Genomic DNA, 276955 nt, shown 5'->3' on the forward strand with positions numbered 1-276955 from the left:
TTGAGGAGCGCCTCGATATCAGAGACTATAAAAGCTAGAGGAACCAAACTTTGCATCCAGATGGCTAGGATTTCACACTGCTACACGTGTATTTTAAAATTTCGCCCCGACCCCTTCCGCCACCACAAAGGGCGAAAATCAACTGGATCCACAATTTTGAATTCCGTAGGGAATGACCAAATCTATCAGATCCCCGAATCAGGATTAGATTGGATTATAATTATAACCAGAATGAAAATTAAAACCAGAAAATTAATTTTTAGTGGCCACCCCCACCCCTTCCAGCAGCTTTGTTTATGATTGCCTATTGTTGCCATTCTTGTTCGCTCGCACACTCTGCCTTATGCAGTGTGCATCACTGGTTGAGGGTGGCGAGCTAAAAGGGCGAGAAAAAGTGTGAAATGCAAAATGTAAAATTCGAAAAAAACATAAGGTATAACAATCCAGGTATAATAGCTAAGACGCGTACGAGGCGTCTCACAAACGTCCATACTCGTTCATGATGCGCATGTTATTAATCAGAATCATTAAATGCTTAATAAAGAGACTGGCTGAGAGACTTAGCAATAGCCTTTCAAAGTGTTTGCAGGAAATTAATCGCAGTCATACACCTGCTTCCCATCATCTTCTTCGCTATCGTCATCCATTCACCTGAAAGCCTTTAGCCTAGTATATTTGCTGCTCATCATAGAATTTGAATGATTCCCGTGATTTTTCATACAAATCAATGGGGGCAAACCCCCATCATCGTTACCATAGGACAACTTCTGCGCGTTGCAAATCAATCAGCATGGCATTTGGGCAAATTAATTTTCCACATTTTTCAACTCTAGGCATTTTGAAAGTGAAAATGTTTTAAAACATCCAATCACACTGGGAAGCTGGGGGGAACTTGTTTCAGCCCCTTAGTCTGTTTCAAAATTAAATTAAATGATTAAAGTGCTCCTGGTACATACAATGGCATTTCTCTGGGTGGTCTTGTTGGATAATTCCATAGTTTCAGGTACGCAATTAACTAATGGACAAACGTTCTCTTCCCCTTCTCGGAGGTGATTTCTTTGCAGTAGGATCTAGGAAAAACTAACGGCTTTAAGTTCGTACAGTAACTCTTGAATTTAGCGTCTCAGTACCAACCAATCTCTATGTAAAAATAAATATTAACTAATGGTTCAGGGCTCTAAACAGAAGTAAAATCAATGGACTGTCATTTTGAAAATAATGAAATGAAATGAAATGAAAATAATACAAAAGAAAAAAAGGCGACTATGATATACATATTTAGAGCTACTTCGCCGCTTTGGAAAAACTCAGAGCTCGTTAGATTTATCGGAGAGCGAATAAATGAGCCCAGACTGGAGCTGGACATGAAAACGGAGTAACAAATAAAATAGGGGCTGAGAGCCCAAAAACTAAAAGCTCAGATCTGAGCTTGCAAAATCGATTCTGGCACCAGCACCAGGAAGCGGTTGGACATCTTCGGTGTTTCAGCCATCGCTTCGTTAGTCGGGCTCTCGTTGGCTGTTGTTGTCTTGGGAAATCTTGCCCAGACGGCAAATTTAGCTGTAAAATGTCATTTCGTGCAGACAAGTTAACAAGGCAAATAATAATGTTGACGGGACCCAATGTGCATGGACCCAATAACCGAAAACCAAGACAACTCGGTCAACTGGTTTACTGGGTCAATCTGATTAGCCAGGGAGTCTGTGTCCGTCCATCCCGTTTGCAGCCCTCTTTTTGTGTTGAAATTCATTCGTGTAACAATAAATTATCGGTGGAGATTATGAGGGTTTGTTCCCTTTCCATTTCCACTTTGGTACGTTGAACTTTCTGTTGACATTTGCATTTGTCTAATTACCGGTTAAAGTTCAGGCATCGTCCGATGATGAATCAATACAAGACACGCCACAGACACAAATTTGAAACAGAAGATACGTATCAATTCAGGCGATGTTGTTGTTCCACGCTTCGTTCACACACTGGTCATTCTCCCAAAATTTCTCACACTCACAGTAACAACAATGTAGGGGGTGGTGAAAATTAAAATAAGATACGTTATACGAGCAAGATCAGACGATATACAGACAAATAACCAAACTACAATTCGTCAATTGTATTCAAATTCATGCAAATGGGCAACAGCAATAGCTAAAGCTTCAGCTCCAAAAGGTGGCACTGGAGAGAACGATCGAGAAGAAGTCCCTCCTCTGTCGGTGCGGCCCTATCTCAGACTCGGTAATGTGCCATGAAATTGATCTTCACACTTGAAACAATTTGAAAGCGCTCGCATGCTGTGCTCTGGGCACTTCTTTAGTGGCTGAGATGTACAAAATACGAGTATCGTACCATTTCAGTGGGATCTAACCGTTTTTGGTCTGGTTCGTTTGTTGTTTGACTTTACACTGAAGCCCCTGCTTGATCTGCTGTTAATCTCGATTTATTTCTGCCGACGACCGTTGATCAGCGCATATGTCTGATGAGAGTATTCGCCTTGTCTCTTCTCCTCTTTTGTGGACCCGTCTTGAACTGCTAATCACGCTTGCAACATGCCGCAAAAAGTAAAGGGACCGAAAGAGCCCTGGCGCTTTGTCTCGTCTTGCCTTTTGTTTACTGGAGATTTGATTAGCGCGAAATGTGTGTCTGAGTTATTTTCGTCTGAGAATCGGGAATGGAAGAGTACATAGCTAAATCTAAAAATTTAGGTTGGGGTATAGATGGTAGGGTTGGGAGGATTTTCATTAGATTTACGTTTTCGGTCTTAAGAAGACCCATACCAGAATAAGGAATTGCGAACACAAATCGGTTGTGCTTTGCTGACGAAAAACAGAACTGAATACAGGTCCCACGCCGACAATTAGAATTAAGTTTGGTGCTGAGCGGCACTTTCTACGGTTCTTGTGCGATGCATCTCCATCTAACTAGGAAGGTTGGCCATGACCACATTGTGCGTCACGATGCGGCCTTTTGATCGAGATCTCGGACTCAACTCAGGACTCTTGCTGGAGAAACACAATACACACTCACGTAGGGCTGGTGCTCCCCAAGCTGCCTCCCAAGTTTTCTCTTCACCTTCACTCTGATACGTACGGCGTGGCCGATGATGTTGCTGATTTTGATCTTCTAGTTTCCATGTTCTGATCTTGATTTCGATTTCAGCGACATGCATTGTATGTATGTTGCTGTTGTTGTGTGCACTGGCGACGACTCCCCGGTGTGGCACATGCAGCTTCAACTCTGAACTTGCAACAAATTCAAGCGCCAAATTTGAATGCCCCACCACGACGATGAAGATGATGACGATGATTGGGTTTGGGTGTAGGGTGGAGTAGGAGATGAGGACGGAGGAGGAAACGGAGAAGATCTTGCAGGAGTTAAAGGAGGGCGCGCTGAACCGTGTTGTGTATGCGATCGGTTTTGTTCCCGAGTTCTACTGCAAATGCACGGCTCCCTTCTCTCATTGTACCATTTTTCTTTTCGTATGACACGACAAACATGATCTTGTTGCTGCAGTTGTTGCTGTTAGTAGATCACTTCGCTCTTTGTGTGGCTTTATCAGTTGGGACAAGCGCTACATTTGTTGCTGCAGGAGTTAAAAAGAGTTGAGTTCAGTGTCTCGCAGACTCTACCAGCAACTCCACCTACTACCACCTACACCGGGAACTTCCCCCGATTCCCGTTGCTCGCTCTGGGCCTGCCTGGCCCTCTTGACCACGTAATCACGATTTATTTGCTTGCCTTGCATTGTTGTTGTTTGTAGTTCTTTTTTTCCTGTTTGTGTCTGTCTAAATACACCCGCGTGTTGATGCTGCTGAAGCAGCAACTGCAACGGTTGCTCTGACTGTTTCCGTTGCAGCGTGTCTGGCGTTGTTACTGACTGATTTCATTCCATTGGTGTACCACCAATTGGAAACACTATGTGTTTGATCGCATATTGAAGAGATTATAAGGTGGAACAATGAACTGTAGCAACCTTACTGAATTATATTCAAAAGATATTAAATTTAACTTGTAGTCAAATAAATTACAGCCTGTTAATAAAATACAAATACTCCACAACCTTTCCGCATCATTGCCCATCGAAAACCAGTGAAACCCCAATTAGACTATACAGTATGCATGTATAATTATGCATTAACTTCCAATTAGAATCAAAATATACAGATGTTATAAAAACAAACAAAAAAACGTAGCTAGCTCGACCAAGATCCCATCGGAGCAATGACAAAAAAAGGTAAGATGGCTCCTTGCTGTTTTTGTGGTTGGTGCTGCTTGGTGTTGCCGCTGCCCCAATCGATCAGCCGGGGCAAATGTCGGTCAAAATATATTTCTGACCAATTAGAACTAAAACTAATTGCTCAAGATCCAACGGGGGACGACCGCTGACCAATTAGTCAGGCCAGCAAAAAATTACCAGCGACTTCGACAGGCAGAGAAGAGAGAAAAAGAGAGAGAGAGAGAGGCGAGTCATGCCCAGCCAATATGTGACCAAAACCAGTTCCGATACCCTTTAGAAAACTGGCCAGCCAACCAGGGAGCTCTAAAAACGCTCAAAACACACAAAAAGCCCGGTTTAACTTTAAGCCCGAACCGAATTTGTTGAGTGTCTCCGGTGTAGGCAAGCAATAGTGGCAACAGTTGCTGGTAGAACTCGAAACGAACCACACGCGCAGGCGCAGACTCTAATTGGAAAATCTCCCAACAGAAAAATTCGTATAATGTGAGCAATTGCCGTAAATGCACCGCAGTTAAACGCGCCGTCGGAATTTCCGTTCGAGGCATCCCGAGTCCGAGAAAATGGTGACTGATCAATTTTAAGGAAAACTTAACTGAAAGTCAGAATTTCAGAATAATTTAAGTAGTTCGCGAAACAAAAGTTCGAAAGCAATGAAAACTTAGAAATATATTAACTCCAAGTTCACGCAAGTGCAAATACGGCATTTTTTATTATTATTTAGTAAAAAGTACAAATATGAAAATATGGATATATATGGATACGATACGCCAAATGCAAATGCTGAATAACAATGAGCTTAGCATTTATCATTTAATACAATAAAATAAGTTGAAATATAATTAAAATTGTAAAAGCAACAAAGAATAGAAAATCGGAAAAACGTCAGAAAGCCAGAAAACCCTTGTGTCTCTGTGAGGGGCGCCAGCGCAATTTTTCCAATATTTGCATAGATTCACATCGCAAATTAAGTTAATTTTTAGATATTTCTTAATTGAATGTTAATGGTGGGGACTGGCAAACAAAAAGGGCCCCGCCGTCTCGAGTCGACGATTCAAGGGGCAAGTTCAACTGCAGTTCTCTAATATATTCCATGCAACTTTAATATGAAGGTAAGTCACACTGCATTTGCAAAAGAGGTTGAGGGTTCTCTTTTTTCTCTTGGCTGTCTCTGACAATGAACTTAGGCCGAACAATACAATATGCACAACACGCAAGCCAATAGATTCTGATTCCAACGGAATAATCGACAGGTTTCTCTTTTTAAAATCATACTAGTAGTTAAGTAATATTTATATTGCAAGCTCCTGTGATTTTGTGTTAAGTTTTGAATAACAAGTTATATGGACTGAGGTTGAAGATGCATCTTCGTATATATTTGAGTTTAGAAGACTGTTTTTCCGTTTTAATATTTCAACGAGATATTGCTAACCAGAAATGAAAATAGTTGCCGAAACCCGCTTTTGCCGTTTTGATGTCGAAGTACAGAAATAAGGTCGAGATGGAGGAGAAAGGCGCTGAAGAGAGGAGTGGCGACAGGGGATTTATTGCAGGGGCGGACTATTGGGTGGCGTTGCAACGACAACCGACAAGTCGAACAATGTGAATTCGAGTTGAGGCAGACATGGATACTAGAAAACGTCATATCCGCAGGGAATTGGCAACAATTACTAATAACAATAAAGTCAAAAAGCAGCAGCAGAAACAGCACCATTCAAAAAGGTTATCAAATGCTAAAATCAAAACAAATCGCACAGTGAAATGAAGCAATAAAAGCCAAAGCGCCGGCATTCGTTTTGGCTTTCCGTTTTAGTCGCTGTTTCTGTAGCCCAAGGATATGCAAAAGGATACGACAGCATGTTGATAGTGCATTTGGTTCCCAGCTTTTGTCCACTCTTGAGCTCCTTATAGACACCCCAGTGCAGGGTACTGGCCAAGAACAGTAGCCGAGTATCGTCCCCCGTTGCTAGTGGCAGATTCAATCCAGATACGTGTTGAGGGGAGCGTATGGTGACAGCTATCAAATATGCGCAGGCACTTTGATACGACTATTGTACGAGTGGGGCAACCTGAAGTGTTGAAATTCAATGTACAAGAAGCACAATTTGAAATCTATCGTTAACGGATCTTAAACTTCACCTTCCATACATACATATGTATGTACATAGATATGTAAAGTTTGCTACACTGGTACTTGAACACTTTCCCGAAAACTGCTATGAAATGTAAGTTATCTGCAGCTTCAAGTATTCGAAGCCTATCGAATACAGTTCGCTTAAGCAGACAGTCAGACATTCACTGCCCGTTTTTCGGTTCACTTAAGGAGGAGCGCCAGACATGACACTTAATCACTGATCTTGCCTAATTGTGATGATTATCCGATGCTTCCTAAACAGCAGCACTTTCCTGTCTCCTCAGACTGACCTAATTTTCGGCGTGTAGAGGATTAGCCGCCCCTGTCTTGTGGTCACTAATAGTGTTCCGTCGCTTCCGATGCTCTCAGAGCATAGCCAAAGAGTCCAAGCCAAATCATGCTCTTCGCCTTTGCCTGCCTCTAGGTCGGCGAGACGATCCTCATCTTAACTTTTGCTGCTGAAGGATTTTTTCATTCTACTGTCTTGCTAATGTTTATTTGATTTCACTTTTGTCTGAGCCTGAATCTGAGCTAGGGCTTTGCAATGTGGACCGCATACTGGGTTGGGCCTTCTAATCCTGGCGCTAGGATAATCCTCTATTTAGACAATTCTCAGTCAAAAGTCTAGACAATGGTCAGCGCCAGGCATCGCGATAAGCGTTATGTTATGTTAAATATTATTCAGGTGATCGTGATAGAGAAATGAACTTTAGGTATGCGAATTCACATGTGCAATGGGAGGCTTATGTTCCACGGCGAAACAATGGGGAGAACAAGCCACAGCAAGCTAAACAAAAAGATTTCCCTAATTCTTTGGCACCTCAGTAGCAGGGCAAAGGTTTTCGGCTACGGTGTGCCCGAATGCCAAATGTTCCGATCAATGACACTCGTAATTATTAATATTATAACAGTCATTATATCAGCTCCAGTCCTCTTTTCCCCGCCTAGAATGTTGCGCCGTTGGGCATCTTTTGATGCAGTTGGCTGGCACATACAACGGTTTCAATATTATATATTCAATATTGCAAACAATAAAGCAATTTGAGCGGCTATAAATAAATATTATTTGATTATTTTCATTACTTTTTATACGATTAGCTCTACACTGGCGTTTGGCCAGGTCTTCTTTGTTCGCTAACAGAGCCATCAATTGTCCAACTGCATTGAACTCTGATCTGAACACGAGTCCCAGTCCATTGTCTGGGAATTCGGCGCTTGCTGCACGTGTGTCAGGAGGTACAAGTCTTTTGCTTGCATACTCGTATGTGCTGTGGGGTGTGGCTACTCTTGACACTGACAGCCTTGGCACAAAAAGAAGGCAAGAGGCGACTTGGCATGAAGGTTGCAAAGAAAACTTTTAAATTACTACTATGGTTTTGGCTCCAGGCTATCCGATATTCAAAATGTTACACATAAATACAGAGATTAGCGTCTTTGGGGCTTTGGCTTTGCATATTTGGAACATTGATTCGTTTGTTTTTCTAGTCTGAAGTCTTCTACAGCAACGTTCTGAACATTTCTGAAGCTCTAAAGTAAAGTTTAATTGCCTTTTATAATTACAAATATGAGTTAATTAAAAGTTGTTCTCTTTTACATTTCCATTGGTTGTGTGAGCAATTTCAAAGTTGTTCCAAAGTTGATTTGATGTCCACTAAAGAAGTTGGTAATGAAAATTGAATGGAGACCAAGACCAATAATGTTTCTTCTCTTTGGAATCCCAAACACCTTTAAATTTATATTAGATGTACCTCAAATATCCAAATAACTTATCTAATATTTGATAATTCGTATTTCATTTGTTGGAAAAATACGAGAATCTTCATAATCTTCCTAGCTGTAAGCGGCAGTGAAATCTTAATTGTTAGTGCTATAGACGCCCAAAAACACATTATGGGTAAAAACGTAATTTAAAAAACTGAGTGACCGTTGTCCGAAAGAGAAATACTAACTGTGTTTTTGTGAAAGAAATATGTATGAGACCCGATATAGGCCAGCTACACATAGGACATTCACAACAAAAGTGACATGAAGAGAGAGAGAGCCATTTTAATAATCATACAACAGTAGTGTAAATCAAGGGGAATCCAGCTGAAGCCAGCGTACAAAGATGAAGAAGAACTCTTCCACCCTAGAACAAAGCGGAAAGAAATTTGAGTAGAGAAAGAGGCTTACCCGGACAACGGAGAACGGGCTCTGACAATTTCACTTTAAGATGATTCCCAGCGCATATTATGACAAAGATAAACATCGCTTAAAGCGGAAGACGGCGACAGAGACTGAGACGCCGGGCTACGTCGAAGAATGACCAACTTTAAAGGCAGAGGAGCGCAACACTCAGAAAAATGTAAATTTACCTCGAAAATATATTTCCCCCGCCGAAGAAAAGCCGACAAAAAGTGCAAGAAATGTAGGAGAACTTTCGGACAATAAAGGTTAAGTTAGGAAAGTTTCCCCCCCCGAGTAGCTGGTCAGTTGTTGTGGCGGTGGTGGCGGCGACGACCCCGCGAATCGATTTTTATCTTGGTGATAAGAGAGCGGTGCTCAACAGAGCGGCCGGGGGGAGCTGAACACTCAACTGTGTGCCACAGTTAATGAGGCAGGGCAGCGCACAAGTCATGGCCTGGTCAACTTTCTTAAAGGGAAGATGAAAATTTAAATTAGCCCAGCCCGCAGTTTTGTAGAGTTCATAGTCTCCTCGAAATGTATGCTCATGTGTAACACAAGAGGCTCGTATGAGCATGCTCGTAATCGTAGTTCGTCTTGGGCAGTACCCGAATTAAGAAACTAACTGGAATTATGACTTAAGCGTGTGAAAAAGTCATTCAATTGTGTGAAAAGCAGATTTCCCTTGTCGCTCTTGAACATGTTCACATTTGAACACAGGGACAGGGAAAGAGAAGGGGTCGGAGGAGAAGAGGGCGTGGGAGTACGGGAATACTTATTTAGTTTGCTGTATGTGTAATAATCGAGCTGGATTGCGTAACCGGGATTTGGGGTTAATGACTGAGAATGATCAAAGGAAACCCATGAGGCCCAGTTCATTAGAGGGCGGCGCTCTAAAAAATAATTTTTTTTAAATACAATTTCCTCTCATGTGTATGTTATCCTGCACTCAAATCCGAATTTGCGGGATGGGGAGCGCCCTCTCCCTTCTCCCAACACAGCATTTTGAGGGAAACTTAAAGAGTCCAAACCCATTGGGTGAGCCGGCATCGAGTCTGCCAGGGTCCCGCGACGTATGAATGGGCGCATAACTCTTATATGTACATATGTATGAGCAGAGCAGAGTACAGTATATAACAGGAACACATAAATACATAAATTCAATAAAACCCACACACAGATACACACACACACACATACACAAATGTAAAAGTGTATCTACTAGCAGAGTGTGTACTAACGGAGGAAAATCAGCAGCGACAACGACGAACTTTTTCGTTGTGGGTGGGAAAGACGAGTAAAAAAGAAAAACATACGTACATAGCTCGTGGAAAATCTTTTGCTCATACGCGGGAACGGGACAGATGACAACGACGAAGCACGAGGATTCTTCAGAGAGATGGGTAGTGGGAGGGGGATTCGAGAAAAGGGGGAGTACCTTTATAAGTATTTGTATATGTATGTCCCTGTGCGAGTGCGCAGCGACAGTAGCTGAAACATGGTTGGGAAAATTTCTTCGAATATGCGATGGTGTACCCCACCCGCCCACAGACCCATCCCACGTCCTCCTTATCAGCACTCATCGTCCCTCCCTCTCCAGAATCCGCTAATGAGTTGGAAAACACTTGTGGTGCCGCCTTGCAAGAGTATTGGCAGTACTTCGTGCTCTTAACCGACCGGCAAGGGTCTGCCGTAGGTGCGCCCTCCCTGTGGACAAGTTTTAACGCGCATTTTTAGGAGTCTGTCCAGGGAGCGACTTTCACTTTTCGCTACTTTTGTCGACTTGTAATGAGGTTCTTAGGGAAGGGGTGCTGGCTGTTCTGGTGGGGGTGAAGTCTCTTTTGGCTGAGCAGTTTATTAAACTAATAATGTAAGGGGAAGACTGAGGATAAATTTGAACCAAAGATGCTCACGATATTGAAAGGAAATACTTGCTCTAATATTGAGAAACATAGTACGTATGTATGTACATATCTGCACTTACCTGTATATCTTGAAAATTTGACTCATGTCCTGCGCAGCATATCCTGAAATAAAATGAAAAAGATGAGAAAAACTCATTAATGATGATGGACAGACGTGGGCATGGGGGAGGACGGACGCCCAGAGAGCAGATGACAAAGAAACAGTTCAAAATTACAATCCCAACCGACAGGAATTTCCCTCGTTTTCAAACCCAGACGAAGCACAAAGAATGTCTGGAGAAGGCTAATAAGAAAGTGGAATATCTTGAGCAGAAGAACTTAATTGAAGTAGAGGCAGAGTGGAAGAGCGAATAAAGCTCAGGAAAAGCCACCACCAAAACTGGAATAAATGTCCACATATTCGTACGAGACTTTGTATCCCTTGGCGCACCCCCGACCCTTCCACTCCCCTACCCAACCAAAATCGCTATTTGATTTCTGAGCTTCCGGGAAGTTATTTAAAAAACTCGGCTATTGTCTTTGGAGCTCAAATTTCAACTTAAGACAAACGAGGAAGACGGACATGACAGGCCAAGGAATTGGACTGGGGGTATAAATGGAAAAGGCGGCATCAACAACCCGATGGGTATGACCATGGTCATGGCAACGGTTTCTGTTTATCAAGTTGATGCCGTCCAGGGATAAAGCCAGGACAGAGACAGAGACAGGGACAGCTGCTCTCTGGGCGAAAAATGCTTTGGTAAACAATATTAATGAATAAACCGAAAAAGCAGAAAACAGCAAGGATAGAAAGTAGCGCCTGTAACTGCTATGCCAACTGCTTTGCAATATTTTGGACTTGACATGGCAGAGGCTGAGATAAATCAGACAAGCAATAATGAAAATTCATCCAAAAAAGTCTAATACTAAACGGCATGAACGAAACTCTGAGTGGAAACGGTTAGCAAGTTTTATTGTTGACAAACGATAGTTCGTAGATACGCTCCCGCCAGAAGCTACCGTGGTGTATCGTAAAATAATAAATGGTGGACGTAATACTATCCAGCGAATCTCTTAATTGTTGCATTTTATGCAATTAACGCCACGGGACTCTGTTGGATATATGTAATTCCTTTGTTCTGTTCTCGTCATTTTCCATTACAACCTCCAGCCTAGTCCACAGTCGTGTCCAATGTGTCCAACGTGTCCCATCCAGGCTCGCCATGGAGCCTGACATTGTCAACATTTGCTAAATAAAAATGACGTTGACGGCCAGAGCAGTTTGTGTTGCTTTTGTCCTTGCCACTGACGTTGATGTTGATGTTTGTTATGCATGTCCATGTTGCCTGCTGCTGTGTGTGGGTGTCAGTGTTGGCGGTTGTGCGTCCTCTTGACCAACACCGGGAGCACCGACAACCACTGCCTCTCGTTTTTTCTTTGCTGCCATCGAACATCCGTTGGAGAAGGTTATACCGATACCCTGTAGGTCTACGTGCCTGAATTGCATCTGCAACATTGCAGTGACAGCCTCAGACCCAACTCCCATTAACCTTCCTTCTGGCACGCTGCAACCCTCAGTGGGCAACTAACCGCTCGCCTGTTGCTCTTGAATTCCCAGCGTATTTCTTGGCAAACTTTTTCTTGGGCCCTCCTTCTATGTCAGCTTCATTTTCAGTCTCTTTCTCTGTCTCTCTTGTGCTGCTGTCTGTTGGTTTTTTTTATTTTCTTTTAATCTTATTTAATTTTTTTTAGCTTTTTCATTCTTGTGCTCCTTCCATTTTTTCTCCTCTTTGCAGCTTTTTCTAGCGAGTTTCCTTGCCGTTTCTGAGAAACCGGCTGCTTCTTTCTGAGCGCCTGTTCCGCAGCTGGACGTGGCCGGCCATCCAGCTTCCACACTGCCTCTGTTTTTGGTTGTATTTACACTTGTAGCGCATTGATTTTTATACCCGGTACTCGAAGATTAAATATATACAATATACCCGTATTTGTGCAAAAAGTGGATGTATGTATGTAACACACAGAAGGAGACGTTTCCTTATCAGCATCAATATCTGAGTCGATAAAGCCATGTCTGTCTGTCCTTCCTTATGAGCGCCTAGTACTCAGAGAACATAAGAGATAGGGCAACCAAGCTTTGCATCCAGACTTCTGTATTTCAAAATTTCGCCCCGACCCCACAAAGGGCTAAAAGCTGCTGTATCCACAATTTTGAAGATAAAAGAAAGTTAACGAAAAGGGACGCGTGAGACGCTTATTACGCGTCACAACTTTTCTACCCGGTACTCAGTCCTACATCTGTACCTTAGCGGTTTTTTGTCAAATTTTACATTTTTTCTTCATCTGTCATCTACATCACTTCCCTTTTAGGTCGCCCCCCTCACCTAAAACCACCCACTACACGAAGCAGAGTGTGAATGTGAGAATGCGCATATAATAAAAAAAAGCTGCTGTACGGGGGTTTATCCACTGAAAATTAATTTCTTCATTCTTCATTCCAATCCGCTTCGAAATTCTGTTATCTTCAGAACTGTGGCTGTGGGAGATATCTCCCTTTTGGGGGGGCGGAAGGCGGGCCTAATTTTTTAAATACACTTGTAACAGTGTGAGCATACAGAAGTCTGGATGCAAAACTTGGTTGCCCGATCTCTTATGGTCTCTGAGTATTAGGCGCTCATAAGGACAGACGGACACCGGGAGTTAAAGTAGTGACGCGTAACAAGCGTCTCACACGTTCCTTCTCGTTTCATTTTCTTTTTATCGTTTTTTTTTACTGTCCGCAGAGTAATTTCTTTTTTTTTTATGCGCTTTTTTTTTATTCGTTTTCTTACATAGACTATTTTCTTTGCTTTTTTTTGTCTTCGAGATGTCAATTTTTGACATTTGTGTTCTCAGGCAGGTGGGGGAGTCAGTGGCACGAAACATGTCTTACAGAAGTGCGTGGCTTAATTTATGCTTCTTCTGCTTCAATTTTCCCTTATCAGGGGACTTTACACATTCGACCGAGTGCTTGAAATCAATTTTAGCAGTTGCATTGTACATATTTAAATGTTACCTGTTCCACCTGTAAACTGGGGGTTTGGTGGATCTTCAAGAAAGAGCTCATGTGTTATCATATACAGACTTATTTACGGGATTAATAAACAGTTCATTCGCTCGTTAGCGCCAGAAAAGGGCTGTGGCTGCGAATGCGAACTTTAAATCTCCCAATCGGCAGATGCTTTGCTCTGGTCACCTGATACCTCGTTAACATGCATTAATAATGACCCAATCCCAAGAGCAGCATCCCCTACTCTCGGCCATCTTCACATTTAATGATAAAGAAGTTGCTCGGAGAAAGAAGCTATCCAAACACGCTCCACCAAGCCGCTGGCAACGGACCACGGGCAGCAGACTACAGAATTGTGAGCTCTTAATTAGTAAATGCTGGCCATTATGGTGGCTCCTGGTCGGTACTACCACCACCCTCTAACCCTCTACAGAACGGCTCGTGTAGCAAGCAGACCAGAAAGCTTTTTCGTCGCCCCTTCCCCATCATAATCAGTATCCTCTTCCCACAACTGTTCGGTCTCGTATATAACCCATACAAAGGGAATTTCATACATTCATAATTATCAGGCGAGTCAAGAACCCCTTTATCACAAACGGGCGCACCTACAGGCGCCACCCACACCTCCCACCCGACAGCCTTAGTGCAAACCCCTCTATGTGCTTGAAAATCTAAAGGATAACGAGGGAGAAGAAAGATATGGAGCGAGATAAGGAGAGGGAAAGGGCGCAACCACCCCATTCCCCCACCCACCACAATTCGTCTTCTCAAGCGCGCTCATTTTCGCGAGCGTGAAAAATTGAGCAGCCAGGGAAAATAAGTAAAAAAGAAAATATGTAGCTGCGTCCTAGACCGGAGACGGAGACATGCGCACGTGTGCTGTGAAAATGAACGCGGAAGGGAAGGGGTGGACAGGAAGCGTGCTCGGGCAATGAAAATGTAAATATCCACTCGGGCTTTCCAGCCACACTGACAGAGACGCAGCAGTCGCTGTCGCGAGCAGACCTTCAGCGTGCTTGCCTGACACACGCTGCATATGGCAACAAGAACAAACGGGAACACGTCAGCAGGAGCGGCAACACTATACACTGCTCCCTCGAATTGAAAATCGAAATGGTTAAAAACCAAATTTGCATAGAATTAAAATAAATCCCTTTGGAACCCATTGGAAAGAGGTTCATACATACATATGTACGTGCCAGGGGAGAGGGGACAGGCCAACCCCTTGAATCAGTTCCATTCTCAATCATTCACTCTCGACGCATTGTTGGAAGGTGTAAAAAATGTGTAAACGAATCCTTTATTTGTCCTTTGTCTGAACTGCATTTGCATATGAAACGCAGCACTCTACTGCATTGGGTCTCGGACTCACAAATTTGAATAATTGAATCGCGCATGCGTGCAGTTTTGGTTCCGTTCAGTTTTTCTTCATTGTACATACCGCTTTCTATCCCCACAGATTGATCTGAACTGAACATTTGAGTCTAGTAGCGACATATGGACCAGCTGATTTGCGGGTCTATGTCTACTTCTTCCAAATTAAATATGCGCAGAATTTTTTAGATAGTTTTATGGTTGACTAAACAGCCCTACTTGCCTCGCATTTCCTTTCATATCGATTCTGATTGTAAATATGTATGTATGTATAATGTTTTTCCATCCTCTATAAACTTTGTAGGTTGAGAAATACGACTCCGGGTTATTAAAACACTTAAAACTCTGTTCAAAGAGCACAAAGAGAACAGAAAACTTGCTTTGCTTGACTTCAAGCGCAAGTTCGGCTCACGACAAAACATTCGCATATTAAGGAAGCGAAAACAGACCAGAAACGACAAAGGCGCGACTTAAGTTAGCATAGGCCGAAAATGGGAACGGGCGCCACCCGTCCCAACTTTCCACCCGAGCTGGCGTTGCCATCGAAAGAAATGCGCAAAATAAAAATCAAAGAAAGACAATTAAAATGTGCCGCGAAAATGGAACGACGTAAACAAAGCGTAGCCAAACAAATCATAAAATGCAAATGAACTAAAAAGGAGAGAAAAAGCGATGAATGCAAAAACAAAGACAAACAAAAGCGCTGAAAAGAGGCTGCGAAAGTTACACATTGCACCTTTAAATGGATCCCAGATACAACTACAGTACAGAGCACACTTTGGGTTTTCAGTCAATCTTGGCTATATTATCATCATTTGCCTTTTTATAATGCATGGATGCTTTGTTGATCCTCGCATGTAAGATCTGGTTCCCTCCGTAGTTCTAACACGCCCATAGTCCTACCTTCGGATGCACATTGTAAATATGTACATATGTATGTAAGTATGTACATACTTCATACTCACTCATGCCAACACATCGCTTCGACCAATGTCTGGCTTCGGCTTCCAACACACTGCTGACCTCGACTAATCCATCCATTCTTTCTCACATGTGGGCGTATGCCTGTGTGTGAAAATATGTATGTACACACATACATGCTAAGTATATCCTGTGTGCCATATCCTGTCCTATGTGTTACGTATTGGTGAGTGAGAGATTTGCGCCAACAAATCGAAATGTTGCAAAAACGTGCTCATATGACCCACCCTCTACCTTCTCTGTGGAATTTCCCACAACCGCTTTTCCGCTTTTGATGAAAATCGCGTTAGGCTAAGGGTTGGTTTTTCCGAACTTCGCGTACATACACTTTTTCCATTTCTCTTTCGCACACATGCCAGAGAGCAAGACACATACAAATGTATGTATGCACACACTCAAGTATATACATATACATATATGTATGTACTGTCTGCTATGTGTGTGTGTGTGTGTACAATATGTTGTGTATATGATTTTTTTCGGGGTAACAGAGCGCCACCGCTTCCCCACTTCTCTCCTATGTAAAACGCAGCTCACCATGCATCCAAAAAGAGAACATATTAAAAACTGAGCACATGCGACAAGGACAGCAAGAGCAGAGCAGAGGCAGTTCCAGCAGCTGGAAAAGCCCCAGACTGATGAGGAGAAGAGTTGTACATGTGGGAGAGCAGCGCACATACATACTCGCACACACACACCCACACACTCTCTCCACGTACCTTGTTTAGGTCTCTGTCTGTATATCTCTTCCTTTCTCTGTCACTCATTGCGATTGCTGCTCACTCTCTCCTAACAATTTTCCCCCATGCATTCGGAAGTCACGGGAAAAACTCAACTCGCAGCTTTTCGAAATTTCCATAAGCTGGCAGAAAAGGGATATGTTGACGACAGCAGCGACTGCGGCAGAGACGCGACGCAACCAGCGGACGCCAGCGTCGACGTTGGCGTCGTGGGGTCCGGGACCCGTTAAAAAATGTTACACTCACGCGCAGTTGGCGGCCAACGTGTGACAACTGCGAGTGAGTAAACTCCATGTGGGCCAACAATAGACAACAACAACCACGCCGGCGGGGTGGGTGGGTGTCATTCCAGTTATCGCTGTTTTTGTCTGGTGGTGGCTATTACTCTTTGCGACCGTTCAAAGCCTCCACATGTGTGTGTGTGTGTGTGTGTGGGATTCGCTCTTTCGTGCTCTTTTTGTACACTTCGTGCCCGCTGTCGTTCGTTTCTGTCTCGTTCGGCTCTCGTCCTTTCGCCTTCGGGCTCGGGTACGCATGTGTATGCAAATGTATTTCGTATACACATATATACATATTTATACATTTTTTTCGGTGTACGTGACGTACGAGGACATCCTTGCTGGCTCTCTTCTTCTTGTCCCTGCTACTCATCGTGCTGCTGCTGCTTCTTCTGCTGATGTAGTTGTTGTTGTTGTGAAAAGGGAAAAAATATATATTTTATACGATGAAGGAGTAAAGTAGTCGACTTCGCTGCTGCAGTTGCTGCCAGCCCGCTTCGTCGTTCCTCGATACGACCGACCGACCGACGGGGCAGGCTTCGTCCTGCCGAACGTAGCATCCTCATGTGTTTCGCAAGCTTGTACTGTTTGTTACTCGATGCTCATACGTGTGCGCGTACGTGGGCGACTGCAGCATACGCGGTCTGGGGGCGTGGCAATTGGGGGTGGCAGTGTGTGCTGGCGCTGCCGCCACTGCCGCTTCTGCTGCTGCGGCTCCAGTTCGCTGCGACGTTACAGTGTTTTTTCGGGCCGTGCCGACATCATTTGAATTAGTCGCTTTGTGACGTTTGAACGGTTCGAATCTACACGCGACGACCCACACGGCGGCAGCACATACTCGTACGTGAGCTTTTTCGACTACCCGTTAACCTCTGTCAGCTAACCGGTAACCGTTACGATGGCTAACGGCCGTCTATAACACCGACGCCAATACAATCGAAAACTCGAGTTGATTTAAAAAGTAAGCTTCAATTAAACGATTTCATGTGAAGTTCTCACATATTAACTCCTTCATAGACACGCTAAAATATTCTAAACACATTCTCAAAAGGATTTTTTAAGACAGTTAATAACTCGCGATCGTTTTAAAGTTTCTTATCGAACTGTAACTGAAGGACATCGTAAAAGGATTCTTTCTGATCACAAGTGTCTGAAGTTAATATTAAAAACTATTCTGTTACATCCTGCAGTTAATGAGTTCAATTACCCTGTATCGGTGATCCGAGCTATTAAAACGACATCCAATCTGTACATCTGCCTATCTTGTCTTAAGCACCTTGAAAGCTTAAAATTTGAAAGCCCCCATTCGTGACTTTCTTCTATTATTCACAATCGAACGAGCATTGTACTTCGTAGCAAAAAGAGTGTGTTTGAGTGTTACAAGTTTCACGACTATCATTAAGAAACATGTGCTAAAATTGCAAACAAAACCCAAACGCATTTCCTCGAAAATGGATGGCTAAATTGAAGGACAGACAGAAACACACATACAATATGTACATACATACATGCAAGAATTCATACATGCATTCATATATTAAATAGCCTTGTAAATGGGTCACAAATAGACCTGTCAGCGGCCATTAAAGAGCAAATATCCTGCCTAACCCAACGTCTACCTATTCCGTGTCTGGTTTGGTCCGTTCTTTGTTCTGTTTACTTGTTGTTGTTAATGCACTGAGTGTGTGTTTGCCTGTGTGTGTCAATATACTTGATCACGCACCTGATTATCACCTGCAGGGCCGAGGAAGATGGAAATTTTATGGCAGGTCGAGCGAGGCAATTTGAGAGTAAATGTCAACTGATCCTGCTCTTGCCCACATACACAAAATATATACAGACAGACAGCCAGCCATTCGCATGTATGGGTGTGATTTTGCGTGGTGGTGGATGGTGGTGTTTCGTGGTTGCATGTGTGTTCGGGGTGCATGTGTGTGCGGGGTGCATGTGGTGTGTGGTGGGTGATGAGGGCAGGCCAGGCCCATAGGTCATAGGTGAAAAGAAAAGCGTACATTTTAGCTGCGCACTTACATATTTGCATAGACTCATATTCAGTTTGTTGCAAACCCTCGACGGGAACACGCGCCACGTGATCGCAGAGGACGCTTGTTAAACGAAGATTCCGCAAACGCGAGTGCGTGTGTTTTGTTTGGTTCTACACAGGAATCTATATGAGTTAAGGATTTTGTTTTTACTCCCAGATCATCGATTGTGAGAGAGTTGATTTGTTGATCAAAAGAATTCATATTCGTATTTATGTACATTCTGAAAAAATATTTTGTGGATGTGAAAATTAAGCATCGAACAGAGGTTTAAAGAGAAGCCTCCGCAAATCTACTTAAAAACTGGAAAATTCGTAAATGGTATGTGTGAGAGGATATTCGTAAAGTAAAGATTCGTAAAGTGAGAGGATATTAGGCAAGGTAGAATACAAATTTGCTAATTTATGTTCTAGTTCATGTTATTGGTGTTTCCTGTTAAAGTTTAACTTTAAATTTGACTAGAATCCACCCGTCAACCCGTTCGTCAGCCACCTTCAAGCGACTTACATTACAATTAATTTAAAAAACGCTTCTCTTCTTGGCGTTCCACTAACTTGCTTTTACCTGTCGCACCACTCGACAGAAAAGTAAAATAAATAAATAAAAATGTTGTCTCAGCTGTCGAGGACCGCAAATGAGAAACGGGCCAAAATTGTGGAAGAGCCGAAACCCAAGAAGTCGAAGGCAGCGAAAGCAGAGCAGTTCCCTGCTAATTGCACATTGTTGCACTCGAGCGTGGTTATCCTTTCGCTCCGTCTCTAGTTCAGGTTCTGGTTCTGGTTCTGACTGCGGCTTTGGTCCTGCTTCTTCTCCAGCTATAGATGTAGCTATAGCTCCTGGCCCCCAGAAGCATGTGTTAATATGCGGCTTCCAGCACCAACCTCCAACCGCTTAACCGCTCCACAAACGGACTGAGAAGGAGAATGGAGGTCGCCAAAGATGCAGCAGCTAGGGCAAATAAAAATGTTTATTTTGCTTACGCTTCTAGTAAAGTTTTTTAATTTTGCATCAAGAAGTCGCTGGGAGGGGGATTCCGAAGTTTCCTACGTGGACCCGTGGCTTTCGGCGAAGTCAGTCAGGCAGCTGGTGATTCTTTTAAAAATTCACACACGCAGGAGCACCCCGGGAACGGGGGTACACAGTTGCTGAATTAATTAGATGCCACGCACTGAGATGAGCGAAAAGCTCTCCAGAATGCACTGTGGTATCAACTGGAGAGAAAATCTATGAGTGATGAAATGAATGAATGAAGTACAAGTGGTCCATCAGCACTTTTCAGAGATAGGCATGAGAGTGCACGATATGAAAAATATCCTGGTTTATTTCGATGCGTTGCGATTTTCAAGTAATAAATCCTATTCCCACCACTGTACAGTTAAACAGAAACGAAATCAGAACAGATTCTATGAAAAGACAGAAAATGAGATTGGGAGAGGAGAGCCATTAACACACATCACACATCTGCATGTGATATCCTCAAGGATATACGACACGACACGTAGCAACTGTGATTGTCTGGTCCTTAGCTTTTGTTTTACTTCACCACCCGCCTGCTACCTGCTGCGTGCGGCTTTTTTGTTGCCTCACGCTTCCATCCGAAAAAATTTGATATATGTATGCCGAGACTCATTAACATATTATCACACATATTGCCTGCCGCACAGATACGAGTATTCCATGCCCCACAGCATATGTCATGAATACGAATAATACATTAGGAGAATACGAGCACGCCTTATCCTTGCATTATCCTTAAGTTCTGCCTATTCGTCTCTTCTCTAGTAACCCCATTCTGATTCCCCCCGTCATTCTCTCACTCACTCTCTCACTTTCCATTTACAGAGAAGCGGAGCGCAGCTTTGCACGTGACTGGAGCGGGGGAATGTTAAAGGACGCCGAGGAGTTGAATAAACGCGGTAAACTGACGTCGCGCAACATGAACGACTTTGGGCGACAGGAGGCGACATTACCGCTGCCCCTTCCATTGCTGGCCAAGACCCCGACCAGTGATCACGGCCCCATGCACTCCACGCCTCCCACATCGCCGCCCACACCGCCCCCCCTGCCCTTGAACATGAGTCAAACGGCCACTAAAGCAACAATGGCGGCACACGCATCTCCTGCAGGACATAGTCCACCGGCCACCCCCACGTTAGGCGGTGGGGCACTCGGTAGTACCATCGCAGCAACGGCACCACAGGATCACTACAGTCTGCGCTGGAACAATCATCAGAATCACATCCTGAGGGCCTTCGACGCCCTGTTGCAGACTAAAACGCTGGTCGACGTGACGTTGGTCTGTGCAGAGACTTCGATCCGGGCCCACAAAATGGTGTTGTCCGCATGCTCCCCCTTCTTTCAACGCGTTTTCGCTGAAACACCCTGCAAGCACCCAGTGATTGTGCTTAAGGACTTTCGCGGCTGGGTCGTCCAGGCCATTGTGGACTTCATGTACCGCGGCGAGATAAGCGTGCCCCAGCAGCGGCTGCAAACACTGATACAGGCGGGAGAGTCCCTGCAAGTGCGAGGACTCGTCGAGAGCTCCGTTCCGGAGCACACGCCCACGCCAGCAGCTTCGCCCGATGATTTCGGGCTACTGGATGCATCGGTGCTCTCCTCCAGCTTTGAGGACGAGTCGCCATCGATGGTCCGACCAGCCCAGGCAGCATCAGATGGTAAACTGATAATGCCTTCCAGGCAACACCTCTTTGGCAACCCCGCGAGCTCTATGGCGGCGCTAAGGCTGCGCCGGAAGAGGGAGCAGGAGTGCGATCGCGAGCTGGAGAGTGACCAGGAACTGGGTGGAAGTTCACCGATGCCAAGACGCAAGCAAGCGCGACCGCGACGCCGGTCGGGCGATGTCCCACACGACTTTGCCCTGAACAAGCCCGAGGCGGAAACACTGCAAACTGTGATTAAACACGAGATGCTGGAGAGAATGGAGGGGGGAGAGGAGGACGACGGACCAGAATCGATTCAGGCTCAGCAGGACTCCTCACAGGCTCTGAAAGTGTCTACGGAGCAGCCGAACGAGAAGCAGCTTATGGCCAAAGACAGTGAGCAGCCTCTGAGTCTGAACGAGAGCCACCAGAACGAGCAGGAGCTCGAAGAAGAGGACGAAGATGATCAAGATCAGGACGAAGACGAGGAAGAACAGGACATAGAAGAGCTTATACACACGACCAACGAGCTGAGGCGCCAGGCGGCTGTAGCCGCCGCAAATGCTGCCGCCATGTCGCCAATCCCCTCCCCCTGCCCTAGCGATGGGCCCGAGGACCTCTGCACCACTAAGAAGGACAAGGACGTCAGTCACACCAGTGTCCACCGCACCACCCACTCATCCGATTGTGAATCGAACAACAACAACAACAACAATAGCAGCAAACTCCAGGACAACAACCAACGGATCATGCTGTCTCTTAAGGATATCAGGCAGCTGAATGCAAATCCCAACGCATCGTCAACGCCAATCCATACGCCCACCAGCTGCTCGGCGGGGGGCAATGGACTAATGAGTTTCCCTCCGCCCGGCATGCGGCCCCCAGGCCTTCCGGACAGCCCGCCATGTCACATGGAGGCACTAGAGGCACAGATGCATGCCGCAGCGGCGGCCGCCGTGGCTGCAGTCGGTGCCGGAGACCATCCCTTTCACCACATGGAGCACCAGATGGAGATGTCCCTGGCTGCGGCAGCTGCGGCAGCTGCCATGCATCAACGAGATCCGCGAGATCCCCGCGATCAATGCGCTTTTGGCAACAGCATGTTGGGGCCCATGGTCATGTCCCCGTTCGGGGGACCCAACGGAGGGCCACCTGGGAGCAGTGGCGGGCCGGGAAGCGGATGTCCGGGACAGGCACCCCATGAACGGTTGGAGGAGAGTATGAACCGCCTGAGCAAGGAGCTTGGCAAGGAGTTTGGCAAAGACTTTGCCAAAGAGTTTGGCCCGTCCTCGCCGATGAGTCTCCCCGGACACTTTAGTCAGCAGGATGGACATCCTCACACGCATCCGCCATCGCCGCTGCCTTTTCCCGGCATGTCCTCCGCGATGACGCTGACGCCGCCGCACAGTGAGTACAAGATTTGATTACACTTAGCTTTATTCGTTTCGAGTCCAAAGAGGTCACTAGGTTATCGGTCAGTGACATCCCAGCGGAAGTCCTCAAAAAGGATAAGTCCCATACTCTTCCGCAGAACTTCGCCCCCACAGTCAGCTCAACGGAGAGTTTCGAGGAGTCTCCTTCTGATATGTTTACACGTCCCTTTTTCCCTTCCAGCTGTGGGTTGGGTAAAATGCAACATGTGGCCTCTGTGCAGCATCAAAGTGTCTGCATGCTACGAGTATTCTTGGAGAAGCCCAACCCTCTTGTCGCAAAGCTCCTATAAGCACATTAGGGTTTCTCTCGCTTTTGAGTGCCCCTTTTTGAGGCTTATTTCACCTGTTCAGAGGCCACAAGCCATTACCAAACCATTTTGACAGCATTCAAGTACCAGCATACGATGGCTTTGAGAGCTTCAAGCCACACACAAAACACTGAATTTATTTGAAGGAATAGGGGAATTTTTCGAGACTAATTAAGTCATAAATAGTTTTCTCTGTAGACAGCTCGCAAGAAATATTGAAATGCAATGACATGGTAATGGGCTCCCAATAATTTGTCAGTTTAGCCTTCTCGCATGCACCCATGCAGTGTCTGTCATAAGGTAGACTTCGAAATCCGAATGCGGTCGAGTCCCATGTTTGGAGTGCAGTCGAAATACATTCAATTGCGTTCTATACGATTTTTTTTTATTTTTATGTCATGGGGAAAGTCAGGCGACGCGCACACTGCCACAAATTGAGGTGCAAAGGTGAGCCCCCGACAGGAGGGTGGTGGTTAGGCAGTGGGGGGGAGGTGAGGGACTTTGACATTGCGTGCAGAAAGCGCAAGAAATTTATGTTGTGTCTCTTGCAACATGTGAGGAGAAGACTCCTTTCAGACTAGGTTCAAACTGTCAGCAGACGTTTAGCGAAATGACTTTTAAGTTGCCAACCTGCCACGCCCCCGCCTCACCACTCCGTGCAGCCCTGCTGCCACTCATTCCATGTGTTGTGTTTAAAGTATGCCGGAGCGCACAAGTTAAACCTTTTGGCAAACAACTTTGGCAGCGTCGGTGGCATAAATAAAAATACGATGGCCAGAAGGGGACTAGAAGGGGACTAAAGGAAGACAAGAAGGAGAATGACGTCTCGTGGTTGGGCTTCCCGTATTCTACTTTTGCATATAAGTCGCGCGATATTCATATTAATAATATCCGTTTGGGGAGCCCAGAACCTTCACCTAGGTAGAGCAGCAGCAGGGAGAATGCCGGCGAGACGCGCGCACAGAGGATATAAAATAAATTAAGGCACAAAAATATGAAAAATTGTACGAAAATGCCAAGTAGTAGCCAGGAAGGCAGGAAGCGCAATACCTTTTAATGCGACAAAAATTTCAGACAACGTATCAGGGTTTATGGAAAGGGTAGCCAGGACGGGGAGGCGGCGTGGACGTGGAGCTTGAGCGCACTGAAGTCGCGTCTGCGAGCAAATCGCTAACTACTGCATAAACAGGCTGCAGGCAATGAAGGATCCAGGCACATGGATACGGCCCAGTCAAACGTAAAGAGAAAGAACTGTGAAAACTCAAGCAATACCCAAGGCATGGAGAACTTTTTACCCTGTAAATGACTGTGATGGTACACCCGTACTGTGTAGATTACAAGTTTCCAATTTGCTATTGCACAGCTAAGGGGATTTTTGTTTAGGAACCATCATATCTGCGACCAAGGACCTCTTGTAAGCAGCTTCCTTGCATATCCCATACGACAACATGCATGGTGTATTTCTACTTTCGCCCCTCCCGATGTCACGAACAAAACAGGAGTCTCGCAGACAGGCCAGGAAGAGACTTGCCACCCTAGTTCGTATGGGGAATGTGATTTTTATTTATTTTTGGCGAAATACTTTCGGTGCGAAAATCATTGAACTAATAGCTTCTGACGTATGGGGGAAGAACGGAATGGACGTCTATCTGTTCTAGACCCCTTCAAACATTTGAAAGGAAAGCCACTAATTCCACACACAGTCAAAACAAGTAGAGGAAAATCGAAGAAATATTACGTATACGTGGAGCGGCGTGTTGTAATGTCTACTTCAGACAACAGACCCAAACAATGTGAGCTCGTTATTTGTGTCATTATGCTGCAGATACAACATATCCTTTAGACACAGATACTTATCCATCCATCCCCTTATTCACATGCCCCTGCATTGTCTTCGTTCCGTTCTTTCTGCTCCTTCTGTGCGGGTTTGTCCCGGAACCCGCGGCGCGACTTATGAAATCTTTCAACACAATGTCAATATTATACGTTGCCTCTCGCCTGACGCTCCTTTGCTCAGGTACGGCACTGCAAACCTGCTTGGATATCCTTCAGCTGCTGTTGGCGCCTCATCAGCGCTTCAATTGTTTCACTCATGTGTAGAAGCTGTTCTAGAAGTGTACTCCAAGCGTAAAATATTAATGGGATAATGACGTACTATTGTTTAACATCCATTGGTATTCTCTGCGACTCCCTGAGTACATTGGCCCTCGTTTAGTTCGCCTGGTTAATCAGTGAGCCGGAAAATTAGTCGCTTACTTGAGATTTTCAGCAGTTGCTAACACTTATGTGATAGACAAGAAATGGCCAAGTGCACTCATTCTTTGGACTCATTTGAATATGTAATCAATACTGTCTTTTATTCAACAATATTTTTCACTGCAGTGTTTGGCCTGGACTCCCCACTCGGCCTATTTCCACCCGGAATCGATCCCGGCAAGCTTTATAATCCGCTGATGGAGATGAGTGACCCACGCGACATGAGCGGCGGACCACCGCCCTTCCTTAAGAAAAAAAGTAAGTAGCCCTTTCACATAATTGTTCAAGAATGAACTTTTCCCGAGCTCAGCAAACACCCAATTAACCCCAGAGAGACAATAACGAGCCACTGGAAAGGCAGAAACAGCAAACAGTAGACAGCAACCACCACACTGCAGCGAGAAAGGTTCGAAATGATTTCAATGTGATTGGCGTCGATCACGTTGAGGCATGGCATTTGCAGAGCGAACAGTTCACGTTCGCGTTCGCGCTTGCGTTCGGATTCGGTGCCTTGTTGCAATACTTCACACCTGACTGATTGATCTCGGTTTGCTGCTCTCCAGAGTTCAAGCCAAGTTTTCTGCCGTCTATACGCTGAACGCTGTAAGCTGCACCCTGCACTCTGTACCCCTCCCTAAATGTGATCTCCTGCACTCTGGTGCACATATTCGAGCTGGGGGAAATAAGAAATAAGAAAACACTTTAGTTCCTTTTGCTCTTCAGTATTCAGCTCCAGATCAACTGTGAGTAATTGAGGAGTAAATAGAAGGGGTCTTAGCCGGTTTAGAAGTGGCTAAATTGTAGCCGATTAGGTTACATAGAAATCTGTGGGGAAATATCAAACATTTCCTGATATTCCAATATCCCAAAGCTCTCTTCATCCAGCACTCCATACGAATATGAAACCAGTACTTCTTTATTTCCTTTTGGGGGCAGATCTATGCTCATGCCTGTCCCTCATGCCCACATTATCTACCTCTTACCAGATTGTTTTTTAGATGCGATCACTGATCACTCGTGCGATCATGTGAGGCGGCAAATTTGTTTCTGTGGTTTTCCGGTGCGCTCACTGCAATCGCTGGATCGTTCAAGAAATTGTGTTTGTTTGTTTCTTTATTGGTTTCTTCAATGGGGCAGCATGTGCACCTATGCATAAAATGATTAATGTAAATGTAGACTCGAAAGCGCAAGCGAAACCGTCGCTTTTTCTGATTGACAAATGGGCGATCGACTCAGAAACGAAAAGACTGTCTGTATCGTACGTTTCTATCGTTTCTCAACATTGTTCACCTACGGACGATGTGATGCAAGTGAAACCTCAGAAAGCAATGATGTTTTTCGTATACCTGTAATGGTCATAACTCCACAATTCGTAAATGTGGTTCAGAAATCAATTATCTTCTGTGATAGCGAAGTGATTGACAAGCGAGAAGTGGAGGAACGGAAGGAAGAGGGGACTGATATTGTGTGAATCGATATTTTAATCTGCATGTGAGCTATTTTCCCTGACAGTTTATTTGACAGTTGGATGGCGGTGGGGGTCAAAGTGCTGGCTATTAGCTCGGGCAGCCTCTCGTATGCGATTAGCTCTCGAGTGTGTGCAAGCGCCGGCATATGCTTCATCAAGCCATTCGCTTAGCATGATTGAAAGGGGAAGCCTATACAACGATGAGAGGCTTTCAAAGGGTTCAAAGTCTCATACACGCTAGAGATAATTGCTTAATTTTCTGGTCAATCGCCCATCAATAGAAGCAATAACAAAAAAGCAAAGCAAAAATCGTGATCATATGTTCCGCATACCAAAAAGTACAGTTTTCAATGGTATCTCATCTTCCATATTCTTACAAACACAATTACAACAATGTAAGACAGTAAACAAAACGCAAATCTGCCGCATAGCATGATATTCTTTATTGCAAGTCTGCAAGCCCGTTCCACTGTTCCACTGATCCCAATCTAGAGCTAGAGAGCAGCAGTAGTTGGAGCCCCCCTCGCAGGTTCGCTGCGAAAATTCGTCTCTTTCCTCAACATTGTCCTCATCCTCCTCTGCTTCTCCCTTGGACGGCCCACCCTGCATCCGTGTGGGTGTGATTAACTGATTTGTTCACATTCATTTGATCATTTGGGCATTCTTTTAGCCATCTTTCGTCTGTAGAACGTGATTAGTGCAAAATTTGAATTTCGTTCATGTGAAAGCCAACAACGAACAGGAGGCTGTTGTCTCTGGCTGAGCATCGATAGAAAGACCACATATTTTAATTCCCAATGGTCTATGCTGGTCTTTGCTATTTATTGGTGTATTAGTAGTTGCTCTTAGCCCGAGCTAAATAAACTGAAATCTAAGGGTCAGTCCTCCCTTGCGACCCTGCATAGTAAATGGAGAGTAAAGCAGCGGAAGAAACAGCTCATAAATGTAAAAACAGAATTTTCTCAGACTCAAAATTGAAGTAAAATAATATGATAGGACGGAATTATCCTGCTCATTCCGAGTACTGCTTGCAAACTGATGCCACATCCAACTCGCTCTTCTTTCGCGTCGATCACTTCAGGCGCCCATTGTCACACAGCCAGCGACAGAGTCATGAAAGGAACCTGTGGCTTTGTTGGCGGTGCTGTTGCTGTTGCTAGTCGATATCTGCGGAATCTAAATTGAGTTTTAGCGGTGCATGTGACGCCACAGTCGATGCATAGTCGTAATTTGCATATAGAAGAAAAGCCGGTCAGGAGATGAAGACGGGCCAGGGCCGGGTCAGAATGGGAACCACCGCAGCGCTTGCAGTGTTTGCCGCTCTCTCCCTTTCTTTTGTTTTTTTGTTTTGGTTTGCCAGGTGATCGCTCTTTGTGCGAGCTGGTGCCACACGAAGAACGAACCATTGGAGGGTGTGTACGAGTACGACTACGAGCTGAAGGCTGAAGCTGTGTGGAGCAGACAGTGCCAGACAATGGGCGACTTTTCAGCGAAGTTGTCTAGGCAGCATATGGGGCCAAAAGATTGAAACATTAGCAGATTTAAGCTACAAGATAAGCTCTGATATTTGTACAAGCCTATACGTGTTTGTGGCGCCTTAAGCACTCCTTTCCTCCTCCATCCCTTGGTTAAGCAAGACTATGGCCTAATCGACATTTGCGCATTCTTTTTGCAGTGCCACGACCCAAGGGACAACACTCGGCACCACGGGGCGGACCACCTCGTTCCTGGACCAACACAGAGCTAACGGAGGCCCTTCAGCACGTGTGGAACAAGAAGATGACCACCTCGCAGGCCTCCCGCATCTTTGGCATACCGTACAACTCCCTGCTGATGTATGTGCGGGGCAAGTACGGAAAGAGTTTGAAACTGGAGCAGCTCCGTAAGGATTGCATCAGCGGGCCACCCATTGAGATGCTCCAGATGGGCATCAGTGGGGGCAACGGAGGCGGTGGCAACTCCAGCAAGAGCGAGAAGAACAAGGACCGCAAGGAAAAGGACAAGGACAAGGGCTCGACGAGTAACAATACCTCGGGTAGCTCTGGGAATGGGAATGTTCCACACTGCGGCTCGGCCAGTGGAAATGGCCCTTCCATGCCGCATCCCAGTGACCTCGGTTCCTTGGGGCCACTCGACTTGGAGCTGGGACTGCCTCTGGGTCCTCCAGGCGGGCCTCGAAGCGGCAGCTCAGAGCCCGATTTGTTGGGCGGACCCAATGCCCTCTTCAATCCCTTCAATCCGCAAGGATTTTATCCCGACTTTTCCGGCGGTTTCCCGGGACTACCCCTGAGCATGCTCAATCTTCTGCCGCCGGCAGAGCGACACCATGCAGCGGCTGCCATGCACCATCTGGGAATGACAATGGATGAGGACTGCAAGTCGGTGGCCTCTAAGCAGTCCTCCTCCATGGACGACGATTTTGCGGGACAAGGGATTCCTCTCTCATTGGAGCAACGGCGAGAGATGGCAGCGACGGGACCCCCCTTGACGCAACTAAATGGAGTTGCTGGGCAGGATTGAAACATGTGGCGGGATTGGGCAACTGGGGCTGCCAATCCAATATACTTCCCGCAGTTCGAGCTCGACCAGGAGCAGAATCCGGCAGGCCCAGGTCCTCCAACGACCCTTCGACACCCGCGATCCGCCCTGCCCCACCTGGGGTGTCGCGATCTCAGCTTTAAACCCGGCCACCTCTTTATGGCCAGGCGCAAGATGAAACGCTATCGGGCCAAGCGCCAGCTGCAGCTGCAGACCCAGATGCAGGGCTCCAATCCCCACCAGCCAACGACTGCGACATGTCCTGCCGCCCACGCGTTGCCACCTCTGCGGACTTAAAAACTGTGAACAGAAACGATATGCAATATGTGTAACCTTAACCCACTATTTAGTTTCATTTGTAGCCCTAAATACAATATTTTATTGGCGAGGATTCCCTATTTATTTGGTTTAAGCAAAGGATACGATTTGCTGGCGCTTTTAGTTCCTATTCCCTACACCCAATTACCTATTACCGATACCCGATTGTATGATAATGTATTTATTGATGATATTATTTCGAGATTTGCAATTAATTTGCCATTAAGTAATCGAATACGACAAAGCTTACAAAGCATTTGAGGCAATACAGTTACAATTTCTGCTAAATATTGTACTATTATAATTATTATGTTATTTTTTAAGTATTAAATGGAATATAATCAAAATTGTATGCGAAGTTTAAGAGAGTCTTGTAAATACATATGTAGAAGTCACCAAACAACAGCATTAGATGGGCTAACCCCGGGGACTGTGGAGCATCCGCAGGTTCCACAGTTACTATCTGCTGCCACAGCCCCCTCAGTTCTCAGACGTATATTGTAATACATAGTTTGTAGTTAGTAGTATTGATAATATCGATCTATCAATAGCCGATGACCGATGACTGTACCAAAATTTTGAATGTTATTTTATAAAAAAAAAGGCGTAGTCCTTTGTAGTAGTAAGTGTTCTAGTAGGCATTTATATTTGTAAAGCAGGCATTTGCACCTCTTCCCATATCTTATATTTGTGCACATCCTGAGCCCTTCATATTCCCAAATCAGCGCACCGTTTCCCTCCACACTCAATGGCTAATGCAGACAAATATATACATACAGATGAATGTACTTGTAGACACCGCTTTGTAAATCGAAGGCATACATCCCCCGCGCAGATCTATCAGTTTTGTAATCTAATTTTTAACATGTAGTGTTGACAATTTATAAGCACAAGAACACACACATAATATTAAATATAATAACACACAAGAACGTACATATTTAAGTAAAAAGAAAGAAAAAAATTGAAGTGTATGCATTACAATAAATAGTAAAAGTTATTAAATAAAAGGTTAAATAAGTGTTTCCTTCTATCATATGGCTAATGGGAAGGAATATTCTAATAAATATTTTCTGAGTGGAAAATAATGCATTATTATAAAAGCCCCATTTACTTCCAAATTAAATATATTTTTAAATCCGGTACTCGAAGAGTAAATAGGGTATATTGTATTTGTGGAGAAAAAATGTAACACACTCAAGAAAGCGTTTCCGACCAAACAAAGAATATATATTCTTGATCAGCATTAATAGCCGAGTCGATATAGCCATGTCTAAAAACGCCAGCACGCTCCCCCAGCTCGCCCCCCTCCTCTAGAGACACACACTGCACGAGGCTGAGTGGGGAATGAGAGAATGTGCAAGAAATAAAAAAAGCTGCTGGACGGGGTGGGTGGAGCCACTGTAAATCAATGTTCTTCATTCTGGCTATAATAATGATCCAATCTAATCCCAATTCGGTGATCTGATAGATATGGGGATTCCCTACGGAATTGCGTTCTTAGATTTATATTTTCTTTAAAATTGTTGATACAGCAGACTTTCGCTCTTTATGGAGTCGGAAGGGGGCGGGGAGAAACAAAACAAACAGTTTCAGTTTGATATCACATGAGTCTTCAGACAAATTTTGGTAACTCCAGACAAAAATGGCTACATCAACTCATCTATTAATGCTGATCAAGAATATATACACATGTATATACTTAATAGGACGGCAACGTTGCCTTCTATGCGTTAAGCACATTGCTCCGACCACCATTAACATATATCCTATTTACTCTTCGAGCACCGGGTATAAAATTGAATTTGAGCGCTTTTTCCAAAATCCCATTTCAACTTTCCAAAATAGTTTTTCAGTATTTTAATCGTAGAATTGTTTTGTGCCAACTATCAATAGCTATCGATTTACTGTACATAACTAGAGACCTCTGTTTTTATTATTAAAATACATCGCAGACGCCATCTGTTCCTGAAAGAGGCAAACTAAGGGGCGCAATCAGCAGCGCCAGAGGTCGCCAGGCTGTGCAGTAAAATTATGTAAGATTACGTGTAGAGTCGACGCATAGTCGGACCAAAGAGTTCCATAGCATTTATCTCTTATCTACTATCCTTTGGCGCGCAACTGTTAATTTTAAATATTTTATATTAGAAAATTTTCACTATGTTCAGCAAAGAGCAGGCAAAGAATCAAATTCAATTAAAAATCAGTCCCGAATTCTCAATTTCCGTCTACAGTCGGGTTGAATGAGTGCAGAAGTGCACACATTTGGCAACATAAATATTCTACCACTGACCTGGACCACTTTTCAATCTTTTTATGGCTTTTGAACATTTAACTCGTAATCGACACAACTCCGTGTCGATACCTTCCACGGCACAAATTGTCGATATGAATGCAACCGACTGACACAAAGCAAGTGAAGGGCAAGGCCAATAATCCAAGCTCCGATGCACTGATAACCGACCCTATTGCAAAATGGAAAACAAAGAGCAAATGGAACCAACAACCTGGCCATGTCGGGCATTCCCACACAAACCCATCGCCAGAGCAAAGGCTGCAATTAAATCTAGTGGTGCCCCACTGCACAATAGGCAGGCTATACGAATTTTCATTGCAAAAGTCCAATCGACGTCCAATCGATTCCCAATGAAATTACGCTTCAGGGTGTAATCGTTGAATGGCGGATAAAGCACCGTCGTTTCCTTTACGTCCGCGTCTAGCCGAAACCGGCATCAGTCAGAACTTTATCTCAACGTTTGCATGCAAATGCTCGGTTATGCATTTAATTTCTGCTACCAGATATCTCAGGGTAGAGATCGGTTCTGCGCTAAGCCATTGAACCCGCGAGGTAGTCAACGGCTCATTAACTTTCATGCGACAGGGAATCGGACGGCCGCGCCGTTTTTGACCAAAGGGATGTCGATATTTGTACTACTAGCCATTGCGTCACGTTGCGCTTGTCTGAGCAGAGTTCGATTATGGCCTGATACTAAGTGACTAAGGCGACACAAACTGACCAACTACACTACTGATTGTGCTACAAGGGCTTGCAATTTACAACCGATGTGGTGAGTAGAAAACATTGCATCCTACAATATTTCAGTGATTTCTGTTTTTCTGAATTCTCAGCTCACAATCGACACAACCTATTTCCGTTCGTCACCCCCAACCAAGACGGTCACATAGGCAAATGGCGAGCAGTACAAGACAAGGAACATATGCATCAGCGCTGAGGCTCTGATCTAAAAATACTAAGCTAAGCCTTCGGTGAAAATGTTCCCCAGAGCAGAGACATCTTGCCACACAGCTGGAGGTAGCACAAGAGTCCGATTTTCGTGCCTTTGTCTCTCTCTCTCTTTCTTCTTTTTTCTTACAATCACTCTCTCTCTCTCTCTCTCTCTCTCTCTCTCACACATTCTATGTCTCTCTCTGTTTCTGTGTTGGCGCATGATGGGATTATACAAGGAGGTGTGAGGAGGCAAAGCGGCGCCTCTAAGAATGCTGTTAATAAATGCGAAAAATGCATCACACAGAAGAAAGCGTTTCCGACCCCACTCAGTATATATGTATATATTTTTGATCAGCATCAAAAGCCGAGTCGATATAGCCATGTCTGTCCGTCCGTCCTGTTGAGCGCCTGGATCTCAGAGACTGTAAAAGCGAGAACCACCAAATTTTGCATCCAGACGGCTGTATGCTTAAAGGTCGAAAATCTGCTGTATACACATTTTTACAGATAAGAAAAATCTAAAAACGCAGCTCCGTAGGGAATGACCAGATCATCTATCACCTATCAGATCACCGAATTGGGATTGGATTAAATCATTATTATAGTCAGAATAAGGAAATTAATTTGCAGTGGCTACCCCCACCCCGTCAGGCAGCTTTTTTAATTTTTTGCACATTCTCTCATTCCACAATCTGATTCGTGTTGGCGGATGAAGTGATGTAAATGACATATGTAGAAAAAGTGCAAAAAAGAAAATTTAAAAAAAAACCTTTAAGGTACAGATGTACCACTGAGAAGAGTCTCACACGTCGCTTCTCGTTTTTTTTTTATATAATTTATTACTTGAAAGTAGTTGCTATATAATAGATATTTTTTGCTTAGACTCTTAATTCTAAAATAAATTGTAATTTTCTTGCTGCAAAAACTGTAAAGTCAGTTTTTCTGAGCACAGGGGCTCATGTTTGTTAATAAATTCGTCTGTACGCAACCTTTCAAGTCGACAAAACACGCACTGAACGCTAGGGGCGTGAAAACGAAACGATTTGGCAGCCGACGAGACCACTTTGTATAATTCCGTCATGTATGTGCGCGTGCGCTATTTTAAATTCAAGTTTAACGACTCGGCGCGACCACTTCGCGTTCTGTTGTCGTTCGAGTCAGTTGGGTTTTTTCGTATCTGTTGGATATTGGCGCCCGTGGCAGCTTGCTCCACGCTGCGCGTATCTGTGAATCTGTATCTGAGTGTCTAAGCAAGATAGTTTGTTTAGTGAATGAAAATTAGCAGTATCCGACGCTTGCACTTTGGCTGAGTGAAATATCTAAATCCAACTGCAGAGCACGTCAAATTATCTCGACAACACCAACGAAATTAAAAATAAAAAATACAAAAATACAATAAAATAAGATATTCCAATCGCGTACGCTCCTCAACCAGAAATAATAATAGATAGGAAAAAAACAGCAACAATATATGTAAATGCGCAAAGAAAATTAAAAAGAATCGAGAAATATCTGTTGTTTATTTATCTTGTGTACCAAACAGCTGGTGTTGCAACAAAAGCCACAGAGCGACGATTATCTAGAGTGTTGAATAAATTTTGGTCAGCCGCCAGCAACGACGACAGCAGCTATAAAATTCTCTCCAAGAGGCGCTAAATTTGTTTTTTCTGGACCCCTCTTCAGGAGCCCGCACCCTTAGCAGGTCAGTTCATTTCATTCTCATTGGCATCGCTATTTTGCTGGGAATATTGTTTTTGTTTGTTTGTAAATAATGTTGGAATTTATTAGCTGCCTTTGCTTTTGCCTTTGCATACTCTTGTTATGGGTGTAGACTTTGGATGAAAACGTAGACTGATAAGTGAAAAGAGCAATGAATGACATCCACGGCTGGAATTTGAGTTCAACAGTACTGCTCGCTAGAGGTTGGGGAACCTCATCTGTGAAGGTATGGATGCACAACAGCCTTGAGGGGAAATTAATCATTTGATGGCTTTATAATTAATGCAACAGGTAATCGCCAAACAAAGCTTGAAGCACTACCACATCAGATCTAGTCCAAAGCCTGCCCCCTTGTGTGAGTTCCCTGCTCCAATTATATACATTTCAGTGGGGCCAGTGGGGTCTTTTAACGGACAGCTTCTGCTTCCCCAGCCCGGCCGTAAACTAGTTGACTTGAACACTTTCCTTGCAAATTTGCTCGGTCCCCAGAAAAAAGCGAATAATTCGCTTGTGGGAAAAATCAATATAAACTCACGCGACCAAGCAGCCCCAAGTCTTATCCTCACCAACCGCTGGCCAAGGGAGGCCTCAAGTGAAACGGAAAACACATATAAACTTTGTTTTAAATAAAGGAAGAAAAGGCAGGGAATTGCAGAAAAGAGCCTGCATCACCAAGGAACGATTTCTGAGTCCTGATCGGGTGCTGTCGGACTGTGCAAACCTTCGGAGACACCTTTCGATCTGTTTGGCGAGAGTCATTGGCATCTAGCGAAATAGGGAAATCAGCAACAAATTTTCCTTGCTATATTTTCGTTTGGGACTTCAACCTTTGGCTGTCAACAAAAACAACAGAGTAAAACAGAGACAGCGTGAGAGAAGGATAGAAGGACCTGCGCAGGCGCAGACTCAAGTTCGCTCTCCATTTTAAATTTTTGCTCTCGCGTTTGTTTCGGCCAAGATGCGAAGTTTCCCTCTGGCTGCTACTGTTCCATTGTTAATGCTGCAATTTTGGCAACGAATTGTTATGCTTGTATGTATATCTGCGTATTGCACTGTTTCTAACCTACCACTGCCTTTCCAAAGTGCCTCTTTCCATGGCATAGGCGGAAGCAAATATTCAAATTTCAGCAGAAGTAAACCGTCAAAAAAAAAACTGACATGGAAAACGAGTTTTAAATTTCGGAGTACAGCACACTGGACTCGCAATCGCTGGTTCCTCTAGCCGAGACTAGGGAGCATCCGGCATGCGGCATGTGGCAGGGACATGACATAAGTGCATTTTTACTTTAATTGCAATTGTCAGCTTTAACTTTGCATTGATCCACTTTTATGTTAGTGAAAGTTTGTGCTTGGATAATGGTAGAGGATCTCGGCACTTGACACTGGTAGGGGATCGGTCCATTTCTTTGGTTCTGCGCCTGTAGCTATCATTAAGCGTTTCACCCATTTCCATCTCCAATAGCCTACTGCAAGTGGGTCACAAAGAAATAATATTCTAGGCCATCATCTAGAGCGGAAGCGTATATCACATGGAAAGAGAGAGAGAGAGAGTGGCTTGGGCAAACAAGGAAAAGTGAAATGGAAAAGCTTTTCCTTATCCGTTCTGGTGTACCTGCAGATTGGGTAACGTCAGTGAGGATGTCGACTAGCCAACCACAAACAATTGCTATTAATCTGTAATTTTTCTCATTGTCTATATTATGACTAATTGTCTAATATGCCAATATGTCGTTCCCTTCCCTGCTGTTATATGTACCCCAATGTGTACATTCTGTTTTTACCTGTGTATCGTCGTTGTTCCTCCTATTCCTATTCCTTTCAAATATCCAAACCTAGCCCTCCGCGTCTCTGTCTGTTTCAGTCTAAGGTGCATCGAACCCCCTATATCAATCATTCAGCGAATTAAGCGAAAATCATTTAATCGTTCTCTTGTTTAATGAAAACTGCAGTCACATGAGAAAAGGTTGGAGGAGGAGGTGGGAGAACTGGAAGCCCCAACGTGTTTGCCGCAAATGTCTCATGAAAATTGTGACAATGGGGCCAGCTACGTACAGTTTTTCAGCATTCAAACATAAAGCACTTTCCCCTTTCATTTTCTCTCATTCAAGATCTGGAGAGACGGCAAAGATGGGAAGAGCAAACAGGTATCATCTTCAGTGATACCAGAGCATCCTTCAACAATAAATACTATGGACAGAATAATCAATACCGTCTCATCGATCCATTGAACATCACCACATCGGGACCCAGATTAGTTTCTCCTTATCTCTTATGGTCATGCAATGGGTGCTCAATCATATCCTCTCACTCTCACTTACTGACATAGTGCCAGTCCCTGTTAAGGAAAATCTTTCATACATTTCTCCTCGCCAGAACTGTGTGTGTTGTCGCAAGCCTTTTGTTTGTCTAGGAAGGAGTTCCTAGCGCTATGCCTTCGGCGTGTCCACATTACATAACACAGGCATATGTGTAAATACTGTATGTTTATCTGACCTGTATCTGGTGCTAACTGCAATTCTCATCCCACAGAGCATCTCACGTGTGACATCGCTCTGCTTATATCTAATGTCTAACCAAAATGATTAAGGGTGGACTGTTTTTAATTTGGAATTAATTGATTTACTTCCGACTAATTCGTTTTTTCACATGGATCTATTTAGCCCTGAATATCCATTTAATCGATTCAGAAACTTTTGCTTCCATCGGGTTTAAATTACGTCAGTCCCCCAATTCCGGTGAAAGGCACGTATAAAATGTAAATACACTAAGAAGCACCAATCACGGGAAATAAGATCGACTAGTGACTAAAAACCATATATTCGCTGGAAGGCACAAGCTTCCTCGTAAGAACCTGTAATTGCCGGCAAGCTTCATCAGCCTGGGGAGACCCGACAGCAACGCTAGCGATGAAACCGTCCCGTTCTGGCTTATTAATGATTTATTAATACTCGTCCAAAGTCAAAGGCAAATCAAGCTTCGACTTCGATATAAATTTTGTATTGCATTAGTTCATTAATTTGAGGGGATAGACTACGGAATAGGCCTGGGAGTGTTTACTAATTGTTTTTCCATCCTATCCCATTATCTCCTGAAGCTGATATCGTGAATAACTCACGTTTAAATTTCCATCTTTAATCTGTTTTTAATTTTGCATCAAAATTAGTTTGCTCTAAGCTGCTGCCTGAATAGCCTGAATAGAGCATGGCAGGGATCATACTACATTATGTCGTGAGGGAGGTAGAAGAGTTGGCTAGTATGGTTGCCAAGTAAATATTAGCTACTCAACTTCCAGTAAATTTTAAAAGCTAATAACAAATGTAGTGATGAGGATTGGGGGAGACATTCCAAGTTGGGTTTCAAGGGTACTCACTCGCAGTCGAACATCTGACATATCCAATACAACTACACGAAATGACTCAGCGCGAGGGGGAACGCAGATGCACCTTTAGAGAAGGCACCCACATGTCTGTGCAAATCATGCTAATTAAAGACCGTTTACGGGATAATTACGGAGCAGACATCAGACAGCGGCGGCTGTCACTCTTTAAATAACCGTTTAGTCAAGACGAGCCTCCAATGAAACGAAAGTAAAAACGCTTAAAGTAGAGAAAACAGTCATAAATAAGAACCAACATTAAACACTCTACTCCCGATATGGGGAGAAAGTGACGGATTGGCGAATCGATTCACGGGGGCTTTTGGCATTCGGCGGCAAATGCGGTCAACGCAATCGACTCCAACAGAGCAAACTGATATAGACCCACAGATCAATAAGATCAAATTAATGGAAACAATTTTGGGACAACCAAAGTCGGGGGTCTAGTTTAGTTCGTTTGTTGTTTTGTATTGTGTACGTAAAAACTCCCAATTTGAGCAGACTTAAGCTTAAACCGCCTTCAAAAAAAAGAAAAACCCATTGTTGCTTTTTTGCAAACTACTCGTCATCTCCTCCCAATACCCAATTCTGACACTATCGCCACCATCAGATAGAGAATATAGTCTCTCCCACACCCAACCGTCAAAAGACAGATAAGAACAGCCGAAGCTGGGTGAAAGGCCATTACACAATGAACTTTAGACAGAGGACAGAGAAAACCAAATGAAAATGGGAACGTATGTGCAAGTCCAACGAGAAGGGACGCGCGAGTACCGGGTATACAAATTTTGCAAAGGGAGCCAGGGAATGGGAGGATCAAAGACGCGCACCCACACTCACTTATCGAGTGGTGCAAGTGTAAGGATAATTGTTTTTGGTTAATTTGGTAAAGCCATAGGGTAATAAACAAAAACAAAATAACAAAAATAACAAAATGATTGTCACTTAGAAAAATATACGAGCATTTGCGAAAAAAAAAGAATAAACTGTAAAGCAAACATAAAACATAAATTTTCACTTGCCTTTTACACTCTTCTTTTCCTCATTGCGCTTCTTCTTTTCGCATGTGCCGTGAAGCACTTATTGTCCTCTTCACACGCATGCATACATACATTTGTACGAAAAATAATATACTCTTAACACTTCACTTTCACATATTGCCGCATATTTTCATCGATGATCTGCTTCTAGCCTCGCTGTGCTCCTCCGCAATTGATCTCGCATTTTTTGCCCATTCAATGCTAAACCATTTCACTACACTTCACTAACACACACTTGTTGGTAATTTTCTATGCTTTATCTATGCTTTAGTGATGTCACTTCACATCAATGCACTTACTCCACAGCTGCACGATACTTTTTCCCGTTTAGTTTCCCGAATTTTCCCGATTTTTCCGATTTTTTCGCGGATCGAATCCGCACCGGACCGAACGCGCTGACAAATTTGAAACTACTGGAATGGGGATGAGGAGGTAAACTGCGTAGGTGTTGGTGGCTTAGGCCGCGCGCCCCTACTCACAAATCTAATGCACATATATTGTGACGTGCCGTGACGGGCCTACTGCTCTGTGGGATTTTGTGCTAGCCGACCAAATCAAGTGAAAAGGAGAAAGAATAGGAAAATGTTGAGTTGCTGGAGTGCTGGCATGAATCCAAATCAAAGTAATCTGAAATTCGATTAAAAATATAAAAGGGAGTTAAATTTATGATTTATTTTAAATAAACTATCAATATGTGCCGTTTTTTCTTGATATATATCTATTCTTCTATAAATAGGGTATATTGTATTTGTGCACAAAGTATGTAACACACAGAAGGACGTTTCCTTCTGACCTTTCCGACCCCATAAAGTAAATATATTCTAGATCAGCAACAATAGCCGAGTCGATTGAGCCATGTCTGTCTGTCCGTCCGTCTGTCCGTCCGTCCGTCTTGTTGAGCGCCTGGATCTCAGAGACCATAAAAGCTAGAGCCACAACATTTTTCATCCAGACTCACACTGTTACAAGTGTATTTAAAAAATGAGCCAGGGCGAAAACCTCCCAAATCTACAATTGATTGGATCTGATTGGATTATTATTATAGCCAGAATGAAGAAATTAATTTTCAGTGGCTAAACCCACCTTGTCCAGCAGCATTTGTTGTTCTTTTTACATTCTCTCATTCACACTCTGCTTCTGCTTCACTCGGCCTCTGCCTCTGCCGTCCCTCTGCCTATTCCGACTTTTAACCCACCCCGTCCCCCAGCTTATATTTGTTTTCTTTTTTGTGTGCGGGCGCTGCCTCTGCCGCGAGTCTGCAGTGTGTAGGTCTAGGGAAGGGCGTCGAGGTTCTTTATCGTTCACTCTGGTTTTCTTGTGAGAGCGAGAGAGCAAAGTAACGGCGAAACAACGCGAGACAGCTCTGGCGTTCTTCTTTCCTTGTATGAGTGAATAGGAAAGACAATTGGTGTTGGTGGATTTTGACTCGCTCTCCTACTTGCAAATCGGATGCACATTTTTATTTCAAGCACTTTGACTATTCGTCTCTAGAATTCCGTGCAAGCCGACTAAATCAGTGTAGGGTGATTTCACATTTTTGGTACATTCTCCATGCGCTTTGAAATCTATAGATAAAAAATGTTCGCTCCCTTTGCATTTGACTAATTGTCAGTAAAGAGGGGGGTAGATGAAGAGTGCTGGAGTGCTGGCTTGAATTCAAATTAACGAAATTGTCCCGGAAAAGTTTTCTGTCACGAGATCTCGATCGGGAAATGCTTAGATAAATGTGGAAATTGTAAAGGAAGTTAAAACGAGTAGGGACGTGTGAGAAGCTTCTTACACGTCACAGCTTTTATACGCGGTACATAATACTACATCTGTACCTTAGCGGTTTTTTGTCAAATTTAACATTTTTTCTTCATTTGTCATCTCCAGTACGCTCCTTTAGCTCACCCCCCTTTCCTAGAGCCGCACACTGCACAGTCACGGCAGAGGCAGAGGTTCGGAAGAGGCAGAGGCCGCACACTGCAGAAGCAGAGTGGCAACGAGAGAATGTGAAAAGACAACAAAGTTGTTGTCTATAATATCCCAATTTGGTGATCTGATAGAAAACCCCATCAGTCATACAAAAAATGATGTCTATAGCACAAACACACCTTCATGTCATTGGACGTGGTAGTTGATGTAACAAAAGTACAGAGATCTCTAGCATTCTGCCAAAGTTCGTTGTGTTGAAAGGATATTAGTACCATAATTAGATTGACAGGCGATCATACAGTATATGACGAATTTTGAACGACCTTTGTTTGCCACACACAGGGGGCATTGACTCTCGTCAATTTTATCCCGAATTTGCACAGCTGCTTCGCAATTTTCAGTTCGGTTCCACTTCATTCACTTGATATCGTCTGATATCGTGCTGACAAAATGTATGTATGCGTGTGTGATGTCTAGTGTGATGTTTTGGGCCTGTTCAATTTCTGTGGAATAATTGGAAATTATAACTGCTTTGATGCTCTTCTTGTCAGCAGAGATAGAGAACATCAATTTGTGTGAGCCTAGCAAATTACTTGCCTCACTGTCACAATGGCAAATAAATGTTGGCAGCCTCAACAGATCGATTAAAAGCCATTAATTAAATGTAAACAAGGGCCAAACAATAAATGCCAAATGCATGTGTACGGATTCGTACCTATATTTGATTAATATTTGACTTCATTGCGCTTCATGACGTTAAACAGCGGAGAGTTATAAAAGAGACGTAGCCGCATCGCAACTCCTCTGATAAGAGTTAGTATGGCCAATCGAAATAAAACAAGTAACTGCTTGGCTGTGCAGTCGCATAAGTCGAACCTCATAAAACATTCACTGTACAGAGTTTATCTTAATTATTGGTTGGTGTTTTGTGTACGTACACATACATATGTACTCGCCGCGTCAATCTTTTTAAAAATAAAGTTCGAGTATTGTTTGATTTCTGGCAGATTATCCTTGATAAAAACGCCACCCCCCCCCACCCCCCCCCCCCCCCCCCCCCCCCCCCCCCCTACACCTTGCACCGTGACTCACATATCCCTCACTCACGGTGACGCCCCCATAGTACCGCAGTAGAAAAAAAGACGTGGTTGAAGCAACCAACCATTAAGACTACGTCTGCCCTGTCACCAACACAGGGTGAAGTCTCTGCAGGAGACGCATTTGCATGCTTAACTAAACTGTAAAATGTTCTCGTGAGTCATAGTCATGTTGGTCTTCGGGATCCAGGTTCCCCCCTCCCGGACAAAGCTGTGGAGTCAGCGATAATTGAGGAGACAAACGTCTGGAGAGAGACTGGGAAATGGGGAGCCTCCACCTCCTCCCTATCGGCTCCCTTTTCTGGGAATTGAATGTGTTGTTCTCTTACATTTTTCTTATTATTTTTCCAAAGCCGTTGCGTGTTGAAGTGGAAAGCGATCGGGCCCCTCTTACCATATCGCCGCTTGGTTCTGGGGAAAGATAATATTTATTTTATTTGCGCTCCTCTGTTATTTCTCCCTCTCAAGAAGGTTAATTAGTGTTGATTGTGTGAGTGTCATTTCCAGACAACGAAAAAAGTGTCCCATGGCTCCTGGCTTCTGTTTTTCCCATTTTCCCATACATATGGTATGTATTCATACATATGTACATACATACATACATGTACGATACATCAGAGCATGTTCCCACGAACCTTGCATCTAAAAAAGTCTCGAGATGTTTAATTGAAGAGACTCGTACGTATGTTATACGAGTAGTGCAAACTGTTCTCTTTACCGGATGGAAAGCACACCTGAAACGATTGATTCGTTCAATGTCACATGAAGTCGAGGGAGGGAGTGAGGGAGAACAAGGAAGCGTGGCATCCACACAAGCGAACCAGTCTCCCCACAAGCATAGTTCGAGTGATTGGAGCCGCAGCTAAACTTACTCACCTTGCTTATTAAACGTACAGGACGGGTGACAACACAAGATCAACAATGGAGAAATAGCGAATCGGCGATTCGGAATATGAGAATCAAAACAGAATCAGATATTATTCCGCATTAGAAACGTGAATGCTCAAAATAAAATTGTGAATTAATTATAATGTTTAGTGCAAAATCGCAAAGCGGACACAATGAGGCATGAGCGGCAGACAGAGAGATGGGTTTGAAAAGAGAACAGGGGAGGGGTCAAATGAGACTTCCCTCTGACGATGATTAAATACCACGACGTACTATAAAAATCAATATGGTTTAGCAATCTCATCACGCATATCGGCAGCACGTTGGCACGGTAGCACCAGTTTCTACACGAAGAATGGGCTTTCGAGCTGAGAGGAGTAGGGTGGTATAGGTTGTGGGTGTAACTTACAAGGGGACTGCTCAATAATTACCAAGTGCTAGCCATTCTGACGTGCGTCCGTCCTCCACTTCTAATGCCAGCGATAATGTATCTGTGTGTCTAGTGACTTGTATATATAGTTATTGGTATGCTGGGAGCGCGTTGGTATCACGTTTTGCGGCAAGTGATAACGCACAATTAGCCAAACGAGAAAGCGTGGGTGGGCATGGATGGTAGATATTGCTATAATACATACATACAATACGCAGGATTGGTAGCATTTTTTTTTGCTATTGGAATGCTCGTTCTCTTCTTTTAGTTCTGTTAAATCAATTGCCAGAGGTAATCCATGCCTCTATAGCCAGCCCTCCACCCAAAAAAAAGGTTTAAGGATAATGGCCTTAAACGAAAGGAACACTAATAAGTGATTTATTTTCCAATTACATTTTCAAATGCATTCCCAAAATATGTAGCCCCAAAGTGACACACATCTTATAAAATTTGCATATCGATATACTAAGTGGTATTAAAATACGTTTCCAATAAGGCTGACATTTTCTCTAAATGACTTCATTTTTTTCCATTTGCTTTTATTTGCAGCTTGAGAAACAATTAGCAGAGCCGAAGGAATCTGGAAACTTTGGTGAGTGTTGTGGCAAGCGAACTTGGCCGCAGCGTAGGGGTGGCTGCTGGAAGCTCAGGCGGAAACATAACCCAGTGTTATAGATAGCTATTAAGGCGATGTTGTCACATGTCAGGCTTTTGACAGCATTTTGGTTACATATCCTTCAGATAATACAGTTCCTCTTGAATGTCATTCCGAATTCGGGAGCATTTTGCCATTCGCATTACGCACCTCGGCCAGTTAATCAATCCTATTTGGAAGGAATAAGCACAGGTCACGAGTTGAATCCCTGAAAGGGTACATAATTACTTTACATTGTTGTACCCCGCCCGTGCCGTCGGTAGTCAGTAACAGTAACCGCAATATCAGACTTGGCTTCCGTTCTGTGGGTCTTAGGTAGACGGCAGTCAAGCGCGTGGCTGGCCACGTGTGTCATTGGCTTCTGTGTCTATGGGCGGCGGCGGTGTACCAGGCGTTGTTCGCATCGGGGCGGGATGAGCAAAAGGGGCTACAATTGAATAAGAACGACAAATACCTTATAAATAGACAATTGAAAACAGACTGCACAGACACGACCAGTCGTAAAGGTTGACTGTTGAGAAATTCTCTAGATTTAGAATCGATATTTTAAGAATGTTTAAGTACTCTCGTAACTTTCTTTTAATTAAACCCAGCTGTCTCCGGCTAAAAAAACTGGCACACGATACAGATTCAACCGGAAGTTACAAAATGCCTCCATATGCACGAAAACCTTAACCCGAAGCGCAGCATCAGTCTCGTCTCTTTTTGTTCATAGATAGATTCAGGTCACTTGCTTACCATTACATATCAGCAGTTTTTACTCTTGGCACTGAAAACTGTAGCTCGAGCTGTTTCTGCTATCTACATATGTATCTTGATGACGCTTCCCACTCCACAGAGAAGCTCGGGATGCGGAGAATTGAAAGAGTAGGCCTTGGCATTTTTTTGAGCTATTATTGTTGTCGTAGTCGTTCTTGACGTCGTTGTTGAAAATACTCAAAATCAATACCTGCGCAGGTAAAGGGGTGGCCGAGGGAGGAAGCAATTTCGCCTCGCGTCAAAATTGTCACTGTTCGAAACTTTTCTTCTGCCAAGACTAAGTTTTCAGTCGCTGTGGTTAGGCACAACGGGAATGCACAATAATTGGCATTAAGTAGATATGTATGTATGTTATAATGGAAATGTGCAATATCGCTCAAGTAAACTGTGTAGTGTAGAAACCCAAACTAAAATTCATAGGCTTCTCAGCCACTTTCCGAAACACTCAGGCAAGTGACCACACACCTATGTAAAATGTACATATATATGTATATACAAATGTAAATTCTTCTACACCCCTCTATATGACAGTACAGGATCAGTCACGAGGAAAGCACTTTGGAGTGCTTCTCACTCTGAATTTCTACTTTAGTGGCAGCACATGTAGAATTTTTCGCCTGACGAAGGCGGTATCAAATCCGAACCCTAACAACCTTGAATAATTATAGTAGCAGCCGATTACCGGAAATCACGTTTTTACGCTTATGACGTTCGAGGGGTTGTCGTCTAATAAGAGAAAATTAATGTTAAAGGTATTGGGGGAGAGAAATTAAACGAACCGATCCAAGTCTGAATCCGACCTGAAGCAAAACCGGCGAACGAATGGGGTCCAAATCTGGGTGGACAGCTCATGGAAGGTTTGTACAAATTTATGACGTCGTTGGCGCTGGCTTACACATGTTGTGCCCCTTATTTATGCACCTTTCTCCTCACTCACCCCTACACTCTATCACTGTTCCGTTTCTCAGTGGACCGACAAATACAATAATAATAACAAACCAATACATATATATGTACATATATAAACTTGTTGGCACCTCCCCCGCCCCTCGCCGACTTGAAACGTGACTAGGAAGCCAAGTGGCTTTCCAGCGCCTTCCCACTAGTTAGTCTTCATATTTTTGTGTTCATTTACCCTCGCGAGGGCTACCTGTAGTCTCCGATATACCAGTCAGATGCAGTTTACAAAACGACCACACACTGACGTTTTTAAATCTTCTTCATAACTGTGTTCGAGTTACAAAACGAAGGGTATCATAAATGTTTATTCATCGCACTACGATGAAAGTTTCAACGAGTCGTAGTTTGTCCACGGTCCACCCAAGAGCCAACATTTTCTCCGAAAATACAAAACGGCCAACCATAAAGAGTTGGTAAAAAAATATATCCAGTGGCGTGCAGTGTGTGTCTCTAGGGGAGGGGGGCGAGCTAAAAGAGCGTGTTGGTGTGACAAGTGAGTAGATGTAGATTACAGATGAAGAAATTGTAAAATTTGACAAAAAACCGCTAAGGTACAGATGTCCTACAGAGTACCGGGTATGCCGTAAGAAGCGTCTCACATTTCCCTTCTTGATGTTATATCAGTTTATTACAGTGCAAAAAAAATAGTAAGGAATAACAATCAAAAAAATTAAAGTTCATGAAGATACGAATAGGAATAGTGTTCGGAGTAATGCCTGTTTCTCTGTGGGACTGCCGTGAAGCTCTGCTTCGCTGGATCGGGCGGGTCACCTTGGACCCCATCTTTTGTTCCGTTACGACTCTGCTTCAGCTCTCTCAGTTTCTGCATTACTTCATTACTTACTACTACAATACTACGAGATTAGGTTCCTGGCGTTCAGAGTGTCTCCTTGGGCAAGTGTGGAGGATGTGCTCCGCGGTCTCTTCTACGCCGCGCGCTGGGCAGTTGACCCACATGCCTTAGTCTGGTATAAGGCTATAAGTCCATCTGCCCTTCGCTGAGTTGGCCCATCTGACGGTACTTCTTTCCCTCGCCGCCATCTTTGTTGTCCTCCGTAATGCCGGGGAGAGGTTTTGGGGTACTGCATCGAGCTCAGAGGAGATCTCCTTGCCTTCCGTGGCGAGTTGGAGCCCTTGTGTTCAGCATACATACATATGTATGTTCCCTGTCCTCTTTTTTACATACATACATTTGTATGTACATATGTTCATATGTATTAAAGTGCGTCTCTATTAAAGATTGCGTGTGTGCTTGACATGTTTTTAAATTTAACAATAATATGTGGCTTCATAATAAATCTTACAAAGAATTAGAATTGCTATTTTATTCGAAAAACGGAACTACTCCCAATGCATGCAGCATCAGTGGGGCATGGAGTTGTAGAGCTTCTCCGGTTTGACAGTTGCGTCAGAAAGTAACGAAAGTTTAATGGAAATGCTGTTGTAATAATTACGTCTATTTGTAGTGGTGACAACATCAGCCAAATAAATTTAGCTTACAAACGGCGCAGAGTACCGTGCAACGATTATAAGTGGTGCGATTACATTTTCCCAAACAATTACAATTACGCCCCTGCGTTGGCGAGATTTTAAGAGTTTAGCGAAATGCTTAAGGCGTAGCAGAGCATATTGAAACGTATCAAAATCACATCAGAACTTCTCCAGTGTTGAAATCATATAGAGTTTCAACGAGAATTATAGAAAAATTGCATTGTTAAAACATTGCAATATAAACGGGTTTGCAGCAACCAAGATAAGTTTTCGGAAACTGTACACATATTTAATACATTCAAGTGTGCATTCCGTTCCAAGTTACAACCATTTTTTAAGAAGATTGAATCTTCAAAAGCTAAATATGTTGCTATAGACGCCTTTCCCTCGCCTTCGTGAAGTGCCAAATAACCAAAGAAAACTATTAGTTCTTGAAACAGAGAAATAACATAATGAGAAGTAAAAACATGCAACAACATTATGTTCTTTCTTAATAAGAGCACAAAGTTTGGGTGCACTACGTCGGCACCACGAAAGAAAAAACGCCAATGGAATGCGTTTTGTACAAGAAAAAAATATAATCCGTTCAACATTGATATTGATAAGATTCGTCCCATTATACATAAATTAAATAGCGAGTTGGTGCATGTATTTTGTATTTAAATAGAAATAATGAAGAAGAACGAAATGCTTGGCGTGACGTTGCTGGCAATGTGCCAAAATGAATAAACATTCTTACTCAAATAAGCAAAACAATAAGAAGTGCAATGGCCACCAACATGCGCCACGAGTCAAATTGATGATCAACATTAAAGCATGACAAAAACATACTAAAAAGGGACTTACGAACTCTATACCAATAAAGACGATGTTTTCTAAGGGGTATCACTACTCGAAGTTTGTGAATCAATAAACACTAACGCCGCTCTCTAGCATGTTCGCATATGTATGTACATATGTATGTATGTATATATGTATAACATCTTCCTTTAGTTCTATCCGATGACTTGATTAATTTTAAGACGAGGAAGGACGTGTGAGACGCTTCTTACTCACAACTTGTATATATATATATATATGAGAAATCTGGTCATAATATCTTTGACCCAGAACTTTGGCGTCTCTGCAGATTTTAAACTCAAACTCGTAAGACGTTGCGAAACAATTTTTGATTCCTGTTTAGTAGCTTTTCAAAGGGAACAGCCAAGTCCGCGGTGTTGGTGCCTCATGATACAAAACTACAACAAAAGCTGAAATGAAATGCATCAGTACTACCGATGCCAAATGAGGAGGATTATGGTCACAGTAGGCAATACGCTACAAAAAATGTAAATAGCAAATTATGTATGTATTTATGTACGTACAACATATGTACACAACGTATAATCTCTCACAGGAAGACTACTACTATATTCAATCCAAATTATGTACACATGTACATACTTTCATATGTGCATGCGTACATACTTTCATATGTACATGTGTACATAAATTGGATTGAATATAGTAAGTAGTCTTCCTGTGAGAGATTATATGCACTTATGTATATGTGACTTATATTGGTTACCTGAATTTTTCCATGATTACTTACAGTGTCATATATTATATGTATGTATGTCGCAACATGAGCAGTAGAAAAGTAGTCCCAATAGATGTCTCAGTCCAGTCTCCGAGCTAGGCAGTATGACAGTATGAGATAACTGGTTGCTGTTCCTACCGAGCCACTTTTCGGTGTCAGGCGCACGCCTACGCTTTTTCCGTATGTATAATGTTGGCGGGGCCGACAGCAATGCATTTAATTTTTCAGTCTCTCACATTAAAAAGCCAACGAACCAAAATGTTTTTATAACTATTATTAAATTATACGTTCCAGCAAGACTGGAGCAAAACGACAATTAAAGCTTAATTTGGAATTATCTTTCAAGAGAGTTTCCAGTGCGCAGTACCGTACCAGTATCAGCCTTATCGGCTTAGAAACAAAAACAGTTCAAAAATAGGCGCTCATAAATGAATGGCCGATCGTCGGCTAAAGGGAATTTTTGAATAGGTTGCTTATCTCCAGATAAATATTGCACTCCAGTATTTGAGTCGAAATGAAGAATTTTTATTGTTTTTTCATTTTAGTTGAACAATTGATCTAGACCGGACGCGGTGAGAGCTAAATGCCCCGATTTGATTAGCAATACCCAAACAGCTGCAGAATTGGTTCACGTCATGTATTTACGAGAAATGCTTACACTGTCATGCCTGGTCCTTCTGCTCGGTGGACTGCCGCATCTCACATCAACAACCACGACCACCACCCTGGTCGCTGCCATGTCGATTGCGAATCAGGACCTGGAGCGATACTTTAGACCAGCTAATGCCACGCACACCTTCGCCAGCATGGAGGAGCGGATTGCCGTGGATGTCTATAACTACGCTTTTCTCAACTGGTCATATATGGACCATGGCAACACGCTGTGTGAGACGGACTTTGCCCAGGAACAGGCTCGCTATGGAGAGGGTCGGGTGCTGAATGTGACTGGCCGTTTGATCCACATCAGTGCCACTGACAGCGTTAGCGATGACTATGCCTGCACGCCCTATATTCGGGGAACTATGGGCGCCCCCATGCCCGATAAGGGAGTGGTCTGGATTGCTTTAGTTAGACGCGGCCGTTGCACATTCGAAGAAAAGGTTAAGCATGTCTATCAGCAGAACGCCGCCGGTGTCATTATCTACAACGACAAACAGGTGATGCAGCTGGAGAAGATGCAGATCAAGGGCAAGACGCGTAAGTTGAAGGTTTTGTAGTGCAGGCCTTAAAGTCTGAATACATTCTTATTTTTTTTAGGAAATATTGCTGCTGTGATAACGTATCAAAATATTGGACAAGATCTTGCAATGACTGTTGATAGGGGATACAATGTAACCATATCTCTAATCGAAGGACGGCGTGGTGTGCGAACTGTCAGTAGTTTAAATCGGTAAGTTTCATATAATATATATTATATACAAAAATATGTATATACATATACATACATATTATATATATTTTATATCATAAAAATAACCAATAAGGAAAATGTACACTAAATTGGAGACGCCGGGGTTTGAACCCGGGACTTCTCACATGCGAAGCGAGCGCTCTACCACTGAGCTACGTCCCCATGAAATTGTTGGTTGAGCAAAGCAATACTTCAATTGGGAGTTTTACAACTGATGAAGTTCAAACAAATTGAACAAATAAAACGAATTCGAACAAATTGCAGACAGACTTTATTGTCCAATTTGTTCGCAATTACAATAATTGCTAAGTTCAAAATCCAAAAAGACAGTGCAGAAAATATAATACAAATATTTAGTACTTTTAAGAACGAACGGATTGTAATCCGCTTACGAATAAGTGTTAAGAAAAAAATAATGGTTAAGGCAGATGTGTTTTGGAGACGCCGGGGTTTGAACCCGGGACTTCTCACATGCGAAGCGAGCGCTCTACCACTGAGCTACGTCCCCTTGCATGGCGAATTGGACAAACGTGCTATTAGAGCGTACAGCGAACCCTCACAATTTCCCGAGAACTGCCTTACCAGCAAACGTCGGTAGCGCAGTTTAAAATTTGTACTGTTTACGACTCTTGCATACTCTTTCGATACGATTTCGATTTTAGGCATATGTATACTGAAAGTTATTCTGTTTTTTCTTTGTTATTTAATCGCTACAGCGAAATTGCTTGGTCGCAGACGATGAGTCCGCATTGACCAGGTACTTTATGTTGATTAATATTATTATTATTTTTGTTTTATTATGTTGAATATTAGAAAAAAAAGTGTTACTGAAAATTTTGAACTCAAAAAAGACATTTTTGCCAAACGAACACCTGAAATGGACTGTGGAAACTTAGTCTTGTATGAAGTTTTTTTCTTAAGTATTTTAAGGAAATTCATTTAAAAAAATTTAAATTATGTAAACAAAATATTTTGAAGGCACAAATATTATGACTTATTTTGAATGGAGACGCCGGGGTTTGAACCCGGGACTTCTCACATGCGAAGCGAGCGCTCTACCACTGAGCTACGTCCCCATGGGCCGACTCTCCGCCAAATGCTTTTCTTCCCACGACCAAAGTTATGCTTTATTGATTTGGGTCTCAAAATTTGACGATTCTCTTATTAATTCCTGATATTTCTTTTTCAGTACTTCAGTTTTATTCGTCTCCATATCATTCATCGTCCTTATGATAATATCGCTTGTGTGGCTCATCTTCTACTATATACAACGGTTCCGTTACATGCAGGCGAAAGATCAGCAATCGGTAAGGACCACTTCGTAAGCATATGCATTGACTGTCTCCACACACTTAAACACTTTTCTAACTTTAGCGCAACTTGTGCTCTGTTACCAAGAAAGCGATTATGAAGATTCCAACGAAAACGGGAAAAATAAGTGATGAGAAGGACCTGGACAGCGACTGCTGTGCCATATGCATTGAAGCCTACAAGCCCACGGACACAATACGCATATTGCCGTGCAAGTGAGTAGCCCCACTTTGAGTCGACTCAATTGAAAGACTAATCTAATTTAATAAATTCTCCTAGACACGAGTTCCATAAGAATTGCATCGATCCGTGGCTAATTGAGCATCGAACCTGTCCGATGTGCAAACTAGATGTGCTCAAATTTTATGGCTATGTGGTGGGTGATCAAATCTATCAAACACCCAGTCCACAACATACTGCACCCATTGCGGCTGTCGCCCAGCCATCTATTCAGGATGTTCCTGTCATTGTAGTGGCTTTGTCACAGGCCCAGCAGCAACCTCTGCAGCATCTACAGGCCAGCAACATGAGTAGTTTTGGCGCTAGTTATTTGCATCAGCGTAGTCGTAGTCCTAGTAGTAGTAATCATCCGCAGTTGCAGCAGTATCCGCAACAACAGCAACAGCAGCATGAGGGGGCTATCAAGCGCGTCCGACGAAACTCAGCTCCAGCTACAATCCCGAATGCCATAATTTGTACTGCCAGCCGTCAGGTGACAGATGTTTAAGTCAGCATACCACCCACACCTTAGTCTAAGATACTACCTTCCGTGAAAATAGCGGGAACCAACTCCCTCTGCAAGCAGTGCATTCCACAGCATGCAGTTTGCTGCGTAGTAAGCGGTTACGTTTAAATATCATAATACCAGACCAATGTTCATAATTTCTTTTGTCAGGACCTTTGTATTTTATTTGTACAACAAAGTGGAAGGGAAATGATTTGAGCGGTAAAATAAGCCATCGTGCAACCCGCCAGTGGAGAAAAAAGCGTCATCAAGAAGCGACTGTCTATTAATTATAACTTTTTTTGATAAAACAAGTTGTAATATAAGATTTTGTAAGTACAATTTTAAAAGTATGTATTCTTTTCTTAAATTGGTGTTAAAAAAATGTTTTAGTTCCTGTTTCAAATTACCGTTGTATCACCAAGGGCATGAACGGCAGAGTTGCAGTCAGCAGAAACTCAAGTCATTGATGATTGGGCCTGACAAATACTTTTAAGTATGCCTTTGACCGTAATTGCAGACCGAATATATATATTAGTTGCTAATCAAAAGAAGCAGAAAGGCTTTATTTTGAATTATATTTACATTTACACTCGGTTGTAAATAAGTTCATTTGAGGGCAGTGTACTTAAAAATGCTGACAAGAAGACTACAATTTTAGATTGTACAACAATACCATTGTGTAACCAAAACAAATTACCGCTGGAAGTTCAACTTGAAAACGGAATTCTACTTTAATCACATAGAGTTTTAAGTTTAATGTTTAAGTTCGTATTAAGCATACCGATTGTCGATAAAAGTAGATAAATAGATAAGGAAAAATACTTGGAGTACTCGTACCACAATAACGATACCTACCTACCATACATAGCCTCATCATACAATGTATGATTATACTTATACAAAATGACTATATCTACACATCTATTGAGAAGTAGATATAAACTAAAATGTAGCTAAATCAGGTAATGGTTTATGGATCATCAAAGTCATTGCGAATCCCTGCCGATTACATATGTATGTATGTACATATGCATTCATATTCCATATACGGACATATTTACACACATACATATGCATTCATATTCCATATAAGGACATATGTACATACATACATACATATATATATTTATATAACCAGTTACATATACCAATCACAGTTCGCACACTTATGCATAAATGTCTATTGAAGTATCAAAGGTGCCAAAGCATTTGCTTTTAGTTGTTCAAATTAAATAAATACACAAAACAAATTTTAATTTACATTAATTTAAATCCTCACATTTTGATATGTACAAAACGTTTTTGTTTAGATATGTTGAGCAGGTTATACTGCTCTGTGATATTCAAAAAATAATACACTGAATTATTTTCATATTCATATCAATATCTATTTCTTTTGATTTTTTTTTTGGTTCAAGCTCAAAACAACCTGTAATAACCTGCCCTCTAATATTGAAATCAAATAAGGTAGTGCTCTGGTAAGAATTATCTCAAAACCTTATCAGAATGTCGTTTGCTAGAACCCTTGAATAAACTGTGGACCTAAAACTATTTAAGAACCAAACCAATAAATTAACTCAAAAAATTAAAACCTTCTGCTTATTTGCAATTTTAGAACCGATCGCTTCTTTAAACTTATTGAAATAATTGGAACCATAACTAGAAAGGAATGGTCAACCATAAACCATTTTCTTTTTCAGTTTCTGGGAAGCGAAGAGAGTATACTGGAATACCAACCAGATCGTCCAGATCTCACAACAATTGTGGACCTGGGCCTTCAGGGCTCTGCCACGGAGCCCAACCCCGGCCCATCTTCCACACGGCCCTCTGCCTTGTCCGATCTCATTCGCAGTCGAGACTTCGTAATAGACTTTCCTCGAGTTTTCGTCCTCGAAAGTGGCAGCGTGGTGGGTGCTCGTGAAATGCTTTTCCCCAGCCGATTACCAGAGAGGTCGCAAAGTTCGTTGTCGCTCAGACAGGCTCGAGACTGGATGAACCTGATGACCAACAAGCTCGAGGAGCAGCAGGGGCTGCGGCGTTTGCGAAAGGATGAAATGCAGCAGGTGGCCAACGAATCGCAAACTACTCCATTCTGTCTATCTTTATTTATCGATTATTTCCCCGCAGCAACTTCTAAGCGCTCAGGAATCGGCCCGGCATCGTCGCTCACGCTCCGCGGATGGTCGCTTTGGCGGTCGTCAGCGACAGCCTTCAGTTCAGGGCCCTGGGCAAGTGCAACCTGAGCTTCAATCAGATAACCCTAAAATTCCTCGATCAAGTTCTTCCCACTCCCTGCAACAGATAACGGATACTTCGTATGCTCAGTCAAGTCAGCGACAGCGGGAACGGGAACCCTTCGACTTTGCCAGAACACGCCGTCGCTTCATGAAGGGCGAAAGCGATGAGATATCCTTGCCCACAATACCCAAACGAGGAAGTATGGTAGGTACTGGTGGAATAGCTCCACTTCCCACCCAATCAAATCCGGAGAGAGAGGCCAGTGGAGACTACATCACCATTCAGGTGAATGGGGAAGGTATCGATCTCAATGAATGAACTACGCTAGGGATTGCCTTATTGTATTCCTTGAACTATTTGCTTTCTCGCAACTGTATAAAATATGTTGTATAAACTATTCAATAATAGAAATGGTTAATAAAAGGCTAACACCGAAAGCCTCGAAAGAATATCAGGTATGAACACTGTAGTCGACCTTACGACGAGTGAGATTAGATACATATACTATCAGAGAGAGAAATTGAAAAAAGCTTGCGTAAATTACGAGACAATACCCTCTCCACTTAGCACATAAGCACTTAGGCCTCACATACAAAACTTGCGGCGAATTCCATTAAGGAACTGCGCGTGCGCGTGCCTCCAACTTGATGATGCCATACTAGTGATATGTTGTTGTGTCTTACGATTACCAGACTGTGAGGCAGCAGTGAGACTCAGGGAACGGACAAAACACAGCAGACTGTATGTAGACGGCTAAAGGGAGATCCACAATTCTGATCCCATCAAAAGCGAAGAGCAAGAAAAATAGAGCACAAGTTATGAGGAAGCCGAGCGGTTGAAGTTTGCCGCAGCCAACGACAGCTAATAAGAATTCATCATGTGCTCCACAAGTGAGAGGCAGAGGTAAAAACTCTCCTTGGTGGAGAGACCCAGACCAGACCCAGTCCCCGACGCCGTCCCCTGCACGCGCCGTAATTGCAACGCAACAGGAGGGCTGAAGATCTCCAGCTTCAGGAGCAAACCAGAGCAGCCGCAGAACCGCCGTCGTCGTCGTCATCATGGCCCCTCGATGTTTATAAACTTAAAGCCTGTAATCACATTAGGGCATGTAGACAGAGAGCTCCGGCTTGCCAAAGTGTTGCAGCTTTATCACCTGACGGTGAAGAAGCTTTGCTTCTCGGTCTCCGCATCGATTCCTCTACTCCTTGCACATCCAACGATCGCGATCGATGACAGCACGTACAAGTTTGTCTCCCCCCTACCCCCCACGCTTTTGGAGATGGGATGGCAGGCAGGCTGCCGCCTCACTGACTTCGGCTGGCTTAGGGCACAAAGGGCGTGTCTGAGGTGGGCGTTACACAGCACATCCATGATAAAATTATTATATAGTTGGAGCTTCATGCCGCCGCTTTAAGGGAGCTTTAAGGGTAAGAAACTGAAACAAAACCAAAATAAGAAGGACAACATCTGCATAAAAATATCCCATGTAGGTGTTGATGTCCATTAGGCGCAGGAATGCGAGTATTTATTTCATTGCAGTCGTAACAATGTTTGATATTCGAAAAAGATTCTTCAGGTCAATATGGTTTATGTGCACACTTTACGCTAAGAATAAGAATGGAAGCCTTCAGTAATTATATCTTTGTTTGGCTTGCATCCAATGAATAAACAAACGCACGACAAAATCAATGTACCGTGTTAATGTGGCAAGTAGGAGGGAATGCCAGTGAGGCGAAACCAATCGCGCCAGCGGCAGATGTGGATCCGTTCCCGTTCTTCACTTGGTACTTTGTTCTGGACCAGGTTTGCTATTCTTAGGCCTCATGATCCTACATATGGTAGATGTATCTCCCAATCGGAACTAATTGTCTAAACAATAAACCTAGTCCCTACCAAGTGTGAATTCAAATCCAATCATAGAGTTAGAGTTCGCCAAATATGGGCTCTAAGTAACAGTGAGAAGAATACAGTGGCAGAGAAGTTCGGTAATTTTCGATGAATGTGAGATCTTTTGGCATTCAAATAATTGTCCAAATGGAAAACAGTCCAGAGAGGGGCACTGATCACGTGACAAGAAGATCACCAAAACCCAAAAGACATCAAAAAAATGGCGATTCGATGCGCTGACTTGTTATGTTTGCCAATCAACCCTGACCCGACTGTCGGTCTCAGCAGGGAGTCTACCTGAATCTGGGAGTGTCAACTATATGCCAATGCCATCTTGCCCGCTCTCTTTCCGTAATGGCGTGCGGTCATGTCGTCCTGCGGCATGGCTCGTACTATTACATCAACCATAAAGCAGTGCTATTAGTCATTATTATTTCACCTAGGATATATTTCTGGAATAGAAAGTACCTCACACCATCATCTGCCAATATCATCTGTCAACAGTTTATTAATATCAACCCTTTGCTGTTCTTCTTTCCTAATTCATTCACATGTCATCAATGCCAGCTCCCACCACCCACACGGTCTGGAATTACACGTGGCTGCGGCATTTTTCGTATATTTTCATTTTTTTATCCATGCTCTACCGGATACAGTTTTATTAAATGCAATGAAAGTCAGACAGTCATGGCAGTTGCATGAGTTTTCTGTTATTTTTGATTTTTTGCCACTAGCTTAAAACATTTTTATGCTGCAATGAGAACAACGTTTTCTCAAGCAACATAAAAAAGCGATATCTTAACTTGCTTTTGAGTGCACTTAATTTTTGGGTTGACCGCTTGGACCTTCAATTGGCAGCTTGGTGGATTTACTAAGCGCTTCATTTTGGGGACGATTGGCTTAGGCGAACGGACAACCAACGGACAACGCCAGCTAAGGAGGCTGCCTGTGTTAGCCTTCAGGTCCTGGCTCATGAATATGTTGGATGGTTCGTCTGTCTTCGCTTTGTGAGTGATTCATAGGAAAGTGCTCTCCTCAGGCAATCTTTCTTGATGTTGCTTTTGCTGTTGATGGCGATCATGTCGATTGTTCGCTGATATGAATATAAATGGGCGAGTATTGCGCTGATTTGTCGGCTCAAAAACAAAGAAAAGTCTAACGGCAATTTGGCGGAGGTCTTTTGTTATTTCACTGCTTCATCCACGATCGGTGCGATCTTGATTTTGTAAATCAGTCCGTTAAGCGATCTGTCCTCCAACCATCGAAGTTATGTATGTATGTACATATGTATTTATATTTTCCATAGACTTTGTTTGAATTTTTCATGAGTGGAAACTCAATCTCAGTTACACCATCCTTGTTCATTCACAAATGAGCACAGCCTGAGCACAAAGGTAACCCATAAATTGTCAAAAAATCAAAAATCAACCAAAATATTATTCAGGAAATGCCGAAGTCTAATCCTGCTAGGGTCTCTGGAATTCTGTTGAAATCATAATATCCGATTATGTAGATCAATGCGAACAGTGAACAAAAACAAGCTAGCGAAAAAAATACAAGAAAACGGCATGTTGTCAAACGTTTGAAAGGCTCAGCCGCAGGCCGAGCTTAAGTCCCAACTCGCTTTCGAATCCGACGAGGGTATGGGACGGAAAAGAGTCTACGGACGAGTCAAGGAATCAAGGCATTAAGAGCGAAGGCAACGTGGGCGTTGCTGCATTTTTATTGAAATAAAACACAAAAGCAGATTTCAATGTATTTATTTGGCCAAGCGTGTGAGGATAGCGAAAATGTAAGAAGGCACCCTCGAAGTTGGAAGAAGTGTTCGTTAGACGCGCGTGTGCAGCGGATTATCCCTATGCACTTGTTACACATATTCGACCGCAGAGGCAGGACTCGGTAGACTGCAACGGAAAGCAACAAAAGAAACAACATTAAAAGAGGTTCAAGAGCAAGAGCTCTTTGAGATAAACTCATCACAGGCAGTTCGTTCGTCAGACACGCCGTGGCACTGATCCTGCTTGTCCGAGCTGGTCCTAAGTCAAGTAAACGCCTACAGACTCAAAAGTCATGTCATGTTGTGGCGAAAAGGATTTTCCGTGCCACTGAGACAATTTCTTGTACCTCCTTTCAACCTGCTCTATATCACGATCGACCTTTGATCCTTGTAGTCACAAACACCGAGCAGTTTGGCAATATTGATTGATTTTATTGGATTTTCAGCTTAGGCTTAAAGCAACGCGCAATCTTGGATGTGAATCTACCAAAAGGAAAAGATATGGACAAGCCACCTCCAATCAGTTTTCATCCAGACACTTTCTTGTGCGCAACAAATTGAACTTGGTCATGGAGCATTACTTTTCCTAATATTATTAGAAACTTCTCCCATATTTTTCGTAACCATATTTTTCGGATTGCGAATTCAGTGCTCAGGAGACAAGAGGTCTGAATAGAAACGCAAGGTGTTGTTTTTCATTGAATAATTAAATGTGTGAAAAATGTAATTTCTTATTTGTAAAGGAATAATGTTTTTGAATTGTTAAGTTTATGGTATAGACTTACTTACAGCTTTTACGTTATATCCTATTTATTTTAAGAGAAACTTCTTCAGATTTGAAAGATTTCCCATAAATTCAACCCCATTATAAATAGTACAGAATTGCCATTGCCATCATGATGGCTGACGCATTGAGAATAAAATCAAGGCTTTCAACCCCGAATGGAAAGTGTCGTACAACATGGAACGACTTTGGCAAGAGCTCGGTCACACCAAGCGTTTATAACTGCCCAAAGCAAATATCCACCGAGCAGATAAAAATAAGCGTAGAAATAATTCATCTTGCTGCTTAGCAAGCTGCTGGCCGCTGTGCTGCCTTCGACTTCTGTCCTGACACACGGCCTGGCACGCCATCAGCCTCCTCTTGTCACCGCCATTTTCCGCCATAGAATAAGGGTAAGCAGCTGCCAGGAAGACCAAAACAGAAAAAATAGTGTCGAAAAATGTTTCGTTTTCGATATGTTGAAAAATAATGCTCCCGTCTTTGTCCTTTTTCCTTGATTTCTGCACGCTTCACGCCAATTTGTGCGCCTATCAACTAGGTGATGGCAGTGCTGATGGTGGTGGTGGTATACATACGCAGATCCCATGCGCCTATGCCGCTCCCAGAACTGTACGAGTATGCTGTACTGTGCGAGTTTCCCAAACGCTATCAGTGTCATCCACTACATCCTTTCGCATATTGTTCCCTTTTGATCCTCCCTATTTCACTCTTGGCATGGGAATCACTTTCAATGGCGCGAAATATAATTAATTTAAATGATTGGGTTGTTTGTATAGACCTCAGGAAGTGAGGGGGAAAAGCAAGAGCTGAGCAATGGTAGCCGTTTAAATTGGGTTTTCCAAACACTTAGCGTCTTACACTGCAATACTTGAAGATCGCGTAAGCAGAAAGCTGATGCTGAATTTCAGCCGCATGCCGTAACCAATGTGAGAGCTTTGGAAATCCAGCCATCTTTAAAAATAGTTGAAATTATAAGAAATTGGCATAATAACAAACGCTCGTCTCACTATTTGTGTTCTGATAAAGTCTGCGGAACCAGACTGTAAACTACTCCAAAGTACTCGTGCTCGGGAGAGCACAATACAATTACAACTGCCAGTTGGCGGGTCGGCGAAAGATCAAAGTGAGGCAAAAAAGCTGCGCAGCCAAAGAAATAACAGAAAATAACTTTGGCAGCGTGCAACAATAACAATGGAAATAACGATAAAAAAATAAAATATAAGCCAAGGAAAAATAATGTACAGAAAAATGGCAAGCAGCATCGCAAGCAACATCGCAACTTCAATTTCATCTCAACTCTACCCGACAACTTTCCCAAGCAATATGCAAATATATCATAGCCGGCTAGTTACCCTGATGGATGGTACAGCCAAATGGTTCATGAGTCATCCGCAGTGGTGCCCGCTCACTCGATAGCAGGATACCACCACGACACCACAAACTGAGAGCAGGTACGACACTAAAGTTACGGTTTGATCACAAGTTGAGCGTAAAATATGTTAAAGATCATCGGGTGTCAGTGACTGTGTGTGCCGGCAAATAAGCGTAAAATGATCAAAGACTTTTCGCGCGCTATGCCAAGTCTAGAATCGTTCTATACCCTTCTCTCCATCCCCAGAAACAGAACATTATTCATGTGTATGTTCTCTCCAGCCACTTTGGCATACTGCACGTAAGCTTAACGTGCGCGCATTTTGCAAAATAACATTCAATTTGTGCAACCTGATCAAGCAATTGCATCAACCGCTGGCTCAGCGATGATCGATGATAACCCAAGAGCAGGCTTTAATAAATAATCAAAGTACTCGATTGTAATCTCATTTTGCGATCCATATTTCGAGTACCCTTAGCTCTTTCGCTTGGCGTTTGTGCATATTTTTACGCTTGCTTAAAGCTGCCGAGTGCTGGGCTTAAAGAAGATCACCGACGGCTCGGCGCAGCTCGCCTTCTCTCCCCCTCCCCTAACCTGTCCCCAGCTCTATCATCGATGTAAATTACATGTTGCACACCTTGATGATTTCTACAATTGCTGACCAGCTTCGGCAGCAATAACAACAATTTGTAGTCGCTGCAGACAAGCCGGCTGCATGCCCAGTCCAATTGCACCAATCCGGTAACGAAATCTCAGCACAGCTCCATTACCATTATTCACCCGTTCTTCCACTGCATTGGGCCTCAGTCTCAGGTGTCCGGTCTTCTCCAGGTCGAAGGGTTTTTTATTGAATTATAATGTTATTTGGTGGTTGCTGCCGTTTCCGCTGCCACTGCCTCGTCTCCATCTACGTCAGACTTTTTGGAAGCATATATCGCCTAAAGGGTCCTTCCCCACCGAATCGACGGTTAAAGCTCGCTTCAGTGGGTATTAAAACATTTGAGATGGCTGATAGAAGTGATAGTTATCCTTTAGATACCTGCATCATTTGATATCGTCTGATTTTCTATAGTAACCCTCTTGAATTATATCCACCTGCGACATCCAAGAGTGCAGACCGCAGTCTTAATTTAAAAACTCGCATGCGTAACTCAGCACCAGTCTAATCAAATTCTCAATGCAAATGCATCGAAATTCAAGCGTAATTTCCTTGGAGCGAAATTGCACCCAAACTCGGAAATGAAAACGAAGAGGAACCGCATCCAAATGTTGCGTGAGCTGAGTTTCAGCCCTCGCACAGCCCGAAACGAAGCAGAAAGAGATACACTCTAAATTTGCGTTACGTAACGGAATTTAAAACGTTCCTTATCAGATTGGTTCTGAAGTTTTATCAATGCTCGCTTCCATCGGCCGCTGCTCGAATGAATGAGAATATCATTAATCTCCTGCTCCCAGAGTTCCTTCACAATTGTTGCTTGGCTGCGCCATTTAATGCGCTAATAATTTTTAATGAATACATGATCAATTTTTGTGTTTGTTTTGGTGCAGATCAGTGGATGGACGTGACGTTGGATACCGGTACAAATTAACGGGTGCAGTTAGATTGGAAACAAAGCCTTTGTTGCCAAGTTGTCAGAATAATCAGCTGAATTCGTTGTATTGGAATTGCAGTTAAAGGCCTAAATTAGTGTTTATGTCTAGTACCTTCAAGAAAGTTAGATTTCTACAGTCATACGTGCCCGTCTGCATACTCGTACATATATGCACTATCCACCAATTGTAGCTGCTCATCATGTCGTCCATCAACAAGATCTCTGATCATCAATCAGAAAGCAGCATCTCGAGACAAAGCGACCACAATGCGAGCACAGCTACCGGAGCTACACTTTCAGTCAAGTTGGCCACACAGGAAATTGCCTTTGAGCAAAAGATGGAATGAAATTCGCAGGCTACCGGCACTAAAACTGACGGCTAAAAGTGAGTGAGGGTTGACTATCGAAAACGCATAAATCACGATAATTTTCAGTCGGGCGAGCCTTTCAACAGCTTTGTCAAATGTGCCGCAGCGGAACTCACACTCGGACATGCCTCTGGGTTCTCGACTTGCCACACAAATTAAATTTGTATAAAAATATCCAAGTTGGTGGGCCTGGACTCAGCCCAGGATACAAACCGACAAGACAAACGAAGCCGCAGGCTACTGTATGGCAGTGAAATGACAAAGTGCAACTGCTCCAGGCAGTAAAGAACTCCCCAGGACGAGCTATGCGATCAATTATGATTGTCACAGTTGACACACATTATCGCCCTCGTAGTGACGTTTAGTAGTGTGCTAGAAAGAGAGCTAGGGAACCTGTTGTCGTGGCAGGACTCTTCGAATTCTTCAGTGTTTCAAGACCCAAGCGATATGAGCTAATTGATGTTTTCATTTACGCACTCGGACGACCCGGACGAACGTTTTCATTCTAGGTGGTAAGTGTGACGCCCGCTGTGCACACATAATTGACGGCAACGGGGAAGGGAAGGCCTATATTAAGGATCGGCTACCTACACCTACACCACCACCCAGGACTTCGATCGGTCGTAACTAGTCCATGAGGAGAAAAACCATACGTGAATATAGTTTCCTTCCCTCTTCCCTCCCGCATTTTGTCAATGGTTTTGTTCACTCCCGTGTTCTCTCCTCTCCAGTTTCGGGTCCTCTCATCTTTGACCAGGCCCACAACTTGGCGGCATCTTGAAAGTACCCTACAATTTGACGTTGGTGGTCGTTGGATTCTTTGCTCATATTTTGCGCATCTCCTTTGTCAATTGCTCTATTTTTCTGCTATGTGTGTGGGTCCTTTAAACAATGGACTGTTCCAAAATTATTTTCGTATTATCGAATCCACAGTGCGTGCTTGTCGTTTTTGTATCTAATTGTTTAATTGTCCGATCATGAGTCGGCTTGTTGTCTGGATATGTCAAGAGAGCGCCCTTATACTGGGTAGGCCTTCATCCATGACTTAGCTTACTTGGCTTACACTGCCAGGGAGATTTCATCTCCAGGCCTATTCTTGTTTCAGTTTATTGTAGCCCTGTCAGTTTAGGGGACATTTTGTGTTCGATTTTGAAGGATTAGTTGATTGTGTACCTGTCCGAGCCCCGGCGACTTGTACATGACCGTAGCAAGGTTCATACATACATACATATGTACAAGTGTATGTGTGTGGTCCAAAGTCGTGGACAATGCCATTAGTTTAATTAAATGTGAGAAGATCGTCTTTAGCGAATTTATTTTTGTAGTTGGATATACATTATATTTCAAGTACGGCTTCTAAAACTAAATATACCCACCCACTAAATCGTTGAGCACAGCAAAGCCAAATGTCAAAGATAACATTAGTCCTATTGCTGTATTTTGCGTAGCCCTTTGTTTAGATAACAATAAAATTAAAAATGCTAATTTCTGCAGTTTAGATTTAAAATTTATTATTTTGATTTTCGCTTTTTTCCTTAAATGTACTAGGTATGTAATTCAAAATTATCTAAACAGTCTTAAGGCCTTTACATAAGATAATGCTACTAGTAGATTAAAAGTAAAATAATAAAACATTATTTGTTTAACCAACGAATATCGAATCCAAAATCTAATTTCCCATTCTGTAGAGCCAGCTATTAGCAATCTTCTCTTAGAAGCCGAAGTAGGGGTAGGTTGGAGCAGCTGGGACCATGGAGCTCTTCTGCTCCATCTGATGATGGTAACCGCCAAAATGGTTGGCGCTGGAGCCAGTAGAGGGGAAGAAGGAGCCAGCGAAGTTATAGCTGTCCCACGATGAGTGGTGATGAGAGCCAGAAGCGGCGGCGGAGGCGAACTGTGAACGGAGCTGCTCAGCGGATGTGGCAGTGGTTGAGGACATTGTGTAGGCTCCGGCAGATCCGGTTGGAGGGTACGCAGCAGTTGCAGTTCCCATGGAGTAAGAGGAGTTCATTAAATCGTTGCCATTGACTGGATGCTGAGCCTGTGACTGAATCGGACTGTGGGCGGCGGAACTACTGCCAGTGCTGCTGGCTGGTGACATGGAAGCAACTGAGCCCCCATGGCCAGCATGTATCTCATAGGACGCTCCCGATGCAGGCCACGTCTGGGAAGTGTACAAGCTCATGCCCATGTTGGTAGTGGTGGCAGAGGAAGCTGAAGCTGTAGCTCCATATGAACTAGCTGTGGATGCGAAGCTGGGAACTTGCTGAGTGTTCAATTGCTTGCGTAGACGAGCACGACGGTTGGAGAACCAGACTTGGACACGGGCCTCAGTCAAACCGGTGCTCTGGGCTAGCTCCTCCCTTGTGTAGACATCTGGATACTGGGTGCGAGCGAAAATGCGCTCAAGGGCGTCGATCTGATCATTGGAGAAAGTGGTACGCGAGCGTCTTTGCTTCCTTTTCAGCTGTACACTGGGTTCGGTGTCATCCTCACTCTCGTCCTCGCTACCCGCCGAGATAGCACCACCTCCGAGAATGCCATCAATGCTGTGGGAGGCTCCAGAGCCGGAGGTTGCGCGGAGCAAGCGCGAGATGGAACTCACCGAGGGGGCATTCTGCTTGTCACAGATTCCGGCCTCAATCAATTTGGCGCGAATTTCCCAACTGAAGATGCCAGGCTGCGATTGCTTCAGCTCTTCGATTCTGGTCTCGATATCGGGTGTGGCCACACGTGGTTTGCTGCCACCGATTACACCAGGCCGAATGGAGCCGGTCTCCTGGAAGCGATTGAGGATCTTGGAGACACAGCCATGTGAAACTCGCAACTGCCGAGAGATAACGCAAGGACGGACACCAGCAGCTGCCATCTCGACAATTTGGCGACGAATATGATTTGGCAATGGACGACCGTTGATGAAAACACCTCCCAGTTGATTTACCCGACCTTGTCCTAAAAGTAAACGAAAAAGAAAAGATGATTAGTATCAAGTTTATAAAATTCTTTTCAACTTCAGATTATCCATCTCAATGAATCGTATTGATCCTGATCCTGTCGATCTTTCAATTAACTCAACTTCTGCGCTCGATTGAGCAACAATATGTAAAAAAATATAGACTGCACAGCCTACCTTAATGCATTGCATTCGAAAATGCACTAAGTAGGATTAGCCCAAGGATCAATTGGCACGATCTTTTGTTTTGCTGAGCCACAAACGATTCGTTGGCCATTTGTAAACATAACAAAACGCAAATTGCCAATTTGCGTAGGTCTTTTCGAACAGAAGAAAAGAAAGCGCTGATCAGTGGCAGTGGGGGAGACTGAAACTGCCGATCAAAAAGAAGAATGATGCGGCACAGCTGCATCCCATGTTGGCCCATGCAATCAAATCAAACTAATAATCCATAAGCGCTGCGGACACCCAGCTGTGCCAGCTAAAATAAGTATATAAAGGCCAGCCCCAAAAACACAACAACGGACAACAGCCAAAAAGAGAAATAAAGCCCCAGCCGTCGATCTCCAGGTCGAAGTCAGAGTCTGTTGTTTGGGGCGCTGACGGTTCTTGTACGTGATACACAAGACAAGACCCAAAGCACAAGCGTGAACCCCAGCTCAGACGCAGACACTGAGCTAAGATCAAAGCGCAATAGCCGACAGAGGCAGAGGCTATTCAAGCGAAGAGCTGGAAAGACGACCGCGCCAAAAAGTCTGCAAAGTCTGCGCTGGAAGCTGGGATGCTGCCTGGCCTACAAGTCCCCGATCACAATCAATAAGTCAAAAAGCTGATCATGCTGCCGACCGGGTAATGATCTCTCGTTTGAAAACAGCGGGCGAAAGCGCAGCCCAAAACGATGAGCCAGCACTTTTCAATGTCCGACTCTGACGTTTTGTACTCGTAATTGTGGTAATTGGTAATAGGGCACTGCGTAGAATGCGATCTGCTATCGATGCTTACCTTGGAAGGGATATCCAGCGAAGTAAGGAGTCATGTTGAGAGCTGATACAGCCATATCTAGCAGTAATCCGTTGTTTTGGGTCTACGAAAATATCTAAAACACTTGTCTTCTAATTTTTTGATTTTTATTAAAAAGTCTCCAAACTTCACAATCACTAGGATATCCACAAAGTAAGAATTTTCTCAAAGATAATTTGTCCCCTCGATTTGTTAATGCGAATGCGCAATGCTCAGTGATGCTGCTCGTTTGCTTGACACCTCGAAACTGATTTTGAAATGGTCAGCCACCAAGCCTAAAACGAATTCGTGAGATTCTCAGACTCAAGGAAACAAGTTTTTGGTCGGAGAAAAACCCAAGCGAGCGAGGGTGGAAGTGCAAGCGGGCAGCAGTTGGAGTGAGAACGAGAAGCAGCGATCGCAAGAGAGCGTGGCTGGTGCTAGAGCAGAGCAGGAGCACTGTTTGCTACACTGCGACAGAGGAGATAAGCAAAGCAAGAAACGAGAAAGAGAGAGCAACACAAATTTTCATAGTATGGCTGCACTTCTGTTTAGCTCCGCCCCCAGAAAAAACGGAATTTTATTTTGATTCATTTTCTCTGTGGAGTTGATTTTTGGATAAACCAGAGAGGGCTTAGAGCTGGTACTCCATTATAAATATTTATTTTATTTGCGTTTGATTTGGAGTTATGCGAATTCCTGTGTTTACCGAGGGCTGCCTTTCAAAGGTTTTCAATTTAGCAACAGTCACTTTATGTTTCCGGTTGGTGAAATGTTAGCGTTTGAATTGATTGCGCATGTCGTAATCATATTATGTACAGGATTTCCGTTTAAAGACTAATTGTAAAAATATACAACAACTTCCCAACACAAAAAATGCCCCCATCGAGGAATCCTTAGAAAAGAAAACACTTTTTCTTGAGGTGCTTTGAATGATTCAAGGAATAATAAGAGAATGTGAAAGGTTACTAAGCCGTCTCGAAGATGAGTGGGAGCAATATGCACGGGTGCCCAGCTAACTTCATTGGGAGGCCCTGCGTCTCTCCCCTTACTACCCCTAGAACGGAATTTTGTTTGCATCCTTTCTGTCTGGAAAACGCCTTCAGGTATTCCTTGACCTTGGACTAAAAGTGGACCAGCTTGGGGGTTTGATACAAGCGTGCCCTTCTTGGTCCATAACAGTATTTAAGTAACATTACAACTCTCGTATAACTAGCTATTTCGGCGAAATAGTTGGCGTAACATCGAGACGTTCCATTAAATGTTCACTCTCTACACTACGAAGATGTAATTCAATTACTGAAATCAGCCAACAGGCATTGCTGTTGCTTTGCTATTGTTAATTAGAACGAAGCTGATACCCAACATCAGCAACGGACAAAGTGAATATTCACGGGAAACAGGCACCCGGAAGGCCACTAATGTGTATGTATAGACGAGTGGGAAGCTGTCAAAAAGATTTTCGCACGAGCAAAAAGGGAAAAAAAATGTATTTCCGAGTGCATGACTTTTGGTTAATTTGCTGTTTGCTCCATCTGTGCTCCGAGATCTCGGCTATGAGCTCTCCGCTCTTAGTGTCGGTAGAAATCAAATAACTTTTGGGCATGTTGCGTATACGCCGCGTGTGCGAGCATTGAAAATTATGCGGAATCATATCCAAGGCAAGGCTGGAGACATGAACAAAATAAACTAACTTGTTGCCAGTGAGGTTGGAGGGGGGCCTAAGAGTGTGTATCTGTGAGATACATTTTGCGTGGGTGTGACGACGACACAAAAACCGACACCGACACCGACGCCGACACTGACGTTGAATGTGTGCCATTTGGCAATAATTGTAAGGCTATTGTTTGGTTTGGTTGGCCGCCACGCTCTGTGTGTGGTTTCACTTCGAGGCAATCGCTCAAATCTTATGACAACTCCAAATGCTACTGTGCGATTGGCAAAAATACCGCTGTCGATATCGATACTGGTGCAGATACAGATTGTTTGTCTTCGGCAGTGATGTATCTGTATACATTGAACTTTCGAATGGCCAGTGTTGGGTCGTTTATTGTCTCTATTTCTTTCTTGACTACCGCTTCTCATTCATTTATTTCATTCCAATTCATTTTATTAGGAAAAATAAATAGCCAACTATTCTTCAGCTTGTGGAAAACAACTTTTGATTCGTCTACTGTGGCATTTTTGTGGGAATTTTTTAATATTTTTCCCAGACAGTCAAGGACGAAAGGAATGTAAGCCATGCTTCGGCTGAGCTGTCGGCTTGCACATTGTTTGAGTATCAAGTCAGAAAATTCATTTGTAAAAACGAAATGAATTAAGGCCATTGAATTTAACTTGAGTAATGCCTTTAAAATGCTGTGGAATTCATTTTCTTCGACTCTTCGATGCCAAGTCGACGGTCTGTGACAAGCGAATGAGAGGCCTGCTCTAATATTGATTTAAAGTACTCCCAAGAAATGTTTTTGGCCAGAAACAATTTTTCAAAACGTCGTATATTAGTAAGTAATGAAGATCCCTACAAAATACTGGGCTAATAAATTCCTCTGAAAAATTACCACTAACGCCCATATGTCAGCTTAGACGAAAGCCCCTCTCCGGCTCCACTCTACCCGACCAGTAAAAGCAACAGCTGTGGGGGCTAAGGCAGCGGCGGACTGTGAAACAAGAAAACTAAATTAAAACTCAACCGCAACTGTTTACACAGCAAATGTTACTACGAAGGGGCGGCTCACCAAAGCCTCAAACTGGAGCTGAAATCCCAGAAACGGAATAAAGGAAAAAGATGATTAATTAGGGTGACTACTTGGCAGAAGAGGATGCGGAGGAGATGAGGTTGACCGATCGGACAGTTGGTCCAAGAAGTGAGAAGAGTAATATGTACAAATATATCACTCCTTCGGAACGGTTAAAAAAGAATTAATAATGTGTGATCGGATGACGCCCCCAAAATGTTTAATGCCAGTTGGTCAGCTTAACGAAAAGAGAATCATCTAATTGCAAAGGAATCCTGGGTGATGTTGTACCCAATCGGGAGTGTTGGAGAGGCGGGCACGCGTATCGCCAGGATGATATGGCAAAGAGTATCGAGGGATCGCCTGACTTTTGGACGGACACACAAAGAATTCCATTATGTGCATGATCTGTGGTTTCCTTTTCAACTCTGCTCCGTTTGCAGCGCTTTGTCGGCAAAAGAATGTAGGGAGGAGGGCAGTGAAATGAGTCAATGACGTATAGGAAATAGAGGGAGGACACCCAAGCCGCTGCCTGACAAGGACCGCCACCATCGAAGTGTGAATTCTAACAGACCGCGTCGGCGTTGCCGTCGTAAATAAAACATTTCAGCTCAAGTCACAGTCGCTGAAATGTGGCGGATTCTTTCAAAACCATAAGGGAAAGGCAGTGAAGCGATGAGTCCGATGATAAGGATGAAGATGATGATGATTATGATGAACCTAAATTGCACTTCGGCGTAGCGCCTTCGTTTAACGCGTTACTGTTAATTTTTAGCTGATCCTTGATTAACACTCCGCTCGCCTTCTGATAGGGACCTGCCATCCACTCCTTTGCTACATTTCCTCTCTCTAGCAACGCGTCTGTGAAGATCGTGCGGTGTGTGGCGTCAAGCCATAAAATACGTTTAGCACCTGCGTGTCGAGAGGTGTGATGTCAATGTTTATAATTATAACGCCTGCACATATGACTTGATGAAAGGATTTTTCCGGCTATTCGGCAGAATCGATCGTCATGAACTTGACAATTGTTTCAGATAGAATTCTGAGCTCAAATAGAAGGGGTAGTCCTTAAATGAAGGCATTACAAATAACCGTGAGGGGACTACACTCTTTTGCTACTTTTATCTTTCCTCATCCTAGAAGGCTTCAGAGAGAAATATGCATTTTCGATATACTTCAATTCCATTATTAATGATCTATGCAGAAAAAATTAATATATTAATCAGATTTGATTACAACCAATTTGACATTGAAATATGGAAAATTTTCTTGAATAAATGCACCGAGAATACATAAACGAAATAATCACGAAACGCAATCAATCCATTTCTTACTTTGCATATGACAATGCTAAGAAGCTCTGAGGAATAAGTAGGTACTATTCAAGAAACAAATACATAAATAATCTTCATAAGTAAGAATCTATTTCCCTGTTCGGCGGCCACCGAACCCGGCTCCCTACGCGCCGCTTCCCGATTTGATTTATTTTCCATGGTGAATATAAATGAATTCGAAATGGGTTTTAGTTCTGCGCAGAGGCTGCAACCGCACTCCAAAAATGATCGAAAGCAAATGCCATGTGAAAATAGGAAAATAAATAATTATTGAAAGATTACACACAGAGACCATACAGAGAGACCATACATAGAGCAAGTGGAAGTCCACATGAAGCTCCATATGTTAACTTTTACTTCTAATTAAATCCTCGAAATTCCATATAAAGGTATTTTCTATTTCCATTTCCCACTCTACGAGTAGCTCGATCTCAAACCAGTTTCCCACTCTTGTTCCAGTTGCAGCCCCAAATCGATTTGCTACAATTTCAATTTTCGTTGATTTTCCAAAAAGTGACAATTGGCCAGCGTGATTTTCAATTATTCTCAGGTGAATCGATCCATCAGTCGGCACATGTCAAAGCTGCGAGTTACTTGAGCTCCCAAGCTGCGTTAGTTATTATTGTGGCATCAAGTCCAATTCCCTTTAAGTCAAAGGGCAAGTCTCGTGCCGACTTTTCCAAAACAAACTGCAGCGGCACTTTGTGGATTTTTTCTTCAAATGTAGTGCGGAGTGTGACAAATTGAGCTACATGTTATCTTCAGTTGATTTAATTAGCTTTTGATTTGTTGCGGCATTTTTCGCATCTAATGGAAGTTAAGTTCACAGAATCAAGGATTATTATTATCACTAACACATTATTCATTGTGGCTTTTTGAAATCGAGAAATTTTTGTATTTTTATTTACATAAATTATAAAAAAAAACAATTCTCGTTCCCGTGAAAATGTAAGTTCTTAATTGTAACACATCAAAGATTTCGAACTTGTTTTTTTTTTCAACCAAATACGAGTATCAGAATTTTCCAATATTTATTCGAAAGACTTGAAATACTTCATAATCTTTAGTGGGCGCCGAAAATCAATTTCCAATAACAATTTCTAAGAGACATTAGCTCAATTAACACATCAGACATCTCCATCATCTCTATTGTTATTGTAGCTTTATGATAATTTGCCGTTTTGGATCTAAACCCCAAAGATTTCCACTATCTGGTTTCACCGTAACGCAATTAATTCAATTAGCATAATTTGGCAACACCTTTTTTGGGTATTTAAGCGACACTGCCTACCAGCAGATGCGTATCTTCTGGATTGCGCGTAGATACTCGAATTTCTGTTTGTTCATTTAGGCTAAAAAGCGCTGCTAAAGCGATTGGAAACGCCAGTGCAGGATGTAGACATCCAGAAGTTGACTAAGTTGGCGTGTCAAATCGATCATTGGCACAGTTTGACATGTCTATTTGACTGGACAACTAAGGAAAGCAGGAAACAAAAAGAAGAAACACAAAGGCAAGCGAAACCTTGGACCTCCGACAGTTATATGCAGTCATGGCCAGACGGAGAGTCGCCGGTTGAGAGCAGAGCGTAACACTTACCATTTGGAATGGACTCTAATCATGCGACAAAAAAAGAAGCATGGAATACAGGTCTCCGTTATTCCAGGACCTACCGCCGTTCGTAGGTAAGTAACGCAACTGAGTTCCCGAGTTATGAGTTTGCGGTTCGAGTGTTAATAGTTTGTTAGTACTTGGCGGTATCCTTGCTTCTGAGGCTGTGTTGTCCAATATTTGGTCACAGGGTCGATACAGCAAACACGATTTCCCGCCCACCTGGTACCCCTTTGCCTCCCCTACTCAGCTTTAACCTAATTATGACGCTTGTGGTCGTTGTGTTTCACGTAATTTAGTTATCTCTAAAAGCATCACGAGATTTTCGCGGAAAATCGAGTGTCCTCGGTCAAAACCCACTGATCTTTGATTTAAGATACACTGTTTAAAAACGCATTCGGCAGCCTGTAAGCAAATTTATTGCAGATGCCAAGTAATAAACACCAAAAAAAATACCAAAAAAGAAATAAAACACCAGCTCGTCTCATAAATCTGCGAAAATCTGGGCAGTCTCGCTCCATCGATTGGCAGTTGCATGTTCAGCAAATTACTCAACAGTTGAGCCGGAAGGTGGTCGGAAGGAAGGCAGAGGAGAGAGTTGGCCATTAAATAACTTATAACGAACTGCCCATCTTGAGACGCTAAGCGAAATGGGCACCGCTGCTCACTGCCAGGCCAGGGACTAAAAGAGTGTGTTGCTGAACTCGCCTGCCCATGTGGGAGACGACACGCAGTCTGCAGATTCATCTGACCGGGCGTTGCGGCTACAGGGAGGAAGGTGGAAGTCAAAATCGCAGGGTGGTAAGCGCGGAGAGTGTTTGCATATGTCAGCAGCTCGCTTAAAGCGAATGCCGCTGGAAGTTCGTTTCCCTTTTCGGCTGAGTTTTTAATTTATGTTATTGATGCAAGAAATGTATAAAATGCACTGGTAGAAAATAATCTCAGATAAACATACAAATTTCCTCTATTAAGCACTGTATATTATTTTTTGGACTGAGGAGCCTATCCCGTTGTCACTTGCCATGATACAATATGTTTCAGCCCTGTTCATTTGCAAGTTTGTGAAAAGCACTGCTCTCCCAACTGCAGATTTAAAATTTCGGTTAGGGTTGCACTTAAACATTTTTCGTGATCATTTAAGCAACAAAAATGAAGGAAAAAGAGACGAAATGAGTTACGGACTTGCAATCGCTTAACTTGAGTGCCAATCTGAGTTGGCAACAAACACCAAGTCATATAAACAAATGAACATATGTAAAATCCATGCTCGGAACGACATCTTGGGGCTGACGCTGATGCTGATGTGTTTTACGACTTGACACAGAGTTTCAGAGGACCGCTGGGTTGGGGACGGACATGGAGATGGTGTCTCAGGTGTCGGTACCTTGCAGTGACTGGACAAAGTGGCCGACAAAAGTCGGTCGGTGATCCGTGCGCTCGGAGGTTGGCGGTCTTCGAGATCGGAGCTGACCGAAATGGCTTTGAAGCGCACATTTGCCAAAGTGATCGTAAAAATGCCAAGCCAAATACCTTGGGCACGTCAAGCGCGGCAATTAAAATTGAACTTTTATGTTACAATGACATATAGCCCAGTCCCGAGTCGGCCCACGGGGAGCGCCTTTAGTTTTCAAATGAGATGCTGATGGGTGGCGACGAAGTGGGGAACGGGCCGGAGTGGAGCGGAGTTGAGTGAAAAGGCCATGCGTGTGAACGACAAGATCAAAAGCACAAGCCGCACCAACGCACTTGCAACTGAGCAGAGGACGCAAACGCAGTTTGTGAGAGCGAGAGAGAACTCCAAAGTTTTATTTTTTTCACCGGACAATGCAAATGCCCAGGCGCAGACCGAGCACCGCGCCCGTGCAGTTTTCTTTCAAAATTTAATTGCAAATAAATTGAGTTTTTTGGTACTTCATTTAAGCGAAACAACGCTAAACTTTCCTTCACTAGCGGATCCATCAAAGTCGCAAGAGGATGTCTGTTTTCCTCCCCCTCCCAGATCGTTTTACGAGTCTGACTACAAAAAAAAATTCATTTGTAACGAAATTGCAAATGTTTCCGAACCAACTGCGGCTACTGAGGCGTTTAAACACTTTCAAGATCCTGTTCGTATTCCTGGAACATTTTCTTTATCACAATCGCTTACAATCTATCAATAAATACTTATCCGTTAGTCGCACATTAAAATGAAGTTCCACAAAATGATCCATCAAAAAACTTTTGACAAACTGTCAAAAGATGAACAAGAATCCTAAAGTATACAGATGCAGCAGTAGCTATGGATCTGTTGACCAAAACGGAAGGCAAACAAAACCATTTGGCAAACTCACAAATATTGAACAATCACATATGACAGATCGCTCGCCCAGCCGGACTAGGCCTAGGAAGTGCACAAGTGAAAACTGGTCGCACACACAAACACACACGCACCCAGAAACACTTAAATACAGTGGTCAGACAGTTTTCACTCCTTCATGCTAAATTTGCAAGGAAAACAAACGCTGTCGATATTCGTCCCGCCGGGCCTGACATGAGACACCAGCGTGAACGAAGGTGTCACATCGGCGGGGGGCTTGGATGGACAGTAGCACAGCAAGCATGAGGCTCTGGCCAAGGACGCTGATCTACTCGTTTGGGATTGAGTAGTCCCAGCCCCAGAAAAACCAGATGTTGTCGATCCCAAGTCTGCCTCAAAGTAAGAGTTCCATTCTGGGAAGCCCACACTATTCATGGTTTTTGATTTCCTATAGAGAACTGCCGTTTCCCGGTCTGAAGAGTTTACACTCCAATCCAGTTACGAGAGAGGTTTATGGTCTCGCGAGTTTGAATGAATTAGACTTAACTCACATGTTGCCTTTTACTGCCTTCTATAATGATCTATACAACAACTTTTCTGTCTTCCCTGCTTGGCGACACAATTTACAGCCCTTAGTAAATTATTGCGGAGCAATGTGCATAGCATGTGATTCAATTCAGGGACAATACTTGAAGTAGATTTTCGCACTACAATTTAAAGCATTCAGAAAATCCTGTCAGTAGCTAAAAAGGACCCGATATTTTTTATTGATTTTTGAATTTAATTTATGGGACTGTAATTGAAGGTTTTGTTTACGCGGTATTAACTGGAATGTGTCACAAACAGTGTTAATTTTAATTTTCACACTTTTCGTTGCAGTTCTCTTTTATGTGGTGTATTTCTTAGCATTTTACATGTTTGTTCGTTTTATGACAAATCGCAAGAATTATTTTAGTTGAAAATTTACTTATCTTTTAATTTCTTATTCAAACATTCCAAGAAATTATTCTTTTTGATTGGCTTTCCTTCGTCTTATTCAATTTTATTTATATGCAAACCAGTTTCCAAATCGGCAATTCCCTTCACCAAAACGCACTTTTCATGCCTCTGACTATTTGACAGGCAGCCAAACTGTCACGCCCATATTTTAGTATATAAGCGGATTTCCGTTTCACAGGGCAATAAACAGAAGTTATGCCCAAAGGCTCTTTATCGAAAGTTGTGACGCCGACGCTGCCACGCTTGAGCCGCTCCGGTAATTGAAAACTGTCAATACGCAAATTAAAGAATTTGTCATCTGTATCGTGACCAAGTTTCTGTGGTTTCGGCCTGAACATGGAGCGGCAACATTTCCTTGTTCGTGAGTATCCTGTGTGGCGCATTTGCATTGCCATAGCCATTATAAATGATGCATGCGAGTGCACTCAAGTAGTTAGCTCTTGGTCCTTGCATAACGCTCCATTAGCAACGAGCATTATTCCGATTATTTCATGGTGCATGCCAGCAGAGAGCCTAGACCAGCTGAGTATTACAATTCTCACCCTGACTTCCACTCAATGGCCAACGGTTGTTTCCTCAGCCTAGCCAGCTCATTCCGCTCAATCGAGTTGTTGGATGAAATCTGCTGAAATATTATTTAGACTAGAGATTTGCATGTCTGATCCTGATTCTACACAGGACTCACTTCGACTTACTGAATACATACGTATTCACATGCATATATATACATACATGTATGCACATATGTACATATATACGCACAAAGAAAAGAGCAGCCATTTTGTCTCTCTTTAAATTTCCCTCTGTGCCTTTTCCGAAGCCAGATGCAGGCGGCATGTGCGTATCCTTAATATGCGTAAACTTCACGCATAATTCTTTATAGTATGATGATGTCCTTTGGCTGTTTTCGCTTTTGTTCGCTGGTTTTTCAATTTTTCTAAAACTGCAGACAGTCAGTCCAAACCGAACCAGGTGTGACTTTCGTTTGCTTTAATGGATGTTGATGGATTTTTATGTTTGTATATCGGTAGTTTAGGGTAGAACATTGGAAAAATCCTCATGAGGATGATGGTACTGAATTAGGTCGAGCTTGGATTGGAGGATAAGGATAAGGATTGGCTCCATATTGAAAATAACTCGCGATTTGGGATATTTGGTAAGATACTAGCCTTTTGGGAATTGCCCAGACACACGTTCATTGCCACAAGGATTACGGAACGTGGATACGACATACTTAGTCCTAATGAACTTGCAGTAATGGAGCGACCTTATTAAAGGTCCTTATTACGTTGCATATCGTAAATTAAATGCAGTTTCATCTGAATGTTCCGAATATTCAAATGATTTCATCGTTAATAAGCATGAACTTGCATTGTGTCTGGGCGATTGCTGGCAGGAGAGGATAAGCCAATAAGCTAAAGGAAACCCGAACCCCCATAAAGTTTGACGACAAAGACCTAACCCAACTAGACCGGCAAAGGGAAAAGGAGATGGCGGTGGAAAAGTCGGATAAACATACATTGAGAACACACGACACACAACTGTGGGTGCTAAAACTGCCAACAGCGGAACGATTGATAATGCTTATGGCATTGGGCTCGGTCTGGCTCTCGGCCTGGATGCCGGTCTATGTCCTGAGCCGTCGGCAGCCTTCACGCTTTAATTGGCTGCCAGCGACAAAATAAAGAGTCATACAATTCACACAAATGTGTCGGCCGTGACAGGAGCCCAGCCCAGCCCGGGCCCGTGCCCGTGGACAGCTGCACTTCCAAAATGATCAGCCAAACGGCAGCGGGCAGGGGGTTGATGTTGATGTGCGGATGGATAACGGATATCTTACAATATCAAACGTAAGTTGAGCTCAGGCCTGAACCGCCCTGAGCGAGCACAGCCAATCAGAGCTCTCTCGAGGCGTGGCATTGCAGCTCGATTAAAGCGCCGGAGAGTGCTCCCTCAGCTCTCACGCGTCACTCTGTCTTCCATCTCTGTCCCACACTGAAGTTTTTGATCGTTGCCATGTTGGTGTGGCTCCCGAGCAGCCAGAAAACACAGAAAGGGCGGGCGCGAAAGCTACTCTCGCTCTCCCTCTTCGCTAGCATCTCCATCTCCATCAGCACGAGTGGTGGTAGTTGCCCGATGTGGAAAACCAGTTTATGGAGCGATCTCATTGTTCGTCCGTCCCCGTAGCAGTCGTCGACATCAACCGGGCCCGGCCGGCCTTCGTTAATTTATGCTCGCGCGCCTCTTTAGTTGCCTTGCAAGTCTCGTGCTGTTTGATCGCCGAAGCGCGTAATTCCAAGAAAAATTCACGTTGCGCCGAGCTAGATTGTCGCCGCTAGCCCGCTATCGGGTGGAGAGTCGCAAACTTCCGTCGGAATCGGAAATCGCATATGTCAGAGTTCTTGATGATGAGGTGGAGCTTTTCGTCTACTTCGAATGTGATTGTTAGGGAATAGTTGAGTTTTTCGGTGTCATTGTTGTGGAGGTGGATTGAATTTGAGGCACTTTGATTGAAATCGAAGCCAAAGCTATTTTCGTTGAAAAGTGAAACATCGACCTAATTTCTAAGTTATTGAATAAGCAATTGGATTTGGACAAATATGGATATGTCTAGCGCCAACTCCCTGCGGCCTCTATTTGCGGGTTATCCCTTTCAAGGTAAGCTAACGGGTGGGCTTATCATGCACCAAGAGAATGAAAGTCTCTAACTTTCATTGAGAACCATTCGACACACTCTAAATAAATCTGGGGCATAAGATTGAAATATGGTTTCTTTCTCTTTTACAGGACAAGGTCGCGTTAACCAACTCGGAGGAGTCTTTATCAATGGTCGTCCGTTGCCCAATCACATTCGCTTAAAGATCGTCGAAATGGCGGCAAGTGGAGTTCGTCCCTGCGTGATTTCACGCCAGTTGCGAGTCTCGCATGGGTGTGTGTCAAAGATTCTAAACCGTTATCAGGAGACGGGCTCGATTAGGCCAGGGGTCATTGGTGGATCAAAGCCAAAGGTGACCTCGCCTGAGATTGAGACACGGATCGATGAGTTACGGAAGGAGAATCCCGGCATATTTAGTTGGGAGATACGAGAAAAGCTAATCAAGGTGAGTTACTCGGTTGGTGCAGTCTGACAGCACCTGCACGACTAGATGAGGCAATGAAATGTGACAAAATAAAGGGTCCAAGGACTTGCAAGGCCCAGCAGTGGCCATAACCGCATGGTATTATATGTAGACAAGAGATGCACCAATACCAACTGCTTTGAAAAGACCATTCGCTGGTCGTTTACTTCCGTTTTCCGAAAAGTCACGTGGCAGACTCTGGCCGCCCGCTGTCTTTGTTATGGCACGTTGCCGGTGACATTTCTCGGCCCTTTGCATATGCCGGCTGTCCCATAGCACAAATGGTCCATATGGCCCCAGGATCGATTTTGAACTTGGCCGCCCATTGACAAATTTGTTGTACAACGGCGACGACAAATTTTCGCATGCCACCCATACCGTTAAGAAATCGATTAAACCATAAAGAGTAGGCTGTTGATGTTGCTGTTGTTGTCGCTATAGTTTTTGTTTTCTTGTCGGCATGGATTGTGTTTCATCCTTGAGGCGGCAAGGTGCAAAAAATTGTATTTTTATCTTGCCTTTTGGCTTCGAGGCATCGCTCCAAACTTCCGGCTTGTCACGCAATTTTACGCCAAAGAAAAAGGAATCTGATGGTGCATTCAATTCCGATTTCAATCCCTCAGTGTATTTTTGGCAGAGTTATCATTTATTTTAGATCTTACCTCACCAGTCAAACTTATTTCTTGTCACGTTTTAATAGGAGATATAAAAATCGAACAAAAACTTTGCCGGAGTGTCATCGTGCCATCTTTTACCCATTTCAATATAAGTAGTATGTCAACACACAGTCAGCGTAAAAATCCAAAACGAAAAACCCAAGCACCTCGTCAGAATCGCACATGCTCAGTCATTACTTTTGCACAAATTAACGTAAAACACACACATAATCACATATAAATCAGCAAGCGGAATGCAATTTCAGTGGACAGACCTCAAACTGATTTCTGAACCTACGTCAATATACATACATCTGTACATAGCTTATTCATGAACTCCAAGAACAGACCAACTGTCTCGCGTAATATTTCGATATTGGCATACGGTCTATTCGCAGAGCACCACCTTGGAGCCCTTTTTGGCTGAATTGTAGTCGTTTTTCGCCTTTCGGCCAGTTTGTATGCACGAAGGATGGAAGATACATTGTTTTCGCATATTCATGCGCCAGCCCCTTTTGGAGGCTCATGTCGTCCTGCTCTTTATTTGAAGCCGCAATTAGTTACACTTTATATGGCGTCACCAATTCGAGCGGCCATCGATATGATCGGCCAGATAAAGCTCACTCACACAATTGCATCTCTGGTTGCATCAAATCACCGTTCTGTATCTGTGAGGCGTTTTCATTTTGTATGCCTTAGTTGTCAAGGAAGTAGGCGTAAGAACAGCCTCCAGGTGCGCTTCACGCTGAATTAGAACACGCTATCGGCATCTCTCTTGCTCTTTCGCTTTTCTCGATTTTTCTTTTTGAATGCCTCTGCCTTCGACTTGATTGTCACTATCTGTCTGCACAGTTACCATTTCGTTAGACAATTTTTCAATCGATGATCGTGATTGATTTTACTGGTTATTGCCCATTGGAAGTGATTTGGATATCATCCAATTTTGTTGCATGTTGATGACGGTAAGTTCTTCACTTCCATATTTTCTGAGTTTCTGATTTCCAAGAAACTTGATTAATTAAAAACTACGCACTATCCCTGTCACTCAAGCCAGAAGCCATGGCGGCCCCAAAGTACGATCGCAGAAGGAAAATAATATTGTAAATAAATAGTTCTATACGAATGAAGCACAGTCAAGTGTCAATCCAACTGTCAACTAATTAATTAAATTTCAATTGAAATTGCTAAGGCAGAAAAGCCAAGGGGAAAGGCAAAAAAATATCTCGCAGTCGGGGGCTCGACCGAGATCGAGATCGAGATCGGCTTGGGTGGACTTGGGCTTGAGTTTGAGTTTGAAATTGAAATTGGGATCCAGTTGTCAGTTGCTACAAGATAAGCCGTCACACATTCCAGCTGGACAACCGGTACAGGAAGGTAGACCCCAGACGCAGACCCATTTATTAATAACGCAACAAAGTCCAGTTGAAAATCAAAGCACATTTATCTTGTTGTATTTATGACACATTCAATAGAAATAGGAGTCGGTAGCAAGATACCAACACCACTTAAACAGACAGCCCACGGCGGCCCGGCCCGGCCCGGCCCGGCCAGACCACCGCCACCACCCAGACTGGACAAAATGTCAGTTTCGGTTCGCGTGCTCGGCGTCTTGTCTTGTCTGGTCCCTGTCTTGTCTTTGAGCGCCAGTTGCCACCTTTGTTCGCTCAGGAATTAGCCACAAACCTCAAGAGAGTCCGAGAAAAGTCATGATAATTTTGTCTGTGGAAAAATATTAATAATCATGAAAATGTTTGCGGCTCAACCGACTGGCTAAACCGACCTCAGGACGTAATAGACTTTGGCCTGTACTCAGTTCTTAGCCCAGATGCGCTTCCTTATGCAGCGGTTAGCTGTAACCTGAAGTTAAAGTTGAAGCCAGCATGTTGCTCTAATTAAGACTGACAGATTTCGTAGCCTAAAATGGAAAATAGTTCTTTTTTCCGATTTGGAATTGATTTCGGGATCGATCTATTGTTTCAATGAAAATAGTGAGAATGATAGTGATGAACAGTTAGAATTTTCAAACAGAGATAGTAGATTGTGCTTGACTCGAGTAGTCTCAAGTAAATCATATTGAGGAAAGAGCTTTACTTTGCATCTCAGAGATAAACTTCATTCTGGCGAATCTCTTGCAATTTGTTTTACCGCCTCAGTCTTCTCTCTTGTTTTTATCAAATCTCAACACTTGTCTCTGTTTTTAATACAACGCGCGACACAGGCATTTTAAACGGCAGCAGGTAGAGATAAGTTCTCATGCATGGCCTAACTCTTAGCTTGACATTTCCATAATTGGATTACACGACCAAGGTAAGAAGAAGTGGATAGAAAGACAGCTATATATATATGAAAATTGTGCAACCACAAGGAGCTGTCCAGCAACTATAGTGTTTATGTCAGAGCCCTCAATATGTAGTGTGCCCAATGTAGATATGTATATTATCGAGTCGACTTTCGCGTCCTCATCAGAATATAATTTATTGATTCCAGATATATCGAGTTATAAATGTAAATCAGAAATCTTTAATTGTTAAATACAGGAAGGCTTCGCGGATCCACCATCAACATCATCCATCAGCCGCCTGTTAAGGGGTAACGATCGGGGTAGCGAAGACGGTCGTAAGGACTACACCATCCATGGAATTCTAGGCGGTAAGTAAAACAAGATTGATATGATAGAGAAACCTATTTGAGAATGTTAATTGTGAAAACCACTGATCATTTATTTGATAATTTCGGAAAATCATCATCAAATCATTTGTAGTTCAAATCAACAAAATTGTGTCGGCAACATTACTTTGATCGTCTTAGAACGAGCGACTTAAACTTAAATCAAAGCCGCTCAGAAAAGGGAAAATTACTACAATGGAACGCTCTGCCTATACGATAACGATCTCTATCGCTTGTTGGCTATACCCAACCGAAATAGGTGTAAATGATGACACCTGAGAATCAAAGTACACAAGTTTCAAGATTCTTTTTCGACAACCCAGACTGAGCACCAGTTCCAGATCCAGTCCCAGCTAATAACATCGCTTTCCACTGCCTTGCGTGAGATCACATCTTTCTCTCTCTTTTTCCGACGTTCACATTTTGAGCGGAGCCAATAATCAGACTAAATATGCAAAGTCATTCGATAAACGATCGGCGGGGTCAAAGCGGTGTCTGTTCTGTTGTGCTTGGTTGAAAATTGAGTAGAAAATTATTTTCTATGATCTCCCGATGCATCATTAGACGCACTCTTTGAGAGAAAGAGAGAGCACTGTACTTGGATTTGTTCCATTAGGGCCGAAAACCGAAATATTATGATCAGGATTTTGGCAATTGTTAATTTTGCAGACACTCTGTGATATTTTGCCGACCTTGGCCGACTGTCACAACAGAGATCTCGCCTTACAATGGCTTAGAGGGCGAGTCCCTTAGTTGTCACCTTGACGTTGCCTTTTTTGAATGAGTGCAGGTCGATAGTGGTAGTCGCTCGCATTCATGCAATGAATAATGCAAGAATTGTAAGTTTCCGTTACCTTGACCTTACCTTACCGTTCATGTATACTCTTATGTCGTTTTTGCACTTAATGGTTACAGGGAAAATTATGAGCTAAGGATGTGATTGAATCTCTAACATTTGACTTTAATGTTCTTCTGCCACTTTTTTATGTAAATTCATAATGAATATATTCATATTCAGTTCCCCATTTTCCCTTTCATCCGACCTCTATATTTTACTTAAGGTTGGGGCTTATTCCTCTCAGCACCTGTTTGCATAGTCCATTTGACATTTGCGGAATCCGACATACATTAAGTATTTACTAAGCATAATCTATATAACCCTTGAGCAATGTGGTCATTATGTTGTCGAAGCGTATAATAAGCTCACGCCCTCTCGTCATAGTTGATTCCTCTGTCCTCATCTGCATCCTTGTACCCATGCTTCGGACCATTATTACGCCCATCCACCAAGAGCAGCAACAACTGCACCCAGCCATCTACCCATTTTTAAGTAACAATCAGAACCCCAATCGGAACCGGCATCACAGAGACACATCTGAAGATGCAACTGGCCAGACCCCAACAGAGTTGGAATCTCTGGGATCTGAGACCTGAGACCAGAGATAACAAAGTCGGTGCCGGTGCCTGTAATCAACGCCTCCTTTGCCAGCGACGAAATGATTTCTTGCTCTGACCTGAAGACACCGAAAATAAAATTATGCATTATTAAATATTTTTCTTCGTCTTTAGTTCGCATATAATTTCGTTTGATTTGGATTTTGTACAATTTATAGGGACACGTCCGTGTCCGTCGACTTCTCCAAGTCCCAGCTCCATCAACGAATTTCCAACCACCATCTCGCAGACTTTGATGCCTCATTGTCGCTGACTTCGTTTATCGGCGGCTCGCTTTGATCTTTCGTAAACCAAAAACTATGAAGAGACATGGTGAATCAAATAATAGGTTAAGAAACCCCAAAAATATTAATTGTGCGGGGCTAGTGAAAAAGCGTTGGTGTCAAAAGTGCTGTTATAATTTTCCATGAAAAAAATCAATACATTTGTAAGCAAAGCCAACAAAATGATTCAACTAAACACGTTATTAAGAGCATTGATGGCATTTGAGATATGGCGATACAGATTCATCTAAATACCAATTAAAAAAGAATTTAATCTTGAAACCTATGCCAGAAAAAAACACCAAAAACGCATATGTCCGATGTTCGAGCAGCCACTGCCATAGTTTATCATTTGCAATTCAGCAATAATTTATGGTGCATTTTTCTATGCACATCTTGGAATATTGTAACATGATAAATATTGATCGCCCGATCTTCTGAAACACACAAACAAAAAAATACAGCTAAACGTTTGAAACGCCTCCGCCAAATAGCCTGGCAATATCCAAGCTGTCTGATCTCGTAACCCAAAGTCAAGCCGCTTGACTGATAAATACGTGTGCGATTAGTATTACAGCCCGCACTGCTCTTAACACTCAGAGAAAGAAAGTAAGGTAACACAAAGAAATCAAATGCCAAAACACCGACAAGAAGTCAGCGATGGTAAGAAAGAAGAAAAGACGAGGCTAGCACTTGTGGCAATTAGTGGATAGGACAATGACATCAAGAAAGACCGCCGTGGGAATGGGCAAGGATATTTACAAAATATATTCCCCCACCTCGATGGTCAGAACCAGACAAAGCGGCAGCAATACGAGGGCAGGTCCTTTTCAAACGAAAATACAAACAGGTTCAATTATTTGCAAAAAAAACTTTGAGGTGGCAATGGCCGACGAAGGCAAACGGATGCCGCCCAAGGGGATCCTGTTATAAGAGGTCACACCTTCTTTAATTTACCGCAACGAGAAGCCGAGGGAGACGAAAAGAGAGTGCCGCATTCCTGCAGTGTCACATGACAAATTATTGCTCGGCGAGGAAGAGCTCGGCCTCTCGGTGATTGCGCAAAAATATCCTGCTCCTGCTCCTGCACTAACATTCATGTGTGTGCGGTCTATAGCCCCGCAGCTCTGTCGCTGCCCTTGTGCCTGGCCGTCCCTGACCAAGTCTCTGCCGCCCCTCGCTCACACATATGGCCTGATCCCGTGGTTGGCCCATTTGTTCGACTCGAAAACCCATTAAAATCGTTCATGCCCGAAAAAAGTGTCAACGTAACAAAAGCATCGCTTTGACTTCAAATGCACCGATCTTGAGCGGCATCTTTAATGCCCACCAGGGTGTCCTGGTGCGTTCTGTTTGATCTTATTGTGGCCCTGATCATCTCAACCTGACTCTTGTCTGTTTCTGCCGCCGTCGGTATACTGATACGGTTGAGCCCTCCCCGAGTGCATCTTTCGTGTTGATGAGTTACAAAATATTTTATTAACGCATTATCACACTTTAACCGACTTCTCTGTCTCGTTTTCTCTTTTCTACTCTGTATTTCTCTTTCCCCTTTACTCACTCTCTTTCTTTTTGTGCGTTTCACTTCGACTTTGGCAGGTCGGACACCATCTGGGATTTGTTTTGATCAAGTTCTTGTGTGCATTGTTATTTAAATTAGTTTATTTTCGTTCGGAACCTTAAGTTCGACTCCTTTAACGATTTCGTATATTTTGCCGCCGGATTATGATTATAACTAATTTTGGCCCCATGGCCTACTCCTCTCCATCATAATTCATTGAAGGCTCCACAACATTTGTAAATTAGTTTAAATGGGCGTCATTGGAAATGATTTTGAATTTGATGATCGTATTTAGCTGTCCGCTCATTTGTATTTAGATTTTTTGTTCGAATCGGAATGACTTTCCCATTGCCAGTACGTTGAGAACATACATCGATAGAATATTCATGTTCGATTTAGGCATTTACATAATTATTGATGTTCATATAATTATAAGAACTAAGCCAACTATCTGTTCCACTATGAACGTCTTCAATATAAAAATATACTTGTACATACTATAGTTTTTTTTAAATTTTAGGTATTTCGTCTACACACCTATTCCCAGCTCAGATCTTGTTAAATATTAAAGCGGCATACGTTTTAAAGCTCCTGTAATCCTTTTGCTGACATGAATCTGAAGACTTAAAAAATAACATATCCGACTGAGCTGAGCTGAGTTGGGTTGCCGTTGCCCCTTCAGCCGTGCCCATGTCCATGTCATATGGTCCCAAGATTTTTTCAAATCCCAAATCTGATGTTTGGCGACAGAGAACGCGCGTGTCTCTGCACTGACATCTGACAGGTTGGGCTCCGCAGACCCGGCTCTTCAGCAGGGCAACGTAGAAAACGGTATTTAAGAATTTTTTTCAATTGAAGTTAAATTCTGCCTGCAGCCCTTAAGACTTTAACATCAGATGCACCAATTTAAATAGTATAGTCAATGTCAAGATTGGTGATCGATGATGTGTGCTCGAATAGGCTAATAGCCAAAGACAGATTGATCTTTGCCACAGCTCAGATAAAGGTTATGCACCAATTGTCCATCAGAAGTGATTGGTCTCCAATAATATAAATGAAAAATATAAAATAATGTTGAAAGTTGCCCGTTTGCCTTTTGCACTAGGCCTCAAGATCATGTTATTTGACCGCACAGCATCTGAAGTACTACCTGCTGTTCCGAAACGCAACTTGAAGGTACGCGTCGTCAAAAATGATGGAATAGCCTTCCCCGATTGTGGAGCTACAGTAATTTATCAAAGCTTGGAGCCCCACACAATTTTCCACAGGGTCCAGTCATAAAAAAGAAAGCCTTAAAGCGGAAAGACAGAGCAGCATCACGGTAGCCAAAGTGGTGCCACAGCCATTGTCGATTCTGGTGCCAAAATAAAAAGTGCCTTTGTTTCGGGCGCTGTTGGAATTTTTATCTTTGGACCGCCAGTGTTGTTGCCTCTCTTATCGGTCTACGAGCATTTTTAATGGGCAACTAACAACAAATTAATAAAATGTTTAACATTTAAAAACTAATTTATTTTTCCCTTCCACCTTTGCTTTGGTGTCGTTTCTCGAACCCGTTTTTCTTTGTCTTCTTTCCATGGCTTCCATGGCTTCTGCAGTCTCTGGAATCTACATCGACTCCCCTTCTTTCGTATAATTAAGTTTTATTGTTTCGTCTGTTGAAAGATTAATAATGTGACTTCTGTATTTTATCATTCATATCCATTCGTTTTTACTTAATACACATGTGAACTTTTTGATTTTTTTATTGAACCACAGACAGCACTTAACTGTGGGCGTACCGCTTTGGCGGCATCGCTTAAGAGTATTTTGGGTGTGGTCTGGAGATCTGTGAAGCCTATAAGCGTGCCGATGTATATTTATAATTTTGAAGCTTTGTCCCGTACGAATCATTAATAACTCAACTGGGCTCTAACAGATCTAAAAAATTAAACAGTTACATTGTAGTATTCTTAAGAAGGTACGTGTCCGTTTAAACCAATACAAATATATTAATTTTCAATATTAAACCAAAGAAACAGCTAAGAATATCTTTAAATGATTTTATACCATCGAAAGATCTAACTTACAAGCACCTCCCATGAGGTATAAACTACTTTTAATCACATATCTAAAGAAACAGGAAACCCCCATCACTCGTTAAGTCAATTAAAAATTTCAGTTTGCAGACCGGAAAAGATTGACTCCAGCGCTGACCGGAACAGAAATAGGTCAAAGGGCGCTCTTAGGGATACAGTACCCATGCAACCACACATATGTATGCACAAATAATTTACCGCACGATTCTGGAAAGAGGTCGTCCTGCCTCTGTTTATTCTTCTAAAAAATGAACTTGTGATCTTGTTGAATGATACCGATTATAAGCGATGATTTCTACGCTTTTATCCTAAGCTGGCATGGCTGTGACTCCGCCCCCGTCTGAAAACTCAGTTTATTGTGTAATGAGCTCTCCAAATAATTTGGCATGGCTCTGGTAAGGTCGACCATGCCACACGCCGCGCTTCAAGCCCGATTGCCAATGACGGCGGCTTTTCCTTTTCGTAAACAGATGCCGAAGTTAATTGACGCACTCCTCCATGGACGCTGACAACTTGCCGATCATCTTCTTGTGTAATATGATATATTGTGTCACTTATCAAGTGCTGTGACTTTTACGAGCCTGCGGCTACGCCCTCGCCACAGCAGCTAGCCTTCCACCCTAAAAAGTGCCAATCGCGTCATCTTTCAGCCTTCTGCGTGATTGTCGGCGGCTTTTGACAGATTTGCTGCGCTCCCCGACATTTCAATTAATATGCAATGGCGCGCATTAAACGTCGACTCCCATTTATATGGAGCTATGACTTGGAATTGATTTGGGGGTCACACGATCACTGGCGATCTGCGTCGGTGCCCCTACGCGGTGGATCCGTAGATAGAACCACACTATATGATTCAGTTTCGTTTGAAAAATATGAGCGTGGAAAATTGTATGGCCTCTTACGAGGCGTTAATAATTTTAGTTGCCTTTGAATAAAGAACGAGTTCCAGCTGATGATAACTTTCCCATCCAATTCCAGGCCGCGATTCGGATATTAGTGATACGGAGTCTGAGCCTGGAATTCCGCTGAAACGCAAGCAGCGACGATCTCGTACCACTTTCACCGCTGAGCAATTGGAGGCTTTAGAAAGGGCCTTTGCCCGAACCCAATATCCAGACGTATATACCAGGGAGGAGCTAGCCCAAACCACAGCCTTGACTGAGGCACGCATTCAAGTCTGGTTCTCGAATCGAAGGGCTCGTCTCCGGAAACATTCTGGAGGATCAAGCTCCGGTCTTTCGCCAATGAACAGTGGCAGTGCAAGTGTGGGAGTAGGCGTTGGTCCTGGCGGAGCGACGGCTCCCCTCGGCTTCGGTCCCCTCGGCGTTGGCTCAATGGCGGGCTACAGTCCGGCTGCAGGGGCCACCGCCAATGGCGCAAACATTAACGATGGTGTTCATCATTCTGCTCATGCCCCAAGCTCCCACCACAGTGCAGCAGCTGCAGCAGCGGCTGTTCATCATCACACACAAATGGGCGGCTACGACTTGGTACAAAGTGCCGCACAGCACGGATTCCCAGGAAGTTTTGCACAGCCCGGACATTTTGCCAGTCAAAACTATTATCACCAAGGTACGTACGCACATATATATATGTACATGAACAAATAATTGGCTCTTCAATACTTTCCTATCACAGTGCAATCTTACATATTTTATTGTCTAACTTTATCCTCGCTTTTCTCTTCTAATTCAGACTACTCCAAGCTAACCATCGATGACTTCTCTAAATTAACCGCCGATAGCGTTTCAAAGATCTCGCCTTCCTTGCACTTAAGCGACAACTACTCAAAGCTGGAAACTCCCTCAAATTGGTCGCAGGCTGCCTACCATCTCAACCAGTCGGCTGTTGCGGCAGCCAACTACAATGCCCATGTTGCCCAGCACCAACTCAATGATTATGCCGCTGCAGCGGCACATGGGAATGCTGCAGCAGCCGCTGCCTACAATCACCCGTTGCCGGCGCAGGGTCAGGCCAAGTATTGGTCGTGAGTTAATAAAGCCGGTGACGACACTCTACGAGCGTTTTGCACGCTCAGGGACAGAACCCCATTCAACTTTCGTGTCAGTTTTATGCATTTCAATTATCAGCAGAGGCACATGTTAATGTTGGAAAACTATTTATATACTCTGAACGTGAATATGGAAAATATTACTCCGCTTACTACATTTACATTACAGGCTATTAGATGCGAACTAAAGCTGGTGACGTGTTTCTTTTTAAGTAGTTTATTCAGATAGATAGATATATTTATTTTTCTACTCTAAACGTGACGCGGTATTGTTCAACATTAAAAATGCATATATGTACATATATAAATTAAAATAAATTAACACTTTAAATAAATTAAATAGAAGTGAGTTTGCGAATTAGACAATGTATGTACCTTCTGCATACCTATGAGAAATTCTGAAGATCGCTCACTAATGATCCCCGCATTTTTTTTTGTTAACACCTCCCGTTTAGATACGACACAGTTCTGGCTCTGTAGTGTAGAATCAAATCAGTAATACATATGTATGTATATAGTTTTATTAGATTGGTATTTCATATGTATATATGTATATATGTATATTGTGTATAGAACGTTGATATTTTAATTCTACTAGTACTTCGAACAATGAGTTCACAGAGCTTTTTCTTCTGAAACGGGGGAACTCCATGCTGCCGTGTTTATTTCTCATACATATGTATATGTATGTATGTACATATATACGATTAGTAATTGATATTAAATACAGCTTTTTCTAACCTTCTGCAGAGCGAATATTATGAGTTGATAAACAAACGTTTATGTTCAACATTGTCAACATCAGACTTATCATTACGCATAGTGAATATGTTTATTTACTTTAATATTTCAAGGACCTTAACAAATAACTCGAAATTCTTCAAACCAAATGAGATACTCGAAATATTTGAAACATTATTGTCAATGTATTATTTATTGTCCGAAGTACATATGTATGTATGTTTATCAGTTTACGTGTATATTGATATAAGTATATTAGATATTCACCAAAGTTGTATTGTCGTTAAGCAGTTGTCCCGTATATACACTCGTTATAGCAAGACTTAGCATTGAACTACAAAGAAATAGTTATTGTCATTTACACATACAATACTGACGGTGGAGAGAGAAATTCTAAAAGAATGCTGGCTAACGGGTATCAGTATATTATCGTTCAACTGAAGTTCACCGAGTTCTAGTTCGATTGAGTCACTAGCACTCCTGCTAAGGTACGACATTGGCACTAATTTAGTATTTGTCTTCAAGTGTATAAGTCATATATGGCGATATGATTTGCATTGATATTAAAGGTTTTTTTTTACTTTGCACTGATATCAGTTACTTTAGATATTATTCATACATCGATACTGAGTGGGGCACATGCAACCACACTACGGCAGTTGTGTGTGCTTGCCATGTAAATAAGTCAATACATTTTGAGGGAGCTACACTAATTCCGTAGAGTTTAAAGTTCCATTAATAGTATTATTGTAATTGATATATCATAATTTGTATATAAGTTATATTGTCGATATTTAGTATTCGTAATTGTCCATGTTGCGTCGAAATTCGCGTCGATGCAGTGCTGTAATACGCGGCGGAGTGCCCCAGGAGTGGAAGGGAGGATACACAGGAGCACCAGAGCGAGAAAGTGGAAGCTTAGGGCTCTTTGCTGATCCCGTGGGCAGCGAGTTGCTTGAGATGCTTCGCATGTGGGCAGAAAAGGCTCTGGGAGACTCGCCTTCGGTATCCTCATATATTTTAGACAAACGACCGCGTATGCCAGCACCGCTCCAATTCATCGTCGGTTGGTTGGGTAGGAAACAGCGCTTACAAACGGCTGCGATGGGTTGACGCAGTCGCTCGTGTTGGGGGTAGTACGCGACCTGTATGGGGCGGAGATTTGCATTAGTCTTATCCCATAAAGGTCAAAACCAAACGCGCTATAACAATTCTACAGATGTACATAAAATAAAAGTGCACTAAGAGACTCAATGTGAAAATTGTAGAAATATCTCATACAAGCTTCACTACAAGAATAAGGGCGCCAAGAACGGGTATTTATCTAATTGAAATGCCAGCGTAAACAAACTTAATTTTAATGATAACGTCGATCATGCCAATTAGCCGTAGCATGCCAATACAGAGTACACATTTTTAAACATAATAGCTTAACAGATTTCAGTACATTTTTCCATACATATATGTACATACATATGTATTTACGTGTGTACAAACGAAAACAAATGAACATGAACATACCAATCAAGGTTGCCAATTGATTTAATAGAATTTTTATAATTTCAAATAGTTACTGGATATAAATAAAAGAATAGGTAGGTAGGAAACTTAAAATAAAATATTAAACGTTGGAGACTGGCGCCACCTCTTGGTCGTGTTTAATTTAAAAATTGTTATCTCTTAATCAACATTTCTTCGCAAACTTCGAAAAAATTTTGCAGCACTGCTCTGCAACTTCCAAATTTGGAGCTCTGTCAGATACGATACCATAGATCGATAGCAATTTTATTCGGAATGTTCGAAAACAATATCCCAACATATTCTGATTCGTAGCATATTTTTGGGCGTAAATATCTTTCGTTTAGAACTGTTGCTGCTCTCCGGCTGGGCGCGCCAGTGTATGGAAATGAAGGATGATCATATTTTTAATTTCTTTATTTCTTTGGAACATTAACTGTTATCGAAACCATGGGGCCGGGCTAGATAAAAAGACGATGACATCAGCTCAGAAAACTCAAAACTTCTTCCCTGATATTATGTACATTCACAATATGTACATATATTCATAGATGTTCAAGCGCACGAGGTAGAACTTTCAAAACTTGAATGAAAATGTTATACAAAAAATGACAACATTAAATCGCCTAAGACCCGGGCCTTGTGAAATTGAAAACTTTTCAGAAAAGCCAGCAGCAGGATGGAGTGTATGATGGCCAACTACCAGACAGTGTGGCGGAAATTAGCCGATTATCCTCAACACACAATGATACCGTGACAAGGAAGACTGACGAAGATAATGGAAAACATTGCCTGAGCGCGTTTACCTAAAAAACGGTAAATGGAATTTTCGAGAAGTTAAAATGACAACGGAAATGTGCGACTGGGCCTTTTTAAGTTCGACAGTAAGCCACAACGTCTACTAGCAATGTCTATCATGCTCAATATAAAAGTGGTCATAATCAGAACACGTTAACTATCAGTGGCTAGGCGAAAGAGTACAGATGAAAGGGTCTCTGGCAGGAATGTGCTATAAACTCCTTGTCATATACAATACAACATTTTATCAGCTCATTCCAGTTACCAGTAAAAACCGTAAAATACAAATGCAATCACATTCATGACAGGAAAATGAATTATAAATAAATAAAATACACTTAAGGACCACACATCGAACCATCGCCATTTACTCATACAAATTGCCTTGCGTCACGTCCTGATCGACTAAAGCGCCCACCACCGCCTCCAATGGGACTGCGAAGGTATCGGTAGCTGGGCAAAAAGCCCGAGCGGTACACGGCGCCAATGTGGCGCTTCTGTGGCGATGTCAATTGCTCATTCCCTGGCTGTGTGTCCGGCTCCTCCGCATCTGCAGCTGCAACAGCGACATTGCCATGCTCAATGCCGAACAGCTCGGGATCCTTGGAAGTGTCTTTTATGGAATAATATATATAAACGTATGTACAAAAACAGTGCTCGAATAAGGTGCCAGATAGCAGCTAGCTAGGGTGCATGGTGATGTTTACATTAGCTAAAATTCGAGAAATCAAAGGAATCCCCGGCAATCCGAGGTCGATGTTTTCTGGCAGGTAAACCAAGGATACCTCTGCTGGTTAGACTGAGTATAAAATGTAAATGTCTGCATGTTTGTACCAAATAAAGATGGGACCCTGCAAGACATAGGCCTACTCCAGACAGCCGAACACTTACCTAGGAAACGTTTCTCAGCGCGACGATAATCGTTCCAATCGAGATCAGCGTACCCAGCATAACTTGGATACCACCAATAACTTTGCATGGGATCGGCATATTCGGGGGCTGCAGCGGGCAGTAGCATCTCCTCGTCCTCGCGTTTCTGTTGCACACCATGCACCGGCGATGACTTAAGAGCACCCAAGTTCCGTTTCTCAGCCCCAGCGCGTTGATTGTGATGCTGCTGCGAGTTATAGCGAGCCACTGCAGCCACATTTCGCTTGGGCTGCTCCCTGTGAGTACTTGGAGCACTCTGAAGGCGCGCCATGGTAGCCAGGTTGCGTTTGCCATTAGGCATGGGGAGCTGAAAGTCGCGAGCCAGAGTACCGACATTTCGCTTGCCGTAGGTCATCAATCCACCAGCCCTGGCCAAGGTACCAATATAACGCTTCTGCTCGCTTGGCTCACCAGAATCAGAATCAGCATAATCCTCGCCAGGCTCCGCCGTGGGCAACTGTCCGTTCTTAGCCAAGGTGGCCAGACTTCTCTTGGGGGCATTCAAAAGACCTTGCGCAGCCAAGGCAGCAACTGAACGCTTGTCCTCCTCCATGTAGTCCGAGTACTCACCTAGGGGTTGCTCCTCTCCCACGGCCAACTGACGCTCACGTAGCAAGTTCTTCAGCTGATTACGTAAGGCGGAGGCCTACAGAGGTAGAAGATGTGTCAAAAGGAGAAAAGCAATTTAAACTCAAAGCTGCTGCAGATGCTGCTCTGCACCGGCGTTAATAAATCCATTCACGTCAAAGATAAATACGAGTTGGGGAATGTGACTTACGTGTAGTTGATACTCGGTACTGGGGTTCATCAATTGATTTATTATGGACTCCACCTCGCAGGGCGATACGTTTGCTACATCATCATTGCCACTCACGGCAAACGAGCGTGGCTGAAAAGCCTAAAGGTAGGAACAAAAATTATGAAAAAGGGGCATTAAACATTCAATTTATACCCAGCATCAACAATCAACAATTTTCGAATGAAACATTTCTGCAAGAATCGTTAGGGTGGATGTTTCGCGCATTGTACTGTCTTCTCGATTTCAGAGCTAACAATTCAATGAACTTGTTTGTAAAAGACCCAACCAATCTTATCTGAACTAAAAAATAGCTCTACAGCTGTTGCCTACTTTGGTGCTCCATTTAGAAATAAGGAAGAGCCCACATGCATTTGGCTTGTCACATTGACTTTCATACCTTTCTGAACATCTAAAAATAAAGTGTCTCACAAACAAATATAATAACCTGCTAAGGACAAAGTTTGTATGACTTTTCTGAGTACTTCAGAGTGACTTCTGAGTACTGAAGCTCATAATACTTTGCTTTGAAATCACACAAGACAAGCAAAGACAAGATGAAACAGTTTGCTGCCCAAATGGTCGCTCAAGTGAAAGGATAATTCCTAGTGCACTGGAGCTAATACATGGATATATTAAACGTACGACTATTTGTGTGTGGGGGTCTTCCGTACTTAATAACCGAACCGTCGAAAGGAAAGGCGGAAGTCAACAGCCCGTGCAGAACACGGGCAAACGGGATGTTCTAGGATGTGCTCGCTGGCGGCGCCAGGGTTTGTAAATCGAAACTAGAAAATGGCAATCTAAACATAGTTGTGTGTTTGTGCTCTTGGCTCCGCAGCCGAAGCTGTTGCTGTCATTATTGGGTCGACTGTGTGAGGCCAGAACTTAGGTCTTATTAGCCCTTGAAGTAATACCCCGAAGGTCGTATGCAATTGATATATTTCGGATATATTTGCTTTACATTTGGGTAGCGTTAAAGTGGTCCCTGGTTGTCAGAAAATGTTTACCAGCCGCATTCCTTTAAAATTTTAAATTTTTTGCGATTCCGTTAGTCAGGCACAGTCATTTAATTGCCTGAATAAACATTCATAAATTATTACGTCCACAAATATAATTTGAAATATCCATAATTCGCCTAGCGACAGAGCGTAAATTTTAGACTGTGGTCGTGCATGTGACTGAATATGGAGGCTTTAAGAATTTAGTCCTTATTCAACTGGCTGGCAGAAAATTCCAGCGAACAAGCGAACAAAAACGTTAAATGTCGAGTGGATACACTGCGTACTGCAACAGTATTGTTCTGCCAGGCTAAGGCCTCTATTCATAGAAGGACAAATGAAAAGCGACGCTGGTGGATAACATTTTTCCCACTATATAGCTCCAATGTTGCGAACTAGAATGAAATATTTTCAATTCGGTCTCTGATCTAACGTTAATCTTTTTTTTAAATGTGGTGAACTTTGGAGTAAATCTTCACATCTCTTTTAGCTGAGTAATTCAAATTACCTTTCGTTTGCAATTAAACTTTACTGGTAGTTTTCTGTCTGCTTTTGATAGCCAAAAACTTTATGGGATAATTTAGCGATAATATTTAATGTAAAATGGTAAAATGTCCTTATATCTGCACAAATGAAAATCCAATTAAAATTTATGAAGAACAAAGAGGAGAAAATCAATACGAAAATAAAAGAAAGCTTCATTTATCTGCCCAATAAGCTCAGTAATAAGAAAGATACGGCAAACAATTCATCCGAATTCAAAACGCTTGTGTAATTGGACGATAATATTTAATTAAATTATCTGCAAAGATTTGGATTGTAAACGAGCCGGTAAAATGTCCTTACATCTGCGAATCTTGGTCTCGAAAATGAAAATCCAATTAAACTTTATGAAGAGCAAAGAGGAGAAAATCAATACGAAAATAAAAGAAAGCTTAATTTGTCTGCCCAATGAGCTCAGTAAGAAGAAAGCCGACAGGACATTGCCAATAAACGATACGTCAAACAATTCATCCGAAGCCAAAACGTTTGCCTAATTGGGCACAAGAACATGCACGAACTGCACTGGCCCGAGGAAAAGTTGCGAGAGCATCAGCTTGGAATATCCAAGAATCCTGTTGACATTTCGTCGTCCTGACCATCCCCCTTAATGATGCTTAACATAGAGCCTAAGGCTCTAAGGACTGTCCGCTGTCTCAAATTTTCCATTGGCTGTTGCCTGCTGAGCCGCTTATGTCCAGCCACAAGAAATGTTATTATCGCAGAGGCCCATGCCGACGCAGTCCCATATTTGCCTTGTCCAGCCTCCCTTTTTTTGCACTACCTGGTATATTTAATGACGCAGTGTGTAGCTGTTTTCGTTATACTTGTATTTTACTTATATAAATGCTTTGTGCAACATTAAAACTTAAGTGCTCTGACCTTCCTAGGAATACCGAGCGTCTGAGTAGCGATGGAGCGGACTTTAGTCCTGCATCTGTTTGTGGAATTTATGAAAACCAAAAAGGTGAGTTGAGAAAAGGTTCGAAGCTACAAATGATGTACTCTACAAGAAAAGGGATCCTCCTGTGAAATTTTTCTTTTTAATAAGAAACGGAAATAACATTTTATTAAATTGCATTAATCTTGATAGAGCGTGAAGCTCTATTAAAATCTAGTTTTCCTGCCTTCTAGTTTACGTTTTCCGCCACCACATTTGCTTCCACTGCGTCTACCATAAAGACTGGTATTTTGTCACAAATGCGTTCATGGAATTCCTATCTTAACTGTATGTTTCCGGTGGATGACATGAAACCCACATGACTCCGTTTATTCGCTTTACAAGAGCTTGAAAAAGCTGAAACTTTTTTTTTTTAACGCTTTTTGTCCATGCCTGACCAAGTTTCGGTGGCCGACTCAGTAATTACTGACACCCAAGCAGCCATTGACAGTGGTTCCATATAAATACACATGTACATTTGTATATGTGACGAGTGTACGAGCTTCGTCCTACGCATTGACGACCTTTACATTGATTATGAAAGTAACTGAGACTAAATTGATAGGAAAGGAAATGGTCAACTATTTGATAGAAAACCAAAAAACAATAATCAATAAAGTTTTCAATTTTGCCGCTTTTAGGTATATAAAGTTGGTCAATTGTCAATCAGCCAGAAAGACAAATAAGATGTAGGATATCTTCTGGAAAACTCTAGTGTAAATTTATATGTTTGCATATGGAGCTTTCATGGTCGTGGCCTATCTGCAAGCAGCAGCACAAACACGATTATTGATATTTTATACTCAACCGTTACTGGTTTTGTGTTTTGTATATCCATATACATATGTATACATGTGTATAAATCATATCATATTCATATAATTATCCTATTTCCCTTTTTTTTATAAAATTTGTGTGTACAAACATTCTCAGCGCTTTTACTGTCGAGTATATTCAGCAGCGGAAAAGCAAGAAATGATTTTTCAGCTTTTGCAATAGACAACGCGAAGAGCAAAGCACACCGACGCGCAACGCAATAAGGAATGAGGTAATGGACCAGCTCCCGGCAATCCCCACCCAATGCTTTTTCTCTCGTGGTTGTTTTCTGGCAATTTATAAAAATTTAAACTCACAACTGGCGCAGCAAAAAAACATGAGACGATATTGAAATCTTGTCACGCTGCGTTTTCGTTTTCCCCAGATTTCTCTACTGGCATTTGAACATACACATGTCTAAGTATATATTTGCATTACATTTTCCTGTCTTCGATTAATCGCAGTATGCTTGGATGGAATGGAAATTTTTTCAAAGTATATTTTCTTGTATTTGTATTATAAATGCGCGGAGTCAGCTGAGGAATCAGATAAAATATCATGCAATATAAAATATTTAAAGGCGAGGGGGTTGAAATGACTAAGCTTAGTTAACCAAACAACGGGAAGATAATTCTAAAGTATAACACAAAAAGATAGGAATTGTTGTTTTACTTAATTCTTTTAAGAAGATTCCTAAATAAACATTCACATTTTTTGGTCATGTCTGACCCATGTTGATTATTAAGTTTGAATTAAATAAAATAAAAATACTCTTTGAAACAAGTTTTCAGACATTGTCAACAACCAATATTTGTTAGCTTGCTCTTTGACGGCCGAGAGCCTACCTATCTACATATTATTTCATTTTACGGATAGGACAAGGTAAGGATACGAATTACGAATTGCCTGCATTTTAAGCTTATTTTTTTTAGTTTTTCCGCGTCTACATTACGTACACACGATTTTCTTTGAATGATGGGCATGGTAGGTATCAGTTTTAATTGCTATCGATTTGGTGCAGATGATGCCTCTGCATGCAGTATTAATCGATGTCTGTTCTAATTATATAACTTTGTGTCACAGAACCGCATTCGCTATTGACGTTGAAGAGTGATGCGTCATAGATCGTACATTTCTATTTATGTATGTATGTATGGATATCGCTCATATTGCAAGTGGGAGGCTTTCACGCAACAGGAACACTCACACTTGCATTCGTATTGTAATGGCAGTGGTGCCATGGCCATTATGGTATATATGTATGTATGTATGTACATATGTAAGCATGTATGTGTGTATGTATTCAGTATTGAATATTTTTTTAATCTCTAAGGGTCTCCTTTTCTTCCATTTGTATCACTTTCTGCTCTCTAGGACCTGGTCATGAAGGGTCTGGGATCTCGGAGCACAAATGTGGAATAATGTCGGCAAATGTCAGAAACGTACACTATATTTTTGCATTCATTTCACATATACAGCGATTATAAAAAAGAATGAAGAAATGTAAACTAAAAAGCTGAACTTTGGACCGCATGTGTCGACCTAACGCGGTAGTGGTCAGCCTGGCGCTGTTGCACCGCAATGGCTGTTGCAGAAGACAAATGTCAAAAGAAGCTGCCCATCGCAATAACAACTTTGGCAAATTTATTTTACTACAAAGTAGCGGTGCTTTAAAAAATGAAGTCCAATTGAGTTATATTGTTGGCTTCTGAGGCTGAGCAGCTCCAGACAATTTCTTATTTTCTGAAAATCTAATTAATGAAGAACGAAGAGAGTTATGATGATTTCTTGACAATTTTAGCTACGCTATTAGCTCACTTGAGTAAATTTCGGAAGGACCATGGAAATTATAAGCTTTTGAAGATCAATATCATAATTATTTGAAATAAAATGTAGCTCATTTTATAAGTTATTTGGCTAACAAAGCTTCATGGTATCCTATTTTCTATTTCCAACTAACTCGACAATGCTAGGACGACCACCAGAGCGATATACACAAACTCGAAAGAAGCAATTTTACAGAATCGCATACCCCACCGAGCACTCGTCAGAACAGAAAAATATATATTTAGGAGACGGCAGAGGGCAGTGAAAGTAGCGACGTGACAAGCAGCATCCAGTCCAAGAAACATAAAGACTGAAATCTGCTGAAACCAGTACCAATTGGAAAACTTAAAATATAAGCCCCAGAACTTACGCCATTGAGCAGCATTGAAAGCAACAGCATCAGCCATTTGCTGCCGTGTGCAGTTCTGTGCACCGCCTGCATTGTTTATGGCCTCCTCCGAAAAGAGTCAACTGTTAAGTCTCTGTTAATTGGTTTTCCTGCCTTCTATCAAAGAGAACGCACGCGACGCGAACGACCACAGAGATGGCACACAGACTCACTAACGAATCAAACTACGAATCACTTAAATATAAAGGTACACAGCACTCAGTACCTCAAAAAATGTATTTAAACTGGTAAAAACAATAACGGAAGACGCGTGGCTTTTCAGTAACTCAGCTTCTTTGTAGACACGTTCGAAACAGAGTCGTTAGCTCGACTGCTTTCCACTTGCCAGGACACTCGACTTTTTATACCCGCTCGGCTTCACGGATAATCTAGACCACTCTCGGGTAGTTGCTCTCTCGGGAGCTTTTGAATCTTTACGGGGCTCGGATAACAGCCGTCAACTGTTGCTGGTAGCGGGTGGCATACTTGCAGGCCGTAGGATATGTTGCGCGTAGACTGTCCTTTTTTGTGTGCCGCTTTGGTAGGTAATGACGTCACAGCACCCTGCAAGCTAAGTTTTTCTTGTTTGCAGGTCAATAGTATTGAGGCCAAGCGCGCAGCACAGTGGACACAATGGAGCTTTCTTTCTTCCTTTGTCCACAGTTCAGCTTTTCGCTTCACTCTCTTAGGGACCAATCGAAGAGAATACAATTTCAACTCTCTTGCGGATTCTCTCATATGTCGGCACTCTCGGAGGTACCATCATTCTATCATAGCAGCTGTCCAGAGCACTTGCGGAACGCTGGGCACACAATTAAAAGAGAAGCCGAGACGGAAATTCGAGCTGCTCATACGCACTGTTGGACCATGGCTTGGACGGGTGTCGGAGAACGCAGGCCCGGACTGGCAACCATTTGGGCGCATCATAGACACAAAAATACTATTCAATTATAACTTTTTCGATTAATCGATTGGTATCTCATATTTTTCTGGTGTGTCTTTTATGGAACTTTCCGTCCTAAAAAGTATTTCAAAGCAAAACTAGATTTTCGTTTTTTATTATATATATTTTATTCTTAAATGTTTTAAAACCATACATACAATCGGAGCTTCTTAATGGAATCTTTTTAAGCTTAGCTATATGAATAATTGAGTACAATTATGGTCTTTGAAATTTCTCTTAATTAAGGTAGGGTTCTTGTCCCTTAATTTTCAGTTTGATTTTCGCTTTTCAATGGGCTGGCAATGCATTCATCAATCACATTTAATGATCCTTAACTTCTTGCCGAACATATCATCTGCGTTACTAAACAGATGATGAGTAGAGGTGCGGATATCCTACCTTTATCTTTTTAACTTAAGTCCCATAAACAATAAAAATCCATACACCTACACGTGCACGGGCAGCATACAGTATAGGTGCTGAGTTTATGCCGCTACCGAATACGAAATAAAATACAACAGCTTAAAAAGGGTAAACATAACCGCCGCCGCATAAAAAGCACTGGAGTTGACTCTAACCAAACTCAGCGGTGATTTTAGTTTCGCAAAGTGCACCAATGGTCGTGCATATGTGAGTGAGTCCGTGTAGTTATGTTGGGATGGGGTTGGGTTATATTCACGCCTGAATGCAGCATACGCGGACGGAGGCAAAGGCAGATTGCACTCCGATACATCCGACTGGCAAAAAGCTATGAGGAAAATCCACTCAGACCACGCTAGATTCGAAAAAGTGTTGCAAGCGCATTTTGTTTCTGGCAAGCCAAGCATAAACTTTGGTCAGCAGACCAGATCAACAGGATGAGCTAACAGGCTCGCGTTTGTGTTAGCCCCCGTCACGTGCCGACCTAATATTTTCATGCAATTTTTATTATGCAGCGCTATATAAAAGTTTGAGGTCGAATGTGTACACCTTCAATTATATAACAAAAAGCTTGAAGACGTTTTGAAACAATTATTATGTTTATGTTATTCAATAACACATCTAACAATACAAATGTCGAGCCCTTTTCCCCTGATCCTCATGAATGGCATCCAAAAAGCATATTAAGAAAAGAGTAGACGCGTTTTTTGTTGTACTTTGACACCCCCAAAGGACAGAAAAACAAAACAGAAATTTAATTAGCGTGGCAAGCAATCTGGAACCCGTTCAACGGTCAAGTAGTCAGCATGTGGTCACGCTTTAAAAATATCGCACACATAACAAGAACTAGGCCTTGTGTCTAGTATAGAGAGATACTGGTACCAGCAGAGCAGAACGAACGAATGAATTTATGTGTAATAAAGTGGTGGCTGGGTTGTGTATTCAACATCACAGCCGCTCAACGTGATTTGCATTATAACAGAACCCAGCAGACTGTATGGCTTTCTAACATGCTAATAAGTTATTTAATTTTAAATTGACGAGGGGTCCAAACAAAAATCGGAATAAAATACAAATTTATTGTCAACGTGCTGATAATTATCTGTTTAAATAAGTCTGAGAACAGCAAGTTTTCAGAACTTGGTAGAACTTTGTAGCTTCTGTATCATTTTTTGGGTCTAATCAATGGGATTTTTTTTTCATTCACTTCCATAAATGGTTTCGCCGTGAAAATAAATATATATGCACAGGTGTTGCTCTAAGTGCCTGTAACTGGACAGTAAAGGCAGGGCTAATAGGATTGTGACTTGCATATATAATAGGAGAATTTAGAATCTTTTTAAATACTATTTATAAAACCGACTGAGGTGTTTGTTTGATTGTACATTTTCATTAAATTGGTCTTAGAAAAGCTTGAAAAATAGCAATATTAATTATGTTAAAAATAGTTTATTTTTCGCTTCAGTAGCGGTTTAAGGTTTCGGAAAGGTTTTTTGCCTTACTCGAATGAGATACAAGATAGCTACACATATTCAAATTAAGCTAAAACTTCTGGTTTAATTTGTGCATGCGTTCATCCGAATTTCCAAATTAACTAAACTAACAAGTTTTAATATTGGCGGATTGAAAAAAGTTTTATAGATTGAATTCGTAGGAATATATTGGAATACCAAATTAGCTTTAAAGGTAGAAAAACCCCAATTGCAGTTGCATTCTATTGAAATGTACAAGCTTTTTTATTGTAATTTGAAATAATAGAATCCATCCTCATTTTAATTATGTATATCGGTATAAATTGAACCGAATCGATCGTAGTTTTCGGATAAACTTAAATAATAAGGCTGTTCAGAGAGCAAACCATACTTAAGTTGATCGCTTCAAGGAAATAGTTAATAATTTACATACATATTTGGAGTGATTAACTTACACGGTAGGTATATACTTATGTTTTACATAGGTTTTACATTTAAGCTGTATATGGCTATACATACATCGTATTATTAAACGCATAATATAATATTCCCGCTAATACAGTTGTCCATTCATTTGTCATTACTTTTCCTACTTTTTATTGATTACCGCTTAGCAAACTAAATAAATGTGAAGCCATTCGAAATCATAAAACCTTCTGTTTTGCAAAGCAACTTAAAACGTTTCAAGTATTCTTCACACGAGTAATCTACAATCTAAACTTTTGATTCATTTCTTTTTGTGAGGGATTTTGTTTAGGAATGTTTTGTTTCTTGTTATACATTTTAATTTTAAATTGGATTTCTGGTACCCACTTTAATGGATATTGTAGAAGGAAAAGACTTTGGACAATTATAAAAAATATCAACTTGTGCTTTTCATTTGCCATTTCCACATTTGCCCGAACAGCTGCCCGATCCCTTCGAATTTTCATATACGCATATTTCTCTCTCTGTCTATCTCCGTCCCTTCCTCGTTTGCTCTTATTTAATTTTCCTCATTTTTCATTTCTTTTGACCATTCACTCTCAAAGACGGGTACAACAGGTACAACAACAACAATTAAACGCTACACTTAGTCCGGATTTCAATTCCATCTACAGACTCAAGAACAGCGTGAGGAGTAGCGTCAAGAAAGCAGATCCTCTAATTGAAATCGATTCCGCTGCGTTCACACCAAAGCCGGCCAGCGCGACGTCCTTGCCAGGATTAGAGGACATATTCTCAGGCGCCACGTGCGTGTTTACCTCATTGCTCCCCGGCGAATCGTGCAATGTTTTCTCCAGTGTATCAGGCCCAGAGTGCTTCTCCCCCATATGCTTCACATGTACCAGTGGAGGCTCGTTTATCGGTGTTGGTTCGTTGGTGCTGGTGGTGGTTGCATGTGTTGTGGTCGAAGTGGACGTCGTTGTTGTTGTCGTTGTAGGAACAAGCGTACCGTTTTCAATCCAGTAGACAGGGCTGAACTCCAGCTTTACTTCCTTCAAGTAGCTTTTGCGAACCTGTAAGATATACATAGATTAGAAATTGACTCTGAGCTAGGCTTCGATCACGTGCATCAGCGCTTATCTTCCGCGAAACGCTATCTTCGCTGCCATAATAAAATGCGAACAGTTTTGCAGTGTAAGGCGCCTCCAGGGTCACATAGGTTCCACGCAACGTCACATTGATGGCTGTTCCTGGCCACAGCTTGGTATGAACAGCCTTGTTTTCGAATCGTTTCTCGCTCGTTTTCAAAGCCCAGTTGATTTCCGCAGGGATAATGATGTCCTTCTCGAATATTTTTGTGGGCAATCCACGCGCCACACCTTCATGGGATCCCCAGTACTGAATATAGTCGAAACTGTAGGTCATCACTGTCTCCACTGTGCTGTATTTGCCGCCAAGATTCTCCAGTTTACCAGTAGCTACCATTGGAAAAGGGGAAAATGAAGCTAACTTAGATGTCCTCAACCTAAATGGAATCTAATAAACTACTCACCCAGCTCGGTTAGGTTCTGTCGCATATCGGTGCGTAAGCGATCCAACTTAATGTCCCTCAGTTCATAGCGGAACGGTTCCGTCTCGATTAGTACTTCGCCTTCGTCGTAGTACTTCTCACGATCGCTCTCAATGACCATAATTTTTCCCAGACCAAGCGGATCTAGGCGACCCAGGTTGAAGTCTGCCCCCCAATGGGTTGCAATACCCTCCGAACTTTGCTGATGAGTGGCCCGATGGCGGCCAATGAACGAGTCGTCACCAATCCGAATAGCACCTACGGGGACGCCAGCATCAAACTTGCGCCAGTGCTTCCAGCCGACCTTGCCCAGGTGTCCCTTGTTCATCAGAACATCAAAGTTATCGTACTTTCCGTGCTTGTAGTGGGCCGCCACACACTTGTGTGCCTGCAGGATCTTCTCAGTGTGGCCGGAGGTGTGGACCCCGTCGATGGTCACTCGGCAAACATAAATCGGATAATGCTCGTCCTCCGTGATGTACTTTCCACCCTCGACTGCAAACGAGAGCTGAGTGGCATCCTTCTGATCGTAGCTCTCCCAGACCAGTGTGCTCGAGGTGACCAACTGGCCCAGTAGGGAGGAGGCATTCTTGTGTGTAAGCACTGGGTGGACATTGGCAGCAGTGGGTGTCAAAATGTGAATTAGGACCAGAAGGAAACCAAAGCTGGTTACACTTTTGCTGGAGGCCATTCTGCTTATTGTATTTCGTTGTTGGTGAACACTGACTTTCGTCATTCCAGTATGTGGCCAAGTTAGGAGAGGGGAAAAAAGATCTGGAAATAAAACAAAGAACCCCAAGAAATTATTAATGTATCTTTTACCAATTCCGAAAATAAGCTGACTAAACTCCCTATCGAAAACTTGGCTTAGTGACTCTGTTATTCTGTTTAAATCTCCTTCAGCCAAATGTCCGGGATGTGGCCATCAGACGTGGCGGAAGTTCTCATGGTCTCCTTTGGAATTTCCTTCACACAATTTTCCCAGCGGGCAAACGTCTGACGAGGGCGGCCTGTCGAAAGCTTAAAGGGGCATAAGCGATCTGTTGTTTTTTTTTTGACCAGGTGGGTGTGTCTGTGCTGAACAACTTATTCGCCTCATGTGGCCATTCCCCTGCCCCTACCCGCAGTCATTAAAGGCATCAGTGTCACCGACACCGTCACAGACTTGTACACTTCAGACAGGGATGGGGATGTTACCATTAAGAGTACCCTAAATAAATTTGTCGCAGGTTTGCTCAACTTTCGTCCTGACACATGGCGTAAATGTAACTCTATTATTCCACTGCTGTGAGAAGGAAAGGAGACTGCAGCGGAAGTGAATGGACGCCATGTTTATTCATTAGCAGCCATTGTGTGCCTGACATGGACATGCAGGACTCACGGGACAAAGGGGCACAAAGGGCATAACAGGACTACAGTGTGTCTCCGTCTTGCTAGCCATTGTATTTTCTTGTCTGCCATGGTCAACTTATAGTCTAACGTCAAGCGTTCGACCCTAGGTGTCTGGTACACTTTGCAACTCCACCTGCATCTCCCACGCTCCCAGAGCAGTGGACTGTCTGCAACGGATGTTAGATGATAAGGTTACATGCAACCTCATTTGTTTTCCCTGACAAATGATGTGCTTGTGAAATTGTGATAGTGTTGCAAGAGCCAGTCACAAGCAACTTTCGAGTGAAGAGTGTGAGTGAAGAGAGTTCAAGTGACAAGAGTCGAAATTGAATAATGTATGAACCGGCCGCTGGAAGGATCGGCCAGGGTTGGGTAGCTTGCGTTTTTAACCTGCTCTGAGTGATGGGCGAAGCTTCTTACATTGAAACCGAGGCATTATACCTGCCACACTTTGTGTCAGTATTATTTTATTATCTATTATATCCCTATTTCGATTTTTTTATTTCTCTAGAACTTGCAGAGGAATTTGCGATTACCCACCCCCACCCCATCATACCCTTTTAAAGCACTTCACTATACATATATTGAGAAGAGCACAACCGCACTTGACGCACTTGCCGAAGAATGCTCGAAGTCGCATCACCGGAAGCAGCTATCATAAAAGACGCACCGAACTTGAAGATTCAAACTGAAATGGACCTCTGGGGACCGACTGTGATGGCAACCGCATTGTTGGCCTGTTTCTTGAGCATGCAATAAATATGCTAAAAATAGCCAAAGCGAATACCCGACCCAGCAAATTAAGCGGAGGCAAAGGAGAAAATAATTTATTTAAGTTGTTCACAGGCGTAGTTACACAATGAAGGAGCGTGTACCCGCCCCTGACCGCCCTTCGCTCTCCGCCATGCCTTAATAATTCAATTGAGCAACGTTGAAGTTTCGGTGCTAAAATCGGGCTGCAGATCAGTGTCTCGCTTCAGGCGGGAGCTGGGTAACTGAGAGCTGAGAGATAGGAGCCCCTGCTACTGGCACCGCCAAAGTCTGAGCCGGAGTTGGTGAAAGTTCACGTGGCCTTTTATTAAATCCAATGCCCTGCAAATTTGTCTGTTGCTTTTGGAGTTTGAGTTTTTACTTAAGGTTGGCTTATTTAGCTCATAGATTTACGGGCAACGGAATGGGGCATGGTGAAAGGACGGTACAGGTCTGCGGGTGCTACTCGAGAAACGGGATGGAGAGGCGGAAGGCAAGGGAGGGAGAGACTGCGGCAATTTAATTGGAATTTATTGAACTTTGACTCTGACCCTCATGGCCACAATAGTTGCAACAAGTTGTTGCTGTTGCTTATGTACATATGTATATATGTGCAACATGTGGTTGCACACACCATTGTTTCAGCTGCTAGTTCGTTTTTTTCGTTTTGAATTATTGTTGATGTCGTCGCCATTGCTGTCGTTGCTGTTGCTGCTCAATATACATTCTTATTCCCGTTCTCATTCCCATTATGGGGGCCCGACCCGCTCTTCAATCAGACCAATTTGGCATGGTGCTTTATGACTTTTATATTACAATGATCCAGCGTCCAGCGCACGGCCTATGGTCGTTTAAACACTTGATTTCTCACTTCCAAGCTGGTGCCAGAGTTCAGTGCACTTGCGATTGCCTATTAGAAACCCATTCAAATGCTTAATGGCTGCTCCCTGGCATGTCTAAACGTGGTGCGGCCACGAATTCCATGGAAATTAAAAGCTCAACTCATTGAGGAAAATGTTAGCTGTGAAATTCAAATACCATTTCCCATTGCAAAAAAATAGTAAACGTTTTCTTTTACCCTTGGATCCATGCAATAAATCACTGGTTTAAATATGAGTTTGTTAATTTACTGAATACGAGAGTAATTGTGTTGGGTTCATGGGTCAAAATCAATTGCATTGTCTTCACAAATAGCATCCTGGGATAAAGAACATCAATCAGAAGAATTTAATTGACCCGCGATTGATGGGGTCAAACGTATTCTAGGCGTAGCCTAAAAGCTAATCATCGAAGCTATGCTATATGTACGTGGAGCTCTCTCTTGATTGGGTAACTGCTTACAATCAAACAATCACTTCGATTCACAACGATTAAGCAATTAACCATGAGATAGTTCCCACTAACTGCATTTTATATGTACATTATGTACAACAGGCCTCAGCGCTTATGTTTACAATCGCTCTAGTTTGAAAAGTATTTGCAACTTGAATGCTACCGGTGAACGGAATGCCTGTTGAAAAATGTGTGTCCGCAGTCTTGGTCTCGGTATGTCTTGGTATCTAAAGTTATTTTTTACCATTTTCCAGGCGATTTAATTGATAATTTGGATGGCGTGCGACTGGGCTGGCGGAATTTCCTCAATCAATGAGCGAATAACCAGCACGACTCATAATTACGCTTTTCAATACTCAGTTAGGTAGGTGGCAGAAAGCTTAGTCACAACCGCTCAGCTGCCCCAGGAATATGTCTTAATTGCGCTTATATCGCCGGATAGCACCGCTTACTAGATTATACATTTACAAAAACCGATACCAATAGGTGAGTCTGTGTCAGCTCTCCTTCGCACTCCATCGATAGGAAGTGTAGTGTCCCCTCCTCACCCACAGAACCTCAGAAACAGAACCCAGCCAAGCATATCAGTTAAGCAGCCAAGCACGGCGAACTGCTGATGCAAGCACTGCAGCAGGAGATGGTTGGTCCTACGTTTGCTGCAAGTGCAGTTAAAACCAAAGAAAAACAAGAAAATTTAAGGAAAATTACTATGCTGGTGCTACTGCATTTCAGAATCAGTTGCTAACTAAATTAAAGTAACTCCAGCGCAAAGGCAACTAGACTTAAGTAGTAGCCTAAAACACGTGTTCCGGCAAAGACTACGACGTATGTATTATGTATGTACATATTCATTTGCTGTTTGCACGCTTGTTGCACCTTCCACCTTGTATCGCACAGAAGTCATCTTCTTTTTTGGAAACATTGAAACATTCTACTGACCTCACTCCCAATTCGGGGCATTTGAAGGGTTTGGACAGCTGGGACAACAGATTGGGTATACTCTTTTCCCACTCCCCTAGCGCCCAACCCCAAATCGACGGCTGCCTATTTGCATGTTGCATCAATTAGAGCGTCTGGAGGCACCCCGCTCAGGTTTACCGGCCACTGACACGGTGGCTGCTGACTGTCGGCTGGTCGCCCCCTTTTAATTTGTTGCAGACTTCACAAGGGGCACGTGACAATGGAGAGTTCGACACTGCACCTCTTTGCCTCTCGAATGCCGCCTGCCCGAACACACACGTTGTTTGTCAAGCGTTTCCACTACAGTCAATTTATTTAATGGATCAATCGATCGCCGGGAGAAAGAGGCCGTAAGTCGAAGAACGAGCAGGGAAGGTGTTCTAAATGGTTTGTTAGCGGCATTTCATTAATTACCACCACCTGCGAGGCTGGCGTGGAATATTTCTGTGAATAATCCAGGACTACAAATTGAACAATATCGCTGTTACTTGAATGATGAAGAGCATATTTCACGGCAGGTTTTCATTTGATATTTTGGTTAATTTCTTTAAAACTGGATCAAATCTCCCTTGCTATCAAGGGATATCAAGTTTTATATGCTAATCTCATCAAGTTTTTCTGATTTGTATGCTAATCTTAGAGTCAATGCATAAATTTTCCATCGGCAATTCATACAGTTTGGAAACTAGCTTTAAGGAAACGCAGCAAGAAAACTACGACCATTAAGAAACGTTTAATTAAATCGAAATTAGCCAAACAAATGAGCTAATTAAAAAATTAGTAGTGCCCAATACATTTTTCATCAATTTTAATTTGGCATTTTGGTTCCGCTGCTTCCCAAGTCAATTAATAGTCCCAAAGCAAGTTTGTATGGGTTGATTCCGTAGATTTCGTAATTTATTTTCACTTAAATATACTCAAATATCAAAAGCTTCGTTAAAGTATTTCCATAGCCTCCCAAAGCACGAAATTTTGAATCTTAATTCGAATTTTTTGTTTCCATTGTCACTATGACACTAGTTCATTGCATTTTGATGCAGACGGCAGAGCGTGTCCCACACAGGAAGGGAAATGCGAGTAGCAAAGGGCACGCACACAATGTGAAACGAAACTCATCTTCTTCCTACTATCATGCACTTGTCAATTGACGTTACGACCAGCTTCGAAGTGAAAATATAACCTTGAGTGAAGTGTGACTGCACACAGCACAGATCAAAATAGGAAGGTTTAAGAGTGGATTGGCATCCCAGAACGGAAAGAGACTTAGAGACGTCTATTAGAACTTCTCTTGAGTTTTGCTGATTACATGTCACATGCTACCGGATCTCATTTTGCAACAAATATTACAAAAAAATGTGAGCAGCTGAAAACATTTAATGTAATGTATATTCTATATTTTCTTAAGTGTTGGTGGAGTTCCGATTCACATATTTCCATTACAATTTTAGCATTTTGCAACAGATATTAAGAGGTGACGTTACAGATAGATGTTGGGGTTCAGGAGCCTGTGGAGAACATCTGGGAAGCCACTCAAGTAAAACAATCTGCACAAGGCCAAACTGGGGGAGGGTGCCATCTGGTACTAGACATCTGACAATATTTCATTATAATTGCTTTTTAATTATGCACGAAAAGACGCGACGAGAATGAGTCAAGCAATAGATAAAAGCACTCAAAGCTCTTGAACAATAACTAATTGAATTCAATAATTTAATAAGAGATTTTCCATACAGACTCCTACAGTGGCCTGCTGAACGGTTTCTACTCTTTCGACTACTGCTCTCTCCTCATCGGTCGCCGCAGAAACATTGACCCCACTCTATGATTGCGAAGTATCCCCCAATTGGTCATGGGCCGTTTAAGAGCTGGCCACATGTGTTCCGAGAGTTCAGCGGTCTACGTCATCATCGAACGTGGGGCAGTCAGGCAGCAAAAACAAACAGAAAACCGGTTCTGCGGGTCGTTCTAGAGGCCAGCCACGTGCTAGTCCAAAATTGTTACCGCCAAAACAAGAGAGCCACGAAAAACTAAGCTTGAACTGGTTTTCGCGCATTGGATACACAGAAGAGTCGAACAATCGGCTCTCGCGGATACCCGATGCCCTTCACTGTTCAATTCTCTACAATTATAATGCCCCATTATATACATAGGTCTCCCATAAAATTTTTCAACTTAACAAGCTTGAGCAATAAATACCCCAGAAAACTATGACTCTATGTACAAAAAATTATGAACACAGTGCGAGGGTAAGATTATCAAGGTGACTCCTTCATTAATGTGCTCACTCAAAAAGCTCAGTAAATCTGCACTTCCAGCTGGGTTAATCGAATGTCCAGATTTATATTTCGATGTCGTCATCCTAGCCACTGTTTCTCAGCTCCGTAGTCGAATACTTTTTAAGTTAACTCTTAACTCATTTTAATGCGCTCGAAACGCCTTAAGTCGAAAACCATAAGCAGGCATCGGGCATCAGAAACGCATTTGTCAGCATTATAAGTTCATAATATTGTAGGAGTGTACAGCAAAAACGGAGACGAAAGATTGTAATTTCGGAACACAATGTATCTGCCACATTGTTGTATAAAGTTCTGAAGAATATTAATTGCGTGAGCGAGCTCTATTTTGTTTCGAGCTTTAAATCGTTGGCAATCTTTACACGCCAGCGTCTCTGACCTTGTGAATGCTAGTACACTTTTTTTTCATCATCTACAAACGAGCTCTATAACAGCTGCCGGTTATTTTTCAATTAAGATATTGAATTGTTTAAATGGGATTTGAAACAGCCTATACATATCAACGAAACACGATGTAGATATACATAGATGTGAGTTTGTTAAACAGTCTCTGCATGCAAGTTTTAAGTTTGACGAAAACCTTATCTACATCTGGGGTATGCTTGTTTGGAAGTTTATGCAGCCACAAACCATCTTGAGGCTCCCTGAATGATTTACGCTTTCTCAGATTACGCCCAGAGAAAAGCGCTATTTGGTGGCAGGAGGCAACTGTCGAGAAGGCAAAACATTTTTATCATAAATGCGGTTGTGGCATACACGCCGTCTAACTGTATGCTGTGGCAAAGAGTGGAGCTTGCTCCGGGCTGCAGAGGAGCAGTGGAGCATGAAGACGAAGCGAAAGTGCTTCAATGCCAGGGCTCTACCTTTAGCACCTCATTGACAGCTATCATGCCGAAAAGGTATCAAGTTACGCACGCCTGGGAGTGCGGGAGGCGAAAGTCCAGAATAAACCTGGACGATGCGCTCCAGTAAGAGCCAGAGCTGCACTTATTACGTAAGTAGTATCTTTGTGATACGATTTATGCCTGTATCGCAAGACTTGTCAGAAGCAGCCTATCTTCCGTATTTATAAGTATTTGATAAGCTCTCAAAGATGACTTTTGACAGGCCATCAATATTCGTCGTATATCGCTCATACGCCAAACTGTCATGATGATTTCTGCTTGATGGACACAAATTCCGCTTGTGGGTAAACATATCCCATACGAAATGGTTTTCATGGCGTTCTATTGATATCCAATTCAGACTCAAGGCTTAGCTGACAATCAAACAGCAACACAACATCTTCAATTCTCAAATCCATTCCGAGTATGCACCGAACGACAGTTCTTAAGTCACCGCCAGAAATTTAAAAAACTATGGGGTGTCTCAGGAAAAACACTCAGCACTCAAATACAACATTCCGGCCTAGGCCTTGGGCTCCACTTCCCACAGTTGTCATTGGATCCTTTTAGTCTTGAGCTGACGAAGACGCAAGACAAGTGTCGTTTGCAATTTGTTGTCTCTTTTGGGGGGCTGATTTTGCCTCTTTGGCCTCTCAAAAATCTACTAAAGCCCTTAAAATGTTCACAAATGTTCTCACTAGTCGCGGAATGGGAGGTTCGGGAATCAGTAAAGTCAAGCGGAAAGGCGGTAAGGGAGTGGATCTGGACGCCATGCAATTTGTTTTAATAGAAGAATCTATGTTGCAGGCCAGAATTTGAGTTCATACGATGCTCTCAGTGTCACTTTCAATTTCTAGCAATTTAATTCACATCTGCCGCTAGTTTAAAGCGTGCCTCTGGCCACTGTTGCTCATGCTGTCGGGGACGGGGTTTATGGAGCATATCCGTCAAATGAGGTCAGATGCTATTAAAGTGTTTTTATCTACCCCGCAAATTCCTAAACAGTCATAATCACAAATACCAGAAAAAACTTTGGTCCACAAAAATAATTCGATTCCCCAGAACACGGAACTGAGTCAGGCTAATGCTTGGATGTGTTCATTCTTTTGCTCATATTTAGGGATCGGATTCCAAAGAATCTTCTATAAATGAGTAGCGATAGAGCAAGACCCTTCCCAATTGCAAGACTACGAAATGATTGGTAAATTAATTGAAGAGGAAACACTGGCGGACAACTGTTCCCCAAACGTTTTTATGCAATTAGTATGCAAACACTTTCAAAGTTTAACGATGAAAAATCCGTAATGTGAGCAGTCCGTGCGTCAAAGTGGAGCAAGATTAACACAGATATGGAAACAATTGAAGTAAGAGCGTCATGCCAAGCAACGAATGATATTATTGGACGAAGGCAGGTAGCTTTTCTTTATACTGCATTCGTGGCATTCCTTCCAACTACGCCCCAGAACAAATTGGAGAGGACAACTAACGGGTTCTTATTAGCATTCCACTCCCAGTTCCTGCCGCAGTAGGCGACTGCTTGCAATTTCAGAATGTCAGTCAGAGTAATTATATAATTGAGTCTGAGCACCGGGCCACCAGAGCTCAGGAGGTTGCCCGAGAGCTGCAGTCGCTGCATTTCTAATTATGGCTGCTCTGCGGTAGTCTGCGATGATATTCCAGATACGATTACATACATATGTATGTACGTAGACGAGTAGTCAGCGGAAACGGACAAAAATGTGTGTCAGACACTTGACATTAAACGAAATGAAATTGCCGACGCCCCGCGTTTGGCATCGGCAATGGCTGATGACATCGTTTGACAACACTGACACGCATCCCATAGATGCCGGCGAGCACCTAATGGCCTGCAACTGCTTCTTCAGTGAAGTGCTTCTGTTCTGCTCTGTTCTGCGTGGGTTGAGTGGGTTGGTTCGTTGTTCTTGCGGATTCTAGGGAGTTCTCTGTGCGGTGATACGGCACGTTAAACGCGATAAGCGTCGTTCTTGTTGCCCCCTTTCCTTCGCCACAATGGAAGTTACGCAACCTACTCCCACTAAGTGAAGAGCATCAAACACTTCGATTGCCGTTGAGAGTGTCAGAGCTACTACTAGACAGCCCTCTGACTGACTCGAAATCTGGCAAGTTTCTTCATGATTTACGTTCCATGAAATCCCTTTATATTGATTCCTTCTCACAAAAATGTCTACTCGTATTCAGAAGTTGATTACCGAAATTAAAAGCAGACACCAGACGTCGCCAATTTATAGATTGGTTGGCCTCCTTGGCCACTTCCACTTATCCGAGCCCCTGTTGCAGGACCCGCCTTCCCCTGACAATTTTGTTGACCAATTTGAATTATTTTCGCACAAAAAAACAACAAAACAAATTAACATAAATGAAAGATAAAAGTTCTGGCCGTCGGAGGCGAGCTCTCAAAACAAATTCAGGAATAAATAAACGTCAAAGGCGAACGAACAAAACACACATTTTTTACACGACAAAACAAATAAAATAAAATAAAAATGAAAAATAAATAAGCGAACCTCAAGTCGAAAGCATGGGATGGAGAGCCAGGCGGAGAGGTGATGTGGGGAAAGTGCTCGCCGAAGCGCAGACAAGGTAAATAAAAGCGAACGAACCAACACGACCCCAGAGCCACAACTCGGAGCACAAACTGATCTCCTAGCTCGGATCCCCAACAACAAAAACAGCCCGTACACCACTGCCATACCCAAAGCCAGGGACAGACGCGTTGCTTGTAGTTCAAGGTGGGTTCTCGCCTGTGAACTGTGGTGGGGACCACGCAGTAGAAGCAGTGGAGTGTGCCTAAGAGCAACTCTGTTTTGCAAATGGCTATGCTGGAGCCACTGTCGGGGCTCCACTGCTGATGTCTAAGCAGTTTCTTCTATCGGACAAGTGCAGGGTCCATAGTCGGAAACCTCCGTTTTGCATATGCATTGTAAATTGGCAATGATTGCCCACAATTTGCTCTGCAGAAGGCGCGACACTCGCGCAACGAGCAAACAAGACGCAGAGAAGCAGGCGGGTGCAAATGCAGAAGCAGATGTAGATACAGATACAGATATCCCAGTGACTGATAGAGATGCATTCTTTGGGAACTCAGCTACATTACAGGCATGTTTCCAACCGCAGTCCGACTTGTTTGCCGTGGTCTCTATACAATAACTCAGAATTTGTTAGTTGCAGCGCCGTAGTCAGCATAGGATCGTCAATCATCGCGGGAACTGCGCAGGCGGCATTGCAGGAGGCAGCCGGAACGGAGACGCCTCTTCTCACAGAATTTATAAGCAGCCTCGATGATTTTTAAATTAAGATTGATGGTAATGAAGTTGTTTTAAGTCCATCGTATCGTCATCGTTGTCGTCGTGTCTAATTGACACACACCAAGTGATGCAAGCTAAAGTCTGTCAATCCAAGATCTCACTTGAAGGGGGTACGTACTATTCTTCCAGATAAGGAGCCGCAATGGGGCCCCCGAAATGGCGAATACTCATAAATGGTGGGAATGAGCAGGTGATTTAGTCGTCAATTAATATTCCCACAACTATCTATGCAATCGTAACGAAATAATCTATGTTTGGACAGCGGCATATTAACAGACAGTTAGTTATGGAACTCCACTTCAAAGGAAGGAACACACAAATGCCTCGAAAAGGCATGGTATAAAAAAGACTCATATCAAGTCGGCCCGTGCCAGGAATAGCGTGTCCAACTGGCAAATATGTTTCCCAACTTACCAGTATGCTATGCGGACTCAAAAAGCCCATTTATTTATTCTGCAATTGATCAACAAAGCATATTGTTAACACTGGAAATCGATGGGAATTCAGAGCATATATAACACGAAAAGCCAAAACACCGAAAAGCCAAAACACCGAAAAGCCATTAAAGATGTATTTCCCACCCGTTTGGATCAAAGGGGTAACCTTCAACCGAGCAGCCACCGCTCTCGAGTGTAGTTTCCATTTTCAATAATCTTGCAATCGAGCAGACATCAGTAAAAAGTCGTATTGTGGCCAGCGTTTAGAGCTAGAGCTGCACATGGTAATCTATCACTTGAGCCGACATTATCGACGCCAAATCTCACGATCTTGATGCTATTAAAGATTAGGCCAGAACAATCTAATAGTTATGAATTGAATGGCGGCTGCAGCAGCAGCAATAGTAGCACTATGCTTTACCGTTAGCCACGACTAGAGCCAGACTAATTGCAGCGTCTGTCTTCTTGGCCTTCCAACCGTATGAAAGGTGTTGCTTCCATGGTCAAGAGGTAAAATGAAACCAGTTTGCCGCTTGCTGCTTAGAGTCAACGAGCGTAATCTTCGTTGCACGTGGGGATTCCGTAAAGTCTGTTGAAACAAAAAAGCCGCCAAAAGGAAATTGAGGCTTACACCAGAGTAAGGAAGTGGGACAGTGGGAGCGGGAGTGCAATTGTGTGCTCGAATGGCACGATACATGCACCAAATTGGAATCTGGCCGACAGGAAGATAACTTCGACATAGCTGGACTAAGAGAGCCTTAGCAGAGTTCAAAATTTAACTAATTTGCTTCCCTCCCCCCTCTGACCATCGTCCATCCCGTATCCACAAATGAATGACTTTAGCCATAAAATTGCAGGGACATAAAATATTTTTCTAATTAATTATTAAACCGCTGATATTTTAATGGCCAGCCCATAAAATTCTATAATGTAATAGGTAAACGGTAAAATGCCACAAGAACTGTTGGCCTAGCCTAGGCCTCAGGCTGGTCCATGAGTTAGGAACGCCTAGTGACGGCCGTTTAAGGTGTGAAAAGTTCATAACTGTTGAGGTCAGCTCTGCCAGCTGATTGGCAGAACAGATGGCCATGGGATTGTCTGTCCAAAGGCAATTCAGGAAAGAATTCAATATGTGACGCACCCTCATTTCGGTGTAGTCGATGGTTCCAAAATCGATGGAGCCCTTGACAGGGAAAATAAGCTATTAGTTGGTTTTGTGCCTGCGTCTAATTACAGATGTTTATCGCTCTGCTGATTTCTTGGCTCGCTATACCTTTGTTTTGCACTGTTCGCAGTGGAAGTTAATTATTGCGTTGCAGTCCACACAGAAAGCAGAAAAAAAATTTGGATAAACGGCTTTTTAATTGAAGCTGGCGTTCACTCGTGTGGACTGCTGTGTGAGCCCCGCTGTGCTTCAGCTTTTGCTGACTTTCAGTACCGCACCTCCAAGTAGACCCAATCTCAGTTGTAGTCCCAGTGCCATGTCCATGTCCGCAGCAGACGCTTGGAAATGTGCCACACAACACTTGATATATAGCCCAACTGTGGGATGATGATGATGCGAGGGAGTGGCTCTGTGCGAGAAGATTGGACATTGGACATTGTGCTAAGGAATGCAGAATGCCAATGGTTGATTAGACAGGCAAGCAAGCAGGCATTGAGGCTGATGGCTTGGATTTCCCTTCATCATCTTCTTGTGGCAACTAATTCTATCAGACTTATATTTTGATTTGCAGTTTCTGATTCCCAGCCAACCGCAAATTTAATCAGTCCAACTAGATGTCTCCCATGATTCCTTCAGCTGTTTCCATAAATCAGTAACACACAATTGCAGTGACCGACTCCATTAGGCTGGAACAAAGACCTGGCCATTACGGAAGCGGACATCGGAGCAACCCTGGACTCGGGCCATGTCACTTATGGACACCAATTGGAAGGCACACGCATGGAAAATTGGTTTCGGGACTTTACTATAGCAATTTCAACGCAGTTATGCAACCTGCATATACATAAATTAATACATCCATATGTATGTACATACATACATATATTTAATTTGCAGAAACATGAGACATTTTCCGACATGACATGGCGCCAACACAAGCAAGCGGGTGGGACGTGGAAAGACGGGAGGGGAGGCCTAGGGGTGACTCCATTCATACTGCGTAGAGCCGGTCCGGTGTCTATTGATTTTCCATTGTCCATGGACATATTCCTCGCCCGTCGTCAAGAACTTATTGTGAGCTTTGTTTTCGCTGGGCTGTTCGCTTTCCTTTTCCTTCTGCTTCGAAGATTGTGTTCAAGTGGGATCATTGGAGGGGGGCGTGTGTGCTCGAGCTACTTTCGGGTACCTTTAAGCTGGACTTTCCGCGGACGCAGCTCTTATCAACAGCTGACGGAACTTCAATCGAGCTTTTGAGTACCGTGGCCCAGCAAAGGTTTTATAAATTCCTACTGCAACCGTCTGCGGTCGTTCTGCAAAAATGCAATTCAGCATTGACTGGGAGCTGAGCCTGGAAGATGATTTGACACCGGCATGGGGAAGTGACAGGAGCAGGGCATATCGAATTCTTTGCCTGCCACAGCTTCGGGGCTCCATCGTTGATTTTGTTGTTCTGGATTCTGGGTGAGTTAAGATCCGCAATGCGCAGCGTACGTCTGCTCCAGGTGGAGATGGAGTCTGAGATTGAGTCTGGCAACATCTGTGCACACATATTGACTGGAGGACTGGGGGCCTTCTTTGTGTTCTGCTCCTTTGTATTTTTTTAATTTAGCGTAAAATTTTGCAGGCTCCCTATTTTACTGCTCCCTACTGCGGTGCTCTGATGATTTACCCCTGAAAGAAAATGATCAGTTTCTCATCCAGGTAAAACCGTTGGCCCTTCCAATTCTGGAAACGACAATGTAAGGGACTAGAGTTGAAAGCGCCATAAAGAGGGGAGCCAAAGGGTTTATACGTTGAGAAATTGGATTGCTGTTCGGGATCTTAAGCTTTTCATCAAAGGTTGAATAGGAAACTTCGGGATTTTCTGATCACAGTAACCGCTTTCAGACTATCCGCCCAACCACCCACCCCCTCCGGAACATGGTAGTTAAAGTCTTTCGAAAGCATAATTGTTAACGCTCTAGAGAGGCAGCAGCAAAAACAATTTTAAAGGAACTCAAAGCACTTTAACAAAGGGTTCCTCACCACACTGGAGGAAGTTTGAGAGTGTCGAGTACGTTAATGCAAGCTATACGACCCGTGCAACCCATGCGACCTGGAATAAGAACCCGAGGGGATGGCAGGAGGGCTGGGAGGTGGGTAAGCCGCCCACGATGCGCAGCCAATAAGTCCAACAACAATGACGGCAATTTCAGCAGTAACATATCAAATGCAAAGGATCCCAAAACCACTGACAAGGGGATGGATATAAATGCATTGGAAACGGGACATTTATTTGCGGGGTGGTTTCTCGGTTACTGGTCACCAGCACCGCAGGGCAAAAGCAGGCAGAGAGCGAAGAATTGCAGGATATGGGTCCCCAGAACTGTGCTGAGAAACTTCCCGGCAAATAACAATTTCGGAAAGTGTGTGGAAATTAATTTTTATTTTATGAGCCCATTTCTACTCTCCTCCTTTTCTTTCTGTTTGTTTATGTACAGAAATGTGAAATAATTGGCTGCGGGCGCCGCTCGGCGGGACACCAACCGGTGCGCTAACACCAATATAGGAATCTGGATAACAATCCGAAACGGAGCGGAAAACGCGAGTGGGACGTGTTATGACAAATGGCGACTGCGGAGCTGTATTGCGGTTGTTGCTGGTTCTGGATGCACCATTTGTGGCATTGGTAGTCATACGAATAATTATATTTTGGGCCCGCTTGGCCGCTTGGCAAATAATCCACTTTCCCAATGCCGGAAATGCAGATACAAATTTAATGTAGCCAAAGGAAGTCGGATGCGGATAATGCCACGATAACAGCCTAACGCGTTGGACTTAGACGCAGGCTTCCAATATTTTGACCGCCATTGTGGCAGCAAAGGACTCAGCGCATCGTTGTAAGTCACGAGCACAAAACAAAACAGCAACGAACGGGTGAACACAACAGAGGGGCAGAGAGCCAGCAGAAACAGAGTGAGCAGCAAAGGGCAGAGGACAGAGGCGTAATAGAGAACGAAATAGAAAATAAATAACGAAATAAATGCCAGTGCCAACCCTGTCTACGGGATTTGATATGCGCACATCATCAGCTCCTGCGTCGCTTACAGACCGAAAAAGAGAAGCCAACATTTCTGTGAGTGGAAACAAACGAAGGACGGACGGACGTACATACAGAAGGACGCAGGACGAGGACGTGTAAATGCTGTAAGCGGGGACGACACCGCACAGCACTGCAACATACATAATTGAGCCAAACCACCCCTCTCTATCTTTCTTTATCTCTATCTCACTCTCTCTATGCAAGGACAGCATCAGAGGACAATGCCACCAGGAGAAGCAGCTGCCTTTAGTTGGCTTGCAGGCATCTCCTCTCATATCTCTTATATTTTCTCTTGCTTTTTTTGCGAACTTGTCTCGACGCGTCATCGTCATCCCCATCCTCACCTAAAGCTAAATCTCTATAGAAGAAGAACACGCCAGTCCCGTTCCAATGCAAGGCAGGAGCAGGATTGCCAGAGGTGAGAGAGGCCTCCTCCTCGGCATAGAGTACAAATGCCAGAAAACGTGATTCGTTCACGGAATCCACTTATTCTGTTGAAATCACGTGCTGTTTGTCTGCCGCTCGCTCTAGTTTGTCTGGGTCTGGTCCCAGTCCTGACATCGAGTTGGATTATCTCAATGGTATCGCTAGGAATTCAGAAGTTAGCCCTGATTAACCGACCCTGCTTGCCATCATTCTGAAATAAAGGGCTTTGAAGGGTTTAAGTTGCTTCCGTTGTGCTTCCATACCAAAATCTTAGGACAGATTGGGGAGATTACAAAGATTACAGATTATATTCCTTCCTATCCAATCATCCTTCAACAGCCATCAATCTAATTCAATCAATATGCCCCAGCTCAAGAGTAACGCCATAAAAGGAGGCAAAGTCAGCCCACTTTACATACCCGTGTGAGCAAGTCACAGCAATCAATGAGTGAGTCACGATCAGAGCGACGCAAGGTCCCTCACACACTGCCTCTGTCATTATACTAAATCTTCGATTTGATGACATCACAAGCCCCCTTTTCAACTGCCCATGAGAGTATATGTTTGTGCATAAATTCAATTAAACCTTATTCCGACAGAGTGGAAGACGGTAAAGAGGGGAAGGCGTACGTCATTATGGGAGGTTATATGCAAGATGCAGGCAAAATAGGCAACATTCTGCATACTGTAAATCTCGATATAGTTTAAGAAGGCGAAACAAAAAGGATCTCTATGATGAATATTTTTTAATCCTCCTTTCATTTTCTATTTCCCTAGAAAATACCTAGAAAAACCAACCCGCAACTTATCAAAGCCAATGAAATTGACCTTTGACAATGGAGTGCATGACCGCAAATGCCGGACGTGTCCGTCCAAGTGGAGCCCACATCGATTTTATATTCGGTAGTGTGTTCCACGTACTTGAAGATCTTCAATTGCACATTTCGGATGGGGAGAAGGAGGCAGACCAGGTGTCAAAGCGGACGTCAACCGTAGCCATTTAGAGGCCAGAAGGAAAACCAACCTACCGCAATCTAAAATCGGACTGTTTTGGATACATCTCCCAAAACGCGACTGGCGGGCTGGCTATGTGGGCCATCGCGTGCTTGACAAGAGTTAATTGAGCAGCGAATAAAATTCCATAATCAACGAATAGCGCACAATGGGAAGTTTACGATGTTCCCCCGGGTGGCCGGACTCCTTTCTGGGTCCATAAAGAACTGACAACGGAATAGATGTTATGCGTGCCAGAGGATGACTCATCGCGCATCACACGGCCTTCATAAGGATTCGGGACAGATTTTGTATGAGCAGCGATATAAAACCGAATTCACTTTGAACTTCTGTTCAATTGTATTTGTTCTTTATTCACGCTCTGCCCATATTTATGATCCCTTTCCTGCGCAGACAACTGCCTCTCTCCGCGTTCGACCTGCTCCTGCTCCGTGAGCATTTGTTTGTTGTTCGTGCGAGTGTCCTTTGCCTCTGGCCCAGCTGTTTGCGTGGCACAAATAGCCCATCAGTTTCGCCCTCTTTTGGCGCTGACAAGGAGAAAGCGATAGCCAACCTAACAGCAACTTGGCGCCATTCTAATGCCACCCGCTCTTCCAAAGGGCTCACTTGGCTACATATATTTCATATATATATGTATGTACATAGAGTCTGAAGAAATTCCCTGCAAAAACATATGCAGATGAACCAAATTCGCAATTCCGACCTCAAATGAAATACAATTTTGAATAAATGTATCCCAGATGTCCCCAATTAAATTCCCAATCGCGACGATAATTTTGTCATTGAAATGATTGTGTTGATGAGGTGGGAAAAACCATATGTACATCAGACCAGGAATCAGACCAAAACACTTAGTTCTCAAGCAACACGAACAATATATCATCAAACACCATAAACTTTTCTTCAAAAAATAAGAAAATATGGGATAAAAGAGCACTGGAGTTGTAACATTGAATGACAAGAAACGGCAAATGGAGTGAGGGTAAGAGTAATCGCTAGGCAAATCAAATAAATAAAACAGGTTCGAAAGCGCACAGCGCCGGGAGAGACACGGGCGGCAATAGTCTAGCGGCTGACTTCCCTGTTACTTTGGCGATGTCGCTGGTTACCTGCCAGGAGCCTAGGTAGCAAGGAAAGAAGCAAGGGAAGGAATCTTTACTACTTATCTATAAACAGTTAAAGTCTATTCTCTCTTAAGTCAAATATCTGTAGAAAACGTCAGTTTTAGTCAGCGTCAGAATAAGGGATTTCCCAACAGTTTCATACTCGCAGAGGTGGCAGAAACTCAACCATATTTGCAGTCCATTCAATTTAATTATCTTTGAAAATTAATTCATCCCCCTTTACACAGCTTGAGGATAGTCACACGGAAGCTCTCGATGGTGCTGGGTTCGGAATCGTAGATACAGTCATAAGTGCCATGCCGTCCGTACAGGGCAACCGTCGGAACCCCCTCCACATGCTTATTAGGTCGAACGTGCCCTGTCACGAGACAACAGGAGCAGGAATATTGTCTGTGCCCGGATTTCCGGCCTCCTCCTGGCCCAATAACAATTCTTCGCCAGCCTAAGCACCCACATACACTCGAGGCAACAGTTCTCTGGCTATTCGATGGTGCAATAAAAGCCTTTGATTAGGTTGCCCTGTATTCCTTTGGGGGCACCGCACAGGACTAGCCAGTTGGAAGCAAAACTTCGTGTTGTTGTCGCTGATGTTCAGTCTGCTGCTTGTCTGCCGTTTCATTAATTACAGCCTCCCAAAATAAAAACCCACAACAATTTGGTGCTGCATCTGCATGAAATGGAGGGAGCGCTCTGCAGACGGGAACTAAAATTTGCACACTCGGAATACTACCCGTACTATCCCAATGCCTGGCTCCTTTGAAGATGTTGAAGTTTAAATTATGTGAGTTTTACATTTTTACTGGCGCCAGAACCAGCCATTCCTGCCAGACGCTTCTGGCCTGCGGTTCTTAGCACACGTTAAAAATTCATTATCCCACCCCCGTAACACTAGGGTTAAAAGCGTTGCATACATACATATGTATGTACATACATATGTATAGTACTATGTATTACATTTCATTTGAAGCAGATAATAGCAGGCTCCCTTTTTATAGAAATGAGGCCATGAACAATAGGAATATAGAAATTTCAGAGCATGTAACCGTAATAAGAGGAACAGCCACCTTGTTGCTTTTTGACCCAGTTCAAATATCAGACTCGGAAATTCAGTACTTACCCGAAAACAAATTTCCTGTGTACACCGTTAATTCGAACTCGATTTGTCCGTTACTTTCAATCTTGCAAAATGCTAGAATTAAAAAAAAAAGAGCACATAAAGGGAAGGAATAACACAGAATGCAATATCTACAACAAAAGAAAGCCGGAACGTAAGACGGAATAATCACTCCCAGCTACATGGTGGCGCCAGAAAATGTGGAACTAACGGTGCTGCAGCAACCGATTCATGGCCTTAGTTCGTTCAACGGTCTCCTTCGCTCTCATCTTACAAAACACATGCACACACGCACCACACACACGCGCGTTCTGCGAACTGGTCAGCGAGCAAATGACGTCATTGTCAAGGATGCATCCACGACCACTATCACAGCATTTTAGTCGGGCTGCAACACCGTTTTCTGATTGCCAAAGTTTAGCTAAAGTCACAATGCAAAAACCATATTAAATGGATTGCTAAGCCGCAACGATTTTTGCAATTTAATTGGAGGTTTAGGGAAACTACGCACTCCCGAAATATCCTATCCACTATTAATGTTACCGTCAATGTGAACCTACGTATAGCACGCGGCTCATTAATTTGTTTATTTGATTGAAAATGAACTGTGAAAGTTCAATAAAAACACGCAAGGACAACTTTAGGCGCAGGGATACAACTTTTGGCGAGTTTTTTGTTCAAATTTCGTTATCGCGACGACAAGCGCAGCACCAACCACTCGTTTCGCGTTTTTTACCAGTGTGACAGCGAATTTACCGATCAAATATACCTGCCTAACCCTTAGAAATATACCAAAATCGACCTTGTCATTTAAAAATATACAGTGAATATACCGTAAATCTTAAATAACTCTCCACGATTTTCTTCTTCTGTTTAGTTTTACCAGCTAGTTAACACTCTTACAACACATCATATAATTTTACCCGATTGATGAATTAATTTTATACAATCCAACTAATTTTAAAGGCCCCCTTCGTTGGATTAATGATCAAATCAGTCACAGAAGCAAGATGACTTTACTTACAAGGTCACGTCTTCACCACCGAGGACTCTCTTTCAGGGAGGAATACCCTATCTCCATCCCTTCCGAGCGCTTGTCTCTGAGCGTGGTGAATAAGTTATTGGTCCTCCCAAACGGACAACGTCACCTTGTTAGTAATTTCACTTTGCACTGAAGTATTTTCCTTCATCGCGTTAGGGCAGTATTTACTTTCAGTATTTTTTTTTCGATAGGAAAACGTCGCAGCCACATTCGCAACCACCATTGTTTCAAAAATTTGTGAATGTTATTCTATACTTTAATTGAAGTACCATAGAAAATGAAGTCCCCTAAGAAGTTGCTAAAGAATGGAGGGGCAGAGTTTTCGCTAAGGCTGCGAGAGCCCCGCAAGGAAGAACCGAATTCGGAGGTGACGGAGGCGGACGACGACACAGAATCCGATTTGCCCATCCGCGGCCGACCATCAAAGAAGCTGCTCATCCAGCAACAGCAGCAGCTTCAGGTGCCAGTAAACCAATACCAGGTCAAGCTGCAGCCGGAGTTGAACGCCGTAACTGTGGGCGCGACGACCTCGCCGAACCGCTCCAAAGTGAAGCGAACGCTCTACAAGAAGAGTGGCAGCGGCTCCAACAATCAAAAGTCTCCCAGCGAGTCGTATGTAATGCGCTTGTTCGAGCGCAGCCTGGACCTCTCCAAATACAATGAGAAGACTCCTCTGTACCCGATCTGCCGTGCCTGGATGGCCAACCAGCCGCGCAACCCTGCCGTATCCACTTACAACACGGAAGGTTCCACTGCTACCGTGAAGCGCGAGAGCGACGCCGAGGAAGTTAGGGCCAGGCTAAAGAGCGGAGAGTTGAAAATATTGACTCAAATGCCACAGGCCCGCTCCACCGACTTGCCAGTGATCCCACCCCGCCTGGAGTACACCAAGGAGGAGAAGCTGCAAGCAAAGAAGCTGGAAGGGGCCGCCAGGAACGATCTGCTATCTGCCAACATGACTCGCTGGAAGCGTGTGCGCAACCACTGGCAAGAGCATACTCAAAAGTATAACCACGAGCGCTACGAGGTAATCGACCAGATCATGCATCTGGTCTCCAATAAGAATCAATAGTCGAAAATGATCTTGAATAAATGTTTAGTTTATTTAGTATGCGTAGAAGATGCGTTTCCCTTTCGATTAAATTATGTCTAATTTGCTTTCTTTTGAGTAGAATTCAAATGCTGCTGGATTGTTCTGGTTTGGTAGTGGTGTGCCGCCGTGGCTCTGTGTTCTAGGTGTTGATTGCATTGAAACAGTGTGTGCGCTTGTCCGTGCTTCTGATGGTATACACACGCACAGCCACTTGCAGTCGGGCCGTGCGCACACAGACACCCGCCCACCACACATGCACTCTCGCTCCGGCTACTTATTCGACCTTGAGCAACTCAACGTCGAAAGTCAGGGTAGAGTTGGGGGGGATGACTCCTGGGTGTCCGCGGCTGCCGTAAGCGTAGTCCGGGGAGCAGATAAGCTTGGCGCGCTGGCCAACGCTCAACTGAGCAACGCCCTCGTCCCAACCGCGGATGACTTCGCCCTTGCCGATGGTGAACTTGAAAGGCTTGTTGCGGTCCCGGGACGAATCAAACTAAAGGAGATTTTATTAAAAGATTTTCATTTTCATTACTTCAATGCAGGAGCGTACCTTGGTGCCATCGTCCAAGGTTCCAGTGTAGTGCACGACGACTTTTTGGCCGTTCTTGGGGAATGTGCTGCCTGCAAAGATATAAAATGGATGCGAGTGAGCGAGATGGATATAGGCAACGCTCAAGTAATTTTCCGAGGCATGTACCCAGCATTTCCTAGGTTATGCTTGACGAGGCCGCCAGAAGCTGTTGCATAAATTTTAATTGCATATTTATCTTACCATCACCGGGAGCAATTGGAACAACTTGTACGCCCATTTTCACTATTTTTTTTCACCGAAAAATCGCAACCTCAGAAAAAGTAGCACGTTTCTTTTTTTGGTTTTTTTTTGGTATTTAATCGCACGACGATGAGTCCTCATTGACCAGGTACTTCAGCTCGATGATGGGGCTGTAGATATTTTCTTGACTATCGATGGTTGTTAATGAGACCATGCATGGTGTTGCATTGGCATATTCTTATAATTTAAACAATATGAAGCTTACTTTAAAGTGTGGTCGTGTGTAAGAGTTTAACAAAATATATAGTAGTGAAATGGATTGATGTGTATGTGTAGGTGTAGATGTGTATTGCAACAGAAGGTTGCCTCAGAAAGTAGGAACAACAGAAGGTTGCTCCTCAAGGCGACTTCCGTTGGTACCGAGTTACAACTCCAAATTAGCCTCATTAATAAATTTGGCCTATTCTCTAAAAAAAAGAGGCTGCTTTGTGAGCAACAGCTCCTTAAGATCTTTAAAGCGATGAAAAATTTTATATTTTATATTTATATTATATTTATATTTTAAAACATTATCATAGGTTCGATTAATCAACAGTCTATTTATGACCTTTATGTTTTTTGCACTCCTGTCGAGAGTCCAGTGCCATGGTTTGACTGGAATTTCATTGTAAATTTACGCAAAATAAATTCCTTTGGTTTTTGATATTTCCTTGTACTCATTGTTCCAATCCGTCTGAACTGTCTTACTTCATCGAATGTAAGGGGTAAATTAAATAGTTTGCCTACATTAGTGGCTGATTTGGCTAGGATATCAGTCTTTTCATTAATGGCAATGTTCTTGTGACCGGGTATCCAATGCACAATAAAGTTGCTCGCGTAGGAATTGTCCATGTTGAGGTGGATTTCGTCTGTTAAGTATGAATTTGATTCATTTATCTTCAGAGCCTTTAAGGCGCCTTGACTATCACAGAGAATTATAGTTCTACTGTATCTTTTTATATTAGATATCTTAACTGCCGTTAATATACCTATAAGCTCTGCAAACACAGATGAGGAATTATTTTCAGTCCTGAACATATAGCTAAAGTTATTAGGGTAATCTAAGATACCTATGCCTGTCCTATCACCATTGATGGATGCATCAGTGGAAAGAATGTTCCATCCACCTGACACCCATTCTTCAAGCTTAGCTTGATATATCGCATTGCATTCTTCGTTTGAGATGTCAGTATTTTTCCTGTCAAAGACTGACAGACAAATTAAGGCTTTGGGACTATGTTTGTACTTCTTGGCTTCATTATAATTGTCGAAAAGATCACTATATTCTTGGTACACAGCTGTGTAGGCAGTCTTAGCAGTGGATTTAATAACATCAAGGTCGGGTTTAGAGACTTTACTTTCAGTAGTTCTCTGACTGTGAGAATTTTAGCTCTGTGTTTGGGAGGTACAATACCAGCCAGAGCAAAGATCAGATGCGTCGATGTTTTTGGAGGCACACCCACGCAACGGCGAAGGCAGTCCGTCTGTGCATTGTTAAGAGACTTGGTGTTGGTAATGTTTAGATTCGAAAAACTAGCAATGGCATGTTCCTGCTGAGATCTGATGAAGGATTTGAGGATGTTCGACGAAACCTTGGGTTTGAGTCCCGCTTTGATGGTAGTTACAGCATGCAACAAAAGCTCACTTTTGTCTGATTTGTCCCTGGTTTTTGCAATGTGCAGTTTGTCTGACATGTTGGCACTAATGGCCCTGCCTAGGAAGGTAATTGACTGCCTTATTGGGAAAGTGATATTATTGCATGTAACTGCGATGTTATCACGTCTTCCTCTACTGCAAAACATAACTGAGGATTTGCTGGGGTTGAAATTAAGTCCTAGATCTTGACAGAGAAGGTGAAAGTCGTTGATCTTTGCCTGTAAGTTTTTGCCAGCATCATTTATGTTGTTACCTGTTGAGATGATGGCAAAGTCATCAGCAAATTGAATAATGGACCTATGTGAAATTTGATGCATTCTTTTGGTGTACAGATTGAAAAGTAGCGGTGAGAGACAGGAGCCTTGAGGCAACCCACAATTGATTTCTTTACTAAAGTTACCCAGTTTTAGGAATCTAGACGAAAAGAAATTGACAATCCAGTCAGTATGTTAAGTGGGAATGTGTTCATAATCCATTAGCATTTCTAGAGTTTGAAGACTAACGCAGTTATATGCATTATCAATGTCTACTACTACAATTGCAACGAATTTTCCCCTTTTCTTCTCACAGGCCATGGTATTGATGAGATCATTTATGCACATGGCTGCTGATTTACCCTTTTGGTAGGCATAAGATCGTCTGGGCATGGTGTTACGTTTTTCTAAGAACATATCTAGTCCACTCTTGATCATAAGATTGAGAGTTTTAGCCAATACCGAGATGAGGGAGATAGGTCGATAGTTTTGATAGATATGGAGATCCTTACCCCTCTTTGGGATGGCAATGACTTTGATTGTACGCCATTGATCAGGGACTCGACATTCTGTAAAAGATTAATCAGTACTGGGCTCCTGCGGGCTCTTATCATGTCATATGTAATCCTCCTGCAGTGTTTCTGCCCCTATTGAGAACAGCAGACAAGTCACTTAAGTTAAAGGGATCGATGTTTGGTGAAGCTGGCTTGACAGAGAAGGTATGAACTTTCGCCAACACAGAGACTTGGCTTTTAAGAAACTCAAGGTAAGTCAAGGAACATTCTGCATTAAGGCTGGAATTTACGGGATCATTAAAGTACTAGAAAAGCAAGGCTTTCCTTGAGTTTGGCTTTTGATTAGGTACCTCGTACCTAAGTATTACTGCCTTCTTCCATTCTACTTTCAGGTTAACCGCTTTTATGTAGCTTGTCAGACTTGGAGCTCTCTGTGCCTGGATCTGTGATTCGGTATATTTAAAGTACAACAGTTGCAATTCTGGATTCCACCAAGTCTTGGGGCATCTATTGTTGCTCAAGGAGTAGGTGGAGGCCCTAATGTTGTTTGTGAAGCTTTCTGTGATGCTTGAAATGTCTCCTGATGGCGTAGCACCTGTTAGCCTTCGAATCAGTCTATTCTTAGAAAGAAAGAACTTGGATTCTCCTTACACTCCGGAATTTCTATGAAAATAGGATGAAGCTGGCTGCCTCCAGGAAACTGCTCTAGGAACATATCCTTGGCATTGGTGACATTGTCACCAAACCAAGTGTTTCTGGCGTTAAAATCTCCAGCAAAAACCACGTTGCTCCTGCCGTCCAGTTTTTCAACTATGGTTTGAATAGCATTTTGAAAGGTGTTAGTCTTCATGGAGGGTTCAAAGTAGACTGATACAAAGGTGATATTTTTATTGAGGTTGGATGTCTTGGCGATGTTAACATCGTGCTCTGAACTAAAGGCTTAATGCCTTTTTAACAGCTATGGCTACACCTCCGTAGCCATCATATCTAAGTTTTTCCAATAGATCGTAGTTGATTAGATTTCTGTATGACATGGCATGGGAGAAAACTTTTGAGAAAATGGCTATGCCATATCCACCAGAGTTCAAGGTGTATTCTATGTCATTTTTGGTTTTTTTTTTGAGTGATTGTACATTAAGCTGTAAAATCTTAATGGACATGTTAGTGGATGAGGTTTGTATTGTTACCAACACCATGTTTTCTATGTTTCGAACTGCTCTGTAGGAATTTTCCTTTGATGTTTTGAATTATGTTAGTTCCGTTAGCTGACTTAAGCAGTATGAGAGTGACTAATTCAAACATTTCCTGAACTATGCTGACACTGCTAATAGTGTCATGATTACCAACCATCCACCTTATTTTAGCAAAATTGTAAATTGTATCTTTCCTTCCTCTCCTGTATCATATTTAATTTATATTTATTCCTATTCCATAATTAGCAGTTAATTCTAAATTTAAATTAAATAAATACTATAAACCATGTAATTTCTATTGTCATCAATTAATATATTTTATGTTATATTTAGTTGTTTTCATTAGTTTTTCAAACTCCCTTAACAAACCAAGGGAGCTTTCAGGGAAATTCTCCCCTGTGTCAAAACGGTCAGGGAAATCCTCTCCTGTGTCTAAACGGTCAGGGAAATCCTCTCCTGTGTCAAAACGGTCAGGGAAATCCTCTCCTGTGTCTAAACGGTCAGGGAAATCCTCTCCTGTGTAAATAAAAACAACTCACGCTTCTCTGTCTGTCGAGCACTAACCAAATAGTATAGTTATACTATTTGGTTAGGGTGACCGCGGAATATCAAGCAAATATACCGCACAACCCTCAAAAATATACCGAAATATACCTTCTCATTTTAAAAATATACCATAAGTGTAGCTTAGTCTTAAATCATATTCCTCGATGTTGATGTTCTATTTGATATTACTAACTTGAAAAGACTTTTAACACTGAAACAATAATATAGTCCGATTGAAGAATAATTTTAGCCTATTATAAATAGTCCTTTTTATCGGATTGTATACCTCATGACCTTATATTTTACAAATTTGTATTTGAATTTTTCATTCAAAACACCCCTTCTGGAAGCAATGAAGCTTTGTTTTCAGTATGTAAATGTATGTAAATTATTAAAAGAGACACATGTATGTTAACTGATAACAATAAAATATAGCGCGGCAACAAAAGAGGAAAATAAATTATATTGTTTTCCTGAAAATTGCACAATGCGTGGGGCGATAAGGGAACATAAGTAATTATTAGCAGTTCTATCTTTATTGGGGCTAGAATACGGCTTGGACATTGGAATCATTACCATCATTATCGTCTAATTAATCACCAATGGAAGGTGTTCTTTTAGTTTATATATTTTCTTTTATTTATTTATTTATTTATTTTCTAAAATCAAACATTATTATTTTTTATTAAGTTGTTCAACCAATAAAAAGTTAAGTGGGTGGAAATGGAATCCCAACCGATACCATATTATAGGTTGGTTCCGCAGATTGATTCAATTCGAGGATATCCATATCTGCAAGGGTACTAAATGTTGCTTATTCCGCGCCAAATGTTGGGGAACGGTGCTGCTCACTTTTTGCAGCATGCTGCTGGCCCATACAGATTATATTGGCTACGGCAAAAAATACGTAAGTGCGAATGGAATTTAATATAAGTGGAGATGAATAAATAATAAAGAGAAAAATGTATTCTTAAGAGAGAGAGAAAAATCACTACGGAGAAGAGAGAAAATCCCCATGGGATATTTGAAAAATTTGCTTCTGTCAATGTGGTGGTGGTAGAGATGAGAGAAAACTATCGATAACAGACTATTAGAACAGTGTGGATTTATTAATTTCATAGGTATTTTTTAGTTTTATTTATCTTGAAATGAAATTGGTTTGTCATTCATGGTATGCTTCCCGCGTTTTTTGGTTAATTTCACAGAATAGCTGATTTTCATAATCAGTGCGGAGTCACGATATCTGTTTTCCAGACAGCTAGTGTCCACGGTGTACATGCCGCAAATATTGTCATTCTTGCAGGCCTGTCCTAGCCTCGTCTGCCATTGCTTGTAGTATCTGTATTTGCTGAGTTTTTCTTTCCTGGTGGAAAAGTCTAGCCAGTAGAACTCACTAAGAGTATCCAAGGCAATCAGCTCGTTTTTCCTTTTCAACGTCTTGTTATAGCTTGCGTGTCTGAGGGCACTAAACACTTGCTCGGTGTTAAAGCAATTGATAAACATGACCTTACGTACGCATTCCTTTGCTATTTTCGCCTGCTCCGCCTCAGTGGGAGCATCCTTGCCCATCCAATCCCGCAGTTCTGCTCTAACGGCTTTTTCCAGTGACTCCTGGTTGATTTTGTGGCTGAGACTGATGAATCCAATGCTCCATTGACGACCTCCGTACTTGTAGGGAGCCAAGCAATGTGCCATTAGCTTCTGCATCACCAGACTCTTGCCGCTCTTGGATGGTCCAGAGATCTCGACTAGAGTTCTGTCCTCAAAGCCGCACTTTCCAAACACTTCGAAATGAAGCTGTCTGGAAGTCGCGTCCCAATAGTCCATTTGATTTGTGTTGTTTATTTGCGCTCTATTAATATAGTCGCCGCAAGCCAGCCGTTGTTGAACACTGCATGCCCTTATCGATAGTTCGCTGTCAGGGTAGTCATATATATGATATATTTACAAAAACTTCGCTTCGAGTACTCTGTTTAATAAACAATTTTAGTGAATAATATAAAGAATGCAATAAAATGAGCAAGTGCATCGCAGATCTAATTGACAAGCAGCACGGGGTCGCAATGTAGCAACGCTCTGCTACCTCCAGGTGAACCACGCATAAAATATAGATTTCCACTTGCACATGCATTGCATCTTCTCGGAAGGCTGTTCCCCATCGGCTTCGGCATTATGCGAGATGCCGATGCTCCTGCACCAGAGCCAAGTAGCAGTGGCGGGTTGCTGGATGAGGAAGGGTGCAACGGCCAACAGCAGAAAGGTGAGGTGGACGAAAACGCGAACTGCACCATCTGTGGGGCCGCAAAATCGTCCGCCCTGCTGGACCTCAGGTCCAATCAGGTAATGCAGCGCCGCCTCAGTAGGGACTGGAAGATGCAGGTGAGTCTTCCGCAGCGTTACTCGCACACTGAAAGTTATCACTAACCTCCACTATTGCAGGCCGATGTAATCCGATCTACACTGAAAGCCATATGCGTAGAGTGCGTTTGCAAGTTGAACATGCATTCGGAGGTCACGCGCTCTCTGATGCAGCGGATGCAAAGGCTGCAGCATGAAGGAAGCGGCCCGTCCACCGTGACGACGACTACGGTTACACCCACACAACTCAGTCCTCCCATAGCGGATGCCGAGGTGTCCACTACTCTGCTAGATGTGCAGGAAGTCCAAATGCCAGCCACTGACCAAAGCAGTCGCAGCTCACGGTCCTCTTGCTCCGTACTAGAAGCCTACGCTGCTCAGCCACCTGAATCTCCTTCTGCGACCGAGTCGGGCGGCACTCGCAACAACAGTGTAAATGCCCAGGACGGCTGGAAGTGGCGCACACGGCTGGTCTGTCAACACTGTGGGCGAACCTACTTCCGCAAAGACTATTTTACTGTGCACTCACGCCGGTGCAGGTCGCAACGTCGTCTGCCCAAGGCTAGATGTCGTGTTCTCAATGAAGCCGGCAGTGATGAAGACACTGTGTCGCCTCGTACGCTGCAGCCGTCCTTGCGCCCCACTCGCACCTTTCACTGCCGCCACTGCGAAGAGGAGTTTTTTACAGTAATAAGCCTACGCCAGCACCAGCGCAATACCCACCAAACCCGGCATCCGTGCAGTCTATGCGAGGCGTCGTTCGACACCAAGTACGAGTGGGAGCTGCACCACACAATTTGCAGTGCCAAGCATGAGGCAAGTACCAGCTCGGATAATTTATAAAACCGCAGGAGTTACTGTATACTTTCCGCAGGCTCTAGAAATCCACCATATGGATGAGACTACGCACAAGGGAAGGGCACGGTCCACACGCTCGCGTTCGCGGGCATGTTCTGAACATTGGAATAAGTACACTACCAACGCCCAAGTGGACGACGATGACAGCGAATGTGAAGAGCAGGAGCTGGAAGAGAATGAACATGATGACCAGGTGGATACCATGTACACACGGAGAATGAACTTCACGGGTGACTGGATTGTGAACCACAGTCGAAGCAACAGCAACAGTGCTCTCAACCTGTCCCGGCTGTACGATAACTATGTGCTGGAGGAGTCGCACATAAGAACAGTCAAGGAGTACGGTAATATACAAATCATCTAAGAGGCGTAAAGGCCGCTTTTGAAAAGGTTCAAGTTATTGTTTGAATCGCCAGATCTCCACATGCTTAATTTGCTGAAGGCGCAAGTTCAGCTGAATGAATTTGTCTGCTTCACCTGTGGCTATCAAACGGATTCGCTAAGTGAGTTGATGAAACACGACTACATGCGTCATTGGAAGATGAGCTGGTTCTACTGCCAGAAGTGCGGGGACGTTTTCACCAGCAAGTATGTACAACTATCTCGAAAAAGCTATTTTGTAACATGACCTTTTGTGCAGAGTCTTCCTCGACTACCATCTGCATAGACAGAACCGCGGCGTGTATATTTGCCACAAGTGTCAGGACGAGTTCGAATACCAGAATCAACTGGACTGTCATCTGGTTCTCCACGACAAGGGTATCAACTACCAGTGCAACTTCTGTCGCCTGGCGTTCCTTAGTGAAGCCAAGCTACTGGCCCACTGCGCCCGTTGCGGACACAGTCCCAATGACGACCCACCTCTCATCCGGATCGAGCGCGCCATTTCAATCAGCAATTACCCGCCCGGCCCTGAAATCAGCAACCAAAAGTGGGAGTACGAGGAACGAGAGCTGCTCCTGCCCGGAGACCCCATGCCATCCAGCAGGCCTATGCACTTACCCAATCATAAGCCCTTCCGATTCGCTATTGGAATCTGCGATTTCGAAAACCGCCACCAGCCCAATTGTGCGGGCTGTCAGTAATTTAGGTGGAAATTTAGTGAAAATTTAGAAGGGCCAAATCCCAAGACTTTTACCTCAGTGTTTTGCAATATTAGCGTCTAGTTAGATAGGTAATCTTGCTTGTATTGTATTCGTTTTAGTCCGATTCAAATCCCAATTCCCAATCGCAATGGAAAAGATCCAGACTGGGAGGAACTACAACTATTTTTGTAACAGATTATTGTAATAAAGATAAACTCCAGACTGAATGGCGACTCGGCGGTAGTGAGAGTTCGATTCTCATCTTTGATTGATTCAGTCAGTTTATTTCGCATTCGATCGCTTATCATAATGTTATGAAAGTCAAGTGTCTAGGATTATGCTTTAAATTGCATTACAATTTTTCTTAATTAATACTCTAGATCTAATAACTGCATGTCGATCTTTGTATAACTCGTATGGATGTGCATGTGTGTAATGTATGTCTGATGTATGTGTAGACTATGATTTTATGTACAGAGGTTACTCGTATAACAAATTAACATTATCAACCGTACGATAACATAATTGTATCTGTGTAGGTGTTTATAATTAAAGAGCCTATTGCATTGCCCCCAGCGCATGTTTGTTGGATTTGCTTACATATATGTATATATTATTTGTTTGTTTTAGTTTTGCCTATGCTTAAGTTCTAATTATGTGTAGAGTCAAAGTTGTATTTGAAGTTGTTTCCTATAGACTAAATCATTAATTTTAAGCTGGGTTAGAACTAAGTAAGTTATTTCTGAATTTGTACGCTCAACTGGATTGGTTACCACTTGTATTTTAATTTGTATTTGTATTTAATGTGCTCGGCTCTGGTTGCATATTTTCGTGGTACATTTGAGTCGTTTGAGTCGGTGTCAGTCTTATAAAATTCAACCCAGGACAGTGCTTATTTCTAATATGATAATGACAAGGTAACAAAGAAGTTCGTTCTTCAAAAAAATCTAGAATATGCTTTATCGAGGTAGTTGTGTTCATATCTGTTTCTGTTCTTATAGAGGTCTCGGAAATCATAAACATAAGGCTTTATACGTTGTATGTATGAATGTATGTATGTATCTATTATAAATATCTAGTGCTAATTATTTTTTAAAACAAATCACTGGCATTAACAAAGTTGTACAAAGTTGTATTGCTAACTCATTCTGATCTGATCCTAACTGTATCTGATTCTGTCATATGTTCCTACCCTACAGGGTATCCGGTAGCCTCTTTCGCTCTGCCCTTGATCGCCTCTAATATGCGGATTCTTCCTTCAGTCTTATGTAATTGTATAGTTTACATATCTTTCCTTAGCTATAGCTTGGGTCAAGGGTCTCCGACCAATAAGCGTCAAAGACCACTACTAGCTAGCTAGTAAGCTTAAATGGCCATCGAGTGCCCAGAATAAGTGTCCGATTGGGGGGTGTCTGTGTCGCCTAGCCTAGTGTGTGTTTGTGTGTGTGTGTGTGTGTTTATGTGTTTAACCTATGCATATCCTAGTCTAAACTAACGTTTCTGTATTAGGCACAAAGTGATGCTGACAACAATTTCTTTTATTGTAGATTGTGGATTTGATTTGATTTGATTTCCTCCTAAGGTGCAGATGCTGTTGTGCACCCGCCTCGATTTGGATGAGGGGTTCTCGTTTAAAGCTTCACCAACGCAGATCGACTGATCGCTGATCGATGTCGATGCCATTGAGAAAACAACATTTTAGTCGCACGTTGTACGCCGAAAAGAAAATAATAACAGAAGGGGTAGGGTAACATTGGGACGGTGTACTGGGATCGTGGATCTTGCCTAGCCGGCCTAGCATATGGAATCGTAGCTGTCCGCCGCGTACTGCCAGGCCATGGTGAGCGTTAATCAGTCGGTTCTGGCCTGCGAATCCTCTCCGCCAAGTAGCTCCCGCTTCAGACCTAGACCTAGGGCAACGGGCGGTGGTGAGTGGGGATAATCCTCGTGATCCTTTCCATTGGTGGAGGCGCTGTTTGAGTGCATTATCACACTGGCGCTCTCGACCGGCGAGGAGGCCCGTGGGGGACGAGGAGAGTATGGCGACTCGGGGCGTTCTTTGCGTGCCAGCGAAAGATCTTCCACATGGTCATGATCCTGATCTTGCTCCTGCTCCTGCTCATGATCATCTTCATCGTCAGCGTCCTCGCGCTCATCCTGGTCACGCTCCCTCTTGATCAGGCGTTGCTCGTGCTTCTCCATCTCAATCTCCATGGCCTCGTGCTCAGAGTAGTGTTGAGCCCTAGGACTTGGAGATCTGGCTGCGTGTCCATTCGACCCAGACTCTTGGGGGCTGCTAGACATTCGGTTGGCAGCTGCGTGAGCTGCCGCTGCCAGGGCCATGGCATGGAGTGCTTCACGTCCGGCCATATCCCCGCCTCGATTCTCCAGGGCCTGCTGTAGGAAGGCGTGATCAAGAAGGGCGGCTGCCGAATGTGGAATGGTGGGTGGCATGCCGTGGTGTCCGCCTAGATGACCACTATGCTGGCCATGCTCCTTTGGTTCACGGTCTAGATCCGCCTGGCCATGCCCGTGGACATGACCGTAGTTGTGTGCAGCTGCGGCAGCGGCTGCCGCGGAGTAGGGAAAAGCGGCTGAAGACTCCACGCCGGGTGGGCTACGCTTGGGAGTGCGATGCGTGCCACGACCTGTAGTGATGTTTAGCTTGCGAACCTTATCGTAGAGGGTGCGGCTCGGCAGTCCATACTTGCGGCTCGCCTGGAGCGCGCTCATGCCTTCCCGAACGGCCTGAATGGCACACATCATATCCGCCCGGGTGTATTGCTTATAACGCTTCCACTCCGGCTTCTTGCCGCCCGGCCCACTCGTCTCCTCATCAAAGGAACGATCAGTGTGTGGTGATAGGGGCTCCTTGTCACCGCCGTAGTCCGAGCCGTTGAAGCTGTGGCTACCGGTACCACCGCTCACGCTGACGCCGACTCCGCCTCCGCTGTGATGCTGGTGCTGGTGCTGGTGCGGGTGCTGGTGCTGATGCTGATGGGTGGGAGTCTTCTCGTTTAGGGAGGAGGTGGAGTTGCTCTTCAGTAGTTGAGGGTTTGGCTGCGAGGAGTCAGCTGGGTTTGCCTGGGCTAGCACATTGCGCAGAATGGGGGTGTCCCGGGTACTGTTGAGAAGCATGCTTGAGATTGCCGAGAGTTTCTTGCGTTTGAGAGGATTCATGTCGGCTGCGGACTCATACACGGAGTTTAGCATGGCGGCAGCGGCAGCGGAGGGTGACAGAGGCCACTGTCCAGCCTCACCGGCTACGGCGTGGGGTGCCGAATGGGTGGGCGTCAGGGGAGTCTCTCCGGCTGGAATATGGGTATGTGGATTGATAGTTCCACTTCCAGGCGGGAAGTTTGTATACGGCGGCTGGTAGGCTCCGAATGGCGGCGGCGGTGGGGAGCAGCTGCTCGAGATGGCGGCGCTGGGCGAGATATGCGTGGACGTTGAGATCACGGAGGAGGAGTTGTGGTGCTGCTGGCCAAAGGATCCGTCGGCAGAGGACCCGTTAAGGGGCTTTCCAGAGCCAGCGCCCAGTCCCGAGCTGGATGTCGGCGTGATGCTGGCATGGAACTGGCTTTGCGCACGATCCTCCGATGCGCTGGACGCCTTGTGGTTGTACTTCATCAGATTGTCGTAGAGCCCCTTGACCTGCAGCTCCTTGGCAGTGCGCAAGATCTCCGGCTCCTGGCTCTTGGTCACCGTGGTCTCACCCGTGTACATGTACTGTAGCAATGCCGCAATCTCGAAGCCCCTCACTCCTGGCAGGATTATGCTGCACTGGTCTTGGGGCACTTCCTGCAGTATGTGCTGGAAGTACGGCGAGTTTGCCGCCAAAACCACACGGTGTGCCTTGAACTGCTCATCGTCAACGACTAGGGTGCAGTCGACATAGCTGCCGACCTCGTGTAGAGCGTGCAGAATCTGCACCAGATTTGTCTGGTGATTGTTCCAACGCAGGCAGTAAGTCTGGCCTTCGCTGTTGGCCACGGGCGCTGTGGGCCCGCCCATCTCTCCTGCCCTGCTGTTCTGGCTGTGGCCGCGATCCCTGTGACTCTGACTTTGGCTATGCGCCCGCTGGCGATGTGCCTGTTGATGGACTGGTGACTGGTCCGGCTCCTCGTCAGGAGCGGTGTCGCTGCTGCTGTGGTAGACGCTGTTCAGGCTGGTAAACGCGGCACTCAGCAGCGTTGGCGAGTAAGAGGAAAGATGCTTCCGGACTTTGAGCGCCAGTTTAAGGCTTCGGTGTCACTGGAGGGCCTGCCGAAGTAGAAAAAACAAATATCCGTTTAAATTAGTAAACGATTTTGGCTCCGATTATTTGCTTTTTAAACTTTGCACAAATTTCAATATCCCAAAATGTCAATGAGGAAAGCAATTTCAAATTTCGCATGGGTTGCTGAAACAAGGTAACGTTCAACGAGTAATTTTCTCAAACCAGGCTATCCACCAAACCAAGCTGGCCAAGCACACACGCGTATATTTACAGGTGTGCAAAACTGGGGATGGTCACCTCCTTCCTCCTTCGCCATTGCAAAAGTTTCCATTTCCCATTCCATTTTTTTCTGTATTTTGGCGGAAAATCTTGCCTGTAAAATGTATGCCCATCGCCACCACCCCCAAGTTTTATGCGCCATAAAAAGTGAAAGCGCTCCTTGCCAATGAAGGAGGCATAGGCTAAGCAGAGCCAGAGGCAGGGGAGGGTGAACGAAAACGTGTACAAAAAATGGGGAAAAAAATATGCAAACATCCCTCGAAAGATGTGTGCGAGTATTTTTCCGGCTGCTTTTCGCGCGTTTTACTTCACTTATACATACATAGACATATATATGTATATGTAAGTAAATATATATGTATATACGTAAATACGGAAGTATGTATATGTATATCATTTTTGAACGCCGCCTGGAAAATGGAAATGGAAAGGCAAATCACCAAAACACCCACACACAGGAAAACGAAAAATGTTACTGAAAAACTTGCAATTATTTTCATTCACTTTCCGAGGACTAGAAAGACCACATGCCCCTGCCCTTGACTTGCCCATGGAGAGGCCAGACTTGTAGTCGAATTTCAGGCTCAAGTGGACGCCATATGCCGAGCCGATGGCCCATCAGCGTCATGTGTTGGACATGCATCATGCATCGGGCAACCTGCCTCCCTCCCGCGTCCTTGCCATGTGTCGTGTAAGTCGTCCGTGCCGGGCCATGTACGAGTATATACATATGGGAGTCTCCAGTTACCAACAGGTATGATAGGAGCCAGGCCCCAGTCAAGCAATCGTTGGAACTGCGAACCATGCGAAGCCCGGCCAGATAATGGCAATCAAACAACAAGGAAAATGTCAAAGGGGCGAGTCCCCTGAGAGCGGAGATGGCGGGGACAGAGAAGAAAAGCGGACAATCAGACAAAGGAAACAAACAAACGATCGCATTATTGTCGGGGATGGTGATGTGATGGAGGTGGAGTGCGGAAAATGCGCAAGAGATCATTAATTGTTATCTGTCCATTGTCTAGCCAACAGGATAATGGGCAACCTGCAGCGATCCCTTCCCTATCCACCGATCCTTCGCTGCCGTTTTGCGCAACAGATTGAAGTCGCTGCCTGCTTCAGCGTATCTCTCTCTGTCTGAGCAGGTAAGCGGTTTCGAATTCGTTTCTGGGGATCGACGTTGGCCTAGTAAGCGCATTAGATGTGGCCATAAGCCTTCAGGCAGCGCATTAACGCCTCGTTCTGGTCCTCACAGAAACTCTCATACTGGCGCGATAACACGCATACGTCGTGATCGCCAACATTCCGAAAGCTCACAGAGCTTTGGCTAACAGTGGGCCACCATTTTGTATAACATTTAATTCAAAATTATCCAAAAATAACATTTGGCCGAACGGACGTCATTGAATCGAATGCACTTGGAAACAGGTTTAGGGTTTTCCAGTTTTTTTGTGTCAATTTCTGAAACACGTACCACGAATGCCAGTTGCGAAACTATAAAAAAAATGCTTTTGGAAGCCTAAACGAATACAAAAACTATTAAAGAGCTACTATGTACACTAATTTAATAGAGGCAAATATCTGATAAATAATCAAGGCTTACCACAAAATAATTAAATCGCCACAGGCGAAGCACGGGTTTTTTTGTTTAGTGGCCAAAGAGAGTCCTGGACACTTGCAGTGGTTTGTTGATATCTGATATTTTGACAAATTGCTGTGATTGTGTGACAATTAGGTTTTTGTTTTTGTATTTTAGTTTGTCTCGCTTTTGAAGTTTTCACATTGCCCGTTTTTGTATTGGTTTAATTTGTTGTGCTTAGAATTAGTTATCGTTGAGTGTTAAATTAGGTAAATCCAAATCGAAATTGCACTAACACCCGCACACACAGACACAAGTTGAGGAAGCAGCTTATGCTTATCCCAGATGAAGTTCTTCAAATCTTATGATTCCACAAACTGCGACACGTTTGTCGTTTTCCTCTGGTCTTGCGTTATTGGTTTTGCGTTGTTGCAGATTCGAGCGTTCAAAGTTGAATAAAACTGCCACGGCGCTCTATGCAGCCAAGTCATTGAAGACCAAATTTCCCGACCTACCGAGCGAGACAGCAATATACAGAGATGGAGATAGCAATAGACGAAGGGGAAGCAAACTGTTCGACGCATGGAGAGGAAAACTGTCCTACGGCTCGGCGCACCCTCGCGCTCTCTCGCTCGTGCACGCATTCACTGCTTGCAGTCTTGTGCGTTTTTTGCGCTTGCACTCTCTCACTCGCTCTTTCTCTCTGACTCTCTGCCTGTCTGTATGTTTTTCTGTTTCTTGCAGTGCGTGAGAGTGATGTGCGTGTATTTGCTTGTGTAAGTGTTTGTGGGTTGCATATGGCTGCTGCTGCTGTCATTGGCACCAATATCGGTGGCAGCGAGAAAGAGAGAGTTGCAGTGTGCGCTCCTTTTTTTGGCGACTGCATTTTCGTGCTGTTCCAACTGACCAAACCTCTTGAGCGGCCGGACAGACGGACGTGGCAGGTTGTCAGTGCGTCGAAAACTGGTATTTGAGTGAATTTTCGTTTTTTCTCCGCTTTTGGTTTTTTATTCGGGGGCCCCCCCTTTAAACGCAGCGGTGCCGTGCCCGGCAAACTCTCGCTCGAAGCTCGGCGCCATTTTGAACAGCGTTGTACGCTTTGTTGCTATTTTTTATGTTTATGTTTCTTTTTTTTCTATTTCTTATTAATCTCTTCTAGTAGGTAGAAAGGATACTTTTTCGGCCTCCATTCTCCTCTTCTTCGCCTTCGTCTTAGTTATGCAAATTCCGAATCGAATGGTATAAAGATGTGTAACGACCTTCGGCAATCAATGCACAATTGAATGTATTCTCGGGGTCGACTGCAACACATTTGCATAGGGCTGCCCTTTACTTCATGCAACCCTCTTAATATTTCTTGAATTTGTATGCAAATTGCAAAATAACGGTCGTTGAAATGTTTTAAGGAAAAGCAAAAAAAAAAATACTAAACGCAGAGGTGGAAAACTTTAAATCTTCTGCAATTTTTTTTAATGTACCTGCAATCCGTCACATGCAAATCTCGAGGAGATAGAAGGTCCCAGTTGCAGTTTTTTCCCTCATGCAGTAGCATCTTGATGCAGCTGTACCCCATGTTCGCTGTCGTCCCGTCTGTTCGCGCTCTCCACTGCTTTTCTGTAAGCATTTAACTTACATTTTTTAAATTGTTCGTTATTAATATTTTCGGTGCTCGCCATTACTGTTTCCTCCGAACCTCTGTGGTCCTCTCCTTCTCCGTTCCCCTGGGCAACCACTCTGCGATGCCAAACCCATTAATCATGTTTGAAAATTAAGGTCAACCGCATTTCACGGAGCCGTTTCTATCTGTTCAGTTTTCCACTGCATTTTTTGGCAGGGCTGCGAGATTCGTAGGGCGCTATCTTTGACCGAAACTAGTTCGCAAGTGCGTTCAACTCCCCCGCCCCACCGAGAGGGCGCTCGAAACTGATAATGCAACACAAAAGTACGAGCACGAGTATAAAAAATGAAAACTTGCAGCAATTGCTCATAATCTGGACACTAGCATTTATAGGCTCTAGGCACTCAGCGTGCTCTCGGCATTTTCTCCGCTTTTAATCTTATCAAAGCTTTCCCCTGCCCTATAATAGTGTCAGCGAAAGTGTAACATAAGAAACAAAGGACGCCGAATCAAAGCTCGAATGCACTTCACGCTGATCCAAGAACTCGTCTCGATAAATGGGCAATGTATGGACACGACGGTTCGGTTCCTATAGAGCCCCCTTTGGCACGACACGACTGCTCACATAGTAAGTACATATTTACATATACATATGTACATATATGTATGTATTTACATATGCATACTAATACTAATGATAAACACATCATCTGGAATGTTCCTTAATTATTATTCGCCTTTTGGTCAGTGTTAACTTTGCTGACTTTTTAACTAAAGTATGAAGATGTGGATAAGGATTAGGACCAAGATGAAGATGACTTCCAGCCCTGAGCCATAGATCATTATGGAGGATTAGCAGAAAGAATCCGCACATAATCCAACCGCAGTGCAGACACTCAATGAAGGTGAGTCCTATCCTCATAATGAACAGTTTGACCAGGTAGGTGCCATCTAATGCAATTTTGTTGTGTGATGTGGTGTGGACTCTTGTGGAATGTGATTCTCGTTGGATGCCATCTATAATTCGCAGCAGAAACTTCCACTTAATAGAGGGAGACCCTAGAAATTGCATTGTTCTGACATTGCTTCTTATCGCGTATTTGTGTTTGCAAACTGCACTACGAATGTGTGCGGTTCTCAGGCATCTTGGAATTTTCGCGATAAGTTCAATCGGACAGGGTTCTTTGTGCAGCTTCTGGTCAGCACATGGAGACGGTACGGCTCAGAGCGACTATTGCACTGACCTGCTGTTTATGCGTGTTTATGATTCATGGCGAAAGGGTTTAATTAAGGAAAATAAAGGTTTATGTCTTTATTGCTACTCACAAAAATGTGCCAAAATAGTTCAGTGGAACTACAGGATAGGAAAGAAAGGATTTTCTTGGAACTGGGCTGCTCTGCCTGGGGTGATTCAATCAATGTCTGAGTATCTTAATAGCCACGATGGATATTCATCATTTGTCATGCAAAACGAAAATGCAAAACTAAGGAAATATAAAAAACAAAAGGAAACCGCTTCGATGAAGCGAGACCTAGCGTAATTTCCCGTATTTCCCAGACAACCCTTTCCTTAGTTTCCCCTCCCTGCTGCGCTCTCCTGTCAGATCGTCAGCGGAGGTCCTTGTTCAGACTGTGCTTATGCTGGTCCTGGCCTAGTCCTGGTCTCGCCCTCAAGTATCACCTTTTGTAGCTTGAAGTTGTTAACGCATCTTTGAAGTTGCATCGACACGTGAAAATTCTGTTAGCCCAGATTCCCATACAAAAGCAATTAGCGAAGATGAAAGGTAAACAGAAGCTGCCGCCGGACAACAACAATCTGCCGAGCACCACTGAGCGACAAAGGACCTCCTATTCTGTCCATAAAAATGCACTCGCACTTTGGTGCTATTTGATGTCAAACTTCTCTTTACGGTTTTATTTTGATGGCACTGCATCAAATCTTTTCGATAATTCGCCGCCCGCTCAAATATATGCGGGGAAAACGGCGAAATACAAATATATACTAATGTGTATGTACATATATATGTATGTACATATGTATGCATCTATCAGATTCTCGAATATACTATATTTACTTATGCATTTGTATCCGACTAAGTCTGCTTGGTGCGTGGTGTGGAGTGTGTTGGAGCAACAGTCGGAAAACAAACAAAAACTGCAGCCGACGAAAATGAATAAAAATGCAGCCAGAAGACAAGAAACCCAGAAAAACGAATACAAATACGAATACGAAAATGAGGAGGAAACGGGGAAACAAACAGAGAGCAGCAAAGCAGAGAAGAGTCGAAAACGTTGAAAATTTATCGCGCGCGTCATTTGCTGCAACTATGGAAAGTAGCACGTAGACCCGCGACGTTGCTGCTTTCATTGTGTTGGTGGCAGGGGAGACTGGCGAACGCAAAGAGAGAGGGGTCTTGGTGAGGGGAGCGAGTAGTAAAGAGCGGCCCATTCGCGCTACGCATGGGTCATTGCACTTTTTCAACGCACACAGATGCAAGGCATAACTCAGATACAAATACAAACGCAGGAATAGATAGATAGCAAAGGGCAACATTTCAACAAAAATTGTGTAAAAAAAGGCACGAAAAATTAGGCGAAAGCAAACAGAAACGGAGAGAGACAGGCAGAGAGCGACAACGGGGGCCGCAAACAAGATACAGATACATCTGTGCATGTGTATACCACATTCACATATGCGGCATGTGGGGAGCGAAACGATTGCAACTGCAACTTTGCATTGGTCGGCCATTTTTAATGTGTTTCGTTTTGCTCGCGGATATACATATGTATGTACATACATATGTAGATATGTACAATATAATTTATAAAATAGTACATGGTCGCGAGGAAACACCTAATGGTACCAGTGTTGGCGATCTTTAACAGGGGATAAAATGAAATTAAAATATGTTTGCAATAATACACATTTTTCCACAGAGTAAGGTACAGATACTCGTACAGATACATGTACATATGTATGTACATGTGCTCTCCATGTAGCATGCAGATACTAATGCGCTTGCTATTAATAGCGATCCATGGTCATGCCATTTGTGCCGCCAACACCACTCGAGTGTGCAGTTGCAGTTTGCTGCACATGCACATGTGGAAATTCTGGAAAAGGAAATGGGAACGTTGCCAGGCCCCGACTCTAGCTCCGGCTGCGGCCACGCCTCCAACTCCTGGTCTAGAAGTACAGATAGCGTTCAGAGCAGCGCATGGGGTGCGTTTTCCACGATGTTTTCACCAAAAAGTCACTATCGCTCACAGTCACAGACACCAGCACGCTATTCGAATTTTATTTTTAGCAATTTGAGAGAAATTTCAAGTCGAGCGTTGTGAATTTTTCGTTTCAATTCATATGGCCACGGTCACATGGCTGGGGGTGGGGACGCCTCCGATCTTACATACCTTCTTGTATCTTGTTGTTTTATGTGTCTCTCTGTAATATGTATCTGCGAGATGATAGAGGCACAGCCGGCCCTCACGATGCTATCGGGCTTTCCCGTCGTAGAGCACGTTTCACGAATGTATCTGTGCGATCCGGCTAGAGCTTCGATTCTAACCATATTTCGTTTCGCAGTTTCGCAAATAGTTTCGCCACGTTTCCACTAAACTTGTGCTGGAGTCCGCCATTTTCACAGGCATTACTCCGCTCGATTCTTTTATGTGGCTTGGGCTTGCTGTTCACTTGAGTTCACTTCTGGTGGAAAACTCGCGAGGATCGGTGCACACACTCGGCGGTCAGTATGCAAAATGCCGCAAAGATACGAAACATAAAAATAAGCGAAAAACAACTTCCCAGAAATGTTTCAACGAGCTTGCTTACACATGTACGACCGCTGGGATGTATCTCTGTATCTGTGCGTAGACCCTGCAGGGCGAGACAGGGCGAGGCTTACATGTGTCCAACCGAGACAGAGAGAGAGAGCAGCGATGTAAGCTCTGTGGCAGAACACAACGTTCTGCGAGCGGTCCGAGAACTGACCTTGAGTTCACAATTTAACTAAGGGATTGGAACTGGGGACTGGGTCTGGGCGGTTAAACCGACTGATTCTGTTTCTTGCTGATTCTCGCCTGGAGAGAGCAGCGAAAAGTGGCGTGTGTAGAAAAGCTCTGACTGTACATGTGCATGTAAACTCTTATGTATGACAAATACACACACACACACACACACAGAAGCATATGATGTACATACATACATATGTATGTATACATAGGCTGACTCACAAATTTAACAAAAAGTTTTGTACAGACTAGAAAAATAATCAACAATTCTGCACCACCAGGCTGAGGAAGAGACAGCGGGGTGAGGTAATTTGGGGGAGCGGAAAGCTCTCTGAGAGCATAGAATTATCAGTTCGGCCCTTATGCTCCGCACGATTAGAGAGAAGTCAACCCAAGTATTTTGCAAATAAAAAACAAAATAGAATCGAAAACAAAACCGAAACCGAAGCTGAAAAACCGCCAGTTGGTGGCTTGTTTATCTGTCGAGCACTTTTCAGGGTCACTCTTGATTATTACATAATTGTTGTTTACATCGAATTCTTGTCTGTGTTGTTGTTGCTGGCGTAAAATGAACAATTATATTCGGTAGTTCAGGTTCTTGAGTTGTTTGTAATGAAAACAATGTGTCGCTTCTGGGCCATTGCCACCCACCCATCTACGTAAATACACAGAAAAATAGTGCGCTGAATGCCAATTGCATAAAAGTGCAATTGAGTAGAGAGTAAAAAGGTTCATAAGTTCAGTGAGACCAATTCCTCCAGGGAAAGAAGCAAAAAGTTGCCAACAGTCGACAGCCAGAAAGAACCGTACAGACCGGACCCATAACATCACGCACATTTCCAGATATGTACATACATATGTACATACATAAATACATACATAAATAAATATGCATGTTTATACATACATACATAGTTACGCGTGCGAAAGCACGGTAAGCTGAATAACAACAGCAGTTCAACTGCTGAGCAGACAGGCGCCGTCCCTAAACTTGAACTTGAAATGCTGCAAAAACAAAAATTCAAGAGCAAAATGCCGGCAAAAAAAAATAACACGCAAAAAACTAGTCGCAAACAACAACAAATTACGTAAACATGCAAAAACTTACTCTCTTCGATTCTCTCTCTTGCTCGGAGCCGAGTAGCAGCCGAGGCTGAATAGCTTTGCCGAAGCTATTTTGTGCAAGTTTTCGATTCGCTCCGACGTTCGCGAAATTCCACGAAATTCGCAATCCGACCAATCAGAGGCCATTTTTGCACACAACAAAATGAGCAAAACAAAAAAAACACACTTACAAAGCTTTTCGAAAGGTGTGCGTGTGTGCGTGCGGAGTGTAACGAAGTGTGCAAGGGCGCGATTTTTGCCTATTTTTGGCACAGCTTGACTCGCCATTTTTTCGGAAAAACTGAAGTTCTCTGAAACCGTGCTCTGTTCATTTGATAGTTCATATTAAATGAGTCGCAGACTTAAGCACAGACACGTGGTAAGGCTCGTTTAGTCAATGTGGAAAGAGAGTGGTAGCAGCAGTGAGCGCCAACGACAGCAGAAGAATAAAGTAGAGGCAGAAAGCTTTCTGGAGAGCGATTAGATCTGTACGGTCTGTCATGCTCGGCAAAACCAAGAGAGGGATTTGGATTTATTAAATATTTACAGAGAACAAAACATTTTGCTGCCAATTCTTCATTACTGCCTAAAAATCGTATGCTTACAAGGTGTATTCTCTGCGCGAACAGAAATGTAGATAAGTATGTACATATGTTCATACATAAATACATTTGTATGAACATAAATATGTATATATTGACGTGAATACGTATGTATGTACATACAGAAATAGCGCTGCAAAATATATGCATGTACATACATAAGCTTTTGCCAAAAGTTCGGGCCTCTGATAGCTTTTCTCTTAAACGAGATCTAGTTGAGGTGCGAACCAGGGAGAGGCAGTGACAGGTGTAAAAATACGCGTAGAGTAAACGTAGAGAACGTAGAACAACAGTCTCAGTGAATCGTGGAGCCAATTCAGACCTGTCTGTTGTTTTGCCGTTTTTCCCTATTCCCCTTTCCTCAACTGATGCAACCTGCTGACGTTCACCTGCTGCTCAGCAACTGACTTGCAACATGTTCCCTTTTTCCCTCAATCCGTGTGACTTTCCGTGTGATTCTTTTCCTTCTCCAATCGAATCAAAAAGTTAACTTTTCCCAGGGATTTCATCCCGCATGCTCGTCCCTGTGTGTGTGAATGTACATACATACATACATATGTATGTATCCTGTTGCATGCCTCGCATGAAGATCGTCCTCCTCCACTTCGCCCTTGCAACAGAAGCGCAATCAATTTGTGCATTCGCTTGGGTTTGTCCTTCGTCCTTCGAACCTCGTCCCTCTTCCGCATCCTCTGTAAAAGGCTCTTTGTGTGCGCCATAATTTCTCGTCATTCTTCTGGTTTTCCTTTGTTGGGTTATTGAACTATTGATTCCCCGAATCCACAGTACAGGTGATAATTTTTAGAGAATTTACTGCCTGATCACTAGTAGCTGTTTTTTTTTGTGGCGATATGGAATGGATCATAATCGCATTAATTGCATGTATAACTACAATCAAGACTATGGTTCCCTTTTACATACACACTTATGTAGATGCACCTAACTAAAGGAAACCCCTCCAACCTTCCCAACCCTCTCGAGCAGCCTCAGTTTCGGTTTGCTTAAGAAATTCTCACACATTTCCCATCTCGTCATCATCTGGTGGGAGAACAACTAAGTCAACAATTGCACGGCAGGTATCCGACTACCCGGATCCATGCGAGGCGCAAATTATTTTGACAAGTGGCCGAGAAATTGTCTTGCAGTGTCCTCTTGACTCAACAAAGAATATTGTCTGATGCTGCTATTGCAGTTTCAGTTGCAATTGAGTGACAGGCCATTACGGAATCGTGGAGTGGTCTGGCGAGTCGTTCCTTCTCATTGCTATTTAATACATATTGCGGCTCATTAATTACATTCAAAGGGCCACACACACAGAGGATGAGATTGGGAGTGTTACATCAATGTCATATGATACTGCGATTCCATATATTCCAGGCAAACCATGCTTGACTTGAGCTCGTCCTAGTGTCGTTTGTGGAAATATATTAGCTTGAAGGTAGTTAAATTTATACTGCGATCGTTGGTACAGTCAGTACTGCTTTTACAACATTCAAACATTCTTATTTGCTTGTTTTCTACTTTTTCTTCAGTGCTGTTTGGTTTGTGTGCTGTACAGCCGGAAATCGCCAGCAATTGCACGTCTCGGGTGCGTGTCTTCCAGAGTATGTTTTCTTTTATTTATATTTTCTCGTTTTCCTACCATTTTCCCATTACGCGCTGCTAGAACTACGATGTGGAATAACAAATAATTAGCATTAACCACGCAATTGAGTGCAAGCGGCAGTGAGTCGGCGCAATGTTGCATTTAATTTTAGAAGAAACGCACTGCACACACACGCACTTACACGCATACACATACACATCCCCATTCTTGAGACAAACGTGGCATTCACAGCAAACGCAAAAACAACAACTGCAACGACGGCAGCGCGATAAAACATTTTTGGAAATGTCAACAAAACAGAGAACAAGAAGAGGAAGGGAACTAAAAGAAAAATACATACATATGTATGTATGTATGTACATACCATACATATAAAGACAAGATTGCTGTGATGTTGGGTGTAGAAGAGTGAGGAGGTGTGGTTGTGGAATGTTGTAGTAGGAGAGGAAGTGCATGATCGGTGCTACAGCAACGTTTTTGACGACGCCATCTTTGCAATGGATGGCAAGGGGAAATTGGTAAAAACACAAGATACTCGTACTTGTGGATCGGCATTTAAACGCACACACACTGGCATGCATACAAATTTGGAGTCGGTTTGTTGCATGCCTCATGTGGCGACCCTACACCAACATAAACTCAAGTTGAACGCTAGATCTCGAAACGATCGTGCCCAAGGCATTCATATGCTGGCAACGATCGAGTTGATTGCATAACTGTTGGGCTAGTCTATGCAATATATCTTGCTAATGTACATACATACACCGTATGTATGTATGTGCATACATACATACATGGCTCATTCAATGTGCCTAATTGGCCCGCAAAGGTCAATAAGTCAAAACAATGATCAGGCTTCTGCCTCACACTCTCTCTATCCCTCATTTCGTCCTGCTGGACCAGTATTCAATGACGAAAAGGACCTCGGACAGAAGGGAACCAAACGAAAGTGAAACCAGGATGGATAGCCCCTACTCGAGCGACTCGAGCAATTCGAGTGACTGACACACGCTGTCCATGTCCAGACAATGGACCCTGGATCGAGAGAATGGCATCAAAACGCGACAAAATCAAACTATTTTGTTTTGTTTTTTAGGTTTTCTCTCTTTTTTTGTGTGTCTGTTGCTTTGTTCAAGTCAAAGTTCTCAGACGTTCTTTGTAATTGGATCCTTTTAGAGATCCTTGCGCGTGTGAAGCGCGAAGAGTGCGTGTTTTCCTATTTTCATATCTGTTTTCGTTTCCCCTGTTTTTTTTTATTCCTGTTTCGTTGTTGTATGGCGGTGCTGCACAAAAAAACTGAAAACGAAACCAAGGGACAACTCCCCTGCACCACTATGGGTAGACAGATATGGCGTACGGCGTGTAATTTATGCCAAATATGATAGAAGCGAATGTTTGTCGTGGGTGTTTACAGACATCACGTTTTCCCCTACTTTTCCTCAATCTTGGTGTACTTCCATTTGAAAAGTGACAGTTGCAGATCCGAGTATGATAAGGAAAGCCTATCCCCTCGACCATCAAGGCATTGTTAAACAGCAGGGATCGTTGCGGGCAAAATAATATTTGGCTGTTTACAGTTGGTTTTCGATTTGAAAATGACATAATTCCGAGGGAAAGACTTGGCATAACGACATTTATTTCTGCCACAGCAATGGCAGCCCTGCAAAACCAAACCGCAACGGAGCATCAAATTGCAGGAAGTGTCGAAGCTCCTTCCACGCGACAACGCGAACAACATCACCGAAGTTGCGTCTATGGGGTTGCTAGCAGTAGGACTTCTACGTCATCCAGCTCCATTCCATTTAGTATTGCAGCTTGATTTTGGCTTTAGCTAAATTTTCCTGTTTTTTCCACCAGTTTACTTCAACCCCTGGGCAATGTCAACAAAAAATTTGCATGTGGCCGCTGTCACTAACGCTGCCGCTGCGAAATTGCCAGATACAAGATACACGTAACGCACAATCCACTTTTAATAATGCAAGAGTGCGTGTGCGTGTGAGTGTGCCGAATAGAAGGGTGGGTCGGTTTTGGGGTGTTTTTGATAAGTACTTTACGAGAGACAACCCTCATTTTGCGGATTTTTTATGCTCCGGCCAAAGTTCACATTTTCCTGACGGAATTACAGGAGGAACGGAGCAGACGGAGGGCTCTTTTCGAACGGTGGTGTGGTTGCGCCTGGGTCTGTAGAGACTAGGGCATTGGCTGGCTTTTGCAATTTGCAACATGCAATGACTCTTCGATTGGAATTTGGCGAATCGCATTGGCGATTTTGCTAAGTTTGTGGCAGTACCTCGACTGGGATTCAGGGGTTGTGGGGTTGGTGGTGGTATTTCGACGGGTGGGAGGAGCTCTTGGCGAGCGAATCATCTCGTAAAAAGTTGCAAGGCGCGCAAAATGGCAAACGGAAAGATTATGAAGGAGGGAGGCCTCAGAGACTGAAATGCTTTTCCTCAGGAAATGCACTGTCCACCACTTTCGATGTTGAGTCCGGACCTAACAAAAGGATCTGTTTGATCACTTACATAATTTTCAACCCAATCTAGATTCTCCGGGAAGGGAATCGAGAGGATGCCAAAGGATATGTAAATGCAAATCAATCGAGACCTTAATGAAAATCGATCAAAATTGATTTGTTGCCTGGTGTGCAGAAACCCAAACACCGCACCCCAAGATAAGCAAGGAGAGGTCCAGGCCACCGTCGAAGGAGTTGCGAGCGTGAGAACGTTTCCTTCGGTGGTTTTTGCACGCATAATTTACATAATTTTTAACTAAGTAAATTGCATGCACATCTCATGTGGACATTATGCAAATGAGCGTCGCTGCTGCTGTCCCTCTTCAATTTTCAACCCCCTGCCAGGACTCAGGTGTGTGAGCGTGTCGGCATGCTGGGACTGAGGCGCCGTCCACGTCCACTGTGCGCATAATTAACCCCTGTCTGGTCCTCCTGTCTCTGTTTTCCTTATCACATTTTCATTTTCACTTTCGTTTCCATTTAGGTTCTTTTGGCAGTTTCGCAAGTCGAAGTATCTTATGCAAATCAGGGATCAAAGAAATGAAAGGAAATGGAGAGGAGAGGAGAGGAGAGGAGAGGAGGGGCTGCGAGACAATCTCTTACCCTATTTTCGCCAAGTGAAAACCTTATGCAAATTTTCTTGTTTGTGGAAAACTCTTTCTGCTGCCACCGAAGAGACGCAAGATCTGCGTGTTCTGCGGGATCTTCGCTCTAATTTAACTGTTGGGTGTCAGGTACACTAAGCATCGTTTCCTCGATCGTGAGAACCTTTAAAAATTTGCATAAGTTTCTTGAAAATTTGCCGGCTACGTGATCGCTGCAAAGACTGTAGAGATCCCAGGACACATATCTCCGATCAACGATTTCCGATGCTTCATCTACTATTTATGTATGTATGTATGTACATATGTACATAAATACAACGTCTCCATCTCCCTTCCCTGCCCCTGCAAAGTATAGACGCACATTTGGATGTGTCAATGACTCCTGTCACCGATATCTATTCTCAGGAATAGAATATACTAAGTAAATTTCGTTGGAGACTATTTTAGGAAATTTTGCTACCTCGCCATTGCTAGAACGATCAACATGGGGACTGTTTGGGGGTGAAAACAATTTGAACAGAATATCCCCAGTTTTACGAGTGTGTAACTAAGCTCGGTTGGTCAGAGCTGCTAGTGCAGCTTTTATTTGGCATATCTGTCGTTCTAACATCCCACAAGTGCTGACCGATTTAAAGCCGAGCATTCGCATCGATGCGCCATTATTAGAATGTGAAACTTAAACAAACAATGTCACATCAAAGCCAGCGAGGCACTCCATCCCCACCACTTCCACCCACCTTCCCACCCACATACAGGCAACAGCCCTTGTCTAATATTTTGCACCACTTCAGAGGCTTTTACTTTCACCCCGCCTCCGCCCACGTCACTAGCAAAGACTCTCCCTCTTACCAAAATGTGGCAACGGGACATAAAAACTGCTTTTTGCAATTTACATCAACATTTTTATCACCCACCCACCCCCGTGTGGCAGGACAGAATCCTCCAACCAGGAGTACAGCAACAACATGCTTTTTCTATTTACACATACATAAATATGTACATATTCTCGTGTCACGTGTACTACATACAAACACGCCCACTCCAGCCGCTGGCAGCATCCTCCGTCTTTTTGCGACACTTAATTACACACGCATACGCTTCATTCCACTTTGCGGTACTTCCCCCCACACCCTCCACCTTACCGCTCCCAGGTCGAGAGCGAGCTGGGACAGGCCCAAACCAGAAATAGAAACGATGCCTACCAAGGTGTACAGTCCAGGGTACAGTCCTGCGCTCGGCACAGATCCTTGAGTACTTAAGACTCCTCCAACTGCAAATTGTTTTCTTTTTAGCCCAGAAACCGAAGCACTCACGCAATCAGAAGATGCCAATGGCAAAGGAACTACCTGCCCATAGACCCTGGTGAAGGTGTCAATGTTGCCTTATCATCCCAATGTCGGACCTCTGACTGCATCCCCCCTCCTCGACCATTCTTCGTTCATTTTTTATCTCTGACGGCGATTAATGCGAATAAATTTTATAGTCGAGAATGTGTACTATGTATGTACGTGTGTTGTTTCGGGACCCGTCCCTTATTTTTTCCTTTGGACCTTTCCATTCCCTTCTTTCTTCTCCTTCGTCTAATGTTTTCTCTCTGACTTTTGTGCCCATTGTCCGGCGTCTGTTTTCGAGAATGTGACTTTTAATGTTTGTCTTCGGCACCTGCATCAGGAATTGTAGATTGTTCGCTGCGAGCTGATCGATCCATCTATGCCCAATGCTTACGCGATCTGCTTGCAACTCCGTGAGAGTCCCGATGAGCGTTTTTATTTACTTTTTAGCTATTGCTGCTGACTCAGCATCCGAGAGATAGTGCGTTTTCCCTCCCCTAATTAGGATTGGGCTTGAAAGGCATCGCATAACAGGTCGGCCCAGGTACAGGCTGTTCTCGAAGAATGGGATACAAGGAACAGGTTTTTATTTACTCTAACCCTCCTTGTGATAGCGACACTTGTCCCGGTGTTGGAACGTAGCTCCACGTTCCCCTTTCCCCTTTACCGGCTTACGATCCTCTCTCAGTCCATTTGAACGACCATTGTTTGCGATGTGTTAACCTTAAGCGATTTCTGACTTTGTCTATCCGTTGCCTGAGCCAACCACTGGCCTTTGGGCTCTATTGTTGGGTCTCTGACTTTTCGGAGTCTCGTAGGCAATCTTTGGCGGTTGATTCTGATTCTGATATAAAAATACTCGATAGTCGGCCAGACAATAGTTTTCGTTGTTTCAGTCGATGCTGACTGTGGGAACGCCGCGAATCCTGGCCAAGGACAAAGACATATTTTGATATTCATCTCCAGAGCAGAGAACCCCGCAATGCATTGCAAAGATGCAGGTTGTCTTAAGTTTCCATAGGATCCTGGGAAAAGGTCTGGGTGGGTGAGAGTGAGGTTCACCCAAAACACAAACACACGCACACTCACAACAAAACACATACAATTTTATAGTTCCATTCGCGGGATGCTGGAAAAGCTGAACGCTTCATTTTATTTGCTGCGAATGTGAACACCGGCCACTCCCTCTGCCGCCCTCATTCCGCATACAACTCTCTCTGCATCTAGAAGATGCAATAGTACGCGTAAGCAACCCGAAGCTAAACACAAGTCAATGACCCGGACGGGTGCTGAGAAACATGCCAACACAGTCCCAGAGAAGCGGGAGAGGGAAGCGCTTGATGAAATGTTGCAATTGCAATCCAAAAGATATCTGACACTGGAATTTAGCTGGCGGCTTGCGCTTGCTCTCACCCGCATCTTTGTCAATAAAGAAAAATTGATTGTGAAATTGTGAAAATTAAATTGGAAATGGCCTAGTGCTTGGCTGTAATAGCGAGCGAGCGAGAGCCGAGAGTCCACGAGCTGTGTGGATGGTGAAAGTCTGGCAATTAAACGGCAAACAAATTTCCGCCAAATTATTTGATATTAATTATAAGTCTTCGGAAGATGAGGGTCAGCGGCCACAGGCTCCGCTAGATGAAAGGATGCATTTTGCAGTCCTTCCTAGGAGCTCCTGGCGGGGAAGGTTTAGAAACTTGGCATTTGTGGCTTGTGCGGTGGTGGTGAGGTAGGGGAATGCTGGTGCTATCGGATCACTCATGAATCTTAATCAATACTTCATTGGTCCTGTTTGGAGAGGGCGGTTTGCATTTCGATCCCTTCAATTGAGAACCCCAATGCCAATGCCTTTTCCTGCCTCTCTCATTGTACATATTCGTGAATAAATCTGTCAAACGTTTCTTAGGTGTTGGGGGCCCACGAAAATGCCTCACAAGTCATTGACTCTGGAATGGTATCTAAGTATCTGCATGCGGTGCGGTGGCCATGGCCGTCGTCGCTGACGGCCTAGAACGCCAATCGACTGAGACGCTGGCCATACCTCTGCCCCCGCCCATAGCCTGCCCAATTAAGCCATGAGACCAAAGTGAAGCTGCGCTCAAGCAGCCACAAAATGCAATCAAAGAAGGTTGGAGGAAAGCAAAAACCTCAAAATGAAACATTTTTAAAAAACCTATAGAAGAAAAACGCATTGCACGATGAAGAAAACCGGGTTTTAGGCGGGCTACCTGTGCCGGTTTGGTCCCGGTTCCCCAAGGGAGGCCGCAAAAAAAACAACAGCAATAGGAATAACAACAAAGTATCATCAGAGTCAGGAGAGAGTCGTGAAAATGTGGTTCTTAGCTGAAATGCAGAGCTCTTCCGAGTCAGCATCATCAACACAGTCAGAGACAGAGGCACAGGCCCGACCCGATCCGACCCGACCCGACCAGATTTCATATCGCGCTAGCTGGGAATTACACAATTTATGCATTTGCTTTGGACTGACCCCGAGGAACCCTTACCCTTCGATCGAGGGCCACAATTGATACGGAGTCGTGTCTGTGTCTTTATGGGTTGACAACTTGTAGGCGTGTAGAATCGCGAAGGGAGATTGGATTCTAGCGAGAGATGGAGTTTCGAATCAAAATGCATTTGGGACGGGACTGGACTGGACTGGACTGGCACTGGTATTGGTATTGGAATTGAAATTGGGCTGCACAAATGGGCAGCGATCTGCAGCGGCAGATAAAGAAAGAAGTCGAGACCAAACCTGTTTTATGGCCAAAAAACAATCGAAAATAAATGAATAAAACGACAAAATGAAATACATAAACGTAAATCTCACAGCAGGTAGTCCCCGGATGATGCAGATGGAGATCACTTCGACATGGCTTGGCAATGGCGACCTGCAACATTACGTTTGATGATGACTTTTCGAGTTGGTTTGGGGCATCGCCGACGACAATACATTTCCCATATTTTCACTTGCCCAATTTTGGTCTTCAGAGATCGGGTTTGCTGCATATTGCAGCCCCTGATAATCCTGTCTGCACATTTTACTATTTTCTGTTACATGTATGTATACATAGATATGTACATACATACATTTGTACAATTACTCACTCAGCCGCAAGTGAATGATCAGTGGCAGGAGGTGGAGGAGCAGAGGGGTTCAAAATTCTGGCCTTGGTTTGCCTGCGTGGGCGATTTGCTTACAATGTTTTCCCAAGTTCCTATGACAAAGAAAGGGTTGTCTTTGATTGCATGCGATTGATTAATTCTGGTCGATGGATGCAACTGAGTGGAAACGCAAACATTTGCATCATCTGCACCTCCACCAGTCTACGCCGAGGTTGGAGTAGGACTCGGAGTGGGCATCTGAATTTGAGATTTGTGGTTAAAAGTGTGTGAAAATAATTTTCGCGAGCACCAGCAGAAAATGCTTCACGGAGCCCAGCCGTAGGCTTGCCGTTCATCTGATTGCGTTTTCCGCTTTTTTTTATTTCGGCGATTGCCAATTGGCAGAGCTGCGGGTCAAAGGTTGCTTATCTGAGAAACACTAAAAAAGGGCGACCACTGGCAAAAGCGGGCGCTGTGCAACTTGTGTGTCTGCACATACTGTCCCCATGCCCATTTCTCTGCGTGTGTATCTGAATTCGTGGCTTCGGACCGCAAAGTGCACCCAAATAGTTATCGCAAACAACGCGTTGCAACGGCAGAAACAACAACATCTAGCCGAAAAATGCCTAGACACCGAAAAAGTTCATTGACTTTCGCATACAAAATACACAAAAACAAAATGACTAGGCAACAACAAGACAAGATCTTTTTAGTGCGTTTATTGCTGCTGCCTGCCTCCATCAGCGGCAGCAGCAGCAACAACAAAAATAAATATGGCCGCCCCAACAGCGTGCACAAAAGAGCAAACTCCAAGAGAGTGCAACAGCAGCAATAACAACAAACTATATCAAAGTGAAAATGAGCGATAACAACGCAAGCACAAACACAATCAAGGCTCCGGCAGATTCAGTCACGCACACACTTGCGCTCTGACACAGCGCCACCAGAAACAGTTAAAAACAGAGAAGCAACAACGGTCCCCCTCTCAGTCCTCTTCCACCATCACTATTTCATGCCCCATGGCCCCCATGGCCCCATGGGATCTTTGGTATGTTTTTTGCTCTGGGACGATCGAAAAGTGCTGATGAGGAAACATTTTATTTAGATAATTTTTAATATTATTTTATTTCCACCGCCTCTATAGTAAAGTGCTATCGGAACTTCATACTCAATAAGAGCTAAATAGCGTTGTTGAAATGGAGTTTTTCCACTCATATAAAAATAAACACAATAAACTATAAACAATCTGAAAAGTAATCAAACATTATCATCAGCGCCGGAAAGCGGCTTACATGTTTTGAAGAATACTTAAAAAAGTATTTAAATTATACACCAAAATGTATGCTATGAAACCCAGAGAAACTTTGGATACGCCCAAAAGTATATATAACCTTAAAACGTTTCTGATCTTTCGAGCAGCCCAAAAGTATAATGTGGGTGTACTTTTTGATCGAATATAATGATCAGTTGTGCAGTAGCACAACTAAATTGGTGCTTTAATCTCAGTTCCTCTAGATTTATTTTTTCATTTATTAAATTTGTTTACTGTGGAGATTTTTGTTTACATGTTTACATTTTCAATGAGCTTTTTGATGATTGCTGGTCGCCTTTTTTTTTTTTGTTCAACGCTTTATATGTTGCTTCCACCTTTCGCACTTTGAAGATCTGTAAAAAAATATGATGTGATCACATGTGCATTTTTTAAACATAAAGAAAACTCACCAGCACCAATTATACTTTGGAATAATGGGGCATAGTCAAAGCACGACAAATCGACTAAGAGAAATCAATAATGACGCAGGAGTGGCGAAAGGTGTAAGAGAACCTTGTACTCTTACGTTGTTGGGATCATCCGGATCACATGACTGTAACATAAAAGTGGTTAGGGACCAATAATGAAAACACTGAATTGACGCAAATATGTTTAAGCTAAGCTTTAATGTGCATACATACAAATCTGATTCCCTAGATTGAGTGTACTTGAAGATCACTAAAATTTTGTTTATTTTTACGGAAAGTACGGAAGATACTGGTTCACAGATCTTCCTTTGCTGACTCCTTTTCGAGCGCTACTTTGGTTATGTTGTGGACACGAAAGGCTTCCAGAATATTCAACTTTTGCTGCAGCTCCAGCTTCTTGGCTGCTGTCACTTTCCCGGCTTTGAGACGAAGTAGTCGCTTTGTCTCCTCCTCGAGGAATCCGTATCCATTCTCATTGATTTTTCTCATGTACAGCAAGTAATATTTGCCACTCAACTTATCTTCCGGCTTGGAGAGATTCCCCTGCTGGGTCTCTAGTTTCTTAATCAAGCTGAGCTGAGCTTCGTCCGGTAGGTTGGCGTAGTTTTGGATGGCATCGTTGAATTCCTTTAGGCAACCATCTCGACCGATATACAGAGGGGTGTTGCTGCTTACAAAGGCCTTCAGATTGTCCAGCGTTACCTCCAAGTGACTGGGGAACTTAACGTACTGCTCCACGCTGCCCTTGAAGAGGAGTATGGCCGGGAACTTCTTGTCGTCAACCTCAAATCGCTCACCCAGTGCCTTGTTCTCCAGTTCACCATAGTCTTTAATTCCAACAGTGGCCACCAGTAGCTCTCCAGTTACCCTGTGGGCTGCCTTGGATAAGGCAGCAAATGCTTCGTGCTTCTCCCCGTAGGGAAACGCAATATCAAACTTGACCACAGCAAATGGAAATCGCTCGACGGTATTCTTAAAGTTGATTTCGTCCAAGTCCACACAGCCGGCACACGAGATTGCCCACGTACCATGCCGTGCCAGAAGAGCCGCCAGTAGCAGTGTCACCAGTATCCTCATCATTGTCTTTGAAAAATGATATTTCTTGTTCCAGAACCTATGAGCTTGACCTTTCTTCTCCCGGCCCTCTTTGAGAACTGACTGCGGATGTAAGCAAGAGCAAAGTCTAGGTAAATTCGAGACGGAGTGTTTTTTTCTTACCCCTTGGCCTTTTTTTCGCTGCGCTCAACAGATATTGTTTAGTTGCTATAGCCACGCGGGCCTCTTCACGCTTCGCTCACCAGTGAGGCTCTCAGCGGCAACTTCTGGTTCTCGATCGAGTTGAATGACACGTCAGTGAAGTAGTTCTCTCTTACACTCAAAACCGGCCGAGTCTCTGTTGGCCAACACTTGCTGTTGGTTCAGCTGTTGCGGCGCCAGTATTGCTCCAAGGGAGATGTATGTTGTAATGCCCGATATTCTTCGTTGGTTCGTTGCTTTTGAGTGCTTCACACAAATCTAAAAATAATTGGCATCAGAAATTCTTGATCGAAAACTCATTTCAATAAAATTGATCAGTTGGCAATGATCAGAGTAATTAGACACAGGCCATATAATGACAGTATAAGAGGGAGTAGCCGAAAATGGTTATTTTCGCCAATGTCGGCCATTTAGGGCTTACTCCTGATTGACTCGTTACTTTCGGGTGATCTATGTCAGATATTTAGATATTAATCGAAACCATCAGCGCGTACGGGTCCGAACTTCTGCTCATCAAGAAACGACGATTTTGTTACAAACACCCAGCAAATTGTTCACCCCGTATACATATGTATCAAATGAAATGAAAACACCTGCATGTACATGATGGAAAAACTAACCCCGTGTGCCATAATTTTCATTAGCCAGCAATTGAAATTTTCGTGGCCTCCCTCTCCCACCCCGCAGTTGGTTAATGGACATTTTCGGCAATTGTCGATTAATAATTCATGTGTGCGGCACACATGTCGGTTGCCTCCGGACTCCCCGCTCGCCGACGCTCCACCTACAGCTTTTGTCCCGCCTCCTAGCAAGCTAGAATAGTTGGTTTAGTTTTTCCATTTGCGGTTTCGTTTGTCCACTCTACGGAAAATTGAACATCACGGCACGCAATTTGGAAAGGAAAAGCATTGCGAGCTTCACACGATCGATATGGGCGACTGGTAAATTATCTTTTTCGATGGGCGGTCTTATACCCAGATGGAATGGGAAGGGGTAAGGTTAGGGTAGGAGTTGCTGTGGGGGTGGAGTTGTGTCAGTCCAGTCTAGTTCAGTGGCAAAGAAAAACCCTCTATGTACCACTAGCAATGCGGAATTTCGGTGTGGAGTACAGTAATGGGGTAATGGTAATGCGAAGTGGAGATCCAATAATGGGGACTGACATGCGTGTGTCAATCGCACAAAGGTCCAAAATTACCTGCTGGTTGGGGCTTTATTGACCCAGCTCTGTTTGGTATGGTGACCTCTTAAGCAACGCGAAAAATATAGTCCAAGTTCGTTCTGTAGCATGTGGACACAGTTCATTGCGTAGTTTTTCGAACACTCTCTCTTTGCACTTCATTCATTATGCAATACTGGGCCAAGCAATTTGTTAAGTACACCCCCTCTGAGAACCTACGATAGCGACTGAACAATAGACATACCTTCAATTAGCTGCCGTGACGAGCCTTTTATTTTTAACACCTGTCCACCCAGGGCCATGCGTCACCGCTATCCTTCACTCTAGTAAAATCCGATATTAAAATCAAACACAGATTTCCTTCCAGGCAATCTCCGCTTTAAAAATATAAATAAAGTCTTAAATATAGACAAATCGTAGCTAGAAAAGTAGTTGGAGGTGAGCTCTTTAAAAACCAACGTCGAAGGACCGTCAACGGACCTCCGTGGTGAGGAAACCTTCAGGGTTTGCCGAGCCGAGCTCCCGAACTACTACTCGTACTCGTAATAATATAAATGTTACGTTGTTACGTGGGTTTGGGTTGTGGGCTGTGTTGGGGCCGAATAACACAATGACCTTTACGCGAAATGACCAACGTGTGTACCTGTCCCCTCAAAGTGCACGGCGAGCAAACGACATTAAAGTGATAAGCGCGCAAATTTCAGGACATGGAACGCCCGCAATCATCGTGGGGAAATCTAACGATTGTCGCATTGTTTTTTATGGGCCACATCTATTGGGTTCTGGACAACAGCCAATACAAAAAGCTAATCGTCCCCTCTCAGGGGGAGGTCCGATCTGGACATGTGCTCCATTTGCATACCCACTGCCGAATGAAGTGAAGGAGTATACTCGTCAGGTGAGCGGCGTTCCCTTCTAAACTATTAGGACTCATAGGTAATTGTAGAGTGGTGCGACTACTGGTAGATCCTAATGGTGCCATACTTTCGAAATTGCTTTCTTTTTTGGCAGCCCGTCTAATTATGTGGACTACATTGAACGAAGACCATGAATTTTTTATGGCACACGTATGCCAAAGACATGCAATGTTTGAGGCAACTGATAATTTGGATAGAAAATAGACGGAACTCGACGAGTGGGCCTCGCAACTTGCGTAAGAGCCCACCAAATTCGAACAGTGGAACTTGTTATTGGCTTTGTTGTAAACTTTTCAGTGGGTTGTTTGTCGGAAGTCAGGGACCAGAGCACTTTTAACGTTGAAGCTCATCAAATTTTTATGTTGTATCATAATTTTATAAATGGGCCATCGAATGACCCACCTGAAAACAGCCATATGTTCCCTCCAACCCCACCTTCCAATGAGTCCACACGTTAGTCCAATAATTCGCATGCCCGAATCGAAACTGCCAAAGTCAAATCCTCGTCCAAGTGGTCGAATGGGGCGGGAGGCGGCTCATCATAATCGGTATTTATTGAAAATGTGTTTTTGTTAACCCGTTCTGTTCATAAAAATAACCTTCTTCCACGAATTGACTCTAGAGGAAGTTAGAGTTAAGGGTTGGCCGAGGTAGGCCTGACTTCTGTGAGCTTGTGTGGATATGTGTTTATTGCTTTTCATTTGCATTTATTGCCATTTCAATACGTGGGGCTATCATCCTTGGCAATTTGAGGCGTTTAGCGCAAATTTCTTTTCAATATTTGTTCACCCAATAAACCCAAATCGCTCCACCGAGTAGAGTGGTCAGTTAAGCCTTTTTCGTTCTCTGAATTTGATTGCAAATTCGGTTACAGTTGTTTACTTTTTCTAACGTTTATGCGATCTGCGTGATGGGAATTCAAATGCTAGTCGTCTGTACCTATGCTGGAAATTCTTTCTTACTAATCAGGAAATGTTCGGTTATTCTAATTAATCACTTGCATTCCTTATTATGTGTCCAGCGCTAATTACGCCGTTTCAATATTTGTCCATGGAGTAGTGGGACGTCATGTGCGTACTTCCAAATCAAATATACTGTCAAAAGCCTAATGATGATTTCTTGGGCGATTGGCCAAGAAAACAGTTTACCTGGCTGTCGGAAAATTCCATTAGAGTATGGTCTATTAATTAGCCAAAAAGAATGTGTTAAGTGGAAGTGGGTGGAAGGCTGAAAGGGCATGCTCGAGAGGTAATTTAGCCTACATACTGGGATACGGTTGTAAACGAGATTGAGGTTCGACTTCAACAAAAAGCTGCCTTGAAGGCGGAAAGAGCCTCGTAAGGATCACCATCACCTACTCTAATATCTAGTCATTTCTCTCAATGAACATTTCCCTAAGGAAATTCATGGTATAACAGTTAAGTTTGATAAGCGCATGCGTTATTTCTGTTCAGAGCGTAAGGTCTTCCAATGCCTTAGCAAATTCCCTCCATCCATGAGTTAGGGCATTTGTTTACAAACAACTGAATAAAGGGTTAAGTAGAGAAAGGTGCACTTTCCCCTGGGCGGGGAGCTGCCATGCAAATATTTTCAATAATTACCTCCACCTGTTGCGCAATCCCAAATGTGCATGTGCACCTCTACGGAGGAGGACTCGAAAAACTTGTCCATTTCATGTAGTCCATTCGAAGGCAATTACTTAACTATGTGGAAAGGGAAGGATTCGTGGACAGGCAACGGGAACATGGCCAGACAGACATGCAAATTGCAGTTTCATGAAACAGAATTGGATTGCTCCTACCTTTGGAAGTGGCAGGGTAGGTGGTTCTTCGCATTTCGCATGACATTTTGCGGTCCCACTGCATTCACTTAACATTCTTTTTCGCTTTGTACGATAACACCACCCTTGGCGTTACGCCCTCTATTCACTTTCTGGGCTGAGTTTTTGTTTTATAACATTTAAGCACAACCGTCATCAAATCTAATTGGCGTCGTCGCGTCGGAGTGCCTTAAATTGCCGGTCTGCATTTGATTTTTTGCACTGATTTCGATACCAACTGGGGCTAAGGGACGGACCCGGGTCTGGGTAGGGATACCGTGCTGTGCTGCTTGAATCAACGATCAGCGAACCATCAGGTCGCCATAGAAGCATTAGTTAGATATTCCATTACTTTGTGAATCCTTCTGGCGTACTGGCTTCTTAAAAAACCGCTGGCCTTTGAACTAATAACAACTCGAAGAACAACAAAAACAATGGCAACAACTTGATGCAATAATTTGCCACAACTTTTATACTGACCACAACAACATGCAATATGCAGCAGGCTCGTCAAAACAATAGCAACATGAACAAAAAACGAAATATTCGCAAGAGGATTTTCCCAACGGGGCATTTAAAAATGCATGAGCAGAGAGCACTCAATGCGGTTATCGTGTTCTGTGTATAGTGGTCGATCCGGGGTGGACATCGACATGGACATGGGCCTGGGCGTTGGCTTGAACATGCAGGTGCAAATTCTAAGCAACCGCAGGCGCCCCTAAACCCAAGTGAACCGACAGACTGACGAATTGACGACATGGCTCAGAAGGACGGCTTTCGTTTGGCATTTTATCGGTGGGTAGCGCACTTTATATCTAAACTATGAATCAATGCATTAGTACGTCACCTTGTACGCTCTACTTTAATTACCGCTTTTTATGCCCTTTACCTTCCTCACACTCTCCGCCAGCACAATTTCTCTCTTTTTAATCGTGACTTAAAAAATTGCACATAACAAATGAAACAAAAAATAGCAAAGCAAAATTCCTGCCACAGAACGTCATATTATTAGCAAGGCCCAATTCCCTTTCCCTTTCTCATCGCAGTGGATGCAAAAATATTGCATTACAGTCGTTTTCCCTCTTTGGAGCTCACGAGTTGGCACGCGCTTTGTGGCGGGCAATTGCGAATTATATTTCATGTTAATGCAGAGTCCTTATCGCTGAGCGCTCGAAATGGTCGCAATGGGTTCATTTGTGCTCTATTTGGACGGTAATTTTACTTAATTGCGCTGACGTTGGGGGCGAAGGCTCAATCACCTCGCATCCACGCGCAAAAACCTTTGAGGAGAGGTTCAGCCCCGTTGCATTACTGATTCATATCTTCACCGTTATGGTCGGTGCTTCTGGGTTGTTCATTAAATATTTAAAAGTTGTGCCTTATTGAAAATTAAAAGCAATTTCATCAAGTGCGAATAGTCCTTGTCCTTTTGGGAACGCGATTGTTTTAGAATGATAGCCGCTTTGTCTTTTGTGTACATTTAAGTTTTATTTTTGTATTTGAATGCAATCGTGGTTTACAAAATATCGATTTTTTTCAACGTTTCCTTGCACATTCATCATTTAATAATAAAAAGTAATTATAAACAACATTTTCAATAAAAAAATAAAAATAATAAACATGTGGATGCATTTTCTCATAGACGTTTGCGGATACGGATACTTTAAGACTTCTTAGTGTTTATGTCATGTGGTTCATCAACTCGTAATCTTAAAAATATATATGTAGATACTCGTATATGTAGGTTTTATAAAAGGTGTACTGCATGTGCTGTCTATCTCGGTTGTTGTATTTGTATTTGTAATTTTATACGTGGGCTGGGTGTATGTGTTGCTGGGTTTGGAGTCGTGGGCTGTTTACTTTGAAAATTTTTAGAAATAGTTATAAAATCTACTGTGTTTGTTGTTGAATTTCAATCTTCTCGACTGTCATGTCCGGATTCATGGCCGTCGCTTCCTGCAGAAGATAAGTACACGTTATTGGACTTCCCAAAGTATAATGCAGCATTCCGCCTTATACTCACTTGTATTGCCTCAGCCAAAGCTTTGTCATGATCGATTGGATCGCCGTCGGACTGAATGGTGATCTTCTGTTCCACACGTGTCTCAACAATCCCATCGCGTTCGGTTTTGTACTGTGAAGGAAGGCCGGGATGATACGATCCATTAACAATTTGATTAGCATGATCTTTGAAAGATGGATTAACCTGATACCCATTTGAACAAGGGACTGATGTATGGAATATAGTACAGTGGAATGCGCACGAGCACAGGAAATATGTTTTGGAGGTAGTCGAGTGAAGTAGCCTACCTCTGAATACTTACGCACTCAGCGTATGGGGTCAGTGACAGGGAGCTGGTCGGTGTGTCGGTTGCCCACAAGTACTTACGGTAATGGTTTCCACAGTGCGAGTTTTACTGCTCACGGTTTGGGTAGAGATGATTTCGCCGTGTCCCGAGTATCCGGGTGTGTCCTCGCCAAGCACCACACGGGTGCTCTCCACATGGGGGCCAGTGGTTGTGGTGGCGGAGCTCGAGTAAAGCGGAGATTTCTGTTGGGAGAATTAAGTCAAGTATAGAGATTAGACAAGAACATCCAAGCCATGCACATCCTTTGTTTATGTCTAAAATGATATTACTGGGATGCAGCACAAACCTGGTTGTCAGTGCGCACCAGACTAGAACCATCATATGGTCCATCGATGGGCGTGCCCGAATCGCCCGAGCTGGTCGAGGAAACGCTGTCTCGTCTCTGATACTAAGTTACAAAAACATCCACAACAGCGAGGCAAATACAATACAAATCGAGAAAGAATAAAAATCAAATCAGTCATGCAAAACAAAAAGTGCAGTCATGCGATATTGGATTCAATGATCTGTCTTACCTGGTCTCCGCTAGTTACCGTCGCCGTCGTCTTCACCTCCTGGGTGACGACGCGTTGCTGTTGCTTGGTGGGGTCGTGCGTGCGGGTGGTAGCTACTGTCTTCTCCTCCAACTGCTCGGTCTTGGCATTCTTACCCAGATCTTCATGCGTGGTAGCTGTGCGGGTGGTGACAGCGGTGGCCGTGACATAAGCGCCGCTCAGATCGGTTGGTGTTGCATCAGCCTAAGGTGAATGCGTGGATAACGGTGGGGTTAGTGCGTATAATTCAACAACATTTTACACAGCAACAACAACAGCAACAAAAATAGCAAATCGGAAAGAAAGAAAGTTCAACTAAAACTTAACTGGAGGCATACGAAAATGTTATAAGCGTCTGAGAGGTTCATAGTAAGAATTAAGGCGAGAGTCAAATGCAGAAAAAGACATAGAGAGGTGGAGTATTCCATTGCTAACCTTGTGTTCCTGTGTCGAGAATGTCACTTCACCCGTTCCCAAGTTTCGAACCTCCTCCTCGACATTGTGTGTGACGCCGTCGTTGTTCTTGGTCAGCACCTGTTTCGTAGTCGTCTTCACTACGGTGGGCGTGCTCACTGGCTTCCCCAGCTTGGAGCTGGCTCCTTGGCTTGGACTGCTTAGCACAATGTCCTTTACTGTATCGCTGCTATATTGCTGGGTCATATCATCCTCAGAGCTGCCCTCGGAGTCACGACGCAATGCCTCCTTGCCAATATGTTTGACACCATCGAAGAACTGCTGCCGGGTGATCGGCACCGTTTCTGTGGTGGTCTGCACTTGCGCCTGCTTGCCAAAGTGGGACGGATCGATCTGGGCGTAGTTGAGGATCAGTTTTCCAGTGACCGGGTCTGTTACGGCTGTGGCCGGGTCGATGTCTCCCGTGTTCGGGTCTATGTCGCCGTACTCGCTCTTTATGCGACCCGTCACGGGGTCAATCTCGCCGGTTAGGGTCATCGTGTGGGTCACAGTGGTGCGGGCTCCAGCGAAGCGGGGATCGTTGGGGTCGACCTGCACAATTTCACCAGTAACCGGGTCAATCATATTATAAACGTAAACGGTTTTGTTGAAGAACTTAAGAACACGACCAGAGACGGGATCGATCTCACAGGTCTCTGGATCGATCTCCTCTGGGCGACCGCGCTCATCAGTCTTAGAAATGAGCAGAATGCGAACTATGACTATCTTCCCGGTTTTGGGGTCCACACGAGCCAGCTTCGTGTAAACATCGCCGGACTCTGGGTCCACCTGCGTTGCGGCGTACAGCGGTTCACCCGTGGCTTTGTCCACCTCGCCGGTGGCGGTGTAGATCTTTCCAGAAGTGGGTTCAATTTTGATCGTGTTGGGGTCTAGCTTGGTTTGTTTCTTAATCTCGTTGGTCTTGGGGTCTAGGTAGCCGTAAATGGTGATGACGTAACCCGTCTTAGGGTCGACGCTGCTGGAAATGTATTGCTGCTCCTTGGTACTGGGATCGCTGGCACCCGTGGGCACCCAGATCTGGTTCGACTTGGGATCGACAATGATGTCTTTGTCCTTGGCTGCGCTGACCTGGGCAATGGGCGCCTTGGTGGCGGGGTCTACTCGTTGTTGCACAATCCTCAGAGAGATTATCCTGGCATAGTCCTTGTCTGGCTTGTTGTTCTTGGGGTTGATCTGGTTCTTTAGTACAATCTGGCCGGTGGCAGGCTCGATCTTAATGTCACGCGTCACTGTCTTTCCCGACTTTGGGTCGTTGAAGGTGATGGTGTGCTTGACCAGATCGATCTGTCCGTACTTCGTATCGATCTTGCCAGCCTTTGGGTCAAACTGACCACCAGAAGTCTCCACCTGAGCTGTCTTGGCATCTATAATGTCCTTCTTTGAGTCGAACTTTCCAGCCAATGAGGTGACCTCCACTATGGGGTCAATTTGCTGACCAACCTCGATTATTCGGCCTTGGTTGGGATCAATCTTGTTAGTCTTAGGATCGAGGACACCCAGAATGGTGATCTGGCTAGTGCCTGGATCAACCTTGACATTCTTGCTCACCACGATCTTTCCAGACTTTGGATCGATGGCCTTTAGTTCTCCGGTGCGAGTATTAATCTCTCCGTACTTGGTATCCAGCAGGCCAGTATCCAAATTCAGGACTCCCAGAGAGCGCTCAACCTCCCCGTTAACGGTATCGATCTTGCCAGTGGCGGGATCAATTCGGCTAGTGATGACTGTTAGCTCCACCACTGGATTGTCTTGTGGGGTTATGCACACAATTTGGCCAAGCGTGTCATCTAGACGTCCCGTCGTTGGATCTGCTACTCCCGAAACCAAGTGCAGATTACCCGTTTTAATGTCCACATCGCCCTGGAACAGCTCCTTCTTTCCTGTTTTAGTATTAAGAGCCTCCAAGGTGCCCTTCTTTGGGTCAATCACACCATATTTGGTATCAATACGACCTGTCCCTGGATCGAGGATTCCTGTCGAGTGTTCAATCGTTCCATTTTCGGCATCAATGCGTTTTGTAGCAGGATCATACTTTGAGGTTATAACCATTATCTTCACGCGTTTCTTCTTAGGCTTAGCAGCGGCTGCTGCTGCTGCCGCTCCAGCTGCTGCTCCTGCTGCCCCACCAACACCTGTTCCGGCAACCGCACCTTTGCCAGTTTTTGTGGGAGAGCCAGGCTTCTTAGCACCGCCAGCTCCAGCAGCATCAGCCGCGCCAGCATTCGCCAAGCCTCCGTAACCAGGCTCCTTGTTGTAGCGCTGGGACTCTAGAAAATCTGATGTTGGATCAACTATGGGCTTATAGCTGCCCGGTGCCCCGGAAGAATATCCCTGAGGTCCCTTTGTTGGTGAATAAGATCTCTTCTGGGCATCGCTCAGGGGGAAAGCGGCCGCATCTACGGCACTGCCCTGAAGCTTCGCTCTAGTCGTAGGCGAAAGATTTCCGTCTTGAAGTAGCTTCGCTCTAGACTTCGGCGACAATTGACCACGGTTCAACTTGTCCTGGGTGCGGGGTGACAGTTGTCCGGCCTTGAGCTTTTCAGCTGTTTCCTTCAGGGCGCTTTCGTTGCCCGGAGCATAGTTGAACGCCAAGCCAATCTTCTTCTGCTGTGACGTCGGCGAAAGCTGCTCTTGGCCATCGACACCAATATTCTTGGAATTGGGATCCTGGTCGTAGCGGAAGCCACCAGGTGTGTAGGATTTGCGTGTTGGGCTAGCGTTTCCATCTGCACCCACAGCATACTCATAGGGACGTGTGACGCCAGGGGTAGATGAGCCCCGATTCTTGGCAGCATTTTTATTAGCCTCATCCTGTTCCTGCTCACCAAGCCCCGAAGTAACAACAAGACCAAGTCGACCCACTTCTTTATCCTTGTCCTTTCCGGACTTGTCCTTGCCATCCTTGGATGGTGAGCCGCTCTTGCTCTTGCGACCCGAGGAGAATATGCCAACGCCCTGGTCGCATGTAAAGGCCCTCAGCATCGCGGTCAAATCAAAAGTTTCAAACATAAAATGAAAGATAAATGGGAGGGGGAAGACAAAATTAAGAATTGTACTCAACTTAAGGAAGGATAACTTAAAATCGGTTCGGATTATCTACAAACTATCGGAACTTACTGTTTTAACTGAAGTGAGGTGAGTTTGGTTGGGTTAGGATGGAAAGGGGTGGAATTATATTTACACAAGTGGGAACGCATTCACTGTGAGTCTATCCTTTAGCCTATTAGACATTATATCTATCAAATATACTTACACTTGTACTTATGTCTATCAAATATACTTACACGTCTGCCGGACTTGTCAGACTTGTTGGAGTCGTTTAGCTCGTCATTGCCTAAAAAACAATTGAAGAAGAATGAGAATAATATTATGTTCACTGTCGAAGATACTCACCATTGACTCCCGATCCTACAGCAGCAGCAGCAGCAGCGGCAGCAGCTGCTTTGGCAGCCTTTTCTGCCTTTTTCTTTTCATCCAGATCTCTCTTCTCCTTCTCCTTGCGTTCCTTCTCCTCCTTTTCCTTGAGCTTCTTCTCTCGCAACTTTGCCTCCTTCTCTTCGTCCTATGGGTAGAAAAAAATCTCTTAGTGAACCTTTCAAGCTTGTGGACAAAATGGCGATATAGGCGGATTTTCGGGAGAATAGGCAACATGCTTAAATGGGAGGCAGTTGTATTTGTTATACAAAATTAAGAGTAAAATACCAGCACTGAAATTTAAATGGGGAGACAGTAAATAACTACTTGGTTAATGAATGTTTTGTGTAGACTGTCCTTCTTTTGCCTTCACTGAGTTAAATGGTATTTATTTACAGCTCTGGAAAGGAGTTGGATATTTACGCCACAAAATAGAACAAAAATAAAACTAAACACTCATATAAGTTGTATATAAAGAAATAGTAAATGAATGCACACATAAAAAGAGACTAAACGTTTACAATAGACGGCACAGTTAGGAGTTCTTCTTTATACAGAAATTACCATATCAAGATCAAGGAACTGCGCATTCAGAGGTTACCGGATTTTGGGAAAGTCGTTTATGAAATCAAAACAAAAATAAATTAATATGTTCATAAGATTGATCGAATGCAAAAATATATGTATATTAAGTCATGTAGATTTATGTAATTGATAAGCCCTAAACGAAACAAATAAACCATGGGGGAGGTCATCAAATAAATTCCTTCCATATTTAAGCTCACAACATTCGATAAGCAGAGTTCAAAGCCGAAAATAAGTAAATTAGGAGAAATCGAGGGAAGTAATCGATTCTGATACTGTTTACGTATAAAAGTGTTCACGTTAACCTGAACTTGAGGCGGCAGTTCGGTCTCAGCGGAGGCTGCGTCGGCCGCCTCGATGTGGGTCTCATAGTCACCCTCGAGGGAGCTCTGCGAGGAGGCCGAACCTGTGCCGGTGCTCGATTGGCGCATTAACTGGTTATTTATTAGGATTTAAGATTCGGGGTTTTAGTGTGTAGTGATAGGGCGAGTCAGTTCAGGCCACAAGGGGGGCAGCGGAATTACGAGCACATCATTATCATTATCATTATCATGGATGGTGGGTCACCAGATACGAAGACGAAGACGTACACCATGTTGTTGTATCAGTAATTAGTGGTTTGAGTGCGTGTGCGTGTGTTTTCGTTTGTTTGGTTTGTGAGTGAGTTAGTAACAAACCGAGAAGAAAGTACAAAAAATATTTTGTTAAATCCGAAAATCTTTAAACATGGTCAAGTTAAAGCCAAGCTAGGCAAATGCCAGCAGGAGTTTTCAGTCAGCAGCGTCAGTTACCTTATCCTTTTTGTTCTTAATTGGACTACGGCTGTGAGCGTCAGCATCATTTCCACGATCTGCCCGGTCTCCTCGATGGTCCAGGGTGCTGCTCTTGCGGGCCACCTTTTCCTTCTCGGCCATGGCGAGCGCTGAATGGGAATGGGCAAAGACATCAGAATTGCAATATAAATAGCTAAGGAAACGAATGCCGAGTCCTACCGTCCATGCTGCGCGACGTAAGGCGAGCCCCTGATAGGGTTCTGTCAAACTTGGGTGCCGTACGGTCCACGGGAGTAGCTCTGGTTTCGTATTGAGTGCGTCCCTTATAGCGGTACTTTGACCCGAACCTGGGGAACAGGGTGGACTTATTGTCCGGCTCCGGCGTCATCAGGCGGAAGAAAGTGTGATGTTCCACACAGGACTTCCAAAGCTTTTTAGCGGCCCGATGGTTAGCAAGCTTAAAACCAATGGTAGATTCATATTGCTCGAATTCACCCGGTCTTATCTTGATATAGAAGTGGTGTCGCTTGTACGAGATCTTCAAGATCTTAGGCCAAGCGAAGCGGTTGATGCGCAGTCTGCAAGGGAAAGAGACGATGAATTATCGAAGTTTTGGATTGAGTTTGAGAGTCTCTTACTTGTCGCGGTAGACCAACAAACCGGATGCACACACTCCCAGCATAATGTCTACTCCTTCGGAGTCTTTGGCAGGGTGCAAGTCCACGCCGTACATAGCCAACTTCTTGGCATTTTCCAGGTAATGCAACTCAGCCTCGGCAGGCGATTGGCCCCTGAAAAGTTAGGATATGTTAAACGATGGCCATCGCTAGATTGGAATGTTTTGTACTCACTTGTGCGTCTTGTGCAAGTCCATAACTTTCTCCTCGAGCTCAGGCGTTTGATTGGGAGCGATTTTGAAGTCTTTTAGATAGGCCCGAGTGGGCATATCCTTGGCATCATAGTCGCCCATCTCGGACTGGACCAGATAGGAGCCGAGCAAGGCGTGGGTGACAAATGTGCACGGCAGCCTACCTTCCAAGATGTCGTTGCGCACCTGCAGGCACAGGTGGTAGCGCGTGATATCCTCCTGCAGCTGCGATGGCTCCGGCGGATAGAACTTTACCGCAAACGACAGAGGCCACGGGTCTGTGCGAAAGAATTTCGCCACAGGTTTTTCCAAGTCCAGCCAGGTGCGCAGATCTGTGGGCGTCTCATAGGTCAGACCAAAGTAATCCTTCTCAATAATGTTCAGGCCAGCACATATGGAGTTCACTAAGTCGCGACCCTTGGCCTTCCGCTTTGTGATTGAAATGGTGATTAGCATTGCGATAAGTCATGATTGCAGGGAGACATTAATTACTTACATCAATGGTCACGTCTAGAATGGAGCCATCGAGCAGGGTAACGCGGGCTAGAGCGGCCTTTGAGAATGTCGATGAATTGCTCTTAGGTTTGCTCTTGGTCGGCGTTTCCGGCTCAGCGGGCGCGGATGGTTTAATTTCCGCTGGCATCTTTATCTTATGAGGGCTCGCTACGCCAGCAGCTCGGAGGACGCTGCAAGAAAGGGAAAACTTTAGTTGGTGCAACAACAGATGCCCCTGGCTCCCAGCAGTACGGAACAGCCGGATGTGCCCACTCCTTCTTCTTGTATGTGTGGGCGCCTTCGCTCATTAGGCGTCTGCGGCCATAAAATTGTTCAATTTACTTGGCGCCAGTTCGCAAACAAAAATGGGGCTCATGCCAGCAAGGAAACTAGCAGCTAGCAGGGGTTTCTACCCTCTGGGGCAGCTACTGGTGTGGCGACTATGATGTCATGCGAAAATATGGCGCTGATGAGACAGTAGTCGGTACTTACTTGAAACTGGCTTAGTATTTTCTCTGCAAGAGCTCCCAATATTTTAACGCTTTCTTGGAGAGCTGCAAAGATGTTGAAGTCGAGAAAATGTTCATTAAAAGTTGAATTGCAATGGTTAACGTTTAACTAGCGAAAGCCACATTCGCATGCCATTCCTTCAAACAAGAGCAGACTGAATCGAGTCTCATGGTCGTAAAGCCTGCTAGGCAAACTAAATCGTAAACAGCACATCATTCGAAACTCGCAGAAACTATACTGAAATGGTGATTAGCATTGCGATAAGTCGTGATTGCAGGGAGACATTAATTACTGGGGTAGCTCTAATTTCCCAATCGTAAATATTGCCTATAAGTTACAGAAACGATGTCTAATCATTTTCAGCGGAAGTCCTTTGCATAAGCTGAACGTCAACTGATCTTTTCAAGCTCACGTTTCTGAGCCTCTGGTCCAACTTCAGCAACGACATGTTCATATGTATGTTGGATATATTATTATTCGAATATATCTGCGTGTATGTGTATGTGTGTGTCGAGTTATATAAGCCGGCAAGTCGAGGCTGCGTCATGTTCTACTTCTTATCCCATTCCGTTCCCCTTCGCGATCCCGTTCCGTTTTGCGGTTGGCGTTTAGCGGGACTTGAAATTGTGAAAATAATTCCATAAAATGTTCGGAGCGTTGCTATCGGTTTGCTCTTTTCTAGATAGCCAGCCCCACCCAGAGAACTTCAAGCCTTAAATCAACGTTGATTGAAGAATTCGTTAACGGAAAAGGAATGAGAGTCAATTGGCAGAAGATGCACTGACCAATTGCACAGCGAGTTCAATTTAGTTTTTAATTGATTTCGAATGTGGGATACACTCTCTTCTGCTGAAGGGTTCACGATTTCAAAGAGCAGGGAGCATGGGTATTGACTAAGAGAGCTAGCTGAACCAGTTTAGGAGAGTATTATTGAGACGTGGAATCGTGACCGAAGGCAAAGCTGATGGGTCAAATTATTTCCAGTATGTACATACATATAAACGAAAAAACAAACTCGCAAAGAACATCGCAGCACAATTTCAATTTTGGACAGCAGGCGACAGCGCGACCCCAAAGAGAATACAATTTTGGTGGCGTCATCGTGCGTTCAAAATTATACGAAAACTCACAAAATATGTATGTTGAGAAGCAGACCAGACCCAGAACCAGAAAAGCAGACAAACATCTAATTTATATTATTTTATTTCTTTTTTCTTTTGTATATCATGAGAAGCATGTGTGTGTGTGTGTGTGTGAGTGTGTGTGGCTCTTATAGCATTATTTCTGCTGTGCTGTGTGTTTATTCCCATAGTTGAAGGTTGCGCATACGCAATGTTGACATCATCGAGAGAAGGTTGCAGTTGCTGAATTACTTTTGGTAATTGCAACTCGCTTGGATTGTATTGGATTCGATTGAGAGCGAAATAGTGATGTGACTGAGGGCACACTTGAGTGATCAACGTCGGTGAATCAGCATAATTATCTCTGGGTACCGCATTGCAAATCAGTTTGGCAGCAAACCCAAAACAAATCGTGAAATTGTTGATAGGGAATAAAGTTAATCGTAGCATGTAACACTTGTGTTTGCATTAACGATGACATCATCTTCGAAGCGTCAGCTTACACCATTAAATCGAGAGCTATTTCTAGAGAATATTGAAATATTCGCAATAGGTGCCGACACCCAAAAACAGAAGAGCATTCGCTTCAATTGAAGGAGGTCGAGGTGAAATTCATCAAGTACCAGAGGCAGTAGCTGGCTCTGGGCTCTGGTCTCTTTGCGATTGTCTAATCATGACGATGTTGTAGTCGGGGTGAGAATAGATACATTTGTTGAAAAAGACAGATGGGCAGACAAACAATGCGGCACACATTGCCATGCATACACATTGAAAAATATGTCTTTACATGTATTGTGAAAGTAACAAAGTTTCATCCACGTACAATGACCAGAACAACAAAAGATTCCATTTCATTTCATTCCATTCAGCCGGTTGCCCCCGCCGGTCATCCCAATTGAGACTGCCACTCGGAGTGCTTCTGGGCGTAGTCTGCTGCGCCTGCTTCCCCTTAATTAAGTTTCATTTAATACAACTTAAATCAAATTAAATTTGCATTGGTGGCCCTGGGCAAACATAAATGACATGTATGATAAATGAATAAATGACGGATAACTGGTGTAGCTCTACTTATTACTCATTTTATTTACTTCTCACACTCCACTCAACACTCTGTCATCACATTATGTCACCTGGCAGTACCGTCATGCCAGTTTGAATGGTATGCAGAGCAGATGAAACCCTGAATGCCCTCGGCTGGAAATTCACTTGAAAAAATTTACTTCTCTATGTACGCGCCAGTGCCCTGGTTGTGAATGAACTTTCGCTATATGGCTATTAGCATTAAGCTTTTCCTCGCCGGTAAAATGCACAAAACTTGTCGGAGCTGCCATTTTCCAGAATCAACGAACCGTTACCAATAAATTGAATTTAAAATGTGCTTTACATCCGTCTGTCCATAAACATGGCCCCGATTCCGTGAGAAAAGCTCATTTACCAGAGAGACAAGAGGGGACTCTTTCTTAACTCTCGCAACATTGACAGTTCGACTAAGTTTCCTGTTTGAATGTGTGATGGAGAGTTCATAGGGTCTCTCTGGATTCTTTTTTGATGTTTTCTTAGGGCGCGAGCAGGAGGAAGTGGAATGAGAAATGCGTAAACATTCGCGCGTTCTGAACGTGCGTTTATGTAGGTCAATCAATACTGTCGGAAAAAGGGTGTGTTATTTCTTGGGAAACACAACGACTTATCGGCCAAACGGAACTGAATTGCATTTGTGTGACCCATGCGGGAAAGCGACTTAGGGGCCTCGATAAGCCAGATCCGTTCCCATTTTGCAACCGTTTCGTACCGAGCACCAGCTCGGTCCTGCAACAAAGATGACCACGAAGTGTAATCGTCGGCCCATGTTAAATGTAGACCGTGCAGATATGTATGTACATCCATACAAACTTGAGCAGACGGGTTTCTTGTCATCGCTTGCCACTTTTGGCCAGCTCAAGTGGCAGCTTTACCCAGTGACGCTTGGCTAATTACCAGCCTGCTCTGATCAGCGCTCGCTGACAGCTAGCATAACAGTGAGACACCCTCACCCACACACCTGCATTCTGTCAATAGCTATTTAAGGTGCTTGAGTCTAGTTGGCCAACGAACTCTGAATGCAGGCGATGTTGCTGCTGCTGCCGGATCCACATCGCCGCAATTTTATTTTTGCTTTAACGGAATGGGAAGGCGGAGCCCAAATAGGGCTAGGGGAAAGGCTCGGCATGTAAACAGCCGCCACAGTTTAGAATTTTGTCCACTTCAGCACTTTTCATATAAATCATAGAGCTATAGACGCTCCACCAGCCACACGACCGCCGCTCCACAACAAAAGTAAAAATCAATGCGACAACAAATAAAAATAGAATGCAAAATGACGGTGGAGGGGTGGGTCTCAGGAAAGAGGGCAGAGTAGCTGGAAGCGAGCTGGAAAAGCTGCCTTCCGTCTGATTGAGTGTGTTGACAGATTAGATTGGTTCCACCGTCAGAGCGGTGAGAGTATGGGGGCGGCGGAGAGTGCTAAGAGCACGAGTATCATCAGCCTTTGATGAGGAATTGTCATACGTTTCGATTTACCTTCGGATCATTGGAGGAGTCCTACTCTGTGGCCCCTCTATCCCGTGTCCTAAAACATCAGTTTACTATGAATTGAAATTCCCCAAGCCTGGCCTGCTCTTCCGCTCTCTTTAAGCTGCTCTCAGCTTCTCTCAAGAGCGCTCTCTGGTGGGCTTCTAATGCTCACAGACACACCTTGTTGGCTCTCTCCACATGAATTCAGGTTTTACATTCCATTCGACGACTCTCTGATTTGACGCTGATTCCGACTTTTGTTGTTTGGCCATGTTTGCGTGCTGCCAAGTCGTTAGCTAGCGCTCTTGCTCTCGCTGTCTCTCACAACGAGTATTCTCGGATTTTATTATAATTTTCTACTTGCTTTGTAGCGTGGTTTTGTTGTACAGTTATTAGCATTAAGTCGCTGGTACTCCTCATCCTAACCTCAGGTCTACCGCTCTTTTGCTTTGCTCGCCTGTTTTATCTGTTTGTCCGCTGTACAGCCAATTTCTTGGCTTGCAACCGGTTTCTAATGCAAGCACTCTTTCGGTCACTCTCTTTCACTAACTTCTCTCTGTCTGTCTTCCACGTATGTACATGTATTGCATGAAGAAGTCTTTATGTAAATATCTACAACTATTTGGGTCAAAGCCCACAGCTCTCCAGACACCTTTCGTGGTTGCAGCCACGTTAACAACTGCTTTCCATGCCACCCAAAGAACCGTCGGCAAGTCAACGCCCCAGGTTTTCCGGGGATTGTGAAAATCGTTCTTGGTCTTAGATGACGCATGGCTGAGGGGGCAGGGGAACAGTCACCTGCCATTCATAACTCATAAATATACACATTCATGGCCTTTGTTTTGGTTCCTATCTTATCGGCCGCATTCTAGCCGTGTTCCCTAGTAGTAGGGCTAAAGGCTTTGCAGTTTCCGATATAGGCATAGACCACCGATATAAAAATGCCAATGCGAAAACCCGCCTAATAGTTGATAAGCAGCTGAAAGCCTGCACGACGGCAATCGATTTCCATGGCACCAGGCGATCTATTTTGGTCCTAGTGACGTCTACATGGTAGCCCCTATAAAGCAAGAGACCTGGTACTAATTGAACACGCAGTTGGATGCGATCTATCCACCCTGTGAAATATGTATGTCGCATTCCAAAATTACAAGCGAAACGCCTCTATGTATAGATACGCACACGGGCAGCGTTTTCTTTCAGATACATTTGTATCTGATCGGTGTTGTGGAACGTTTCCTTGACTACCACTGTCCAATTGGAACTTGGAACCCTCCCCTGTTGCAATGCCAGCCACTACTTTTTTCAGACGACTTGGCAAATGTCAAAATGCGAAGGAACTGAGGAAAACAAAAAATTGAAGGAAGAGTGGAGTATGGCGAGACAACAGTAAAAGCAACAATGTGATGTGGGACGAATACACGTACAGTGGGCAAATCAAGAAATGGAAGAATACCGTGCTAAAAGATACTCGAAAAGCTTGATAGCTCACAGATACAGACACCAGCGCTAAACAACTGAGGCCAAACATCAACTCTCCCCTCTCTTTTTCTCTTTCAGAGAGCGGCTCTCTCAGCCCGTGCATGAGTGAGTGAGTGAGTGGCTATGAAGTCATTCTGGCCCAAGTGTATTTGTGTGCGTCGGAAGCATAAAATGAGACGGAGACGAAAGCCACAGAAAACTCCCGACCACAGCCCAAAAAAAATGTAAGCAGCCCAGCAAAAAGGCGCGATTCGGGTGTAACTTTCAGATACTCACCAAGAAGTCGTCGCTCTGGAATCCTTTTGATATTCCACGGAAAGCATACGTAGATGAAGATACTCTGTGGTTGTGGTGTTTGCTGTTTTTTTGTTGTTTTCACTTTTCCCGATTTGCAATTCGATTCGATTTCTACTGCATTCACACAAGCCTATGCAAATAAACAAATTCTTGGACACTTTTTTCTTTTCAACGCGAAAAAAGATAATTTGTTGTCGTTGAATACCTGTTGAAAATTGTACGTGAGTTTGAGTGAGTAATAGAGACTAGAGTGAAAGAGAGGCAGAGTGAATGAGAGAGAATGATAGACAGGGGCAGCGAGGGTGGGAAAATAGGCGTGGGCGAGTGGGAGAACTAGAAAACTGCACGAAAAGTGGTAGTTAACAAATTAATTTCCAATTTATTTTTAAACACACTGTCGAATTGCGCGCAAACGGGATCGGATACGGATCGCAGATGCTTTTTGGCCAAATTCTGTCAGCCCGAAACGTACCGTCTTTAAAAATATTCGAGAAGGCCCAAACCCAACCGTTCGGTTTCGCAGTTGAACAAATTTTGGGAGAGCCGAAGATTGAGCTAGATGAAATGACTCCACTGAAACGCAAAATTGAGCATTGCGCTCTCTTGTTAGTTCTCTTTGAGGGTGATTTGGTCAGCCCAAGGCTGGAATTATACAAGGTGGTCTCGTCGGCCGCCAAATCGATTCGATTTCTGGCCCCTATCTGGTGAGTGCCTTGTCGACTGACGAATTTGTTCACAAATATTAATGCGTGTACGCGGCATGGTTAGCCGACGAGACCACCTTGTATAATTGCATCATGGCCCAGGGTAAGTTAATTTATAAGGTACGGTGTTAGGTGCCTTTGGACGCATGGTATAACCTTACACTAACTTTAGGAATATATTAACTGTGCGAGTTTTGCTTTATAGTTTTTAGACATGGGTAAATTTAGCTGATTGATGCTCTATAGTTTGAGTTTTATTGCGCCTTTCCATTTCTACATTTCATTTATGTATGCAATTGGTATCAATATCGTCAGCGCTTGCGGTAAAGACAAGGCTTAAGCGAGAACGGCTTTAGCTTGACCGCCTTGTCCACATGCCGCATCTTCTTGAAGTGAAAAAAGTAGAAATAGTTGACGGCCACATCCTTCTTGACGAGATCGAAGCCGCAGGCGCTCACATTGCGTACAAAGGCTCGTGCATCCTCGAAGCGCGACTGAATCTCCGCAATGTAGACGTTTCCATGCAGCTTGAGCACTCGATTTGCCTCCAGGAAGAAATCGTTCAGGTTGGTACCCATAAGCGAGAGGCAATAGACAGCCACGTCCAGGCATTGCGGTTCCAGCGGAGTGTTCGTAATGTTGCATGCTATGATGTCTCCCCGTGAAGCGACCAAATCCATGGAGTATACCTTGTTCGGCAAGGATTGGGCGAGCTTGCCATCTCCACAGCCAAAGTCGCCAATGATTGTGGTCTTGGGCAGCCGTTTAACAGTCTTGATAATGCGATTCAGCGGATTCGCTGGCCACTTTTCCACTTGCTGGCGGTAACCGGCGTGGTAGGCATCGAATGCGGAGGCATCTGAGCGGAACATGGCCTCCGCTTTATGACTATTCATTGTGTAGAGTTGTTCGTTGATGAATCGGAAGCGTCCACCCAGGAGCTCCGTCTGCAGCTTGTTGGCCAGCGTGGGTGCGTCAGCGGTTGTCGGCGTTACTTCCATTGCCTCCAAAGCAGCCTGCGCCAGCTCCGGCTTCAGAACGAGTTGTTTCTTGCCACCTTTCGTCGTTTGGACTGAAGGACGCTGCTTTTCCACGCGGCCAGATCGCACTTTGTGCATGGCCCGGATTTCGTCATCTGCCTCATCGTCGGACGAGCTGTCCGCCGGCGGAGCCAATGGCCCCACACCTGGTCTGTATTGAAATCTGCCATTGGCCGTGACTGTATCCGTTCCCGCCGCAGGCGTTGCCTTTGGCCTCTTCTTCTTTGGTTTCTTTTTCTTTGACTTCTTTGTGGCACCAGCTCTGCTGCCTGCCGAGCTCATGGGCATAAACTCAATTATTTCGGCTCCATCTTCCCAGGGAGGGACTTCAAACGGCATCTTGGAAAGAAATTTGTAAACAAAAGTGACGAACACGTGAGAGTGAGACCGACCAAGAAAAAAAAGAGCTAGTGCGTTTGAGTGTGGCAGACGCAGTGAAGAGAAAAATATCATAACGCGTTCTGTTGGGCGCCACATTCAAAACTAAACTGATTTACAGTGTTTTTTCAAATACTTTTTATTTTCACTAAACTAGAGTTCAACAATTTTGTGTTTGTTATATTTTTCTGGATTAGTTTTTAATTTTCGGTTTTACGCTTTGTCATAAGAACTAAATAACTTAAGGTCTAGATAATATTTTTACAACTGAAGACGATAAAAAAGTTTTGCTCGGAAAGTTCTCTCCTAATTGTATATTACCTAAAACAGTGGTTTGACAAGTTTCAACACACAAATAATGACATTTTCAGACATTTAGTGTATATGTTAAATTTGCATGTAATTTTGTGTGTTATTAGTTTAGAAAAGTCTTAATTTCTAATTTTGTTTCCCAACAAACCGTATCTGCCTTGCATTCCTAAATACTCTTCGTTTTTTCACGATCCATGTGTAATATATCGTTTCCTTCCCATTTCGGTATTGAAACAATTCAAAAGCAGATTTAACCAGCTAAAAACATTGCGATTTACAATTGCTAAAGACTATGAAATATTTATTAGTTTCTAGTTGTCTTAGTAAATCTCGTAGTGTATAAATATGTATGTATGTATGTATAATTGGATTTTCTTGCTTTCGCCCGCAGCTGACTATTTATAAACGTATTTATTGGCTTTGTGAAGCGTGTACACAAATCTTTATCATAACTATCGATTATCGTAGGTCATTAAAGTTAGTTGTATAAATTAAAGCATTGTTTGTAATACAAAAATATAACTACAACGGAATCAACGGGCAGACGTAGACTGTGAGACTTACAAGTATCTATTATGTTTGTATAGCGCAAAGATTGGGACAAGACTCTTCTGTGTATTGGTTGTCTTGGATATTACATGTTTTGGATCTCTTGGTTATGGATGCTGCTGCTGCCTCTACGTGCAATAAAAGTGCGCTAAGTAGCTATCGAGCTCACGACATATAAGTGGCTTCTACTTCTTCTACCATCTATCATCAGTAATCCAATTCTTAGTTCTACGAGTAATTTAATTACAGTTATTAGTTGACGACGTCGGCGCTTCCTGCCTTTAAAACGTATTGTGTACAGTGTAGCGAATTTAAGATATAACAGTGGGGCGTCTAGTAACTAGCCTCGTGTCCGGCTAAAATGTACAGATCGTGTCCCTCCTCGCTGCCCAGGGAGCCAGTTCTGAGTAGCTGACTCTCCAAGGCAACAACCCTGAAAAATACATCAAATTTGACCCGGCGATTAACGGCCGGAATCGATACGAACTGAATGGGTTATGCTTACTTGTCGCTGCCCAGCAGCCGGTAGGTGCGACTCATGTCCTTGATCTCCTGCGTCACCTCTCCATTGCGCAGCGATTTTCCCTGCATGCCGTGCTTGTGGAAAGCCAAGACGCTGTCTGGTAAGCAAACTGGAATGGATATATGAGGTCAAGTGTTGGGAATTACTGTTGGAAGGGGGGGGAGTGGTATGCCATTTAGCATATCTTACCAATACTGTCCACGTTAAAGTCAAAGTTGAGCTGCGATACCATCTTCTTGTGCTGCTTGGGGTTGCCTTGGAGCGTGACCACCTGTATCACATTGCCATAGCATACGAGAATGGCGTCCTTCTCCACCTGGTGCACACGCACCACCTTCAGGAGGTCGCGTCGCGGCACCATCGTGGCCATGGCGTCATACTCCAGGTCCTCCGAGTGGAACCAGCTGGCACCTGCAAGACAAAGCCCGTTTAGACCTCTTTGACCATGCTCTCTGCCGAAGCAGCTTCCACCACGCAACTGTTCATGTTGATCAGCTCCAGTTTAAGGCAACCGTTCATCGCCTTGCGCACTCCTGTGCACACAATGGGGTACTCCAGCTCCGGCGTGATGATCATCTCGAAAACGGGCGTGTGTCCGTTCTGCACACAGCCATGGCCTCCTCCCAGGATGCTGATGGCCGGCCACTCGCACTGCTTCAACAGCATGAACTTGTTCAGCGGATCGTACCACTGCATCAGGAAGATGCCGCTGGGCGTCGCTCCACACAAATACTTGTATCCGTTGTAGGGGTTCCTCGTGACGCAGCACTGGGTGCAGCCCTTTGTATCGGGCACCTTGGTTGTAAGGGCAAACTTCCTGGGAACCAGCCGCTCGGGGATCTTGTTCATGTGCAACGAGAATCGAACCGTTTGCTTGGAATGCAGGGCCACGAGATCGTGCCTGTACAGCTGGCAGGATTTGCCTGCAATTAGCGATGGAAACGTTAGCTAAAAGCAACGAAATAAGTGCCTAATCAAGCGAACACCTACCAGACAGACTCATAAGCACGTCCTTGATCACATACAGCCAGGTAGTGCGGCGCGGGAAAAGCTGATCGATAGCCGCATCGTGGAGCTCGTTCATATTCAGGTTGTATATGCCCTCCTCGGCACCGATCAGCAGGTGCTGGTCCCGCGTCTCAGGATGGATCCACGAGGCGGTACAGTGTACCCGCAGGGGGCAGCCGTTGAAGATCTTCGAGAAGCAGGCGCCCATGTGCACCTTGGGAGTGGGCGGCAGTCCGTTGGAGATGGGCCTGGGCGGCGTGTGGCGACGCTTGTGCGAACGCTTTGGCGGCACAGGAGGCGTATTGTTCAGCAGATCTGGTTGCGCCTCCTTTTCCACTGTAATGGGATAGGTTAGGAATTGGTAAAGAACTCTGCTATACATTCACTTGTGCACTTACCTTCTTCGTCGTCTTGGGTGCCACCATCACTTAGGCTGCGTGTCCGCGAAGATTTTCCCATATCATTGAGCAGCCCGATCAACTGATCCATGGAGCTATGCCGCCGCGGCGAGTCTTCCAACCCATTCTAGAAAAGAGTTCAGGAGTGCACTGGGTGTTCACTTTGATGTCACACCTCTCTCACCTGGTTGCTCTCGTGCCGGAAATCACAGTTGGTGCCCGCTGTGGAGCATGCCGCCGCACTGACGGGTGTCTCTCCGGAGCTGCTCCTCAGCAGATTCTGGTAGAGGTGCGAGGAGCTGCTGGCTGTGGCCTCATCGGCCGCCGCTGCTCCGGGGCTGGCCGTTGGGCAGCTGGAATGCATGAAGCCGTCGCCGATCGATTGCGTCACTGGCGGGAGTGTGTTTTCTGCCTCGACACCGTTGGTGCCTCCGGCTACGCAACTACCGCCAGCGCAGCCTCCACCGCTAACGTTTCCGCCAACTGCATCGCCGCTGGAATTATCGAGGAGTAGTAGGCGATTATAAAACGAAGCTGATGACGCGGAGGACGATATGCTGGATGTGATCAACCCATGGCCATGGCCCTGGCCGTGCCCATGCCCAAGCCCGTTTGCATTGGCTGACGCCGACGAAGGGGCTGGATGTGCGGTCTGAGACGCCTGCGCAGCCGCAGCAGAGCGATAATTGCTGCTGTGCCTCAGGTAGTGTGCGGCTGAGGCGGAGCACCCAGAGCCGGAACCAGAAACCGTACCCGTGGCCACTACCGAACCTGGGACGGCGGCAGCAGCCGAGGTCGTTGGTGCAGCATTATTCATGGCAATGTCAACGTCCACTAGATCATCGTCGTCCCCATCACAAATGCTCGTGGTGCGGAGATTGGAAAATCCCAGCCCCAGCCCCAGGCCAAGGCCCAGATAGGAGCTCAGATCCGGCAGTGTGGCCAGCGAGGCGGAGGAGCTAATGGGGATCGAGTTGCAATTAGAATTGGGGGCCGCCGAGGGGGCAAAGGCGCTGCTGGTGCTGGACGATGTCATAGCGGTGGTCGATTGCTGTTGATGGTGCTGATGGAAATGCTGATGCTGATGCGTTTGCTGAAGTAATTGCTGTTGCTGTGGCTGTGGCAGTGGGTGCTTCTGCTGATGCAGTTGATGGTAATGATGATGTTGGGTGTGGTGCTGGTGATGATCGCCTCCTCCGACTCCGCATCCATATCCGGCACCGCCACCGCCTCCGCTGCTGCTACCGTTTGCCCCGCCTCCTCCTCCTCTTCCTACTCCAACAATTCCGTTGTGGGAGGAGCAGCTGCACTCGGGGCCGATTGAATCTTTCACTCCCGTGTCGTGCAATGGCAGTGTGGCTCTGCAGAGCAGGATCGCGACACAGCAGACACGCGGAGAGACGTCAAGAGAGAGAGAGAGAGAGATAATGCGAGAGAGAGAAGATAGTCGATAGAGGGAGAGAGAGAGAGAGAAAAGAATGCCGTGTTTGAGCTTCTTCGATCGATAACCGCGCAAAACATTCGATTTTGTGAGCGTGAGCGGAGTTTTTGTTGGAGGTGGTTGGTGGTCTGGGGTTGGTGAAGTCTGACATGTCTAGTGTGTTCTGTGGACACACTTTCTCTCCCCGTGAGCCCTTCTAGGGAGATGTTGATACTGATGTGGAGCACTCAGCAACCCAGTGTGGTTGTTGTGTATGTGCGTGTGTGTGTGTGCATCTGTGTGCAGCGCATGCAATCGAAATGATAAACTCTTTTAGACAACCGCAAAGCTCTTAGCACAGTTGCCCCTCCCTCCCTCCCAGGGTCAAGGACGAGGGCGGGTAAGCGGATTACACTTTTAATGAAATTATATGCGGCCTGGCCGACGAGTCGGCTCTCCTGCTCACGCCCTCTCCATTCCGCCCATTGAGGGAGGCCTTATTTGGTTTTTGTTTTTCCTTTTGGCTTTTCGTGGCGGTAGTGGGTGTCTTCTTTATTGGGCGCAAGATAAATAAATAATCTAATATGAAACCATAAATTATGCATGAGATGCAAAACACAAACGCTCAAAGATACATACAGTACAGATATACATATGTACATACAAATGCACATAAACAGTTACAGATACATACATAGGTACACACACATGCAGATGGAAAGGCTGCGTAGAAAATTGCCTCGCACATGAATGCACAGAAACAGAAAAGGAAGAGCAGAGACAGGACCACGGAGCAACAGAAAACCAGGGATGTGAAAACACAGAGAAATGAGAATAAACACGAATAAAACGAAAAAAAATGCTTGGGAAATTAATTCGAAAAATAAAATGCGACGTGTTTGAATGCGAAATGCGAACAATTTTCCCCAAATGAAACGAGAACAAACACGACGAAAAACAAACAGGAGGAACAATTTACTGGAAAATCTTAGCAGCTGCTCGGCTGCAGGGTAGAGTGAGAGCAAGAGCTGTGATTTGTCGGGAAATGACCGGAGGAGTCCCATTTTTCGAATTAGTTTCGTGAATTTTCATTTTATGTTAACATAATTGCAGCTTGTTTATTCATCGTACTCTTTCCCATTCCCTGAGGCAATTATTGTCCCCCTCCTGAGCATTTTCTTCGTCTTCAAATTCTATCTTCAATCACAATTGGGATGAGCCTCAAGTTGTGGGAGGGAGGGGGCTCCCTATTTTAGTGCAGAGCACAAATACCAAGTCCTGGAACTGATGCCAGTGTGAGCACAAATCGGCACCAAATTACGCTTACGTGTGCCACTCTACGCTCTCCTCAGGTCCCTGGTATATCTTCTTTGCACTAGCCACTAGGATAACCCAGAAATACTCAGAATAATAACAATAGAACCAATGTGACGCCCATTTGCACACACATCAAATAAATAAACAATACAACACGGGTAAAGGGTACGCGGACTGACGGTCTTGGGAATGGACGCAGACAAATCGAGCGCATTTCATGGGTGACCATAGGGGCATAAGTTTGGCCCAAAATATAAAACAATCGTTCTGTTGATCGTATTAGTTGAGAATTGCTTTCTGGTGGCCCGGAATATAATTGAGCCATAGATGAGCTCTTTTATTGTGTTGCTCAGTGCGTCTGCTCCCCGTTTCTTCTAAATTTTTCCGCATGTTCCCTGCCTCTTCCTTAGCTTATTCTGCATCTCCTTTATCGATAGACAAAGGCGAAACTTTAGGGGGAATAAAAGGGACGAACAAAGCCTCGTCACAGACAATAAACGACAAAACAAAGGCCGGGTCCAAAAGAAATTCAGTAAACAAAGAAAGATGCCAGGAGAACGAGAAGAACTTACTCATGGAGAGGCAGAAAATAACTGAACAGCAGCCTTCCTTAACTTAATATGGCTTAAATGGATAGAGCAAGAAAAAAAAGTAATGAAAATGTTGCTATTTGTGGGCCAGGACTGGACTAGCTGCTGATAATGGTGCTGCCATTGCCAGAGGAACTTCCACAAGTATTCGTGCGTATTCTCGCTCTTAACGGAAGCCAGGATCTCCATGTATTAAAATTACACACACACACACACTCACAATTCGAATTTGTGCATTTGTGGATGCATTTGAGAAGCGAAAGAGTGCTCTGCAGGTGCAGCAAAGAGAGGATACCCCGAAAGTTTCGTTTCTTTTGCGGCTGCTTCCCGTTCAGAATGTACATACGTGGAAGAATGAGATATAATGAACTTAACGCTAAATCAAAGTCAAATGTAGACTGTGTGTAAGTGTGGGTGCGCATGAGGATGTGTGCGTGACAGTGTGCTGTTTCAGGGTTGGAGTGGGGCTCAGATTGATCTAAGCTTGGGTGAAGGGTTGGGGACACAGAAGTGGGTCACCGAGAGCCTTGATGGTCGATGTTCGTTTTGCTCTCAATATATTTGGGGGTGTAGTTACCTTAGCTTTAGCTCCTCATCAATATACTGTAAGAGGCTCCTACGGAAATCAAATACAAAAAACAAAGATACGGAAAAAAGGAAAAGAAAATAAACAAAAATTTCATTGTGTTAAGTTTCGCATAAAAATCAAAAGCGAAAATAAGTTCAGAAAATGTAACCGCAATTGTTTAGTTTAGAAAATTACTCGGAACGGCAGGGTGGACCCAAAAGAAATTCATAATACTGCCAGATCGTAAGTCGAAAGCATCAATATATAATCTAATATATTATAGTACTTATAAATATATCTGTATGTGCATATCGTATTTGTGTGATTCGTGTGGTTCTATATGGAAGAGCCCTCAATTAATACCTTACATTCGGAAAAGCAGGAACAGGAAGGAACTCGCCCTTATTGACGCCTAATTAAACGGATTAGCTACTTTGGAATGTTCATAATTTCTCCTAATTTAATTTCTCGCAACCCATGGGTAGAATGTTGAAAAATGTGAAATTCTTAGCTCAGACTGCGCAGCCCAGGATATTAATAATGTCCTCCCCCCTCCGCTTTATCCATGCCTTTTTGGGAGGCTCCGTAAAAAGCGTAAATAAAAAATATTCTTGTTGTACTTTTTGCTTATGACTGTTGAAATGAAATTAACCATGACGGCCAAAGGAGGAAGGATGCGGAGCAGCCCAAGCAGCGGTAGAAAAGCGTTTCTGCCACAAACTTTTCGGGCGCCACACAGCGGAAACGGGGTGTGGCACTTAGCCAGCAAGTCGCTTGGCGGTTGTAAGCTTCTCGCAGTACATAGAAATTGGCGCAGCCATTGGATTTTATGGCTTCAATAAAATTGGGCTATCGCGGCAGCCGCCTGTCTGTGGGAGTGCCAGTATCAGTGGGTGTGCAGTTGCAGGGACATCTACTCTCATGAGTACTACTCTTAAGCATATAGACAAAGTGACTCTGGCTTTGTTGGCTGGGAGGCCGCTGAAGTGTCGGCTGCCGCAAAGTGTTTGCCACATAACTCAGACACGAGCACTTTGCATCCTGTCCCTTCCCTTGATGGGGTTGGCTTATTAGGCTGATAGCACCTCGGGAAGCCGTCCACTATCCGAGGGCAAGAATGTGTAATCGTTTGATATGACAAATGGTGTATCATCCAGAGTCTCGTCACATCTACCATCCGTGGCACATTGAAGCGGCCTTTGATCCACTTTACTTAAACCGCCGCTGCACTTCTTCGTTCCTCAGTTAAATGATTTCTAAGGAAAGTTTATCCTTGAACTCGATTAATTTCAAACTTCCACTTTTCCAAAACTAATATGTCTCCCTCTTCCGTTTTTCGACCTGTTCCCGTCCAACCGCGTCTCTGGGCTCAGATTGGTTATTATTATGTTGCCTCATTTTAAGAGTCTGCCTTTCCCTCCGGGATAAGTAATTAATCCTGACCGGGCTGCCAATTAAGTAGCCCACAAATTTGAAGCTGGCATTTGGGAAGCATGTATTAAGGCAGCCAGCTCGGACTCTGACGCGTACTTATCCGTTAAATGGATGAAAAATTCACAAGCTTCATACGCCGGACAAACTCTACGAGAGCTCTGGCACGTCGCTGCAACTAAGCGCAATACACATGAAAATTCAGCAGTGTACGAAAGTAAATACAGCTCTGGGGATACGTGCATCTAAGACTTGACTGCGGGAAGTTGTAAGCCGGGCAAATTACACAACGCACAGGCTTCGGCGGAGCAGGCCGAGGTCTTGCCCCGAGTTTTGGGAAGCAGCCAAGCGGAGCATAAAAAGCGTAACATGCAACGCAGAGGTAAGTGGAGGTAGTGCCAAGTTCTGTTGCTCCTCTGCACATCTGCCACATGACATTAACACGCCGCGGAAGCTTAGCGAGCTGCAGCGCCATGAACGCCCAGAGGGGGAAAGAGTGGGAGTACTCCTTCACCCCTCCTGGGAAGAAGCTGACAGAAGCTAGAAGAAGCCTTCGCTAACCTTAAGGACATGTTCATTATCAGGGTGCCCGTTAATTTTGGCTTTGATCGCTCGGCACTGGGACTACAAAAGAAGAAAAAACATACAGGTGGATGACAATGGTATCCATGGCTGATGGATGGATATATAGATGGATGGATACCCATCTCCTTCGAAAGATTCACAGTCTTTCCGTTTTTTACAAGTGTATGAATGTGTCTTTATATAAACATAATGTGTCTGTGTGTGTGTGGCTTTGTTTTGCTTATGGGTGTGTGAGAGAGTGAGAACTGAAACCAAATTACCAATACTGAAGCGAAGTGAACCGCGAAGTAGTCTCGCAAGTACGTAAGAAATAAAGGACAAACTGTAGCATAGGTTCAGGCAGAGATATGTACATTTGTAGATAAGGGAGGATCGCGGCGCAAGGCAGGACTTACATGTCACTGGGTAACGTCTCGGGACTAGAGGATCGCTCGTTCCACATGGAGTTTGTCGTCATGGCTGTGGGTGGGGTATTATTAGCGAATGGCATCGAATGGTAGCTTATCAGACTCTTGCCTGTTTGCAGAGTATGGTTCTGGGCTGGAACTCCATTGGCGCGTGATGTCATCTTGCTGGGAATCCGCTGCGGAACACTGGCCACTGTCTAGGGAGGACAAGTTCGAGATAGAGAGGAGACAAGTTAGAATACAGAGGGATAACGCTAAATAGGCGACAATATTAGCTCCATCGTCTGTCAGTTTCAGTCGCAAAGTTTCAGCCTGCGAGAAAATCTCATAAATCAAAATCATATTGGGATTTTGGAGCGTCATGCGTTACTTTCTCAAGTTAGGTGTGGAATGTGGGTGGAGTGGGACACGTGGGGTTTGAGCTGCGTTAGCGCTAAGTAAAATTTGAATATCTACTACGACTGGAAAAGGGCGCTCCTTGGGGTGGACCAACATCCCGTGCAAGCTTTCGTTCAAAGTTTGCAAAATATCCAAACAAATTGAAGATTTATGACTTGACAAGCCCCTGTCCCTGCTCTTGCCTCGCCACCATCAACACAAAATACAGCCTGCTGCTGTGGGGCAGTAACATGATTTAAAATGGATTCCCATTAAATTTAAATTTGATTTTGCATTTGCATTTGCATTTGCATTTGTCGCTAAATAAGTTTCGACCGGACTTTGGCAGTCTAGACAGCTGCATTAGTTCGACCGATTTTGGGGGGAAATTAATTAGGGCATTGGCCGAGCTGCTCATGACGACTCCTGGCTGGTTGCTGCTCTCTGTCAGCAGATAAATATAAAGTTAGGGCTCCCTAGGTGTCTAATGGCGCACTCAATCTCTGTCCACGCCTATGTTCTTGAGAAAGCAGAGGCAATCTTGCTCCTTCGTCTCTAGGTGGATGGCTCTTCTCCTTAAAGGACGATAGTCGCAAGCCTCGAGGCAGGTGAGCTCTGTAAATAGCCACTAAGTTCCAAGAGAAAGAGTGTGAAAGTGGGATGCATATTGTGGTTGGAATGAGTCAGCACTAAAAGCGGAAATAAATTACACAAAAGATGCCAGAACCAGCACCAGCACCAGCACCAGCACCATCTACAACTTCTGCTTTCCTCGTCCTGCACCGTCCGGAGTTGAGATGTCCATTTGGCGCCCTTACCTCCTCCTCGCCGTCGAGATAGTAGTAGAACTGCTGATTGGGGCTCTGGTACTTCTGGAGCAGCTCCTTGGCCACCCGCAGCGACATCTCGCACTGGACGAAGGGGTGCTGCAGCAGGCGCTCGGCGGTGGGTCGCTTCTTGGGGTTCTTCGTCAGCGCCGTTTTAATGAAGTTGTGGAATGTGGGACTCCATTTGTCCTTGTTGCCCAGTGTGGGGGGCTTAAAGCCGCTCTTCGACATCAGGAACAGGGCTCGCATCGGATGCAGATCGAACATCGGTGGCTGGAGTTCAGCTAGCTCTGAGGAGTGTCAAAGGTTAGAGTCAGAGAGCCTCGTTCTCAAGAGCACTCACCAATTGCAGTTATGCCACAGGCCCAAATATCACATAGTTGATTGTAGCCGCCCTTGCGCTCCACGGCGGCCACCTCCGGAGCCATCCAGTAAGGTGTCCCTGCGGATGGAAGAGAGAGGAGGTTAACAGGAGGCAGGCAGGTTAACACAGAACAATCAATACCTTCAAGCGATTCCTGCTTAATATGCAATATTCACACATTTAATTTCATTGCCACAGATTATGTTGCAATGCCATTTATTCATACGCATTCGCATTCGTTTTGTTTTTAATTTAATTAGCTTTTTTCGTGCAATCTGTGCAAATAAACAAATTGCTGAATTATGCAGAGCACATCAGGACGACACATTTTGGCCTTCATTTCGGGCGAAAAGTTTTATGATCGTGACGAGGCTGCTGGGGGCATGGAAGGTAGGCTAATGCGTCCATTAACAATTCGCCATTTTGCAGCCAGGCAACAATGTCGCCATTTCAGAAGGAGCAGAAAGCAGCATCTGTTGAAGCAGTTTCACTGAATTTCTCAGAAATTAATTTCCATATCCCCTGATGGGAAAAAGGAAAAGCCACCGCCAAAGCGAAGCAACTCGAACACGAAGTCAAGAGTTAATTGTATTTTCAATTTAATTAAGCCACAACGAAGGTGGAAAATCAAGTTGAAAGCCTGCTCCTTGTTGGACTTGCCCCCCCCATGAAGTTTCAGAGTCGGTTCTGGTTTCGGCTTGGGTCTCAGCCTGGGCCTGAGCCTTTTCATTGTTTCTGCTTTTGATCGGATTCTTCATAGAGAACCGAACCGGAATGTAAGCTCATCGATGTAGAAATCATCGAAGTGTTTAGCACACTTTAATTAAAGACACAACACAAACAGATGCACGAATACGCCAACACACAGATACTTCAACAGTCTGAAATACAGAAACAGAGTCGAATGCAAATACAACCGCAAAGTGACACGAGGCAAGAGAAAGTCAGTATCATTTTGCTAATTGCAGAAAAAAGCGACGACAGAGAGAGAGTAGAGATGAAGAACGGTACAGGATTTGAGGGGTAATTGGTGGAATGCTTCCTTGGCTTGCTTTTAGGCTGCATCCTATGTTATGCCAACACATTCACATTCATCTTTATGGAATAACTGCAGCTAGGCAGGAAAGGCAGAGCAGGGCATGGTAATGGGCGCGGGTGGCACCCACATCTCGAGCCAGTAAGGTGGAAGCATCTTCTTCTCCTTCTGCTCATCGTTTGTTGCCATTGACTCGTTAATGACACTAAACACAAACGTAAGCACTTTTTTATTGAATAATAAAATCGTCATGCTGTTGCCTGCCTCCATGCCTCCCTCGATGCCCTTCTTGGCATCACCTTCATGGAAGAAGGAGTGTGTATTGGCAGGAAATGTGCAACCGCAATGAGCTCACTTGGAATCCAAATTATCCCCTCATACGAGAGAATACCCCTGGCATTGGATCAGCCCAGAAGGAGGGTTCAGCGATGGGAAATCGTGTAAGGCCTAAGCGTACAGCCATTCGTGGCTGACCTCTGTTCTGTTTGTGGCTTCCTCTGAAGTGGAGCGTGGGCGGGTTTTCCAATTGTGGAAGGGAGTGTGTGTACTTATCACCACATTTGTCACGACAGTCGCAACAGCAGCAGCAGCAACAATGGGGGGAACCACTCCAAGTGATAACAGTAAGCCGACGTCACATTGTTTGACGCACACACTGACAGCGAGACAGGCAGACACAAACATGTCCTAGACAGCACCTACGAGCACCCCTCTTCTCCTGCTGTCATCCTGCTCCTCCTCCTCCTCTGCTCTTTCATTGACATATGCCACAAAAGAAGTTCGCTCAGCCCTGAAACATCATGAAAATGCACTCAAATGTGGCAACAAAGAGACAGAGTGTTGCACTGAAAGATAGAGAGAGAGAGAGAGAGAGAGAGAGAGAGCAAGAGAGAGAACGGGAGTGACCTCAGGGTCGTTGAACTTGAATAAAAGCCCCTCCAAAAATCGCCCCCTGAGTGCAAAATGCATTCTATTAATCACACACCATGATGCACGAAGCGGACTCTTCATTTGTATAAATCAGGAATCAAATTAGCGCTAGATGAAGTTAATGGTAGCCCAAGACGAGGCAGAGTCTAATGTTGAGCTATTTTACGACAGCCAAAAGGACTCTCAAAATACAAAGGACTACAGACGGCATTAAAAGTTAAACTGCTTTGTCGTGAAGCGTCCAAGTTGCCGAGCGGAGTTTAACGTATTCAATGCGGATAAATCCAATTTGGCGTAAATTAAATCAAATCTGATTCGGTTTTTACGTCCCTCTCAAGTCAGAATGTCAGGAACTCTGGCCGGCTCCTCTTTTATTGGCTCAAGGACTCTAAGCCACGTCCTAGCGGGGCCTGGTAGTCCGGGGAAAAACCTACTCGCTGCGCGTGAGGAGTGGCAGAGGCAGCTGCCTGTCATAACTTAATTAGCCGGAGAGTGTCAAAGACCGCTTGAAGGGGTCAGGTCAGGGATTTTTAATTAAGTGCAAAGAAAGGAATCTGAAGTAATTAATTGTGAGTTGCGAGGACACGCAGAGTAGGCGCGGAGGGCGGAAACGACGGGTAAGTTGGGTAACCGCAAATTCCCATTTTCCAAGTCCAAAAAGTCCTGTCATGACGTCGCACAACATAGAACTCAGAGGAGGCATGGATGTGTAGAAGAGTGGATGTGTTTAGCTCTGTGTGACTCATGCCAATCCTCGAGATGCTTCTTCTGCGCTTCAACAGATTGCAAGTTGTCATGACAAACTACACAGAGAGAGGCAGTAGCAGTCATTCTCCTCCACACAGGAGGCTGTTCTGCTGACTGATAAACTGCTATTTACATTTAAATTGCGTATATCACGCGTCGTCCCAACGTTGGTTTTCGCCCCCAGCTTCGGCTTTAAGCCCATGGCAAGCATTTTAAAGTATCCATTTCCCCCACCCACTTGCACATGTCTCCCCATTGAGCAGCCCCTCCTCCTCTGTGAGACCCTGAAAGCCGCTTAGCTCCGCTCAGTGCAGCAGAAGAGAAACAGACAGAACAGACAAATATCTAAGTGCAGCAAAAAATAAGCAGCTGAAGTGGCATTCGGCCATTGAGATATGAGTGTAGAGGAGAGGACTTCGAGAAGAACGAGAGCAAATGCGGCAAGGGATCCACAAAAGAAATGTCCTTAAAACTAAGACGTCGCCCAACAATTCTCCAATTGGGGACATTTTTTAAAATTTATTTGCTTTTGTGCTCCAGTTTTGGTAGACAACAAGGATTCCATTCCCATTCCTTCAGCCCCCCGCCCAAACCACTATCCTCAGCAGGATAGCAAACAAAGGCAAGACCACCTGCTGGTCGCTCGGTTACTTTTGTCGGACGCCCTTTGAAATATCCTGCAAATTGAATTGTACCCCCATGGTGTCTCCTGCATTTGCCGGACCCTAGAACCATCGCCCGACGCATGCCTTTATAGCATTTTGATTATGTTTCAGAATTTCTTCTGCGGAATCCATTATTATGCGTGTTCCTAATTGAATTGCATTCGGTTGGGGGTACAGCACAGCACAGGCCACCCTGGCACCACAGATTCGAATAATTCTCTTAAAGTAGAGTTCGACGTTTCGCTTTCCGTACGAGTTTCTCTCATACTCCCAAACATCCTTTGTGCTGCCGCCTGTTTGCTGTTGGTTGGTTTTCAAGTTTTCCTTTCAGTTATTTGTGCTCTGTCATTTCTGACAGCTCCTTAGCTCTCTGTCGAGCGTGAAGAGTCGAGAAGCATTAAACACAATTGTTGGCGCCGTCAGGACAGGAGTTTGCCACCGTCCGAATGAGTTTGAGTGCTCACACAAACCAAAACAGTATTCGATAATGATAAAAACTTTGTGCATTCCCCTCCTACTTATTTCCATTTACATGTTCATCTTTAGCTCGAGCTCTGAATCCCCCAGGCTTGGATGCCTCTCGATGTCCTTGGCGCAAAACGTTCTGCCGCAGGTTTCCCCCCAGCTTGCAAGACTCCAGACCCCAGACCCCAGATTGCAACACCCTGTGTTCTTTGTCATCTGCCAAAACGAAAAACGAGCTGAAGCAGCATGTCCTCCGTCTGAAAATGAATCGAAATCGATCTGGTCATCTGCATAACTCGAATGCCAGACGGCTGCAGAGGAGAGATGCCTCATCAGTCATGCCTTTCCTTTCCCCCAACGAATGGATGATGTGCAAATTGCTCTTGGGAGCTGCAGCAGATTGTCACCAAAGAAGGGGAGGTCCGGACCAGAGCAGGGGATGCATACATTGAACCACCACTCACCTATGAAGCTCTTCCGCTTGTTGATCGTTGCCGTAATTTGGGCAGAGACCCCGAAGTCGGCCAGCTTCACGTCCCCGTATTCCGTAAGCAGAATGTTGGCGCCCTTAATGTCGCGGTGCATTTTGCCCATCGAGTGCAGGTACTCCAGGCCTTTGAGCGTTTCGCGGCACATATACGCGATCTGGTTCTCAGAGAGGGGCCCCGTCACCTGGTAGATGTCCTGAAGGCTACCGCCGCCACAAAACTCCATGCAGATCCAGAGCTTGTCCCGCCGCAGGTACGAGCCGTAGTAGGCGATGATGTTCGGGTGACGGCAGTCGCGCATCATTATGATCTCCTGCTGTATGATCTGAATGTCATCGGAGGGCTCCAGCTTGATGACTTTGATGGCGGCCAGCTCATTGCTCTGTATTCGTTTCGCCTGCAAATGCAAAGAACGGAAAGTGGAATAAGACAGATCACATACTGAAGTCAGAATCGAGAATCACAAGTCACGAATTGGGCTGTGAATAATGAATGAATAAGAAATGAATGGAACAATGGCAATGAAAGTACTCCCCAAGTGATGATGGGGATTCCAGAATGGCTGCAAACCCTGTTCATTGGTTCGTAACGATACACACGGCACACTTGCACCTGCACCATCTGCTTTTGGGGATCAGGTGGGGGTGGCAAGGTGCTATGCCTGCACATCCCCACATGCCATCACTGTTCATCTTCATCCATGCAAATATTTTGGTTCGTTTTCAATAAGTTTTTAGCAAGCGTTCGCCATAAAAATGCATTGTAACCCCGACGACACTCCCAATCCATCCCCTCTCCTTCCATTCCTTTCCTTCGGTACATACTATTTGCATAGAACAATAAAATAGGGCACCTTTCGTAGAGGAGATCTGAGATAAATTGGTTTTGTCATATGTATATTTAGGAGTGGCTGGGGAGGAGTAACCCCCACAGCAATAGTTAGCATAGATGATGAAGGTATGAGGGGACAGAACAGAGCTTTAATTACAGTCAATTATGAAGCTTCAATCTGTTTGACCTTTGCCACGTGGATGGTTACATGTGGGAGGGCCACACTTGTGTGTCTGCCTTATTCTCATATTGTAATCGTTATCAGACCAGAACCGAACAGCCTCCCCACCACCACCCCTCAGATCTTAAATGGAATTCGATGGTCATGTAGCTGGCACTGTGACCATTGGTTTCCATTTAAGAGTAGCCGCGCGTCTGGCTTTCCACTTCGGCGCTCGTTGCAATAATTTCGCATGCTTCCTTCTGGTTCGATCCGCCAGTCCGCTTCGTCAGCCCTTAACCCTTAACGTAGGGGGAGTGGGCAGCATCATCCATGAGCTGCAGAGGATTCACCCAAACACACTGTATACACACACAAACACATAGTGGCAACAATGCATGTATCCACTCGGAGGCTCTGGCCTCCTTTTAGCCCTTCCTTCACCTGCCATCCGGCTGGCTCTGTTTATCCTTGACGTGAGTCTGTGTGCGAATGTGTGTAGGTTTACGTGTACATGATTCCATCATTTATCCCTGCGTCATGTACTTTATACTGTACTGTCCACACCCCCCACCCCCCACAACCATCCCTAGCTGTCTTCGCTTCGCTCCATTGCTGGTTTCCACCTCCTTTGGAGCGGATGAGAAGGTGCAGGAGGAGGAGTCGGAGGAGCTCTTATTTTTATTTTCGTTGCATTTATTATTCAATGCGGTGGTTGCCAACCAGGATGGGGCTTCAGCACTGACTCTGGCTTCTGCCTGTGGCTACCTTGTTGTTTGTCCTGTTGTGTCTCTACTCGTGTATCTCCATCTGTGTGTGTGTGTTTGTGTGTGTGTATGAGGGCTGAGGGGGGTGTTTGCATTTGCAATGATACCATGTCGACTTAATGAAGATAAAGCGATTTTTATTGCTTCTGTTTTTTTATTCCACGCTGATTGCTCCTCACTGTTATTCCTCCTCTCTCTATCTCTCCTTCTCACTGAGCATCTCTCTCTCTCTCTTACTCTCTGTCTCTGTTTGTCTCTATGTTTATTGTTGCTTTTTCTATGTTATTGCTATCTGGGCTTGCTTCCAAAAATTGTTTTTCATATTCTTCAGTAGGAAGTGCAACAGCAGCAGGAGGCGTGCGCTCCTTCCATTCCACTGCATTCCGTTCCCTTCTGCACTGCCTCCCCGTTCGACAATATGTCGTGCGGCGGCGGCCATCGTCGGCTCTTCTTGTTCTTCTTCTGCTCTGTTCGTCTTGTTTATGGTAAATAAATTATGCGTGATTTTTAGACAAGTTCCCTGCGGCTGCTTGCTCTTGGCTGCTGCCTGTTGGCAGCAGAGATGAAAAGGAAATGTGGTGAGGCAGCAGCTGGGGCAGGGTCTCTACTACCTTCTCTGTTACTGCTCCTGATCCCGCCCCAGCTGTGGTAAGCATAAAAAGCTGCTGATATGCAAAAGAGAAGCGTACACGCTGCTTCTGCTCAGATGCCTGTCAGGAAGTGAGCGCAGCACATCCTGCTATGCTTCTCCCCTTACTATCCTTCAAGGATAGACCCACAGCTTCAAGATATGCAGCATCAACAAATTTATAATGAGCTGCTGCGCCAGAGTCAACGTCTTTTCCCTCCCGCCTTCGGGTGGCATCGCAACCATTAGTTTTAGTGGCAGCCGAGTGCGGGAGGTGCGGGAGATGCAGAAGATACGGAGGAGGCAGCAGATGGGGCAGTGGGCTTTTACTTGTGCAACTTTCGACTGCAAAAGTCATGCCAAACAAACTTTTAACGATTTATTTGGGGTTCAATTACAGGACTGCCTCCTATCGCTCTGCTCTGCTGTGCCCTGGAGGGTCCTCGTCTATTGGAGTTGACTGAGATTGATTCCCGCCGCCGCTCTCCATGTTTATTATAATTAAAAATGTATTAAATCATTGTCTAAAGGCCATTAAGCGGCGATAAATTAAAAAGCCATTTATGGCGGCCAGGAGGCCGGGCCTACAAGCATGTAATTATGATGAAAAATGCTCCTGATCAGCCTCGGTGCAAAGGAAAATCATACGAGTATTTCCCTCCAGTAATATATGCTGCGGAAAGGCAACCCGTGACCGAACCAATCAATAGCTGATGACCAGCCAGAGGAGGATAATCAGCTATCAGAGAGGAAAGGATGGTTGGTTGCCTACACTGTGTGTGTCCGGCGTGTAATCGTTACAATTTCCGCCATATGCACATATGTACATATGAATGTATGTATATGCATCAGTAAGCAAGCTGACCCAGAAGCAAGGCAACGCAATCCATCCTCCACCCTTCATACAGCGCCCGTCTGTTCTGCGGCTGACCCTAAAAGGGGATGGGGCTAACCGGATTCCTTCCTGGATCCGACCCTTATCCCTGAACACTGTGGACCATGGAGCCCTTTTACATTGTTTACATAATGCATTTTACGCGTTAAGCAACAATTTTCATTCCCGGATTGTTTACTAATTGCACGACTGGAGGGAAAAAACTTTTGTTGTGTAGAGAACCGCCTGAACCCCTTCTGAGCTTTCTGGTCGGAGTATGGAGTATGGATTCCACTTGAAGCTTTGATGGAACTGCACGTAATCCTCTCTCTTCCAGACCTGACCATCGTTCAGGCCATGTAAAATGAGCAAAGTCCTCCAGTCCGGCTGGCACGTGGGATACGTTGGCTGGACACGCGGACTCAATTCATTTTCAGGGATTCCAGTTTATATTCATTTAATGCGTCACATGAAATGAGCTTAAATTCTCTACGTTCGAGTGGTGTGATCCCGGCCTGTGCTTGTACTATCTCCAGTGGCGCTTTTGTTTGCTTTGCATTTGATGCGAATTGTTTATGAATTTATTCGAATTGAGGAAAGGTGCGCTAACAGCGCAACCAACGGGAACTGGTTACAACTGGGAACAGTTAATTGCGTTTAATATGAAATTAAATGTTTATATCGATTGAGGCCCCTCGTCATTCCTGGAATGGAGGAGCACTTGACACTGGGCAGAGGCAGGGGCACAGAAACAGTCACAGCTCTGTAAATAGTGAGCCCCTCGAGAGTCTCTCCGGCAGTTTCGATAACTCATATTATCCACTTGAGTTTATCGATGAGCCTGGAATTTCCCGACAATTTTAACGCAATGCCAAACAAAAAAGAAGGGCCACCCAAGCAATTGGTGGCGGTTTCTGGGTCATTGCCAAGACAATGCATCTTGACGAGCGTTCTTTCAGGGCAATGATCAGGAAATTTAACTTTTTTGTCACTGGCCAAGACAAAATGTGCCATCGGGTGACCAACAAATATGAGACTATTAGTCAATCAAAAGTAAAAAAATAAAGTACTGGTCGATCTCCAACAGAGGAGGACACTAAGCCAACTGAATCAACATTGCGAACGATAAAAATGTGCAGTATTTTCATTCAGAGCACAACTTTTGTGTTTGCCGTATCAGACACGCCCTAGTCCACGCCCCTGTACGCCAAATGAGGAACAGTTTTTCCATTCCGCTTTTCGAGCTCTTCCTCCACGGCTTATTGCGGGTGCTTCTTCTGTTTCCCGTGTTCTGTTTTCCCTCCATTCCATATTGTACTTTCCGCAACAAATATTTGCCATTTTTCGCCGTCGGTTTTATAGGTTAATGCGGGCATTATGTCAGCTTTTTAAATTGTTTATTCGTGTTCATGCGGAATGTGGTGTGATTGGAGGGGGTTTGAACATGTGAGTTGAGGGGGCGGTGGTAATAAACCAAACCAGAATTTGCCTTGTGCCCAACAATCGACCCCGCATGACTCTTCTGCTCGGATTGGTATGTGCGCATTCAATGTAATTAGTAGATACTCATCCGAAGAGGTGCATTGGTGCTCTTCGCCACTAATAAAATAAGAGAATCTCATTAGCAGACAGTTGATAAATGCATTAAAAAGAAAGAGAAAATATGCATGGCAAAGAGAGAAGAAATGTCAACCAGCCTGAGAGAGGGAGACACAAGCAGAGATTCAGAATGATAGCAGACGGTCAGCAGGAAGATGGAGAGAGCTGTTGTGAGGTAGACACCAAAGACAAAAACAGGACAGGACTGAAAATGCACAAAGCATCGGCGGAAATTAGCGAATTGTCGAGTTAAACCTCTGCACTGGGAGGGAGGCACACAAACTTGAATCCTACGGTGGATGATTCACAGGATTACACAGGATCTCCTACCCACGTGACTCGGGAAACCCCACGCTTTCTGCTGACTGTCCCGCTTATTAGACCCATTATTGTTTGTTATTTGCATGTGAACCCCAAGCCAACCCACGTAACGGGACATGGCCAGACATTTCCGAGGGAAACGCATCTGCCATTTCCATTTCGACACAAAAGCTCTGATCCAGTACGAGAGAAGTAGGGGAAGTAGGGGAATGTGGCAGCGGGTCATCTGACAGCAGACAGCAGGTCACGTAAAGCTCGGAATTTATATTTTAATGGCGAGTGCTTCGCATTGCACGAAATGAGAGAAAGTAAGCGAAATGCGAGTCAAATGACTCTTGGACCATTCATGAGGATTGTGCTCCTACCTGTCGAGTTCTTCAAAGTGTTGTCCTGGTCAGTGGGCCAAAGTCCGCCCTTCCGCCACGCCACTGGCTATGTTCCACTTTTCGACTGTCTCTTGATTAACCGTTGCTACCTCAACCGTTTCACAGTTATTAATGGGTTCTTCTCCGCCTCGCCTTCTACTCTTCTCTTTTCATCATATATTCTGTATCCGGCACCTCTAGAGCTCGTTTACAGTTTGTTCTGTATTTATGTGTCACATACTAAGCATCCCCCTCTCTCTCTTCCTGACACACGTGTTTAAACAAACTGCTGTTGGCTTCACGGAACGTCCGTCTGCCCCCCAATCTCTGTTTCACCACTGGCGTAGCATTTGGCTTCTTTGTATGCCCTGTACCAACACCAGATCTCTGACCCTCCTACAACCTTCTGCTATTTGCTTTTCATTTCCAACGTTTTCTGCACATCATTCGCGACGACCTCATCGCCCATCGCCCATCGCCCATCGCCCATCGCCATTAGCTGGCAATGGCCCCATCTTCGAGCTCTTGTAGCTCCGAAGCATACACATTACACGGTCTGAATGTTGGTCTGGCTTCCGTCGGTCAACAGGTTCAAAATTAGCGCTTTAATTTCATTTCGAGAGCTCTGCTCATAAATTTCAATAAGTGCCTAAGCTTGGTCTTTCAATTAGAACGGGGGAAAGGTTGAGTGGGCGGAGAAGAGAGAGGTAGAGAATTCTCCCTCACACACATATTAAGACCACGTCGAAGCCTCCATCCAGCAGCAGCCCACGAAATTTCAATTTAAAACAGTAGATCCTTTAAAATTAAATGAACTCGCGAACAAGCTCCAAAGCAGGGGCCGGCCAAGCAGTAAAAACTTGAATCGCCTCTCAGGTGAAGGTCAGTGAGGATGGAATATGTATATATGTATGTACATATGTACATACGACATCTACAACTACGAATATGTATCACTCTGGTGTGTGTGTGTGTATGTATCACAGGCGAATCACGTACTGTGCTCGTGTGTCTATGGCTACGGCTCGATGGGAGCGGAAACCTTTTTGCCTTTTTACGCCCACTTGCACATGCCGTTAGTTATCAGTGTAAAAGTTTATCATAGCCCCAGTAACCTCTACTCCACCTCGTACTCCTTCACATACCCTGCGCTTTGGGGTGCCAACAAAATTTTTAACGAACTGGTTTATGCATGAGCTACTTTACTCGCACAACATTATGCATTGACAACGTTGGGGCGTGGCCCCCAGTCGATTCTGGAGTTCAGTTCAGCCTTCACCCGCATAAGCACAAGGCGCATACATACATATGTACGAAGGAAGCCAGCAGCAACCTTGGCGAGTTTTGGCAGCAGAGTGGAGCGATGGATTCCCCTCCCTCTATGCAGACATGGTCGGGAGGCAATTATAAAGCGAGGATCAAACGAGGCAAGATACTCAATTAAGGCCTCCTCCAGAGAGGTGGATAAAACCACCAAGTGTGTCGACCACTCTACTGTTGTTTATGTTTTTCTTTCCATCAGTCAAAAGGATGTTCAGTCACCTTTCAACCCGATGCATACATACATACATATGAATGTCTATGCATGAGGCGGGGGCAGGATTGGGTGTATGTGCCTCAGGGAGACAGGAGAACAGAGAACCCTTCACCTGCACCTCATTAAGTCAGTCACATAAACTTCTCCCATATTTTGCATGCTGCAAAGCTAATTTGCTCTGGTCGCGTACCTGCCCCCTGCCCTCTGCCTGCCTCCTATCAACTCTCTTCTTCTGGGTTGACGCCTCGAGTGAGAAACAAAGCCAGAGGGGCGTTTACAGCCTCGGGGAGGAGTACTTATGGCAGAGGTGCGGGAAAGATAGTTAAAAAAGATTCAAGTATTTTAGTTTTGTTGTATGAATTAAAGCTTGTCGTTCTTTTTATCACCGTCCCCTCATAAACCACTTCCCAGCACTGCATTCAGATGAGTGCAGTCGGCTTTTAGGTAAAGTACCGGCGGATGTCCGCCGCTTTTGCGATTTCGTGTCGCGACTATGAAATACAAGACAGAAGGGTAGGAGCACAGAGCTACTATAGAAGTGAATAGTTCTTCTCTCTTTAATCCGGATCGTGGGGCACTCGTACGATAAAAATTAACTTTCAACACGAGAGATTTGTGTTTTGTGTGAGCCATGAAAAGGTCGAGAACGGCAATGGATCGAAATAGAAGCCAAACTGAAAACGGAAAACGGTAGAGATCAGTGAGAACTTCTTCTGTTCAGTTTCCCCAAGCTTTCCATGCCTATTCCCCTATTCCATCAAGACAATTTCCTGCTTGGAATTGCTTGAATGCCCTGAATGATGCGACGATTCAGCCTTTCTGAGCCATTTTCCAGCGTCCAGCCCAGCTTCAATTAGACGGAAAAATTAAGCTTAGCCAAAGGAAAGGGACAAATGAAAATGCAGGCCAGTCCTAAAGCCAGGCTACGCGCGTTACAATCCAAAAGGTATCCCAAACAAGGGTATGCGTGGGATTACCACAAAAGACTCGGGATAAAGAGGCTGATTCTGAGACTGAAACTGAAACTGAAACTAGACATGTGCGTGTCTACACATGCGAACATCTCTCTCTCTCTCTCTCATTTTCCTGTTCCGAGAGAAGGCTTAATCAGTGACAGGCAGGCATAAGACGCATGGCAGCAGAGTAGGTCACGATCCAGAAGGATAATCATGGAAATTAAATTATGCTTTTCCCATGCATATTAAACTACAAATCGCACAGGGACTCAGCACCAACTCCGGGGTTTCAACTTTCGCACAAGGCAAACAGGGAACATAAAATGCCTGGCCGAAAGACGCCAGTCGAGAGACAAGGGCGCGGTAGGTCGTCGACACACACGGGGGCCCAGGGGCCAACCACACTAATGAAAATACTTGTCATGCCCAAGGTGCTTGCTTGCCTCCCATTCACGCCCACACTGAACCCCTGTGTGCCTTGGTTTTCGTCCAGGCTCAAGCTGTGCGATTGCTTGCTTTTGTCATGATGTTGATGGAATTAAAATAATTTCTCTTGGCAATTTCCTTGGGTTTTCCCATCTTTCCTTCCACGGTGCTGCCTGTAGTCTGTGGTGTTTTGACACCTGGTTTACTCCTTCTCCTCCTGCTTACCACGCTCCTCATTATTACCATTAAGCGTTTCTTTTAAGATAAACATCCACTCCGATTGAACGACTTGACGATGAGGATGCGAGTAGAAATGACTGGCTCTGTCTCTCTCTCTCTCTTTCTGCCTCAGTCACTTTCCCACCCTGTCTGGCTGAAAATAGCCGCGGAATGGACACAATAAATAGAAACTGCAGCATCAGCAGCAGGGAACAGAAGCTAAAAACGGGCAGAGAATCGCGTTTGCGGTCAGCTACAAAAATAGCCAAGAGGAATGTCCCATCCTGGGCGAGTGCGAATTGGGTCATCAGTGCAATAGCAGCAGCGGTGCCACCAGTTGGCAGCAGCTGCCGTTGCATAAACTCCCCCATCCCATCCTCTCCCGCTTTAAGGGAAAGATCAGCATTTACAATGCCGAGGCGGCGGGGCAGAAATTTATCACCTTCGCATAAATTGATAAGCAATTTCCAGCAGATGCCGCCCCAAGCGGTGGGCAGGGATGAGGGCAGGAGGCCTTCAATGCAACTGCCGCACGGGAAATACAAAATACTCCATAAATTTCCAGCTAATAAAGCAAAGTGCAAACAGGCAGAGAGGACCAACGACCGATGGCCGAGAAGGCGGTTGTGGGCCGAAGGAATTAATGAAATATTCATGGGGTCTGGGAACCCGTCAATCCGCCCCCACTCCCCACCTGATGACAGTGTGGAGGAAATTTAATTTATTTACCGCCTGACCAATAGACAAGGCATGGCATCCAGCATCCAGCAAATGTATTTCTCAGATACATCTCGAGACATCAATTACTTGTATTTTATTGGCCATGAAAGCGATAGGAAAAGGGATGAGGATGGGGATAGTGACGTGGAAGGGCATGAGGGGTGGCGACTCAATTGGTTCGTGTTGTAATCATCAATCGGTAGAGGAATGCAGGCGGAGAGCCGGGGAGAGGGATAGGCAGGGAGTCACCAATCAATTGCCGCTATCATAAATGGCTTATCAACAACCACCAGAAGAGTGGGGAAATGTCTGGCACCACGCAAACGTATACGAAGCGGAGCGTATTACACACGGATTGGCACAAAATCGGCAACGACTGACAAATAGACACACACACACACACAGAGTGACTGACTGACTGAATGGATCTGAGGGGCCACTGAAAGACCCTGAACCCTCTAGGGAGAGCACTCAGCCTCGTCCTCAGTTTTGGCTGCCCAGCGGCAATCCACGAAGCAATCCGAATGTGTGCAAGGATGTATTCAGTGTTCAGCTCTCAAGGATCTAGCGTCCTCTCGCTGCCAGAAGCAGCCAAAAGAGCAGGAAAATCTCTGTCAAAGTGGGAGCCAAGGCACGAAACGACACAAGACGAGACAGGACACACACCCATCCTTGTACTGTACGAGCACTCGCTCTGGCCCTCACACTCGCACTGAGATAAACATACACGACACATAAAGAGCTTCTACTTATACTGATGTATATCTGCTACGCTGGGCACTTCTGCGGAGCGTCCGTCGCGTGGGTTTGTCATCTGACGCGGGCGCAATCAGTTTCCAATTTTGCGTAGTTTACTTTTTATATTTAATACTGAAAATTGAGCACAGGGACAGGGGTAGAGTGAGGGGGAGCCATGGAATCTTCTACGGATCTCCCAGAGGGGGAAAAACTAACCGAGTGTAATCGGTGGACCTTGTTTGCCTGAACTTGCAAATCGAATTTTTTGGAAGGGGATCGAAATTGATGTGCTCCACGCAGGGCTCCAAGGTGGAGCATGATGCAGTAGCAGGGTTCAGTCGGTACGGTGCCGCTACTTCTGCCGCTGATGCTGATGCAGCTGCCTCATACGCCGCGACTCCACATCCAACATCCACATCGATGCCAATTTTGCTCCATTCTCTCTCTCTCTCTCTCGTTTTTTAAACTTTCGCTAAATTGAATTTTTTATTACGCAAATATTGGAGTAGCTGCTAGTCATTGTTCGTCCGCCACCTTCTCTGTCCTGCTGTCGCTCTGCGGGTCCGACATTTGCCTTTTGCCCTCTTTCTCTCTATCTCAGTTTCTTCTTCCCCAGCAAGGATTTGCGCACGAACGCCTCTGCAGTAGCAGCGATGGCGCCGAAAAGTATGCTATAATATTTAAAGCTCACGCAAGCAAGAGATTCTCCTTGTCTCTTCTCTGCTCCTTACCATCGCCTCAAGGAGGAGCCCAGGACGAACAGCAAGAACGGGGGCAAGAGGGCCAGTGCTTGTGCGAAATTTATGTGCGAATTTTATTGGTTTTTCGCACCGCTCCGAGGAACAAACGAGGCACAAACGCAAAGCACACGAACGAAGCCACGGTGTTATGCCTTATATGTAGAAAGGATTGCCTCCCGCTCAAATAATTTTGTCACATCCGATAAGTAGGATCCTGTATATCAGATGGCAATTGAATTAGCCCCAAGGTTAGGGAATGCCCTTGGCCCCCAGGTGGCAAACCATACAGTTATCGCCTGTCTGTTCCGTTCGGGCCAAAGAATTTTGTTTGATTTATGGCCCAGTAATTTATTTCCGCCGTCAACCCAGGCAAAGCCACACACACTCACAAAAACAGGTACAACGAAATGAAAGGCCTTCATATTATTTCCCCCACATTTCACATTTCTTCTTGGCATATTAGGAGGATCATCAGGAGGAGCAGCAGTCGAGACGAAAACCCAATTATATGGGAATGCACATCATTCAGTTCATCCACTTCCCCGTCTGCAGCTACAGCCACATTATCATCAATATCCACATCATCCTCATCATCAACATCGTTCCAACCGATGACCCCATCAATGACTTCTTCCTCTGGCCTCTCCAGTTCTTCTTCGTCCACGATTCAATCGATTTTTATGCTGATTATCGCGCGCGCCCTGCTCTGCTCTCACACATTTTCCGAACAATTGAGCCAATATTCTAATTATTTTCACTGCTTCTCCCCCAGATTTGGCACACCAAACAAAGCGATAAAACGCGTGCGAGCGTAAAAGCAAAGAAGAGAAGCCCGCAGACCCAGAGAGAGAGAGAGAGAGAAAGAGACAACAAAGCAAACGATAGAGAACATACTTATTTTGTCGACAAGAAGTGATTTAGATTGCGTTGAGGATTTCTCTTCCCTTCTCAAGTGCCGGGTTACTGGCAGGGTGAAGAGGTGGAAAAGAGTATATATTCTGATTCCTCCCGCCCTTCCCCTACATTCTATTCGCAATCTTTTCATTTGTTCCTTTCTTTCATTTGCCTTATTTGAAGCGTTTTCCTAGATTTTTTCCATCACTTGCTCCGTTGTTGCACATTGCTTTCATTTTTCATGCCTCCTTTGCCGTCGCTTTTGTTGCAGTTTTTGCCACTTCAAGAGCCTCGGGAAAATAATGAATTTTCACTCTTTTGCACTGGTATTATAGGTGTTGCTTTTGTTGCAGCTTCTCCACTTTTGGGGCACTTTTAGTTTTTGCCTGCCATTGTGACGCTGTTTTTGTTGTTTTCCCCATTTTCACACGACTTTTCTGTCGCATCGTGTTGTGCCCCAAGCGACACTCCCTCACCCAGCAGCAGTACGGACACCCCGAACTATTGTTGACTCCGACATTGCCATTGTCCGTTTCCAGTTTTCAGTTTCAATTTTCCTGCTGACTTTGCCATCGTGGTTGCTGTCGCTGACGCCCGCTGGAAAATTGCAATTTAATTAAGCTGCTCGGCTGCCCGGATGCTCCATTGCATGGTCCACAACCCTATTCCTCCTTCCAACCACCCTTTTTTCCTCACCAGCCCCTTTTCCTTTCTTTCCCACTATTTTGCATCGTAGGCAAATTATTTGGCGCTTCGAATCTGCCGGCTTTGAAGGGCATAATTAAAAGTCGACTTTGTCGCTCACCTGCGCTGCCAGAACACAGATTCGAATAGTTGGGGCGATGGAGCGTGGTCTGGAGTCCACCTTTGATGTTCATGGATGCCCATGGATGCTTACCTGAAAAGGAACGGTAAAGGTCGAATATATAATTTTAGTTTTTAGCAACATTCTCATCTAATAAGCCAAGCGAAAAGAGAGCCACGTCAAAGGAAACCGGCAGTGGAGGGGGGAGTGCCAGTGCAGGAAAGCGTGAAACATATTTCCCAAATTGGATCTGAATCGGAATGGGGATCGTTGGGGCACGGATGGATCCAAATCGAGTAATAATCCGTTATTGAAATAGGATTTCATCGTGTTTTCTGATTATTTCATTCTGTTTGATACTTCGTGCTGCTGTTCATCAAATGTCTGAGTCGATTTGACGGATGGCACCACCTCCACTCTCCACCAGCCCTTGCTCTGACGTTCATCACACGTACTAACACTCACACACACACACTTCTTCATACACATAAACATTTATAAAACCCATCGACCTTTCCACATATTTTCTCGCAATATAAACACACATATTTTTTCGTACGCTTCTACTGTCTCAGGCGGGAAGACAGACGCTAAAGCAATAAGGGAAGCCCATCAGTTTCTCGAATATTTTCATACCCGACATCGAAACATCGAAAGTGCTTGCGTGCTTATGTTTGAGATATGTACAAATACACATATGTTAAGTCACTGCAAAGAGATCGGCTGATCCTTTTCTCTCTATCGCAGCGACAAAAGGTACTTACATACATACATATAAACATACATATGTACATACATATATATATATATATATACGTATAAGTGTACATACATATATACATATATGTATAAGTGTACATATTTAAGAAGAAATTACTTCGAAACAGGGAGAGATAAGACATGGGCGGTTTATCTATATTTCGATCTCTTTCGCACTCAGATGCATCTATGCAGTTTTGGAGTTTTCATGTTTTCATATGTTCAAACTCCGATAGAAAAATAAAGATGGGCTAATGTGTGCATGCCTGCTAGCCATAATAACGACGTACATATGCATACTTATACTATATATACTTATACTATGCTCTGCTTTTTATAAATCTTTAACACACTCTCTACGAAAGGGTATGCAAACAGGCACAAGGCAGAGCGAAGAGGCACAACGGCACTAGCGAGGCAGTGGCAACCAACTGTTTGTTTACGCAGAGCGCATTTTATTTTTGGAGGAGGCAGCACAGGCACCACCAACCGGCAGCGGTGGCAGTGCGAGGGGGGGAACAAGAGCAGAATCACGGCCAGAAACATTCTTTCCGTTTTGCTGGCTGTTTGTTGTGTTCTGTTCGGAACGATGTATTGGCAAATTTTTCGCATTTCTCGCTGCTGCTGCTGCTGCTGCTGCTACGGCTACTCCCCTGGCAATATGTATGTATGTATATTAAGCCACCAATCGATTGTGAGTTCCATGAATTCCGCGGGGTTTTCTTTCGCCCCGTTTTATCAACACTTCATTTCTGCTCCATCATCATTACCGGTGAAGTTTGGCCCACCCCCACCATTATGGAAAGCGAGGGGAGGGTGGAGCGGACAACCTCCATCATCCTCCGGGGAGTGGCACTTAAACCACTTAAAAACTTTAAATTTTCTTAGAGCTGAAACAACAACAAAATCAACAGCAACAATTTAGCTCGAAGCATAAAAAAAACCTAACCTCAATTTCAATATACGTTAAAATAAAGGAAATTGTTGGAGGGAGAGACACCCGCAAAAAGTTGTGCGGCCGAGAGTATGCAGCAAAAAGCGTCGACAACATGGCAGCCTGCGGTGGGATTTGGTTTTGTGAGTGTATGTGTGTGTGTGTTCGACATATCTGTATACAGATGCATATTCATATATGTGTGTGTGTTTTTATAAACAATTGGGGAAATTAGTGAGAAAATGGCCATGCAAAAGGATGAAAACAATCCACTGAGAACACACAGAAAACAAAAGGAAAAAACACAAGGAAAACAAAGCGAAAAAGCTCGGCTCAGGAAGGCAGAGAATTAAGGGGAGACCTTGGGACAGCGAAAAACTACGCAAAAATGTAATTTAACAGGAGATCGGGGATTCTTAGAGATAACACTTTTTGGGGCACTTTAAACGGATGCTACAGAGAAGGGGCAAACCGAAAATGGGGGAATTCCCCCAAAGCGCAAAGAAAGAACTGTCGCAGAGGCTGAATTACTGACAGACAGGCACATGCGAATAAAGTTATTCTGTGGACCATTAGAGCTGTGATACGGGCGTGCCCTCAATACACTGAAACCACACACTTCTATGCCCCATAAAGCACCCCCTCTCCTGCATCAGACAGGACGAAAAGTGTGTCTGTCCGTCAAAAAGTGCAAAGAAAAAGTTTCCCAAAGATGAAGAAAGTGAACAAAGTGGAAAAATTCCGATGGGCTAATATCTACCTAAAAATGGAAAACCGAATAATCTTTTGACTACGTCAATTAGTGCATAAAAGAAAGAAATTGACAATAGTCGGACAACTTTTTTACCCAAGCTCTCCCGTCTCCCAAGAAAACATCAGAGCTAAAGTTCATTGTCCTGGCAATCAATTTGAGAAGGGAAAAACTTTTAAAGCCGGGTCAGACAAAGAGTGGAAATCCAGGAGCAGCACTAGCACCACCCACATTACCGTTGCTGTGCTGCCGTTTACATATAACCTCCTGCTGTTGTACTCTCCTCCTGCTCCAACCCATTCCCTCCCTAGTTTTTGGCTTGTAGAGCTTGGGCTTGCGTGCAAAATTACTTTCCTGGCCACCAGGACGCGCATTTCCCGTTCCATTTTCTTCTTGTCTAACGAAGAAGTTCGTTATTAACACGATTTCGTTCTGATCCGCTCTGTTAAGCTCCTACATGAGCTCTTCTTCTGTTGAGGTCTCTGCTTTTATGGATTTTAGATTTTCCTTCCTATTCTAGCTCCCTATCGGATCGTCAATTATGCTGCGTCACGATAAGGAGGCACCACAAATCTGTTCATATGATGTCCTACCGCCTGCACCGTGATTTATCACCGCCAACTGTCCGGCCCGGCAATTAAAACTTACGCTTCCGCCCTACTGGTGGTTGAAGGAGTTCGCTTTGATGGGCGGCGATCCCTGGGCGAGGTCGCATCAATCAAATTATACCTTTGAACACAGAAGGGAAACTTTTGCGAGCCGATTTTCGCAATTAGAAACGAACGAGCGATTGCACTTCATACCCCAGTATCCATCTACAGAACATCCGATTAGGCCAGACATTAAAACTCGACCGAAAAGTTACAAATTTAATTAAAATTTAAAATTCAATGAGGTAGACTTTCCCAGAACCTCCGCTTCCGCCTCGGGAGAAAGCTTTTTCTCTCTTTCCCTTTGGAATCGGAATTGAATAAATACATTTCTGACTGCTGCGCCGTGATGTATGCAACGCTCTATACACCAGTGCGTTTCCGTGGAGAAAACAGGTACATTTGTGGGCTAATTGCACAAGCGCAAAAAGGAGGAGGAGATGGATTGTGGCAAGGAAAGAAGAAAGAAAAACAAAGAGAGGGCTAAAGCAGAGCGGTAACCTAAGCGAAAACGAAATTGAAAAAGAACATTGAGAAGGAAGTAAATTAATTTCGGTGGTGAAGGATTTTCCTGCCATTCTCTCTTAGTCCGTCCGACTCACTGTGAACCTTTGTTAAGCGAATGGTCTAGTCGCCTGCGACAAGGTCCTGCCAGCCGTCTCTAATTGCCCCAGCGAGGAGGTCAAACTACTCGACGGAGATGGAAAATGAAGCAGAAACCAGGAGCCAGGAGTACGTGGCGACTGTTCAATTTAAGGAAGCCTATTTTCTCCCCCATTCCTTGTGCCCCTCCCTCTTCCTGTTCACTCTGTTCTCTCTCTCTCTCTCTCTCTGTTTCTTCCTCTGTACTGTACTCCTATTCTTTTTCTTTGCAATTTGTCAACGTTTCTCGCTGTAATTTCCCTCATCCCGTTGCCAGTCACTGGCCTTTGCCTTTCGATCACGGTGAGCCTTTTAAACTAATTGAGTTCATGTTTTATAAATTGCCAGGACACACAGGACTCAAAGGAGCAAAGGAACTGTCCCAACAACATGGCCCAGACACGCTCTTCCGGCTTTGGCTATGGCTCGTAAATAAACGATTAGCAAAAGACACACACACACCCACACACGCACAAGTGCACATCAAACATCCTCCTGGACGGGGCTTACAAAACTCACATGTAAATCAAATGGACAGATGGAGGGGTGGTAGAGCTGCTTTCTCCGGTGAACCATCTCACCTTGAATACTCTGCCCCCAGTTGCACCCCCTTGAAAGATGAAACTATCCAAACTGCTTCCAGTTTATGGAACATTTCCGAGGAGTCCTGCCACTCACTCCCCTCCCCCACTGCAACGCTCGATTCAATTAGCCAAAACTAATCCCAGCTCTACTTTGTTTTCGTTTCATTTTTTTTGTTTGCACCGTATATCTATCATCTATCATCCGAAAGCCACCTGGGGGCTGGAGACAGGGAGCGGGGGACTGGCGTGGGCGGACATTCAAAAAAGTATCAACTTGGCCGCTCACTTAACCAAATTGCATTCATTGGACAGGACCTGACCCCGATCCTGGAGCGCCTGGTACCTTCTCCAAGGAATATAAACAAAAAGGAGAAACATTTCGAGTACTAGGCAAAGTTTTTGCTCCATCGGCGTGGCAAAAGTTGGCCCAAACAGCAGCAACACAACAAGCACAAATGGAGCCATCAAAGCCGTAGTCCACTATCCCTACCTAGTAGTTGCCCCTTGCTCCATTGCTCTTTTATGCATATTATGTTGCCTCTACTTCTGCCTCTGCCGCTGTCACTGTCACTGTCACCCCATCCTTGCCCTTACCCACCTTTTTCCACGGGGCTTTCTGTTAGGCTCCACTCAGCATTTTGTTGTTTTGATTCCCGCCCGTCCGCCTGCCTCTGTGTCTGATGACTGGAAAACAGTTTCAACAAATTGAATATAATTTACCGAAGCTGCGGGCCACACCCCCTTCCACTGCCCTACCCCAGATACGACCTGGGAAAATACTTTAATTACTTTTAGTCAGGGGGCCATGGGGTCATGGGTCGCACGCCCACCTGCTCTTCTTGGACCCATTTAACGCCTTTCGTATCGCAATGGAATGGCAAAGTCTACAACTGCACAACCCTCTCAACGTCCCTTCAAAGGAGTCTACCAGTAACGTTGTCGAAATATTAACAAGTTTCCAGGACTATAATACTCATTCAGAAAAGAACGATAAAGGCTGTGGCCCTCATTTATTCTCTCTCTCTTCTCTATTTCTGCTGGAGACACGTGTAAAAAAGGTAGAGCCCAACTCAATTCACTGTGTGGGTGCCACTTGGCCTGCGGCAGTGTGCACGCAAAAAGGTGAAAGGTCCTTGTCCTTGTCCCGCCACATGCCCCATCCCGTAACGTAAGAGGGAATCTAGGTAATTTCAGGAATTTCTTCTTTACACTAAAGTGCACGCAACGAAGTTTGTCACGCTGGATAAATCCATCTCCATCTCATAACACATGTACGTACATAAATACATATACTTCATGTTGCATGCGTCTGAATCGTCTCTGATCAGAATAACAAATGGAAGTGCATTTCGGAACAGCATCGACACAGTGCTGTCTGACCTAAGGATGATTCAGGTGTCTTCAGGGACAAAGGAATTAGACCGGAAGCCATGTGCGGAAGCTGCATAGCGGCAAAGATCACCTTTTTATCTATCCATAAACCAAATGCCCAAATCCGATTAGAATCCCCAGCAAACAAAGCAAAGCAGCAATTCTCTTATTATGCAACAAAGAGTTCGTTTCATAAGCAACTGAAGCAACGCATCATGGAAGGCAGTGCCTCATTAAAGTTGATGCTACAACATTGTGCATACGCCCCAGTGTGGCAGAGGGGCAAATTCAAGCTAAGAGGCAGCGTAATTAAAGCACCGTCTTCCACCTTCTACGTGCCACTGCCCTGCTGCTGATTCTGCTTCTGCCATAAGCCTATATAAATGGCAAACGTTGTTTTGTCAACATCACCATCCCCTTCGCCAGCAAGAGTATGCTAATTTCCCTGTTTGATGCGAGACTCTGTCGTCGAGTCGCTGAGTTGCTGAGTCACTGGCAGGCCCGGTGAATGGGGCAAATGAATGAATATAAAGCGGGGTTCTTGGCGGCTTTAATGTGCCTGAGCGGTAGAAGGGACATGGGCAGGGGCTGTCTGCAGGAACAGACACACGCTGGGAATGCCAATGGCACACTTTCGGGAATGTCTGCCCCGTCTACGCCCTGTAAGAATGTATGTGTAAGTACCCACTATAGAAAAATGCAGATAAGAGCTTTATGAGAAGGCGGAGGGTGTTTGAGTTTGGTTTGGGTGTTTGATATATTGATTTAATGCCATTCCCCCCATCAATCCCCTCGTCTCATAGCACCTACTCCGTCCCTCGTGCACACCTGTTACGCGTCGAATGTCAACTTTTATCACTTTCTCCCCGCTATCTGCTACCACCATGCTGCTACCTCTTGCCACCTTCCGTTCATCAATCACCTTTGAAATGAGCAATCGCTCTGTCCCCTCTCTGTCCCAACAAGCCGTCTGCACTGGCAACTGGCTCTCCATTGAAACGTGACCGTTTGACCAACTACCAAAGGGGTGTCAAAGGGGGGAGGGGAGACTCACCAGTCGGAAGGCAGAACAGTTTCTTAACGGTTATTGCGTTTTAAGACAGAAAACAGATATCTCATTGGCCATACATTCATTCAAAATGTGACTCTCTCGACTCCCAATTCAAGCCCCAGAATATCTGTGGAAACTTTTCATTTGTTGGGCCCAAAACAAAGTTTTCGCCCTGCAACTACATGTATTTACCCCAGAAGAACATTCATCAATTCCGGCAGCAGAAAATTACAAGTCCAAGGTCCCTTTTCTTCCCCATAAAATGAAGCGAGGCGTTGGCAATGTTTTCACAAGATTTTCTATAGCATTTGACAAATTCTGTGGATGTTAAATATCGATCCATTTAGATCGAAGATGGTTTGCGAATCGATGTTCTTCTCTACGCAACAATTCAGTCTAGACTCTAGATTGGTTTTAATGTGGGCAAGCGGCAAGCTACGATGGAGGAGTCACATTGTAGGCAATTATTTTCCGTTTCGTATACGCGCCCACATCTCCCGCTCTCTCTCATTCCCTGGAATTGATAATGGAGAGCGATAAGAGCAAAATTGATTTGCAACCATAAAGAAGGACACAAAAGAGGGGCAGAGGAATTAAGTGGCTTACCTGCCGCAAATGGAAAACTTAAAATTGGAGATTAACATTCAGGACTCCAGATTGAGGCCATTCGCTGGTGGGACAGGATTGAAAAGGGGGTGTGGCACAACAAAGCCCCCTTCTTGAGAGGTAGCCAAAAATGGTTTTGTCATCAGGAAACAGACCGAAAGAGGGGGAGTGGCGTCGTCTGCGGCTGTCACAGCCGCTCTTTGAAGGCATAGAAAAAGAGGAAATCTGGAAACTGCAGTATATGGCTGCACGGAAATATTCCATTGTAATAGGGCCAGTGGCAGGTGAAGGGCCGGAGATGGAGTTTCGGTTTCAATTCGTAGAAAAATAGAAAATTGCATAATTGAAGAATGCGCGGTACATAGTGGGCTGGCAGGAACCTGCCTCGCCCTGTGCCTGCGGCTGTACATGGGGAGATGGAGAGGAGGCGTCTCCTGCATTTTTTTGTGGAAATTCTCTCTCCGCTTCTCTCTGTCCCTTCCACTATCCATCGCTCTCTGTGTGCTTCATTCTGGCATTTGGCAACTGCACCCCTTTATTTTTAGCCTTTTCCTTTTTGTTTCTGAATTGTTTGTGAAATATTGGTCAGCGGTTTCCACTCTCCTTGTTTTTCTGCACCGTCGGAGCTGGAATATACAGGCCTGAGCATGAGTCTGAGTCTGGGCCTGGCCTGTGCCGCAGGAGAGGAACCCCCTGCGAGAACATTATTTGTTGCATGCTTGTGTGTTTTAGGGGGAGGGAGGGTTTGGGGTGGCTGTGCAAAAATATATGACAACAGTTTGTGTTCTGCATTAAATTACGTAATGTTGCGGAAAAATAACTTCATCAACATGTTTCAGCCACTCCCCCCGACCGACTGCCATCTGTTACAGGCATAAATCAAGAGCACCCGCTTTTGCAGCTAACAGAAAGGAGAGAGCGAGCAGGAGAGTGTAAGAGAAATCTCAAGCTTTTCAAGCAGTCGCGAGACTTTCAAATGAGCTCTGCCTGGGCCTAGGCATGGGCCCGCTTCATCATCATTTACCTCTTAGCGGTCGTCATTCGTCATCTGGATTGCTCCGCTCACACATTTATCTTTTCATTCGATGCTTAAAGCTCAAGGTCATAGAATCTCTCTCTCTGCGGTTCTCCTCTTTCATACCCCAATGAGAAAGCGTTACAATGAGTTCATGAAAGGTAGAACACCGAACGGAACGAACAGTGAAGAGCCGCACACTTATCAGCAGCAGGCAGATGCGTAAAAAAAAGCATCGCGTAGCAGAGGCGTAAGTCTAGGAGGATGTGCACTGCACTGTGGGGGAAAGAGCAGGGTTTAAATGTAGCAAAACTTGTATTTAAATTAAGTAGCTCTTGTTTATTTACTCTCCCCTCTGCCCAGCCACCCCCTTCTCAAATTGTCCACGCCTCTGCCTCTCTCACTCTAATGAAGCGCGTTTCACCAGCAAACTTTGAACTTGAGGCAAACAATGTTCATTATTGGACAGCCCCATGGCAGAAACTCAATCAGCAAGAGAGAAACAGAGAGAGAGTGGTAGTGAGAGTAAAAAAATGGGCAATGGGCACCCCCCTCTCCTTTGTAAGAGACAATGGAAATACAGACTCATTCATACATATGTATGTACATATGTACATGCATATATAAATTATTAGATGAGGCAAAAGCATTGCTAAAGACTTTTTATTTGACTTGAAGTTTTCTTTGGCTCATTTCATCTCTGCTCTTCTCTTCGCTTCTCTTTCACATAATTTGCTTATTCTTTCTACTTTTATTGTTGTTCTTTTCCTTATTCCTTTCTTTCTTGCTTCTACTGCTGCTTGTTTCTTTTCTTTCCCGTCCCATCTATTTATGGTTTTTCCTGAGATTTCTTGGTCTCTCTACTTCATTTTTATCATATTTTTTCACCCATTTCCCCACCCATTTCCCCACCCAACACTCTTGTCTTGCTATTACAAATAAAGCTTCAATAACTTTTTTCCTTACTTTTCCCTATTTCTCCCCTCGTTCGTCGGGTATTACTCTTTATGGTTGTTCTTTGACGACCCCAATGGCTCTTCTTAGGGACTTGTCAATTTCGCTAGCAAATGTGTTGCCCTCCCTCCCTCAAGCTCTACTTGTATCGGTCTGGTTTATTCCGCTCTGTTTCTGTCTCGGTTTTAGTGTTTAGATTCAATAAACAGTTTTAAGAATCGAAGAATCTGGTTTGGCTCTTCCAAAAGGGAAACTCCATTAACTAATTACTTCCGAACATACACATACTGCAGACCCTCCACCCCACCACTCACATATGGTATTTTAAAAACATATTCCATTCTCTCCCGCTCTGTTCTTCTGCTCCACAAAGGAAAAGTTTACTTCAGGCGTATGCAACTACACATTTAATATAATTGTGTTTTTGTGTTTCCTAAATTTCCTCTATCTCCAGGCTCTATCTTTGTCTGTAGTTCTCCCTGTTCCCCTATTCCAGTTTGTGTCAAAAGCTCTAAACATTTTCGTCACGCTTCTCGCTCCCAGTCTCTCTTCAATCATACGCTCTACCCATACAGTCATAAGAATTTTAAAACTGTAAATTTTCGCTTAGATAAATTCGGATATGTTAGTGTTTAGCGGCGATAGCCCTGTCCAGCCTCACTAGCGGAATTTAGCATCACGTAACCTTATTTAACGTAAAGTTTAACGGAATATATGATGCAGCCGTTCTTAACGGCAAATTCCTTAAAGGTTAACCATTATTTTTGGTTGCTTGTTTTTATTATATTGCCAACTGCTTTTGGGGGGCAGACATCCCTTCTGCCATGGGCACTGTGATGGTAGGAATTATTATTGATAAGAGCACTTGGTCTCGCACAGCTGGCTTCCGGCGTGGTTCTGAAAAATCGATTGAGATATTCCAGCCGTTCCCCATTAACATGCCCCACTGATTACTCTTTCCAAGAGAATTTCTGAATGTTGTGCATTTGACAAATTCATTTTTCTCCCACTACTCTCTTTCCCCTTCTCCCATCCTCTCTTTCTCTCTCTTTTTCTGTCTGGAAGCAGACTGCAAATTGGAATTACACATTTTAATGGGAATTAGTTTGGACAGAAAGTTTTCGACTCGGCGCAACTTTTTGGTTTGGTGGCTAATGGAATTATGCAAAGCAACAAACAACAAAACTTTTGGCCTCCGATTACAAGCGGTTGACTGGCTGTTGGGTGTAGACCCTTCCCTCCGAAACTACGACCAGTTTTTAAGTAGCTCATTTTACTTGCATAATTCCACAAGTTTTTAATCATCTACTCGCTGTCTCTCCCCTCAGGCAGTGAGTAGCAAGTGCAGTCGGACAGGAGGAGCATAAAGGGAGCTCCAATTATTCCCCCTTGCTAATAATTTAGGGAAACAAAAATGTCAGGTGTAGAGCCCGGGAGGTTCGCTAAATTCAAAGAGGCGAATTCCAGGCAGCATGGCATTACTAGCTCTCTCCCTCTCTCTCTCCCATCCAACATGCGGCAGCTTCAATTTTAGTTTGCTTTAGTTAAGTTGCGGGGCTCAAGTCCTTGGCGCCTGCCTCTAATACCGCTACCACGCCCACCATCTACAACATTGTGACTTTATGTCTAAAATATTTGTTCGATTTTTATTCCCAAACCATTCTCGTTGGGAGGAGGGAAATGTGGGTACAGAGGAAGGCAGGCGATGTCTTCACTTGCATGAGTTTATATTTGGACGCTGCTGATTATTATTTTAATATGGTAAAACTCTTGTCGGTTCAAAACTTAGGCATGGGGAACGGTGTATGGGGCATGGGGCAGTGGCAGAAGAGGTGGATGTGGGCAAAACCAAGTTATAATGAAGGACAAAGTTTTGGCAGCTACACATATGTACATAAATATGCATTCGAACACATACAAGCACAGATAAATAAAAGAGTTAGAGTTGGTTAAAGCCTTTGCGAGATTGGCCAAATAACGAGCTGTAAACACTCCCCGCTGGGGGTAGAGTTGGAAGGGATCTGGCACACATCCAATCGATGGGATTGCTCTTCAAACGGGACCATCTCCATCTTCTTCGGAAGTGTCTAGCGGATAAGCACAAGAATGAAAGAAGGAAGAACGGATAAACCAAGCCGCTCAATATTTAAGGAAAATGTTAAACGGAAATGAGTGAGGAAAAGAAGGGAAAAACTAAAGGAGAAGAAGCAGAATCCACCACATCTCCGTCTCTATTTTGTGTGGGGAAGACATTTGGACCAAGATGAATGGTGACAGAATCAAAGACAGACCAGACAACAAGGTAAAAAGTCGAAAGAAAGATTCACTGGCACAGGCAGAGAAATAGATGAAATTAGCCAGCAGCTACTTTCTAGGTCCAGCTCCGCTGTTCCCCCTATTGCTTCCCAGAGACAGAGACAGAGCCAGCGCAGGGCAATGACAAGCTACAGAACGACAAAAAGCGACAAAGGAAAACTTCTTCCTCCATGGTACTTCATGTTCACGCCCCTCTCCCATTCCCACTGCATTTCCCGAGCGGAAAGAGTCTGCCTACAGACCTTTTCACGTTCCTCCCACTGCACCACCCATTTTTCTCCACCCAGAAAAACAAACCTTTAAACACGGTAAAGAAAATAAATACAAAAATGCGATTTAGACTTTTATTTTGAATTTCCCCTTACATTTTATTTGACTTTGGGGACGTCTGCTGATGTCTGTGATAGCTAAGGGACCAGCGAGGAACAGGGTGGGGCTGTCTAGGGGGGTATGCAATATTTCTGATATGTTTTAAAGCGAATGGATAATGGAATAAAAGGCTAGGAAGACGAGAAGGGGAGAGCTCTTCCTCAGGCAATCCTAATATTTGCACAACTGGGATTTTTCGGGTTTTGCGGCGGAAGGGAGTCGTTCGGGGCGGGGGAATCGGGCTGTGGGTTCAGGGGTCCCTCGAGTTGGGTTTTTATTTAAATTTTCGTACATTTGAGTTGATTTGGCGAGTGGATTAGTTTAGGCTCAGTGGACAAGGAGACGGTGGAGGCAGATGGGCGGTCAAATAAAAGGACACACAGATGGAGGCGATGATAAGCGGCAGAGGTGGCACGGTGGCAGGAAGTTCTGTGTGGACTGCTGCTGGCCTCCTCGGTCAGCTGGGAGTAAGGTGCAGCGGTGGGGGAGGTCCATTGTAGAACACGTGTTCCTGCTAATTGCCACAAATTGTTGATGTTCCTGTCTCGTGTTGCCCCATGAGGAACGGACACACTTGCGGAATCTAGCGATGCATATGTACGTTTTAGGGATCTGCTCACTACAAATAGTGTAAGGGTGAATGTGGCCTAACCTTTAAGCTTTTCTTAATTTCTGAGCATATGGCATTGGATACAGAAATCGATATCTGGCCGATATGTGCCGCTTACCTCCCAAGTCAATGAGCACTACAGTGTAATGAGTGAAAATGGATTACATGTTGTGTCGAGTTAACTAGAATGCAGTGTCTGTTCAGTATAGAAACGTAGTTGCCACAATTGTTGTTGCATCCACATTAGACACAGCTGGAGCTACTGGAGAAAGAGAGAGAGAGAGAGAGAGCGAGACAGAATGCAGCCACAAGCCTCCACCAAAACATTGCAACAGCCGAATGGCATGAAACCCCTAACTGCCCCACAGTCGGGTGCCCTTTTGCCCCTTTCCCTGTCCCTTTCTAACCCGTTGAAGACGTGCAAATTATTACCACGGCAGAATTAGGTCAACATGGCGACGTCCCCTTCACCAAGCCCCAGTCGTTGGTTGTATAGTTATGGCGCTTTGTTGTTGCTAAATTAAGGGTTGCCATTGCCACCCTCACTCCCACTTCACACTCTCACACACAGTTTCTGCTTTGTTTTCCTTTCCTAGGAAAAACTTTGCCGCGTTTCTCATTTAACATTTAAATGTGGCACTAGATGTTTATTTGGCATTGGATGCGGATGCGAATGCGGAGGCGTTGAAACTGTCTCAGTGTTTGCTTAACGGCCATTGGAGTTGGGAGTTGGAGTTGGAGTCAGCATCCATTTGCATATCTGCCCCCGCATACCATCAGCGTGAATCCATCGCTGCCATCCATTCACCCAGCGAAACCCTTTGGAATTTTTTATTCTTAAGGAACATTCAAGCGAACGGTGGGTGGTATGGGCGGAGTGGAAGTTGGAGGCTATGAGAAACCCTTTGACATTTTCTATTTGCCTTTTGTGGCGCCCCCTTCTTGTTCACTGTGCCGCAACGCAGTTCAAGGCAAACATTTTTCGGCAGGTTACAGACAACGCCACTGCCCTCCCCTCACCCATTACATGTTGTCTAGCCTGACAAAGTGGTTGGGTTTTGCGGGTGCAATTGATTTGGCTTTGATTCTGCTTTTGTTTTGTGAACAATTTTGAGATAGAACTGTAAATTTGGGGAAAACAAAGGAACAAACAAGCTGCAATTCCACAGCAAAAAAAAAAACACAGATACATAAGCATACACATATGTATGTACATAGATACAGACGCAGCGTCTGCTACGTGACCTCCTTCACTCCCTCCTGCCACTGCCCAACAACCCCTCACTTGGCCACTTCATGGCGTTGCTTCAAATTCACTTCACTTCGTTCTTTTCTCTAGTAATTTTCTGTAGCCTTCCGTCCCCTTGTCCCTTCACCTATGCACATATTTAAGTCTCGTTCTGTAGAGATGGGTCGTTTTCGCTCACCCCCTCTTCAACCGTGTCGAGAGCTGTGCGCCACTTTTTTCATGTCTTCATGCGTGTTGCACGAAGAAAAACAAACAAAATAAAAACAAGAAAGAAAGGCTCTTCTTGTTGGACAAAAGCTTGTGGATACCCTCGTTGCAGGAAGATTGTTTCTATGGTCTCGATATGTATTAACCATAATCGTCCGAGTTGAGGCTTTGACTGATCTATGAAAAACAAACATTCCGCTACAGCTCCTTCACAGATCTTACTACGTGCATTATGAGTCCGATACAAAAAGTTCATTATTCTCGTAGTACCCTCTGAAAGGGTACGAAACCAGAAAGAAACAACGACAATGACGAGGATGATTGTTAGAGTGTGCCAGCAGCCACAACAACAATGGTCATATTGTGTAGCGAAGTCAAGTGACGGGCGACGGTAATCACACACACACACAAACACCCTCCCACGCTCTTGTGGTACGCATAAAGTATGTACATATGTATTTGTATTTGTACTACTTTCCATTGCATAACTGAAACCGGGCACTTTTCATTTTTTACGCTTTCCTTAGAGCAGAGTCCACTTATTGGACTTTTCCCTCTGCGTCGTCTCGCACTCGAATTTCCGGTAATGAAAACCTTGTTGTAGCACCTCTGCCCAACCACCCACTTAGCCACACCACCTTGTCAGGTGCAATTTAGTTGCTCACTCTAGCTTTTACTTTTTTTGAAGCACTGGAGCACTGTACATATGTACATATGTATGTATTTGTGCGACTATTTGGAATAAATCGATGAGAAATGAGGCAAAAGAGCAATTGGAACACAGGAAACCAAATGACTGCACTGCCTACCCGACTCCTTCCATATCTGATAATAGCCTGTCAACTTTGGTGTTATTGTTGCTACTATTATTATTACATATTTCCATTGTAAATTAATATCGTGAAAATAGCTGCAGCAAAAGAGAGCACAAACGGGAGAACGCTTTTCGATTGACCAAGCACTTCAATTGCGTTTCCCATTCCCTATCACACTCTACTCGTATACACATACATATGTATGTACGTGCATGTGTACATGGCCTGTCCGTACAATTATGGATACGTACAGATCTGTACACTATTTGAGCTAGAGTGTGTTCCATGCCAAAACTTTGTGTAAACAAAGAATGAGAGAGGAGAGATTTGTAAACAGTGTGCAGGAATGAGATGAAATGAGAATTGCCAGCGGAATGTTCTGATGATGTGTTGACTGTGCGAGAGTGTGGCAATTGTATGTACTATGTGTGTTCACACATTCCCCTGGCAACGAAAGTCCGCAAAAGAAAAACAAAAGACAGGGGAACGAAGAACAGAAAAGGGGAAATTGGAATTGAAACTGAATTCGAAACTGAAATCGAAACCAAGTTGAAGCATGCGCCGCCGACTTTGCGGATGACTCATCCTCCTCATCCAAAAGAACGCGAGAGAGACAATCTAGAGTGAGAGAAGACGGGGAGGGGTGGATAAACATAAATAAGACAGTCACGATTTAAATCCCCATATTCAATGCAAGCGCGTGGCTGCGTAAACGACGGCCCCAGACTGAGGGGTGACCCATAACCGATGGCCGATAAGTAGAGTGGAATGCAATCGAATGTAGTCATCTGAAGGACTTATGGCAAAGAAAATGGGGGTGATGATATCCCACGGGATTCCACATTGCAAATATAAGTCTCCAGCTTGCACCACTGTGGATCAGTAATGTCTGCTCTTTGGAGCTGTAGGACCGCCCCTAACAGCGCAAATGCATTATGCCACGCCTTGCGTCCTACAGTACAGTCCAAGGTACAAGGTACAAGGGCAGTTTCTGGGGCAGAGAGCATTTGTCATATTTCCACCAGCAACGGGCAGCGAGGTGAAACATGAAAGCAGGCATACGCAAGGAGGCGGCAATGGCGGAAAAAAAAGAAACGCAGAACTACAATTGCGCATATTTTGTGCAGGAATAACTTGGGAAGCCGGAGGGGTGCCGAGGAGCGTGGAGCATGCGGTGGCAAACAGATGTACAAATGAGTGTGCCAAGTGGGAGTTATGGGGGCTGACGATGCCACTGGGGCTGGTACTGTGTATGGGGCTGCACATGCACCCAAGCTGGCAGCAGGAATGCAAAGAAAAACAAAAGCCGCAGATGGGAAAGGAGAAAAAGCATTCTAAATCGAGGCACGCTTCTCATTCGGTTTGTTTTTTGTGTGCGTAACATTCCCGGGATAGATGGTGAGCGCAGGCCAGCTTCGCAAAGTGGCTCTTATTCTGCCGCAGGACAGCCGTCTGTGTGCAACATGGCGTAAGAGTCGTACCCTACCCCTACGCCAGTGTCTGAGCTATCACCCATCACCTTCCTCACTGCATCACTCACCTTGTATACGTCGCCGTAGGTGCCGGAGCCAATCTTCTGAATGAGCTCGTATTCGTCCTGCGGATTGCGCCGCGAGATGTCCGAGCTAAGGAGGTTGGCGTTGTGGTGGCTGTGCGCGGCGGCCATTTTGAGACCGAGTCGAGTCCCCGATCGGAGTCCGAATTCGAGGTCGAATCCTACCAGCTGATGCTCTCTTTTTGGCTCTTCTTTGCGTTCTCTGCTTTCGTTCTCTCACTATCGACAGATTTTCTTTGGTTTTATTTTACTGGTGATTTGTGGTCGCCCATCGATAAAGATCACAATGCATTTTGTCCGACTGCTGAAAAGGGCAGGCGGGCGGATTACACACACATTAGTCACACACAAATACACGCGTGCTGCACACACAGACTTTCAATTGCGTAACGTTAACTGGACTTCTTTGTCTGGATCGAAATTAGCCCAACTGAAACAATTAGCAAATAGGAAATTAGACAAGAACGGGATCGGATACGGGGAACGGCAACGGCAACGCAGACATTTGCAATATTATGACGCAGAAAATTGTGGAAACAAAAAACAAATCAAACAGCACGAACAACTCCAACAACAGCAGCGGCAATGCTAAATGGAGGGTATGGCAGATGTACAGTGCGGCCTCCCAAAGCTATGCCTGCTTCCACCTTGTACTTGAAATACCTTGCGAAGAATGATAAACGCATTGCAGCGTTTGGCAATGGACAAGAGAAAGCGTGTTTTGGCGGGGGGGGGTGGGGGGCACAAGCTTTGTGCTTTGCGGGGTAACAGAACAAAAAGACTGTCTTGTTTTTCTCTTCCGTATGCACTTTAATCGGCTATTGTTTATTGAACATAGCGCTCGACCACAGTCATGGCATAGATTCCCCAATTGGGAATATGCACAGACAGAATAGCGACGACACACGCGACAACAAAAACAAGGGCGTCGCGACACACTGCTTCGTCGACGAAGGCGAGGCGTGTCGCTTTGTCGCCTGACGACTGTGTTGTTGTGGTTGTTGTTCTAGCTGCTGTTTGTAAATTTATGAGAAACGCACCGACGCAAACACGTGTCTGCTCCCGAGCTTACTTTTAATTTTCTTGGCTCACGGAGAATTTTGCCAATTTATTAGTTTATAATAATTTCACGAACGAAAAATTTCACATGCTCCGCGCAGCCAAAATGTTGTTGTTTTTAATTCGTAGACTTTTGTGTGACCGGATTTAAAGGAGAAATCTACCCGTCTGACCCTCAGAAATACACTAAAATATACTGAAAATGTACCGAAAAACACCGTTGCCAATATAACATTTTCCTTGATTTAGATATTCCGCTTAATATTACCAGGTGATTGTGACTCTAAATTCTTAAATTAAAATTTTACCCGATTACTGAATCAATACTTTGAAATCAAGCTTATTATAATAACTCTTATTGCGTACCGTACAAAACAGTGTCCTTTTATCTAACATGGTAACTACGTGAATACTCCACATTTGGTACATACCAAATACATATTTATTACAGAGTCACCAAAAATATTTAACTGAATTATTAAAGGATAGAATGTCGATTAAAGATTAAACTGATTAGAGACACATGAAATTGAAGAGAAAAATGGCAATTTAACTTTAACATATTAAATTCTGTCGCACAGGTTGGCAGCCATCCAACTATTCAGCTGGGTGCTGGGCATGTTCGTGAGCTTGACGGACACCAGAGGCTAGGACTAACATAAGTATCTAACTTTCTGATTAATAATTTCTTCTAATTTTTATTAACCCGCGAGATATCGATATCGAAAATAAATACTTTAAATACATTACGACTTTTTACGCCATTTCAACTTTCAACCAATCAGAAATTTACTCTCTTGCTCTCATATTTGCGTTTCAAATATGAGCAAATATATCCATAGAAATATACCAAAATTAGTATAATTTCACACTTCCAAATGTACCGTACGGTAAGTACGGGGGGCTACGTCATTCGACTACTTGTTGCTTGTCAACCGTTCTATGTATACCCTATTTCCAGTTTGTTGCTGGCCCATACGAATTTATGCTGCCAACAATTTATGGTGTGGTACTAAGTTTTCTAAGATCACGACAGATCGAATACATTTTTCCTGAAGTCGTTAGAAGATGGCCTGAAGGCCTGTATCACCGGTATAAATTGAACTCGATATTTTCGTGCGATAAGACAGTCGCAATTTATAAAGAAACAACACAGTCTTCACTTTCTTGATGTTCTGATTTTTCAAAGCGATTTTAAGACTTTGGCGCGAACTTGTACCGAATCCGATAACGTTAGGCTTTTACCAGTAATTTCAATTGAACAATTCTTAGTTCGCTCTTATTTTGTACAATTATTATTCGTGTTTATAGAAAATACAAAATATCAAAGGGGTCTACTTGTTGACACAGAGAAAGGTAAAAAACGAAACCAAAGAACTTATTGCACATGGGTGTGTGTGTGTGTATATAAATAAATAACATAATTTATCAAAGATTTCGATAGCCGAAGTGTCCTGCTGTTCCTCCTTCTAAGCATAGTAATTCGATTAAGTGTCCTCGGGGCAGGGAAGGATGATGAATGAGGATGATCCTTTACAGTTTCCGTATACTCCGATCTGCCGCAGCCGAGTTAAGTTTTGTTCTGTGAAGAAAAACAAGTAATATCAGATTAGTTGGGTCTGAAGAGGCAAGAAAATTCAATAAAACTAAATAAAAAATGGAATGGAGCTGTTAATTTAGTACACAACACAGTGGTTTGGTAGAGCAGAACAAGGAACTTCCATGCAGATGGCTTACCCGCCTAAAGAGTGGATAGTTCTCACACGTCCAATAACTCAACGTATCTAGAACTGAGGCAGTTTCGAAGAATCGAAGGAGGAGTTTCAGAAGGATAATTGATTGAGTTCTTACGTATCGACCGCTGCCGCCCTCAAAATAATTATTGTATTGTGTTTTGTTTGTTGATTGTGCTGCAGCTAAGCCTACTGCTCAATGTCCATCCTGTGTCCGTGTGGTGGAGCGAGATGGTTGTGTGGTGATCGAGTGGTGCGATGAAAGAAGAGCTCGGATTAATGTCGAGACAGAAGACAACGGAACTGAATTCAATTGCATTTATGGCGTGGCCAAGCTTGATGGATGAATGGAGGTGATCAGATGATCGTAGTGGATGGTTAGCAAGCAGTCAGTAGAAGCCGAAGCAATATTGTACATAATTCAAGCCAAATTTAATCAGAGCTCTAAACGCTCTTCCGACGCGAATTCAAAGATCAAAATAATTGAATTATTTGCAAATTGCTGGTGGTAAATATTTAACTGCATTTGGCGGAGTTTAAAAAAGAAAAATTACGAGTATTTATATTGATTTGGTAAACAGATAATGCTTTAGATAACTAGGTTCAGATCTCTCTCTGTGAGTACCGGGTAGGAGCTTCTAATAGGTTTAAAGGGTATGTGTTGGTGTGTGTTTTGTGTGTGTTTTGTGTGTATGGAAAGAGAAAAAATAAAACGAAATCAATAAATTAGTATGGGGCCAGTCCCCAAAATAGGGTTTAACAAGGGAAGGAGAAGGCGCAACCAAGCCCGAGGGTATCGATCCCGGCCACTTACAGTTCCATGGAGAGCACCGTGGGGTTGGGACAGGCCTGTGGCGCCCGTACGTGACACTGCTTGTGACAGATCAGCTGGCAGTCGCGACATTCGTATCCCTGCTTGCCTGGCCTCCGAGGTATGGACTTCATGCAGATCGAGCACTGCAAGCCGCTTCTGTAAGGTCATAATAAGGGGATTGTAGGATTGTGGCTAAAAGTTCGAGGTGAGAACTTACCCGCTCAAATGCTTGGCAATGAAGGTGTGATCGTTGTAGATGTGCAGCTTGGTACCCTTGCGGCGCCAGCGCGGTCGCTGGGCAATGGCCAAAGGCACAATAAAGTGGCTGAAACAAAGGTAAAGCATGAGAATCACGGGATGATCAGGATTCTGTTCTTGACTAACCGCTTCACGCCGTTCTCGATGGTCTCCAGGACCAGTGTGGAGGCCTCGTGAACGTAGGTCTTGTTGCTGGCCGAGGAGAAACCTGAGATGGCCGAGGATTCTGAAATTGAAGAGCGTCGTGAGTGGTCTGTGATGGCTGAGCCAATGCCCATTCGGGGTCCTGCGTAATTTAGTGTTTATTTAAATAGTGTGTTCGAATAGCATGTCCCATAGTGGAGAGCAGATATTGGAGATTGGAGGGTGACACACAACCAAGCGCCAGATTACACCAAATTAAATATTTTGCATATGAAAATAAAGAGAAAAAAAAGATATGAAAAGATAGTGTGAGAAATAAATATAAATATGACCATTAATGCGAACCAAGGGAAGCAGATCCAAAAAGGTAAATATCCGAATCCAAATTAAAGCCAAATGTTTTGCGAAAAGTTTCGAAATATTCATAGGTGTTTGTGTGTGTGTGTGTTTAGTGTAGTGTAGTTACGGTGGGTGATCGTAGAATACATACATACAGGTGTTGGGGCACAGTTCGGTTAGCAGTTGATAGGGAGAAAGTGTATAGAGACGAAGAGAGAGCAGACAAGACAAAAAAGTTATACAGATACAGAACAATTAACTTTACAGATACAGGTACACGTGAACGATCAATGATGACATTAGCATAATGGCAAGTGAGTATATGGATGGATATCCCAACGGGTAGATAGAAAGATTATATTAAACATTAGGTTACATAAGTGCATAGATAGATATCCATATGTATGTATGTACATGAAAGAACCATCAACAGTTGGGAAATTCACGGGGGACAAGATCTAATGTCAAATGAGATGGATGTCCTGGTCGTGGCTATCTCAACCCTTGATCCGATCCAATTGTTACGTATGCAATGTAATTCAATGCAGTCCGAAATGTGCGAAATAAGCTCGTGGGGGGAGGGTGGTTGAGGCATGGCCGATTAGAACATGGACTGAGATGCTGGCGCAGGGGGACTGGGTGGACGATTGGGTAATTACCAAGTGAATTGCTTTTAGACAGAGTGGCACGATCGACAGATAATGAACGGGAAGAATCACCATTGAGGGTTCCGGTGGCGGTTCGGGGTAGTCCTGTCGATGTTGTTGTAGTATTGGCGTAGTTCGAGTTGGTGGCTGATAGTGATTTGTGATTGCTATTGGGCTGATCTGCCGAGAGGGTGCGTGTCTTGGAGCGGCTGAGCCGCTTCTTCAGGGTGCCAAAGAAATTACGTTTTTTGCTGCGCCCGCGGTCGTCCAGCACGTCCATGCCCTCGCCCGTCTGCAGCCCCAAATGGGCCCCGTTTCTAGGCAGGCTGTTCGAGCTGTAGCCCCCACCATTTAGGTTGGAGCTGCCGTTGCCGTTCCCGGCCAGTCCACTGCTCCCGTTCAGGTTGTAGTTGTTATGGTAACCGCTGCCGTTGGGCGAGGAGGCTGCATTCGGCTGCCCGAACTGAAAAAACACTCACAGAGATTAGCAGAGGACTCAGTTGCAGGGTGCAGGGTGCGGGGTGCGGGGGAAACTGCAAACTTCATGCCATGCCATGGAACTCTTGCAACTCTATTGCGAACTCTTGAACTCACCTCCGTGGTGCTGTCCTCGTTGGCGGTACCATTACCGTTACCTGTTTCGTTGAGCGGCTCACTGTTACCGCCGCTCGCCAGCGGCCGGACCTCCGTTTCGGGGTCCAACTCGAGCTCCAGCTGGAGCTGATCGGCCTTGGCAGCTGCTGCTTCGCTGGCGGCCCGCTCGAACGCCTGGGCCACGGCCTGGTCCAGCTCTGTGGGTGATTCTATGACTTCGATTCGGCCATCCTTGTTAACCTCGACCTGGTTGGGGGGGCGTTGCCGTGGGCATGGTTAGAGAAGCGCGGGGGTTAGGCAAGAACGAGCAATGGAACAGAACAAGAAACAGTTGAGATTAGCTTTACTAGATCCGGATCCTGCATGACGATGCTCATCATGAGGGGGCGGATGTGGGGGAGGTTAGAGACGCAGTAACTCAATGAAACTCAAAAAGAAACGGATGACCGAGGCTGAGTCGCTGATCCGGCTGAAATTACCTTAAATGCATTCGGATTGCTCGAGTTCTGTGCGGGTTCGGGAATGGAATGAAAGAAACGAAGAAAGAACGAAATTATAGAACCAAAGTGACAGTGGGAGTCGGGAGATGATGGACATAGTGCTGACGGAGGAGTATCAGCATTTCACTCACCCGCTGAACGCTGTGGATGATGAGGGTGCTCTTGCTAGGCTGGCCTCCGCTTCCGGTGGCGGAGAGGGCGCCGTCCTGTAGAGCACGTACCGCAGCGTCAGCCAGGTCGGCTCCGTTGCGGATGTGTTCGTTGATGGCCGGCGTGCTGAGGCGCAGGGCCTCCTTGAGCCGCTGTGGACGGGCGCCCGCCGGTATCTCGGCTCCCTCGATAAAGACAAAGTCCACGGTGATGGCCCCTGCCACGGGCTGGGTCTCGTAGGGACGTGGCTGAAGCTGCAGTAGCTGGGTGGATGCCGGACCCACGGCCAGCTCATCGATACCCACCAGGCCGAGACCGAGGAATTTGGGGGGATCCGAGGCGATCACTGGATGGTCATACACCTCGAAGAGTATCTCTGCAGACTGGGGGGAGAGTTCACTGTAAAGAAAGGAAAATGAGTTAAGGGATCAGCAGCAGAAGGTTTAGCAAGGTCTCACAAGAGGAAGTGCTCATCCCAGTAAGGTCTGCTGCCGCGTTGGGTGCCTGTCTGGTTCTTCTGGGCCGGCTCGTCCATCTCGATTACCACATATGGGTCGTGGGCGTCCCTCAGACCCTCACCCTTGACGATTTTCACCAGCAGCCGCCGGCCGGATACCATGTGCTGCGAGTCCCGCAGGCCCACACCTCCCAGGTGGTGCTCCATGTTGTGCTGTGTGTGGAGGAGGCAGAGCATGCAATGAGTCAGTGCGTGAGAGACAGAGACAGAGAGAAAGGGAGAAAAATATAAGGGTGGGTAGAGAAGGGGGCTCAGAGACAGAGAGAACACTGAGATTGGGTTAGGGCTCATGAAATTCGCCTTTAATTAGCAACTCGTGTGACATTCACTAAAAATTGTAATAATATTGAAAGTATTGATTCCCCTGAAAAGAGAGAGAGCGCAAAAGAGAGAATTCTTTACTGGTAGGAAACGGATTCGCAAATGGCAACAAGAGGGAGATGTGGAGAGGGAGAAGGAAGGCGAATTCCATAAACGAAAGGAGTCCAACACATGGCAGATATACAAAAATGGAAATATAACACAAAGGCGAAGACAGAGGGAGCAATGAGAAGTGTCTGTTTGTCTGTGGTCTTTTGTCTGTGGAGCAAAGGAGGAACAAAGTGGGATCACTGTACAGGAAAGAGTCCTGTGTTTCGAGTTCTGTGTGAAATGACAACGAGTGACGACGAACTGGAAAGACAGTCAAACCCAAGAACGGAACAGGAACCGAAACAGAAACAGAAACTAAAACAGACAGAGGCCACACTCCGCACTGCTCCCAAACGCTCACCGCCAGGGAGTCATAGTGAACGGGATAGATTACAGGCAAATCCAGGGGCTCCACCTCGGCGCGCGGGCAGGTGGAGTAGATGGAAAAATCCACTGGGTAGACGGTGTCACGCAGGGCCGTCGTAAGGATGTCGCTGATGACGGTCTGGAGCTGCTGTTCGTCCTGATCCATGGCCTTGATGGCCCCCACGCTGTTCATTGCAATGCGCACCTGTAACGAAATGAAAGGGGAAAGGTTTTCCTTCGATTCATCCCATTTACACACTGACAGACAGCACACTCACATCGGGGTAGCCCTCCACACGCATCTCGCCCTTGAGGGTGTTGTAGTTCATGGGGATGGCCATGCGGGCACGGAATCGCGACACGGTCACCTTATAGTGGGAGGTCTCTACCTTGCCCGACTTCTGCCGGAAGGTCTTCACCTGCAGCACAGGCGTGGCATCGCAGTCGAAGGTAATGAGCTGTGTAGAAACTCCAAATTAGTCCAGTCCAGGGTCACATCTCACGATGGGGTAAAGGATTACTTACCATGTCCGCAGGATTGTTCTCATCGCAGTTGCAGAAGATGTTATTCAGCCCCGGAGCAGGGCTGTCGGGCAGTACCCGCACTACTTCCACGGCCACTCCATGCTGCAAACGAAATCCAGAGAGAAATCAAATTAGTGCCTGCTGTGATCTGGTTTGGGGAATTTGCATTACGTAACCCGCCGATCGGGGATTGGGGCTTGAGGCTCAGAAGTGAACGTATTTGGGGCGCGATTCAGCGACTCAGTCGAGAGTGACTAACGATTCCGCGCTGACCTTGGCCTACGGCTGGCTCCGAATCGGGGATGGGGGAACGCGTAAAAGGCGATAAAACACAAGAGGAAAAACAAAAACAAAAACAACAAAAAAACACGTTTCGACATCGGTTACGGCTGAGCGAGTCTCAGGCGGCTAGACGGGCGGACAGTGGGGGGAAGGTAGTAGACGGCCAAAACACTGATTTCAAGTTGAAGAACAAAGGTCAATGGACGCTGGAGACCAAGCTGGAACTCGGCCATGACATCAGAGCCCAGGAAGGTGGCGTGAAAGATGTCAAAGCCGGGAACCGTCTGCTGATGTCATTTATTTATTCGCTCTTCCACTCTGAAGGTTGGGCAATGTGCAATAGGCAATGTGGGCAGACACTCACCTCCTCCACAGACTTGCGGAGCGAGTCGTTGATGGCTATCACCCAGGACATGAGCAGCTCGTTGACAATGACTAGATCGCTGTACAGCCAGCGGAAAACTTGGCTGGTCCAAGTGACAGAGCTCTAAGAAGACACAGATTATAGATTAGCAATTGGAAAGAGCGCTCCTTTTAGATATCAAAGTAGCTTACCGTTTCGGGCCCCACCACATTGGAGGGCGGCGGAACATATCGCTTCTTGCGGTTTTCCGGCCCCGTGGAGCTCTGGCGCACCACTCGACGACGCGGACCGGCGGCTCCAGCTGCACCACCGCTTAGGGGCGAGGCCGAAGAGCGACCACGACCTGCCGAGCCGCCCGTCAGAGGCTTGGAGAGATCCTCGACTTTGCTCTTGGTGGCCAGCATGTCCCTCGGCTCGGAGAGTCGCTTCTCCGGCTTGGAGGAGCTGACGACGGCGGCCGCTCCTGGGACCACGCTACTCTGGCGACTGTTGGCGGCACTGGTGGGCTTTTCCTTGTTGAGATACTTGTGGTAGAGCAGCTTGCACAGCCAGACGGAGAAGAGGGCCAGCACGGCCCACAGAAAGATGAAGATGGCTAGGGAGTCCATTGTTAAATCACCAAGTCCCTCGAACGAACAAATATAGTCATCGATTTGGTCTGCTAGATCCATCGTTTAGCAGCAGGCGGACGAGTTCCAGCCGAGGTCCAGGCGATGGTTCATCATCATTATCGTAGTCGGTGTTCTGCCGTGGTAACAGATCAGATACAGAGGAATAGTGTTATTATAATGCTCTATACTCGTAGATAGATGTACTCGCAGTATCTGGCACAGAGAGAGAGAGAGAGAGCAACAGATGAGAGATGCGATGGTGTCTGTATGCCATGAAAGGCCTCTCTCCTTCCCTAACCTCCCCCCCCCTCCCCCACAGCCCCATGGTTGGGAGTGTCTATTTATAGAAGGCGAACAATTTTCATGAAAATGAAAATATGAAAAATATATTGCCACTCACAAAAGTGGTGAGTAGAAGAAGAAACCAGCTGTAGGCACTCTCTAAACGAGGATCACTGATGGATAGCTCCTAGATCGGATTGTGCCTTACAACTTTAAAATATGCTGAGACGGAACTCTGCCCCAAAAAGGGATTTGGAGGAACTCGAAAGCGAAACGGAACCGAACAGAAGCCGAACCAAAACTGAACTGTCGCCCCTGTCTATCTGAATGGGATGCTTTGCTATGGGAAGACATGGGATATGCTCTTTTGCGCGAGAAACATTCTCTGTGTATCCGTGAAAGTGCGGATACTGCGCCGACGCCAGCAGCTCTCCCTAGAGATGGGAGAAGAGCCCCAGTCCCTGCCTTTGCATGTGCCTCTTCGGCTGGTTCGTGACTCGGCGGACGTGCCCAACTCCAACAATTTAACGATTCCATTATGGGGCTGCCGCTGACGTCATAGTTCTCTATTGTTTTTTAGATCGCAACGAAACACCGCCGAAAAGTAGAGGAGGAGACAGGGCAAAAGAGTAAAAGAGACAGAGAAGAAGTGACGTAAGGGAATCAGAGGTTGGGCTCTAGGTTTGGCTGGGGGAATGGGAAACACTTTTAACGTCTTTGTCCGATTGTTTATTCATATTTATGTACATATGTATATATATACATACATACATATGTACTGCGCTTGTTCTGCCTTTATTTTTAGATCTTTCCGTACTTTTATATTTTTCGCTTTCCCCTCTCTCTTTATTTTTCTTCTTATCTTTCTCTCACTCTGTCTTACTGCTAAATGCGACCCCTATTCACAGATTTATTAGAAACCATTTGAGAGAATTTGCATTCAACAAAACGGCCAAAGAAAATATGTAGAAAATGCTTTGCACCCCCAACCCTTGGCACTTGTTGCAGTTAATATTCGAACGTTGTTCTGTTCATGCCCAGTGAGATTGCTTTCCCCATTTGTTGTAACTTTGCTTTTCACGAAAAGCTTGTCATTGCCAAGAACAAAAATACCGAGCGTGACAGTTCGGCCATTTGTCCGTCGCTCAACCGCGAAAACCATAACAAAACGCCACTTTGCATGCGATAATCTGTTTTATATCAATAGAAATCATTCTGTCTCTATCTATCCATTCCCTCCATCTCCCCCGCTTCGCCTCTCTTTCACTCACTGTCTCTCTCTATAAAGTTGTCTATCTATAATCATTTCGTCTCTCTCTTGTGGCTCGGAAGAATCTTCTTGTTTTCTTGGTCTTTCTGCGCTGCTGACTTTTGGGCATTCTCTCGAGCCACTGGCGCGTCTGTTGACCCCTTCGGCGGGGGCACTCGCCATGGTCTGAATGGGACGTCGAGAGGGTGATTACGAGAGCAACAAGTACTCTTCTCTCGTGTATTTTTAACCCATGAAACGCACCGGGGCGGCAGAGGAAGCGCCTGTTGCCAAAGAGCCGTCCGTCTGACCCGCCCCACAGCCACAGGGTCCCGTCTGACATGTGTTCACATCGTAAGTTCATTGTTGTCGATTGACAGTAAATGTCTACGATGCACGACCTGATGTACCAACTTATAACGGGCATGGATGTGAAAAGAGTGTCCAAGTCTCACCTGGGAACGCGCACTCTAGAGAGGATAGTGCTCGAAAGAAGCTCAGCCAACATGATTTCCCGTGTGGCCTGTTTCCAGAGTAGAGCCTCTAGTCCAAGTTAATTAATGCTGGCACTGCCACTTCCAGTCTCAAACATGCAAACACTGCTTCTTGGGCAGCACAGAAGCCAGTGTTTCTCTTGTATTTAATGATTAAATGAGCCAAAGCCGTACCGCTCGGAGCTTGCAACAGCAACAGGTTGCCAGAAATTCCGTTTTAATTGCTGGCTTCGAAAGGTCAGAGGGTTCAGGTTGAATGCCCCCCTTCGGGAAAGCAGCTGCAGTTGAACGAGTTTAGTCACCTGCCTCTAGAGTGTCGCAATCGTGAAAGTTCTTGGGGAATGCGGCTGAGGCCTTCAAAGTATTCGCAATGCAAACATTTGGAATGCGAAACATCGCTAATCACATTAAAATGCGAATAAATATTGAATATTGAATAGTGAGCATTCATTTCGTAGCTAGGTGCGTAAGAGCATATAAATAGAGATGATTGGGTACAGCGATCCTAAGCCGGCAATCGGAATACAAACCACAGCCTCGAAAGTCTACGGCTGCTCTGGAGGGATAGTCTAGTCTGCCACTTGACTCATCCGACAGGGTTCCACCTTTCATGACTCCGACCGTCTAATCTTATCGAGGAAGGCGCCTCCTCGCCTTCTTCACCCGTTTATCGCATTTAATTGTTGTTAATGAATGTGAAGTGCTGCTCGTCGATACGATACGGATCTCGGGAGTTGGACATGGCAGTGACAGCAGCAGTCTCTGCCTCTGTCTCTGTCTCTTTCACCTATTAATGGGTCAATAAAATATGCCAAACTACGACACCGTGGAACAAACACTCGATGATGTCACCGAAACGAATATTCAGAGTGTACAATGCCAGTACATATTCCACTCAAATTGATAAGGCAACGGGCAAGATTTTCTACTTCTCGAACAGTGCCATGCCCCACCATGCATCGGGTGGAAGCAAGGGATAGAGATCTAATCGGGCTGCCATGCAAAGCCGGTCATAACCCAAATTGCACTTCATTTTCTGGCTCGCTCGATTCCCCGATATCGGTTGACCTTTGACTGCTTTGCCACTCGAGCGAGTCAAGGCTGACTCTATTTTTGGATGCTCTGCTCCATCACCGACTGCCAGCTGAGGACGGGAAAATGACAAACAGGCAACGAGGATTTATTACTAATATTATTATACATACGCACGCGGGAACGCGGGCACGGCTGAGCTGAGCTGAGTCAAAGTTTTACAGGGCCAACATTTGCACGCAAGCTCTCCACTCCCTAATGTATACGGATGACCACCCAAAAGGGGTGGCGGGAGACAGAGTTGCGTGCTTATACAACATCCAGAGTTCGAGGCAAAAGACAAAGTTCAGAAGACACAACAGCAGCTACGAATATTTTTCACAACTCTCAGACAAGTCAGAGCTGGAGAACCTTTCGACTTTGCCCTCTGTCTGTGGAAACTCGTTCCGTTCCTATATATGCACATACAAACATACAAACATACATTACCAATTATCGATTAAAGCTCGCCAAAGCTACAGAGAACGAATCGATTGGAGTGTGGAAATTGGACAAGTGGAGCGAACGGCTTAAGCAGGACTGCAAGCAAATATCCTCTATTGATTTTGTGGGTCCCGGATTTATTGGGTAAATGAATGCCATGCTTATGTGCTGAGCAATTTGCTCGGCCTGTGCCTACTGTCGGACTGCGACAGGTATTTGAACCCAAGCTAAGTGTTTTGACCAGTCCAGGACCCTCGGCCCGACGGGGTTGCTAGGCCAACCATCAATAATTGAGGCTTCGTGTGAACAGTTCAGAATTTAGAATTGATTTGCAACGCTCTAGCGTTGCTAGCATAGAAACCTCGGGAAGAGTTTTCAACATTTCATGGGTCCATTTCCATTGCTCTTTTCTGCCGAAAGCTTTGCCTCACAGTCGGAGCTTTTGATACCGGCAAAAGTCGTGGAGGTTGGTGGGTTGAGGGTGAGGCCGGAAAACTGCAGCAATAAAAGTTTTCGTTTGGCCCGTTTTCCCTGCGTCAGCAGCTTCAACAGCCTTTGACACAATTTCGAAATCGAGGGGTTGCTTTTAAAACGAATGAATGGGGGATGGAGACGCTGCTCACGCACTTCCCAAACCCTCCTTAACGCGTAGGCGATCGCTGGAACATCTTCCTACCACAGCAAACGCACCCAAGCGAGTCCATGTAGAGCCCATCCCATCCGCTGGGGAGAACTCCCCATTTACATAGGCACTGTACGAGCTTGAAAGGGGATGGATAGTGGGACAGCCAGAATATGAGACGGACAGGGGGTTGGTTAACTCACCATGCAGCACGGCGCAACACGTTTTGATGATTTTGTTGGTTTATCCGAAGGATGTGCGTTGAAATGTTTTGTGGAAGTAAAAAAAGATTGCATTATTAAGGAGAAACACGGAGGAGGACTTCTATCATCATTTGTTTATGTTATTTATACATTTTTGTACCGTTTCTATTTTGTCTTTTAGCAAAAATTGTCTTATGTGCTCGCGGGGAAAGTGATGGGTGGGGAAAACAGCATAGAAAATGCTCTGTGATTGATTAGTAACGTAAAGCAATAGGTGTATGTGTGTGTAAGTGTGGAATGACCCAAAGTACGTGCCACATGTCTGAAGGGTTCCAATTCGAAAATTTCGATAAATTCCAATAAAATAAACTTTTGGGCCACAAATTTCTCTGCTTGTGTTATGAGATAAGTTTGGGGGTTGGGTTCGGGTACGGGTGTAATGCAAATCAGTAGGGGAGGAGAGTGGAGTGAAAAAGCTTGCAACACATGGTAAACAAATCGTGCACTCTCTCTCTACTCACACGGTCCACCACTAGTCAGCTACTACCAAAGGCCACGTTAGCACTCCGTCGATGGGGTGGAGGCGGAGGATGTATTCCTAGCCAGAACTTTTGCACTGCCAATTTCTCATAAATGGGGTAGGGAAAATCAATCAAAACGTAGACGATTATTTTCGTTTAGTAATAACGCCGTTTAGTAATTTCTTCCGTTGTTATTTAAGGCACTCTTTGCGTAACAGCAAAGCGGGACAGATCCAAAGATCTTCTTGGATTTTGTGATCTTATCACTTTTATCGTTGATCCTTTGGATGCTGGTGAGTAAAGGGCGTCGGGGAGGCTTGGCGAGGCGAGGCGAGCAAGGGCGTGATAAATTTTACAAAGGCGCGTAAAATAAACTAAAAGAGAGACACAAATGGAACTTTTGTCAGATCTGCTTTTCACATCTGACATAAAACATAAATAAAGTTCAATGCTACTTGTAGAGTTGCTTCCGCTTATTGAAACTCGATTCTCTTGCTATTCAAATTCTCAATGTCTAGCGATAAGAAATCGTATTGTTTGGAGGGAGCTACATTTGTATTGCTTGTTTGCCGTTACACTGACAAACACACACACCCGAGCGTAAAGTGAGACACAGCACATGAATAGTTTAGTTGTTTAGATGTATCTCATTTTCAATGCCACGTTACTGGGCCACTAGCCACATATTGCAGCCAGTTTGGGCCAAGCCAGCACATACTCGGCCAACATTTGAATGCTCATTCACATCAGCAACAACAACCACTCGAAACCAGCACTGAGAACGGATCAGCTGTTTGCAGCATCAATGAAGATGCTGTGTGGTTATTGCTGTTGCAGCTCTAATACCGTTTGCTTTTTACATTTATTTGCGCGACGACTAATTCTAACAATTGCTTCATGTTAAACTCACACACGCGCGCACAGTTATATGTAAATTTGATTTTATTATTGCAACGCTTTTTAAATATTTTCGGCTATTGCCAAGTTTCCACTTCCAATGCTGTCCACGGTACAAATACACACTCACGCACGAATACACTTGACCTGACAGCGTTTGTATTGTTTTTGTAGAAACAAACGGTATTTTCTTGTTTTCAGGAAAGGTACGCCACAATATATGCCGCCGCTATTTCTCGCGTTTTGGGAACAAAAAAACACCAACCTTTACTCGTCGAAATCCAAAAAGCTTTTATTTTGGATTCACTTGATTGTCGCGGCGCACTTTCGAGCACAAGAGAGCGCTCAAGAGCTTGCGTGTTGACAAAAAATAACAGCAGCGCCAGAACCGCTTCCCTCATTACATTGATTGATATTTCAAGATTTTTATATGCGCCTTAGGATTGCAACCAGCTGGAGCCTGAGGTCACTAATCATATAATTTTATCCATCAAATGAATCATTTTCGTACGAGAGTGGCTAGTTTTAAGAACATGAGTCCCTTTTTTTGCGCTTTTAAAAAACTTTTAAAAAAGTGGCCAGCAAAAATGTTTTAGCACGGAACTAGCCGGCAACTATAAATTTTATGCACCCTAACTACATATTCATGTAATTACCGAGAAATTGCAAATGGCCCAGTAATTTACGCTCTCTCCCAACTCATTTTTGCGTTTTATACATGACCTCGCGATGAGATATATCGATACATAAAAATTGCTGCATTCGATGTTTTTAAACTACTATCGATATACGTAATTCTCCGGCAGTTCGACTCTTTTAAAATAGCATAATTATTTAGCAGAGCGTTACGAATCTGTTTTAGCCAGTGCACTGCCCAAGTTTAAAGACTAATGAGAAATAAAACATACATTTTTCATTGGTTTTCATATACAAACGTCGGATGTTTATTTCACTGTTCGCTCTTTTTGTTGAATATGCATATAATGTTTGCGCCTCTATTCGTTCAGCCCCGACTCATCCGCCGCTACAACTTATGCCCCTCTTACAGTTCTAAATGAATCCGTTGCTGATTTATTTTATATATATTTTGATCTCAAGTCAATGTTTGCTCAATGTCTCTTCCTAATCCGCGTCTGCATCGCCACGTATGTATATTGAATATTCTTGTTGTTGTATATAAGTGTATAATATATATTTAATTTAATACATAAAAAGTATGCGCTCGCTCCGCGCACAGGGATCCGCGATCTCCCTTCTTGTTTAAAATAGTTTACGTGTGTTTTAATATTAAATTGTTGCCTGTCATTGTTGCCGCAATGCTGCCAGCAAAGATCATATATAAAAATACAAAAATCATAACATTTACATACGCCTCGGACTGACCGCGTCTGGCCGCCCTATAACTAGGTATTACATATAATCTATACGCTCATACATCTGCATATCGACGCCACCTTGCACAGTCAATATACTACATAAAATGAGTGTTAAATTACAGAAAACTAAAATATTTATATGCATTCGAATTATACACAACTACTCCGATCCAATCGGATCTGATCCGATCCGCAGTATAAATAAATTTCTTTTCCACTTAATAAACAATTTCACTTTTGTATGCCTTAAGAACTAAACTCTCCTGCTCCTCCTCCGCCTCTGCCTCATCGCCAGGCCAGACCCCCTCGTCGTCAGCCGCATTATCGATATTTACGTTCATTCAATAATTTCACTATTTAGTCTTAGTCGTATGTATATGGAAGTTGAAATCGGTACTCATATGTTCAGGATCGGGCGGGAAGGCGCTCGCCCACCGCCAAATCTGGGGAGGAGTGTACAATATTTAGTGGCTTTTCTTTATATAGATGTATATATATATATATATATATATATATATCGGTATACATATATATTTATATTTATGTATAATACGCAGCAGTCAATTGTTAATTTAGCTTTCTAATTTCGCTGTATAGATCGTATAGATAGCTTAGATTGCAGGGGCTATGCATGTTTACTTGTATATCTAACGCTAAGTTGCTCGAGAGTCAGAGTCCTGAACACCGCACTCAATTCCGCTTTGAACTGTTGATGTTTCTGTTTTTTGCTGAAGACTTGCTGGTTGGTTCTTGTTCTGATGTTGCTTAAATTGCGTTAGTATGAGATCGTGTGCTTAGGAAATTGGTTTCGGTTTGTCCGGATGGGAAATGCATGAAAAGTCTTCTCTTGTTTATCCGCAGATTGGGAGACAAAGATTGGGAATATGAGAGATAGAGAGATAGATCGATCGATAGATAGATGGATGACATATGTGGAATTGTGTTGTTTCGCCTCGCCTCGAATCGTAATACTTAATTTCTTTTGGGGTTCGTTAATGAGTATTCCCATATACTATATAAAGTTATGTATATATGAGAGTGTGTCCTTCTATATGTACGCATGCATATGGGGTATTCGATTGTGTATTCGGTATACATAAGTGTGGCATATATTACAAAAGTTGCTCAAAGACATTTGGTAGGTAGGGAAGGGGACAGAGGACAAACTAAAAGGAATCCGCCTAGTGGGAGCGAGGGATTGGAAGGGGAGGGGAGAGGAGAGTAGAGGATAAACGAAATAATTCTTGTTCTCACACTAAAATTGGTTTAGACTTATGCAAATTAATGTACAATAATAGAGTTAATTACATACTTAGGATCGCTGAATATAGATGTAGGCATAACATAAGGTCAGTAAGCAGTTTCCACTAAAATATAATTACTTTGACTAAAGTTCCTCCTCCTATTCTGCGTTTGTGTGTGTTTATGTAACCCTACATATAACCTAAAGCATATGCTTTATACATATCTACTCGTATGTATCTTTTCCGTGTACGTATTTTTGCATGCCTTTACCCCACTCGATTGTGCACAAGTGCATTGTAAGGTCTTAAATGCCACATTGAAGCATGCTCCTTCTCACTCTCCTGCTCCGCTTGCTGCTGCTCCTTTGGTTTGGACCATCCGGAGTGGTCTGGGTAATGCATTTATTGATGTGTTGATCTATCTGCGATTAAACTCCGATTTGATAGCTGCAAGAAACACAAGTATTAGTGGTTACCATTCGCAGATCTGAAAAGGCTTAAATACCCACCATCTATGATCTCATTCTTGACCTTTTGGATCTCCAGGCGCATCTCGCGCACTATTTCAGCCTTCAGTGTGTCCAAGTCGCCGTTGGACAGTGCCAGGGACAGGCCATCGCCGTTCACCTGTCAGAAAACAACAAAAATTAGCATCCTATGACGAAGACATCCTTGTCAAGACAAAAATCCAATCTCTCACCTTCAGAATGGTCTCCTCGCTGGCACTGCCGAAGCGCTTTCGCATTGGCCGCGGCGATTCCCCGCCGCTGTTCGTTGTGTTGCTGCCTGCTCCGCCAGAGCTGCCGTTGGGACCGTTCGTCCCAGAACCGCTTCCGGCGCCGCCACCCAGCTTGTGGGGAAGCGTGTTGGACTTTTCCCACGGACGCTGCTTCACCTCGGGTTCAGGATCGGGCTAAAATCGAAACGAACGAAAATTGAGCATCAAAGAAACGCCAGTAAAACACTTGAGGACGCTCACCTCCTTCTTCTCGGCCTGGGCACGACGCCGCGCCAGCGTCTTGGCCATCTCGTCCATCATGGAGGCCATGCCATTGGAGCTGCGTCCGATTGTGCCATAGTTTCCGCTGCCTCCACTCGAGGTGCTGCTGCCACTGTTCTCCGGAGCGGAAGTGGTGGACTATGAACGGAGAACGGATAAGGGAAATATAACGAATTAGGATCGGGTCTGACAATGCCGGATGAGTCCTCCTCTACTTACCTTATTCTTTTTGAGCTTGAACTGCTGCAGTTGGGAGGCCAGCGAGCCCATGAGATCTGCTTGGGGGTCATCCTTTTTGAGCGCTCCGCCCATTCCCGGGGGCGGTGGCGGTGGAGGAGGGGCACCCGGACCACCGGAGACTCCCGGAGCTGGTGGACCGCCCATGGCTGGCGGCGCCGGTGGAGCTGGCGGCTGTGGCGGAGGCGGGGCTCCGTTAAACATCTGTGGAGGCGCTGGTGGAGCTCCACCGAAGGTGGGCGGCGGCGGAGGCGGGGCTGGAGCAGCGGGCTGACCTCCGCCCTGGCTGCTCATGCGGTTCAGAGGGGTCTGACTTTGTGACGGATTCATAGGCGGCGGTATTGGCACCTGGCCATACGGATTCTCCGCCTGTTGCTGCTGCTGCGGCGGCGGTTGTGGGTGTGCCTGGGGCGGACCGTAGCCAGGTCCGGGCATTGCCGGCGCCTGTGGCGGCTGTTGCTGCTGGACCATCTGCTGCTGGCTGGCGTAGACGACGCTGTTGGCGCTGGCCGAGCTTGGGATGTGACCGTGTCCGTGGCCGGGCTGCGAGACCACGTAGATTGGTCCGCCCCCGTTTTGGTGCGGCGGCTGGGGCTGCTGCTGCTGCTGCTGCTGTGGCAACGTTTGCTGTGGTGGCTGTGTCGGGTATTGATGCATATTGAGATTGGGATTAGAATTGGAGAGCACATAGTGCGGTTGCTGGTACTGCTTGTGGTTCATTGGAGCATTTTAGCAGTGGAGCATTGGTGGTGGGTTCAGATGGTGCGGTTCAGGTGGATCAAAAGGGGTGGATCAAGCCAATTGCGAATTTGCGGATGAAATGAAACAGAAAGACAAACGTGGCAGCGAAATGAGGAATCTGTATGTGGGAACTGGCAGGGACATGGTCTGGACATACCTGAGCGGGCGGATAGCCCGCCTGGACCATCTGCTGCTGCTGGGCGGCGTAGAGGGGTTGCTGCGGCTGCTGCTGGTACGGCTGCTGTTGCTGTTGTTGGGTCTGCGGCTGCTGCAGAGCCTGGCCAGGGGCCGGGGGGATCTGTGGGTTCACCTGCGCCGGGAGGCCGTTGGGAGTGGGTCCGTTGCCGGTTGGTGGTCCGTAATGGGGACCCGGTGGGGCCATCTGCTGCTGCTGCTGCTGCTGCTGCGGCTGGGGGGCCGGCGGTGCGCTAAGGGAATTCCTTTAGTGAGCAAAGTTCAGCGGAGGATCGCATGCAAGGATGAGGAATGAGCAGTAGGATGAGAGAGTGAGAGTATGCATTAATGAGTGCGCGATTGACTGAGGAATCAAAGAGATGATGTATGTATGCACATATCCCCGATGCGGGCCATCGATTGTGGAACGCTGTGGATGGATGAATGGATGTGTGATGGTTCCCACCTGCTAGTGCGATGATGACCCTGGGGCGTCGGCGGACTCTGGGGAATGTTGTTCTGGTTGGTCTGCGATGTGGGCGTCTGGGCCGAGGGCGTGATGTGGCCGGCAATGCCGTTGTTCTGTCGGAGAATGGCCGCGTCCTCGCTGGTCATGGTGCGGTAGCCCATGTCCTCCTCGTAACCGTTGCCGTTGGTGGGCTGTCCGCCTGGGTTGTTGGCCACCCGGCCGCTGAGCACCTGCAGCGATTGAGAGACGGACTAGAGATGGATGAGGAAGCGGCCCGAGTGGCGGCACTTACCTCCAACGCGTGCATCATGGCCCTAGCGAAATTCTCTGCATCATTCTGGCTGGAGAAGTTCAGGCCGTAGACAAACTTGGAGTCGCGCCACTGATGAAACGTGGCCGTGGCCTGGTTGTACTTCAGCCCCTTCAGGATCGAGCAGTTGATCACCACCTCGTGGTCCTGCAGCTTCCGTCCCACCACCCGGAACGTGTTGTTCTGCTGGTGGTGGTAGATCTGCACCTTGCTCAGTCCCGACGAGCTACCCGAGGGCACCCACTTCTTCTGGTTGTCGTCGTAGACCATCACAGAGGCGCGTGCCCCGATAATGCTCTGCTCACTGCAATCAAAAGAGAACCAAACAGAGTGGATTAGAGAGGAGAATGGTGGGGAAGTATCATTCATATTCAATTAATGAGGGATGTAGCATAAATAAGATGAAAGGAACAGATTTCCAAGAGATCTGGAATCAATAGCAATAACAATTACTAAATGAATGCCTCGATGGATATCCAGAGACAGTTCCAAGAAATGGATTGTCATTAGAGCTTCTTCTGTGGATCCGTTTCGCTCCAAACTACACACTTTTCACACGACTCCTCATCCAGAGTGCTTTGATCTAACTATATATTCTCTTCCCAACAGCCTGGAGAACTGGAGAACACAGGAAGTGCAACGCATTTCTTTGCCGTTGAAGGGAATTGCTCACACACCTGTCATGCAGCAGTCTTTCAGTCTGCAGTCTGCAGTCTGCAGTCTACAGTCTACAGTCGAGTCTTCCGTCTCGATTCTCAGTCTCGAGGCTCAAGTCACACGAAACGATTAAATGATTCTATTGAAAGTTCTAATATGCTGCTGCTCTGATGTTGCTCTGCTGCTCAAGCTTTAGCATTTTTTCCTCTGCTCTTCTCTTCAGTTGACAATTAAAAGCGGAAAGGGGATCGGAGCGGGTCGGGTACTTGAGCAAACATGGGGCAGGCAAACAGCAAAACAGCAAATGAACGAACGCCTTCATTGGAAAAATGCAAAGGCGATGACGAGTTGTTGACTTGCCCCGCAACTCGGTTCTGCCTGTTTTTGTTTGTTGTTGCTGTCCTGCACCGCTTCGAGTTGTGTGTTAGTGGGGGAAAGAGATAATGACAGCAGCAGCAGCAGCAGCAGCAGCAGAAACAGCAACAGAAACGACCACAAAACGAGTCGAGTGTGCAGAATTCTCTAGCTTTGACTCTGACACCGAGTCTGACTCTCAGCATGAGACTCGCGAGACCGGGTCCAAGCCAAAAGCCGAGAGTTGTTTTGCACTTAAATGGAGTCCGCAGACGGAACAGCCAGACGGACGGACATAAATCTCTATGCGAACCCGAGCTCTGGCCACAGCTGTGCTGCAGACCCACAGTCCGTAGCCTTATATAACGACTACAGCGAGTGGCGGGCGGGGCTGGGTCTGGGGCTTCGATTTGGTTCGAATTCGTTGCAACGTTCCAACGAAAGTGAAGTGAAGCTAGTGATTCCCCTGGCACCCCTTGCACCCCTGGCACCAGGCACCTGGCCGTTGTTTGTGAGTAATCCTAGAAAACGAAAATTGGCAAACAAATGAGCATGTGGCTCTGCAGCTCTAGAGATCTCAGGGGCCCAAAGTTGGGAGCTGAGAGAGCTGTGGCAGATGCTTGAAGCTGCTGTACACTGAACTGCTCTCTGTGAGAGGTGCAGCGGGCGTGCGTTTAATGGGAGGCAGGAGAAATTGGGCTCGGCGGGGTACTTATTCGTGCGTTAAGCTGCATGCAGATTCGTTGTGTGCTTCTGCGGTGCACACACGAAAGCGGTTTCCAGCTTAATTGGCGTTAAATTATAATTATAATTATGATTAGGTGGGGGCCACTGTGGGATTGAGGTGGGGGCAGAGTGACGTGTATGTAGCAGTAAAAGCGACTTATTTGATTTCTCACTGATCAACGGAATGAAGAACGAAGCTGAGATGACGAATTCTTTCATCCATTGCCAATGCCATATGCTGGTACGTGACAGAGAAACAACCCCACCCCACCCATGCAACACCCAAAGCGCCAAGGACGTTGGCCAAAGGGCAAGCCAGACAGACAGAAAAGAGGGGAAAGTTTAGTACGTAGTAGTGAGTTCTGTTGATTGCAATCGGGGCTCAAAAACATACGCAAAAATTGTTGTCATGGCCCCAATGGATTTATCTTTGACCGAATTATGACGACGCTGAGGGAGGATTCGTTGCTGATTCTGATTCTGTAGCTTTTGTTGTATGTTGTGTTGCATGTTGTTGTGTTTTTGTTGTTGTTGTTGCAGATAATGATGTATGTTGCTATAGAGATGCTGTTTGTATGGATGATGCTGCTGCTGCTGTTGCTGCTGTGTTGATGATGATGATGATGATGGGACTCTTCTAATTGAGAACGACATGGAACAGCCAAGTCTCGATGGGCCAGCTTTAGAAGGGTAGGAGCAGGAAGTGGACGTGGAAGTGGAAATGCAGGAGGAGGAGGAAGTGGCGCCACTCGATGAATAAGTGGGGCAGAAGGCAGCAGCAGCCGGCGGGTTAGAGGTCGTTGGGTTAGAGGGGGAAACGCACTTGCGTAGAGTGGATAAAATAACCGACGACGAGGAGGAGGATGAAGCACTGGATCCAGAGGTGGAATTGGATGTTGATGTTGATGTGCATGGACTGGCTAACGTGTGTGCTGGAACTGTGCCAGATGATGGTTGTACATACAACGTCTGATCCTGGACGGATCGTTGGTGCGGCTGTTGGGGAGCCTCGTAGATTGGAGCATTGCCACTGGCGACCTTGGGCAGCTGAAGAATGAGCTGATCATGCTCGTGGTAGACCGACCGCTGGCGCATGAACATATCCTGCTGCTGCTGCTGCTGCTGCTGCTGGTAGTGGTGATACATGGGGTGGCGGTAGTCGAGCAGATCCAGGTCCTGCAGCTCCTCGATGCTGTAGTACTCGGACAATCCCTGGCCCTTGATGCGGTGCAGGCTCTGACTGCGACGGATCACCTCCGCGGCGGGATGTGTGGTAGCCCCTGGAGCCGGCACGGGCACACCTTTCGTTGCCTGGAACTCACACATGCCGCCAGCGGGGCCGGACGACTGGTGGTAGGCCAGGATGGGGCCCGAGGAGGCCACCACGGCATTGGGTTTCTTGCTGCTGAACGAGGTCTTGGCATAGAGTTTCTTCATGGCCATTAACTGTTGGCCAATATTTGCAGAGGCGGCAGGCACGCACACAGCTGGGATCCCACGATCCCACACACACACAAACACAGAAAAACACTCGGAAACCAACGACCGACGACCGACGTTCAACGATCACAGCAGCTATCAAAGATATCAGATATATCCAATTTATGTTTGTCTAGACTCCGCTGCCTCTTCCCACTCTGATCTCTTGGATCTTGGATTTACTGGGGGTCGGTCTCTGCTCCACTGCCACGTCCGATTCAACTGAAACCGCGATGGAGATTGAACTGCGGCTCGAAACGAAACGAAACGAAACGGCTCTGGCATTCGACTCGCAGCTCGCAGCTGGAAGCTCGCAGTCGAGGCCAAGACGACTCTCTTCCCCGACGACGAGTCTCACTCTCACTCTCTCGCAAAGCCAATGGCCAACCAACATAGAGAGCAAAAGAGTAAGAGAGCAGAAGTGAGATCAGGGATGGAGAGAAATAACGATCGCTCTCGTCAGTGGATCGCTGCGATGGCGATGTTTGAGCACTTTGAAACCGTCTCAAAGGCAAATAGTTACTCTTCAAAGTCAATAAAATAATGAGAAATGATGAGATGTTAGTTAATGAGAACCGACCCAGAGACTTGGGCAGGTAGTGGAGCAGATCGCTTAGCCAAGAGTTACCGCACCCAGGCCTCACGGGCTTCATCCGAGTTTTTCATTCCCAGGGGCAGATTCCACAAATGTCTCTGGCACTTGAACCTAGAAGATATCCAGAAGAACTTCAACAGATCGAGAGGGGAATTCCTGTGATGGGAAGTTTGAGCCTATTCTCATATTCCCTATACATGCATTTCGAAAGGGTATACAAATTGCGCTCAGGAAAAAGATTGCCCAGAGTAGACCCTGAGGGCAGCGGCAGACTCTGCTGGCAACCTTTTGTTTAGACAGCGACAATGTCTCATGACCGTCAGTCAGTCAAGTCTTACAGTCAGTCAGTTAGTCATTCGTTCAGTTAGTCAGTTGTCGGATTCGTTCGTCCGTCAGAGCGATAATTACTTAAGAAACAAGCTCAATAATTTATATTTCCCCCTCGAGTGACTATTACAAGTAATTTTTTCTTCTCCTCCTTCCTCTCCTTCCCTTCTCACGCTTCATGTTCCTTTCTCAACTGTTCTTTGGCGGCGGATAGCGAAGAGCGGTGGACGGAAGGGGGGCCAGAGCGGTGCACAGCTTGTGGCATGCTATGAAAAATTCATATATAATTGTAAATCTCGCGACTTGGTCGGTTTGAAGCTCTCTGTATGCTCTGGAGAGGTCTTAAGCTTCAGATTTGTTTCAGAGTTTCGGCTTTTTGCCCCTCAACTTCTCAGTTCTTAAACGTAATTTCCAATTAACATTACTGTGGCCCATTCTGAGTTGTTGTTGCTGTTGCTGTTTCTGTTGCTGCCCTGATTCGAGGCAGCCGATTATCGTCTAGCTTTAATGGCATTGTCAGAGTGGTCGTCTACTCCTTTCCGCACCACTCCGCTTTGGTGCTCCTGAGAGTAAGGTGGTCTAGGCCTAAGCTTGTGCCATGGCTTAAATGATTTGCAACAAAATATTTTATACCCGGTACTCGTTGAGTAAATAGGGTATACTGTATTTATGGTCGGAGCAATGAGCGTAACGCACACAAGGAAACGATTCCGACCCCAGTATATTCTTGTTCAGCATCAATAGCCGAGTCTATTTACGTATACTGACTAAGTATTGGGTATAAAAGTTTTGCCGGGTACAAAGAGTCTCACAAACGTCCCCACTCGTGTTTCTGATTGATTTTTGGTAATACCATTTCCATTGGTTGTGTCTGGCGGTATTCATATGGGAGGTCGGGGTAGACAGACGGCGGACCCGCAGGCAGACTCCGACAAACCAAACAAAAGGCCCCACATGTGAGCAATCACAGAAAGTAGGTTGCCAGGCGGAGTTGCAGGGAGCAGGGCAGGGAGTCAGTCAGGAGATGGAAACAGTTTACTTAGGGCAAACATTCAGACCAGAGGGGGAGCACCAGAGGGAACCCGTCTCGGAATCAATATCGAATATCACTGCGCGATAAACACGACACGAAGGAGGGCCTGCTGGCAGTCACTCCTGCAGCTCCATCATAATAATCCATCCGTCGACAAGAGATTGGGATTTGGGTCACAGGTAATGAGCGGTTGGTTGAATGGATAGATGGAAGCATGAATAGATGAGTGATTCTGTGCTGCAGCCAGCTAATTGGAATCGACTAGAATCTTCGCACTCCTCTGCAGTTATCCTCAACGCTCAAGTCTAGGCCCATCCGTGGGCTTGAAGCTACAATCAATCTCTTGTCCTTTGAGTGCTCACGGTGAAAGAAGTCAACACAAATAGTAGACCGCGAGATGCGTTTCGTTTGTCGAAAGTAGGAGGAGTAAGAGGAACATTCAAACTATTGTTTTTGGCTCCTCCCCAGAGTTACAGAAGTTCTTTGCCACCGCACTCGAAACCATTCGATTAATGCACTCGATAAGAGACTCCAATTAATGATTTGGCAATTAGAGGGGAGTCTAAATCCCAACACAGCACTTGGAACTGGCGCCAGATCTATCCCCCACTCAGTTTACGAGTACCGTGATGAACCTTCTCCGAGCAGCTCCGATCCGTGGTCCGTGGGACAAATGTTACCCATCGAGCGGCGCAATTGGAACTGGAACTGGGATCCACATGCACAATTCTGAGCGAAATACGAGAGACCATAAACGGACTACGGAATACGAGGAATAAAGCAGCCCCTGAGAGAAAGCTGAAATTAAGTTTAAAGCGAGGGCCGGATTTCCTTGGAGACATCAAAATGATGACACGCCCAAAAAATAAAACGCAAACTGGCTGCGTTTTTGCTTATTCACAATTCACTTATGACGAACAGGGGGGACGGGGATGGAGTGGCCTGGCGGTCGGGGTTGGGGGCTGGTTTGGCCCTGACTGTGCAAACAGACATCGGATCGGATGAGAGAACTCCCCAAACGGGAAGTCAAATGGAAAGCCGCACCCCGCGTTAGACCAAACAAACAAATTATGGGGATTAATAAAATATAAAAAAATACAAGGAAGGAGTCCACCCACAGCCCCTCTCCCCTGGGTGGGGCTTTCGCATAAAGTCTGGGGCAAATGAGGCAAAAAAATGTTGAAAGTTGACCCACAAATTGCGTGGAAGACTCTCCATTCTATATACGATTTTCTGGCACTGAAACTCAGTTTGAGTAAAGGTGGAAAGTGGTGGAAAATCAATCTGGAGACGGAGGAGGAATCTGTGAATTGAACTCAATTTGAATGGGATTCATAATTGAAATGTCCTTCACGGGCGATTGACGTGAATGAATATACATGCATATCTATGTGTCTATGTGTCTGGCAGATACTCTAAATGAATGGGGGTATAAAAAGTATCTATTGATTGCCAAAGTCTGGGGAATGTAAACTTACGTCATTTCAATTTGGTTTCTTCTGTGGCAGTGCTTGTGCCTGTGGCCGACGTTCTAGTAGTTGCTCTCTCTCTCTCTCTCTCTCTCTCTCTCTCTCGGTAAAGGTAGGGTAAAGAGTTCTTCCCAGATCCCGGTCCACGTTGCACTGTTCCTTTTCTCTTTCCTCTAACTGGAGTGTAGGTTCCTCGTGCGGCTGTCTTCTGCTCTGGAGCACTGAGATCTGCGGAAGAGAGGAAGTATCGGAGAGGATACAGTGGCAATCGAGTGTCGTCTCATAAATCAACTACTGCAGGCACACGTATCCAGTAGATACGTTTATCCAAACGGAAAAATCATGCTACACCCCGCCTTACACACACACAGCACGCAAAATGTTTGCCAATTTCCGTTAGTGAGGACATAAAAAGAGCAGGCAAGCGAGGGTTGGCAAAATGGCCGTTCCAGACGGAACTGTTCAACCGCAGCCAGCACTCTATTTTTTCTCTTTCTGTTCGGATGGATATGAATTGATATTGGCCAAATCGTTTTGGCCACACATCGCACACTTACATATGTACATACAGACTTACATACATACATATGTATGTAGCACATACAATTTTTATGAGGCATTTTGCGTAATGAGCAAACCAATTTCTGTGGGGCTTGTCAAGAGAGAGAGAGAGAGAGAGAGGTCGATGGAGAGGTCAACAAACTCTCTGAGAATCTAATAAACTTCAATCCCCTTTGGCTCTGACCACTCTGTGTGGGACCACAACGAGTATCTTCCACCGATAAATCAATGGATTGGAACCTTGAAAACTACTGCTAGGCGTCACTGGATCATCAATTAACCATCATCGTGGAAGCAGCAGTGAAAGCTTCGACTCTGAATTGATAATCAGCGAATCGAAAGCAGAATGACCGGAGAACCGAAGACCCCGCGAACCCGAGACGCGGAACAATTAACTTTGGAATAGAACCATCACGAGAATCCCTTTCTTCCTATGCTACTAACAATTACTACTTTCCCCAACCACCCTCGGGGACTGGGGGGATTTTTACTTTTTCTTTCTTTTGGGGCAGTGACAAAAGATGGTTCCATACTAAAGACCACAGAATGAAGAACACGGAAAAAAGTAGACAATTTACATGACAAACGTAGAGACACATGGGACAAGAGGGAAGAAGAGAATCAGGTCAGAGCTCTAGAGAAGATCTAGGTGAGCCTCGAAGCAGCCTCCTGTGTAGCCTACCCGACGACCACGCCCCGCGGTAGCACCAGTTTCAGCTTCATCTTTTCTCCTAAGAATGTTGACCTAGTTTTCCCCAGTCGTTGCACCATTCCTCTCTTACGTCATAGTTCCGCTCAAAAAGAAAACCCTCTGCCTGTACGCACTTGCTAACATTTTTTAGAGCCGGAAGTAGTGTTGGCGCAACATTGCAACGTCTTGCATTGGGCAATGCCAGCGGGATGAAGTCGCAGTGTCAGTCCCACTGAGAGGGTTGCACGACCATCGTTAATTGGAAATGGGAAATATCTTAGGGAAGGTCGACAGTCGAGGGTGTCCCTGCTAATGGGATAACATTTTACGAGTTCATTTTCGCATATTCCGTCTGTTGGGCAAACAAACAAATCCTCCTGCAGCCAAGAGCAATTGAAGGACTGTCTGGGGGGACGCACATGTACCGCTTCCTCCTCCTCCAAGCATCTTCCATCGACAGGGTTGGCCAATTACCAAAAAATACACTTGAAAAGAATCCACACAGCGCAGGAAAGAGAGAAAATTAAAAACAAGTGAAATATTTTGCACTCTCCCAAGAGGGTGAACATAGATAGAGAGAAAGCGAGAAAGAGGGGGTGGTTTGGGACAACTACCCCTCTGGATAAGAGTCTCTCTCCCTCTGTATTTCTGTGTCGCGGGGGAGAAGTTACTCTGTTAAGGATCAGGGATCTATTGGGGTGCAAAAATGACAAAATGCAAGTTCATATTGCGACATTTAGCCCGGAACTGACGGCACAAGCGAGACCGCCGCAAGGGTTGCAGAAGTTCCAATATATCTCCACTCGGAACCGTACACTTCGGGATACCTTGCGGTACGCAAAGTTTTCCCTATAATTTCCCTGCGCTCCCGATGATGTCAGGCAGTGGGTTAGGAATTGACTCACCCCCGAGATTCACTACACTACACTCCACTCCAAGCCACACCACACTACACCACTCCTCTGATTCGCGTGATTCCAACAATTTGTCAGGGAAGCATAACCGTTTTGTCCTAGTCACGGGATGGAAATGCCTTTCCGGTGAGTCGAATCAGTATCGTCAAAACTCTTGCAGTACCATGGCTCCTCCTAAAGCTCCATTTGCCAGTTGCGCCTCATAAAAGTCCCAACAAACCCTCATTAAGTCCGGCCGCCTTTAGACTTCTGTTGCTGTTATCCCCTCCCATTCCATTTGTCTTGGCACTCGCTTTATGCGGTAATTTCTGTTGTGTGCTCGGGAGTCGTCACCCCTGCGCCACTCTTAGCTGCTCTGTTGTGTTTGGCCCCCAGGCGAGTCCCAATGGAGGTGCTGGTAACTGGTTTTGGGGCCATGCGTTTGTCTCTCACCTGGAACTGGTACTCCGGTAATGGGAGTGGGACTTGGACTCGGACGGTTGCACGTGCTGGCCCCGTCGAATTATGCCTTAATTTGGCTGCGTATTTGGGTCGGACAAGTACTTCGCGGGACGTCAGAAGTCTCCCGAATGCGACTGGAAAAATATCTAATTGATCGATTTGGCAAGAGAACATGCGATAATCGATCGATGGGATGAATAAATGGACGGATGGATGAGATGTGGGGCATAGATGGGATGGCAATGGGTGTTTGCTGCATGGACGGGGAGCTGTTCCCGTTGACCTGAATGCCAGTGCGAGGCAACAAAACTCCCAGGCATATCGGAGAACAGAACTGACCAAGCGGCAAATCATCATCGTCTCCACAATGATGATGATGATGATGATATTCTTATCGTTTTGGCTTCTTTTCCTTTGGCAGAGTATATGTTCGTACATAAATATGTACACATACAAATTAGAAAAAGTGTCTACACGATATTCATTTGCCAAAGCTGCTTTAACATTTTGTGGGTTGCTGACTTTCGATTGTGGGCGTGGATGGGCATCAGACCAGGCCCCGACAAAGTAATTTACCCTAGTTAACCGATCGTCCCGATCTCTGGAGTCGATACTCTTCCACTCTGATTCGTGTCGGACATTTCTTGGAACGGATGGAGGGTGGTGGGGCGGGTGGTGTGGCGGATGGGTAAGTGTTGTCTACATATTTGGAAAACATTATTTTGATATTATTGTTGTTGCTGTCGCTGTCTCGCTTCAGTGACTGACAACGCGTACATTTAATGGAGCGCGGCAAATCTTTGTTTCTTTTCTTCCATCAGTCCATCCCACTTCCATCGTATCTTTCGTGTTTCTTGCCTTTACGGAGTGGAAGAAATGCCGATAATTATTGAATAATGTTTCAATTGTAATTGCGGCTGTTCTGAGTGGCAGTGGCGGGACGGGAGTTCCACGAGTATTCTTTGTATTTGTATTGTAGGTTCCTCTACGGACCGATAAAAAAGCGAGACCAGATCAGACAGCACCAGCAGAACAGAATGTTAAACATTTCCCACTACAGAAGGCGAAGAACTCTATTAAATTATTACACTGTCACTTGCACAAAGCTGGACCAGGGAAGGGGCACTGACAGAGGGTTTACCCTGTGACAATGCAACGGCCCCCGCCTCCAATCCGATGAAGCGAGCGACACAAAGTTCAAGTGAGGAGCGTCATAAAAATATCATAATCATAATATAATCTAAGGGGAGGAGAGGAGAGCGCCCCTTGACACAGGGCGCAAGGGGGCAGATGCAGTTACAAGTCACAGCAATTGAGCGAGAACGAAGTAGGCGGAGAACCAACAAGAGAGAACAGGTCCAATGCAAGGTATATTGCACGACAGGGTAAGTGCCAGTACAAAAGAGCAGCCAAACATAACGGGTGTGCCTTACCTCCCATGGGAAATTCCTTGGATGCAATGCAGGAAAGATTTAAAAAGGGAAGAAGAGTATTGCCTGAAGAGAGTGAGAGAGCGATTGCATGGAACACAGCGCCACCTGTGGGGACCTTCAGCAACTGCAAGTCTCTCCTCTCCCTCTCCCTGTCTCTACCCAGTTCTACGTTTCCAGGAAAAACAAGCTTGAAACTGTAGGAAAAACAAAAAGTAAGTTTTGTGGAAGCTTTTAGCTAAAAACAAAAGGAAATTCCATTCCATTTTGTTGTTTCTGTTTTCTGGTGTTGGAAACTTCAGACCGGAGCTCCGTCCTCTCCCTCCCCTCCCTTCCGCAACCGGAAGCACTTCAAGTGCTTGCAATTCCATTGAGCAAAGTGCGACGGCTGGAAAGAGAGAGAGAGAGAGAGAGAGAGGGTAGCTGGTTTGACTCTGCAATCAGCTTCGACGGGAATCTCGGCTAACTGTCGCAATTCGGATTCGTATTTCATATATCTAGTGAAACTTCCAGTCGCAGTCCATCCCCAGTGCCAAGTTTAATCTCTAATCTCAGTCAAGAGTTCTTTCCCGGACACAGGGAGAAGCCTTCGCTGCGAGGTCTCCAGACAATAGTGGAAGCGTTTTATCAGACTCGGATCGAGGTTTCCATGTCAAAGATTCTGCCCGCCCAAAAACCGCCGAACAAGAGAACTTGCCACATTTCCCAACCCTTCCACGAATTTCGATATCACTTCGATCCAAAGATCCAACGTTCATCCACTCAGCACATTTTCACGATCAATTTTCACATCATTATTTACCTTGAAAGCCAAAAAGAACAGCCAAAACTTCTTGTTTTGTTCAATTTTGTATTCGATTCCCAGAATAGAGGCTAAAAATACTACACTACCTATTTGTTTATGGGTTAAATGGAATGCTTTTGGCCAAATATGGGCCCTACTGGGAAATGGCAAGACAGGGGTTCTCCCCTACTCTCTGAAGACTATAAGATAATCCTAAATTAGCTGCAGACATCAGCATTTTTTTCAATTAATCTGCAACTCTGGCGAATTATATGGCTCCGGATATCTAAGGCACTGCATCTGTCGGTGGTACGGAGACGGAACGGGACGGGTATAAAACTCCTCCTCAAAGCCAAGCCAAGCGTTAGACCGTGAAGTGGTAAGAAGCGCACACTAAAAGTAGGATAATTCAGAAGAAGAAGGAGAGGGTGGGGTCGTGGTGGTGGGCTAGCTCCGTGTTTCCAGCGTTTCTGTTTTCGTCTTTGTTTGTTGAAGAGAATATCTAGGCCGTAAAAAATGGTTAAACGCCAGAGCAATTACCAAGCCAACAACTTGGTTGAGTATGACGCGCTGCCCATGGCCAAGTACAGTGGAGACCCCGCTGGAGAGTCCGAAACTTGAGAGATCTGAAATTTGTGAGAGATCTTAGATCCAGTAGATACAGGCCTGCGCATTTGCTCTTCTCTTACATATTATGGCCTGCATTCTGGCTTCCCTTTCTACTCTACATAGTGTCTATTTTCTATTGCGCGCCGCTCTGCTCAACTTGTGGAGGAAAAGCCAGCTCCGCGTCAAGACAATGCCACCGAAACGCCTCAAATGTTGCCCACTTAAGCAAAATTTCATTTCTGCCACCAGTTCTGCTTATCTGTGCAGTTGTTTGCGTCTTAGTTGTATCTGCAATTTATGCGGTATATATGGAAATACATATGTAGATGAATATGTATGTATGTATGTATTTCTCGTATTATCATCATATACATATGCACAACCACACAACAGAACAATTGAATGTTCATGTTAAATCTGAGTTGACTCAGGCGGAGGAAGCTGCTCGAAGAAATAGTACCCTCAGAGTAGCCCAGGGATCAGAGTGAGCTTATGAGAGACTTGAAGAGACTTGTCTGGCCCCACTCTCTGTCTTCCTCTGCCTCCCTCTATGAACTATTAGTTAATTGGCGCTTGACACGTCGCTGCATATAGAAGCGGAATGATAAACTTCCATCTGCGATAAGGTGAATCGTTTTATCTATTCCCGCAACCTGCTCGCACACGCCACGCTCGCTGTGACTCATATCTCAGAGACTTTTCGCCGATTCTCAGTTGGAATATGTAGAATAAAATCGAATAATTTCCTCAATTGAGGCAGAACCGAGCAGAGGCAGAGGAAGCTTGGGCTCTTCCTTCCAGAAAGATAAACAATAACAAATTATTGAATCAACGAACGAAGAAGTGAAAGAAAAGATATTAATTAGTAGGGGAGAATGGATTGCAGGAGAATGGGCTTCTGGCGTCTAATGAGTAAACCCAATCACGTCCCACACTCACATCCGATTGCCGATCCGGACTGTGTGTGGATCATGAATTATGCAGGGGTCGACGCACATACCACAAATTTTTAATAGAAATATTTATCGAAAGATGGCAATGCTGTTGTTGGTGCAGTGTGGAAGGAATGGAACCATTAGGCCGCAGAAGTGTGCCATCATCAGGGGATCCATTTCTTCGCTCTGAAGTAGGTAGGAAGCTAGCGGTATCGGAGCGACAGAGAGTGAATGTCTCAAGATTTCCATTCCCCCATGATTGTCCCGCATCTCCATATGTCACACTAAAATCGGAGAAACAAAGCTGTTGGAATTGGAACGGAATGATTTGGATTGGAGCAGGGCTTGGATTTGACTTGTTGTTGTTGGACTACCAATGTGGGAGGAAGTGGATAGCCAGCCACAATGCGGAAATGTTAATTGGATTTTGTGTGTGGCATCATCCATGTGGGTGGGGGCGGCTCTCGACTGTCGGGCCAGCATCTCGAGTTCAGAGTTCAATGCATTGACAAGACCAGTCTCTACGTTTCTCTCCATCTCTCTCCTTCCCATCGGCTTTTGTCTCTGCAGCAACAACGTGCCAGAGCTGTCTGCTGCGACACTCTCGTTAGTCACAGACGGAGTGACGGGGCAGGTTTATGATTCACATTTTCGAATTTTTTCCCCCCTATTTTGTTTGCATCAACGAAAAATACCTGGAATTTTTTAAACCACCTCCGGATTCCTGCGTACCCCCTTTCTAAATGTAGTCATCGTAAAACTGCCAAATGCATAATGTAAACAACAACACCGAGGAGGGGATGGAGGGAATACGGTGTCCTATCTACCGTCTCTCTCTCTCTCTCTCTCTTTCTCTGGCTGATAAAATGGAATGAAATGGAAATGGAGCAACAAATTTGTGTGTTTGCTATTAACGAAAACGAATCATAAAGCGGCTGAGGGGGTGAAGACAGGAGTGGGAGAGGGACATGTGTGTTTATGGTTTTGGTTTTGCTTTGCTTTGTTTTTATCTTATCTTGAGATGTCCCCAATTGCAGCTGTTGGTGGGAGCGAGAGGAAAATGGTGAAGGTGATGGCAGGGGACCTGCAGCTGGAACTGGGCTAACGGTGTTTAAATAACTGTGTCGTCACACCCATGAAATGGCTACCGACATTTTCCGGCTGGCTCTCATTCGGTCTCTCTCTCTGTTTTCCCCTGTTCTAATGGTACAATTACGAAATGCTCGTTGCATGCAACCATGTGGCAGATTATGTGCCTGGTTTGGCCCGCGGAAACGCCAGACGTAGTCAGCCACTAGGCAACCGACCAGAAGGTGGTGGGGAAGTAGGTAGCTGCAGTATGGCAGGCGAAGAAGAGACACAAAGAATGCAAATTTTGTAGCGTTCATCGTTCGGCCCGTTGTCCATTTCGATTGTAACTCGGATTTTTCGTCTATTTCTGAACGGGTTTTTGTTTTGGCCCAATATCCACGATTGTTTGTATGTGTGTCGGGTCTTTGGCCTGCCTCATTTGCCAGCAAAAAGCGAACAAAAAATTAAAGAAGAAATGAGTCATGGAAATGGCTGCCATTTCATGGGCTTAGGCCTTGGCTGGAATCGTTGCTGTTGCAACATTTAAATGTCAATGCACCAGCGGCTGTGGCAACGGTACAAGGAAGCAGCTTTTTGGTGCTGAAGCTGAGGCTGGGGCCTAGGCATACATTAAAGTTCGAACAAACATAAAAGAGGAAGAAAACGAGGCTGCCCCACCCGCACATGCTGCGCATCGTGCGCTCTGTGCCCCGTCCCGCCCTCTGGCACACTCTCTTTCTCTCTCTCTCTGTTGCTGCTGCTCTCTTAACTGAATTGGCAGGTTTTTGTTTGTTTTTGCGGCAGAACTGTGGAAGAAGGAGAAGAATCAGCAGCCGCTAGAGGCTAGAGCCGAGGCAACAAGAAGAGGAAGAATAACAACACCGAAAAGCTAAAGAGAGAGGGCTAGAAGGAAGAGTAACATGAGAAACAATTAAAGCACAGCTCCTCTGGCCGCCCTAAACAAAAGGGGAAGGAAAACAGGTTTTGTGACGGGCAGCAGAACGACAGCTGTTCGAAGCCAAGCTGACAGCAGACGGAACTGAAACTGAACTGTGTAAATACCAAACATTTCACTAATTTGCAAAACTTTAAATTTAGGGAAATGCAAGAGAAAGGCATAAATTATTTGACTAGAAACTGCACTCTATGCACTCATACACACAAACACACAGACGCATGCGAGGTGCGCAAAAAAGGGCGTGTTTGTATGGGAAGAAGAAGAGGAAGAACCAGAAAAGGGAGCAGGGCAGCGCAACGAAAGATGTATCAGCAGTAGCCGCCACTGCTGTCGCCGCTGGAGCAAAAAGCGGAAGTCATAGGCGCAAAGAGGAAGGGAAAATAGTAAAACAAAACATGCGCAGAAAGTGGAGTGTCGTTTTGGCGTGGATTGGCTCATAGGAGAGGAGAGTATAGCATAAAAAGAGCTGTAGAGTTATAAATAAATGTTGCAAAAAGAAAACTTACCACAACATTTTGGTTCCGTATCCAAAGCGAAAATGCGTTGGTATTGGTGCACGGCGGCGTCTGCTCGGCCTCGTCGTCTCACCCTCTCTCACTTTAAATGTAAATCGCTGGCTCGGCCACTCTCCACCCACAAGAAAGAGAAATGCGTCTCTGCTTGACAGGGAATCTTGATTTTTACACTCTCTGTGGTAATTAAGGAAATGTTTAATTTTAATTAAATTACGTTTCTTTGGTTCACAACTCCCCAGCACACACACTCACACACACGCACAAAAGCAAACACACAAACCCGACAAAGAGAGAGAGAAAGAGAAGCAGCAGCGGCGGCGGCGACAGCGATAGCAAACTCCCTTTCAAGGAGTAGAGACACGAATTTTTTTTCTGCCCTCTCTTTTACACGAACGCTGGGCAGGACGCGAAATGGAGTTTAGTTTTGGGTATATTTATAACTTTTTAGCACGGAGAGTTGTAATTCTGCATAATAATATTAACTCTGCTGGAGAGCACCAACAGCACACACACACTAATACGCCACTGCCGTTGGTGGTATGCGCCTTTTTGCGAGGAGGATGTTTTGGTGGAGCGACGCCTCGGAGTTTACCGCTAAAATCGAACTCTTTTATTCACTGGTAACGCAACCACATTTTTTTCCCCCTGTCACACTCGACACGCTCTTCTCTTTTTGTCACACTCACAGCTAATCAATTGTTGAAATGACATGTTTCTGCGATAACATTAAATTTGAGGCAGCCTTTTCAATTTTCAATTTTCAATCCGGAAAAAATTGTTGTTTCTTTCGCGGCGGCCCGAGGAATTGTGATAGGGATGTGGAATATGATACATCGATATACGTTTGTGGTTGACAATATATTAATGGTGTAGGTGATATTTTTTAGACAGCTGAAAATTAGTATTATTTTTGTTGGATATATTATTATTTAACCATCTTTTCTGAATTTGGAGTATATTTAAACTATTTTTCGGTTGTTCCTGGTCCTTAAGGCCTTAAGTGCATGATTTTGCTGAACAGAGTAGCTTCATGAAAATATCGGTACTTTTATGCGATAGATGTACGAGTTAGGCGGTAGCATACTTTTATTTTGAAAATATTAGAATCGTCAGATTCAAAATGCATTAATGAAATCCATTTAATATTGTTTGCAAGGGATCTTCTATCCTCGTAGTACCATACCATAAACGCTACAGATTATTGTTGGTTGGTGCAGTTGTCTTAATAGGGTCTCGGTTTGCTTAAAATAATTGTTAATTCTTTGTTTAGCTTGGAAGCTATTAAGGGAAATGGAAATCCCTGGCCGGTGCCACTAGAGGGAGCTCTATATAAATCGATATAATTCTCTATATAAGAAGCAAAAACAATCCATATTTTCGTTGCTATCCAAATGGCTCTTTTAATTAGCTTGTACATGGTGAAGAATTTGGAACGTTGTGGCGTTAGAAAACTAAATTAAGACTAACTTGTGTATAGTAATTAAAATAAATAGCATGGAGGGGGAACTCCTCTCGAGTCTAGTATACAGCCTTGCGATAGTTCTCCACGAAATGCTGTATTAGGCCGGGTAGCTCGGGGGCTCGGCAAATATACTTGTGGCCGTATCGCTTGCTGCGGTCAAAGCGGTGGAACTCCACCGGTCCCCACGCTCGGCTCCGGCTGTCAAGAGCGATGCGGTACAGCTGGTAGCCCAGGTGGAAGGGCACAACGACGTCGTCCTCGGCGTGAATGATCATAATCGGCTGCGGAAACTCGTGCACGTGAATATCCGACTCGAAGCGTAGCCGGTTGCTGTACATGGGTCTTGAGATTGTGAAGTCGAACCAGGGCAAGTGCTTGAAGATCCTTGAGAAGGGGTGCAGGCGGATCTCGTCCCGGATGTTGGTGAACGGGCTCTCTAGGATAACACCACGCGGCGCCCGCTCCTTCAGATGGGCCAGCCTGGCGCACATGTGCGTGGCCACGCCCGTGCCCAGAGAGTGACCCCAGATGATGACCGGGTTGGAGGTCACATTCGCTATGTACTCGTACACCATCATGGCATCCCTTACCACGCCCTCCTCAGTGGGTGAGACGGGATCCGAGTCGGCGTACCCGCGGTAGTCAAAGGACAACACGTGGTAGTTGAGGTTGCGCAGAAGCTTGTACACCTCCGAGCGGTGGCCGCTGCCCCGGGTGGCCGTGTTGCCGTGCAGGTAGATGACCACGGTTCCGCCAGGCATCCGCAGGAGGCGCTCGTAGAAAAGCTGCTCGTTCTCGGGTACGATCGAGGGGAACTCGGACTTTATAGCCGGAGCCATGAGCCTGAGCTCTTGCTCGTAGTCGTCGTCCCTGCGCTCATTTAGGGTGATGTCCTGGTCGAAGGCCTCCTCCACTTGCAGCTCCCTCTTGAAGCGGCGAACCGCGTTTCTCGGGAGCACGTGCCACACTCCGATGCGTACCCCATCCTCGTCCTCGTCATTTTCCTTGACCGTTATGTAGAAGTTCCGTGTCGCGTAGAGTCCGATGCCGGCGGGATTGGTGAGGTCGAGCCCCTTCGGGTAGGTGACTGCAAGAGGGAGTATGGACTTAGGATTGGTAGTTATTGTCTAGTGACTACTTACTGAATGTGAGGAAGAGGATGCCGCGCTGGAGCGTCACCGAGTAGCGGAAAACCAGAGGCAGCACCACCAATACCAAGATGAAGAACAGCAGACACACTTGGAGGCAGCGCAGGCCCACCCTGTCAAGGAAGAGGTGTCAGTGTGTTCCCGTGTGCTAGCTCTTTGTGGTGAAATGAGGGGGGAATGTGGACTACAAAAGGGGAGATATTACTACAAGTCGAGATACATAAAGTGAAGATGAAAGGTGGCAATGTCGATGAGATGTAATTGGTACAGTGAGAACCAGCGAAAACAGAACACGGAAGCGGAGCAGAGTCGACGGTGCCCGAAATGTCACGATGACACGATGGCAAAAGCAAAAAACGACAAATCAGGAGGTTTATACAGATGGAAAAGGGATTTGTTTACAACATTTATTCGAGCCGGGGGGACTCGAGATCGGTGCGAGGAGCTTGATGATACTTACAGCCCAATTAGCCAACTAATGAAGATCGTTCCGGGAATGATTGTAGCATAGCAAATAGTGTTTATAGTACTATGAAGCCCACTCATTGTTTTGGACGCTTTCGGTCTAATGCTTATGGGAATTAAGATATGCTTTGGTTTGTTCGATTCGATCGGGAGTCAACTGATTCGATTGATTCTGACCGTGTGCGTACTTGAATTATTGTCGAGTATTTTTATTTTGACGCGTTGGGAGAGAGAAGCAAACAGATTTCCAGGTTATTAGTTTGTTATTCATGAGTTTTTTTTGTTGAGGGGGATTTTTTCAAAGCGAGAATCATGCAAGGCACCGCGATAACCGAACCGAGCCCGAGGGTAGCGCAAACTGATCCCCATTATTTTGCCAAAAATTCCTTAAGGGCAACCTTTGTACCCTATCTGATACTGTTGATAGTGGCGGTGGGTGTCGGCGCGGGTATTACGTGTGGTGCTTTGGGGAATGCATGTATTTAAAAGATGATTTATGTAGGATGTGTATATGTATATGTGAGGTCAATGAGGCAGTGAGTAAGTGGTGGAGCGATTTGATAATGCCAGTCGGAGCGGCCGAGATATCAACGCAATACGAGCGTGACTAATGCCACCTACCACGCTCGGCTGCCACGCGAGGGCAGATCGAAATCATAAGGGAACACAAACGGATTTCGTACGACTACAAGCAAACTACCGGATTAAATTAAGCGGGGGTCGGTTAGTGGGACAAACACACAGGGAATCACCTCTTGAAGAACTGCCGCCTACGCGCAAAGAGCATAGCTGTAGAGACAAAAAGAAGGGGGGAAAAGAGAAAGAGAGAGCGTTAGAAGGTTGCCAGTTCATAAATTCAAGTTCAAAAAGCCACCGAGAGCGCAAGCGATATCCACAGAATAAAGGTCATGTCTGTAAATTGTCAATCGAGTGATCGAGAGAGGGAGGGAGATGGGAGACACTAACGGATTTGCGAACTTTCTTTTTAAGTAAATTATAATGACGTTTCACACTAGCGCGGGTGGGTCGCGTAACGTTGTGGGTGGCGCGTCTGTTGATACTGAAGGAGAATGATGAGCGTGGGCCCGTCCCCCCACAATTGTTGAGTTGATCGCTATCGCTTGCCCTCCCCGCGGCTTATGTGGACCAGTTTGAATTGAACATGAATAACACATTTAGTTGGGATGCACTTGTGGCCAATTAATGCCTAAATTACCGCCAAGTGGCTGGTAAGTGGGCATCGGTTGCCGACTCGGACTCACCGTGTTATATCAGTCCGTGGAAATGAGTGCCAAGAAAATGAAACCAGTGCAGTGCGTTTGTCTGATTAAGTAGTCCCTCTAGTCCAGCAGCTGCATGGTGGCCTGCAAGTTAATGGAAAACAGTTTTCAACACTTTTGATGCGTGGTGGGCTNTTGCATGTTTTTTGTGGGGGGGGGGGGGGGGGGGGGGGGGGGGGGGTGCGGTTGCAGTTGCGATGCATCAGCACCTGCAGTCAGACATCCCCACATTGTCGCCGAGCCAAATAGAGTCCGTTTATGTGGCAGGCTTTTGTGCAATGGCTTTTTCTATGACCCCTATTGAAGGGGGTAAGGGGTTTTCGACATTGTTTTTTAGTGTTAACAGCCTTTTTACTAATTTTATGTAATAAAATCAAAGGATATCCGCAGGATTTCTGTTCTCACCACATACGCTCCAGGACTAGACGAGATATCCTCTAATTTAAATATTTGTTCTCCGGTTTGTGTCGACTCCAGGTTTTAAGCAATTAACTAATTAATTTTTATTGGATTTGGAATTTTTCAGGCGAACAGCTGTCACTGTTGTTATTGACTATCGATGCCTGCTAGAGATGAGCTGCCAGAGAAAAACTTGTGCAGCAGTCACAATATCTTAGTGACAGGTCACAGGTTTGATAGGAACTACAGACTAGCGGATCGTAATTCCAACTTTGGGCATTTGATGTGGATGCTGCTCACTTATTCGAGCTTTGAGCGATTTATCATGCATTTCTAATTTTGGTTTTGAAGCGTCAATCTTCAGAAAATATCGCTATAATCGATAACCAAAATATCAGTTCAAAATATATCAAAAAAAATGTATGTGAATATTTCGATACATCACAACCCTGAGAAACAAAAGAAATTGCGAATTTAAAGAAAAGGCGAGAGGGAGACGATTGCAATTGCAACGGCAGGGCCGAAACTTGGACAAATGAAGAGCTTGGACGAAATTAAGGCGGAGTATCCGCTCCACTGGCACATCTGGCACGGCGACGTGGAGCAGCTGCAGGCTGAGCTTCAAATCGACCAGGTAAATGGTGGGTGAGGTGGGTGTGGTTGTGGCTGGGCTGTGATTCTTGCTGAAGGTAAAGCTGGACAGGTGTGTGTGCGCGCTAATTGAATTAGCGCGTTCTCCCGACAGCCGACGGACAGCAGAGCAATAATAATAACCATAAACGGCAAAATTCATCAACTTACAGAATGATAAGGAAAAAATCGATCCGCGAGGTCGTACCCCCCTGATGCTGGCTGTGCGATTGGCAAATCTTCCCTGTGTCAAGTGCCTACTAGCTGCCAAGTGCAATGCGACCTATGAGCACGAAGGCTGGTCAAGTGAGTGCATCATTAGATAGACTCTGGCTGATGGAGATAAAAATGTAACACTCTCCTTCACATTTGTCCCCCAGTTGTACAGGAAGCCGTGTGCACTGGCGACGTAGACATACTGACTGCCATTATCGAGGTGCGTGACCTGCAGCGGCATGTCCAGCGCGTTACGCACGTGCCCAAGCTGCTGCAACACCTCCTGGACGCCCCCGACTTTTACATAGAGATGAAGTGGGAGTTCACGTCGTGGGTGCCTCTGATGTCGCGTCTCTGCCCCAGCGACACCTACAAGGTCTACAAGCGGGGGGCGAATGTGCGCATCGACACTACCCTGCTAGGCTTCGACAATAACACTTGGCAGAGGGGGAACCGCTCGTACATCTTCAAGGGCGCCAGTAAGACTAACCTTTCAGACTTTTACTGAGCTCACCGTTTTTAAGCTCTCTCTCGTTTTCCCCGTAGAGGAGACGGCTACCATGATCGAGATCGACCACGACACGAACGAAGTAATGGTGGAGCAGATGAGCAGCGATATCGGGGACATTGTGGCTATTCCCCCCGCCCTGGGCACTGTGCGAGCCCGCCTGAATGCGCCCGTCATCACCAACAATATCGAGATGGAGAAGATCAGTTTCGAGCGCAACAAGTGTGGCATCTGGGGCTGGCGCAGCGAGAAGTCTGAGGCCATCAATGGCTACAACTGCAAGGTCTATGGAGCCAGTAATGTGGAGTTTGTCACAAAGACGCGCATGGATCATCTGAGCGAGGAGCAAATCAAGGTGAGAACTTCCCCTGTTCTATCACCATTGAATCTAGCAACTCCAACCACCCGCAGAACAAAACAGCACGGACGCCTCTTCACAGTTTGCTGGGAATTGCCGACGAGGACTACGTGCCCCCCACAGACATAGCAGCGGCACTCAAAGAGCGCGTAAGTAGAATTCATCTGTTGTATGGTCCGTCTCCATATTTTGCTCTTGGCTAACCACCTGTTACTGCAGACACCCTCGCCGCGTTCTGGAGAGACAGCTTCCCTCTTGGCGGACAGCGAAAGCGGTGGGCGCTCCTCACCCGCCGTTCTCCAGAGCAATGGCAGCTCTGGCTGCGCATCGGGCTCAAGCACGCCCAGGGCGTCAGTTACGCCAGAGGAGTACTTTAGCGACGAGGTCGATCTACATGGTCGGGACGTAGGCAAGCCAAAGAATCTGAGCACAAAGGTGCAGCGCTTCAAGGCCAACCTATGGCTGGCCGAGCAACATCCGATACGACTGCAGGAGCAGGTGCTTCCAATCCTGGACCTTATGTCTACCATGGCCAGTCCCCACGTGTCAAAACTGAAAGACTTTATTACCATGCAGCTGCCAGCCGGCTTTCCGGTCAAGGTGGAGATACCGCTCTTCCACGTCCTCAATGCATGTATCACGTTCGGCAACGTGTTCGCCATGACCACGCCAGTGGAGTACGTGGCCACCCTGGAGGAGCAGGACCGCGTCACCTGCCTGGTGGACGACCGCTGTTTCGATATACCCAGTCACTACACAACCCGGGGAGGCGACTCCCGGCGCCAGATCCCATTGGACGAGGATGACATGCTGCAGTACGCCATCGAGCAGAGTCTCGTGGAAACCAGCGGTGCCTGCGGAGCCGAGGCCGATGACAAGGTGGACATCTGGGAGGTGCTGCGCGGCCAGAGCGTTGTTGGTTCCGACATGCTGCCCGAGGACGACGAGCAACTGCAGCGGTAGGTTATGGTTCACATTTTGGTCTCTTTACAGGAAGCTAACAGGTGCAAACCGCCAACGCTAGTCACCCTCGCTTTTCCTCGCACCTGCTTTCCCCTCACCACCAGTACGGACGGCACTCGCCGTCTCCCAATTCCCTCCTCGAGCCGCAGCCCCGCGGCCGCTCTGCCTCGGCGGGGGCTCAGTTCAAGAACGACCTCAGCTACATGAAAAAGATCTTTAAGTAGTCCTCCCCAACACCCAACACCTTCACTTGTCTCCTCCTCCTGTACAGCTAGATGGCATCTTATCCGAGCTTTGTGTGTTTCCGTGTTCCATTTCGTCCACAGGGTGCTACAGGAGTCGTTGCTTGGAGCCCACGCCAATGCCAGTGGCTCACCCGCCTCCGAGGACGATGACGATGGGGGTTTTCGGTACGTGGACGCTGACCTGGCCATGGCCATGCGTCTCTCGCAGCAGGACCAAAAGAAGTACGAACTAGAGCGGCAGCGCGAGCAGGAGATGATCGAGCAAGCGCTCAAGCTTAGTCTGCAGGAACACTAGTAAATCAATCAGCAGAGTCACCAGAAGGCAAACAATCACCACTCCGACCAAATCAATCACGAACTGGCACTCGCTTTTCCCTTTGTGATGCAATCGATTCCAAAATTCAAGTTATATTTTCTAGTGTAACACTTTCGACTAAGTTGTATAAATATTATTTAAGTTGCCTATCTAAGTTCCTCCCCCTAGTGGATCCTTGATTGAATTGTGATACAAGGCAGCATCAACAACATCCGCTTGGCTTGCTCTGATCTGCTCTCAACTCGTCCACTCGCGTCCGAACAACCACAGAAAGTCTCAGCTATACGATCTGTATACCACCAGACACCTCTATACTATTCTATGATAAATATATGTGTCTATATCGTATATTCATATGTACGATAGATAAGCATTCATATTCACGTATGTGTAGAGTCTATCTGTAGATCTTGTAGTCCGTAGTTTTTGCTATCTATTTAGCATTAAGTGCGTGAACAAATGTCACATATCCTCCGAAATTTACATTTTCCTATTTACCTGTTTTCGTTTAGTTTGAAGATCTTTTGCTGACACATACACACTATATATAACTGTATTTACTAATCAGCATTAACACTACTTTATACTAACAAAACACACACATTCATCATTCTCTGTGCAAATGAGTAAAATACATACATACTATGTGAAGTACACAAAATCCACATAAATCCACCTTGAATACATTCCTATTCGATGCAGATGCATGCCCCTCTATTGGATGTCCCTCTATTGGATGCCCCGACCCGACTAGAGCTAGACGTACTTGAAACATTTTTTCCTGTCTTTCGAAATGTGAGTCTTGAACAGGACCGAGTCCGCCCGGTACTGGGTGTTCAGCAGGGGCGTGTAGCCGAACACCTGGCTAAAGAAATTGATGCACTTGTGGCGGTCCTCAAGGTGCTTGGGTCTTTGGCTGAGCGAAGACTTAATTCCTCGACGGCGAAAGCTCCAACGAGAAGTGATTTTCACCGGCGGCCTTCGAGTTATGTGCGAGACAAGGAAGTTCATGGCGATGTCCTCGCAGTTCATGTTCTCATCCACCTTGTCCCTAATGGCCTGCGGCATATGATAGGTGTACAGGTACATGTAGTACTTGTGCAGGAAGGCCGCTCCGGTGAGCACCATGCTCAGCTCGCAGCTGAAGCTGTAGTTGTAGCGCCACGTGCTGCTGACGGCATCCCAGGCATGGTGGCGGCCAGGCAATCCCACGATACGATCGCGGTGCTCGCGCCACACCCGGAAGCCGAACACAATCTCGTCTTGTCCGATTTGAACGTCGTCGTCCATCGAGAGCACCGCCTCCGTCTCTATTACGTCCCATGGCAGGAAGCGGTTGTTGAGCGAGTTATGCTGTCCGCGTACAACTTCGACGGGCACTCCGATAGCCGGCCAGCGGAGACTGAGTTGCGGCGACTTTGGCGAATTCCATACCACGACCACCTTGTAGAGATAGGGCAGTCGGTAAAGGCGGCGCAGGGATCCCAGCAGTGCGTGCTCCCGATCGTATGATAAAATTACGATGGTGAACTGCTCCCTGGGGTAGTTCCCGCCGAGAGCCTCGCTGAACTCCTTACCGGCGCCTCCAATTCCCTTACCGATTGGCCGGAATCCTGTATGGGATCCGATGAACTTTGCTTCGGAGGGAAGGGCGGGATCGAAGGGCAGCTGGGGGTACAAGTAGTAGGGTTCAACCCAGTCGTTCCAGACCTCCATTGACTGCACGCGTAGAATCGTGTAGTTTCGGCCAAAGGCGGGGCTCGGATAAGGCGGCTCAATGGGGCCAAGAGACTCCTCCGGCTGAATGGTTAATCTTATCTTTGCCATTAACGGCGTAACCGAAATGTTGAAAATGTGATGAGAAACAACGCTTGGAATAGGCCGCGGTGGTATCCCTAGCCGATCGCGTAGGCTAGCTATAACCGTATCCACCGTGGCCTGAACCGAACTGAGGTAGCGCTCCCAGATAAGACGGCCCTGGCGCCGCAGAAGAAGCAAGTCCGCATCCTGGACGGCTCGCAGTAGGAAGTGCAGCTCCGTGATGCGAGCTTTGGGCATGAGGAGTGCCGCCCGACGCCAGTCCAGAGTCTCCGCGTACGGCAGTCGGAGTTCATCTGCTCCGAGGATGACGGGAATGGCCCCAGAGCGCAGCGCCTCGTAGAGTCGGGCCAGCATGAGGGTGGAAGCAACCCGCCCGCTGAGCGGCGGAAGGATCAGCGCAAAGGTAGAGTCCTTCAGCAGATGTTTGCGGGAGGAATCCGATCCACAGAGCGTCCAGTCGGACACGGAGTCCGCCTCCTGCTGCTCCGTGGCAGGCACGCACTGGAACTGCAGCTCGAACTGATCCTGAGTGGGTCCCTTAGACATGTCAGTCAAGTGTTCCAGAATGAAGTCGTCGAGCGGGTTTGAGGCTTGAGAGTCTGTTCTCGGTCTCATCTCTCCTTGGAACGAAATCAAGTACTTGCGGCGGGCGGGCACCATGCTGGCACACTCCTGCCAAACGTCTCCTCCGGGTGGCCCCAGGATGGGGGGCACAATCAGATCGTATCCGGGCCGGAACTGGTTCATCTCAAAAGCGCTCTGAATGACAATGGCACGCATGGTGTTCTGCTGAAGCAGTGCATTGGTGCGGCGGGAGGAGAGGTCACGGCGTGNCAATGGGGCCAAGAGACTCCTCCGGCTGAATGGTTAATCTTATCTTTGCCATTAACGGCGTAACCGAAATGTTGAAAATGTGATGAGAAACAACGCTTGGAATAGGCCGCGGTGGTATCCCTAGCCGATCGCGTAGGCTAGCTATAACCGTATCCACCGTGGCCTGAACCGAACTGAGGTAGCGCTCCCAGATAAGACGGCCCTGGCGCCGCAGAAGAAGCAAGTCCGCATCCTGGACGGCTCGCAGTAGGAAGTGCAGCTCCGTGATGCGAGCTTTGGGCATGAGGAGTGCCGCCCGACGCCAGTCCAGAGTCTCCGCGTACGGCAGTCGGAGTTCATCTGCTCCGAGGATGACGGGAATGGCCCCAGAGCGCAGCGCCTCGTAGAGTCGGGCCAGCATGAGGGTGGAAGCAACCCGCCCGCTGAGCGGCGGAAGGATCAGCGCAAAGGTAGAGTCCTTCAGCAGATGTTTGCGGGAGGAATCCGATCCACAGAGCGTCCAGTCGGACACGGAGTCCGCCTCCTGCTGCTCCGTGGCAGGCACGCACTGGAACTGCAGCTCGAACTGATCCTGAGTGGGTCCCTTAGACATGTCAGTCAAGTGTTCCAGAATGAAGTCGTCGAGCGGGTTTGAGGCTTGAGAGTCTGTTCTCGGTCTCATCTCTCCTTGGAACGAAATCAAGTACTTGCGGCGGGCGGGCACCATGCTGGCACACTCCTGCCAAACGTCTCCTCCGGGTGGCCCCAGGATGGGGGGCACAATCAGATCGTAGCCGGGACGGAACTGGTTCATCTCAAAAGCGCTCTGAACGACAATGGCACGCATGGTGTTCTGCTGAAGCAGTGCATTGGTGCGGCGGGAGGAGAGGTCACGGCGTGCGAGGTTGAGCAGCACATGGTTGCGGCCATCACCGCCCCAGTAGGGCAGGTTGTACAGCTTCTGGGTGTCAATGGGGCAGTCGTGTGTGTGGCTGGATGCCGTCGGCTGCTGCTTAACCAAGAGAGCTTCGCCCAATATAACCAGGAAGATGCAGGCCTCCGTTGGATCCGTCACGATGTGCGCATTGGAGCCTAGAATCTGTTTTAGAGTCTTTTTGAGGAACTCATCGATGTCGTAGCCAGCTCTTTGGACGCTGTGCTCGCCGGGGTCGTATAGGTACACTGGGAAGCCAGAGGTGAGGCTGCAACGGGAGTGGTCGAAGCAGTTGTGCATCGCACAGGTCGCGGCTACGCCCGTCGACACAGTATTCATCTTTTTGGGCAGCGAGTTGGCAAGGAGGGTGAGCGGCAGGGTAATTTTGGGATGGTCTCGCATTGCCTCTTGTTGGGCCTCCTGCGCTTGCTTCACGCCGATTTTGAGCTGCTCCAGCGTATTTTGCTCACGCAGTCGCTCCTTCTGAAGCTTCACAAGTTCCCTCTGGTACTGACCGATGCCCCACTGCAGCTTATGGATATGGGACTCCAGCCTGGTCGCCTCGACAGACAGATCCAACTGAAATTGGTGAGCTCTATTCATACGGTACACCAGACAGGACACCAGAAACAGCAGCATGAGAAACAGGGCGAAAATATTGCGTCGGCAGTGGCCTATCCAGTCATTCTTGGCCACAGCCGGTGATTTTTCCTCTTCGCTACTGCTGTGCAGTGGCTGGTAGTCGTCGCCATAGCTGGCCATGTCGAAGGAACAAGCGAGAGTTACTTAGCCTTCCATATATGTATGTTTCACTTTCGGTGGAGTTTTAAACGTCTGCTGAAATACCTACTATATACATACTCCCAAATACTCTTCCAGGTTCAAAAATGTCCCGTCCCCTTAGGCAAAGCTTCGGAATGGTGTCGCTTTAAAGGTGATAGTGCAGTGAGCTTGCGTAAAAGGGAAATTAATCTTCTAGTAGCTCATCCTTTATCGATATTGATGGCAGATGAATTCATTAGGCGCTATATACAGAGTCGAGTGGGGGACATGCATACATACATACATAGAAACTTAGGATAATTAAGCAAACGTAGACAAACATAAGTAAAAGACTTACAATCGGTTTCTGGTGTCTCCGGCATATACGGCAGACCGAAGCAATCACACGCGCGTTCAAAACTATAAGTGAGGAGCTCGGCGAGATTAGAAGACGAACTGGCGCGGAAAAGCGGACTGGGTAATCGGTAATCTCACATTGCTTATCAGTAGCTCCGCTTTGAGTCAATGTTGTCCAGTAGTCGGCTACGCAGTATATACATAACTTTGTGCTTAGAACTAGGAGTCGGATTCGGACTGGGTGCCGGTGTCCAGGGCAGTAAGTGAAGCGGCCGTCGTCGTGGTTCATCGTTTCTGGATGGATACGGGTGTGGATGCCCCGACCCGACTAGATCTATATGTACTTGAAGCACTTTTGCTTGTCGTGCGGGATTCGGGTCTTGAACAGGATCGAGTCCGCCCGGTACTGCGTGTTCAGCAGTGGCGTGTAGCCGAAAACCTGGCTGAAGAAATTTATGCATTTATGGCGCTCCTGGAAGTGGGTGTCGTCCTCGCTTAGCGAAACAGGGCATCCTGGGCAGCGGAAAGTCCAACGAGAAGTCACTTTCACCGGCGGCCGGCGAGTGATGTGCGAGACAAGGAAGTTCATGGCAATGTCCTCGCAGTTCATGTACTCGTCCACCTTGTCGCGAATGGCCTGCGGCAGGTGATAGGTGTACAGGTACATGTAGTACTTGTGCAGGAAGGCCGCTCCGGTGAGCACCATGCTCAGCTCGCAGCTGTAGTTGGAGTTATAGTGCCACATGTTGTTGCTGCTCACATCCCAAGCGTGGTAGCGACCGGGGAAACCGACGACACGGTCGCGGTGCTCGCGCCACACACGGAAGCCAAATAGGATCTCGTCGTGCCTCAGGTGGGCATCGTCATCCACCGAGAGCACCGCCTCCGTCTCGATAACATCGAAAGGCAGAAAGCGGTTGTTGAGCGAGTTCCGCGGAGCGCGCAGAACCGCCACTGGCACTCCGATGTCTGGCCAACGAAGGTCGTCCAGCGGCGGTTTGGGGGAGTTCCATACCACAACCACCTTGTGCAGATACGGCAGCCCGTAAAGGCGACCCAGCGAGTCCATCAGCACCTGCTCCCGCTCGTATGTCAAAATTACGATGGTGAACTGCTCCCTGGGGTAGTTCCCGCCGAGAGCCTCGCTGAACTCCTTACCGGCGCCTCCAATTCCCTTACCGATTGGCCGGAATCCTGTATGGGATCCGATGAACTTTGCCTCGGAGGGAAGAGCGGGGTCGAAGGGCAGTTGGGGGTACATGTAGAAGGGATCTACCCAGTCGTTCCAGGCCTCCTTGGACTGCATGCGTAGGATAGTGTAGTTTCTGCGGAAGGCGGGACTCGGATATGGCGGCTCAATGGGACCAAGAGACTCCTCTGGTTCAGTGTCCAGTCCCACTGGTGGATCGGACTTCAGAGGTATGAATGTGCTGTTGAAGACACTTTGGGCAACCACTGGGGGAACAGGCCGCGGTGGTATCCCTAGCCGATCGCGTAGGCTAGCTATAACCGTATCCACCGTGGCCTGAACCGAACTGAGGTAGCGCTCCCAGATAAGACGGCCCTGGCGCCGCAGAAGAAGCAAGTCCGCATCCTGGACGGCTCGCAGTAGGAAGTGCAGCTCCGTGATGCGAGCTTTGGGCATGAGGAGTGCCGCCCGACGCCAGTCCAGAGTCTCCGCGTACGGCAGTCGGAGTTCATCTGCTCCGAGGATGACGGGAATGGCCCCAGAGCGCAGCGCCTCGTAGAGTCGGGCCAGCATGAGGGTGGAAGCAACCCGCCCGCTGAGCGGCGGAAGGATCAGCGCAAAGGTAGAGTCCTTCAGCAGATGTTTGCGGGAGGAATCCGATCCACAGAGCGTCCAGTCGGACACGGAGTCCGCCTCCTGCTGCTCCATGGCAGGCACGCACTGGAACTGCAGC

The 276955-nt window shown here is 45.0% G+C and overlaps 22 protein-coding genes and 3 non-coding genes across 81 annotated transcripts in view; 6 read left to right on the forward strand and 19 right to left on the reverse strand.

The window, feature by feature from the left end:
* The first annotated feature begins 17580 nt into the window (after window positions 1-17580).
* On the forward strand, window positions 17581-30821 carry LOC117590820 (protein jim lovell). The gene is made up of 4 exons (XM_034283792.1): window positions 17581-17809; window positions 20733-22957; window positions 25674-25805; window positions 28691-30821. The coding sequence occupies exons 2-4, from the start codon at window positions 20773-20775 to the stop codon at window positions 29533-29535; spliced, it is 3162 nt and encodes a 1053-aa protein (XP_034139683.1). The 5' UTR covers window positions 17581-17809; window positions 20733-20772; the 3' UTR covers window positions 29536-30821.
* A 3424-nt stretch (window positions 30822-34245) lies between these two features.
* On the forward strand, window positions 34246-55125 carry LOC117586494 (protein goliath). 3 transcript variants are annotated; one of them, XM_034276603.1, is made up of 9 exons: window positions 34246-34802; window positions 44117-44159; window positions 49557-50208; window positions 50269-50401; window positions 51612-51729; window positions 51797-51948; window positions 52013-52109; window positions 54161-54523; window positions 54588-55124. In XM_034276603.1, the coding sequence occupies exons 3-9, from the start codon at window positions 49647-49649 to the stop codon at window positions 55014-55016; spliced, it is 1854 nt and encodes a 617-aa protein (XP_034132494.1). In that variant the 5' UTR covers window positions 34246-34802; window positions 44117-44159; window positions 49557-49646; the 3' UTR covers window positions 55017-55124. The 3 variants fall into 3 exon arrangements, with proteins under 3 accessions (XP_034132494.1, XP_034132504.1, XP_034132484.1); XM_034276613.1 differs by lacking the exon at window positions 44117-44159; XM_034276593.1 differs by lacking the exons at window positions 34246-34802; window positions 44117-44159 and having other exon boundaries at window positions 49647-50208; window positions 54588-55125.
* On the reverse strand, window positions 50513-50584 carry Trnaa-cgc. Its single transcript has one exon. It is a non-coding gene; the product is annotated as a tRNA-Ala (tRNA).
* On the reverse strand, window positions 50859-50930 carry Trnaa-cgc. The gene has a single exon. It is a non-coding gene; the product is annotated as a tRNA-Ala (tRNA).
* On the reverse strand, window positions 51427-51498 carry Trnaa-cgc. The gene has a single exon. It is a non-coding gene; the product is annotated as a tRNA-Ala (tRNA).
* Window positions 55126-64048: 8923 nt separating the features above from the next.
* LOC117591994 (protein gooseberry) lies at window positions 64049-66688 on the reverse strand. The gene is made up of 2 exons (XM_034285439.1): window positions 66434-66688; window positions 64049-65430 (listed from the first exon to the last, which is right to left on the reverse strand). The coding sequence occupies exons 1-2, from the start codon at window positions 66486-66488 to the stop codon at window positions 64190-64192; spliced, it is 1296 nt and encodes a 431-aa protein (XP_034141330.1). The 5' UTR covers window positions 66489-66688; the 3' UTR covers window positions 64049-64189.
* A 10908-nt stretch (window positions 66689-77596) lies between these two features.
* On the forward strand, window positions 77597-89259 carry LOC117586721 (protein gooseberry-neuro). Its single transcript, XM_034277017.1, has 5 exons — window positions 77597-78061; window positions 78191-78504; window positions 81716-81827; window positions 88178-88771; window positions 88895-89259. Exons 1-5 carry the CDS (start codon window positions 78004-78006, stop codon window positions 89188-89190), a joined length of 1374 nt encoding a protein of 457 aa, XP_034132908.1. The 5' UTR covers window positions 77597-78003; the 3' UTR covers window positions 89191-89259.
* A 1412-nt stretch (window positions 89260-90671) lies between these two features.
* Window positions 90672-99832, reverse strand: LOC117586711 (neuropeptide-like 1). 3 transcript variants are annotated; one of them, XM_034276985.1, is made up of 5 exons: window positions 99488-99831; window positions 93976-94095; window positions 93159-93843; window positions 92645-92880; window positions 90672-91096 (listed from the first exon to the last, which is right to left on the reverse strand). In XM_034276985.1, exons 1-5 carry the CDS (start codon window positions 99557-99559, stop codon window positions 90746-90748), a joined length of 1464 nt encoding a protein of 487 aa, XP_034132876.1. In that variant the 5' UTR covers window positions 99560-99831; the 3' UTR covers window positions 90672-90745. The 3 variants fall into 3 exon arrangements, with proteins under 3 accessions (XP_034132876.1, XP_034132894.1, XP_034132885.1); XM_034276994.1 differs by having other exon boundaries at window positions 91001-91096; window positions 92639-92880; window positions 99488-99832; XM_034277003.1 differs by lacking the exon at window positions 92645-92880 and having other exon boundaries at window positions 90908-91096; window positions 99488-99825.
* Window positions 99833-102301: 2469 nt separating this feature from the next.
* LOC117579873 (protein unzipped) lies at window positions 102302-124380 on the reverse strand. Of its 3 annotated transcripts, none has more exons than XM_034265997.1 (5): window positions 124218-124380; window positions 123661-123732; window positions 104319-105110; window positions 103895-104244; window positions 102302-103839 (listed from the first exon to the last, which is right to left on the reverse strand). In XM_034265997.1, the coding sequence occupies exons 3-5, from the start codon at window positions 105070-105072 to the stop codon at window positions 103435-103437; spliced, it is 1509 nt and encodes a 502-aa protein (XP_034121888.1). In that variant the 5' UTR covers window positions 105073-105110; window positions 123661-123732; window positions 124218-124380; the 3' UTR covers window positions 102302-103434. The 3 variants fall into 3 exon arrangements, with proteins under 3 accessions (XP_034121888.1, XP_034121907.1, XP_034121897.1); XM_034266016.1 differs by having other exon boundaries at window positions 104319-105093; window positions 123659-123732; XM_034266006.1 differs by having other exon boundaries at window positions 124201-124380.
* A 502-nt stretch (window positions 124381-124882) lies between these two features.
* Window positions 124883-125816, forward strand: LOC117579888. Its single transcript, XM_034266027.1, has one exon. It carries the CDS (start codon window positions 124977-124979, stop codon window positions 125769-125771), a length of 795 nt encoding a protein of 264 aa, XP_034121918.1. The 5' UTR covers window positions 124883-124976; the 3' UTR covers window positions 125772-125816.
* Window positions 125781-126664, reverse strand: LOC117579900 (12 kDa FK506-binding protein). Its single transcript, XM_034266039.1, has 3 exons — window positions 126565-126664; window positions 126343-126413; window positions 125781-126285 (listed from the first exon to the last, which is right to left on the reverse strand). Exons 1-3 carry the CDS (start codon window positions 126599-126601, stop codon window positions 126067-126069), a joined length of 327 nt encoding a protein of 108 aa, XP_034121930.1. The 5' UTR covers window positions 126602-126664; the 3' UTR covers window positions 125781-126066.
* Window positions 126665-132095: 5431 nt separating this feature from the next.
* Window positions 132096-132649, reverse strand: LOC117582920. Its single transcript, XM_034271021.1, has 2 exons — window positions 132283-132649; window positions 132096-132223 (listed from the first exon to the last, which is right to left on the reverse strand). The coding sequence occupies exons 1-2, from the start codon at window positions 132592-132594 to the stop codon at window positions 132209-132211; spliced, it is 327 nt and encodes a 108-aa protein (XP_034126912.1). The 5' UTR covers window positions 132595-132649; the 3' UTR covers window positions 132096-132208.
* A 58-nt stretch (window positions 132650-132707) lies between these two features.
* Window positions 132708-135648, forward strand: LOC117582911 (zinc finger protein 888). Its single transcript, XM_034271009.1, has 5 exons — window positions 132708-133146; window positions 133207-133941; window positions 134000-134327; window positions 134400-134571; window positions 134624-135648. Exons 1-5 carry the CDS (start codon window positions 132940-132942, stop codon window positions 135066-135068), a joined length of 1887 nt encoding a protein of 628 aa, XP_034126900.1. The 5' UTR covers window positions 132708-132939; the 3' UTR covers window positions 135069-135648.
* Window positions 135332-141602, reverse strand: LOC117582901 (broad-complex core protein). The gene is made up of 2 exons (XM_034270997.1): window positions 141167-141602; window positions 135332-139331 (listed from the first exon to the last, which is right to left on the reverse strand). Exon 2 carries the CDS (start codon window positions 139080-139082, stop codon window positions 136920-136922), a length of 2163 nt encoding a protein of 720 aa, XP_034126888.1. The 5' UTR covers window positions 139083-139331; window positions 141167-141602; the 3' UTR covers window positions 135332-136919.
* Window positions 141603-159251: 17649 nt separating this feature from the next.
* Window positions 159252-160528, reverse strand: LOC117591861 (protein windbeutel). The gene is made up of 3 exons (XM_034285230.1): window positions 159584-160528; window positions 159353-159495; window positions 159252-159295 (listed from the first exon to the last, which is right to left on the reverse strand). The coding sequence occupies exon 1, from the start codon at window positions 160448-160450 to the stop codon at window positions 159665-159667; it is 786 nt and encodes a 261-aa protein (XP_034141121.1). The 5' UTR covers window positions 160451-160528; the 3' UTR covers window positions 159252-159295; window positions 159353-159495; window positions 159584-159664.
* Window positions 160529-166087: 5559 nt separating this feature from the next.
* On the reverse strand, window positions 166088-180624 carry LOC117592377 (protein 4.1 homolog). 7 transcript variants are annotated; one of them, XM_034286082.1, is made up of 17 exons: window positions 180484-180623; window positions 179991-180216; window positions 174544-174605; window positions 174053-174242; window positions 173540-173985; window positions 173327-173479; window positions 172908-173266; window positions 172707-172837; window positions 172221-172349; window positions 171310-171478; window positions 171201-171250; window positions 167878-168447; window positions 167425-167646; window positions 167196-167297; window positions 166930-167091; window positions 166564-166674; window positions 166088-166496 (listed from the first exon to the last, which is right to left on the reverse strand). In XM_034286082.1, the coding sequence occupies exons 4-17, from the start codon at window positions 174197-174199 to the stop codon at window positions 166431-166433; spliced, it is 2817 nt and encodes a 938-aa protein (XP_034141973.1). In that variant the 5' UTR covers window positions 174200-174242; window positions 174544-174605; window positions 179991-180216; window positions 180484-180623; the 3' UTR covers window positions 166088-166430. The 7 variants fall into 7 exon arrangements, with proteins under 7 accessions (XP_034141973.1, XP_034141967.1, XP_034141968.1 ...); XM_034286076.1 differs by having other exon boundaries at window positions 167878-170871; XM_034286077.1 differs by lacking the exon at window positions 167196-167297 and having other exon boundaries at window positions 167878-170871; window positions 180484-180624.
* A 314-nt stretch (window positions 180625-180938) lies between these two features.
* On the reverse strand, window positions 180939-182165 carry LOC117592380 (ribosomal RNA-processing protein 8). The gene has a single exon (XM_034286091.1). It carries the CDS (start codon window positions 182092-182094, stop codon window positions 181027-181029), a length of 1068 nt encoding a protein of 355 aa, XP_034141982.1. The 5' UTR covers window positions 182095-182165; the 3' UTR covers window positions 180939-181026.
* Window positions 182166-182718: 553 nt separating this feature from the next.
* On the reverse strand, window positions 182719-227361 carry LOC117592379 (mitogen-activated protein kinase kinase kinase kinase 5). Of its 7 annotated transcripts, none has more exons than XM_034286084.1 (15): window positions 227232-227361; window positions 226145-226589; window positions 197118-197538; window positions 192790-192888; window positions 192438-192736; window positions 191351-191438; window positions 191230-191293; window positions 188828-188866; window positions 185108-186284; window positions 184924-185050; window positions 184508-184861; window positions 183997-184440; window positions 183707-183928; window positions 183500-183626; window positions 182719-183427 (listed from the first exon to the last, which is right to left on the reverse strand). In XM_034286084.1, the coding sequence occupies exons 2-15, from the start codon at window positions 226268-226270 to the stop codon at window positions 183328-183330; spliced, it is 3687 nt and encodes a 1228-aa protein (XP_034141975.1). In that variant the 5' UTR covers window positions 226271-226589; window positions 227232-227361; the 3' UTR covers window positions 182719-183327. The 7 variants fall into 7 exon arrangements, with proteins under 7 accessions (XP_034141975.1, XP_034141978.1, XP_034141976.1 ...); XM_034286087.1 differs by having other exon boundaries at window positions 226145-226463; window positions 227232-227354; XM_034286085.1 differs by having other exon boundaries at window positions 227200-227342.
* Window positions 227362-228490: 1129 nt separating this feature from the next.
* LOC117592447 lies at window positions 228491-240733 on the reverse strand. 26 transcript variants are annotated; one of them, XR_004574537.1, is made up of 16 exons: window positions 240360-240733; window positions 235054-235520; window positions 234863-234985; window positions 234217-234318; window positions 233970-234149; window positions 233687-233896; window positions 232856-233067; window positions 232379-232796; window positions 232227-232253; window positions 231748-231993; window positions 231166-231616; window positions 230150-230309; window positions 229983-230090; window positions 229766-229921; window positions 228956-229589; window positions 228491-228800 (listed from the first exon to the last, which is right to left on the reverse strand). XR_004574537.1 is itself a non-coding variant. In XM_034286328.1 (15 exons), exons 2-15 carry the CDS (start codon window positions 235531-235533, stop codon window positions 228752-228754), a joined length of 2658 nt encoding a protein of 885 aa, XP_034142219.1. In that variant the 5' UTR covers window positions 235534-235606; window positions 235874-236053; the 3' UTR covers window positions 228491-228751. The 26 variants fall into 26 exon arrangements, 7 of the variants coding, with proteins under 7 accessions (XP_034142219.1, XP_034142183.1, XP_034142129.1 ...); XR_004574534.1 differs by lacking the exon at window positions 240360-240733 and adding an exon at window positions 235874-236054 and having other exon boundaries at window positions 235054-235606; XR_004574550.1 differs by lacking the exon at window positions 240360-240733 and adding an exon at window positions 235874-236053 and having other exon boundaries at window positions 231397-231616; window positions 233720-233896; window positions 235054-235606.
* Window positions 240734-243141: 2408 nt separating this feature from the next.
* Window positions 243142-263176, reverse strand: LOC117592035 (protein enabled). Of its 8 annotated transcripts, XM_034285503.1 has the most exons (11): window positions 263043-263176; window positions 262348-262530; window positions 253457-253675; window positions 246790-247111; window positions 246495-246748; window positions 246012-246294; window positions 245096-245818; window positions 244856-245014; window positions 244577-244789; window positions 244386-244503; window positions 243142-244323 (listed from the first exon to the last, which is right to left on the reverse strand). In XM_034285503.1, the coding sequence occupies exons 3-11, from the start codon at window positions 253459-253461 to the stop codon at window positions 244295-244297; spliced, it is 2106 nt and encodes a 701-aa protein (XP_034141394.1). In that variant the 5' UTR covers window positions 253462-253675; window positions 262348-262530; window positions 263043-263176; the 3' UTR covers window positions 243142-244294. The 8 variants fall into 8 exon arrangements, with proteins under 8 accessions (XP_034141394.1, XP_034141393.1, XP_034141388.1 ...); XM_034285502.1 differs by lacking the exon at window positions 253457-253675; XM_034285497.1 differs by lacking the exons at window positions 253457-253675; window positions 262348-262530; window positions 263043-263176 and adding an exon at window positions 249509-250236 and having other exon boundaries at window positions 246012-246282.
* A 554-nt stretch (window positions 263177-263730) lies between these two features.
* LOC117592038 (lysophosphatidylserine lipase ABHD12) lies at window positions 263731-267277 on the reverse strand. 3 transcript variants are annotated; one of them, XM_034285507.1, is made up of 6 exons: window positions 267117-267277; window positions 266694-266795; window positions 266184-266220; window positions 265427-265618; window positions 264961-265079; window positions 263731-264905 (listed from the first exon to the last, which is right to left on the reverse strand). In XM_034285507.1, exons 4-6 carry the CDS (start codon window positions 265510-265512, stop codon window positions 263875-263877), a joined length of 1236 nt encoding a protein of 411 aa, XP_034141398.1. In that variant the 5' UTR covers window positions 265513-265618; window positions 266184-266220; window positions 266694-266795; window positions 267117-267277; the 3' UTR covers window positions 263731-263874. The 3 variants fall into 3 exon arrangements, with proteins under 3 accessions (XP_034141398.1, XP_034141399.1, XP_034141400.1); XM_034285508.1 differs by lacking the exon at window positions 266184-266220; XM_034285509.1 differs by lacking the exon at window positions 265427-265618.
* Window positions 267278-267515: 238 nt separating this feature from the next.
* LOC117592037 (ankyrin repeat domain-containing protein 13D) lies at window positions 267516-271003 on the forward strand. 2 transcript variants are annotated; one of them, XM_034285505.1, is made up of 7 exons: window positions 267516-267744; window positions 267914-268046; window positions 268121-268435; window positions 268503-268819; window positions 268876-268971; window positions 269042-269781; window positions 269847-270086. In XM_034285505.1, the coding sequence occupies exons 1-7, from the start codon at window positions 267646-267648 to the stop codon at window positions 270007-270009; spliced, it is 1863 nt and encodes a 620-aa protein (XP_034141396.1). In that variant the 5' UTR covers window positions 267516-267645; the 3' UTR covers window positions 270010-270086. The 2 variants fall into 2 exon arrangements, with proteins under 2 accessions (XP_034141396.1, XP_034141395.1); XM_034285504.1 differs by lacking the exon at window positions 269847-270086 and adding an exon at window positions 270112-271003 and having other exon boundaries at window positions 267519-267744.
* Window positions 271004-271102: 99 nt separating this feature from the next.
* Window positions 271103-272947, reverse strand: LOC117592211 (exostosin-3-like). Its single transcript, XM_034285823.1, has one exon. It carries the CDS (start codon window positions 272945-272947, stop codon window positions 271103-271105), a length of 1845 nt encoding a protein of 614 aa, XP_034141714.1.
* Window positions 272948-272990: 43 nt separating this feature from the next.
* LOC117592220 (exostosin-3-like) lies at window positions 272991-274676 on the reverse strand. The gene has a single exon (XM_034285847.1). The coding sequence runs from the start codon at window positions 274674-274676 to the stop codon at window positions 272991-272993; it is 1686 nt and encodes a 561-aa protein (XP_034141738.1).
* Window positions 274677-274841: 165 nt separating this feature from the next.
* LOC117592034 (exostosin-3) overlaps window positions 274842-276955 on the reverse strand; it is a 4447-nt gene continuing 2333 nt past the window's right edge. Inside the window, exons 4-5 of one of the 4 annotated variants that reach the window (XR_004574505.1) lie at window positions 275035-276915; window positions 274842-274939 (exon numbers count right to left, since the gene is read on the reverse strand). Coding sequence is in view for 3 of the 4 variants with exons in the window: in XM_034285495.1 (XP_034141386.1) it covers window positions 275368-276918 (1551 nt within the window). In the remaining variant the exon portion in view is untranslated. Of the gene's footprint in view, window positions 276919-276955 lie in introns of all 4 variants that reach the window. The other 3 variants (XM_034285495.1, XM_034285493.1, XM_034285494.1) reach the window with 3 other exon arrangements.

This window comes from Drosophila guanche, unplaced genomic scaffold (genome assembly GCF_900245975.1).
Source record: "Drosophila guanche unplaced genomic scaffold, DGUA_6, whole genome shotgun sequence".
In the NCBI taxonomy this organism is placed as follows: domain Eukaryota; kingdom Metazoa; phylum Arthropoda; class Insecta; order Diptera; family Drosophilidae; genus Drosophila; species Drosophila guanche.

Bases quoted from the DNA above. Each gene is read 5' to 3' on its own strand.
- LOC117590820 (XM_034283792.1), top strand. From the start codon at position 20,773: ATGTTAAAGGACGCCGAGGAGTTGAATAAACGCGGTAAACTGACGTCG. The intron at 22,958-25,673 runs GTGAGTACAAGA...TTTTCACTGCAG, and splicing joins GACGCTGACGCCGCCGCACA to TGTTTGGCCTGGACTCCCCA. The intron at 25,806-28,690 runs GTAAGTAGCCCT...TTCTTTTTGCAG, and splicing joins GCCCTTCCTTAAGAAAAAAA to TGCCACGACCCAAGGGACAA.
- LOC117586494 (XM_034276603.1), top strand. From the start codon at position 49,647: ATGTATTTACGAGAAATGCTTACACTGTCATGCCTGGTCCTTCTGCTC. The intron at 50,402-51,611 runs GTAAGTTTCATA...TTTCTTTTTCAG, and splicing joins ACTGTCAGTAGTTTAAATCG to TACTTCAGTTTTATTCGTCT. The intron at 51,730-51,796 runs GTAAGGACCACT...TTCTAACTTTAG, and splicing joins AGGCGAAAGATCAGCAATCG to CGCAACTTGTGCTCTGTTAC.
- LOC117591994 (XM_034285439.1), bottom strand. From the start codon at position 66,488: ATGGCTGTATCAGCTCTCAACATGACTCCTTACTTCGCTGGATATCCC. The intron at 65,431-66,433 runs GTAAGCATCGAT...GTTTACTTTTAG, and splicing joins CGCTGGATATCCCTTCCAAG to GACAAGGTCGGGTAAATCAA.
- LOC117586721 (XM_034277017.1), top strand. From the start codon at position 78,004: ATGGATATGTCTAGCGCCAACTCCCTGCGGCCTCTATTTGCGGGTTAT. The intron at 78,062-78,190 runs GTAAGCTAACGG...TCTCTTTTACAG, and splicing joins TGCGGGTTATCCCTTTCAAG to GACAAGGTCGCGTTAACCAA. The intron at 88,772-88,894 runs GTACGTACGCAC...CTTCTAATTCAG, and splicing joins TCAAAACTATTATCACCAAG to ACTACTCCAAGCTAACCATC.
- LOC117586711 (XM_034276985.1), bottom strand. From the start codon at position 99,559: ATGCAGGCGGTGCACAGAACTGCACACGGCAGCAAATGGCTGATGCTG. The intron at 92,881-93,158 runs GTAAGTGTTCGG...ATTCCATAAAAG, and splicing joins CGCTGAGAAACGTTTCCTAG to ACACTTCCAAGGATCCCGAG. The intron at 91,097-92,644 runs GTATGAGTAAAT...CGCCCCATACAG, and splicing joins GACGTGACGCAAGGCAATTT to GTCGCGTACTACCCCCAACA.
- LOC117579873 (XM_034265997.1), bottom strand. From the start codon at position 105,072: ATGACGAAAGTCAGTGTTCACCAACAACGAAATACAATAAGCAGAATG. The intron at 104,245-104,318 runs GTGAGTAGTTTA...TTCCAATGGTAG, and splicing joins ACAGAACCTAACCGAGCTGG to CTACTGGTAAACTGGAGAAT. The intron at 103,840-103,894 runs GCACGTGATCGA...TATATCTTACAG, and splicing joins CGCGGAAGATAAGCGCTGAT to GTTCGCAAAAGCTACTTGAA.
- LOC117579888 (XM_034266027.1), top strand. From the start codon at position 124,977: ATGAAGTCCCCTAAGAAGTTGCTAAAGAATGGAGGGGCAGAGTTTTCG.
- LOC117579900 (XM_034266039.1), bottom strand. From the start codon at position 126,601: ATGGGCGTACAAGTTGTTCCAATTGCTCCCGGTGATG. The intron at 126,414-126,564 runs GTAAGATAAATA...ATATCTTTGCAG, and splicing joins TCCAATTGCTCCCGGTGATG to GCAGCACATTCCCCAAGAAC. The intron at 126,286-126,342 runs GTACGCTCCTGC...AATCTCCTTTAG, and splicing joins CCTTGGACGATGGCACCAAG to TTTGATTCGTCCCGGGACCG.
- LOC117582920 (XM_034271021.1), bottom strand. From the start codon at position 132,594: ATGGACTATTGGGACGCGACTTCCAGACAGCTTCATTTCGAAGTGTTT.
- LOC117582911 (XM_034271009.1), top strand. From the start codon at position 132,940: ATGCGAGATGCCGATGCTCCTGCACCAGAGCCAAGTAGCAGTGGCGGG. The intron at 134,328-134,399 runs GTAATATACAAA...TTGAATCGCCAG, and splicing joins AAGAACAGTCAAGGAGTACG to ATCTCCACATGCTTAATTTG. The intron at 134,572-134,623 runs GTATGTACAACT...CCTTTTGTGCAG, and splicing joins GGGGACGTTTTCACCAGCAA to AGTCTTCCTCGACTACCATC.
- LOC117582901 (XM_034270997.1), bottom strand. From the start codon at position 139,082: ATGGGCGGGCCCACAGCGCCCGTGGCCAACAGCGAAGGCCAGACTTAC.
- LOC117591861 (XM_034285230.1), bottom strand. From the start codon at position 160,450: ATGATGAGGATACTGGTGACACTGCTACTGGCGGCTCTTCTGGCACGG.
- LOC117592377 (XM_034286076.1), bottom strand. From the start codon at position 174,199: ATGCCAGCGGAAATTAAACCATCCGCGCCCGCTGAGCCGGAAACGCCG. The intron at 167,647-167,877 runs GTTAGCAATGGA...CATTCACCTTAG, and splicing joins TCTCGACACAGGAACACAAG to GCTGATGCAACACCAACCGA. The intron at 166,675-166,929 runs GTAAGTACTTGT...CTTCCTTCACAG, and splicing joins GCACTGTGGAAACCATTACC to TACAAAACCGAACGCGATGG.
- LOC117592380 (XM_034286091.1), bottom strand. From the start codon at position 182,094: ATGCCGTTTGAAGTCCCTCCCTGGGAAGATGGAGCCGAAATAATTGAG.
- LOC117592379 (XM_034286084.1), bottom strand. From the start codon at position 226,270: ATGGCCGCCGCGCACAGCCACCACAACGCCAACCTCCTTAGCTCGGAC. The intron at 188,867-191,229 runs GTAAGTCCTGCC...TGATTTCCGTAG, and splicing joins GAGACGTTACCCAGTGACAT to GAGCCTCTTACAGTATATTG. The intron at 183,428-183,499 runs GTAAGCATAACC...TGTATTTTTCAG, and splicing joins CGGCTGCTGGGCAGCGACAA to GGTTGTTGCCTTGGAGAGTC.
- LOC117592447 (XM_034286292.1), bottom strand. From the start codon at position 235,533: ATGGATCTAGCAGACCAAATCGATGACTATATTTGTTCGTTCGAGGGA. The intron at 231,994-232,226 runs GTAATTTCAGCC...CCCCCCAACCAG, and splicing joins GCAATCCGAATGCATTTAAG to GTCGAGGTTAACAAGGATGG. The intron at 229,922-229,982 runs GTAAGTTCTCAC...ATGACCTTACAG, and splicing joins ATTGCCAAGCATTTGAGCGG to AAGCGGCTTGCAGTGCTCGA.
- LOC117592035 (XM_034285496.1), bottom strand. From the start codon at position 249,987: ATGGCCATGAAGAAACTCTATGCCAAGACCTCGTTCAGCAGCAAGAAA. The intron at 246,295-246,494 runs GTGGGAACCATC...TGCTCACTAAAG, and splicing joins GGTCATCATCGCACTAGCAG to GAATTCCCTTAGCGCACCGC. The intron at 245,819-246,011 runs GTATGTCCAGAC...AACCACAAGCAG, and splicing joins CGGGCTATCCGCCCGCTCAG to TACCAGCAACCGCACTATGT.
- LOC117592038 (XM_034285508.1), bottom strand. From the start codon at position 265,512: ATGAGTGGGCTTCATAGTACTATAAACACTATTTGCTATGCTACAATC. The intron at 265,080-265,426 runs GTAAGTATCATC...CTTCCTTGACAG, and splicing joins ATTAGTTGGCTAATTGGGCT to GGTGGGCCTGCGCTGCCTCC. The intron at 264,906-264,960 runs GTAAGTAGTCAC...TCCCTCTTGCAG, and splicing joins CATCCTCTTCCTCACATTCA to TCACCTACCCGAAGGGGCTC.
- LOC117592037 (XM_034285504.1), top strand. From the start codon at position 267,646: ATGAAGAGCTTGGACGAAATTAAGGCGGAGTATCCGCTCCACTGGCAC. The intron at 268,820-268,875 runs GTGAGAACTTCC...AACCACCCGCAG, and splicing joins TGAGCGAGGAGCAAATCAAG to AACAAAACAGCACGGACGCC. The intron at 268,972-269,041 runs GTAAGTAGAATT...CTGTTACTGCAG, and splicing joins CAGCGGCACTCAAAGAGCGC to ACACCCTCGCCGCGTTCTGG.
- LOC117592211 (XM_034285823.1), bottom strand. From the start codon at position 272,947: ATGCGTGCCATTGTCATTCAGAGCGCTTTTGAGATGAACCAGTTCCGG.